The sequence below is a fragment of the Argiope bruennichi genome, chromosome X2, assembly GCF_947563725.1.
Source record: "Argiope bruennichi chromosome X2, qqArgBrue1.1, whole genome shotgun sequence".
NCBI lineage: Eukaryota > Metazoa > Arthropoda > Arachnida > Araneae > Araneidae > Argiope > Argiope bruennichi.
The window spans coordinates 37,552,008-37,840,365 of NC_079163.1; the positions used below are offsets into that span (position 1 = coordinate 37,552,008).

General features: G+C 29.2%; 4 protein-coding genes across 11 annotated transcripts; 2 read left to right on the forward strand and 2 right to left on the reverse strand.

Moving 5' to 3' along the window:
- The first annotated feature begins 27,334 nt into the window (after window positions 1–27,334).
- On the forward strand, window positions 27,335–128,532 carry LOC129960554 (probable G-protein coupled receptor 158). The gene is made up of 12 exons (XM_056074041.1): window positions 27,335–27,411; window positions 64,971–65,396; window positions 67,573–67,955; window positions 93,848–93,962; window positions 96,100–96,447; window positions 97,535–97,603; window positions 106,262–106,371; window positions 108,937–109,172; window positions 112,651–112,792; window positions 112,884–112,989; window positions 116,838–117,020; window positions 127,185–128,532. The coding sequence occupies exons 2-12, from the start codon at window positions 65,013–65,015 to the stop codon at window positions 127,485–127,487; spliced, it is 2,379 nt and encodes a 792-aa protein (XP_055930016.1). The 5' UTR covers window positions 27,335–27,411; window positions 64,971–65,012; the 3' UTR covers window positions 127,488–128,532.
- Window positions 128,533–143,251: 14,719 nt separating this feature from the next.
- On the reverse strand, window positions 143,252–168,952 carry LOC129960434 (alanine aminotransferase 2-like). 3 transcript variants are annotated; one of them, XM_056073863.1, is made up of 14 exons: window positions 168,691–168,952; window positions 165,719–165,852; window positions 161,784–161,873; window positions 160,249–160,357; window positions 156,828–156,958; window positions 155,404–155,517; window positions 153,863–153,992; window positions 153,001–153,080; window positions 151,501–151,634; window positions 150,732–150,840; window positions 148,642–148,707; window positions 145,257–145,412; window positions 143,530–143,642; window positions 143,252–143,447 (listed from the first exon to the last, which is right to left on the reverse strand). In XM_056073863.1, exons 2-14 carry the CDS (start codon window positions 165,836–165,838, stop codon window positions 143,354–143,356), a joined length of 1,446 nt encoding a protein of 481 aa, XP_055929838.1. In that variant the 5' UTR covers window positions 165,839–165,852; window positions 168,691–168,952; the 3' UTR covers window positions 143,252–143,353. The 3 variants fall into 3 exon arrangements, with proteins under 3 accessions (XP_055929838.1, XP_055929837.1, XP_055929839.1); XM_056073862.1 differs by having other exon boundaries at window positions 165,719–165,856; XM_056073864.1 differs by lacking the exon at window positions 160,249–160,357 and having other exon boundaries at window positions 165,719–165,856; window positions 168,691–168,951.
- A 20,495-nt stretch (window positions 168,953–189,447) lies between these two features.
- Window positions 189,448–217,167, reverse strand: LOC129961022 (uncharacterized). Its single transcript, XM_056074816.1, has 9 exons — window positions 214,415–217,167; window positions 212,369–212,413; window positions 207,546–207,653; window positions 207,238–207,417; window positions 199,668–199,796; window positions 197,884–198,058; window positions 193,725–193,813; window positions 193,462–193,623; window positions 189,448–190,757 (listed from the first exon to the last, which is right to left on the reverse strand). The coding sequence occupies exons 1-9, from the start codon at window positions 216,959–216,961 to the stop codon at window positions 190,632–190,634; spliced, it is 3,561 nt and encodes a 1,186-aa protein (XP_055930791.1). The 5' UTR covers window positions 216,962–217,167; the 3' UTR covers window positions 189,448–190,631.
- Window positions 217,168–232,889: 15,722 nt separating this feature from the next.
- Window positions 232,890–275,546, forward strand: LOC129960168 (elongin-A3-like). Of its 6 annotated transcripts, XM_056073368.1 has the most exons (10): window positions 232,896–233,019; window positions 245,160–245,221; window positions 248,239–248,304; window positions 248,922–249,022; window positions 250,617–250,724; window positions 252,209–252,287; window positions 262,783–262,848; window positions 266,976–267,064; window positions 271,390–271,568; window positions 272,022–275,546. In XM_056073368.1, exons 1-8 carry the CDS (start codon window positions 232,967–232,969, stop codon window positions 267,014–267,016), a joined length of 576 nt encoding a protein of 191 aa, XP_055929343.1. In that variant the 5' UTR covers window positions 232,896–232,966; the 3' UTR covers window positions 267,017–267,064; window positions 271,390–271,568; window positions 272,022–275,546. The 6 variants fall into 6 exon arrangements, with proteins under 6 accessions (XP_055929342.1, XP_055929343.1, XP_055929340.1 ...); XM_056073367.1 differs by lacking the exons at window positions 262,783–262,848; window positions 266,976–267,064 and adding an exon at window positions 252,403–252,635 and having other exon boundaries at window positions 232,890–233,019; window positions 248,232–248,304; XM_056073365.1 differs by lacking the exons at window positions 262,783–262,848; window positions 266,976–267,064 and adding an exon at window positions 252,403–252,635.
- Window positions 275,547–288,358: the final 12,812 nt, after the last annotated feature.

Consider the following 288,358-nt stretch of genomic DNA (forward strand, 5'->3'; position numbering starts at 1 on the left):
CATTGCACATTACATTAAGCAGTAGTACATGTACTACTGCTACATTCGTTAATTTATCTAAGACGGTCAGATCCAAAATATTTTTTAAAGGATAACATCTCATTCAGATGATGCAGCTTCTAGTTATGAAATAAAAGCATTAGTAGTCTTTAGAATTTTATTAATTATTCATTTAAATGTAAAGATTTCTTCAAATAAAATAAGAAAGATTTAGAACATGTAAAACCTGATACACACACAAAAAACATTTTCAATTATTGATATAATTCAAGGTTTGTTTAATATCATATTAAATGTGTCCAAATGGAAAGGAGATTTTTGCTGTATCGGTGTTGTATTTAATCTCGATGAGTTAATGTATTTGTTGATGGAGCATGAAGTGTCGATATCTCAGTTTCCCAAGTCAAAACGGAAGAAAAAAAAGAGTCATGAAGGCCAGAAATGTGATACTGAACGTCTTTTTCGATGAAACGGGATATCGATTCATCGACTTGCGATAATCAGATGAAACGTCTAATTTAGTATCGCCCTGTAACATATTGGCTATCAAAAACAAGCTCAAAGAGGCACTTTCGAAAGAGATACTACAGCTTTAGGTCAAAGCTAGACGATATGTGACAAGAAGAACCTCGAGCTGCTATCAAAATTTTGATGAGATATAATCAAAATTTTCAACCAATACAGCTGCGATACCCTCGTCCCCATGTGATTCCCATATCTTCGGTCCTTTAAAAAGATTATTGAAAAATCAATGAACACCTGTGACTGGGAAGTGGACGGCATCGTAGAAAACTGGATCTGTCAGAAGAGCAGGAATTTATGCACTGAAGCCCTCCACTGTCTGCTGTAGTGACGGAATAAATCAGTCTATGCTAAAGGCAATTATGTGCAGATATCATGATACACGAGAAGTTGATTAAAGTTTTCTTTAGGTATAATAACTAGTTACCTTTTAATTTTAGTACACTTTATATAAGTTTATACATATTTTTCTGAAGTCTTATACCATTTTTAAAGCGAAAACAACTAATTCCACTTATAAAAAATTCACTTTATGATTATTTAAGAATTCTAAATATTAATAAATATTAACATAAATCATCATTTAGTGTTTTTTTATTATGTAATGTGTTTGGTAGTGAATCCTATTACGAATGTGTTCTTTATCGATTAGGGGAGATTGGGGCTGGTTGTACCAATTTTTGGAAAAATGCTTATACTTTTAAATGTATTTTCGATTTCTTCATTATAATTATATTTTATAGCCCAATCATCCATTTATGAAATGCATAAAAAACATTAAAATATTTATTGATTTTAGCATCAGAAATATTTTTCATAACTTATCGACCGTTTCAACTTGTCCCGGATAAGAGGCAAGTTCTAACATGCGTGAGGTAAGTTGTAAAAATAAAAACAATAATATTCAAAATTATTTTCTTGTTACCATTCTTTTATTAATTAATATTCATAACGCATTTCATAATTATTAATACTTGGCATAATAATAATAGATGATATCTAACAGTTTACAGTAAAATAACGATAAAATTCTTCGGCCAATCGAAAGTCATTCTGCCTCAAAATTGCAGTTAACTCAAGCAGTTGATAGACTGCTTCCTATTGTACACATTTTGTAGTTTTAATTTCTGAAATTAAACATTTAACTCATTTCTCTTCATGAGATTTATGGGTCACTGTGTCCTGTTGGTAATGTCCTCGCTTCAAGGTCGGAATTCTCCTGGTCTGAACCCCGATTTCATCGAAAAACGCCATGTAACGGGGCCGAGTGTACCTTAAATATTTCGGGGCTGAATGTCTCCCTGGCCAGGAGCGGCACGAAAGAGCAATGAAAATTGCGCCCATACACGAGCCGTCCACGTAATCTGACCGCTGCTCAAAATTTTGTGACCTGGTTATATAATTTACTGTAAAATAATATACTATCAATGTTACTGCATGCATCTCTGTAACAAAACAAACTTTTTTTTTTTCTTTCAGAATCTGAATGTTGGTTCAAGATTTCCTTTGTCGCTCATTTTCTTTTCTTTCTGTTTTCTTTCTTTCTTTTAACATTTTTCTCTTTTCAGAATCTTTCCTTCTTTTTTTCGTTTTTCATCAAGTACATCGTAATATTCTTTTTCCGTTGTTTCTTTATAAGGTGGGTAAATTAGGAATTAAAAAAAATGTATAATTTTGATTTTTTTAAATTTTTTATTTAATGAATTACTGTTATATCCTTAGAGATCTGATCTTCAAAGGCATTTATTGAATATTTAAAGCAGAATGTTAACTACACGAATCAAAAAGAAATCAAGACAAATCTCGCAATTTTTAATATGTTACAACTTGCCTCGTCGTATAGTTTCAGACATGTTTGCTGATTTATAAAAATTATTAGTAAAAAATAAAAGCCTTTTAAAAATTGATACACAGGCAAAGTAAATAAATAAAAATATTTTTAAAAGGATAAACTATCTTATCTTAACTCAAAATTTACGGATTTTTTTTTCTCCATTTACTGGCTAAAATGGAGGGTATATTCATAACTTCTCAGCAATAGTTTCGGTTGGGCACTAACTGTGTTAACGTGACAGGGTCCATCAAAAAAATCATGTTTAGCAAAAATTCTGATTAAAAAATTTAAAAACCAAAGCTTAGTGTGCGTCTTACAACTAGCCCTAGCTCCCGTACTTGTGATAACTTGTTGCTATGAAGAAAGCATGTATAAATAGCATTTAAAAGAAGGATTATGAAGATTTCATAAGTTATCAGTACATCTTTATGCTTTCAATTCATCATAGTCAAAACAAGCTGTTGCCATATTTGAACGCTAAGGAGAAACGGACAATTTTTAAACTTATGAGATTTAGGAAGGCACAGCCTGTTATTAGAAACACTTAGTGCAGGGAAAAAAAGAAAAAAAAAGGAAACACTTAAAACAGAATCTACGTTTTCCCATTTTTATTGATTCAGAGGTGCAGTTGTGACTTAAGCAGTAAAGGAACAATCTGATTTGGATGATTTGTTAGGAGACGGGAGAAAATAACACGAGTGATAGAGAAATGACATAATGGATAAAGGGAATTTTTTCACAAGATTTTTTTAAAATTTCAAATCTCTATTTTTTATCTAGATATTGAAAATAGTGAAATAATAAGATGTTGACATTGAATGATGCATATTTTACATTTATTACTCTATATTTTATTTTTGATCAAGCATTAACATACATGCATGCAGTAGCACAAAACATGAATATAAGGAAAATGTTAACGAGTGATTTTTAAAAACTTATTCTAATTTCAAACTGTGTTTCAATCAAGCAAATAATATGAAAGGTATGGCATTAAGCAGCGTGGCTCTGACGGGTTGAGGCTGACTTACTTCAGATAGGCGAGTGCATTTGCTGAGAAAGGAGAGATGATTGTGGGAAAACAAACAGGATTGTAATAAATATGACAGTGTTGCTCTCAGGTAATTTTTTCCTACTTCTCTATAGAGTATTCTTGGCGAATTTGATGTTATGAAGCAACAAATCGCAGTCAGATCTGGGAAAGCTTTGATTCACGTCTGTCTCCTAACTTATCAAAACAGATTCATCTGATATCACACAATTCTTAATTCACATTCACAAACTTATCAGAGTCAGGTTATGATATACAGAATATTACGGATTTTTAGAATCAAAATTTAAAATATATTTAAATGCCTAAAATTGGTTGTTTTTAATCTCCTTCTATCACCGCTTGCTAGTGGCTTTCTATTTCTATTAATTTGAAATATTAATAATATTTTCGAGGATAAGGACAAGACAAAAATAGAGCTAATTTAAAGAAATTTTACAATTTTTTGTCATTTATTTCTAACAAAAAAATAAGCATGTCATTTAGAGTATATGACTACCTTCGGATGAATTTTTTAAAAAAATGTTTGAAAAAGTTTTATTTTCGAATATTTGCATAAAAAAGATTGAAAAAATATCTTTGAACTCAAAATATCTTTGAACTCAAAATATGCCAGTTAAGAGACAAAAGTTTTTTAAAAATTGAAAAAGGCCCTTTTTTTGGCTGCAAAGATGCATAAATCAAAAATCTGATTTAGAGGTTTATCAAAGGATTAGCTTAAAATTTTGCAGGTAGCTAAGAAATATATTATATAGTGCCTGAACTGAAAAATAAACTGTATTTCTATGCATTCTTTAAATATTGGGGTTCGCTTAATAAAAAGCATGTTATTTTCAATTTTTTTTTAAAGAAACCTATTTAAACAATAAGAAAATTAAATAAAAAAAATTTCATAATTTTCCCAAAATTCCATTTTCAACGTAGTTACCTACCTTAAAAGATGAGTGAATTGGTTTCAATAAATTTAAAATTTGTGGAAAGCTATTTATTTGCCGAAAATGATACAAAAGTATTTTGCAATATTTTTAAATTCCCGTAGCAGCAAATTCTAAAAAGTGTTCATAATTTTTCTGAATATTTTATTAATCATATGCAAAGCTATCACAATTTTCAGTTAATTATTGCGTTTCTGCATCGTTTTTTAAAAAAATTATTCACATACTTTCTTTTATGCTAGATAAAGATTTTCTAAACTGGAAAGAGAAACTGAACTGAAAACTGAAACTGAACTGAAAACTGAAACTGAACTGAAATAATTATTCATTATTTCATCACATGCGTGCCTCGTGGAAGAAAAAAATGTCCCTCCACATCTTATCTTGAAGCACAACATTTATTTTAAAGTCAGCTTTCGAACACCTTAAAAAAAAACACCATTTTTTGACATGAGCAGCAAAAAAATGAGAGTTCAGGCGGAGGAAACACAATATGATAAGACTGATAATAAAGAGGTGGCGGGATTGATAAGGGGTATTTGTACAAGGCACTCTAGGGAAAGAGGCTAAGTTAAAAGTTGCCGAAGGACATAGAGTTGACAGAGAATCTTTGTCGAATTTAATAAGGAACCTGTTTTTAAACATTTTTATTTAATTTGACTTCTTTGTGTTTGTAAAGAAAGAATTTTAAAATTGATTTTCTGGAAAACTTGGGGTTGTAAAGGGACGGTTCTTTGGATATTTTTTTTTATCTTCAAAGCATGAAGAACTGCATTATGCAGCAATATGGAACACCCTACCTGGTGCAAATAAAATATTAAAGAAAGTCATAGAGTTGGAATATTTCCATTTATCAGATACCAATTCTAACCCTAGCATATTGCTATAATACAAATGATCAGAAAAAAAATGATACTACATTGGCGGAAAAAAGTCCCAACACCAAGAACGACTTGGGCTAGTCAACAAAATTTGGTAGGCATGTTTATACATCTGAAAGATGACATCGATTCAAATTTCGCGCATCGCGCATAAGTGTAACTCAGAACTTGTAAATAAGGTTTGCTTTAAATGCGTGCTGTAAAGTTCGTGAGCGTTATTTATTATTGAAATTTGACGTACTGAATTGATGTTAGCCAAGAATGCCTTTAAGAAGATGAGGAAGCCATTATCAACAGCTCTCCGAGTTTGAACGAGGTCCTGTAATAGGGCTACGAAAAGGTGGAATTTCTTCCCGTGATATTACAGAAAGACTTGGCCGGAATGTATGCATTGTTAATGATTGTTAGGAGCAGTGGTCAAGGGATGGTACTGCCTCAAAGAGACCGGGTTCTCGGCGGCTAAGTGGCATATTGAGAGGGAAGACCGCCATATTCGGCGTACGACTGTGGCGCATCGTACTGCGTCTGCTGCAGAAGTTCGAGTTGCAGTTGGTACCACAGTGACACAACGAACTGTTAGAAATCAGTTACTTCAAGGACAGCTCCGAGCCAGACGCCCTGTAGCGTGCATTCCACTGACTCCAAGCCATTGCCATTTGCGACACCAGTGGTGTCAAGCCAGAGCTCATTGGAGGATGGAGTGGAGATCTATTGTGTTTTCTGATGAAAGCGTGTTCTGCTTTGGCGTCAGTGATGGCCGTGTGTTTGTCAGGAGAAGGCCAGGGGAACACTGCAATCAAATTGTCTGCAGCCTAGACACACTGCAATTACACCTGGAGTCATAGTCTGGGGAGCAGTTTCCTATGACAGCAGGAGCACTCTCGTGGTTATCCCAAACACACTGACTGCAAATTTGTACGTCAGTCTGGTAATTCAACCTGATGAGCTTCCATTCATGAACAGCACTCCAGGGGGAGTTTTCCAACAGGATAACGCTCACCATCATACCGCTGTCTGTAATGCAACGTGCTCTACAGAGTTACCTTGGCCTGCAATATCACCAGATGTGTCTCCAATTGAGCACGTATGGGATACCATTGGACGACAACTCCAGTATCATCCACAGCCAGCACTAACTGTCCCAGTATTGACAGAACAAGTGCAACAAGCATAAAATTCCATACCACAAAGTGACATTCGGCACCTGTATGACACAATGCATGAACTTTTGCAGGCTAGCATTCAAATTTCTGGAGGATGTACCGGTTATTGATGTAACAACATTTCACATTTGAAATATATTTTCTTGAGCTTAAATTAACCTGTGATCTTGAAAATTTAATCAATTGAACATGTTAACTAGACAAATACATTGTCCAAATTTCATTACTCAAAAATAATTTGTTCTTAGCGTTGGGATTTTTTTCCGTCAGTGTAGTTTGGTAATGCAAAATGGACCTTATAATATAAATTTTCTTTGTTAGGTAAAGTTTGCGAGAAATCGTCTAGAAAATGCATTATTAAATTCATTCATTAGTGACATAGTTGATGAACCCATTACATGGCTGTGCAATATGAAGAAGAGGGAGAAAACTGCGAGTTTTATTGTCTGAATGTAAATTCATTGAGCGAGCCTCATTATTCATAAACTGTTAGACCGAAATGTTTGTAGTAACAAACTATTCGCAGTTAGAGATTAACTGGAGTTTTTTCCCCTCCAAGTGGAACACAAATGTCGGCCAATTTCTCTTGAATGTTACCCAATAAAGTAATGGATTGTAATATAAGGGATCTAAATCAGATTTCTATCTCATGCTCTATTTACGACTACTTGTCACTTTGACTAAAAGAAGATGCCATATTTCATCTGTATCATAAGACCTCGATTCATGAGGGGATATGCTAGAATAATTATGAATAGAGCCTTCACTATTTTGTGCTTCGTAGGTTGATATATATAGCATGTACTTCTTCCCTTTGACAAGACAAGTTCAAAATTTCATGCGGTTCTATAAAAATGACATCAAGATCACATACAATTTTCATTTTTTAATTTGTTGAATTTTTGAATAATCGCTTTGATAAACATACGAATAAGCATCCAACAAACAATCAACCTATTTACGAATCAAGTTCAAAATTCGATACAGGGATATGATTCAAGAGATAAAACTATGCGCTAAATAACCATTTTTGTTGTCACGTTTTTACTTTCTTGTAAGCGAAGAAACCACGAGAATCGTCAAAAAATTTGATTGTGAGATTTTCACATGTTTCAGACTTCCCTAAGTTCTAAAAATGCATTTTCAGAATTACAGATGTCTATTTGTTTGTCTCTATGTTTGAACAAGATAACTCACAAATGCATTGAGAAAGAGATATGAAATTTGGTATTTAGTCTTAACACTAAATTTGTAGCCTCCTATCAAAATTTGGGAGAAATTATTACAGGAAAGTTTGGCTAACTGTTCGTATATATGTGAGCCCGAAAGATCAAAAGTGCAGTTATATGGATGAAATTCGGTATAAAATTTTAGATTGAAGCGTTGGAAAAGAAGGTGTCTAAAATGCATGCTCGGTTTTCTGCCTTATATTAAAAACCATACAACGAGTCATCCTGCATCACTACACATGAAAATCAGGGAAGGGATAACTCACGCTTCAGACAGCCGTGATCTTGAGTTTTCCAGTTCCTTTTCCACACCACTCAACTGGCATACGATTTTATGGTCTAAATTGTAGATTTGCGCTAAATTTTAGATCGAATCTTTGGAAAGGAAGGTGTCCAAAATACATGCTCGGTTTCTTCCTTATATTAAAAGCCATACAACGAGTCATCCTGCATCACTACACATGAAAATCAGGGAAGGGATAACTCACGCTTCAGACAGCCGTGATCTTGAGTTTTCCAGTTCCTTTGCCACCCGACTCAACTGGCATAAGATTTTATGGTCTAAATTGTAGATTTGCGCTAAATTTTAGATAGAATCTTTGGAAAGGAAGGCGTCCAAAATGCATGCTTGGTTTTCTTCCTTATATTAAAAAGCATACAACGAGCCAACCTGCATAACTACACGTAAAAGTCAGAGAAAGGGAACTCACGCTTAAGACAGCTGTGATTTTCGTGAGTTTTCAATTTCCTTTCCCATCCACTCATTTTGGTATAAGATTTTGTAAACTGCAATTACATTTTGGATCGAAACGTTGGAATATGTGTCCAAAATGCATGCCCGGTTTTCTTCCTTATATTAAAAACCATACAACGAGCCATCCTGCATTATTACAGTTGAAAGTCAGGAAAGAGAGCACTCGCATTTCACTCAGCTGTAATCTTCGACGGCTTTCCGGTCCTTTCCCACCCTACTTCCGCAATATGTTCAGGGGTTGCAGAAGAAGGAAGAAGTAGAAACGAAATGGAGATGCTGTATTGTTTCAATGCACTGGAAAGTCGAGATTTTCGCTGACTGGATTATCGTGTTCACATGAGCAGGATGAAAAGCAGAGAGAGGGCCATTTAAACGGATTTTGATTGGTAGACTGATAAATTTGGTGTAACACCTTATACCAAATTTCACCTGTCTAACTTTGTTTATTTCTTTTCTCTTTTGAGTGAGCGTGTTCATAGACAGACAGACATCATTGAGGAGAAAGGGTTATGCGAACTCAGAAAAGTCTAAAGTAATGAAATTTATTAAAATCTGGAGATCGAATTTTTTTGAGCATTGCATTACTTAATCTTTATTATATTTCGCATATGAGAAAATGAAAAGAAGAAGGATTTTTAAAACCGCATTGAACTAAAAAAAGTCAAACAGAAAATGAAAATTTATCTCGTATAAATAGATAGTCAGAGAAATTTGTAAATATTTTTACTGATATAGCATTCCTTTTACTAATGTAAAGTTACAGAAATGTGAAAAAGTGTGTTTCGAAATTCTACATTGCCAACAATGATTTTGACGAATAAATGTTATGTTGAATGACATATTGAAAAGACATTCTAAATGAATGGCGTCGTCTAAAAATTTCACATATTTCAAGCAGCGAAAAAAATCAGCTACATGCCATTCGGTCTATTTTTAACATGAAATGGAAGGAGAAATTTAGCCAAAAACAGTTCTTTATTTTGTTTTTAATATATAACTTGGCATTTATGAAGCTGATTTTCTGTTATTAAAAGAAGTGGAAAAACGAAAGCGTTGATTTATGAACGCAGCTCCCAAATTTAAAAATAAGAAAATATATCAGTGTAGACTAGGGATTGCAATACCGGTATACCGGGATACCGAATACCGGTATTTTGAGCCATTTGTACAATTTTGTAATACCGGAATTCACAAGTTTAAATACCGGTTTTTCGGTATTTACTAGAAATTTTAAAAATTGTCTCCACTATATGTTCAAGGATCGCCAACATAGCAAAATAATATACGTTTTTTTGTTTTTATGTCTCCCTAATGGTCGAAATTAATTAACTAATTAATGGTTTAATTAATTGCATAAAACTAAATTAACGAAACATGGATTATCCCTGAAAGAAGAAATTGTATCCATAATGACTGATGGAGCAACAGTTATGAAAAAAAATTGGAAGTTGATTGGTGCAAATCAGCAATTGTGCTATGCTCATGGAATTCAATTAGGAGTAATAGATGTATTATACCAAAAAAATAAAGAACAGAAGACTCCAAATACTGTGAATATAGAAACTTCGAATTCCAATTTTGAAGAGAGTAAGAGTGAGAGTGATATTGACAATGAAGATAATGACAATGTAATTGTTGAAGAAGATATTGCTAATGAGGATGAAATATTAACCCATCAAGAATTGCTTCCTATAATTTATAAAGATCAAAAATTTGTTAAGATATTTAAACTTTCCCTTATAAAAGATGACCTATTACTAAAATACATACTAACTGAAAATAAAACAGAATATATGTTAAGATTAGATTTTAAAACACGTTGGAATAGTTTACTCCTAACAGCACACATCACACTAGAACAGCACACATCACTATCTGAAGATTATATATAACATTGAAAAATCGCGCAGAAGAAAGGCATATCGAAATAGAAAATGTCTTATGGTATTTACATAATTATAATAAAGATTTTAAAAATGGAAATGAAAAAGAAGAAAAGAAAATAACCAATTCAAATCTGATTAAGTTTATACTAAATTTTCTTAAATTTTTTTACCCACAAACCTATCCACATTCAAAAGAATTCGGTTCAGTTATTGAAGATTATGATGGCACTAATGTCGATAGTGAAAAGAAATTGTCTCTTGAACAAAAATTAGAATTAGCGATAAATAAGAAAATTTCAACGAACCAAAATACAATACAGAAATCAGCTATATCCAAAACTATCCGACGAGAAATCGATTTATTTGAAGATGAGGGATTTAGAGGTAAATACTTGGAAAAAGTATATCGTTAACAGTACCACCAACTAGCGTAGATGCCGATAGAGCGTTTTCAACAGCTGGTCATTTTTACACAAAATTACTTCTCAGGCTTAATGACAGTACAATAGATGCATTATGTTTTTTTAAGATCACATTTTAAAAATTTGTAATATTACCACAGACTGAATAGTGATATTTGCACTTTTTTGTGATTTAAATAAATAAGATGTTCCTTTACTTTTTTGTGATTCTTTATATACGGTTATAATTTTTAAGTTACAAATTATTTTTTGTGATATTTACACTCTCTGATAAAACTGGCAAATAAAACAAAGAAACACCTGTGTTTTCTTTCTTTTTCTAAAATTTCTAATACCGGTATTAAAACCGGTATCCCGGTATTAAGATCTAAAAAATACCGAATACCGGTATTGAAATTTTGGTCCGATATTGCAATCCCTAGTGTAGACTGTATACATGCATTTTGAAAAATTGAAGACTGCGCAGTGTCAATGATCCCAAGTTATTGGCTATTCCTAGATTTATTTGGATATTGAACCTTGTATTTTTAACTCGTCTATTTTTATACAAAACTTTAAGCTTGTCTGTAATAACTATTATGTTTGAAGTAAGGATATAAAGAGACCCACATAATTTCTAAATGAATAGAAATAGGCATATACTTCCAATTAGAAAATACCTTAAATAATGTGAATAATTATATTTTATTCTGCTTGAATCAATAAATGGGACGCGGAAAAATTACTAAGTCTAAATTTATGAATAATTCTCTGGACTAATAAGTCATATTTAGTAAAGAGTTCTTGACACATTACCATTATTTTTTTAAAAAAAGTTCTACTCTTCCGTGATAAAACTGAAGGAGTAATGAAGCTTTGAATGTCGTTATTTTTGACGACTTTAGATTATTTCAACAGCCACTTCGAGCAAGATACACAAATCAAATGATTGTATTTCTATGAGCAGTCCGTTGACTTCTTAAAATGGCAAAATTGATAGCTTCATAACTCGGCCAGTTTTAATTGCAGAAGAGTGAATTATTTTGTTTAAAATGTTACTACTTCGAGATAATCGTATTAAATGACTAATAGGTCCGGTGAACAGTATAAAAATTTGGATTTCATGATTTTTTCAATAATATGTTTATTAACATAAAACGAAATAAAGTTTTATAACGTATTAGAATTGAAAGTATCTAATGGTTTAGAAATGACCCATTTGATCCTTATTAGAATGAAAACAATGTAAAGTCAGTTAGGATAATTGAGAAAGAATTTTACAGAAGTTATCATTTTCCTCGACTTAAAACAATATTATGAGAAGGAAAATTATATATGTGAATGCATAATTATGTTCTGGTGAGTTTATTAAATAAAACATTCTTGTCGCAATTTTTTGTAAATTAATTTAATAATTAACCAGTATTAATTATAGTAATTCTCATAATTACTCTGGTATATTTCCAATTATCCCACATGTAGAAAATATGGGGTAAAAAGGAACACGTATTTTGTTTATTATTCACAATAATTGACTAATTTGAAGAAGACATTTTTGAAATTATCAGAAACTACTGTTTATTGGTTGAAAATATATTTCACCACTCGTTCGCATCTACTAAGAAGTACTTATTATTACTTTTCTCTCGATAGAAATATCCAGTTATCCCACATATAGATAATATGGGGTGAAAAGGAACACGTATTTTGTTTATTATTCACAATAATTGACTAATTTGAAGAAGACATTTTTGCAATGATCAGAAACTACTGTTTATTGCTTGAAAATATATTTCACCACTCGTTCGTATCTACTAAGAAGTACTTATTATTACTTTTCTCTCGATAGAAATATCCAGTTATCCCACATATAGAAAATATGGGGTAAAAAGGAACGCGTATTTTGTTTATTATTCACAATAATTGACTAATTTGAAGAAGACATTTTTGCAATGATCAGAAACTACTGTTTATTGCTTGAAAATATATTTCACCACTCGTTCGCATCTACTAAGAAGTACTTATTATTACTTTTCTTTCGATAGAAATATCCAGTTATCCCACATATAGAAAATATGGGGTAAAAAGGAACACGTATTTTGTTTATTATTCACAATAATTGACTAATTTGAAGAAGACATTTTTGCAATGATCAGAAACTACTGCTTATTGGTTGAAAATATATTTTACCGCTCTTCCCAACCTACTAAGAAGTATCGTTTTTTTTCTTTCTTTTTTTTACTTTTTTTCGATAGAAATACAGTCAATGTCATGGAATATTGCATATAAATTGTCATAATTACTTAATACCTTCAATTTGAAGTAATTTATAATCATTCTATCCCTGATTTTGTTGCGAAGTGTCGAGAAGTAAATTTTTATAAAACAGAAATGGCTAAATATTATGAGACACGGGAAAGAAATATATAAAATTTAGAAATTTACTTTTAAATAAATAAGGACAAGTAGTGCAATTTAGTTGTAGAATACAGAGCTTCCATTTCAAGTAGAATATTCAGTCTCTAATTCATCTAATTTCTTTTTGTCATTTAACCTTCCTAAAAGAATCTATTCAACGTTAGGAGTATAACATTTATGCAACTCTCGGCAATCGTAAAAAGTCATTCACCACTCAAACAAATTTTTGTTTTAATCATATTGTAACCTTCATGTTTGTCACATTCAGCTCATCACCATTAACTCCAGAAAATATACTTAAATGAATAAATAATGGTCATACATCCCGGTAACTTCAACATAATAAATCAAAATTTATATATTCATTAAAAAATCAGTCGTGGAGTTTTCGAGATTTTACTTTCTCCATCTCCGAAACCTCAGTTTCATATTGCGAAGAACCAATTGGCTCAAGTCAAGATTCAAGTGTAATCGTAATTGCCCTTCGATAAAAATTGCCAGGAGTAATTGAGAACTTTCCTACTTTTCAACAGAATATCTAAAATTGAAAATTACTTGTTAGCTGTAAACATTATATCCCACAGAGCTGATAACTAAAGTAAACATACGCTACAAAATTTCATAGAAAAAAGCGGAAATGTGTTTATCATCTTTTTCTATAAAGCTTTAAAGAAGAAGGCATATCTTCAAAACTCACTAAAGCTCCACCGTTGTATACTGTAACAAATCTTCCCAATTACCCTCACTGATCTTATTAACAACATTACTAGGATTTGCGAAAAAAGCGAAGCGAAGAAAACCGCACATGCAAATAAAAATGAGAATTAACAAAACAAAGAGGATTAAAAGAAAATGATTGTCTCAAAGCTCTAGAATTTAAAGCAGTTTAGAAATTCACAAGCAAGTCGAATTTCAATTAAAAAATTGATTTCATTTTTTAAAAGTTCTGCAGCGTTCGATTATAAAATAATTGCTTGACGTGTCATAATGGATCTGAGTGTCAGCGGGAAAATACATAAACTTGTAATACATAATCATACATATTACGGAAAAACAGGATAAATATTTAAAAAAAATATTCTGGAGGTCCATCTTTTTGCTACTCAAAACCTTTTTATACTGAAGATTGTAGTCTTTGAAATTTAAATTATTTTATACCCACGAGGGATGAAATAATGCTATCGTTTAAGATATGATGCATTTTCAGCTCATAAATAATATGATAATCAACTGGCATTTGAAATTTTAATACCAGAGAAAATAAATTCGAATTTTATACGTAAAAGGCATTTTTTTTGTTACTTAGCAGGTAAAAGGGTTTTATAACAAATATTTCCAGGACTCTTTATGTTAGAAAGTAAAAATCTTTTTACTTTCTAGTTACGAAACGTTATGTCGCAAGACGAAATATTATAATCATCACATTTTTGTCGCTTGGTTCTATAATGGTTTTGTTGCATCAAAGCTGTATAATGTGTTTTTAAGATACACAGCCGTCTATTGGTTTTTGTCTGTTATTGGTTTAGATAATCAAATCCATTATTTTCGCCATTTTATTCATGTTTCGCAGGCAAGTCATGCCATGCCTTATTCTAAGAGACCTCTGGGTAGTATATTACCTTCGTTTTGTCGTTTAATGGAAATCAGCGGCGAATTTTTGTATTTTGCGGCTTTAGGAAATGTAGATTATGAGTCCCTTCTAGAGCTGTGCCGATTTTTGATTTATAGAAAAAAAAAGAAATCGATTTTTCGCTGCCGGTTTTTAAATAATATCGATATATCGAAATCATGATCTTGAATAATTGTTCACGATGAATCGCGATACAATAAATCGATACTCACAATTGATTTACGCTTCCGATTTCTTTTTGGTTACCGGTTAGTGTTTATTTTTGTTGCTGTTCATTCTTATTGACCTTGATACATAATTTTTATTACTATTTCTATAAATATTGTCATATTCTAATATATAAAAATACTTGTTTTAAGCATGTCATTTTGGAATAACTGCCGTCTGTTCCCTAACAGAATGATATCATTATAGAAAAATAATTGCGGTTATCAGAAGGTTGTTGACTGTCATTTGTTTAATCGCTAAATATTCATTATCAGAAAAAAAATCAAAAAAGAATTAATTCAAATTAAATACACAATTTTATTCACAGCTCGCCTTTTCACACTCAAGCGTACTCACATTAAAAAAAATCTTTTATACCTGCTTTGGCATTGACACATTTTATTAAAGGGATTTAAACAGAATTATTTTCTAACTATTGGGTTGGCAACTAAGTAATTGCGGATTTTTTTTAGAAAATCAAAGACAATTTTTTCAGGGAACTAAATAACTTTATTCTGTAATGTATTGCCCATTTTGATCAATGACCTTTTGCCATCTTTCAGGCAGCATCATAATCCCACGTTCATAAAACTTCTGGTTTTTATTAGCAAAAAACTGAATCAGGTACGATTTGACATCATCATCATTATTGAAATTTTTACCATTCAAGGAGTTATGTAAAGATCGAAACAAAAAGTAATCAGATGGTGCAAGGTCAGGACTATATGGTGGATGTGGCAAAACATCCCAACCAAGCTCCAATAATTTTTGCCGAGTGACCAAAGAGGTGTGTGGCCTTGCATTGTCATGATGGAATACAACACCTTTTCGATTTGTTAATTCGGGCCGCTTTTCTTCAACTGCATTGTTTAATTTCGTTAGTTGTTCAATGTAGACACCAGAATTGATCGTTCGGTTGGGTGGTAAGAGTTCAAAGTAGACAATTCCTTTGTAATCCCACCAAACTGATAACAAAACCTTCTTTTGATGAATATCAGCTTTTGATGTTGTTTGAGTTGGTTCACCTGGCCTGCTCCACGATCTTTTCCGCTTGATATTGTTGCAAACAACCCATTTTTCATCACCAGTTATCAGTCGTTTTAAAAATGGATCATTTTCATTACGTTTCTTTAGCAAATCGCAGCTGTTAATGCGTTGCGTTAAATGCGTTTCTTTCAGTTAGTGAGGAACCCATGTATCGAGTTTTTGAACATAGCCAAGTTGTTTTAAGTGATTTTCAATGCATGTATGTGATACATGAAGCTTCTCTGCAATCTCACGTGTTGTGCTGTGACGATCCGAATCGATTATTGCTTTGATTAGGTCGTCATCAACTTCAACTGGACGACCAGAGCGTTTTTCATCTTTGAGTAAAAAATCACCAGAACGAAATTTGGCAAACCAATTTTGACACTGCCGTTCTTTTAAGGCTTCGTCACCATAAACAGCACATAACTTTTTATGAGCTTGCGATGCGTTTTTCCCTTTGCGGAAATAAAAAAGCAAAATATGACGAAAATGTTCCTTTTGATTTTCCATTTTTCAACGAACCATTTCCATTTTCATTTTAGTTTCAAATTTCAACGAATTTTTAAAATGTGAATGGTTTATTTTAGGTTAATTTCTTTATTTTATTAATTTTGTGAAAATTTATTTGTTTTTAATTTTCTGTTATGACCCATACTGACTGGCATCCATGCTCGTACAAATTTTTATTGAGACAAAAGTTCGATGGTTATAAATATTCTAATAATTAAGAGAGCCTAATGAGACGTATATAAATTTGGCTAATTATATTTGCTAAATGGTAATTTTCTCTAATATTCATTATTTAAGAATTTATTTTCAAAAAATTTATTTGGCAACTGGAAAATTAAAGCTTTAATTCGACTTGCTTGTGATCCGCTCTCAGTCTAGTAAGCGCAGGCACCTGCCTAATCTATCTAGCTGGAAATCCATCCCTGATGAAAATGGCATTTATATAGATTCATATGAATGTCAATAAATGATCAATGACATTCATATAGAATAATTCACAGGCTGTATTTTGCTACATTCATATAGCTATATTTCATTCATTTCAGTAAATTGACTAAAATTCAGTAAATTGACTATTGCACTTATTATCCAACTATTGTTGTCCAACTCGATTTTTTTCCTTCCAAATTAACAAATTGGAAAAGTTTTTTTTTGAGGGTCGGGGGACGTTAAAAAGTTTATTACGCACTATTTACTTGTCCATATACATCAGCAACCTTTTCTAATTGGAAATGGCAAATTTGGTCATTATATTCGAAGTTATTTCTTTTGATTTCGAACTATTAGAGACATGAATTCTTTTTTGCATAGTTACTTGAGGGAAAAAAAAGAAGAAGAAGAAGAAGTGTAGGAATAGAAAAGATCGAAGAGAAAAAAAAAACCCTTTAACGTTTGCCCCGTATGACAAAAAATATTTGAAAAGAAACAGTAAGTTCTTTTTAGAAATTTTTTATGGTTTGGACTTGCTATCAAAGATGCAACATATCTTTGATATATTTAATTATGAGGCAATATGCTATATAAGATCAATGAGTAATGTATTACTGTTTATTTCGAAATAAATAAATGGCTTCTTCGAATTTTTAGAAATCAGATTTCTGTATTTAGACAAGAAAAAAAAAATAATTAAGCAGCTAAAGTAGGACAGAGAGAGAGAGTGTCATTTCTTTCTTTCTGCAAACTTTTCAAACGAAACTTATTTTAATTCTTCACACGAAGAACCAGAGTCTCAATAAAAAATTCATATACATTTTATTAATAAGTACTTAAACCTGAAAATTTTATATCAAGTTATTAATAAATATATTTAATAAAAATAAATACAGAAACGTTTTTGAAACAGTATCAATAGCAGAGGTTACAATAAGCTTTAAATATGTTGGAAAAGTAAGCACATTTATAATGCATTTTAATTTTTACATAATGAGTGCATTGGATTTTTTTTTTCTTATGATATTCACTATAACTTATGATTTTCTACTATTATTTTCTACAACTCACTCTCTTACAATTTTTGTTTCGACCACTGTGCTTTTCAGACAAAATACTTTTTTAACACATTGATAAAAGCTTCTTTAATATTTAATTTATCATTTTCCAATTTTTAGCTTTTATTTCTTAAAATATTCATTATAACTTGTGTGTAGTCAAAAAGACGAAAAATCTCTGAGCATTAACCGGGTATCGAACGCGAACATCTTGTGCTGCTCATACACAAGTCACTGTATTAAAGTGGCGGGCTTTTTTAAGCTTACATTCATATACTATACATTCTCATAAAGTTTCATAGTGAAGAAAATTGCCATCTATTAATATTCTAGAATTCAGAAAATATACTTGTTCGCATTAGAAATGCAATTATTTTAAGAAATACATTGTTTAATCCTTATCTTTTTATAATATTCTTTATTTCTCACTTTAATTAACTTTTAAAAAAAAATATGGATGCCAAAACAAAGTCATAAAAGTTTGGGATTGTAATTCAATTACTCTAAGTTGGAATTTTAATTACATTTGTGATACGCTTTAATTTTTAATGAATATCTAAGACTTTCTTTCTTTTTCTATATAGACTTTCTTTCTTTTCTATTTTTTCCCTTACTTTTTACTACATTAATAAAATATCGTTGAAAACTTTTTATTTTTATTTTTACTGTTTTCTAATTTTTAGTCTTTAATATATTTAATAATTCATGAATAAAAATACTATAAATATTAATGTTTCTCAAATTAATTTTTAGATGGCGCCTCCCCTGAGAAATCAATTTTTAATTTAACTAATATGCAGTTTTTGTTAAAAACATATTTTTGCTAATGTACTGAAAACCATAATTTTTTTAATTATAATTATTTTCTGTTTTGCAATCTTTGCTTTAAAGTTCATTATTATAATATCTATGGAATCTTGAAATTAATTATTCTGAGCCTTCTATCAAGTGTCATCACTTGCATGGATCTCAAATTTAATCAAATCATTTGACTAATAGATAATTAAAGTCTGAAAATACAGAAATGATGTGAGATCATAAGTATTTTGTATTTGAAAATTCTCTAAAAGTATACAGAAACTTGAATACGAAATATCATGCTTACAGAGCTGAAATAAGTAAAATAAAATTGTAAAAAAAAAAAAAAAACTTCATTTTAATTCACAAGTAAAAACAAAGTAAGGTGTTTATGTATTCTAGCAACTCTTACGATATAGAATCCAATTATTGTCAAGGTTGCTTTTTTTTTTCTTTTCAGCAAAAAAAAAAAAAAAAAAAAAAAACCCGCTGAATACGCGTAAAATTAACAATACTTTCTCTTCTATTAAGTAACTGAATCGTAATGTGGTACCCTGACTGAATGAATTAGCCATCTGTAAAGTTCAATCTTTTGTAACGCTTTTTTTTTCCTGTGATCGAAAACGAACTAGGTCATCAAAAATGTATTTCCTGTATCTATTTCCACCCATAATCTTCACCTCTTCGCTTTAGTCGAAAGAGTAATACTGCGATCTCTTCTTGTTAAGTAACTGACTAAATATTATCAAGTCAACTGTAAGCTTTGGAACTGTCGAAGTGTCAAGGGATAAAATGATTTATTTTATTTCTGGAAGGAAAAATGATGGGGGAGACAGGGAGAAATACTGTTCTGAAGCTTTTGCTGGATCCAAGAAGAAAAATTGCTTTTAAATAACTCTGTGGTTTCGTGAAAGCTTTGTAAAAGACAGAAATTATTGACATTACTTAATTTATGAATATAATATTTAATGCTGAGCATTTTATTTTGTTTCATGGCTAGATCATTCCAAACTTGCAAAATGGAGTCAGCAACACAAGACAACAAGTTTCAGCTCTCTTCTATATTTTCAATGAAAATTGTGCATACTCATTAAGGAACTTAAAAAAATATTATCGAATCAAACGGAAAGCTTTGACACTGTCTAAAGCTTTGACACTGTCTAAATATTATGCGATAAAATTAATTAATTTATTTTCATTTCTAAAAGGAAAATGATGAGCATGGGTTACATTATATATATATATATATATATATATATATATACGTGTGTGTGTGTGTAATGATATTTTAAAATTTAAATTAAATCTTAATTAATTTCCTAATTTTTATTTTAAATTAGCCCATATTAATTTCATTATAAAATGTTCTCTTATTTCCTGATCCAATTAACACTTTTTAAAAAATTTAATTAATTCTAACACGAGCATAATAAAACTGCTGATTCCGTTATTCCCACACCAGGAACAAAGGGATAAAAATCCCTAGCATTCATACATACTTTTCAAAGATACCCAAGATTCCCTTGCCTAAATCTACATGTGACAAAGAAACCCCCATTAGTTTCTAATAGTAAAATCACTGAAGGGAAAGATTTTGGCCACTTTGCTCTTAGATTGCGATGTAAAAGACACCATTTTATTATAGTTTCTCTCTTGTACTAATTATGACTCCCGAGGTGAAATAAATCTCAGTGAAATTTCAAAAGTTTCTTCTTTTTCCTCACACATCTGCAAAATTATGCTCATGCTTATATATATCTATATATATAGTACTGTGGAACTTTTTCTTGTTCTTATTTTCAAACCAACGAGAACAAGTGCTTTCAAATAATTCTTTTATTTCCTGAAGTTTTTATGAAGGTCATGAGATATTTTAAATAATAATTATTCGAACATATAATTATTTATAAATTAATTTTGTACATTTTTTGCTTTCTCCTCGACTAAATGATTCTGCACCTCTAAAACTAATTTGTAATACAAGGTAGTCATTTTCAATTCACTTCCGATATTTTGTTGAAAAGGCAGTCTTACGGAACTTTAGGTAGCTAGAAAGGAAATAATGGAACCGAATTTAAGGATTGCTAAGAAAAGTTATTTATAGATTAAAATCGTACAAGAGAGAAACTTTCAGCTTACTTCCAACATTTTTGATGACAACTGCAATTTTGAGAAATTCAGACCACTTAGAATAGAAATAAGGGTTTGAAGAGTATACTTGAAATTTTCAAATAAATCAAACTCCTTCAACAAAGGGAGCAACTGCTTTCAAATAATTTAGTGGCTTCTTGAAGGCTCCACGAACGGCAGAAAATGGATTACATATCTCAATTTTTATTCAAATATGGTAATTATTATTTATAAATTTATAATGCACATTTTTACTTGATAATTAGCTGCATGTGATTGTTCATGCATTCTACAGCACAAAGAAATAAGTCATTTCCTTCTGTTCATTTCCAATAATTTGATTAAAAATGCAATTTTACTAGCACCATGGTAATTTGGAGGGAAATAAAAGCTAAAAGATTGTACTTGGAATATTTAAGCGATTTGCACTGTTCAAACAAGTGTACAGTTTAGAAATACATCCTTACTCAAATTAAATATAGACTTTAAAATAAAAACAAATACTAGTCTAAATATCCATATCTGTACATGGATGGTCACTGAAAAATTTTAATTTTGGTAATCCTTTATATTAGTTGTTTTGGTTATTAATTGTTAATCTTAATTGTAAAGGCAAACATGAAGAAAATTTTCAACGTACGCTTGTACTATAAAATTACTAATTCAATAATTTTTTCTGAGATTAAATAATAAACTACCATATATATTCCAACCACAAAAATAGTATTAATAAGTTGTTTTCAACAAAATAGGTAGTGTTTTAATGTCTGGTATAAACAGATCTCTTAAAAAAGGTATTAATTTTCAATGTACCTGCGTACATTTTAAAAATAGAAATGCATATTCATTAACTGCGTAGAGAGATAAATGTTTAAAAATAATTCATGTCCTGTAAATTCGCTTTAATTTTTTCTATTGATAAAATAATTCTTGGGAAGTATTTGAAGACAATATTACCAGGTAGATGATATCAAGATAAATGAGTTCAATAAGTTAAAAATTAAAAATAAGTTAAAAATTTCAGAAATTTTGATATGAAATGATTTGAATAAATAATTTCTATTCCTTACCCCAAGTAATTCTTCGTCATTTTTTTTTATCAAAATGGAATTTTGAGCTATTTGAATCCTAAGTTTATCGAAAATTCAAATGATAGGTTCCTGCATTATACAGAGTGATCAAAAAATAACAGGAGGTGTTCGGAGCCCTGTAGCGTGTTATGTACTGAACTAAATATAACAAAATTTGGCCACTATACACATTCAAGTATGCGATTTCGATTTATCAACAAAAAAAAAATATTACTAAAAACGCCGATAGGAGAAATCTTGGCGCTGCGAGCAAAAACTTTATTATATAATTTGCTTATACGGGTACTTTGTGACATGACATCGAAGATAAAAAGAAGGGTTGCGGGAATTTATGTCATTCTGCAAGAATTCGCCCGTTGATTGCGTTGTCACTACGTGAACGCGCCTTATTAGTCAAGTTGTTTTATCAGCGGGATGAAAAAGCAGTACTGCTCTTCGGGAATACCGACGGTTAAAACAGTTACGTAGAGGACAGTTGACCATAACTAACTTACGGATAATGGTTGAAAGATTTGAAACAACAGGTATTCTTGGTAAGCAATCAGGCCAAGGACATAAAGTTATCAAGCAGGAACAAGCTGAAGAAGTCGCAACAGCAGTTATGGATCCGGCTATAGCTAATAAGCAGGTTATCAGCAATGCACGTTCAATATCACGACGAACAGATACCCCGTTCTGGACGATGCAGAAGATATTGCTTAAGATCCTGAAATTTTATCCGTATAAGGTAACACCCATTAACTGATGATACTGATCTGAATTTTGGCAATTTCTGGTTGTGAGGTGATTCTGGTTCACTTGAAAGATGTTGTGTATCAAGGACATGTTCCTGACATTCCTACTTTTAAAGATCAAATAACGTTACATGTCAGACGAATAAATGCCGATATGATGCGCGTCACCGTCGAAAACCTCGTGTACCGCATGCAATTATTGAAACATCAAGGTGGTGGTCACCTTGAACCAAATTTGTAAGTTGCTATATTATACGTTTTTCTTTGGTATTTGGCGTGTTGCTATTTACTGTTTCCTTTGACAGTTATGTATTCTTTTTCCACATATTATGCGCTTGCAGTGCCAGAATTCCCTTATTGGCGTTTTTTGGTACTAACTTTTTTTTTTTTTTTGATAAATCAAAAACGCATACTATGTGTATGGTGGCCAAATTTTGTTATATTTTTTCCAGTACATATCACGCTACAGGACTCTGAACACCTCTTGTTATTTCTTGATCACCCTGTATATTAGCAGCGAGCCATAGTAGTTTGTTACGTGTTAAAGTAGATGGACATTCGGACGATCACTAGAAGTATCTGGTTATCATTAATAATTCATAATTAATCATTCCTTTTAAATTGTAAGTTGTACTACTACACTTACTACTTAACTTGTAACTACTTAATTTGTAGTTTGAATGAAAAATCTTTGTAGAGAGAAATAGTTCTTTTCTGATTCTTAATATTTTTCTTCAAATCATGAAATCATTCATTAGCCTTCATTTTTCAAAAAAAAAGTATTCTTAAAGTACGAGGTTTTTTTTTGTATAGCTCATTCCAAACAAAATGCCTGTTCTGTTTAAAAAAATTTTATAATTAAATTTGAATTTTAAAAATGATAATCGAGAGAAACATTTTTGAACGATTGGCATAATTCATACAGCTTCTACGAAAATGTCGAAATTCTTGTAATTTTGAGAGGAGTAATGAGGAGAATTCACCCAGTTTCTACGAGGATATCGGAATTCTTGTCATTTTGAGAAGGTTAGCTCAGAGAATTCATCTCTCAAGTGAGTAACAAATTCTGAAATCAATAATGGAGAGTAACTTCAAAAATATTATGTAGCGAATATTCTATAAAATAATTGCTATCATATCGCGTAGTTCGATGAAAATAACGACTTTTCTCTTTCACAGAAGTGTGAATAATTTTGATGTTCTATGAAAAGACTTCATTATAAAATAATAAAAGAATAGGTTTAATGTTTTCCCCGGAATTACGTATCTTTGAAATTAACTTGTTTCATTATTAAATATACAGTGTGCTACTTAAGTTCCTCTTCTAAGCTTGTTTTATTTGGGACTAGCCGCCTTTGGCGACCAGCCGGTTCGCCAATCTTAATGTTCGTTAAAATTTTAATAATTAAATATTTTAGGCAATTCCAACTTTAATAGATTCTTCAGCAAAATATTTTAAAACTTCAAATTTTGATAGTCATATAATTCATTCATAATATTATAAAGGCCTTCAGTCATAACGTGATATGTATCTCTCTCATTTTCTGTTACCCCTCGTAGAATTTATGCTTTAAATTAAAGTGTAAAGGATTAATCTGCAATTAATATAATAATATTTTTTTACTGGAACAAAGCATTTTTTTAATAATATGATTACTGATAATAGAGTCACTGAGCGTTTAAACTTTATGGGCACTAAAGAATATATTTCTTAATTTATGTAATATCTCAAGAATTTGTCAACAAAATTTTCTCAGATTCATCATGAACGGATCGATTCATTAACAATGTTTCATTTTAAATGCATGAAACACTAAGAAAATAAAATGAATCGTTTAAAATAATCGGTCGAAAACAGGTTTAAAAAAACTACTTAAAAAACGATGTACTTAAAACTATAAGCATATATTAAAAAAATATATAACTAACATAAATACAATTTAATTACAAAAGCATGCAACTAACCTAAAAATAATTTAAATCATTGAAAACAGGTTAAAAAAAAACTACTTAAAAAACGATGTACTTAAAACTATAAGCATATACAAAAAATATATAACTAACATAAATACAATTTACTTACAAAAGCATACAACTAACCTAAAAGTAATTTAAATCGTCCGTTGATAATGGTTGCCATGCCAACAATCAGAACACAGTGCGCATGCGTGAATTTTCTTCGCCTTTTACGGTAACACAAATGCGTGAATTTTTCTACGCCAGTTGGGGTAACGCTATGCAGATTATACATTTTTAATTTCCTTTATTCTGTGTTATTTTAATTCAAAACTACTTCAGAATGAATCTGAAACATGGATTAATTAACAATGTTTAATTTTAAATGCATAAAACATTAAGAAAATAAACATAATCGTTTGAAATAATCCGCCGTAAAATGTTAACCCTAGCCTTATTACTGTTGGGAGAAAAATAATCTAAAGCCTTACTCATTTGGCGGTGGGGAAAATGGAAGATTTTTTTTTGGCGGAAAAGTTAGTTTTTAATCAATAATTAAAATTTCAAAAAAAGGGACCCCAGGTGCACATTCCCGACCTCTAAGGTATACATGTACCAAATTTGGTAGCTTTATGTCAAATGACCTGGCCTGTAGAGCGCCAACACACACACACACACACACACACACACACACACACACACACACACACACACACACACACACACACACACACACACACACACACACACACACTGAGCTTTATTATAAGTATAGATTAACCGAGGAGACATTAAATTTTTACATTTTCGTACATAGCTCTATGAATGACGCACTCTTAATAATCGAGAAAGAAAAAAACCCCATCAAATTTTTACATTTTTGCGTACAGCTCTATGAATCACCTACTCTTATTATATTGTACGGATATTTTCTTTTCTCTTATGGTAAATTTATAAATGGATAAGATATGGTACATGATTGAAGCTTCGGAATTATTCATTGTTTTCTATTATTATTATAAAAAATAATATCACGTTATTATTTTCAACTTGAAATTTTTTCTCGATGAGCAAGAATCAAATTCCGGCCCTACAGAATTTAACCTCTGTTTTGTACATAATTAATTTACATCGTTTTTGAAGTTTCTTTTTTTTATAACAATACTTGTTGTAAATGAAGTTACAAACAATATAAATCAATATAATTTTATATTTTATGTAAGTAATTTTAAGAGATATAAAATAAAAGCATACTTATGATAAGTGATTTCAAGATTTAATAATTTTATTAAATAATAATTTTCGAAAAATATAGTACAACTTAAGTAAAATTTGTTCTTTTCCGCTCATAGATTACAAAGGTTTCGACTTCGTACTGAAGTATTACAACCAGAATGAAATGCAAGGCAGTTTTATAGATAATGCTTAGAGCAGATTAAAGCTAAATTATTTTGAATTATTTATATTTATTATTCTTTATTCCATACGAGAAATTATAACGACCAAATTTTCAGGTCTTATTTCGGAATTGACCATTCAGTCCATGGGAAGATGATCAGTTTCGATGACTGATGCTTCTTCAGTTTGATTAGATTATTTTTATCTATTTAGTGGGATTTTACATTGTTGCTTTACAGAAATTTTTGGTTATAAATACTTTTCAAAATCAAGAGACTATAATTTTTCAATGACTCGCACAATTTCTTATTTTTATATTATCGTTTGAATATTATTGCCTCAAAATGTGAATCTGCAATAAGGTGAAACTTAAAAAATTTGACTTGAATCCGAAAGATTAGTGTAATTATCAATCATATGAAGGTTGTTTAAATATCTCTTATTTAAATTATTGATATGCATTTCATTATAAATTTTTCAGCTTCTTTGTTCATTAAGAGCGACACTTTTTGAAAAGTCCATTAATAATAATTCTTTTATTCAGTTTTCAAAATACCAAGAAAGATTTCATATCTAGTCATCAGCAAAATATACTTGTGGCCTTAATTGAATTATTTTAAGTCTGAAATGGAATTTATGTTCAGCATAAAAAAAGAAAGATAGCGTTTTGAAAATGAAATTAATATTGTTTTCTCACATTCAAAACATATGAAAGCATTTAGAGACGTCCAAGTGTTTCATTTTCAATAAAATAGCTGCAGTTTGAAATTGCTCTCCATTTTCATAAATTGGATCTATTTGGTAGTTTATTTCACAATTTATAATCCTTCCTTTCTCGGAAAAGGATAAATATACCTTCCGTACTTTTGATATACATTGATTTGCACTTACTTCAAAAATGCCTTGCAGTTATTAAGTGAAATAAATGGCCTTTCAAATTTTATCCTAATCCTGTTTCGTGCGCTCTCGTTTCACTTCACATCAAAATGCTTCAAGCCAAAAAAGTTGCTTTAAATAAATTTTGAATCCCTCGAATACTGATATTCGCTATCTGGCAACGAGGTCATCGTCCAATCCGGGGCGCAGAAAAATAAGATGTTGGGGCGCATGCTCGTGTACCCTTTACCGGGGCGCCCGAGACTGTTCTATCCCAGGATTCGCTCCGGACCTTCGTCTGATCGATGCCTAAACGTCGACCCTATGCGACTCGCAGTTCTCATCGTCGCTGTGAAGGCATGAAAGATTGTGGCGAAGTCTCCTCTATTGCGCCGATCTAGTCCTCTTTATCATTGGACTCTCCTAAAGATGCAGCGATTCTCTAGTGGTGCCCCAATCTCACCACTCATCAAAGGAAACCGAGATTTCAGGTACTTGGAATTTCGTTTTCTTAACTCTCGGAATTTCATTTCGACTTCGTCGTTCTTCGCCAGGATTAAGATAATTGTTTCTCGTTGATATTAAAATTTTTTTTAGTCGGTTCTATTTGGGGACGGATTTGTCTGTGGACATCCTCAGGATGCTCAGGGGAAGTGGGTAGGGGGATGGATGCTGGTGTGGGATGTTTGTGTCGTGAGTGTTTGGGTTTGATGATTTTTTTTTCTGTTTTTTTAAGAAAAGAATTTTTGGGGCCCAGTACACTGTATAAGTAAACATTTCCACCCCTTTCAATTTGAAATCGGTGCCGCCATCTAGGTATCGGTTACATGTCATCTAGATGATGAAGACTAAAGATAAAAAGTGAGTGCGGATTATTTTTTGTGGGCGTGAAGGTCAATAAATAATTTTAAAGTTATTTAGAATTATAGGTGAAGTCACGATCCATCTACGTTTAATAATAATATGGGAAGATAAGAGAGATTAAATAAAAGTTTTATCTGGGACCCTAAAAAGTTTTCAATCAAAAATTGTTTTCTGAAACTTTTATCGAAACGATTTGAAAAGCATCCTGAAAAACCTAGTTTTAGATAATGTGAGAGTCCTTAGGTAATGATAATAAATGTCGTATATGAGCCTACCTGTTGATATTGATTTCAGGTACAGCTCATGACAATTTCTTAAGAGGATTGTGAAAGTAAATGATAGCTATTAATAAAATTGAAGATTAAAATTATACTTAAACATATCTTTAACGTCAAAGTAAAATAAAAATTATAAATGTTTTGAAACTTTATTTTGAGATTTTATGTGAGTAACGATGTTTAAAATATGAATGTAGTGGATTCAAAGAAATACAGTTATGACTTTGATGTAGTATTTTATTGTATACGCATTGTTTGTATTTATCTGATGTTTCATTTGTAATAGTTGATAGTCTGAATCGATGTATGATCATATAAAACTACTCTGATTTTGAATTATAAAAGTGAGATTAAAACAATTATGCCATTTTCTTAAAATATAAATATTTTCAATATTTTTTATTGTAAAGTGAATTAAATAACAGCAGAACTTTTTGAACCTCAAATATGTATGTGTATACGTAAATTTTGGGTTACTATTTCATCTATTTTCTATTTAAAAAATGGAACCAAGGTTATTAAAATGTGATATCCGGGTTCGCTATTAGAAATTCATAAAATTTTTATGACATTGTGTTCCTGTTTCTCTATAAAACGAGATTATGATCACAGGCAAGCATTTTTGTTTTTCAAAAGAGTTTATTGAAAGTTATTTATATACCAAACAAAAATTTTTAAGGCTAATTTTTTCTGTTATTGAAGACCAAAGGCAGGAAGAAATGCTTTGTTTCGATGTAGCATACTTAGAGTTAGATACATAAAAAAAGAATTCCTTTCTATCATAGACATATTGCTTTTATTACTGTGATTCTTTTTTATCAAAAATTTTTAATACTTATATTGCTTAAAAAATTGCAAAACTGAATAAATCTTATAAAGAAAAAATAAAATAAGAGATCTTTCGGAGTTGTATTGCTTAATTCAGAAGTCCTGAAATTAAAATGAATAATCAAAATAGCTTTTAACATTGCCTTTACTTTTAGAACACTGTATGTGTTTTTAACATATAATTGTTAAGAATACCAAAAAAATTTGTTATATGTAAAAATAAAAACCACCAAGGAAGAAGTATTTAATATAGAAACTTTAATATATATATATATATAGGTTAATTTTATCAACAATATTTTCATATTTATCTCATCAACAAAATTAAAAATGTTATCTAAGTGAATTAGATGTTATTTCATATTTGGCTTCAAGTGATGAAAGTATTGGGGCATCACTTCAAGATAAACAAGTTTTAGATAGCTATCAAAAATTCTTTAATGAAAAAAAAAATCCATATCTTTTAGAAGCATCAAAAATGTTTCAAAAAGAATGAAAAACTTAAAAATTTATGATAACTTTTGGAAATTGTGAAAAAAAGCCAGAGTCACAAGCAAACTAGCTTTTATCTTATTTGATATTTGGAATGAGCAAGGAAAATATTTCAACAGAGATATTCAATGATATATTTAGTAAGATATTAATTACTTTAATAATAGTATTCAACAAATGGGATAGATATTATAGATATTTTTAAATTGAATATATTTAAAGATAGAGATAGAAATATAAAAAGATATTTTTATTTGTAGCCTCCTATGTGCGAATCAACAGAATTTGTTAATAGTAAATTAATACATTCTGGAGATTCTATTGTTTTAAATTGATTCAGTGAAAAAAGGATAGTTTAAAATGAATAAATTGTTTCTAGAGGTAAATCAACAATTATATTAAAAACTTCAAACCAATTCTTTTAAATAAAAAATGGCGCTTTCTTTATCAAGTTTTCAGTGCCTTAAATTTTCTATTTCTACGCATTAAATTAATTAGATTCATAAAATCGTATTTCTAAACATGAAATAATCTACTTGAGACGTGAAGGAATTAACTTCCGTGGCAATAATAATATTTTCCCATTTCCATCCACAATTCGAATCTAATTACAATCAATCTTTTTTTTTTCCCAGAATAGATTGACATAATTTTAGCGAGCTTGATAATCGTTTGTCACGAAACAGTGTTTTTTCTCACGAAAAGAAACTTGTTTCGTATTCTGTGTGTAAAAGCAGGAACATGTATGTTTAGTACAAATCTGAGTTGTTTAAAATCTATGTTGAAATGTTTTTCTGAATATTGAGTTTATGAATTCGTCAGATCCAAAAGTGATGGTATTTGAAATAAAATTCAATTAAAATGTTGGAATTTTCTGACTAATTGATAGTAAATATTTTTTTTATATAATTTTTAAGCATATATTTCAAGAAATTATATTAAAGAATATTTTTAAAAGCTGAAGTTCTTACGTTAAAAGTAAGATTTTCAACTTTCCACATGAATTTTTGGAAAAAGAAGACAAATATTTAAGACAGATTTAAGAAAAATCAATTAATTTAAAAAATGTTATGAAATTGGGTTCATAAGAGCTCACTGAGTTGAATTAATTATCTCTCTGAAATTCACTTCATAAAGCTCCATTGTTCCTTTTAAAAACAAATTTTTCAGGACTCATTTTGGATTTTAAACTGAATTTTAAAAAATATAAATAAATAAAACTCTGTTCTTCCTTTTAAATTATTATATGTGTGTAACTAAATATTGCCTGTAATAATGAAGTTGAAAATTGTATTGATTACGATAAATCCCACTGTTTTTTTAATATCCACTTCTTTTCTCAGCTTCATTTTTAATTCATTCATTTAATTAAATCTTCATTCATTTAATTAAATCTTTTTTTCTTCATTCATTTAATTAAATCTTTTTTTCTTCATTCATTTAATTAAATCTTTTTTTCTTCATTCATTTAATTAAATCTTTTTAAAAATTAAACTCGCAGCAATGAATATTAAAAATTCAACAAAGTTTTTAATATATACATTTTTTTTGTCTTTTTAGTGCAACGGTTGTTAATCATTTCAATATTTTTTCTAGCAGTAGATACATTTTAAGCTAATTATCGACTTTAAGTAAATTTAATTAGCATGAGAAAATAATATTTTAAACAGGCAGCGTTTCAATTTTGGGCATTAAAGCATTTAACAAATTAAAATTTATTATAGATTGTAAATTGTAATCAGGAATCCATTTATCATTTGAGCTGTTATAAATTAAGAATTTTTTTTTCATGTAGGTGCAATATAAATGTTCATTTTATAAAAAAAAGCAGTTCTACTTAATTCTTATTATTAAAGCTTGGAATTTTGGCTACGTTTTCTGATGAAAGATCTGGAAGGTTAGATGTTATTTTCAACATATGTGAGGAATATATAATAATTGAATAAAATGAATATTAACTACTAATTTTTTTCTGTCATTCGCTTTTCTAAAATCATTTTTCGAATTCTGAATTTGCTTCTTAATATATGCAGAAAAGCATAAAAATACTTTGAATCGAGAACTTCGGAATTGGATCGGATTGTAACTTAATTACTTTTCTGATTTCGAATTCATTATTCTGAAAATTATTATTAGAAAATACAACAAATGAGTTTTTATGAGTTTCAGAGACATTGAAGAAAAACCTTTAACTCATATTTTAATGTTTAACTCATTGTTTTTTACTCTTTCTCGATTTAATACTATTTGTCAAAATTAGTAAAAAAAAAATCGGTTTTTTCTCCTGACTTTTCACTCTTTTGACAAAAATTCTCTTATTAAATAGCATGGAATGGATCAATGATGAAAATGAACTTTTCTTAAGTGAGTGAATTTTGGATAAGTTTAGATGAAAATTGTCCCTGAAAATAGTGATCATAAAATTTTGAAATCTGAATATGCAGATATTAAGAATCATTTGTATTTTCCCCCCAAAAAGTATTTGTGATATCTAAGCCACTTATAACAGAATATGCACAAATAGTTATATTTTACATTTTATAAGATATTTGAATGTTGTTAGTTAAATGAATTTCAGGAAAAATTTCGAATTAATGTTTAAAATTCTTTTTTACTTGAAAAACAACAAGTAGTTTTAAAATCGATTAAACAAAAAAGTCGATAATCTGACTCATTTTCGTAATGATTCTGTCGATGATCGTGATAAAGATATTTCGGAAAGTCCTCATTTCATTTAACAGTGACATAAATGGCCATCGTTAATGCTTATTGTTCATTAAACTAGATGAATAGGATTGTTTACTTCCCCAAATAGCTAATATACAGAATACTTCTACTATACAAAACAAAGCTGCTGAAAATATTTTCAGTGAAATTATCAAATCCGTTAACTCAAAGTACTGTAATAAAAGTAATTAAAGCTTATTTTTTCTAAAATCAAAAGTTAAAAGGAGAGTTCCAAAATTCTTTGAGCAACTAGAAGTCTATCTAGAAGCTACTAGAAGAAGTTTCTGTGTCACAGTAAATTTATATTTAAAATAAGCTAATAGACAGAATACTGCTAATAGACAAAACAAAGTCATTGAAAATATTTTCAGCTAGATTATCAAAACCGTTTAATCAAAGTATTGTAATTATACTATTTAAAGTAAAGCAAAGTTTTTGATCAAAAGTTAAAAGGAGAGTTCCAGAATTCTTTGAGCAACTAAAAGTCTATCTAGAAATTACTAGAAGAAGTTTTTGTGTCACAGTAAATTAATTTTTAAAATAAAACTAAAATATAATTCATAAATAATTGCTACCTCATAACTTCTAAACTTTCAATTGTGGCTCAGTTTTTTGATTCCTGCTATCTTTAAAAATTTTAAAAAGCTCAGCGAATGTTTCAAATCTGAAATGGTATAATGTAGAAGGAAAAAGAAATGTAAATTAATTTTCAAAGGGAATTTTTCGAATGATTCTTCGATATTTTTTAATATTCCTTGGGGACAAACTAAAAATTAATTCATATTAAATAATAACTTAACATGCATGAAAATGAGTAGCAAAATTTTTTGTTTTCCTGCAAAAAGAACCTTTGATTAATTTGTCTCTTGTTTTTCATCGAAAAATTATCATTTAGTTTATCTTAAAACTAAGTCATTAATTGATCTGATACCTCGGCATTTTCTTTATTGTTATGATCATAAATTTTTCATGAATGCTGATACTTGTTGCAGTAATATTTATTTATATTCAATGACGCAAAAATATTTTAATTTTCATAAATGGTTCTAATTTTAATTCATGAATGACAGACAATTTCATAAAAAGAATTTCAGAAGATTAAAATGAAAACGAGATTATTAAAACAATCTTAAATCAACAAGATTTATACTAGTACAAAAACAACATGATTTCATAAATTGTCGCGATTTTTTTTATTTGACGACTCAAATTATTACGGAAAAAAATATTTAATAAACTGGATAAAAATTAAAAGGATTGTGGGAAAAGCTAAATTAAAAATAAAATGAACTTGAAAACGTCTATACAATTAACAGAATTTATAGTGGCAAATAGAAAAATTTCAAGTAAAGTTTTGTAAGAATTTGAAAAAGCAATTTTTTTTAATGTTATTTTCTAAAATTTTGTAATAATATAAATAAAAATTTCCATTTCAATGTAATGCGTAGCGTTTGATTTTAAAAACCTTGCGAAATTTTAAAAAATTAATTAAAATTTTGTAAAATTTGCTCCAAGGTGCACATTTCTAACCTCCAAAGTATGTATAAGCCAACTTATTTTACTTTAACGCTTAAGAAATTGTATCAAATTAACTTTTTAAAGATTTACTGTATTTGTAATAAACATATTGTAAAATTATGAATAGGAATATATCATTACTCGTTTTCAAAGTAGATAGTATTGAATCATTTTCGGTACAAACTATTTTTTTATGCATTTCTCATCATGGTTATTTAAAATTAAATTGTTCGTCAATATATTTTGACTTAGGTACAAAACCTGCATATATATGGTTTTCCTTCAAGATTAAACACAAAAGTACTTATAAAAACATGAAGATACATATCATATTAGCTTTTATTAGGTAAACATATGAGGTATGAATCTGGGTATTTAAAACCCAGTTACATTATTACCCAGGTAAATAGTAGGGTAATATCAAAATAGGTATCAAAAGTTACATAATTACCAGTTACTAACCAGCAAACGTCCGGTGAAAACTAAAGCAAATGCTCTAAATTATATTGTAAATGCCTATTATTTCAAATTAAATTGGTTTTCCAATGCATCTTGACCAAGGTACGAAATTCATATTATATATATATATATATGGCTTTCCCTTAAATTAAATGTAAAAATGTTTATAAACATGACAAAGATATTACATATCGTATTGCCTTTTATTAGGCGTGAAAAGAAACATGAATCAACAGGTGTCAAAAGCTACGTTATTGCTCGGTTACTATACAAATAACCAACAAATTTCCGGTGAAAGATAACGAAAACATTGATTTATCAAAGATGCAGAGAATGAATATATTGTTTGGATGAGTCTAATATATTTATAGATGGTATATTCGAGAAGAAAAAATTGTGATCAAGAAACCAAAAGCAAAGTAGTCTGTTAATATGTACCGAAAAAAAGGAAAAAACTATATTTCTTTTTCTTTCCTGAAACTAGTTTTGATTTAAGGATTTTTACTTGCTTTGTTCAAGTGAGATTTATAAGAAATTCTGTTTTTACTTATTTATCAAAAATTTTCCTGAAGTGCTTTTGTTAAGTTAAAGTCTATTTACTGTTTCTAAATACTTCAGTCTAGCCTTCAGACAATGAGTCTATTGTCTGTTACTAAATACTTCACATTTTTAGCATAATGGTCACCAGGGAGAAACAGGTTCGTTTTTTAATATTTGATTGTGAATTACTCATATTGCCATCATAACGTGAACTGCTATATGAAAAAATCAGCTTTAAATCAACATAACTCATGTGTAAATTCTCTTCAAAATCTTAACAATATTTGATAGATTTATGATATTTCAGAACTCAGTGTTTTAGTAATGTCATCAATTGCTACAACTAAATAAAACTAAACAATATAAAATTGTCATATTTACATACATAAATATTGCAATTTCAGCTGTTACAATTAATGATACATAACAAAAAGGCAAACAATACTTTCATAGTAGAAAAAAAAATGCAAACAATATTTTCATAGCAGTAAAAAAAAAAAAAAAAATCAAACTATATTTTTATAGCAGTAAAAAAAAAAAAAAAAATCAAACTATATTTTTATAGCAGTAAAAAAAATAATTCAAACGATATTTTTACAGCAGTAAAAAAAAAAAAAAAATCAAGAGATACTTTCATAGCAGTAAAAAAGTCACAGATCTAAAATTGGTAAATCTGATATTATTTCCATCTTTAAGTCTAATTTTTTCATTAACAGATACTTTTATTTTCTAAGAATAAATAAATAAACAGCACAATCATAATTAATGTGAGAGAGTAAAAGCTTTTTGGGATCATTGAAGTTTTCCTTCTTGGAGAACCTCCATAACTTCGATAGCTCATACGAAAGTAGCTGGAGCCATCACGTAGCCGTTCGGCGCATCTGAAGGAGAAATCGCCACAGTAAACCTGATCTATGGTCAGTGACAACATAGGCCTTAATCCCCTTCCCTATCCATGCATCAACCCCTCCCGTAGGAAGTATGAACCGTCATTAGGAAATGGCTAACACAACCACACCACCATTATTATACTCTCTTGGGAAGCGAGAACCAGCTACTAATCCAGCTATTTCTCCTCAATATATTGTCGTACCCTCCCAGAGGGAACATAAAGTGGGAAAACAAAAATACAAGTAATTATAAAATCTCTACAGATTGGAAAAGTTGCTATCAATATTACTTTTATACAAAAAAAAAAATGCAATTTACTAAAAAAAGGGGTTTTGAAGGGAAGAAGCAAATTATATTTAACTTACTGAAAAAATCCATAAAACTTCAATAAAATGAACAAAGATTTTATTCTCTAGATTTACATTTCAAAATCTTCCATGTTAATGAAAATTTTCAAATTTATTCAAGGTGAGTCAATATAATCAAAATCTTTTGTCCTTTAAAAAGTTTTAGTAGAATTTAATATTTAATGAATGAATTACTATATAAAATTGATGGGGGTAACGAAAATAACTTATCAATTTGCTTAGAGAAAACTATAAGGAAATTTAAAGTTGTGATATTTGTTATTGATTGCATTGATCATCGTTAAACTAATCAGATTATTCATTTTCTTATCAAAAATTTTATTCATCGTCCTATACTGTTTTGAATTACCATTTTTATTCGAAATTCGTTTATCAGAAGTTCGTAATATTTATATAAATGAGTATATAAAGGCATTGAAATTAATAAATTGTCTGCCCCAATTGCACATGTTACAAATTGTTTTGCTGTTCACTTTTGCATTTGTTAATCGAAACCTTAATTTAATAAATGTTTTAAATTTTTACAAAAAGACAATGAAGATACTTTGAACACATTCTATTGAAGTTTTTATTTTTCATTAAACTTTGTTTACAATTAACTATCCTATTTAATGACATACTAGTTTTAAATATTTATTTAAGCAGAAGAATTATTTAAATGGAAGATTAAATAGATGTTATAGCTATGATTGCATACAAATTACAATTTTAAAAGCATCGTTGAACTAACAATCAATTTTAAGGCATAAAATTAAAAATAAACGAATCTAATGCAAGCAGATTTGTAATAATTTTAAAATCTAATTAAGGTTGCTATGAATAATTTTTCCTATTATGAACATACCATGACTTCTTTTTAAACGCTTGTCTTACCGTGAAAATAATTTTCTATTAAAAGAAAACCTTCAAAAAAATCAACCACTTCAAAATACCTTTACAGACAGCACTCGAACATTATCCGAAGAATTTTCCAAAACTTTCCTCGACTTTTTTTTTCTTTAAATCTATAAAGACTTCCGACCTCTCCATCAATTTAGCATCATTAGCATATGAGCTACGAGCCTGACTGTAACCTGTGCTGTCAGTGAATTTTAAACCGTGAGTATAAATCGATAAGATACATCTGAGACGTGTCGAGGACGATTTGCAGTGGGTGGGCGGGAAGCGTGAAACAAAATCTCCTCCATCGTCTTCTCACAATTGTCCTCTTTCCGCATAACACGCACTTCTCGTGGAGTTGCTGAGCGTGCGTGTCCATTTCGCTTGTTTTGGAAGAATAAATAACCTCATCATCCAACCAATCATAATTCAATATCAGGTGCCAGATAACTCAATAGAAGATTCCCCCTTTTCTTTTCAACGATCTTTTCCCGAAGAGAAATCACCTCTTCCATCCTCCTCAGCACACTTCCCTTTTAGGAAGACGAATGGATCTCTATCGAATTTTCTTTTGCTGCCTTTCTACCTTTCTTTTCCCCCCTTCCGACAAATTGCTCCCACCTTTTAAGGCAGAGCTTTTCGGAAGAGAGCAGTTCTTTTCTTTTCTCCTTCCACGATTCATAATTTACTGCCGCTTTAAAACATCCAGAGAGAGCATAAAAAATGCACCCCTGTCACGGAGAGACGACGCTTATTTTTAGAGCGGCACCGTTCTCGCACTGGTGAATATTTTCATGTCTGCTATAGTTTCTATTAATCTCCGTTGATATTTACCGTTTACAGATGAAATAAAGTGAAAGCAAAGATGTTTATTTTACGATTTAAATGATCTCTTATTTTGTATTCTATTGAATTGAGAATGAATTCTCTTATCTATATTTATCTATAATAATAATAAAGCTGAATGTATATGTGTGTGTTTTGGCGCTCGACAGGTCAGACCGCTTGACCTACAGCTACCAAATTTGGCATACGTATACCTTGGAGATCGGGAATGTGCAACTCGGAGGGATTTTTTTGAATTTTTAATTAGAATTTTAATGAATTAAAATTAAGTGAAATTTTGAAGCTTTTCAGCCATAACTACCGAAAATATTGTAGCAGTAACTTGATTTTCATATCAAACTGAAGTTCAAAAAATAATCTCTTCAATGATATTAATGTTTTGACTATTTTTAATGAAGTTTTTAAAAAATACTTTAATTATATTTTCCAACAATTTATTTCGCACAAAATAAAAATAAATGCATGACCGCGCTCTACAGGCCAGACCGTTTGACTAACAGCTGCCAAATTTGGCATATATAAATCTTGGAGCTCTAGAATGTGCACCTCGGAGTGATTTTTTAAATTTTTAATTAGAATTTTAATGAATTAAAAATTAAGTGAAATTTCGGCGTTTTTCCACTATAACTTCCGAAAATATTATAGCACAAAATTGATTTTTACGTCATATTGAAGTTCAAAAAGTAAACCCTTTCAATGATACTAATGTTTTTGTTTATAAATTATCCATTTTTAATGAATTTTTTTTAAATGATTTAATCATTTTTTAACAATTTAATTCGCACAAAATAAAAATAAAATTTAAGATGCATGAGCACGTTTTATGTCAATGGGAAAAAATTAATTTTTATAAACGCGTTGCCATTATATTGACAAAAGCTCAAATTAAAAAATAAGTTAATTATCATTGCAAATTAAATATATAAAAGGATAATTTTAAGCACTTGTTCTTAATAAATTAATGTTAGTATTATTGTCTGTTTCATCAAAATGCCATTGTGAACCACATCTCGGGTTTGGGTTAATTGACTTGTTATTATTATTTGCTCCGTTTTGAGGTTCTCTAGATACTGTTTTGGTGTGATCCTCATAATTTAAACACCGACCAGACAATAAAATTCTCTAAACTGTATACCAACTGCTCTCCACTGTATACCAACATGAAAATGTTTGATTTAATTCAAACATTCCGTGGAATCGTGTCTGGAATCCATGATTCCTCTGTTGAAAGGCCATCGCAGTCATTCAAAGTTCAAACATTTTCATGTCTATGTGATGTTTAAATTTGGAGTGTGGAATAGTGTCACAGACACTCCATATTTCCACGGCAGATCAACATGAAGGTACTTGACTTCTGACGAGATTTTACAATTACCAGACTCGAATACAAAACATATTTTTGATGATATCGTGGTGTTCAGGATGCACGTGTTTATTTCAAAACTTGGTGGTAGGCTAGTAAATCCATAGTTTTATCCAATACAAGGGGTGGTAGGCTAGTAAATCCATAGTTTTATCCAATACAAGGATTGAGCATCAAGAAATATCATTTCACAGTATTTGAAGTAAAATTTAGAAAAAAGAAAGAAAAGTGCCAATTTTACATATTTTAATCATACGAAGATATAGAAATGTTTCAAATATATGTCATTAAACAAATACATAATTCTATTAAGCAAAAAATTCATGTGGCTAAAAATGTTTAGAAATTTAACATTTATTCTTAAGTCGAAAATAAAAGGGAGAGAATCAGATTCAAGAGCATCTTAGCTTGTAAGGATATGATTTAATTGAAAATTCGAATAATTTTATATTTTTCATGAGTTGCATCATAAGGCTGTTAGCCCATACTGGCAAAAACTGATGAGTGTAGTTGAGAATAACTGTTTCAATGTAAAATATTGATCTGGTTGCTTTTTCGACATTGGTATTTTTAAATGTTACACAAATATTTGATTTCTTATACTACAAAATTTTCTTTGTTATTGTATATTGTATTAATAGAAATGTGTCAAGTTCAAATTTAAAAGAAGAAGTCTTACTGATATTACAATTAGTATTGCGCTAAAATATAGTCATGCATTTTTGGGAGAATTTGTACTATGGACTATTTTCCAAATTTCAATTTTATTACAGTGAAAGGCGAGAATAAAATAATCAGGAAAGGACCTTAATCCATTCTGAACGCTTTCGAAAAATTTCAGTTTTTGCTTCTAATTCAGTATTTAGCAAAAGGTGATTATTCAGTTTCCGGTTTTATGCTTAAATCAGCATTTTGAATATTTTAAAAGAATTGTAATTAAGTGTTATTATTATTAAGCCTTTCATTCTTTCTTTCTCTCTGAAATATTTAAAAAACATAGTACCGTAACGTTTCTGTCTATTCTAATTGTCTTATTTACTTAAAGCTGAGTAGCACATTTTCTAAATTTTAATTTTATTTCTTTTTTAGGATTTTGATTCGTGAAATTGAAATTTCTCTCGTGGCCCAATTTTGGCTGTTAAAAGTATTTTTATTAAATCTAATGCAGATTAAGATTATTCTGATCATTAAAATATGGTAAACATGGAAAAAAAAATTATTTTGGGGAATTCCAGATGCAAAATTTGAGCTCATTAAATTTCCTACACGGTTTAAGATAATTCTGATCATTAAAATGTGGTAAATATACGATAAAAAATTGTGTTGGAGAATTCTAGTTGCTGAATTTCCTCTCATTAAATTAATTTTATTTCCTTATTATATCTAATTTCAGTAATTAAGCAAACTTTAATGACTTCTACAGAAGTCTTTAATTTAAGTGCCTTGAAAAATCCATCTTATTGCGAGCGTACACTTAATTTTTATTTTATTTTCAATTCTTAAACAGAAAAATTAAGCATAATTAATAGTAATTATTTTAGAAATTGCTGCGCTTGTATGCTTTGCCTCGTTCGTTTTTATTTTTAAAATTATTTAAGTAAATAACATTCATTTTCCTAATTAGCTTTTATTAAAATTATACCAATATAACTTCTCAAAATGCATATGTAGTCTTATTTAGTGAGTATGTTAGGATTAAGGTTTTCATTTATTTATATTTACAACTTTTAATGAATCTACGTGATTTTTAATAATTTAAAACATATTTTGGTTAAACGAAAACTCTTCTTAAATTTCGAACCTCTAACCTGGAATATCCAGACTAGCATGATGATGTTTAAACAGTATTTTCATTCGCTATCTTGTCTTCTTCTGCTTATTAGAATTAACTGTTGCATTCGGTAAGTAACCAATTTTACACCAAGTTATTTTCAGAAAGAATAGGTAATCTGAAATGTTATCGTTTTCATAAAAGCGAAAGTAAAAACGCTGATAACTATCCAAAAAAAGGCAATTTTTTTTATCATGACTTTAACATTAGCAAAAGCAAGCGAATGAAAAATTTGATGATGCAAATAATTGGGTTAATTTCATAACAATTGTAAAGAGCATGATTGCAAATTGAATTAAAAATTAATTTTGAAAAAATTATCAACATTAAAGAAACAATCGACCGAAATAAATTTATTAGCATTAAAATATAATCTTTTGAATTTTAAGTGGCGTAAAAAAAGTTTTTGTGCACAAAATTACTTCGAAATTATTGATACGAAACATTAAAAACTCGGTTAATTCTTAATAAATTATAGATTTAACAAAAAATCTAAAATACTCTTTCTTAATGAGTACTTATTACCCAAAATGTAACAACAGGCCAAATTTGTTACTCCTACATCAAATGCAACGCTACATTTTCTTCAAAAATAAGAATATGTATTCTTTATACTGTAGATATGTTTATATTTTTCTCTTAAAACGAATGATATTTTTTTTTATTTCTACACCACCGACCTAATTTATCAAAAAGGGGCAGGGATAACACTAGTAGAAGGGCAGAAAATATCAGAAAAAATGGAATAACAATGAATAAACATGTAAATTGTTTATCCTTCTTTTTATAAATTATTCTAAGTAAAAAAAAACAAACTTTAAAATTATTTGGCAAGCAACAACAAGATTTATTCATATATTTTCTTTTCTTTTTATATATTTAAAAAGTATATATATATATGTAAAAAAACGGAAATTTTAATAATTTTGGGTCTATAGATTTCGAACCACATACAAATATTTTGTCTAATAAAAGTTATAGTGCTTTTTGCATCATATTATATAGAATAATTTTTTTTTTCAAATGTCTCTTATATTCTATTTTTGATTTCTAAAAGTTAATATAATGCGAAAGATTTAGAAACTACGTATATTTTTTTAAGTAGTAAACGCAAGTATTCTCCAAGTCTTTGTTCTTAGTAATAGAAAAATACTGAATTCGAAGCAATTTAGATTTGAATCGAAAAGATCGTATTTATGGAGAAATTTTACTAATAACATAACTAAAGTTACCTAGAATACTACAAGAGTCCACTTTTATCACAAGAGTTTCCAAATTTTACTTTTGTTGCAATAAAAGGAGAGGACAAAATAAACAGAAAAGAGTTTTCTGGCATTAAATACTTCTGAAAAATCCATTTTTTGCTTCTGTTTCATTGTTCAATAAGAATGTGGTTTTTTTTTCAATTTCCTTTTTTTATATTTTTATTTTAATAACTGTTTTAAATATATTTTTAAAAATATTTTAAGCATGTACTTTCCTCCTTTTTTCGCTTTGAATTATTTAAAAATGTATGATACTATAATAAATCCTTATATTCCAGTTAATTTATTAATTTAACATGGCATGTTTTATCATAGTAGGTTTTTATTCCTTATCTGAAATTTTGATATCCAGAACTAAAAGTTCTTTCATACGCTAATTTTGTTTTTAAGAACAGAGCTTTTAATCTTTTTCTTACAGTTAAAGTACATTCTGGGCATTTAAATGGGATATTGGAAAAAGTCTGTATAAGAAAATTCTAGTCAAAGTCTAGTTCTCATTAATTTTAATTGCTTCTTCTATTTAATTTCAGTAAATAAACAAATTTTAAGAACAAATTTAAGACTCCCAAAAGAAGTTTTTGATTTTTCAAAAATAAAGATTTGAAAGGAAGTCTTTAGAAATTTCTTGGCAAAAAGAGTATTTTTTTTATTTATACATTTGATTAATGTCGCATATCGTCTAATAACTAAAAATAAGATTCAATCAATTATTGTCGAGTCGCATGCAATAACACCTAATGCACATAATTTGCCCAATATTTTATTTACTTGTTTTTTTACCTATTTCGTGCAATTTATCGAACTAAATTCAAAAACTTATACTCGGTGAAGTAATAAATGCTATTCTTTATATTTTATTTGGGAAATCGGGTAAGTTGTCAATCTGTTTCAACTTTTCCTCGTTACAAATGAGAATTGCCAATTTGCTTCGATCTTTCTTCGTTTCAACTGAAAGTAAATAACACTGATAATTAAACAAAAACTTTTTAAAAATGAACTAAAAAGTAAAGTCTAATTTCTAATATGCTTTACATTCCAAATCATGCAAAGTTTAAGAATGACTATGATTTTTTTAAACTTTTTATTTGAGAATCTTAAAATCTTTTGATAGATTTAAAGAAATTTTCTGGAATTATAAATTAGAAAAATTAGCAATCTAAAGCATTTAAAAATTTAACTGAAATGCTTGCAATAATTCATGCTGGAACTCACAGAAAAAGAAGCTTTCCTCTAAAATACTTTTTTGATATAGAGCTAGATATTCTTTTTGTGACGTTATTATTAGATGAAGAAGCATTGCTCTTTCAGCAATGTGGCGCTTGGCTATTATTGACCTGTCGCGCAGTATTAACTTGTTATTTGACCTCTGACAATACGCCAGAATAAATGAACTGTTTTATGTGCTGTAACCCTGGTTCAACAAGCAATAATAATATCGGGAGTACATCAGGGATAGATTGTGTACATGGTTCTTGCTCTTTGGTAGACAATATTTTTTTGGAAAAATATGTATACCAAAAGCCCGGGATTTTTGCATTCGTTAATTTAGTATGTGAAATATTTTGTGAAATAAAATTTTAAAGAAGCATTTAGATACAATTGAAAAATGGCAGTTTTAAGATAAGTAGGTGGATTAATACAGTTAGAGTAAATATTCCTTATTATTCACAGACAAAAACGTTCTGGGCGCTGATTTTGATTAACAATATTAAAATATTTTTCTGATTTTAAACTGTCAATTATTTTAAAATTGCCTGAATATAAAACTAATTTGAAATTATTTTAATCACACAGTTTTACATTTTAACTTCTGTATCAAATTTTTTATCTGCTTATAATACTTTTCTGCTTTAAAACTGTTAGTTATTTTAAAGTTGCCTATATATAAAACAAATTTTATACCATTTTAACTACTCAATTTTACATTTTAGCTTTTGAATATATTTTCTACATTTCTTATTTACTGAAAAAGACAATTGCAGAAATTCAGTCAAATTGGATTTTTATTAAAAATAAGACGCGTGCTTTTTTTTGGGGGGGGGGGTCCACTAGTTGGGCGTAGTACAGTCACATTTGGCTCTTGAATCAATAAACTCAACCAACTACTCGACTAAACTATCCAGTAATATTTAAAAACTGTTCAAAATTCTAAAATTACTGCCAGCATTTCTGATATTTCAGAGAGAATTTTCAATTTAAATAGAAAACAAAAACGAGAAATATTTCAATGGTTCAAATTTTCTTTTTGAAATAATTAACAAAATTCTGCAAAATAAATTATTTTGAGAAAATGTTTTATGAAATTTTAGATCTATGCATTTTATTAAAAGCTAAGTTGTTTTTTCGCTGCTAATAATTGGGATGTTTATTGATTATAGATGAAAGAAATAAGTATAAGAAATGTTTAAAGTTACGGTAGAATGTTTGATCAATGCATTTAATGAAAACATTAAAAAAAACCCACACTTTTATTAATGCAAAAAGGGCAGAATTTTTAAATTTTGTTTTTCAATCTTTATTCTTTCATTTATAATTCGTAACTATTATCAAATATTGAAATAATTTTTTTTCTCAATTTCATTATCAAATGGGGGTACAAGCATGTAACTAAAATTTAACTAAACTAATAAATTAATTGTTGATTTAAGTTTCGAAAATATTAAATTAATGTATTGTCATCAAGAGAACACAAATACACAAAATTTAAGAACTCCAGTACATCAGGAAATGAGTGACAAATCCGTTGTTGCAAATTTCCACCTTGAAAATCATGAAACATCTCAAGTTAAATAAAAATATGTATAAGCGAATAAGTATGTAAAATAATAAAGGAGAGTAAGATAAAGCAAGGTAGCAGGCAAGACGAGTTAGTTGAGTTGTCAATTCATATGGCACTGAAATTGAAATAACCAAAGCAATCTGGAATACTAAAAGTAAATCTAGAAAAAACGTTTTGTTGTAAGTAGCACTAATTTAGATTGAGTCGTTTAGTTTGTACCGAAGTTTTTTTAAAGAAGTGATCTAGTTTTTCTTTATTTGTGTCACTGCCTTATTGAATATAATTTGTGATTATTTATTTATAACTTACTTATACTTATAGTTCCTACATACTGATAAAAAGTGAGTCTATCGCAATTATTTTGCATGCTTTATAAATACTTTTAGTATAAAAAGCCAACAACAAGTGCTAATCACCATTTACGCCGATGAGACAAAACGTCCCCCTCCCCTCTTTTCCTTGGAGCATGAAGGGTAGTAACTCATCTTTTCCCTCTCGTGTTAAGTAATGTCTTATTCTTTGCACGTTGACGGAGATGATTTTGATTTAAAAATATGATTGGGGAGTGTGGGAGCTGGAATAGGTGAAAAATGCTACTGAATCTTTTATAAGGAGGGAAGTGAATATAAAAAGCAGTTGATTCCTTTCCAGTTCCCCATTCAAAACTGGAAAGATGAGTGTAACTCACTAGGAAAATTGAACTTTAAAAAAGTTTTTTTCAACCAAAAATATTTTAAAAATTAATAAAAAATAGCAGATGAGTTCATTTGTATATCATTAAAAACATTATTAATAAGCAATGAAATATAATCCCTTTCGAAAATTTCAAAGTGTACTTATTGATTTTATAAACCCAAAAGCAATAAATATCTCATCTTGTCCCACTTTCCGATAAGTTTAATTTTACGATTTTAATAAAATAAACTGCATGAAAATAAATTCCAAATTCAGTACTTAAACTATAGATAAGTATGAAAATAAATTCCAAATTTAGTACTAAAATTACAGATAAGTATGAAAATAAATTCCAAATTTAGTGATAAAATTATAGATAAATATGAAAATAAATTCCAAATTTAGTGCTAAAATTATAGATAAATATGAAAATAAATTCCGAACTTAGCACTTAAACTACAGATAAGTATGAAAATAAATTCCGAACTTAGTACTAAAACTATAGATAAGTATAAAAATAAATTTCAAACTTATTATTTAAACTATAGATAAGTGAAGATGAAGTTTTTAATGCTCTTTAATTGTATAACTTCCGCTATACGTCTAAGTAAATAATAAGAAGTAAATAAATCGAAATTGTATCACTTTCACATGCACGGCAGCTTTACTCTAATTTTAGACACGAAACTGCTCCCTTCAGAAGAAATTCCCTGGTATCAAGTTATCGAAGCTCCGAAAGATAAATAAAAAAAATTTATCTCACTGTTGAAACGGATTATCTGGAGTAATTCAGAGCAGATGTTTGGACTTACAATTTCTTCAGCCCGTGAGAACGAATCTCTCTTTCTCTTTCAAAAGATTTTTTTTTTTTTTTCGACTTGGCATCAAATCCCAGATTTTCACCATTTTAAGAATTGAATCAACACATTCAGACATTCAGTCTTTGTATCGTAAGTGAAAAATCCCCAAATCCTGCCTGGATTTTCGTGTGCTCTATAATCGAATTGTGTGCGAAACAGACGACTGGTGAAATTTAAAATAGTTAAACTTCAAATGTTTTTAAATGGTTTGAGAAAAACAAAAATAAATGAAAAACCCATAAAATTCTGGACAAATTTAGAATTTAATATTTTTTTAGAGTTTGAAAATCATTATAAATGAACTTGACTAATCACGAGAGCATAGTAAAAAAGGAATTATCGAAGAATTTCAATCTTTAGCAGCAAAGAGATATTACATAATACAGTATAAATTCAGGCGATATTTCAATTACAATAACGTAGAATAACTTAAATTGTTGTATGATATAGAATAAAGCCTATAATATTATTTAGCATGTTCTATAACATGGTATTAGGGAAAAATTGGATCTAGAAATAAATACAACAAGAGGAAAAGACTATTTTTAAGCTGAAAATGCAGTGAAGCTTTATTTTTGATACAAAACACCTTTAATAAGTAATAAACAAAATAAATAAATAGTAATAAATAAAATTATAATAATCACAGCATAAAAAAGAAGAAAATATAAAAATTATAATTTCAATAGATAAATAAGTAATTTAAATAAACAAATAATATACAGCGTTTTGAATACAATAATTATATAATAAAACATTTCGCACATAAGTGAAAACTTAATTGGATAACGAAAACAATTTAAAAATAAGTATACTTTTCGTAATTTTAAATTTTACTTCGTATTAATCAAAATAGATTTGAATTGCAGACGATATTTTAGAATTATCTTAATTGGAAATTCAAGGAAAAAATTTCGAACTGCCTGGGAATTCAAATTAAAAGCGTTTGAATTAGTTAAGCTGCCCTGCAAGATTTTTGAGTAGTTATACAACGAATTTAATAAGAAATCAAGGGAAAATGAAGATATTCTTCAAAACTTTCAAGTAATACTTAGAAGAGTAATAAGTAATTAAAAAGTTATTTGTTATTTATATAAAGCAATTTTTGACTATATATTAATTATTGGTTATTTAGTATTGTTATTATCATTCCATGAAATCATTAATTAATTATTATTTATTTTAGAAATATTTATCATTTACTGATAAACAATTTAAGAAATTAATTATTCTAACAGTCATTATTTGTTTTATGAATTGAAAATAATAAAAATATATATTTAGCCGGTGCATAAAGACTGTTGAACTAGAAATGCGAGTCAGTACATTTAAATCTCCAACAGGTACATTACCATTTTTTTTTTCTGAATTTATGGGGGGGTCTGAATTTATGAAAACATAACTGTTCTAACTAATCAAAATTATTGAAACATAACTACTCTAATCACTATAAAGAATTAATTATCATGGACATTGAGTTATTGAAGACAGTTGTAAGAATATTGTCCTTAAAATGGTAAAGGCAATATTTTTTTAAGCAAATTATTCTGCAAATAAGAGTAAAAACATTATAATAAAAATTGCTTAGAAGTTGCTAAGCAGTTTCTAAATCGCCAACCAAATAATTCTCCCACAGTAATGTGTCTCATCCATGACTAAAACCGCTAGAGAATTTATATTTTTTTTTTTTTTTTTTGTTCTGTATTTTTTCTTTAACTTATGGCTACTTGAAGTAACAAGATAAGGTTACTACTTGTAATAAAAGCAATAAGTAGTGTCTTTTTGCAGAATTAATCCAAATTCAATAAATATTTGATGCTCACGTCTTTTATTATTAATGTTTAAATTAGCGACTTTGATTAAGACTGGCAGCTAAAGTGAAAGCGACTAGATCACCTTAATGACCAGAGATATATATTTTATATCTGGTGATCTACTGCCACCATATTTAAGCTGAATATATATTTTTAATCAGCAAGATCTGTTGGATAGTCGCGATTGAGCCAGCCGTAATGTGTCCAATAAGAGATAAAACTAGTAGTCAATTCTGTAATTAGAATTTTCTTTTAACAGATTCAATGTAAACATTAGAAGAAAATTTGAAACAAAAAATAGAAATCTCTATAGAAAACTTTAGGCACTTTTATTCGTTTTTAGGAGATGTAATGTTAAGGAAAATGTTTGTTGTCAGGTGCATATCATGAACGAAAATTTATGAATAAATAAACTGTATTAGACAGATTCTTAATCCCAGAGTTAATAAATAGACAGATAATTTATATTTGTTTTTTTATTGTACTTGTTTTATATATTTAACTTGATTTTTATCATATTTGTTAAGGTGGAATTCTGTAGTTAATAATGCTTTGATGATCCTCCTCTCCAATTTTTGATAAAATTATTTTATACTTTTCAGAGTACTAACAAGAACCTTTCTTTAAAATCCTGTATATTTTTCTCTCGTTTTAATTTCATTATTATCAATGAAATAAGAAAGATTTCATAGGAGCAATATTCAATTACCTTTAGTATTCATAATGTCGCACTAGAATAATGCGCTTTCCTATTTAATCTAAATTCTATTTCTATCAAAATTTAGTTCATTTAATTATGGGAACTAGAAAAAGCAATTTAGTGGAAACGGAATATTTATTCCCTGAAGATTTGTCAGTGTTTTCATAGAAGCAGTATTTAATTATTTTTAATACTCAGAATGCCACTCAAGAATAATTCGCTTTGTTATTTAGAATAAATTTTTATTTGTACTAAAATTTAGTTTATTAGATTATGACAGATAAAATTGCAATTTAATGGAAGCGAATATTTGTTGTTTTTATCAATGCTGAAATCTTCTCTGAATTACTTCCTAGTGCCACATACTGATTATTGATTCACATGCCAATTTGCTGAAGCCATTAGCACAATAATTATAAGATAATATTTAGTAGGGATTTACAGAGCGGATTGAGAGAGAAGAGAGCACGTTCCCGTTGGACAACATGGAAAACCTCTTAAATGCTGTCATTACCAATTATGTATTAAAGATATGTGGGGAGCGAACAGTCGGCTTGAGAGATTAACGTTTTAATTTCGCATCCATTTTGCCCTATTAAGAACTTCAAGCCAGAAATTGAGCCCAAGACACATTAATGGTCTTTTCATAAACAAATCCACAAACTGACTGGACATTTCTGGGTTGCAAGAGGGTATTACACGGTTGAGTACCATACCTTTCTGAGACATTGATCAGACAGGATCTGTATATGAAGTCCATTGGAGCAATCAGTCGGGATTTCGGTATGGAGTTTCTCCGTCATTACTTTTGACGTCTATATTTATTCGGCTTTTATAGTGGGAGGAGGAAAAGAGAATTGGACGTTTACCACACGTCATTCCATCACCAACAATGGATAGACGAGGAGGGTCTCCTAGCAACCGGGGATTAACGTTCAGTTGCATCACGTGAGTCGAGTCGACTTTTCGCAGCACCCTCAGCCAGTAATTTCGGTTGGCTGACGGCCAGCAACTGCTGTTGAGAGAGTATTGCCTGTTTATCTCAGAGGGAGTATCACCCCTCACAGCAAGCGAGTCCCTTTGAGATAAAAGGAAGCGATTTCAGGTCTTTTATTCCCTATTAATTCACTCCTCCGTGGGCGTTTCCATCCCTGCCGAACGGCAAAAAGACAACGGATGATTTCTTTGCTTTTGTACCCTTTCCCCCTGCGGCCTCAGGGGGGGGGGCTTAGGTAGCACTAGCGAAACGAATGAAAGACTTTCGCGATTAGAGGATGGTTATTACTTTTTTCATCTTTCATTCTTTCACTTTTTGCATTTTAATGGAATGACGGTGGTTGGTTTGAATGGGTCAGGTGTCTTTTTAAAAACTGAAAAGGGGTCGATTTTCGTCTGTTGATGGTTTCGGGATTAGGATCAGAGATGAACAGGGGTGACTGGAAGCTATTATTGGGTTCCGTGCTGTTCAAAGTAGACAGGATTTTTACTTGCTTTTATTTAACTTGTTTCATATTTGTAATGAATGAAATTTTTGTAATCGAATTTTTATCTACTTCCTGATAGGCTAGAGTTTGGTAATTTTGTGCATTTATGCCCTTAATAATAAATCTATTCAAATATCTTTAAAGTCTAACAATCCGTTAACAGATTTATGTAAATAAATTTTGGTTTGCAGTAAGTGGCATCACCTAGTAAGAAATTTGAGAAAAATTTATTTCAGTATTTCATTATATTATAATGAATTATAAATTAAAAACCAAAAAGAAGAAATAATCTTTCTCTACTTTTTGTAAAAATGTATGTTCAAATGCTGTTTTTATTAAATTCTTTCTATTTTCCGGTATGAGAGAAATTCCAATGAAATTAATAAAAAGAACATTCTTGGTTGTAGAATTATTTTGCGGGAAATAATGAAAAGTTTTTTCTTAATTGAAATGTTCTGCTTCAGAAAATTGACTTTTGCGTTCTAACTTTTAACTATTCTGCTAACTATATTTATTTTACAATTAAAAGCGACTCTATGTATTATCGCCAAAAACATTGTTTTCTATAAAAGGTGCCTTAATAAAAGCAGTTTGATAAAAAATTATTAAATATCGCTCTTTAGATTTATATTTCTTTCATTAGAAAATTAAGTGTGTTTAAAAGGGACAAAAAAAAATTTATCAGAAATTTAATTGCCTCACTAATTTCCGTTTGAAATAATTCAAAGAATTCATCTTTGATTATTTTTTTGTAATATTCCGTATTTAAAAAAATGTATAAATGCCCATATTTAATAATTTAATTATCATAATACTTTACAGAAAAAGTTACTTTAAATATAAAAGTCAAATAATTTTTAGCTTTTTATTTGCATACTTTTTAATCTATCATAAATGATTTTTCCAACACTTCTGTTTTTTTTAACACGTTTATTCAATTTGATATATTTCATGTTTGTAAAGATAGACTATCGTAACCTAGACTACTGTAACTGTATTTCATAGACTTGCATATGGTTGATGATCTTAAACTATTCTAAAATTTTCAAAAAATTATTAGTAAATTTTTAAATAAATTAAATTTTGATTCAGTATCAGTAATGCCGTAAAGAGTAAGTTTATGAAAAATTTGATCTGAAAATTAAAAAACTGGAAATAATTGAAATTAAAAAAAATCTACTGTCAAGTACATTAACTAAAGTACGTTATTAAAAATTCTGTTTAATAAAATTTATTTGTATAAGCATACAGTTATAAGGAGATACCAACTTCAGTAGTTCCTATATGGGAGGTTTAATTATCTTTATATAAAAAACTTTCAAGTAATGAAAAATTAGCTTAATTTTTTTTATCACTTAATGTGAAAGTGTGTGACAATTTTTTCCAAAGCAAAAATCAAAAGATATGTTTGCTTGTGTAATTCAGTTTTGAAGGTTTTTATCTGCTTCCTGAAGTTAAGAAGTAATGAAAATGACAGAAAATTATTTCAATTTCATTTCTTTGCCTTTATTCCATCATTACATTCCTTTCTAAACTCAGTTTTGTAAACTTTTTATAATACTTCCCCAATGTATACGGAAATTGCCTTTTATGAACTAAATAAATAAATAAAAGAGATAAATCAAAACTCAAATCCTTTGAATAAACCAAATATAAAAGAATAATTCATAAACTTCTTAACTAAATTTTAGTGGAAATTTAAAGGAATCGTATAAGGACAAAGGTTCTTACAGGAAAGGTTCTTTATACGTTTTATAAATGAAGCTTTTCAAATTTAAAGTTCGTATTTCCTTAAATTGATTATGCAGTGATTTTCTTTTCATGTGTTAATATTCAAATTATTTTCCGCACCAGCGTCATAAAATACTTTAATTAATTGACTATATAATCCTATCGGCTTTTCTACCTAATATCTAATATCCTCAGTGTTTTCTGGTGGCTAATTTTCTATCAGTAACTTTTTTTAATCTATCGAGGCAAAGAAAATGATTTGTACAACATAATTAGTTTTTTCCACTATTTTACTTAGTAGAATTTAATATAAACTACTTTAATGGTCAAACTTTTAAAACACAGATTAATTTATCAGCAAAAATTTCCCTTTACTTTAAATTAATTTCTTGCAAGTTTGTAAGAACGGAATTTTGTAATCTATTTTTTAATTACTTCCAAGTGCGTTTGTAATTTTGAAATTCAGCAATGCTGTATGTTATCGATGACAGCACAAAGTTTTCATTTTTAGGAGCTTAATTTCAAAGTAATTGATTCATTTTATTTTAAATATTTATTCGTATGAGAGACGTTATCTGGAGTGACATTTGAGAAACAATTAATAACAAGTTTTATGATGATGAATTACGAATTATATAAACGAGTATAATGGTAAATGATTATTATTAAAATAAAAATGTAGAAAAAATTCTCTTTTACTAGCTTTTTAAGATGTAGAAAATGATCTTTTTCTCAAAAAATAAATACCAAGGTTCCTTCAGTTTTACGTTGATGCATTAAGCGAATAAAATGGTAAATGACTACTGATAAAATAAAAATTTAGAAAAATTCTCTTTTATTAGTGTCTTAAGATGTAGAAAATAATTTTTTGCTTAAAAATTTCGAGGTGAAAGAAATAATCGTGACCAAATCACTTGAAAATAATATGATAAGGAAATTAAATCGAAATGAATATCATGAATGGAATAGTGGGAGACGCTGATAACAATACTCTAATGAAATCTGAATTTGAATTTATATATATCCCGGCTTATAATAACTCTAATTAATAATGTATTCTAGTTTTTAATGAATGTTATGAATTTTCTTTCTTATAATATTTATTGCGGACTTTTTTCTTTATTTTATTGTGTTCATCATTTCCAGTGTTTACTGTTTTTGTTCTTATTTCTGGGTTTTTGCTAAAAAATTATTTTCTACTTTAAGTATAATATATAAAATTTTCTCCTTCCTTCCTTTTTTTTTTTTTTTTTTTTGAAATTTTCCTTTCAGTAATTATTACTATTAAATTGCTTTTTATAGTTTGTTCTTCATTAAAAGCCTTGATTTAAATTTACAAAATTTACGAATTTTCTTCGATACTTTCCTCCATATGAAATTCTAATAAATTACTAGCAGTTGGAGGTGTTTCCCAAACAATGTCGCCACAACGAAAGTGTAATAAGATGAAACCCAACAGGAGTCATGAAACGGTGGGGGGTTTCCTCCTGGACTAAACCTCAATTTCCGGTAAATCAAGATGGAAACTGAGTGGGTTACTAAGCAAACTTTATCAGAAGGAACTCGGAAACAATCAGTGAATAATTGATTTGATTTGCTGTATTTGATTCACTCAATGGTCAAAAACTTTCAGACTCTACAAAGTCAAACATTTCTTGCTTAAGAATTTTAAAATCATTCGCAAGCCATAAATGAAAAAAAAAAAAAAAAAAAAAAAGTGGTCGCATTTGGACCTTTTAACATTTTTTAATGTACAATCCATCGAAAAAGTGTTCATACGCTTCTCATTACTCCAAAATAAATAATCACGTTATAAAGCTAAATTTACATGTCGTCTTAGAAATCTGCTCTCTATAAATGCATAAATATTTTTTTTTCATGCATGCGGTCGTCTTCATACTTCGATTTACGCAAATAAAGTTTTTTTGTAAATGTCAATTTCGAAAGTATATCTTAAATTAACTAGAATACATATTCTGTAATATTTTGTTAGTGGAATATATGTCATGAACAACTGAAGTTTTGAATTCCCATTGTCAAATGAGAGCTTTCGTTTTTCAGTATACCCTTTTTTATACATAATGATAATGAATATTTAATAATAATTTTTTATTTCATATTAAAATAATAAACAAGGCAGAAGTTATATGTTTTTAAAAGTAGAAAAGTATATTTTATAGTTTTAATTAATTTTTAAATTTATAAATTACAAATTTATGAATAGGAACACAAAAATTTTGAAGCCTAGTAAAGACGTATGACTTCACTGGAATATCACTGTTCCAAATTGCATCCGTTTCAGCTTAGTGGTTATGAAAATAGGTAGCTACAACCGAAAGCTTTCAGAACGGCAGAATTTTCGTTTTCTTCAGAAAGCATTTCAACTTTACAAAGTTTCCATTGGTAAGGAAAAATTTCCAACTTGAAACAGAAAACAAAATATTATTTTCAACGTCGTTTAGATTAAGATTTTTTTACCATAGTTTTTTTAAATGAATATAGAAGCGACTTTAAAAAAATTGAAGCTTTTTACAAATTTTACACCAATTACATTACATGTGAAGTTATACATGAATCATTAAAGTGACAAATAGTTGTCGATTACGGTTGTAGAAAGTTTCTTGAGATATTTAAGTAATAAAAAATACAGAAGAAAGATTCGGTATAAAGTATGGATTTATATAGAGTTAAATGTATGAATAATTAAAATGTTATTGAATAAAATAAAATACAACTTTGTGTATGGAGTACAAAATACAACTCTTTGTGTTTTTTTAAACTTTCGCACAATACCTTTTCAAAACAATCGAAGCTGAAAATAATTCCATAAATTATTCTTTACTATCTAATATTCTTTATAATAAAAAGTGATTAAGTTAAAAAAATTCTCAAAAATTATTTAAAGTATCTTTTGGCGAAAATTTGAATTTACAAATGCTCAGTATGATGCTATTTTTGTTTGAATTATAAAAAAAAAATGTTTCAGAAAATAAACATCTCATTTTCCTTTTCAACTGCTTTAAAATTTTCAATTTAAACTCGCTTTATTTAATATCAGTTGCTGAACTCACCCAAACCTTTTGCTAATTTTTAATAATAAGTCTCGTGATTTTTTTTTTTTTTTTGTAAATAAACATGCAAATAAAATCATGCACTGCGAATTTTTATTTAACATGTTTTATCTCCCGAGGTAAGCTTTAAAAAACATCTTTCTCTTAGAGCAAGATTACAACATTGTAGTGTCAAAAGAAAATCTGAAGATGATAAGTATATATATACTGAGCTACTTGCTAAGTCTACATCGGTTGAAACAGAGTCTAAATCTTTTTTTTATATATATCGCTAGTTTATCCGATTGGTCTAAGAACTTATACATGGATGTATCTCATAACCCAAAATCATTGAAGCATTAAAAACACCGATAAATTCAGTATTACCATTGGAAAGCTTGAAAACTTTGTGAATATAAATATCTAGATGCAATAGATTATAGATGTGTAGATCCCTTTGCAAATTTAGTTTAGAAATTTTTAAACTTCGATATTGTGTGACAAATTCCCCTTTAACTTTCACAGATAATGAGAAAAAAGAAGTATTTGTGTACTTTTTCCACTACCAATAAAGTAATTTTAATTAAAAAAAGTAAATTTTTTTATTGCTTATTTATATTCAAAACAATCAAAATATTTTTTTAAGAAATACAGCCTTGTTTTTCCTTTCGTCTTTTTTTTTTTTTTTTTTTAAGTTTTGCAAAGAGAAATGAAAAGCAATATATATATATATATATATAAATCGATTCCTTAAGGAATCTTATAAATAAATAAGCACAGTATTTTTAAAGAATAGTTTCGGAAATTATTTGTGAAGGATATCATTAATTTTGTTTTATCACAAAAGGTTCTTAATTACTTTTATAACTTACAAATAATTTCATTTATATTATATGAAAAAAAAACAATCTAATTCACTTAGTTTAGTTTAGTTATATTAACGTCCCGTTTTAAAGCAACACTGGGGCTATTTTGGGACGGACCTCGTCATTTTGAACCACGGTCAGATGACGAGGACGAGACCTGATCTGGCATCCCCCTCTCCACACCACACCAGCGGGAGGACGTTTGGCCGTGACGGATTTAACGTGCAACAGGCCCCCTTACACGACGATTCTTTAATAGAATCGGGTCTCGAACCTGAAACCCTACGGCTCACGAACCGAGACCTTATCCCCAGGCCATCGCGGTCCTCCTAATTTTGCTTTTTAAATAAAAGTATAGGAAATAAATTTAACATTACCCATTTTGAATGAAATGTCTCAAATTTGAAACAGAATCAAAACCTTATATTTTATAAAAGAATTGGTTAGGATTTATATCAATTTTTCTTCGTTTCAACAGTGAAAAAATTAACTGCTTCTTAAATATTTACGTTCAATTTATAAAAATTCTGGAAAATCCTTTATTGATAACAGAAACAAATATATCAAATGACAAGATCTGTAATTTTTTTAAATTTATTTATCAGGATTAGATTTATATATTCTGAAAACAGTTGATATTAAGACATTAACTATTATGTAAGTTATAATTAACTTACGCTATATTTGACCACCTGGTTTATGAACTCAATATCATTTTCATAATAAAACTACCTCCCAACTTAAAACTGGCACATTTTTTTAGTGTGATAGTTAATGAATTTCTGTATCATTAATCAATGTATAACTAACTATATACTATGCATTTATATAGTAAATTGTTAATAATTTTTTAAACATAAGGATTAAATTTATATGTTATGGAAATTATTGATATTAAGATATTAGCTATTCTGGAAGTTATAATTAACTTGCGCTATATTTTACTACCTGGTTTAGGAACTCAATATTATTTTCGCACTAAAACTGCTTCTTAACACAGAAAACTGCCACATATTTTTTTTTTTTTAGTGTGACAGTGAATGATTTAATTATATCATTAATCATTGTATAATATATACTATGCATTTAATGATGTACAGCTTTCCTTTCCTTACTAAATTTAGTTTCAAAATCAAATGCATGAAAGAGAAATGAAAATAAGCTAATATTTGAATTTGCCATAAAAAAATTGCTCTCCCTTCAGCGATAATCATTATATAGCTGATGTCTAACTAATTGCGTCTTTCTGTTAAATTTTATTATGTACGATCGTTTCATCAATGTTCTCCTAAAAATTAGCTAAGTTTAACATAATCCCCTTTAATGGCAGAAATATTACCGAGACATTCTCTCTTTTCACGCTAAGTATGCTGGAACCTATCATTAGTTGTAGTGCTCATGTCAACTCCCATCCCTCCACCCACCCACCTACCTACCCCAAACGTTCCGCCAAGCATTGATGTCTCGCTTCCAGATGGAATAAGCTACGCCTCCCACCCCAGATGAGGTCAAAGAAAATTCCTAGGGAGTGATGGCAGAGAACCTGGTTGGCATGGGGACGGGAATCCTTCACTCGATCTAATGAGGTGGAAAAGTTGCATTTAACACTTGACAGGCCTCTTCACTGAAGAGCGGGTAACCTTGCAACAAGAACATAAGAGGCTTGCAACCTGCGGGGAAGCAAATAGTTTTTATCTAGCTAGCAATCTGTATAAGCACCGGATATATTTTAATTACCGAACTCTTTTCCTTATTTTGCCATGGCAACATTTATATTATCTCTTTTAATTAATCTCTTTATATTAAATATTTTCCTGTGACGCAAGAAAGGGGATAAATACTTTATGTTATTACATTGCCTGGAAATTAAAATTAGAAAGTATCTGGTTTTGTTTCTGAACTTCTTTATTGTTACAAAAAAATGATTTCAGAGCGTTTATTACTTCCAGTATTTCCTTTAAAAATTCGTTGACATTCTGCATTATGTCCCTCTCTTTTTCTTGTTTGATTAAATTAAAACAGCGGGAAAATATGAATTTTTTTTCGTGCAACATTCTTTCATACTGTCATTATTTTTACAAAATGTCCCAAATTTGCTAAAGCCTTTTGTGGATACAAAACATTTGTATTGGTTAGCTATATCCGCTCTGAATTTGTTGCGAGTGATTAGGATTGCTCTTAGTCGTCACTACAACTTGACAAACAATTAGCTGTTTTGCTGTTGCATTAAATCTTTTTATGTCATGTTAGATGCGATTTTTATTTTCTCGCTTACGAAGTACAGAAAAAGAGAGCATTATTATCTTTAAAAAAAATCGACCTTGAGTTTAAATCTGCAGATTTAACCCCCCCTGAGTTCTAAAAAGACATTTTTTGAATTATGTTTAACTGTTTGTAAATTCTATTAATAAAAAAAGTGTTGAGCTGAAACAGTATAATTTATGTGGTTCTAACAATGTTTGCGGATTTTGATCAAACTTTGAGCTAAATCCGTTGAAGAAAAGTCTACCTATCAGTGTATATGTTACCGTTAAAGTATATAATGCAGTTATTTCATAGAATACCTAGTTATTCCATGAAATAGCTGATCGTGTCCGTTAAAGTGTGTAATATGTTATTAATTTGACTAGTTATTCTATGAAATAACTAGGTATTCTATAAATTAACTAATGAGAGACAGTTAAAGTGTAAAATAAACAATTTATTTGAAATGAAATTAAACTAATGATAGACAATTAAAATAAAAAAGAAGCAATTTAATTTATGCAGCGTATAAATGGTATTTATGGAAACGTACCATAAAATCATTTGTTACAACAAGGATTACTAAAATGATACTTGGAATTACAAAGAACATTATTTCTAAAACAAAAACATTTTTTATTTCTAAAACAAACAAACAAACAAAAACATAAATGCAGTAGGGGTGGAAGGTAAATGTATTTGTCGTGCGAGATATATGATATAGACTATTTTACACTTTAACAGGCTGCAGATCGTTATTCTATGAAATAACTAGTTAAACCATGAAATACAAGAAAGTTTTACACTTTAACGGACACGATCAGTTATTTCATGGAATAACTAGGTATTCTATAAAATAACGGATTTCATACTTTAACGGTAACATATACAATTACATATGGAACACAAGTACACTCATGTCTATAAATTAAGGATAATGCAAGTTCAGGAAAAGAAAGAGAAGCAAAACAAATGTTTCTTATTTGTAAAGCATATTTCTTAAAAAGTAAAGTGCAAAAAAAAAAAAAAAAAAAAGAGGCTATATGTTTGATATCATTAATAAAAATTACGATTTTTTGCTCCCTGGAGCAAATTACAAAAAAAAGACCTATTTACAAAATCCAATATCACATGGTTGGTATGATGGTTAATACATAGTATGTCTCCCAGACGATGCAAGACAGTCCGTACAACGTAGTATCAAATTATCGATCTGATATCAGGGAATATTACACCACTCGTAAAGCAATGCTCTCCGAAGTTCCGGTAGACATGTAGGAGGTGGTTGACGGGCTGCAACTCGTCGGCCAAGCATGTCACACACATGCTCTACTGGATTCAAGTCCGGTGAGAATGCTGGTCAGTCCATACGGGTGATATCCTCCGATCGAAGACATTCGTTTATGATGTTTGCTTGGTGAGGACGGGCGTTGCCATCCATAAACATGAATTCTGCGCTCATGACGCCCCGAAACAAACGTACATGTTGTTCCAGAATGACGTCCCGATAGATTTGGCTTGTCATGGTTCCAATTTGAACATACAGGTCAGTTCTGGAACCCAGAATAATTTCTCTCTAAACGAGCAATCCTTCACCACCGTAACGGTGTCGTTCAATGATGTTTTCTTGGTGGTAATGGGTACCTGGCGCTCTCCATATGAAAGTCCTGCGAGAATCATACTGCAAGCTAAACCTGGACTCGTCGGAAAACATCACACAAGCCCACTGTTGCGGTGTCCACAATTCATGCTCTCTACTTCATGCTAACCACAGGCGACAGTGAGTTGCAGTAAATGGACCACATCTGACAGGCCTACGAGCATATAGACCAATCTGCCCTAAGCGTCTGTACACGGTCTGCCTTGAATCTGTCGTACCAGTGGCTGAAGAGAGCTTACGAGACAAGTCTGATGCTCTGCTCCGTCTGTTTCTTTTGGCAGTAACTGCCAAATACTGGTCCCCATTCGGCGTTGTAACTCAGAGGCGACCTGTGCTGTAACGTCTACTCACATTACCATCATCTTGGAATCATTGCCAAAGGCTGGAGATGACACTCTGGGCGATTCCAAGTTCCTCGGATACTTCCAATGGATACTCCCACATTCCAGACGGCCGATAATTCTACCAAGTAAAAATTTATCCAAATGCGTCCTTTGTGTCATAACTTCTTCTTCTTGCGTACAGCCGACCACCCCGCCACCACTGAACGTAGCAGTATCGACAGGATTTGTTGTGGCCGACTGCTATCTTGAGTATTGTCCATCCTTCCATTGACCGATTTGTCAAACTGACATTCTCCTCTAGGTAATTGGCCACAAAGTGGTCAATTATTGTCCTTCTGCCTTATCTACAAACTCTCAAATAGTTGGTAAAAAACTGACAATTTTTGACATCATGTCCTTCAGAGTTTTAAGATTACCTGGTACCATCAGTACTGTACTTAAGTCATTATTTATAATTTTCAGATTTTTTCTTAACTCCGAAATTTTAATACATTCCTTTAAATAGTGGTAAACAGTACCGATTCCTCCACAAATGCATTTATTGTCCTGCATTCTTCCAAATCTTTGGAAATATGCAGGAAATCTCCCATGTCCTGATATAATTTGAATTATCAGTGGATGGTATCTTCTTATTTTTATTTCTGGATTAGGAATAAAATCGAAAGTTACTCTTCCGTTCTTGGACATATACCATCTGTCAAACCATTGCAGCTTTATTTCTTCTCTTATTTCCCATTTTAAGACGCCATTTGATTTGGGGACAACCATATCAACACCCTCTTTCTGTGCCGCCAACTTTGCATATTGATCCGCCTTTTCATTACCATAGATCCCAATATGGGCCTTAACCCAATTCAACTCTATCCACTTGTTAGTTTTTACACTTTTTATCTTTTCTTTTATCGTCCATATTTCCTTATTACAATTGTGAGAAGATTGTATGGCTTGTAGGACTGAGAGAGAATCTGAAAAAATTGAGCACTTCTGTCCGTCCTCCACCCTTTCACAATATTCAATGGCCATCTTTAAAGCTTGCACTTCTGCCTGGAAACTTGTGGCATGGTTCGATAATTTCACAAGACTTTTATCGATCTCTTTCCCATAGTAGTATACTACTATTGCAGCTCCTACTTTATTTTCATCTTTTGAACCATCTGTAAAAATTTCTATTCCATCCATATCTGGGATTTTAACTTGAAAACCGTGACTAAACCATTCTGTAGGATGTTGTTCGAATTTGTCAAAATACATCTCATAATCATTTTTGCTGAAGCATTTGTTTCCTATTTTAACTTTTTTACTAGAAGTTTGTGTCATAACTATGCGGTTATTGCACTGAAAGGCTTATAAAGCGCTTGCGAACAATTTTACTTCTTTGCCTGTACTCCTTATATATCACTCTTACACTCTCGTCATTGTGACGTACTATCGGTGTCATCTGGTGGCTTCCTGCAATTTGCATATGTTTTTTGAAGATGTGTGTAGTCATTTTATGTGTGTTATATATATTTTAGAGTTCGATTTCTGCGTGACTGAATTTTCCTTAATTTATGGACATGAGTGTAATTACAAAACACACTGTAAATGGGATATGCTGGTAACGATTCACTGAGTATCCTGGATAAAGTTTTCGATTGCTTATTCTGAGAAAATCACTCGCATTAGGTTCAATATGAACACTCCTAGAGCCTTTTCATGTCCGAATGGTTACTCTTGCTAAATGAATCATTAGAGATGTTATTCAATCAACTACTGTAGATTTTTGTTTATTTCATCCAAATATAAATTTCCTAGAAAGCAATACTTTTAACCCTTTAAAGGGCCATTTTTTTCTAGTCATATGTTAAAATATTTTTAAGCTTGAAATTAGAATAAGAAAAGGGATTCATTTAGCTTATTAGATAAATTTAATTTGATTAATTAATTAATTTGGTTAACTAATAATTAACTTGGTTATTAACTATTAATTAATAACCAAGACGCATCATTCTGTGTGAGATAAAGAACTGAAGCATCTAAGCTTCTGTCTTTCTAAAAAAATTTGTCAGAACTTATGCCACCTACAAAGATTGATAAATTTGGTGGGAAGCATACTTCCCACGGCCTAAGAAAGGGTTAAAATATCTCTGAGGAAAAACATTAGTAAATTATACCCGGATAATAGGAATCCAAGCAGTGGTACAATAATTATTTGTGGCTATTCCATTATAAACCATTACTTTAAGATATATTAAACCTAAAATCTTGTATTACTTTTATAGCGAATGTCCGATAATGCTTCAAATTAAAGCAGAATCAAAATTCATGTTTCATGCAATCAATGATGTTGTTTGGTTCTTCCATTATAAACTATTATTTCAGGATATCTTTAACCATGGCATCCTATATTTCTGCTACAGCGAATCATTAGTAACGTAATGCTTCAAATTAAAACAGAGTTCATGTTTTTGTTTCAATAAGAAACCTCCTACGACTTAATTCACTACATATATAGCAACGAGATAATGTTATTATGGTTTCGTCAGAGCCGTTTCTACGCTATTTTCTTTTATACATATGTCTTGTAGCTGCAAAATCATGTAAATTAAATTTAAGAAAATTCTGATAAGCAATTTTTTCTTCAGGACTTTCTGAAGAGAGTTATATTGTAAACTATGAAATAAATAATATAAATTCTGAAGCCTCTGTATCTATTATAATAATGAATGTAATTTAATAATCAGTTTTCTATAAAAGTCTTTATGCCCTATGTGCATGAAGGTTTTTGCAGCCTAAAGAATATTCATAAATTGTTTAATCATAAACGGATATTTTTTACCAAACAGTAAGGATTAAAAAAGAAAGGTGAAAGCGAAGATTGCCGCTTTGAAAGTTATATTGTGATCTCTGAGATATATAACGCAAATTCTGAAAGCTGCGAAGTCTGTATTGAATTTTCTAGAACATCTTACTTCGCTTAATGAGGATACAGACTTATTCTAAATCTATAGTTTTCATTAATGCCTATATGCAGAAGTTAAATTTTTTTTTAAAACTTCATTAAACCATGAATCATTATTTTTTCCCCTAATAAAAATTACACATTTTTTGAAAAAAGAAATGTGTGTTTTCCTCGCATTTTTTCATACGATTTCTCATTTTTAAAAATATTTTGTGGTTGTAGAATATGATTATAGAATGGCGATATATACATATATGTGGTTGTATATATTACAGAATGGCGAAAGCTAGTGGAAAATGAGTGCTTTAAGTACAGATTGACGTAAAATATACAGAATTAAAGAAATATATGTATCTTATCTTCTGAATAGTTTTCAACAGATATTTCAGTACCTTCTCAGCGTTTTTAATTCATGAAATACCTCATACTTATAAATCAAATCTATTTCGTGTTTCAACATTTCGTTTAGAATTTTCTTTTTTTAAATACCAGATTGGAATCAGCCATCTTTTACAGTATGAAATAGGAAGACCAACCTTATGTTTTTCTAGTCGTTATGATATTTTTTAAATTCGTGAATCGGAGATTGGAACTTGTTAGTTTAACCGATCTAAATAGTTCAAATTTCACGCATTTCAAAATTTTACTTAAACCGGTAAATCTCTTCATGATATTTATCATGCTCGTAAGTGCTATATTATATACTACATTTAAGCATTTAGGTTTCGATATATAATTACCCATTTGGTAATAAAACAGAAAATTTTTCATTCATTTAAAAATTCGATATTGATGCCTGAATAAGAAATTTATGCTTCATCAAAAATTATGATCCAATGAAATGGTATTAGGTGAATTAATTTTATAATAATAAATGCAAAGAGAAACTACTTCTAAAAAAGTAAAGATCTGATATGTATTACAAATAGTGATGCCATGAGCCAGCATGCATTCATAATCGAAAATGGCGCATTTCTTTAATTAAAATCAAACCATTATTAATAGATATATCTAGGGTATTCTGTTAGAACTATTGATTGCTAACTTATTACATTTTTATGATGGATTTATGATACATCATATGATACTTGGCGATTCAAAGCTAAAGGGAGAATGAGTTTTGCGAAAACAATTTTCAACCTTCAAAAACGATCTTTTTTTCCGAGTCGACCAACAGGCAGTGAGCTGTCGATAGAGATCTGTCTTTTCAACAATTAGGCGAGAAACCGAATATAGCTATGCAATAAGCATCAAGTTAATATCATTGGCAGATCACTATCGACGAAGTCATTAAGATTAAAGCAAAAGGGGATCGCAAGTCATATCAGCAGCATACCACATCGGATAAGTAGGCAAGTTCACTAAGTCATTATGGAATAGATGCTTTTACTGATAGTTATGGACATTTCTGACACGAAAATTTGCCACACCCATGGCTCTAGGTAAATCATAGGGAATTGAAGATTTTTTTCCCTGTTTCAGTGTTTATTTCAATAGCAGGTAGTAGAGGATTCGTGCATACTTTTGCCATATGATTTTTAAATCTTTAATGTTGAAGAGAGAAGGCATGACTTTAGAAAGAGGTTTTGTTTGTTAAAGCTAATAAAGTTTTCGTTTTCAAGCTTTGAAACTGTAATTTATAACCTCTTGACTAGGACATAATAGAAGAAAGGTTCGATGGAACATAATTACTTATGTAAAACTATTATTTTTTGGTACAGATTTATATGTATTTTTCCCCCTTATTTTTCAGTCGGAGTTTACATCCAGCCTCGATAGCGTGATCATAATCCTCATGGGAGGAAAGACACCCTGGTTCATCTTTATTCTATGGAGCATTCCATATGTGGTGATTCAGGCGGGTATACCTCCTCCATACCCTCTCACCCAGACGACGGCTCGACCCAAACGACTCGAAGACCTGACACCAGATGACAAAGTCCGAATTCTGTCCGAGCGTGGAAGTCCCGTCACTGCTGTCTTGCAATTTATCGAGAACATCGCTTCCTTACAACCGAATGCTTCCTGTCGAAGAACTTCCCTGGATGAATTTTCCAGCCAGGGATTCGATTGGCGCCAATCAAACAAGTTCGATAAGTTCGAAAAGCAGATGAAATCTGCTGTGAAGACTGCCAATGTTCTCAATCATTACTTTCTAAAGGCCTCCAACGACACTGATGTAAGTACCCAGAATGTTATCACATTTGTTGCGTTTGCTATAATCAAAATTTTGATTAACACTTTGACGGCTGTTGTAGCAGCTATTAAAAGTTCCGAACTAGTTAGAGTCAGTTTTATCGGGTATCTTCTTTCAATGTCATACAAGTTAGAGTCAGTTATAACCGGCACCCACTAAATGACACTATGCCATTCAAACTTCTTTCTGTAATAAACTAGAAAGATTTCTGTTCACTTAACTTGGCATGTTTCATATTCATAAATATGAAATTCTTCATGTCATGTCATGTCATGTCATTCAATGTCACCAAGAAACAAAATCGTACAAAAATTCAAAGCCTAAGCACCATAGAATGTGAGGGGGTAACTCCAAACTCACTAACACGAAGCAAGTTGAGTTAAATAAAAATGTATAAAAAGCTTTTACTGGCTACGTTTTTAAAAGGTAAATAAATAATTTATTATTAATTAATTTCTTGTAATACAAAATGTAAAAATATTTTTAAATAGCTCGATATTATCAAACTTATTTTTGAAATAATAATGTGTTTAAAAAAAGACAAATAAAATTGGCAATTATCCTTAGTTTCTCTTTTAAGAGCATATCTCTTTGAAATTAAGTAATTGCTAAACAGCCCATAAAAATATTTATATAGCTTACTATTAACGCTATAATTAAGCATGTAGCTAACACATTTGCAATAAAAAAAACCATAACAAAACTTATGCTGGATATCTGATAATTTAGCATTTATTCTTTAGTACTTTGCTCCAGAAATAACCCTTCTTCTAAATTCAGATGCCACATATCATTCACAAACTCTACATTATCCTCTATATTTTAAAAATAGCAGAGTATTGTTGATTATTTGGAAATTTGTGGGAAATTACTCTTTTTTCAAATCTAGGGAAAAAATCAATTAATGGCGCTTTTATTATGTGTATGAAACTTTATATTTACGAAATCGTTTTTTGTTTTATAAATTTGTTCTGGAAAGAATCGTGTATTTCAGTCTCTGACTTATATTATTAACTGAAACTTCGAACAGTTGAAACTCAACGTATTGTTTTTAAAAAATGTTGCAATGTGCATAAAAAAAAGTGAATAATTGCTTGGATACTTTGTTTATATTAATGCCTTAACACTACCACTGTAAGCCGATTCTAATGTTTCAGTTGCTATGCTCAATCACAATTATTCGTTCTTGTTAAAATTATTATTTCCGTACAGGGATATAAAAAGTTTGCATCGCATGAAGCAAATATGTTTTTTGATATTATTGCGTGAAAAAAAAAACACATAGGTTCGCTCTGTTGTTATTGAAGTTTTTCATAGCATATTAGAAGTTTGAATGAATAGTTTTCATCCCAAGCTTTTTTATAGCATATTAGAAATTTGAATGAATAATTTTCATCCCAAGCTTTTTTATAGCATATTAGATATTTGAATGAATAATTTTCATCCCAAGCTTTTTTATAGCATATTAGAAATTTGAATGAATAATTTTCATCCCAAGCTTTTTTATAGCATATTAGAAATTTGAATGAATAATTTTCATCCCAAGCTTTTTTATAGCATATTAGAAATTTGAATGAATAATTTTCATCCCAAGCTTTTTTATAGCATATTAGAAATTTGAATGAATAATTTTCATAAAAGCAATTATATTAATAAAAACATTAAAATCAGCGAAACAAAGGCAAAATGACAGAGATAAAAAGCTCCTCAGTTACGACAGTTAAGTTCTTTTTGTTAAAAAACGCTGTAGTTTATTAGTGAGACTGATTTACATTTTAGTGACTTTTTTTTTACTCTTCAAAATACAATTTGTATCAGTATGATGGGTAATTTTAATCTAAACATTTTTTAAGGGCATAAGACAAAGATAGCAATATAAAATAATTTTAGCTAATTAAATTAAATTACCCAAAATAAAATGCCTTATAGTTTTTCACTAACCAATATTTATTAAGAAAATGTTTTTCCATAGTTTTTGAAAATATTGGATTTTTTTTTTAAATAAAAAATCTCAATTTCTTTGAAAGACAGTTGTAGACAATTCAATTACTAATACTCGAGGCTTAATTTTTTCTTTGTCGCAGAAATTTCTACTAGTTGCTTCCATTCTAAGACTTCTAGAACTCAATTGAAAAGTTGTATTTCTCTTCTTTATCAGATCGATGCCCTTTTCTTCTACTCCTTGGCTAAAGCCAATGTGGAAAGCGATCCTTCACTGTCAAGTAGCAGCATTGTCCTTGCTTCAGATTCGGGCGACTTCTTTGTACCTCTTGCCTACAGAGGTAAGGATGGCAAGATCAGGTCCAGGAATTCAGCAGGTTGGTTCCTGGATCGATGGCCTGGCAACGATTGGTTCTGGGTTCTGGAAATGGGAAACTATTCCGAGCTTTTTGAACAAGTTGCGAACGGCAGCGATCTAGTGGTGACAACAGAAGATGGATACTGGTCAGCACCTTACATTGACTGTAATGTATCATCAGTTTGGCATGTCACATATGGTGTTCCGTTCTTCTCTAGAACCGCCGATGAGCTTTATTTCAAGTGAGTATGTTTTTGCCATTTTTTGCCCATATCTTTTTCTAAAATTAAGTTTGTAATAAAAAGATATCCTTTATTTCGCCAATTTAAACAATTAATATTAAAGAAAAGTAACACTACCAGCACGAGGAAATGGATTAGCTTCAAAGGAAAGCCTAAGAATGCGCGTAAAGTAAACCTAAAAAGGAAAGCCTAATTATATCAGTGTTAAATAGTTACACAATTGGAGGAAGATGGTTGATATCAAAGCTGTATATTAATCAGCAGTAGATTCATTATGTAAAAGAACTAAGCATTCCTTTTATTTGCAATGGGCCGCGGTGGCATTGCAGCAGAGTTCAGTCATTCGTTTGCAAGGGATATACTCTGTGTGTTTGAACCTTGGTGCACTTCAGTAAAATCAAAGATCAAATATACTGCAGTAAAGTAGAAGTTTCGAGAGGCGAGTGCCAACATCAGTGTCGTTCTCGTCATTTGATAACGGTTCTATAACGCCCAAAATAGATCTAGTAAAGCTTCAAATCGAGATTTTGATATAACTAATGTAACATTCTTCTTCTCCATGCACTCGTTGCATTTTTCGAAGACTTAAAAACATGTTCTCTACAATAATATAAAAAATGATTTATTCCCGGATTGTAGTAGATAAAATGTCGTTATGGGTTTTAAGAAACCTACAATCATTTAAAAATATAATCAGAAGCTGCAATTGCAAAAATCTAATTATAAAATATATCATCTAGTTCTGAAAAAAAAACAACCAATCCTTAAAGTTTAATTAATTTTCTCACCATAATTACTTTTCTTCTTCGGTTTCTACCTTTAAAATTACAAACAAGCAAAATTGTTTCACGTTAGATTTGATTAGATTATCATCTTGTTTTGAAGGCGCGTGGAAGCTGTTTCAAGATGGAACCTTAGCTAGATGACGAGGACGACACTTGAGGCGACATTCTTCCTCCAAATTTTCCCCGGCACAATATGATGAAAATGTAGATGCTACTGCGCAGATTTACCTTGAACCATTTCCATATACGATGGATATTCGGTGGAATTGGTTAAAGAATCGTTTCTTTGTGACAAGACCCACTGAAGCTCCAAATTTTATTTTCATATTAATTGAACTATCCATTCTAAAGAAGATTTTACAAAGTTATAAATATAATCTGTTAAATGCAATCAAAGTCATATAATCAAATAGTAAAGATAAGCAACTTTGTTTGTACCCTGTAACAATGAAAAAACCCGACGTCGGGATTCTTTTAGAGGCATTTTAAAGTGGTTTAATTTCGAGTTTTCCTTTAATTTAGGAAGGGTGCATTAAAAAGTGTACTTATTGAAAAATAAAAACAAGAATCGTTTAATTTTAAAATGTTACTTTAGCAAATATTCCTAATTAATTTTCAAACTTTATTAGCTGTTTTATAATTCTCAGAAGATATCATTCTTCATTAATTTTTTAATGTCCGATCCAGTAATTAAAGAGAGCTTAGATGCATTAACAAAACTTTAATTTTTTCTCACTATATCGTTAAAATTGCATTTAATTTTTTTGCGTTGCATGCTGAAATCAATTCCCTTGGAACTAATCCGCATTTAACCGCTTTTCGATTCCAACATATCAAAATTGACTACATAAGCTGATTATATGGAGATTAAATTAAAATCATTAAAAAATATCTAATTAGAGAAGTTGAAATGGGGAAACAAAACTCCCGGACTTGCATAGCCTAATACAACGCTCGCGTTTTCATTTATGGCCGGATTAAGTCTCCAGGCCTCTAGAGAACTTAATCCGGCTCTGGATGTAACTCATTAAATCTTGTTAATCGGACTAAGTGCAGATATAATGTAAATGTTTGGCTAGTGGAATTAAGCAGATGAAATAAAAAAATCGGCTTTTAATGTATTAATAAAACCTGTTTCTATTCAAGTTATTCAAGAAATAAATAATAACAATTGGATAAGAATTTTTTTATCGAGTATAATTGTCGATATCTTTTTTTAACAAATAATTAAAATGTAATTAAAATGTTTAAAGTAAATAAAAAATGATGACAAAGAAAATAAGTTCTTTATCGCATGCGTGCCCCCCTCCTTAATGTTTTCGAAGTTCGTGAATTCGATTGTGCATACAAATAAAGTCCATCGAATGTAATTCGTCATGTTGTCGGACTTAGTGTAAATATGATGCGAACGTTTGACCAGTTGAAGACTTCCTTGTCTTCTGAACTATACTTAACAATCGCGATGATTGTCCTATGAAACATCCTGTATGTATTATGACTTCAAATAAGAGTATAATTACACTAAATTAACATTTCTCTCCTTTGATAAGAAACTTAACTTGGAAACAGAGTGTAATTACATTGAATTAACTTTTCTCTCCTTTAATAAAAAATTCAACTTCGAAGCAGAGTGTATTTATATACATTGAATTAACATTTTTCTCCTTTTCTAAGAAATTTTTCAAATCAGAGTTACACCGAACACTGAATTAAAATTTGTCTCCTTTTATAAGAAATTTAACTCCAAAGCAGAGTGTATTTATACTGAAATAGCATTTCTCTCCTTTGATAAGAGAATTAAATTCGAAATGGAGTATAATTACACTGAATTATCTCCTTTGATAAGAAATTTAATTTTAAAGCGGAGTGTAATTACTCCGGGTAAACATTTCTCTCCTTTGATAAAGAATTTAATTTCGAAGCAGGTTATATTTATACTGAATTAACATTTATCTTCTTTAACTTTGGAGCAGAATGTATTTACACTAAAATAATATTTATTTTTTGATGAGGAATTTACTTATCCATATTAACTTAGCTTCCAATAATGTTAGAAAAAGAGAATAAGATAAACTTTCAAGAGGCAAAGGGAAACAATCGGGAATATTTCTCCTTGTCTTTCTTATATTCGTCCACAGCATATCATATCTTGTATTTAGCTTCGTCCTGTAGTGCAAAACAATAGATTATGCAGTCGTTTAGTCCAAAATCATCTGGTAGTGATCTAATACTCTGATGAAAGAATTTTATCAAAAGGATTTATTGTGTTTTTTGAGTTTTTGTATTCATCTTCACCATGACAGAAAAGATTCATAAAAATTTCGATTGCAATTCTTCCTGCTTGTAGTCTTTCTATATGATAAAACCAACCAAAGTAATATAATTTACTTGCTGCACATAAAATTCGTCAATGATAGACACATAACCAAATTTAAAATGTTTTAAAAGAAGAAAGTATTCGTTTTGATTTGTAATTAATTTTATTCGTAATTAATTAGTGCAGCAATATTAATCGAGAGAAGTAAGGAGTGCATGGTTTTATATTTCTATGATAGAGCAATCCGCTGTATGAAAAATGACATCAATTCATTCAAGGAATAATTAAATATGTCATTTTATCAAAGAATGCTGTAGGTAAAGATAATTTAATTAAAAGTTATTCCAGTGTAAAATTATACCTCGCAAGTGTGACAAATTGTCTTGCTAGGGAACGAAGTGTAGGATTTAAAATTGCTCCCGACGGTAAATCCCGCCATATTTATTGACGTACAGGGATTATATGGTTTAGAATAGCGGTGAACCAGATTTTCTGTCATCAGAGAAAATAACAGAAAATAGGAAGATAACAATACTTAATAGTAAATTTTTAATTTTTAATTTGTTAAGAAATTTCTTCAATTAAAAATTATCTTGTAAGTTCACAGATGTAGTAAAAATAACGCGTAATAACTTTGTGAAGTGAGTATTTGTGTGTCCAGAGATAATGATCTGCAGTCTTGATGAAGCAATGTGTCAATCAACATTGTTCCGACTCGGCGTTTGTTCTTATAATGATTTTGCGTACTATTACAGCATGGACAGAAAGGTAGAACAATGCAAAATGGAATTTACCAATGAGAAATTTCCTATTTAATTATACAAATTAGATATAAAAGCATTGACTAGTTTTTCTAGCGATTCGCAAATATTGCTCCGATTATCCCAGGCACAAGGATCATATTCTTCATGTTTTACACAATTTATGATTTGCTCATCACTTATTTATCTTTGAAGACCTGATCACAAATATAAAATTTTCAAACTGGATTCTGCATCGTTTATGAAATAACATTCTTTAAAACAACTGTAATTATGGCACTACAAGAAATGGATTCTTTTGTACGGCAACATACCCTTACATCTCGTACTCGTACCTCGTGTACATATTGTCAGTTTCTTCTTGGCCTTGATATTCATTTTCTCCCAGTATAAATTAAAAATTTTTTCTAAAAGCATGTACAAAATACGATGAATAAGAATTTTAATAATCTGTATATATATAAGACGCAAATGTACAGAAATCACTCTTATTACTTATTGTCGAATGGCAACATCAAAATATAAACAATTCGTCATAAACGTTTCAAATTCTTAACTAAACATTTTTTGTAGGTTTATTTTTATAACTATATTAATGAGATATTTCATTTTTGTCATGATTGATAACTACCATGCATTACAGAAGACACAGCTGATACATAGAACAATATTTGGAATTGTCTACAGAAATTAGAGTTCCCATCATTCATTTGTATTTTCTACCGAGTTTCAATTTTTTGTTAAGATGCAGGTCTGTCTATAAACATGCTCAGTATAACACATGAAGTTTAAAATTAAATCTCATTCCGATAAATAGTATAAAGTTTCTGAATCGAATTTATTAACAAAAATTAATTTCAGTTTCGTATATTGATAAAGTTTTTAATATTTTCAGATAGATTTTTGTGTGTAGGAAAGATTAATTATGATATTTCTTCTGAATTTAATTTATGATATATTAATCAAAAGTACTGGGACCAAAACAGGATTTTCAAACCATAAGACACAGAAAACAATACTATAAGCAAATTAATTCACAAAAGATATTATAAGGAAATTAATTCACAAAAAATATTATAAGAAAATTAATTCACAAAAAATATTATAAGAAAAGAAACTTATAATTATTAAATCTGTGATGCCACAAAAAATATTATAAGAAAATTAATTCACAAAAAATATTATAAGAAAATTAATTCACAAAAAATATTATAAGAAAAGAAACTTATAATTATTAAATCTGTGATGCCACAAAAAAGGAATATAATTAAAAATTCTTTTCAATACTTCTTCAATTTAACTGGAAAAATAATGGGACATTTGATAAATTAGAAAAGATTATATTGTCACTTAATAAGAAACACGACCCACATAATTTGTAAAGATTTTTTCTAAATTGAACCGATAACGAAGAGTCTTTACTTTTTTCAGATCTAATATGAACAGGAAATAGCATGTTTTCCTTCCCGATGTGATAAAAAGGGGAAAATATGCATTATTAATTGGAAAAAAAAATCAGTTTTCTCTCTCATCCACTTACGGATTTTTGTAAATTGTGATCGGCGGTTCAGCTTGTTAAGCGTCGATAATATGGCTATTAAAGACTTTCCCTGAATTATTTATTAATTTGGCTTATTTGTTTTATTATATATCAGGTTACATTTCAAATAGATTTCTTTCAAGATCGCTGTTTTTTAATAGGCGACAGATGACATTTAGATAATTGGATGATGGAAGTAGGGAGAAATCTGAAAATTGGATAGGAGACACTAGATTTTTTTCTTTCTAAAATGAAAGTTCCTTTGATACAGTTCATATCCAAATACATTTTTTAAATGCAATAAGTTACATCATGTTTTATAATTCAATCATTTACAAAATATTTTATAATGCAAACAAACGTGTTTTGTAATGCAATAATTTTTACAATTGGATGCTGAAAATCTGAAAAGAATATCTGGTTAGGACACGCTAGAATTTTTTTTTTCTTACCTGAAAATTTTCTTGATGTAATTCGTATTCAAACATATTTTTAATGCAATAATTTATAACGTGTTTTATAACTTAATGATTTACAGCGTATATTAAAATGCAATCAAACATTTTGTAATGCAATCCTTTTTATAATTGGATACTGGAAATCTGAAGAAAATTTGGATAGGGGACACTAGAGTTTTCTTTCTTAAATGAAAGTTCTCTTGAGGCAATTCGCATCCAAACCTATGTTCTAATGCAATCATTTACAACAACATGTTTTACAGTGTAATCATTTACAACATATTTTAAAATGCAAACAAACTTATTTTATAATGGAATCGTTTTTATAACTGGATTCTAGAAATCTGCTAAGAAAATTTGGATAGGAGAGGCTAAAAGTTATTACTCTTGAATGAAAATTATTGATCGATACAATTCGTATCCGAACATATTTTACGATGCACTCATACATGCTTGTTGAAGTTATTTTTATAAAGAAAAAAATAGGAGTAAATTTTAATTGTATAGTTCAAGTTTCATTTTGATAAAAACAGAACGCATACAGATATTTCAGATGGTATAAAAACTCAAGTTTTCACTGTACGTGAAATATAGCTTTACTTAGAAAAGCTGTTTTGTATTTTTCCATTTCTGCGTAGGTAGATTTTCTACATTTTAGTTCTTTACATAAACCCATTTCAAGTCACAATGATTAATTATTTTTAATCAGCATTTAGACATAACGTTTACGAATAGCCTCAAATACTTTTGCAGAAAATCAAATTACAACTTATGCAACAAATTATAATTTATATAATGTTGTAAATTATGCAAAACTACATTTGATATACGGTATAATTTAACGACATAATAGTATAGTATTCAATTATAAATTTATAAAAACATACCTTATGAATTTGCATCACTGAGGCACTATTTCTGCGTTACTTGACGTCAGACTGTACAGAAATAAATAGTAAATGTTGGAATAAATCACATAGAAATGTTTCGCAAACTTCGGAGCTTTTCATTGCTACTAACAATACTCGGTTAAAAGAATTTTCGATACTATTTCGCTGGCTCTAGAAAGGACGTGGTGGCGTAGTGGTAAGGTCTCGGTTTCAGGTTTGGACCTCAATTTGTCTAAATAACTCAGTACAAGTAGGCCTGGAGCATATAAAATATGTCAGGGCTAAATTCCTTCTCACTGGTGTGGAGCAGATGGTTAGAAAGGAAGGATGCCACGTCAAACGCCATCCTCGCCCTCTGAATGCGGATCGAAATTACTTGTCCCTCCCTCAAATTACTCTAGGGCTGCTTGAAAACAAAACGTTAATATAAATAAACTAAAGTACGCTTCACTGCAATCTACTTCTAGTAATTTTCAACATATTATCGAAAGAGCCTTCTCAAACTCAAAAATCGCTTGTGTATATACAGACTTTCCTTTTTACAGATAGGCAAACAAAAATGTATTTATAAAAAGTTATGCACAGAAAATTTAAAATATTACAAATATAAGATATCGTGTATTATATGCATGATAGCCATAAACTCCTTCAATAGATGCTGAAATTAATGACCCAAGGACAACTTCTTGAGTTTTTGCAATCAGTTATCAAACATATGTATAGCAGACACTTAGAAAATATAATTAAAACCAATTTTCTTGCATAGTAGATACATTAAATTTCGAACAAATGTCTAATTAGGGTATTTCATATTTTCAGTAAAAAAGCGCGCCAGCCTTCAACGGTTTTAAAGCTATGCTCGTAAACTATTTTAAACCAACAGTTTTTCTCCATGTTCTGTCCTCAGCTTTTTATAAAAAACTTGATCACATCATATTAAATTCATCGTCCTGTTTTATAAATTTCTGCCTTAAAATATTAATTAACATTGAAAATACTCCCAAATTTCACATATATTTATTATTGAATGCTTCTTCTCCAAACATTGAAAGATTCCCTCCCAATGCATTAGTTACTGTATTTCTAGCAAGAAATTAAAAACTTAAGGCATTTTTAAATTAAAGAATAAAATATTCAGAGGCTAATGAGGAATTTCGGAATATGAAAACTAATTAAGATAATTAAAAAGTGATTATGCTGGCAATATGCTTTCCTATGCTATTGAATAATTGAATCCATTTAAAATCCATTAATAAAGAAGCATTCTCCACACTTGTTAGTTTTATAATTAAATATTTAAAAATGCAGAAACTTCTGGAAAACTGCTCATCATTAGTGTCAACTATAAAGAGTACGTTCGATTCTTCAATTAATAAGAAAATACTCTCCATACCTCGAATATTTGTTGTGGTATTTTTCTCCAGAAAGTTCTTTTTTAAACCATTCTAACACGGATGTAAATTTTCTTACTAGATGAAATAGAAATATCATGTGAATTATATAACCAGTTTTAAAATGTGTCTTCCAAATATTATTGCGAATGTATGAAAAAAATTGGAAAATATTATACTGAAAATGGAGAAAATGAAAAAAAAAAGTATAAAGGAGGTTCAAATGTATGAACCTCTAGTTGGTCTGTTCAACCGATCGAGATGAGATTTCAGATATATTTATTCAGAGGTATGGGCTTTGGATTCTGTAGAAGGTAACACAGTGGCATTCACGGTTACGGTTATAGGTACAAAAACTCGACATTTTTGAACGGCAACACCCACTTCTTCCCGTCGCAAAATGTTCAGCGTTTGCTAAAACCCAAAAGAGAGTTGAAAAGGTACATATATCATAAAAAATGACGCGTTATACATGCACACACACACACACACACACAAAAAAAAAAACAGCGCTGCGAACGACTAAAAAAGAAAAGGGAGAAAAACCCATACACATACAAAAACAATCGCGTGCGCACAGAGAAAATTTGCATATGATAAAGGCATATGCAAATTTATCAATCATTGATGACAGCACAGAACGGTGAAAAGTTCATTTTTATTTGGGCTATCCGTTTTCCGCACGGGTCCCCTCATCGGCAATTACGCATTGCATTAAGGTGATTGCATACAATAAAGCCGAGCGTAACACAGCAGGAGAGATGTTTGCAGCCTCACTTTTGATTAAGTCTTTCCTTTCAAACCCAACAAAGTTTGCAGATGAATCATGTGTATTCTAGATTTGAGATATCCCCAGAACCAGATCGTGTTTTACTTATTTATTTATTTTTCTGGGGGCAGGGGACTTTCGCAGAGCTGTTTTCCATGCATGCTTAACGCATTCGTTTTTTGTGATGCTCATAGCTTCCCAACGTTATTTAAGGTTTTCGCATGCGCTGAACATTTTGCGAAGAGAAGAAGTGGACGTCGAGAATTTCAAGTTTTTGAATCTGTAACCGTAACCGTAAATGCCACAGTGTTGTAGTTCATAGAATTCTGAGCTCAACCCTCTGAATAACTTTAGCTCTCGATCGGTAGAATGAGCCTGCTTCTAGAGGTCCATGCACCGGCCAATTTTTTATAATCCCCTGTATATAAGCAAAAAAAAAAAAGGATCATAGAGCTAGCCTGGCTCTTTTCATTTAATAATTTTTATTTTCTGTAGCCGAAGTTTCTAATTTTTTGAAACAAGCGGATTAACAGTTTGGGGATATGCGCAAGTGCAATCAGAAATGGCGAAAAATAGAAAAGATTAAAATGAACCAGCTGAAGTGGTCTCTCTTAAAATTTCTCTCATATTCTCTGATAAAGGTTTTATCCCAGAGAACGCCTTGGCGTACAATAATTACGAAATATTCAACTTTGTTGTGAATTTAGCATTTTTACTGAATTTATCGTGTCATCTTTGCTGATTAATCATTGGTAGCCTATTGAAATTAACATTTGACATAAAACTATAATTCTAGTCACACCCATATTTCATATATGGTATATGGCTTCATATATGGAATATGGCTTCATATATGGTATCATATATATATATGGTATTTGGCTTCATATATGGTATCATATATATATATGGTATATGGCTTCATATATGGTATCATATATATATGGTATATGGCTTCATATATGGTATCATATATATATGGTATATGGTATCATATATATATGGTATATGGCTTCATATATGGTATCATATATATATGGTATATAGCTTCATATATGGTATCATATATATATGGTATATGGCTTCATATATGGTATCATATATATATGGCGTGCTTCATATATGGTGCTTCATATTTCATAAGCATGTTAAATATATTTCATATATTTAAGTCATTGCATTTTTGAGTTACCGCGTTTACATGTTTGTGAAAGAACAAACCGACAGACGGTCCACCCCTTTCTGTTTTTGGCTTAAAATTTATACTTCATTATATGATAAAAACTGAGCAAACACAACTTAAAATATCCTCCTTCAATTTTTAATTTGCTATCCCTTATCTGAATTTGCAAAAGAAAGTTTTTATTTTAATAGCTTATCAAGTTTCTGACTGTAACAAAAACCGAATTGAAGATTTTTTTTTTTTTTTTTTTTGAAAATTATAAACCATTAACCTCTTTAGGAACAAATTTCAAGTTAGAAAGATTATTTAATTTTTATTTGATAGCTTTTATACATTTTGTATCGTAGAAATTCATTGCAATCGAATTCTGAAATTTTATTCGGTATGTTTTATTTTTGTAAAAATTTTTTTTTTAATTTAATTCAGAGTTTTCTAATTTAGTTCAGAGAAAGAGATTAAAATTGCTAGAATAAATTTCCGAAAGGTAATCAAATGGAGCAATTTTCTTCGAAAGTTTGATTTTTAATATTTCTTATGTCAAATTTTAAATATTTGTTCCCCAATATTTGTTAAAATCAATCCAGCTGTGGTTTTTTTCTGCATCATCAAACACTCAGAAAAATTTTAGCAAATTCTAAAGGAATATATCTAAGAAATCGCCTGGTTAATATGGAGTTATTCAAATCGGTGCTTCAGTCATTGATACGGTAAAAAAATATAAATTTCATCCACAGGAATGAACTTTTGAAAAAAAATCGGCTAACTGAAGCAGAAAACTAGCGAACTGGCAATGAGTAATTACAATAATTCATTATCTTTTCATTTTCAAGTTTGTTAGTATATAAAAATAGAACTTAAGATTCAATTTACTTTCTTAAATAGTTTTTGTTGATGAAGAAAACTTCCATCAGCCTTTATGAATCTTAAGTTAAAAGCAATCTTCATAGTAATTATTTCCTTAAATACATGTCCTTCAAGTTCATTAAATTACAGGATGTGTCTTTATATTTAAAGATTGAAAGCAGAGATTTTTTTTATGCTTTTTAACTTCACCATGACAACCGATTTCTTTATTCTCCTTTCTTTCAGTCCTTTGATTTCTAATGTCCAGAAAATGACTTAAAGTACTGTAATGAATGCTAAATCCTGATTTCTATGTTTGCAATTAGGATGTGAAATGATTCTTGGAAACTTTTTCATACCTCCTGCGTCCTTCGATGCTAAAAGAATCGTGATTGATCGTCTGAAAGAAAAGGATGTGATTTTGTTTTCAAGAGAGGGACACAGCAATCTTAGGATATTTTTAACTTAATCTTGTTATCGGTTTTCTTTGATGTACTATATTTTTCTCCAGATTGTCACTGACTGTTCCAGACAGATGCAAAGAAGTTTAATGCGAGCTGGTGTTTTTTAACTTCGCCATGACAACCGATTGCTATATTCTCCTTTTCATTCAGTTTCTTGATTTCTGATGTCCAGAAAATAACCTAAACAATTTAAAAATAAAGCTATGTCCTGACTTATATATCTGTAACTAAAATCGATTTAATTTTCCGATTCTTGGAATTTTTGAAACTCCCACGTCCCAAGATGCTAGCATATCCTTGTTTTGTTCGTCTGAAAGAATTGAGAGTGTTTTGAATTCTCGGATGGGAAACAGCCATCTTGTGAGGTATTTCATTTTTATCTTAATAATGACTTTCAGTGATATCCTACATTATTTTGTTTTTCGATTTCTAAACTCCTGACAGATATAAGGAAACCTAATGCCTGATTTATATTTTTGAATTTATAGTCTATAATAAATTTTTCACTTCTCTTAGTTTTTAGGAAAATTGTTTACTTTTCTTAAATCAATTAAGCTGCTTAATTGTTTGAATTTAAATGCAAGTCCTGATTTTGTTTTTGACGGAATGAAACAGAAATATTGGGATGTTTCTAAGTTAAATTTGATTTTGAAAATAATAAAGAAAAGTGAAGCATGTGTTCCATTAAAAATTTATAGATGTATTATCTTAAAAAATGCTTAACCTTTTTTTTTTTTTTTTTTTTTTTGAAAAATAATAATTTTATTTTCAGTTCTTGTCTCGCATGAGAATTGTTAAATGGTGAAAACTTGCAATAATTGAGAAATGCCACTCTTAGCTAGGCAAATTCATTAATACACTTTCAAGCTATTTTTTCCCTAATTCAAAGCATCATACCAAATGGGTAGAAATAGAAAATTATTTAACAATGCACGCAAGTTTTATTTCAAATTGAAAATACATTGAACTTTGATTTTAACTTTGTTTATTATATTGCTTTCAAATAAGCATATCTATACATCTTCAACAAACTGGTTCATATTGGATTTAAAAACACAATATAAACTCTGGAAAACAGAGAATGTTTACCGTATATATATATATATTAATTTTAAACAACCAGGAGAAGAAAATATTTTTTCAAATACACTAAACCAACGATTATAATTTTGAGTATGTTTTTTTATTCTCTCGACTTCTTTCATGTTCACAAGGACGAATTTTTGCATTTGATTTTTTGTTCAATTTCAGATGAGGAAAAGTTGTTAATTGTGTGCCTTTTTGCGTTTCCAATAAGAATATATTATTTTAATATTTTCATAACTTAACTTATAGTTTATATATTAATTTCGATTATGTACCAGAAATGCTACTTGTTAGTAAATTTTAAAAAAACACACATTATTTTCTTGGTTCCATAATATTTTTATTAATGAATTATACATTAAAAACTATAATACAGAAAACGATTAAAATTTTAAAATATTCTATCTTTTAACAGACTAATAAGTTTATTTTTAAAACACGTTTTTATTAGTATTAACATTCTTCATAATAATATTTTAAATTAAACATACCATAAGAGAGCAGTTAAATAAGTCAATTCAAACACGTTGTTTTTTCAAAAATATATATAGCATATATCTTATATTTAATAACATAAAGCTAACTCTGTTTAAACAAAACATTCTTTTATATTTGTTATGAGTTACCTAAATAACAACAATGCATGAAAACATTTAATAACAATAAAATTATTTTTTCTTAACGTCACTCATGCTGCCAAACATCGAATCGAAACAAAACTTTTTAAAATAATGCAAATAAGGTCTATTCATCAAGATCGAGTCCAAGATGCGATGTCTATTCTCAATCGATTCTCTTCGTAGAAAAAGAGATTATCAATCAAATCTATTTTTGGCCATAGATCAAAAAATCGAAGTATGCCAAAGTTAAGTTCTCGAAGTTTTGAGAAATACTTTGGATAAAGGAAAATTATTCCAAATGATTGTTTTTTTTTTCTACTGTTAGTCGATAGATAATTTTTCCTTCTTAAGTTACTACGATTTTTCGATTCAATTCAAAATTTCCTGGTAGAATTCAAAGCCTAACATTTTACAAGGGCACTGAGCTGTACTTCTGATTCTCGATTTTTTAAATTCCCATTTAATACTTTTGCTATATTAAATACTTTCAGAAGTTAGCGACAATAACCTAAAAATAAATAATAATCCTGAATAAATGTTGAGACCATGTCTAAAGTCAAAGTCTCCACTAGACCGATTATTAAAAATAGATTACAGTCTGAAATATCCTGAAAATAAAAGCCGAGGAATTCAGTGGTAGATTTAATTCCTCTTATAGTCTGTGTATTTTTTGTAGGCGGTTCAAGGTCACATTTTCTACTGCGTTACTGGTACCAGACGACCAATAACGAGGTATAAAATGTGACCTTGAACCGCCTACAGAAAATACACAGACTATAGTGTAGTCTCAATCTAATTGAGTCGATTGTTCAAGGACTCCTGCTATTCTGCGTCATCTTTTGCAGGTATTAGCGACCTTGACGCAGCTAAGAAACTCTTAAAATAGGAACTTGAATTAGCTTCAACGACAGGCACACCATAACAGAAGCAGTGGGGGATGAAAAATTTTACAGTAAATAATAACAGTATCTTGTAATCTGAATTAAAAATTTGAACCATTTCTTTTCACATTTTCGGGGCACCTACAATTTAGGCCAATTAAAATGAGCTCAGAACTTTTTGTTATTCAAACTGTGACAGATTAATAATAAAAAGGAGCCACAAAAGCATAAAGCGACAAGGCACATTTTTGATGATGGAAATAGAGATGCCAACTTATCCCATTAAAATAAATTAAGGCGGAAAATGCTTTTTTTTTTCGTTAGATAGAATAATTGTAGAAATTCGTGAAATGTTTCAGCAGCTATAGAATTTGGCTGAAAATTTGACCTATCTAACACCAATAACTATGTTAGATTCAATAACTATGAAATTTGGCGGAAAATTTGACCTACCCAACACCGGTTATTCTGGTCGAATCAGCAGCTATGAAATTTGGCGGGAAATTTGATCGTTTTAACGCCAGCTATACTGTTAGATTCAGCAGTTATGGAATTTGGCGGAAAATTTTACCTATCTAACACTAACTATATTGTAGATTCAGCAACTATGGAATTTGGCTGAAAATTTGACCTATTTAGCACCAGCTATACTGTTAGATTCGGACGACATTGAATGTAATTTAGAATATGCATCTGCCGAAATTAACGAACAGGACATCTTTTTCGAACGCGTTTCGACCACAGGCTTTCATAACTGCCATAGGCAACGGAAATACTTTAATCAATATGGATACCTTTAAATTACTACAATCTATTATGAAATCTATTCTGGAAAATATTCTGTCCATTGTTATAATGATTCCGAATATTCCCCACAATGGCTATAAATAATACCAGCAGTCAGAGAAACTTTCCAAATGGGTGTTAATCAAACCCTATTTCAAACCAACATTGTGAGAGAAGCTTTTCAAATTGAAATTCACCAAAGCCTATTTAAAATCAACGATAAATACTTCAAGGCTAACCAATCTGAATATTATGTCATGTGTGCAATCATATAGATATTGATAGTGCATAAAAAGACTTTGCTCTTAGAAAATGTAGACAAATAAAGTATTAGTTAAAATCTATTAATTTTTCAATAAAAATATATATCGCAGCTGTATTATGCTGGTTCTAGTTGAAAGTTGATGGGCTTTATCTTCTGTTTACTGTTATTCGTTGTATATTTTTAATTTTATGTAGTAACAAACTTATCGGTATATATCATAATTGCTATATATATATATATATATATATATATATATACGGATCGCGCCACCCTGGAGGGTACACAAATAGATGGGGGATCTGATTCCTCCCATCGATGACGGGACGTACTTCCTTCGGGGAGGGTTGTACCGTGGCCGGTGATGGCCCTTAGGACTCAACCACAGTTGGCGCCAGTGTTGTTGTTGCGGCGGTCTGGTCATTCAGCCTTATGGTTGAAATCCGAGTGCCTTCATGGTGGGTCGGAGAGTCAGTTGGTTGACTTACTAAAAAGTCCTTTAGAATTTCTAAAAATTTGGAGCCCTTTGGATTTAATATTTAAGTAAGGGAGCAACGAATTTGACATACACCCCGGGCTGCTGAAATCCGTATTACGCCACTGTGGTGTGGAGTATTCCCAGGTAAATTGACCCATATTCGTGTTTCGTCAAGAGAAAAATAAAAAAAAAAAACCCTCAGAGGTTAATTCAAAAATTGATCAATCGGTTTTTGAATGACGCTTTTCATGCCCGAATTCATTAGATCACTTGGGACCACATTAGTCTTATAATATCCAAGAGTAAATGTAGCCAAAGTGTTTTTATTTATTTTTATTAGTAACGAAACTTGATATTTCTCATATCAATAAAGATTAGACTTTGCAATCAATTTTCACTCATTTTATAATGTTCTAAATTTTGGGAACTTTTTTCACTTAGGTTCTTGCGACGACAATACACTATTTTAGCTATCAGTAATCGTTTTATTTAATTAAATTTTGTTTCAACACAAGAAGTCAACGGGTGTTGAAACTGAAAAATAAACTGATTTCATAAATTCATAATATTTATATTAATGAATTATAAATTAGAGCATAAAAGACAAAAGTATGTTTTAATATGTAAGAAGTATGTTTTAATAACCATTTTTATCAAATTTATTTACTGTATTCAATGTACTTAATACTGTACTACAAACCTTCACTTGAAAATTGACCCAATATTGCATTAGGCAGAAGCTACATGCATCATAGACAACTGGAGGAAAAGAAAATCTGATAGAAATAGAAAAAAAAAAAAAGAAACACTTTTAGCAAAACATGTCAAGTTACAACACAATCTCTAAACACAAACTTTTGTTAGTATATTAAAAAGTAAAAAGGTTAACTTTTAATTATTTCCTATTTTTCAATTTTAAAATTATAAATCATTATTCTAAATACAATAAAACCAACTTTTTTCTGCAATTCTCAATCAGGTGGCATTATGTATCTAAAATTAAGATTTAATTAAGTTAATTAATCATCCATGATTAAATACTGAAAAATTTAAATAGGGCATTGCCATCGAGAATAACACAAGTGGATGATATTTCAAAAGCCCAAAACCTAAGATGGTGAGTGAAAAATGTATTACAAAATCCAAACATGAAACAAGTCAAATTAAATAAAACTTTTTAAAGATAAGCATCAATGAGTCGATGAAATAATTAGATTCATCCTTAATCCTTTAAGAAGATGTCGACAAATCCTATCCACGCATTCATGGTCCTTCAATGATCTCCGTATTCCGATAGCACCCTAACAATATTAATTCAAATATTCTACTGGCCTGTAAAAATTCCCCTATATTTTTGGAACATCCTGCATACCATAAAATGAAACCCTCCAGGATGATAGTAATATGACTTAATGAAAGGGAGAAAGGATTTCATTATGAATACTACAAAATGAATGTTTCGTCTGCTGATTCTATGAAATTTATTTTTAGACTACTCATTTTCGTTTAAATTATTGAAATTCCTGCTGAAGCAAGATTTCTAGCAGAAAAATTATGAGCTAATGGAATAAAGAGAAGGTAATGTCCAAATTCCAATGAGGTAATAGAATAAATAGAAAGTAAGGTCCAAATTTCAATGAGATAATGGACTAAACAGATTATGGACAATGCAGCAGAATCTCGCTTTCAAATTCAGGATCCTTCAGTGACCACATTATTCCAGTTGAGCTTTATATTTTATGATTAATGTTGTTATCATTGCTATTTTGTTGTGTTTAAAGGCATAAAAGTCAAAACTGGAGGAACTTCTCCAAACCAACATTTGAAGTACAGATATGATTAAAAAAAAAAACAAAAACAAAAAAAAAAACAAAAAAAAACACAAAAAAATACAAAAAAAAAACAGGGTGATGATCACAAGCCCAAATTTAAGTATAAGTAGCCCTGCAATTTTAACGAGGACGAATTTCTATGGAAAAAAGGATTTATGGTATGTGACTACGTTCGGGATGAATTTATTGAGAAACATTGAGAAAAAGTGTTATATTTTTAAATATTTGCGTAAAAAAGGTTGAAAAAAACATCCATGAAACCAAAATGTACTAGTTAACTGGCAAAAGTTTTTTTAAAAATTGAAAAAAAAGAGCTTTTTTTTAGTTTAAAAAGAGGTATAAAGCAAAACTCTTCTAGTTTAGAGGTTTATCAAATGATTTGCTTAAAATTTTGTAGATAGTATAAGAAATATGTCATTTAGTTCCTGAAATAAAATGTAAGCTTTATTTTTACCCATTCTTTAAACATTGGGGTTCGACTAGTAAATAGCACAAACTTTTCAATTTTTTTCTTCACTTTGTGAAGCACTAAGATAACTATAAAATATTTCTAAATGATTAGATTAACTATTCTCTTGTTCAGGACCTGCAGACATATTGAGAAATTATTATACTAAATTTGAACAAAAAAATAAGCATTAGATTTTAATTTATGAGATTTTTTGTAAGAAAATTCTATCATAATTCTATATTTGAGAAAATGGCACCTAAAGATAACAGCACTAAAAAGTATGTAAATAATGCAAATATAAAGTATGTAAATATGAAAATCAGCGTAACTTCCTAAAAACAGAAACAAAATTCTAATGGTTTTCTAAACAAACCTGTTCATATACTAAGAACATGGAATAAAGAAAATTTCCTAATCTAGCAAAAAATCGACTTTTTAACTTAGTTACCTACCTTAAAATTATTACAAAGAATCTTAAAATCCAAAGCATTGCAAAAGAGAAACCGAAACAATGTATAGTTACGAAACAATTTCCTAACAAGTCGATATTTCCTACATATCGAAATTTTATAGTGTTGAAATGGCAATTAATTTAACACCTATCTGAATTACACTTGATTTTAATTCACCTAGATACTTGAGCGTACTCTCCAATGAAAAATGACTAATTATTTGATGAGTCCTTAAACTTTTCATCTCCTTAGAACACCTTGAACAACACAAAATAAATGCTGCATTCGCGGATTTTCATTAAATTCGATTGTTTGACTCCTCCTCTTCGAATGCGGCAAAATGAGATTGAAAGTGAACCATTTTGTTCGAGTGGACACATGATCAGGCAGTTTTTGAAGTGTCTGAGACAAAGCCACTCAGAGAATAGATCGCGAAGTACCTTGCCAAGCACAGATTGCACAAGTAGGATAAATATTCTTGAATGCGTGAAAGGTGGATTTGTCGTTCGCTGAAAACCACCTTTTATATGTTAAGTTTCTCCCCAAAGAATTCCGGGAAGTCCCGAATTCAAATAAGATTTCCTACACGTCTGCATTCGATTATGGTAAATCCTTTTAGCTTTCGCCGAGGCCTTTTGAAAGAGAGGGGAGGGAATACGAGGCGAAAAAAAGTGTTCGAAGGCGTTTTTTCAGAGTAAAAATGTCGTAAGGTGGTCTTTAATATTTTACGTGAAGAAAAGTCGAATTTAAAAGGAGTCAGAAGAGTATACTCATCATTTGAATAATATGTCAAATATATAGCCTGTCAGAACTTTAATAGAACAGATTTTTGGTGTTTTCAATTTAATATGGTGAATTCGAACGTTTATTTCTTGGTGAATTCAAACGTTTATTCCTAGGTGAATTCGAAAGTTTATTTCTTGGTGAATTCGAACATTTATTTCTAGATGAATTTCATGGTGAATTCAAACTTTTTTATTTCGAATTTGTGGGACCGATTTTCTTTGCATTCCCTTCAATTTCCTACACACATTATGAAAAAATGTCATCTAAATTTTATATTAATATTTACTTTTGAAAAAATGTCATCTAAATTTTATATTAATATTTACTTTTTAATACGCTAAACATAACCATTTGAACGTTTTTAATTCGAATTCATCGGTAATATTTTACGAGAAGAGACGTTGGATTAAAGTTAAATACTTTCGTTTTTTGCCGCAATCCCTTGAATTTACTATACATATATTTAAAAAATGTCATTTATATCTTCATACTAATAGTTAAAATAATAATCATTTCATTGTAAGTTAATCATTTCATTTTAAGTTAATAATTTCATTTTAACAAACATTACATTAACACTAACATTTTCGTTGAATTAATTTTGAATTTAAGAGAATCAGAGTAGAACGTTTTTAATTCGATATTTTACGAGAAGAGATGTTGGATTAAAATTAAATACTTTAATTTTTCGCTGTATTCCCTTGAATTTATTTAATATATATATATTTGAAAAATACCATTTATATTTTTATATTAATAATTACAATAACAATCATTATATTTTATTCAAAATTCATTAACATTTTTGTTGAAAAAAATTTTGAATTTAAGAGAGTCAGAAGAATATACTCCTCATTTGAATAATATGTTAGGTATGTAGCCTGTCAGAACTTTAAAAGAAGAAATTTTTGGTATTTTAAATTTAATATGATGTAACTTGAAGAATTCGAACGTTTTTAATTCGAATTTGTGAGACTGATCTTCTCTGCAATCCTTTGAATTTCCTATCAACATAATGATAAAATATCGTCTAAATTCTTATATTAATATTTACAATAATATTCTTTACTTTTTAATACGCTAAACTTAACCATTTGAACGTTTTTAATTCGAATTCATCGGTAATATTTTACGAGAAGAGATACTGAATTAAATATATTTTCATTTTTCGCTGCAATGCCTTGAATTTGCAATACACATATTTAAAAAAAATACCATTTAGATTTTCATATTAATAGTCGCAATAATAATCATTACATTTTAAATTCATTAACATTTTCTATGAACAAATTTTGAATTTAAAAGAGTCAGAAGAGTATACTCATCATTTGAATAATATGTCAGCTATATAGCTGTCAGAACGTGTTTAATTCGAATTCGTCGATAATATTTTACGAGAAGAGATGCTGAATTAAATATTTTCACTTATTCGCTGCTATCCCTTGAATTTATTGTAGATATAATAAAACAAATCCCATATATATTTTCATATTAACAGTTACAATAACAGTCATTACATTTTAAGCAAAGTTCAATAACATTCTCTTTGAAATTTTGAATTTAAGAGAGTCAGAAAGTCATAGTAGTCAGAGTAGAGCGTTTTCAAATTCGAATTCATCGGTAATATTTTACAAGAAAAGATACTGAATTAAAATGAAATATTATCATTTTTTCGTTGCACGCCCTTGAATTTACTGTTCCTATATTTTAAAAAATACAATTCATGTTTTCATATTAATAGTTACAATAATAATCATTACATTTCAAGTAAAGTTCATTGACATTTTCATTGAACAAATTTGAATTTAAGAGAGTCAAAAGAGTTTACTCATCATTTGGGAAATAGACAGCTGTATATTTTATTAGAACTTTAGTACAAAATATTATTACTGCTTTAATTTTAATACTGTTGAATTTGACCAATCTGAGCATTCTTTATTCGAATTTGTTGGTAATTCTAATTTTTTCTACTGTTCCTTGAATTTTCTAACAACATGATGTCAAAATGCCGTATATAAGTGGAATTTATTTCAGTTATTATAAAATAAAAAGTAAAAATAAGAAATTGTTTTTCTCTTTCTTTTGAATTGTTTTCGTTTGTTAATTAATCCCATGCCTTGTGCTCTCATTGATAGGAAGTGAATAATTTTTCAAGGTTTTTAATTCTCTCAGATTTTACTGCTGTGAAATGTACTAAAAAATATCATTTTAAAAAAATGCATTAGAAGTTAATTTTACTTTTTTCTTTGAAGTTTCATTATATGATTGCTGTATTCAAAACTCTGTATACTGGATGTTTATTAATATTGCTTATTTATTGAACATATCAATTAGAAATTATAAATGTTTTATTTAGAATTTATAATCATTCGTTCGTTAAAATTGTTGTTGATTTATTAGCTATATTTTACTTTTTATAAAACCGTTAAAGTTTAAAAATGAATATTTACAGGCATTTTGAAGTTAAAAATTGCATTTTCTCTTGTTGTACTCATTTTCAGTTCCAGTTTTCTTAATACGAATTTTCAGATAAATCTTGATTTTATTGTGATTCCATCAGCTTCGAATCAACCAAATTCAATTGATTTAAACATTTTTACAGAACTTTCAGAAATTTATCGCCGGAACAGAAATAATAAATGAATGAAAATAAATGATGCAATTAATTAAGAGTTTCAGAGATAGTATAACAAAAAAGAACTCGCTTTTAAAACTCTAATTTTTTTGTGTGTATTGAAATATGCAATTACCATTCCGCTATTTAAGTTGGAGATACACTTGTATCTGAAAATGGATTTTAGTTAGTAGTGATAAAACTGCAGTTTTTGTATTTTTTGCAGTTTTTGTACTGTAATTCCATGTTTACCAAAACTTTCTATAGTTATAAACGAGGGATAACAAGAGATAAGTAAATAATGATACACATATGTCCAAGTTAAATACTTCATGTTAAAAGTATTCATCTCTTTTTCTCTGATTCAATAGTAAAAAAAAAAAAAAAAAAAAAAATCCATGGACTAGTTAATGCACAGGGTGGTTATAATTAAAGTTCCTCTTTGAAATGGTCATAAAAGGAAAACTACCGGACCATATCTTACCAAACTTGGTAATAGTTTAAAGGAGGTCATGGGAATTTCTTTTCCACACACACACACATCCTCCAAAAAAAGTTCAAGAAACTCACCGCCTGGGGAGAAATGGTGCAGTATACAATATTGTTGAACAAGATAGGACATGTAGACATCGATTTAAAATATGCTTAATCATTTCTGAAACGAAACCGTTTGCGGGGTTATGCGAAACCACAATATCTTGTAATTGGCTTACGGCAGGAAGAAGCAAAAGATTTATGTGGATGCGCTTTACAAGTCGTTTGGTTTTCAAGATAAAAGTGACCCTGTTTGTCAGACGAACCGACAATGTCTCTTACCATGTAAGACCATGCTTTTCTCGTTAAATGTTATTATGAATCCGATAGCATTGATTGCCGTACTTTGCAAAGGTATAATTCAGTGAGAGGAATACGCCGATGGATACGCTAAGAGATGTTGGTGAGAATGCAGTAATACGATTTAACTTGCTTTCAGAAAATGATAAATGCCACATTGAACATGTTTTGTAACACATTTCTGAAACGATTAAACACATTTTAAAACACTGTCTTCATGTCCTATTTTGTTTAACAATATTGCATACAGCACCATTTCCCCTCCTGGTGGTGAATGCTTTAACTTTTTTTTTGGTGGAAAAGAAATTCTCATGACCTCTTTTAAACTATTACCAAGTTCGATAACATTTGATTCAGTAGTTTTCCTTTTATGACCAAAGTGGCTAGTTTATGACCAAAGTTTATATTTAATTATTGTTTTTAAATTTAAAAAAAACTATATTAGGGACTTTTATGCAAAAAAAAAAAAAATCGATAATTTGCATGTTATAGCGCAAGAGTTGCGTATTAAAGTTATGAACAAATTATTTAAAGCATTTATTTTACACGCTTGTAAATTTTAAGTTATTGAGGAAGGGATTTTGAAATCGATCACTTACTCCCTTATATACTAGAACTCTGAAATTATGTCCAATTGTCCGTTATCGATGGAAGTAAAATATTTAAATATTATCAGAATTTAACTTTAATTATCTTTTATATTTAATTCAATTTCGATTAAATACGAGAAGTGCCATATAGTTAATTAGAGAAAAATGCATAAATTTCCAAGATAATTATAATAATGAATAACGAAATGAATGAAAGACAATATAGAGGAAATTATAAACATAAAAAGCTTTTTTTTAAAAAAAAAATGCGCACTTGACAATAATTTATATGGTAATGTTTTTATTATAAATCTGTAGGTCAAATCAAAAATCGTAAAAACGTAAGGCTCTGAAGACGATACGTTAAGGAAATGAAATAATAAGGAATATCAAAAAGTAAAGAATTTCTAAACAGTCCTTAAGAATTAAAATATATATTACGAAATAATATATAATGAATACGAAATAATATATAATAAGGAATTATGAAATGAATGAAAGACTATAAAGAGGAAAATAATAAACATAAAGCGTTTTTTAAAAAATACGCTTTTCATGGTAATTGAAATGGCAATTTTCTTATAATAAATCTATAGGTCAAATCAAAAATCATAAAACCGTAAGGCACTGAAGATGATATGTTAAAGAAATGAAATAATAATGAATATCATAAAGTAAAGAATTTCTAAATATTCCTTTAGAGTTAAAATCTATTTTGCATTTAATTAAAATTCTAATAGTGTAATTATATAGGAGTTTCGCACTGCTTTGATCTCTAAATGTCCGATAAAAATTACTTTCTGTTTTTAAGTACGCCAGCTTAAAATTAAAAAAAAATTATTAAATCAAAAAAAATATTACAGAAATTAGGATCTTGATAAATTATTGGAATTCACTTTGGGAAAAATCCCTTTAAACATTCGTAAATCATAAATAAGCACAAAATGCTAGATGAAGTGTTTCAGGTAGAGTTTTGAAAATACATAAAGCTTTACAGCTCTTATATACCTCATTGCCATTTCTCATTTAATTATTGAATAGCATTAAGATTGCCCATTTTTCCAAAATAGATGAGGTTACCTCAGCAACTCTAGTAAGGAGAAATGAGGTTATTGAAATATTGCTGTTGAATAATACATGCTAGTCTCATTTATACTTTAGGTCACGATTTGATGCCAGCATTATGTATGAATTATTTATTTATCGGGAGAAAGTAATTAATGAAGTGAATGTTGGCTGCAATAACGCAATCTCTCTCTTCAAAGTTATTCTTCTGCTAAATAGCATAGTGACGTCTTAAGTACTTAAGTTAATACGTGTTCACAGATTGTATTTGGTGTCGAACGCGATACGAAAATCAAAATTGCATGATGGAAAACTTTCACATCACACAAACGAAAACCGCAAAAACATTTGAAATAGTCGTCAAATTCTTTTGCTTAAACATTGGGCATTGATTCGAAATGTAATTGATTATTTCTGGAATTTGGGGTTTCTCTAAAAATGAGGGAATAATTCATTTTTTATTATGTCCTGTTGGAAGTTCAGGAGAAAATATTCTGGCTATCAAAAACTTCTACCAAGAAATTTTGATGAATCTTCGTATTTTAAACCGATTCGCATTTTGATATTGTATCTATTTTTGATTTAAAAAAAGATAATATTCTGCATATAGTTTTATCCTCAGAATTATGTACGTACATCAAATTTTGGACTAAGTACGTCATGTCTTCCTTTTTGCCTGTTTGTGAGAATTAGAATTTGAAAGCTGAAAAACGTATCAAGTTGAATAAATGAAATTTGGTATTTGATTTTTTTTCCGTTTAAACTGTTAATCGCGACAAATTTTGCTTCCAGTTAGTCAAAGAGAAGAAGTTGAAAAGATTACTTTATTCTCTTCACGACGAAGTTTAACACAAAACATTACATATTGTGTAAGCATATGAGAAAAGTGAGGGAAAATACTCCAGATGTTTCTTTTTCACATCTTGTATTTCATATTAAAATTATTGTAATCGAATTTTACATTTGAGGGAAACGATATTCAGATATTTTTTGTTTGTATTGATGTTTTTGATTTGATTTGTCTTTAAATATGGACTTAATGCTTCATGGACATTTTCTTCTTTTCAGTTGTTTTTACAAAGTTAGCATTCTAATTCATTTAATTTTAAATAGATAGCTGCTTTTCGAGTTATATATTTTCAAACGACATATTAAAGAAATAAATTGACAGAAAAAAAGTATAATGTAAATTTCATGTTCAGTATTCAATTGAGTTAACTTCCTCTAATTTATAATTGGATTAGAAAGCATGATCATTTTGTAATTGAGAAATACAAATAATGAAAAGCATAGAAAGCGGAAAATAACTATCTTATTAGATAGGCTTGCACCAGAAGGTCCTTTAAAATTACAAACAAAGCTTTCAGAAAATTAGTAAAGTGACGAATGAAATATCCAAAGAAATTCCGTCGACAAACATCCCCATCCATCTAGACTGACAATTCAATTTTCTACAAAAATATAAATAAAAATTTATTTCTTACATAAAATTCTTCTCAGAAGTGGGGAAAAATACCTAACTCAAACTATTCATTGCAGTTTCCAAATGTTATTTTATCGACCTAAAATCCAAATGTTTCACCCAAGAAAACTTAACTTACATTCGGGCTTAGTAGAATCACAGGTTGTATCGATCGGTTCAAAATGACAAACTTTCGGTTCCACCGACGTCTTCCACGGGAAAAAGGGAAGCCAAATAAGGTATTTATTTAAAGAGGGACTATCCCTCCATTTACGATTATTTGTCATTTTAGGGGCGTCGTCTCCGTGAGCATGCCAATCATCAACGTCGACATCAACCAGTGTGATGGGGAATCCTATCTGTCTGCCTTCTCATCATCTCACCATTGTGATCATTCTTCAACACAGGTGCGTCCAGAGATCAATTTTCACATCCAACCCTTAGTTTATCATTATGCTCATATTTTTCTCAATTTATTTATATGTTACAATAACTGTATTTATCTTGTCTTATTTATCCATCAATTTTAGATGTTCATCATTTTCTAATCTTATTTAATCATGATCTAAGTATGCGTGTTAATATCTATTGGATTGTTACAAATTGTTGCCTTTATGAGATTTTAATGGATGGATTTTTAGACCCCGAATGATTCACCTAACAAAACATACATTAGTATAGTAGTGGATTCATCAGCTATTTTATCGATCAGCTTTAAAATGGCAAACTTTTGATACCACCTGAAAAAACTGATAAGCATAGCATGTTTGGAATTTCATTTGTGAAGATTTTTCTCATTCAAGAATAATTAATAAATTTGACTGGCATTTTTTTCAACTGCTTTAATATATTCTGTTCAGTTTTATAGAGACAAAATTGTTTCAACAAACAAATCTATAAATGATTTTATTCCAGTTGTCTGTAACTGGGGCTGAATTTTTCAAAGCTCATTCAACATTATTGAGCTATTTCTAGAGATAATACACAGAAATTCACATAAATAAATAATAAAAATCCAATAAGAAAACATTCTATGCAAAACGTTACTATTAAATTTTAAAAAAATTACAAGTGATAAGCTTATTTCAGATATTACTGAACAAAATTAAGCTCAAACTTACCACGTCGTAATTTCTTAGTAAACCCGTAGAGCATTTCTCTTCAAGGTGATATCTAAAAAAAAATTTAACCTTTTTAGGTATTCTGTAAGTTTTCAATTGATCTATAGTCACGTTGTCTACAACTGAGTTAGTCACAGTCATATCTAGATAGATGGTCTATATTGCTAATGAGCAATGCAGCTCATATATCTGCATCCTAAGCGTCAAAGACCTTAAATTTTTTCAAATGAAATTGTTAAGAAATATTGTTTCTAGTTATAAAAATGATTAAAACGAGACTTAGTCAAGCTATTTTAAAGAGAGCACAACCCACTTTCGTTTTATCATGCTCGCGTCTCAGCACCACTTTAGTTTTGTCTTATTTTATACCACCGATTTTGTGGTAAATATTCTTTGAATTTGGTAGTCTGCATGGAGTAGGTGATTGTTCTTAATTATAAGATATTGCATGATAATAAATTTTAAAACGAAGGTAAGCGATCGGAAGTAAAAAAAAAAAAGTAATTAGAGACTTCGTAGAATGGAGAAAATTTTGCAAATCCATGTCTCTTTACCAATTTGCTTGTAATGTCAGTGATTTTTCGGTACCAGCCTTGCAATTTTAGAAATGCACATAATCTGATTGTTCTGAATTGTAGCACACTATACGGCAATAAATTTCAAAACAAGGATAACTTAGAAGCAAAAAAAGAATCATAATAATTAGACTTTGTAGAGTGGGAAAAATTTTGTCAAATCGATGTCTAACAATTAGTTACGATATCAGTGACTCTCATATCAGTGACTTTGTGGTAACCAGTCTTGTAATTTTAGAAATGTACATATAATGTGTGACTGTTTTTTATTGTAACACATTGCATATTAATATATTTAAAAAGAGATTAATTGGAAGTAAAAAAATTCACAATAATTAGAATTCATGGAGTGGGGAAAACGTTTATACAGCGCGGTATGTGGCTTTCTTTTCTTTCTATTATTGTAGTGTCCTATACTACAATAGTAAACCTGAAAAAGCTATTTCTATCTAATATATGAATAATTTATTTATTGAACCATTATAAGACGGTATCTGTTATAAATTACATCTTTATCAGCGCTGAACATCATCGACTGACTATAAATACTGCTCAAACTGCCAGAGCATATTACTTCAATAGCACAACGAAACTACGATTTCTAAATTGAAAAAATCCTTTGAACTTTGAGAGCTTTAATTTGATAAAAATATATTGCTATAATGGAGTATTAAAAATTCTCGGTATGTATGAAAAAGAAATCTGAATCTGCACAAAATAATTTTGAATGGAAATGTGAAATTTATATTGACAACTAAATTAAAGAAACTGAATTCATGTGAGTTAATTCAATGAACTGATACAAAGGATGGATATAGAATTTATCTATTCATATGTTTTCATTGTAGTGTGTGCCAATTTCAAACAGCGGTTTCCGAAGAGGCGCTTACCGATGTTACTGTAAGCCCAATTTCTATCCTGCATCCGGTGTAGTGCATCGACGGAGTAAAGACTTCTTCGATGGTGAACTCATTGAAAAGGCTTATGTGGAGAGTGTTCTGAGTGGACAAAATACTTTCATCCACAACTTCCACTGCCTGCCTTGTCGAGTCGGTTGTGAAATGTGTATGGGAGACGAGCCATGTTATGTGGAATACGGTCTTCTACTACGCAGTTTAGTATTGTGCTTCCAAAGCTTTTGCAGTACTCTTGTCATCATTCTGATCATAGTGGTTTTCGTCTTACGGAAGAAAAGGGTAAGTCATGGGCTGTATAAAAATAAATTCTTCAATCAGCAATACCATTTTTATCGATTTTTTAAAAATAATTTTTAAATCTAGCCCCAGTTTTTATATTAAAAAATTAAGAGATTTTCCAGAAAAACTAATTGACACCATGTGACTTATACGTTCGCGAAGCAATAATTAAACTATTTTTTCTGGTAGTTTAAGAGTTCCGTATTTACTATCTTTAGAGAATCAAGAAATTGATAATTTTCCTGAAGTCAATCAAATCTGGTAACTGGTATTCATATTCATATTTGAATACTATTTTGTATTTTTAAATAATTTTTAATAAAGATTAAAATAAATAGCTATGAGTTTAAGAATAAAAGGTTTTTGAAACGGTTATTCTTTTTATCAATAGTGTTAAAGCATACTGTAAAATCGTATTTCGGATATTTTTAATGAATTTTATGTTAAATTAAGTATTTGAAAGAAAAAAAATAATCATAGTATTAGAGGCAAACTGTTATTTTACACAACACCAGTTACTTTTCTGAAACAACTGTATCAAATTTATTTATTTAAATTCCATATTTCCTTAGAAAAAATTCTGATTGGAATAGATATTCAGGTTTTAAAGAAATGACACTCATTAAACGGATTTGGAAACATTTCATATTCAAATTTTATGTAATTATGCGGCAGAAATATTATATTATTCTTAATCAAAACTTGACATAAAAAAATTGTTCCAAAAATATTTGACTTCATGGCATATATTTCTCTCTTTAATATTCTTTTTATCGGCATCGGTAAAACATACTGTAAAATTGTATATTAGGTAGCATAATATAAAATTCTATGTCATATTTTCTTAGAAAAATTCTGAATTAAAATTCGTTAGTGAGATTTTTTAAAAATAGAACTAATTGGATGAATTTGGAAACATATCATATTTAAATTTTATTCAAATATATGGTAGTATTCTTATAGTATTCTTAGTAGACATTAAAAAAATTGTTCAAAAAGTACTTGACTACGTAACATATCTTCCTTTTTAATATTTTATTCTTATTTTTGAGCTCATTTCTTTATCAAATTATTATATGTTTTTCAGATTTTCTCCAGCTCTATGTGGGTAATGCTGGAGACTATATTAGTCGGAGCTCTCTTTCTCTACCAAACGGTAAGTATTTTCTTCTCAGCATGGTATTACTTTGAAAAATACTAATTTACTCAAATGAAGATATTTTGAATGGTAGGTCGCATGGACGTTTGAATTTTCCTTGCATTAATACAAATATTGACTCAAAATGTTATGCAAACTGCTATGCTAAATCCTCTTACCTGGGTAATACTTAAGTACCACTGGGGTTGATGCAATGATCCTATCTCGTGTGATTATCCAGCCGAATAAAGTAAGAATTCATGTTTGATTCATGTTAATTTCGCAGCAGAAAAGGCAGTATTGTAATCGTTCGTTCCGCAGCGTTATCTCAAATTACAAAATTTTTGATTCGCTTTCAATTTTGGCTACCCATGCTCATGGAATGCCATTTCTAACTAAATGGACAATGTAGAAAACCTTTTTAACTGACTTTTATCCCATTTTTGGAACAAATTTTCGAGATTTCACAATTCACCTCTAGGGACACTCTTTGTTTGGTGCATACGGCACAATGACAGTATGCATCATTGTACGGTGCATACTGCCATTGCATAGTGCATATACACTTTGTTAAATGTAGGCACAACTTTTGTAACTGTAATTACGTCAATTCATTAATTAAGTAGCTGCATAAATTATACGCTTTCTATCCTGCATAAATGTCACGATGAAATAAAACACAGAGCCTTCGGAGTTATAAGAAAAAATAAATATTATGGCTATTCATTTTTTTTACATTTGATACTTGTAGGATTTAGCTTGATTTAGATTCAGAGTATGTTGAGTGACGATGGGTTTATAATATTTTCTTATAAATCTGTTATTTCAAGAAAATTTCTTCAAGGGAAACTGGTATGATTCAATGCATTGTACGAAGAAAATGATCGTTTAGTAAAAACGTACCCAAAATTCATTTAATTATTTTATTTTATTCTATTTTTTAATTATAAGAATAGTTTATTTTCTGGAAATATGCAAATATTGCTTTTTCCAAATCAAAATACAGCTTTTAGAAAGCTTAGTTTTTGCAAATGTAATCATCTGATTTGTATAGCGTCAGAAACGCTTAAAATCATAAATTTAAAAGAAATTAGTGTGCAAAAAAATTTAAAAAATATTTCTTGTTGTAGAAAAGAAAACATCAAGAAAAAAATATAAAGAGATATTGAGTGTTGGGTAATTTTCACTTTTTTTGCACACTAAAAATATTAAATGAATAAAAAAGGATTTTAAATAGCTAAAAAAATGTTCGATATTGTTAAAACCAATTATATTTTTAATGTCAAAAACTTACTTTATTTTCACTGTAAACTGTTGTCCGATTTTTCTTTATCTTATTAGAATGACTGGAAATATGATATATGATTCAAATAATCTGTGTCATTTTTTAAATTTACGTTAACAGTTTATTTATTAAAATATTAAGCAATCCACTCCAAACGAAATGGAATTTAAAGTATTCTAAACAAAATAAAATAAATTATCAGCAGTCTTAAAAAATACAGTTGATTAGGGTTAAGAAAAAGATAATTGGTAACAAGGAACAATTGCCAACTACAGTATGCACCAGGGAGATCTTGGCAAACTGGAAAAGGTATCTTAAAAAGGACACTATTGGACACTAAGGAAAACGAAAAAAATCTTTCTACTTTTTTCAGTGCTATTTTCTAACCTTATTTACAACCGTATAAAAAGTGTCAAATTAAACTGTAGATACTATGTATCATTACTCGTTTTCTACATCGGTTACATCCAAGGTAAGTTGACAACTTATGTATTTCTTGAATGTGTGGAATATAATAGTCACAAATAAAATTCAATTTTCGTTTCTGAATTTTCTCCTGGGAAACAGGTTGGTATTCCCTATTATCCCAGAAAATTTTCACAGCATGTAGCATCAACATATTTTTAATTTAATAAAACATATAAATGTCATGTATTTGAAATAATTATCATTCGACAGAATGTAATACACAATCTAGGAGAAGGGTAATGTAGCATCATGACAATAATGCTTATCATTTTTTAATCAAATTGACAATCACATTTTTAAAAAATTTGCCACATGATCAATACAAATATTGTTTTTCACATATAAAAATTAGTTATTAATAAGTGTTTGAAGCCGTTTGACGACAAGTATGGAAACCAGGGAAACAGATGTCGAGGAAGAAGAAAATGTGATGCTGATGAAGATAATGATTTTGAATTTTTTCAGCTAGAAACAGTGGTTATGGAGACGAAGAAGCGGCTTGTCTTGAATAATTCAGAATTGATTTTTGTATTAAATAAAAATGTTTATTTTTATTTAATTCAAAAATGTGTATTTTTGTATTAAAAAATATACATTTAAAATAAAAATTTATATTTTGTCGATTATATTGGTGTCATAATGAATATTCTTTATCTGATGTCTGCAGAACTGATGGAGTTGATGGTGGTCAAACTGATGTGACAGGTTTGAAGGCACCGATTTAACAAATTCAAAATTCGTTTTGGGGGTTAATGGTAATTTGTGATTTCCGATCGTCAAATAAAAACTGTATTACCAGGTGCTGTTGTTGAAGCAAATTATGTTGCAGTTAAATTACTTTTTCACATAGTGTAAATTTCAAAGTAACATGAGTGGAATTGGAGATTAAACACTCTGTTTGAAATGGGAGCTCTATTTTCTACAAGTAACTGCCATTCTTTTTTTTTTTTCATTTTAAAGTGTGTTTTTAAATCTTAGATGTTTCCTTTGATTTGTCATAATATTCAATCATTTCTGTATTTATGAAATTCCTTTTCCAACAAAAAAATTGAAAGATTGATCGGAAATTACTCCATATTGCAGGAATTGAGTAGATATGACAACTTATATCGATATTCCATGAAATCGACTATCTGAAATTACAAATTTGTATTGAATAATAGTAAAAAAGAGATACTTTGGGGTTATCAAGAACGGGCAATAAAACAAATTCTAAGGCAATATGCAGTCGTTTTCTGTCATTTCAATTACATTATCTTCAAACCAATTCGTTACTGTGATCAGAAGCTAAAACATGCATCCCCAATTGCCCCATAGTGTCTGGGGTAATTGGGAACACACCAACATAATTATGAACGTTTCTGTAAAGAAGACTAGTTAATTAATAAATCAATTTGGAAAAAAATACATTGTTTAAAAAGTCCCGCAAAACATGATCATGCGCTCATAAAAATTATATACCTGTTTCCCATCCCATGCGAACCCTTTAAACTGCAAAAAATGGCAACGTTTGCATAAGTCCATCCCTGTTACCCTAATTGGCCCTATTTCACTTAGCTCTTTCAATATTAAAATTCCCATTCAAGAATAAGGCGATCCCCTGAATATCCCAGTGGAATTTCCGGCCTCCTCTGTCTAAGTACGGTTATTTGAATACCCAAGATACATGTTTTGTTCGGTACAGTGACTCATCCTGGAAGATTAAAAACCGAACCTATTGTGGTGTACAAATCCCCCTAATAGCCATCAGCTAAACAGAATCGTCTCTCATTTGAAACCCTTAAGTTTACCATCGGTTTATGCAGTTTTTAAGGGGAAGGGTGGGTAAAGAATTACTCATATGGTTGATAGAGGAACTCAGGCATTTCAGTAATCTGAGGTCTCAGGCCCTCGAAACTCCTAGGAATAATAGGATCAAGCCGAAATGTGAACGATCTTATTTAGCTTTAAAAAAGGCATTTAATATTTTCGTTAATATGGTCGACTTAAAAATAATTAAAACAGAATATTATAGCAATGTGAATTCAGCTATATTAATTTTTGTAAGGTTCTATGTTAGGATTTGAGATTCATCCGAATCCGGAAATATGTTCAAGAATGAGAATATAAATCCATCCGGAATGAGAATTATCAATATGAGAATACCATCAGGAATGAGAATATCAATCCAGCAATGAACATTTAAAATAATTGTACTGGACATTTATTTCCAACAGTAAAATCTGAAATTATTATTAAGTTGTAATTTATTGAATATTTTAAGGGTGGATTGGAAGCACAAAAAGACGGAAATATTTTTGTAAAACTTGTACAGCAAAGTATATGAAATTTTCGCAACAATGGATTGAGAATTCCATTAAACCTGATTTTTAAAACTGTATAAAATATCTGATTATTAACTTTTTGTAAGAAATTTTTGACGAGAATTTTAACAAATATTATTTTGTTAAAGATCTTACGAGGGGGGGATAAAACGTTTTCGGTCTGATCTAAAAATGTCGCTCCCGGCATAACTTTGACTAAATCACTTCAAAGTACAGTCTTTATTTAATATTTCTTGCGTATTTTAAAAGTTTTGTGTTCAGTTGTTTTCATACTGTGCTGTTATAAAATAGTTTTCTTTTGATTTTAGCCGAGTATGGAGAAAACAAAAGTGCGAGCTGTGATAAAATATTTTTTTAAAAAAATTCTTGTCCCCAACGGATATTATAACTTAAAAAAGATACACTTAGATACACTGGGGGAATCTGTTCTTTGATAAAACATGGGTTGTAGACTTTAAACATGGTCGTACAGGCATTCTGGATGCGAAGCGTTCTGGAAGACCAAAAATCAACCACTGCAGATGAAATCGTTAGGAAAGTTCACAAAAATATTATGAATGATCGCCGAATGAAATTGATAGATATTGCTGAGTCTGTTGGTATATCCAAAAAATGAACATATCATATTTTAATCGATACTTTGGATACAATAAAGTTATCAGCAAGATGGGTGCCGCGTTTGCTGAACTTAGTTGAAAAACTGCAGCGCTTGATGATATCGGAGCTGTACAGTTCAAATTCAATTGAATTTTTGAAGCGTTCCCTTACTGTGGATGAGACATGGGTAGATCACTATACTCCAGAGACCAAACAGCAATCAAAACAGTGGATAGCAAAGGATGAATCAGCACCAAAAAAAGCAAAAAGTGCGCCATCTGCTGCAAAGGTTATGGCATCAGCTTTTGGGGGATGTCAAGGGAATTTTATTTTTGGATTATCTAGAAAGAGGCAGAACCATCAATGCTGAATAATATACCAATCTTTCGGATAAATTGCATTCCAAAATCAAAGAAAAAAACCCAGGTTTGGCGAAGAAGAAAGTCCTGTCTTACCAGGACAATGCTCCCGTCCACAAAGCTGTCATTGTGATGGCAAAACTTCATAAACTGAAGTTTGAAATTCTTTCTCGTGCACCCTATTCTCCTGATATGATCCCCTCGGATCTCTTCCCCTACTCGAAAAAATTTCTGGCTGGAAGGAAATTCTGTTCTGATATCGAAGTCATGTCAGCGATGAATGCTTACTTTGAGACCTTAGAAGAAAGCTCTTACAGAGAGAGGATCCAAGCATTGCCGAACCGCTGGAGCAAGTGTATGTCTTTAGAAGAAGACTTTGTTAAAATATAAAGCAATCATTAAACAGAATTTTTTTATTTTCCTTGTTAGGTCAGAAACTTTTCTACCCACCCTCGTATCTTCTAGTGAATACAACATGAACTAAATTGAACTCTTAGTACATTTTGCAGTTTCATTTATACTTTATGATGAAAAAAATTCAACTTCAGTATAGATTCAACGAAGTATACATCTTTTAATCATCTTTTTCTACTTAAGTATTAAACAACTTTTTTATAAAATCTTTACACTCATAATTTGTTGCTTTAAATTTTATTTCCTTGCAGCATGTAAAAGGTGTGATGCTTAAAATTTTTTCTAAGACTTCTTAATCTTTTTGTCCATTAAGAAAGCAATTACTAAAAGTAAAAATGAAACTAATTTTCTATTAATTCATTTTGACTTAATCTAATAACCTGCGTTTTCTGTCAGATACTCAACACTGAATAAATTAAAGGAATTCCTTAAAAATTTAGGAATGCTATTGAGTTTCAACTCGGAGGTAACTTATTTCAATAACAGAAAATTAAAAAAATAAAAATTACCTGCTTAGAAGCAACAGTTCCCTTAAAATTTTGAAATTATAAACGCTCATTAAAATAGCGGTACTGGAGGAAACGTATAAAATGTTTTCTGAAATAATTACCGCTTAGTATGAATCTTAGATACAAAAAGAAACCTGTAAAAAAAAGTTAATTAAGAAGTTTTAAACTCACCCTTGTGTTGCTATTCTAAATAACCGATCTTCTTTAATTTTAATTATTTTCTACATTTACATCTTGAAATCTATTGTTTCTCGAGCTTACTACTAGGTAGCATTATTGGAATAAAGATAAAATTTACTATCATTAATAGTTAACTAATAATTAAGTTCTGAAAATATTAAAGTAGTGCATTGCTATCCATCGAGAATACTCAAATGTGCAAAATCTTAGACTTCTAGCACAATAAAAAGTGAGTGAACTGATATTTCAGTCTCATATAAATTAATTCACTTCCTTTCTTTGCTGTTCTCGGAATAATAACAACTGAAGTGCAAATATTTTTATGATTCCTACTAATAAGTAAATTCTATAATGTTACGAATACAGAATGTTACCTCGTTTCTGTATTGCTATGAATGCAGTTTTTAACGTGCATGACAGAAAACAAAAGAGACAGAGAGAGAGAGAGAGAGAGAGAGAGAGAGGCCAGATATACTCTAAATTTAAATTCAATGTGAGAACTAAGGCTTTAGTTTCATTTAACAAGAAAATTATTTCATCATACTCTTCAGCATAAGCTACATTTTGCTAGTGATTAATGATTATATACCAATATTTTATTCACAATATGTATATAGCACACAACCAGAAGCTGCAAGAAAAAAAAAGAAATTCAGAAAAAGAAAATAATCTCTAGATCTGTTTAGTGGACTGCAACTGTGAGTCATTAATGTAGATGTTCGCAATTGAATCATTATTTTTAAAAGTTAAATTCTTTTCACTTAAATCAGAAAATATTCTGTTTCTTTTATAAATGAAAAATTTAATCAAAAATCGGGAAACAATCTCTTAGTATTGTATCAAATTTTCTTTCTGAGTGAAGAGATTACCCTCCCAAAAAAGGAAGAAAAGGAATCTTTTGGATGAAATCCAAAACTGCAAAGGCCAAAAGGAAATCTGTGAAGATACTGAACCAACAAACGATGTTCTTAAATTTATTTTCTTTTGATTCTTTTGCCAAAAAATGCAGTTGTATCCTTAAGAGTTCAAAAAATAAATATTATATTCCTAAATAATAAGGAACAGAGAAAAAACTTTTATGCTACTTAAACTCGTAATAAAAGAATTCCTTATTATTTCTAAATATTTTTATTATATACCCAAGATTTAAAATAAATATTTCTAAATCTTGGGTAGATCAAAACAACCGCATTGATTTCAAATGACTCTAATTTTTTTTAAAACAATAATAGGATGAAAACTTTCACCACCAAGCCTAAGAAAGCCTGAAGTTTAATTTGTATGCATAATAATTGCTTACTGTGACTATCATTTGTCACATAAATGGCATTTAAGCAGTGGCGTAGCGAGAGTAATTGGGACCTGGGTGCAATATGATTATTTTCGTCCTACTTCGTCATCAGTGGTTTATCAAATGTAAATAGCCACCGGGGCATAGCATTATATTTTCGCTTTTTTTATCATATGTAGCTTTAAAATGTGACATAAACTTACTAATATCCTGGGAGAGTGGCGACTTAGGCATTTATTACCCTTGTCCCTCGATCGATACGCCACTAATAGTCCATTGCATTACCATGTGAATCATTCTCTACCCTTACCCTCAGTTCGTTCACTGTTCTACTCAAAAGGGGCCTTTAAGACAGAGTCTATGACTTTTTCAGATGAAATTATGACAAAAGAAAAAAATTCTAAAGATTTAGTTAACCACACGCAGAGCATGCATGTGGCTATCGAATGAAAATCAACGGCTGTGAATTTTCTCCACAGTGTCAGGAATGACATGGATGTTTCCCATGTCACTAAAAGTAATCATTAAGCGCTCAAACAAAACTTTAAACTTCTTTTTGTATTTTATTTCAATTTCGTCTTTCTATCCTTTCATTACAAAAAAAAATTATAACCATTTATAATCGAAGCAATGCTTTTGAATTACTTTGTATTTTTTCAAATATGTTTGCTAGTTTTTTTAAAATTTTCTTAAAGATAAAGTAATGATTCATTAACGGAGTATTTCTTTTCTTTTGTATACCATTCAACGTCAGTTCAGATATAGTAATTCCAGTCCATTTCAAATATTCAAAAGATAATTTACTTCTAAATCCTGCGCATATATGCATTTCGTTTATAAAATGTGAGTAGATATATTGCCCATATAATTATGAACATTTATATATTGTTTTATATCTCAATATTTGAATCATGCATTTTTATATATTATGACATCAGAGTCACCTGGTTACGTCATATGCGCATATCATTTGACTTTCGGCACTACGCAATCTTGCGCTATGTTGTCGCTTCTATCCGTTTTCCACTTGCAAAATGCACTGTGGATTCCAAAATTAAGTAGGAGGATTCTCTTGTAAGTTGTACATCAAGGTCACGAATCGACTCCATCATTCTGCAGTATATTTTCCCTTTAAGGTTTTAAAAGTAAAAAAAATAATGAATTTATTGTTTTAAACTAAGTGTAAATATCACCGCTCAAATTTAGATTTACCTAAAGCTAAAATGGTTAAACTTAATATTTTTTACAGGTAATTATTCGTTATTTTGAGCCAAGTGTTATTACTTGCATGTTGGAACCATGGTTTCGAGGGTTGGGCTTCGCAATATGCTACGGAGCCATAACATTGAAAATATACAGGTAATCTATTTTCAGATTTTTTAAATACATTTTAATCAATATAGTAATATAATAATATCTATTGTAATGAGAACTTTAGCAATGGAAACATTTTTTTTACCTTCATAGCTGTTTACACCGAAGCTAGTTACGAGATTTCTTTTTATCGTACACACAATTCAAATGTTATGCAAAATGACTTTTTAAAAGATGTTTTCTAGAAGATGTGTGGTTAGTTACTAGCTCCTTTTAGTATATTTTTCAATATTCATATTTGAAATTTTTTCTGTTTTTGATAAAAAATAAATAAATGAAATAAAAATAATAAATAATAAATGATGAATGATAATAATAATGAAATAAAAAAATAAAAAATAAAATAAATTAAAAATCGTCTATGTCCATTTTTTAATTTTAGCTTTTAACTTAATTTTAGAAATCGTCTCAATTAATATTGGATTATAAAAAAATCATGATCTTCTCAAAGATTTACCATAGAAAAACAAGAAATGCTAATCCGTCGATAAGAAAATTATCGTTACCATCGATGAAACAAATGATTGTGAAATCTAGATTCAAAATCTAGATTTCACAATCAAAACAAAGTGACAGAACCCGATGACATTAATATAAAAATTATATGATACATTTGCAATTAGTTCAACGAATAGTTAAATTATTTTGATTTAAGTATCTATGAACAGCGCAAGTGAATAAATTATACGTGTGTAAGACTATGGAAGTCGATAGGAATAACATAAAAGGAGTAATTGAAACACTAAATACAGGAGACAGATGTGTAATCCCTACCCCAATTGATTTATACACTGGGGACCACAGGGCATCCCCTCCTGTCAAATAGAAGCGAGGATAAAAGCTGACGTATTGGGGAGCATTCTGTCCTACATCCTGTATTAATCCACCCCCAATCACCCAAGTTTATCCCTATAGTTAGTTTACTGCTCCCTCAAATATGAGCAACGCATAAGGATCTTCAAGGGGCTAAAAACAAAACCAGAGCAGTTGCAGTTCTTAATGTATGTTCACGCTTATCCACAAGAGAACATTAGAAAAATAAAAGGAGATATTTAATAATAAAGTTACATAACAAAAATGTGTAAAGCGAAGTAAATCTCAAGCAAGAAAATCTCCAAAGCAGAAGGTAAACTTAATTCTCGAATTAATTTGCTTGATTATCTGACAAAAAAAAAAAAAGCACTGAATTAGGTTCATATCGAAAATTCAACCTACTCTATGATGCAGGCAGGAAGAATAATTCAGTGTAAATTACTGTAATAGAAAGAAATTATCATTAGATAAACTAAAAAATGCTGCATATTTACTATTGAGAGTAAAATAATTGAGAGGGGGGAAAAAACTGGATACCTCAAGTTAGGAATATTCTCACTTAGCTAAAAAGTCTACCCTAAGGAGTTTTCTTTTTTTCTGATTTTTATTCCTTCTGAGAAATCTCTATATTTTCTTGGTTTTTTTTAAAAAAATTCTTCATAGAAAAACATTAAGAGATTTATTAAATGCATATTAAAAACGTAGCATCATCTGCGATCTAAAATGGGTTTTAGTTTTAAGTTCTAGTTATATTAACATTCCATTTTAAAGCAACTCTAAAACTATTTTGGGATAGATCTCGTCATTTTTAATCGAGGTGAGATGAAGAGGAGGAAAACTAATTTTGTGTAAATTATTATTGTTAGTGATACAGTATATCAGAGCCTTGTTATATTTCAAAGTCATTTGCGTTTTTTTTTTTTTTTTTTTTTTTTTAACTTAGTAAAAACCGAAGAAAAAATGATAAATAAAAGAATTTGGCTCCACTGAAAAGATGAAGTTTGAATTTTAAGATGGCATTAAAATATTTCTTGCAAAATAGTTTCTCTTGACATTACTGTAGAAAAATAGAGAGATTTCTGTTAATTTCTAATTACTTAAATATCTAACTAACTTTCGACCTATGAAAAGTTGGCGTTATTCCTTCTCTTTTCCAAAAGAATAAACGTGCAACATTTGATTGAAAATGGCCCAGTCACCTAGGAGAAGATGTCGAACATGCATACATACATACATACGTACATATTTACATACATACAGGCATACATACGTACATACATATTTACATACATACATATAGGCATACATACGTACATACATATAGGCATACATACGTACATACATATTTACATACATACATACAGGCATACATACGTACATACATATTTACATGCATGTATGCATCCATATATGCATGCATACATACACATTTACATGCATACATAAATCCATTTATGCATACATATTTACATGCATGCATACATACATACATACATTGAATTTTGTTCATATTAATAAATGCTTTAAAACATATTCCAACTTATATCATCGCAATGGTTTTAAAATGAATTTTGCATATACTGATCTTTTATAATGTATAAAAAGAAGACAGGAACCATCGTGGAGTAATGTCATATCTTTTGTTCATGAAAGTTTTAGATTTAAGGATAAACTGTAACAGTATGTAAATAAATGAGTTTCTGGTACACTTTATTATCTTTCTTTTTTCTACTTTAGGATTCTGGCTGAATTTCAGACAAGGAAAGCCCACAGAGTTTGTGTCAGAGATAAAGATTTGCTCAAATATCTTATGGGTATCATTACAGTAGTAATTGGGTATCTGCTGGCCTGGACTGCAGTAATAATAGATAACATGAATGAAGGCTACAGCGTTGTTTCTCACGAGCAAACTTCAATGGGCTTAAAGTACGTCATCTGCCGAGCGCTTTGGTGGGACTACGTCACAGAAGTCGGTGAGACGACGTCATTTATAAATTCAGTTCGTTCGCGCTCTACCTGATTTTAAGAAACCAATTTCGTAGCTAACACGCTAAAAAAAAAATTTAAAGATTTCTTTGTTCAAACTCTTTACATTAAAATGTTTGGAATCATTTTAATAAGAAAGAATTAGAAATTAGTTGTACAACTTTAACTAAAATTATATAAATTAAAAAAAAACATTACAAACAGCAGCATTTTTTTTATAAAGAAGTCGTTTGTTTCTTGATAGGCCGAAAAAGTAAAGTACAGATATTTATTGTTTGTTGACAAAACCGAATGTTGATTAATTCATAAAGTAATTTTTGCTGCATCAGATATATTGTGCTGAATTACATAATTTTCATATCATATTATCTTTCATGCGAAATATTTAAATGCCTCTTAAGCCTCTTAATGCCTTAAGCTTAAAGCTACTTATAGCCTTTAAGCCTTAAGCTTATTATGCCTCTTAAGAATGAGTATTTATTTTGTGATAACTCATAAAATTCTATGATTTCTATAACATTTTCAGACATGATATTGAATCCTTAAAACTGTAAATATACAATCTTAAAATGTATTTCGTACTTTTTACTCTTTAATGGGAATTAAAAACTTCTTTCCAAAGATTTTCTACGATTAGGCAATTAAATAATTACGGTATCGCTTTAGTTTTACTTTAAACAACAACAAAAATGAACGGTGGGAGGAATTTTAATTTTCTTTCTATGATTAATTTTAGTGTACGATACTTTGAACTTATTCAATTTAAAGAACTGGAATGAAATTCATTTTAATATAAACTTCAAAAATTGTGTTAGAAATCTTAAGTAATAGGTCCTTATATATGAAATAATTATTAAATATATCCAGGAAATAAGATGATATAAATTAAATGAATATAAAAATGGTCAATAACCTATGCCATGTAATGTTTTAAAATCAAGACTAAATATACGCCATATACAGGGTGATCCAAAACAGTCAAACAAGCATTTATTTCCTGAAATATTGCAACTAGACGTATACTTTCAGTTACAGAGTTTAATTAAATTGGCAACTATATGATTACAGACGGAATTCTGAAAAGATTTGTAATAAAAAAATTAAATCTATTTTTTATAAAGCTCAAATAGAGTAAGAGTTCTAGTTAGTAGAATATTTTTTACGTTCATCTATGGACTCATAAAGTTTCATAATTCTATATAAAAATTAGTAAAGATATTAAAAAGTCTCGAGACTCTTAAACTTCGAGTTTTTCGGGTGTTTTTTTTTTTTTTTTTTTTTTTTTTTTTTTGTAAAAAATATGTTTGAGTTCCATCTTTTCTGAACATTTTGGTATCAAAACCATTTTAGTATCAAAATGTTTAAACGAGTTTTTCGTTATACATTTTAGGGATAATATACATATCAGAATAGATTATCAAAAGAGTAAAATCAGAAAATAATAATGCATTCATTAATTTTTATTAAATTTAAAGAAATGATTAAATAATGCATTGAAGTTTTTTGTAAAATTTATTAAAAATTGGCATTTTTAATACCTATTCAAAATTGCATTCTTCCAACAATACTTACATATAAGTATAGCTACAGTAAGATTATGTACAATAGAAAAAATCTTCAGAATTTAAAAAATGTTCTCATTAATGAAATACATCATTTTTTCGTAAAGCTAAATATCAAGTACATAGTTAAAAGCAAAGAATTTTTCTTTTCTTTTTCGGCATTGCATTACTTTTAAGTTACCTTAAATAATCAGTTTCTCAAGTTTCTCATATCTTGCTTATGAAGTCGAAGTTGCGACTGTCGACGAATCAAAACGAAAATCATGCATGATTAGTAAATTTCCTTCAAATCATGATGATCGAATGATGTACTATAAGACAAATATTTGCATATGACAGTTTTTATATATTAAATAATTCTTCATCTCTGAAATTTTGTTTCTATCTAAATTCATGATAAGCCTTTCTAAATTTAGAAATAAACATATCTCTAGAAATTTTATAGACAGAAATGTGAAACAGCCCGGGCTCATAGATTAATGTAAGAGAAATATTTTATTAACTGACTCTTTTATACTATGGGGGCCGTATAAAAATTCATTTATTAACTTGCTAATGTAAACTTCCACAGAAACCAAAATATGCTCATACAATTATCTACCTTATTTAATAAAACTTTGTAATTGAAAATATATGTCTAGGTGCAATATTTAGAGAAATAGGCGCTCGTTCCACTTTTTTGGAAGACCCTGTATGTATAGGGAAGCCTCATAACATATTTCTAAACTGTGAGAAATTGGTATATAGTTCTAATTCAAAAAATGTTTTAAAGGAGCCAAATAATTGTATTTTATGTTGTTTGAGACCATGAATGCCTTTCTGAACTATAAAATATAATTTTTTTTTTACGTTTCTTGATCCTGTGAGTCATATCAAGGAAAATATTTTTCACACTAAGATTTGAATTTAAAAAATTTCCCTTCTGCTTCTTAAACCGACCAAGTTATGTTTTGAATATTATCATTTTAGGCGATTTTAGAGTGTTCCAATGGGCACCTCGAGGAAGATTTGCTAAAAAATGACTGGTAGTAGATCGATGTATCTGAAGATTTATTTGAAAAATTAAACTGAATGATCCGTAATTCGACCAGATTAAACCACAGAAAATCTTTTTGATTAAAATCCTGCGATATCAAGAATATTTCCTTTAATTTGACTTATAAGATCGGAGACCGTATTAAAGTTTAGAGCTTAAGTTTTCCATAGTGCATTTATTGATTCAAACAATATAAATTGTAATTCCTAACATCATTTAAAGCATTTTTCAATCTTAAGTTTACGCTTATTTTTTATTAAAATATTAAAAATTTAATATTTGGCAGCAATTATAATGAACAACTAGTATGAGTGTTATTCTGGCACAAGGATAAAAAATGATTTAAAAAATTAAACAAACAATACTGTCAGAATTACCATCTCAACTAAAGCGATATTAATCTGTCTATAACAAAATTTCCTTTTAAACTTCATTTAATTAATCAATTAAACATAACATGAAAGATGTAAACAATTCGGAAAAACATGAAAATATAAAAACTGTATAAGGTGTATTTTGGAACATTATGAAATAGTAACAAAAGTTTTTAAAACACTTGATCGTTTAATTCAAATCTGTCGTAAATGCTTAAACACTTACCTTTCGTACTTCATCTTCATTCAAATTTTTCATCAGAGCCAGAACATGCCTTTGCTATTTCATCCTTAATTTAAATTCATCTTTAATAATAAAACATTTACATTTGTTTCTTCATCCTCCCCTCCCGTATTAATGCTAGACAACATTGCTAATGATATTTAATGATATCAATATCAATCTCATCTAGTATTAATAATGATGACACTGATAATGAGATTTAAATAATTTATGCCCTCATAAATTTTAAATACTTTTTTTACTTATCAGGTGAACTTCTTTTTCTGCTGTTCGGGGTGTTTCTCACATACAAAATACGCAATGCAAGGTCTGATTGTTTCCATGAGAAGGAAACTTTGGCTTGGTCAATATACGTTGAAGCTCTGGTCTCACTGCTTATGTACTCGATAAGGTTCGTTTCGCGATGTATTCTGAAATAATTTCTTCTTGGTAAATAAAAATTAGTAATATTAATCGTATGTGATTTTCATTGATGTTTACAGGCATGTTGTGTGGTCCAATCTTCAGCCTGATTACATCTACCTTTTGTATTTTCTTCGCTGCCAGTGCACTGTCACTATCATCCTGTTTTTCATCTTCGCACCAAAAGTGAGAAATTTCCTTTCATTTTTCTTTTGAAAATCCTTTCATTATGAAAAATACCAACTTTTCATTATTTTTAAGAGTTTAAACATAATGCTTCTTCTCTCATACTTAAAATCCTTAATTGGACAATAAGAGTAAAAACAATGCCGTTTCACAGGTAACAATTATAAGCAGTAAATTATCTGTTATTAACAGTGCGATTATATTAACTCAATCAATGACTGACTGAATTATATAATCAATAACTGAGTGAATTATTTGTGTTTAAGTATATAACTTAACCTTGCTTTGTAACATGATATAATAATATGTTCCTTCTATGTCTTTTTTTTACACATTTGCTTACAATGACATTCTGACAGGGTCACCTAATTATAGAGTAATTTATATAGTAATCAATAACTAACTCGTTAGTAACGGTTAACTTAAAAACCCAAACAACACATAAGCAATCCGAAGCGCTTCAATTATCTTAAGTGAAACGAAATAAAATTTTGTTTCAGAACCATAATTAGCTCTAGCAAGGAGGTAAAAGACATTAGTACATCAAAAGGTTAAAGAAAAAAATATCAGGGAATAACTTTTGAAAAAAATGCATTAACAGTTTACTTCTCTGAGCAAAGGTACTTTGTAGCACTAAGTTTTTACTATGTAAAGTAACTTACATTCAGTTTATTGATTTTATTAATTGCCTTAAATTTATAAACTTCAGATTTCAGAGTAGCTATATAACATATCAAACTTGTGTCTTGCTAAATACTTTATTCAGTCTCATACGAAGTAATATATATGTAATGATATCTCTTAATCTATTTTAAATCCTAATTAATTTCCTATTTTTTATGCTAAATTAGATAATATTACTTTATTCTAAAATTTTCTTTTATTTTCTTATCCGAATTCCACTTTTTTATTTAATTATTTCTAACATCGCTCTAAAAAGTTGATGACTATTTCAATTTTCAAGTTCGAAACGAAGGATGAAAACCCCTAATAGCCACTTCTACCTTTCAAAGATGCTTAAGATTCCCTTTTCTTAATCGATAATCGATCTAAGAATCCCGTTTTAAATTGCACCCGACAGCTTTCTTGAAATGAAGGAGTGAACTGGCATCAATGTTGTTAATAATAAAGGCTCCAGATTAGGAGTAAAGATGCAGAAAGACGATGCTCAAAGAAATTCCTAATAGAATCTCTTAAAAGTACTAAGAGAAAAATTTCACAAACATTAGCTCTTGTATTCTGGAGTGAACAGACGTGTTTCGCTTTTCCTCCCCATGTACAAACCATGCTCTCCCGTGGAAAAATAAATTGAATTCTAAGATTGTCTTCTTTTTGGCTAGTCATCTGCAAAAGTATGTTACATATATATATACAAGATGTCCATTAAAGGAAAGCCTAGTTTCTATGGTAAATTATAATTTAGACTATTTACAACAAAGAGATTCCAAAGGGGAGGGACTTCATATCGTTGAAAAATAAAGTTCACAGGTTCACCCTCTACTAATTGGGGAAGAGTCACTCTTTCAATATATCCAGATAAGACACTCTTGTTATGGTAGCTTTAGTGAAAAAAAAAATGATCCGTACATTTGACGTCGAGACACAGAACAGAAAACGTTTCATTTTGAGAAATCCTTTTCATGTTGTACATAATGAAAATGTTCCTCCAAATATGAACATTATGGGTATTTACCTTCGCACTTAGATGAAACGTTGACTCATCGCTTAACATGAAACCATCTAGAAAGTCATTTTACCGCTCAAGCACTTCACACGCAAATTTTAACTGTGCATAGTCATCTGACTTTAAATCATGTAACTGGTGTGAACGTATGTGTAAACGTGCTCTTAAAATCTTCCATACTGCCGTCTTTGGCAATTGAAGTTCAAGACTTGCTTTTCGAACAGATTCCTTAGATCTACACAAGTAAAATGCTCTAACACGGTCAATATTCTGTTCAGAAACTTTTGCTCATCCCATGCTTTTCTCTTTACAAACACATCCGATCATTTCGAATTGCCTATATCACAGGCGAATGTTTTTGTCACATAGGAGATCACAATTAAACTTCACAGAAACTCACATTGAAAGAAATTACAAAATCATTCTTAGTAGATCGCAGAACACAAAACATTTTAGGCTCAGGAGTCGCCCTTTTGCACTAGAAGAAAGAAAACAGCAAAACAACAATGTTTGTTGAGCATGCGCTACAAAATTCTGCGCATGCCCTGATCGAAAATTCTTTGAATTACACCTTAATTGTGACCTTGAATCAAGTATTTAATGCTATTAAAATTTATAACTGGGGAATACTTTTATGGACTTCTTGTATATTTGTGTTTAAAAAAAGTATTTGATGCTATTAAAATTTATAACTGGCGTATTCTTTTATGTACACCTTGTATATTTGTGTTTAAACAACAGATCTGTATGCAAATTGCAAATGATCTCGGCGCCAAGTCTTTTATGATGTTCATGTCAGATAGCAATGCAATACCACGATTTTTTTTTTATTTAGGAGGTAATATGAGATAAAATTATGAGTTTTTATCGACTACTAATTAAATGAACAGAAAAAAATGTCGACTACTAAATTCAATTCTGATTTTGATAAGTACTCTTCTTTTTTATCAAAAGGAAGAGCATTTATTCATCTTCATTTCTTTATTTATTAGAAAATCAAAAGTTAATTCAAATTAATTAAATTTCTAACAATATTATTGAAAATCACAAAACTTTCACACTTGCACTTCTACCTCAGGTGATACCTAAATGCTGCAAGATCATTTCCACCAACAGAAAATACAGTTTAAGTAAGTGTTTGAAAATACACTTTTTTATGGACACCCTGTATGTATATGTAAAATAGTTTTGAAAATGAGTGACCAAAAAAGAGACAAATTTGGAATTAGCTTCAATTTATTTTTCCACGGGAGAGCATGGTTTGTACATGGGGAGGAAAAGCGGAACGCGTCTGTTCACAACAGATCAGAAGAGCGAATATTAGTGAAGTTTTTTTCCCTTAATACTTTTATTAAGAGATTCTATTAGGGATTTCTTTGAGCATCTTATTTCTTTCTGGATGTTTGTTCCTAACCTGCTCCGCTCATTATCACCAGCATTGATACCAGTTCACTTCAAGAAAGCAGCTGGGTGTAATTTAAAACGGGATTCTTAGATTGATTATCGATTAAGTAAAGGGAATCTTAAGCATCTTTGAAAGGTAGAAGTGGCCATTAGGGGTTTTCATCCCTTCGTTTTGAACTTGAAAATTGCAATGGTCATCAGTATTTTAGAACAATGTTAGAAATAATTTATTAAAAAAGTGGGATTCGGATTATTAAATAAAATAAAATTTTTGAATAAAGTAATATGGGCAAATTTAGGATAAAAATTAATCATGTTTTTTTTTCTTCTTAATTAAGAATCAGTCATGAACTTAAAAAGATATTACAATCACTGCCGACTTGCTACCAATTCTCATGTCTCCCAACACCTTGCATGAATATTATTCCTTGACTCCGACACACAAGATTCAAAGGAATTTAGATAGAATATCAACAATATTCACATACCTAAATACAAAAGCAATGTCAGAACACTTACTCATAATGTTTGCATGAAATGTCAAGAAAATGTAGGGATTGGAAAATAAAAAAATTATTTTGCTGTTGATCTATGAACCGAAAACACAGAGATGTAAAATTATGTTTCAAACAAATCTATGAAATATCGCAATTTTATCGAATTCTAAACCAGAAATTAGATACAACACTCAGAAGTTTATGATTCAGAGGGTTTGATAATACTCTTTTTTTTTTTTTTTCCTTGTCTTCCTTTCTTGTAGTTATGGTATCACGCCCGTCCCCCAGAGATCATGGATTACCAGTCGGGGCGTCAATTATCGTCATGTGGAGATGTTCGAGATCACATGCCGGAAGCGATGAAACTACATGAGGCCATTACATCAAATGGAGAAGTCGATTTTTCAGATATTAACCTCGGTGACATGGACCCTGAAGATATCCGGGTAAGTTCATTATTAGAAAATTCTGGGAGTCTTTTTACAACCAAAACTGGATTTTTCAGCTGCAATAACTATTTTTAAACAGAGAGTTGAATTAACTCGCACTACACAAAATCTCGGTATTTGATAACGGGTTTTTGCTCTTGAACCTGACATTTCCTGCATAACAATACACTTTTTTTTTTTGCTTAATTTAAAGCATTCTCCTATTTTAACTATATACCTATCCCCAGCTGTTTAAAAATAAGTTATTTATCTCAGATTAGTATGTACATTATATACGTGCATATATCGAATATCAAGTAAAGTGTTGATAATTTTTGAAATGGAATAGTAAGCATACTGTGACTAGTGAGTCGAGCGAAATCATGAATTTTTGCTTATGTGTTTTGTTTCGAGGCATTGTTACGAGATATTATCAATAGATGACTCTCAATCTTCCGAAGTTCTTTATTGAAAAATGGTAAAATTGCATTAATAATTGCATCATAAGGTTAAAAAGGTTAAGGTTAAGTTTTGGGCAATAGCATTTAGCTCAAACATCAATGGGCTTGTTTCTTTCAGATATAATTAATTCAGCTTGATATGACATTTTGTACAAATTTCCAGAACACCGTGATTTAGGGGAGGCTGTACGAGTTATCGTCAAAGAAGCCAGGTTTTCCTTTTTCTAAAAAAATATTTTGATAATTGTCATCATGTTAGCCACCAGCATGTAAGTGGACTGATAACAGGACTATTCAGATGCATGTATTTTTTCTCTATGCATCCAAATGAAAGATCGACAAAATTCAAGATCTGCAGTGAAATTAGAATAAAACATTGTCATGAATATCAAACCATTCCATTTGAGAAGTAGATAAGCTGTGCTGGTAATTTCGTTTTCATCTTGCGCTATGTAATTGATTGGAATTTGCGAGCATTTTAAAACCGTTACTTCATGATTTCGTCAGTTTTTCACTAATCAACAGCGTTTGAAAGTGAAAAGCAATACATCGATAAAATTTAACGTATGGCTTTGGTTAGTAAACTTCTTCTAACAGTAAGAAGTTTACTAACCAAAGTTTTTGCTTTGATTAAACCCTTGCAAGAAAAAATAAAATAATTGTCATTATGTATTTATTATTCCATTATAAAATGATCGATCCTTTCTTGGAAATCCCGTACACGATGGAGTTAAAAGATAATAATAAAATCGTAATAATATGAGAAACAATTCCAATGGTAATGAAGAGAATACACGTATAAGTGTTCTCATCCAAAAAATTATACAAAAAAGAGAACCTGTAAAAAAATTACGTATAAAAATTGCAAACATGCATTTGCTTCTAAAATATACATGAAATGGTGCAAGTTGAAAATTATCTACCAATAAAAACAAATAATAACTAAACTTTTACACCGCAGAGCATCAGTAAAAATATATATAAATATATCAATTAAAGATAATGTAATAAACATATGAAAAATTGGTAGTAGAACATAAATGAATGCATCTGAATGTCAAAATATCTTGAATAAACGTAAACACCGTAAAACGTAAATTGACACAAAAGCAAAACAGAGGCTTTGAGAACCATAACAGACCAACCAACAATTTTTGCTTAAATGAAATAGACCTAGATTTTCAAAAAATAAGTAAACTTTCATATAAATAAGGTAAAGTGTCATACACACTACACAGTATATGCAAAGAGTAATATTGCTTAAAAATATGTTATTCAAATATAATGAAGCTGTTGTATCATTGGACCTGTGGCAAAGTTACAGACGACATTGTTAAAAGCCGCCCATATTTCTGCAAGTAGAAACTGTACAGAGAACCATCGAGATAAGCATTTTTAGACATAAAATTTGGCATCATTTACCTGAAGAATTAAAATGACTTGCAACTGGGCAAATGGCAGCAGGTCGAAGCCAATCCTATGTAGTATAAGATTATTGAATGTAATCTTTCTAGAATTCATTTGAAATTTTCATTTTTGTAATTCCTTAGGAATTTTCGTGAAATTCGTTTAGTAGAGTCGCTTTTTTTCACATTTCAAACAGCTTCACTAATGGTTTTATCTTTTATTGTAATTTGTAATATAAAGAAAATTTATTTCGCAAGCTAAAACATTTGAGAGCAAGCAGTGACTACATTTTTCAAATGGTCAAATTTTCCATAAGTTAATTTACATTATGTGAAATCTACAGACCTAAGGCGCCAAATAACCTCAGTGTAATATTTAGTAGATATTTACGGAATACATAAAGTCATGTATTAATATCATATAAACATTATTTAAGAATTAATTGTTCCCTTAATCCAAAGGAAACTGGCAAATCAACAAATCATTTTGCGAAAGAAGAAATAATTTCTTCTTTAAAGAATCCATTTTATGTATTAAATTAATCTAATTATTATACAAATTACCTATTAATATCCTAAGCTCAACGCCTTAACTTCCAAACGACAATAGCTATAACCATAGAAATAGTGTCTGTGTATAATAAAATGTGTATGAGCTAAGCAATAAGGCAAACCACTTATAGAGCACTTGTCAGTAAAAAATCGGAATGAATGTTTATATATAGAAAATGATATGAGATAGAGTAAAAGGTTAGTTGTGAAGTTGTAGAGCAATATCATTTAATAAAGAAAGAATGCCTTTTGAATATTAGTATCTTGATTAGAGCATTTAAAACGTCAATTTGTCTAGAAATGTTTTTTAAAAGCTTCCCTTAGAGAAAGTGGAAGAAAAGAACATCTATATAGTGGTGTGGGAAAGGTAAGCTGTGTCCTGGGTATTATATATATTTTTTCGCCTCCACCTCTTCCAGTTGGGATTATTACCTTACCTAATATAAATGGTGGAATATCAAATGGGAATTATTTATTCGTACCTAGACATATATGTTCTTAAAATCCGGGATAACTGGTTAAAATATTTTACTCCCATAGTGTGCCAGATGTGTTCAGGATATCTGTATCCCAACCCCTTCTCTTGTTGCTACGACACTGCGATTACTTGTTATTTAATTCTCATTTATTCCTCTGTTTGAAAGTGCATTTCGACAACCATCGGACATAACATTCCAAAAATGAAGTAACAATAAAATCTCTAAAAAAAAAAAAGGCAGAACCTCTAAAATCTCATTAAAATTGGAAACATTGTATAAACAAAAACACGTTTTTTCATTATCTCCTTACTATTGATATGTGTAAGTTATCTTTTCGTACTAAATCAATAATGCTCTACAATTTTGAAGCAGATTTTTTTTGTGTGCATCTTTTACCATTTTATTGAAAAAAAAAATGCTAATCCGAAATTCACCGGCAGGTGGCATTGTAAGTAGTCTCATTGTGTAACGCATAACCATTATCATTACTATATTTGTCGCCGTTTTGAAGTTAAGGGGAGGAGAGAATCAAATCTTTAATGAGCACTTCATTTGTAGAATTGCACTATAATTACGATATTCTATTGCTATTCATTTCGTTTCTATTCAATGTCAAATCGTTTCTAATAATGTTTAATTAAAAAAAATTATTCATCTGTCTTTTACCCTTCCATGGTTTCCTCTTTTTGAATCTCTACTCTCCGGAGAAAATCTTATTTTCGTCACCGTCTCCAGTGCTGCCTAGATCAATATTTACCATGCGTACTGCTATAGCTCTGAATGACTACTTAAATTATGATGTGTTTTCTGATCTATTCCCTTCATGTTCCCAATAAATTAAATTGATTTCCGCACTAGTGAAGGCCAAATGTCAAGCTTATTTTTATTTTGCGTGACAGAGAGAAAAGGTATAATAGCAGTGGAGGAAGAAAATGATCGCATTCTGTCCCTTACGTTGAGTAACGTAAATGTTTTCTTCATTTGATCACGAAAAAACATATTGATTGTTTATTGGTTTCGTATTGAAGATTCATAATGAAGTTATTTTTGACATTTTGCTTGAGTGTTTAGTGATGAATGAGTTTTTGTCTTCTTTAGCATTTAAAGTATCGCCGAAACTGCTTTTTGCACCCTCTTATTAAATTAGCTTATTTATACGTTTATATAAAAGGAAATTTGCAATTCTTTTTTCACACGCTTATAGATGTGCTAAACTCGTGAAACGTTATACATTTGTGAGCTTTCGATAATAATAGATAATATTTCAATATTTTCAAATCTAATTATGGATTGATTTAAATAGGTTTTGATTCAATACGAATAGTGCCACTTGGTACTGAATTTTAAAAAAAATGATTTCAAAAGCCCATGATATTTATAATAATAAAATGCAATTTAAAGATTGAAAAAGGAAAAATAATTAAACTAGAAATCTTTCTTCCATTCCTTACACTATTAAAAGTGCGTTTTTAAAACTGTTTTTAATGAATTTAATAAAATAAACTAATTCAATCCTTCAAACAAAAAAAAGGAAATAATTATAAATTCCTTTAGTAAATAGATTCCCTTCAAAACTAATAATCTAAATAGCGCATTTTTTAGATATTATTACATAGGTAAAATTCTTGATTATACATACATAAGTATCAGTTGGACCAGACTCGTGTTTTATTGCCATATATTTAAGTACTGTTGGGCGGGTAATGTATAGTGATTTGATGGCAGAATCTGAAGCGATAATATTTTAAGTTTGTACAAACTGATTTCCGAGACGAAATATTTCTAAAATTTCCATTGCGAAAGCCTCAGAATATTATTTTTTCAAATTTTCGTTGCTCAAGCAAAAATTTTAAAACGTCCATATTGAATTTTATTTCTCATATACTTTAATAATATTGCAAAGATACTGCTGTATAGAAACAAGAACACACCCGGCGTTTTTATGATCAAGTTTGAACAAAAAGTTTTTTATTCCCTGAACCATCCATTTTGTTTTCCTATCGTGAATTTGAGCAAATTTCTGCTTTACTTTTCAAGTAATTAAATAACAGCAAAAAAAAAAAAAAAAAAAGAATTCTACCGTGCATTTTATTTCCGTTATTTTTGGTCGATTGTTTATTAAGAAAAATATCGAGCTTTTAAACTAGTACTAAAAAACAAATTATAATTAGAAAAATTAAAAATTGAAATTAGAAAGCAGATTTATATGTTCATAAATTCTCTTTATGAAAACTGAAATGGGAATCCATTGTCACTGAGTTTGCATAAGGAGAATTTCTACTATTTGACTAATCAAAAATATGAGTAATTTTTACCTAGGAAAAGAAATGAGCTTTATTATTCTTAGCATACTCAGCAGTTTCTATAAGACATATTAAATAAAAAGTTGAATTAAAAATAAATCATTCAACTCATTTCTAAGAATGTTTTAAGCAAAACATTCTCTACACAGGTAATGCAATGAAACCTTTTTGGTACTTTCCAAAACAACTTATTTGAATATTGGGTTAAAATATCATAAACTTCATTTTAACTCCTACAGTATAATAGTTAGGTTTAAAATAAATGGAAAATAATTATGATATATTATTACACTTACTATAAAAGACAATATTAAACAATTTTACTCATTTTAAATTATACCTTTTAAATAATTGAAAAAATCTTAATAGTAATCACGGCATTTTTACTGCAATAACCCTGTTTGCGGCAACGATACTGCAGTACACGTACATAATATCTTCTTTCTTGAATTTTTATCAAGGAACATATAAGGATAAAACGCAATTCTCATTATTGAATGTATTGTGATATTTCAAATTAATTTATTGCAATAGACAGAAATTAAAATGAGTGAGAAATTAAATGAGAATGAATAATCCATCTTGGTTTTCTTTCTTCATAGGAAAGTCTGCAACGAAATTCTCATATTTTAAATTTATTTCGAAAAAAGTTATGTTATCTTTAATTGTTGAGCCATTCGATTTTGATTTCCAATTCAATCACTGTTTATTTCAACTTTCAATTTCAGTTCGACGTATTATTTCCTTATTAGGACGTAGATCAATACCAAATTCTGAACCGTCAACAAATAATTTATTTGATCCTTTATTTATTCGTATGCAAATGAGCTAGATTATTCTAAAAAAAGCAGTTAATTTCATTATGATATCTTTACACCAAAACTGTTGCTTTATATCTAATTTTAGTACAAATTAATCATTGGGAAGACTATATGTCAAAATGCATATTTTGTACTGTTCATTATGCGATGAAATGAAACATAAAATGCGTCCTATTGAAGATATATACGTGAAAATTGAAGTGAGAACACTCCCATTGATTTAATTCAGAAACTGCTCTGTATCTACTTATTACAGATACTTCACCCAAATTACGTGACAAATAAAGCCGTCTCCTCTTTGAAGCTTAATTATATTGTATCATTTTATTTTGAAGTGATACTTATTAAGGCTTGTTAGGCATGATAGTTACCGATTTATTACAAGAATCAATATAATCGATTACCTGCTTCACTCTAATCGATAACCAACCGACTTTAGTTGCATTCTAGTAATTAATGAAGTTGCTCTTCATCAGAAATAAATTTATGTCACCGGATGCTTTCTCTTCTTTCAAAGAGTCTCGAGCATCGACGTCCCGTACATTTCCTCTCCGTGATGTAAAATTATTCTTCTTCGAATGCAATGGTCAAAAAAGTAATTAGGAAACAGGAGTCACTTGTGACGATTTCAGAATGAGGTTGGCGGATTCATATTACTTCGCATTTTTATCTTTAATTCAAATTGTAAGAACTAGTAAGATTACTGAATTATTAAAAATCTGATTTCTAATTAGGAATAATTCAATAGAGGAATCTATCAAAGAGCATGTACGGGGTGGGAGGTAGGATAAAGAATAAAACGATAACTGAAATCCTGCATTTTAGAGACCTTTTGTTCTTTTATTTTAAGGCAACGATTAATTGAAATTTGAGTTGGTTGCCAGTAAATTCAACTTATTCATTATTATCATAATGGATGTCTGTAGCTAAAGTTCGTCTATTCTGAAAAAGGACACCTGAATAAAATTCAGTAATTCTATTTTCCTTAACATCTACATTCGTGCCTCTGAAACCATGGGTGCGAGATTCTCACCTCAAAAGAGATACTGAAATTTTTTTAAAATTTTAGAACACTTTTCAAAAAATTTTGCTTATGCTATTATAACATTCTATAAAGATGATTTTGAAACGAAGCACACATGGCAGATGCTACTGATCAGATCAAAGAATATCTGAAGAATATATATATATATCTGATATATATATAATAATATATAATATATAATAAATATAATATATATATATATATGAAGAATATCTGAATATCTGAAATTTAACTCATGGCCCTATGTCGGAAGCAAAGCTTTTTATCTTGTGTTGTCTGCCAAGATTGCATTGATCAATGCGTGATAAATAAAATAAATAAACAGTTACTTGAGAGTTAGTTATTCTATTTCTTTTTTTACTGGTAATGGCCTGATTTCAAACCATCATTTCGTGTTACATAGCATCTCACATACTCAATGCATAAACTGAAACTGAAATAAAAAAAAATTCATTAACTGTTTGCTAATAGTTTAACTACCAATTTTTGCTGTAAATTAAATTACACGAACAAACTTCCATCCTCAGATGGTGTAATAATAAAATGAGATTTTCTTTTTTACACTGGAAGGAATTTTTGTTCACTTTTATTTAACTTGATTTGTTTTCTGCTAATAAATGTGATATTTTATAACCGACTTTTTTTTACTGGTGTGCTGAAGTTTTGAAATTTTGTTCACTAAGGTTTTCTGGATGACAATAAACTGTTTTGATATTTTTGGGACTTAACTTACTTACTTTAGAACTTACCGCCTTTAACTTTAATTTGCTAAATTTTGATTCCATACGAGTGGCAACACCTGGTGAGGAACTTGAGAAATACATATTTCTAGATTCCAAAATATTTATAATATTGAGTTAAGAATTAAAGAAGTAAGTTTTTTTAAAAAAAATTATAAATTGTCTACTTTTTTTAGTACAGTAAAAATGGTTTTGCATAACTTTAAAAACTCTTTTTATTAAATTTATTTGACAATGGGAAAAATTACAACTTAATCGTTCTTTCTGAAATAAATAAGGTAATAGATTTTCTCGATTTTTTTAAAATTATTTAATAAAAATTAATTTCTTTTATAATTGATTTAGTTATTGAATTAAAACGTACACACATAAATTAATCTAAAAGAATCTTGTTCCATATATGATGCGCCATCTGCTCATCAGTTTGAGGGAGGGGAATTGATTTCAAAATTTCTTGATATTTATAACAAGAAATTACAAAATTAAAGACTGAAAAATAAAAAATAATTAAGATAAAAAAAATCATTTCGACTTAAAATCGTTCATTACACTACTAAAATGAGCTCTTAAAACCTTCTATTATTAAATTTATTTTTCATTTGTGCCGTTCTTAACGACATCGTTAAAATTAAATCCTTCGGGATATTATAAATTGTCCGTTGACAGCTCACTGACAGTTAAATAAATCATTTGAAATCAAATAAAAATATCCTCTTTTTTAAAAACAAACCTTTAGGCAACGAATAATACTAACATCTCCATTTTAGGGCTAAAGATCCGCAAACTTCAGGATCCTGTAGCTTGGTTACTTCGAGCGTAGAATGCGCTTCAATTGCAATCAATTACGGCTTGAGTCTCCCCTTCTTGCAGGGCTGAATAAATGAGACCGTTTTCCCTTCTTCGGTCGTTGCCTATTAGCTGCTCTTCTTCCTGGGACTATTTTTCTTTCCTTCCCTTCAGAGTAATTAGAGTGCTCATTCATTCCAAGCTGAAAATTTCTACTTCTAAAGCGCCTTTAGTAGCTCGTTAGAGCTCTCATTTCATTGAAATTAAAAAGGCATTCTGAAATGAAGAATTGGGTTGTTATTGGCAATGATTGACGTTATTTATAGCTTAAAAAATAGGGCCGTGGGATGTTGTTTTTTTTACTTTGAAGATTTTTAACATGTATGTTTCGAAGCATAAAGACTGAATTACTAGCTAAAATTTTAGATTGCTTCAGATTTTTCACTAATTAGATCTATTCAAGGAGATCATTTTTACTTGGTAAATAAATTCCGAACTGCATCCTAGCGACAGAGTTTAAGTTAAAGAGATGATAGAAGGGAATTCCTCCCTTTTATGATCTCTTAAATTTACTCCCTTCTATCATCTCTTAAACTTAAACAAAACAGGAGCTTTGATTTTAGCGTCGTCATGTATTTGAGAGAAATGAATACTTGTTTAGATCTCTTCGCTTTGACTAATTAGATCCAAAATGTGATCGAAATCTAAAATTTTCATATCTAGGCCACATATCGAATTTCATTCATTGTGCTTGTTGTGTTTTAAAATTATTGTGTTTACATACAGTAATAAACATACAAAAAGACAGTACATAGTTTGTTGAATTAGGTCCAATATTTGATGCAAATCTTCAATTCTAGTATTAGAACCTTTTATCTATTCGTTACGCTATTGTTTTTCTATATACATTTCAACATCCACCCTTCCCTTCAAGGATTTCGTTTAAAATTTAATGAGAATCTGTTGTTTTACTGCTCAGACTGCGTATTATATCATATGTAATCCACCTACTCACTGTAGCACCCTCAAGTGCCCAAATGTAAAAATGATCCGTTTCAAACAAGAATTCATGCATACAGCAGCATTTAAATGCGGTCTGATCCTTCCCTACAGCAGAGGACCCGAAAAATAAGATTTAAATTCATTCTAAATAGATATTTCTATATTCAGTCCTCTCTACCGTATAACAAATTTTTTCCGTTTAGTTGGATTAATTTTCAAATTATTTGTTCTCAAATAGACTGACATTTCTTTAGCACATTATATTCAGCATTCTGTGCCGTTACGATTTTTGCCTTCATTTTCATATTTCTGAAAGAAAGAAACGAAATTTACTTTTTAGTACGTTAATAAAAAAAGTAATTTTCTAAATTTGGTTTTAATATTATTTTACTTTTTAGCTTTTAATATATTTCATAGTTTATTTTAAAATTATCAAGGAATCTTGCAATTAATTTTTTCGAATTCACTACCAGATGGTTCCTCTCGTACAAAATAAAAATTAAATCTAAATGAAGTGATTAATTGATTATAAGCATTTATTTCACTTGATTAATAACGCTAATCAAAATTATTGTTAATATTTCTAGACTGAGTTGCGCAGAGTATACACTCAGCTTCAAATCCTGAGAAACATCACGATGCGGAAAGGCAATCCGCACATCTCAAGACGCCGTGGAGGACGAAAGGGAACTCACCGCAGGTTCTCTTTGCAGACATTCCATCATCGTCACAAACACTGCCACGAACACGAAGTGACAGAAGTCTCCAAGACACCGGAAGATTCTACAGCGAGTATCGATGGAACAGTAACAGGGACAGGAGACAGTTCGTCAATCAGGCAGGCCGAAGAGCAGTCGAGTGTTACTTTCAAAGAAGGTTCGAAACAATGAGCAGATGCCAAACAGGCTGGTCCAAAATGCGACTTGCCATTGGCAGGATCTTCTATTAGATCTTGGGATTAGGTGGTTTGTATGTTCCAAAACTCAGAAGCTCAATTGCTCATTCATTCCCTTATGACACATAAGAATCAAGTGTTGATTAGTTTTTCGTGATTATATATCATAATTGCTTTCTGAGGCACTATTAGAAGCGTTATTAAGTTTTTCTCATAAGTATTAAACACAAGATCAGATAGTTTGAACTCAAGGTATTAGCGCTGTGGGGAAGCTAAAAAAAATTAACTTCGGGCAGAAAACATGCTCTTTGAAGTATAATTAGTACACCATTTACTCAATGTACAGCAGTTGAGACTCCAAATTTTAAAAGACATCGTTGGTCAGAAATAAGTCATCAAAATGATGGCCAATTAAATTTTTTCAAAATTCTGTTCTTTTTTATCAGTTATTTAATTTATATTTCATCGTATTTGATTATTATTTGATGAAAAAGATTCAAAAGAGGAAGTGAAAATCTAACGAGAGAATTTCTACATTTTTATTTAATATTGTTGAAAATTTGTTTGATGTCGTCAAACAAATTATGAGGATGATTGATATTCACCAGAATCCCCTCTCAAACTTCAAAATTGATATGCAATTATGGTCAAAAGAAAAATTGCTTTCAAATTAAATTTTAGTTTCTTATTCTTCTGTTTTCAAGCAATACGCGAATTATTTTTGGAGCACTTGAATATACCCCATTCAAATTCTCACGTGATATCAGCGGGAGGAAGTTAGACGTTCAAAGTCAAACTGTTAAACGGAACAAGCTATATCAAACGTTTTTAAAAAGTCATCTTAAAGCTAGTATCGAGCAGCTGCAAAATCCAGCATTCAAAATGCATTAAAACGGACTTAGCGTATCCAGCTGTTCTGCTATGAAAACAGTGTTCCCCAAGTGGCATTCAAGAAAGAACTTTGATTTATTAATAAACTTAAATAAAAATGTGGATTTTTTCGTCTTTATTTAGTGTTTTTTTTTAACTTTTAGACTAAAATTATTTATGACATGTTCTTTTCAGTTGTGACTTCTTCCAAAATGTATTCAGAATTTTGCACTCTAAAATTAAACAAAATATAATTTAATTATTTTGTAAGAAAAAATTTTAATTGAGTGTTTTCTTGAAGATATTTATATTGTGAAAACTTATTTTCAGCTCATTATATACAAATATATTGATATGAAATGTAACAGCAAAACAGAACAGCAATTTCTCATAATTAATGCTTATATCTATGGCCACATTTATGTATCAGCATAAAATTAAGCTTTCTAACAATAATGTGCTTCTTTGACGATATTTATATTTCTAAAATTATGCATTAGATAATTGCAGGTATTAAAAATCGCGCATATTTTAAAAAAGGATGAATAAGTCCAATAAATTAAAAAAAATATGATGATTTAGCAGGTTTTAAGTTTTATCAGGCCACTAATTTGATGACGTCATATCGAAAAAACGCGGCCTTCTCAATATCTCTGGGTCTCGACTGTTTTTAAATCAGAAAATGATACATATTCAATACCCGAAAAATCATAATCTCTAAGAACTGTCTGAAATATCCTTTCCCTTTTCCGAGCTTACCGATCGCACCATATGGTTGCCAGATTCATACAGCGTAATTTGGTAAATTCTTCACCATATATTATCCGTTTCTGATATGCATTTCTTTTGCTCTTCAAACTCTCCCTCGTGTCTGATTATGCTAACTATTAAAAATATTTCGAATAACAATCTTCGGCATGAAAATAGTTATTAGGAACTCAATATATAATTGAATTCATTGGCATCCATTTGTTTTTCCAATTTCTGAAAGTAAGAAGTTCCTGCAACGAGTAAAGCTTTTCCAAAACTTAACATTTCATTTCTCTAAAAAATTTAATCAAACATTCAAGTTAATTATTATAACTAGTAATATGCCCAATCTCCAAAATCAGTATCATATATATCAGTCAAATTTTTATCATTTTCGCTTTTTATCGTTAAAAATATATTATTTTTCAAAAATTAGCCGAAACAACTAGTAAAAAATACAATTGTTTAACAATTTATTTGTTTGAGTATGTATTTAGCTACTGGATTTGGGGTTCCAAGAGCTCTTTATAAGATGAATTTAATCTTCTTCGGAAGTATCCTTGAGTAAATAAATTATGTAATCATGTGTTTTTACTTATAATCTACATTTTTAAAAGATCAAACACATTGTTATCAAAATTTTTAATAAAACTTTTAGTTTCTCATGGTAATATCGTAACTTCGAATGAAAGCTTGATGCTACTTATTTTCTAAGCTAATTTTGAAGACGTAACTAATCATAAATGTAAAGGAATTCTATCTCCATGAAGACAATAAGCTTCTTAAGATAGTTAAATGTGATTAAAATTCAAGGAAGAATTTTAATATAAGATAAATGTAACGTATATGTGTCTTCGTGTGTCAAATTTATTATAAGACTGCTTTCTATGTTTATAAATATGACTTATTCAAGATATTACAGTGATGTTGTTTCGTGTAGAAGTTGGTAGATATTTATATGTTTAACATATTCTATCATAGTTGGCTGAATTAGAATCAGGTAAATTATTTCATTTGGATATAAAACGCTTATGACAGCGTTTTTTATTTTTACTGCATATTTAGTTTTTTAAAAAACACAAATGTATTAGTTTAAGATAACGGGATGCATTTAATTTTCATGGGAGTATTTTATGTAGGAGAAGTATTGAAAAAGCATAGAGGAAATGGTATGAATTTAACATATTGGTACGTTAAATATCATTTCATAATAAAATATTTTATTACATTTTGATTGAATTTCCTACAGTTATTGCATTTAAAATGTAATTTCTATGTTTTTTTTCTTCCTTCTTTCTTTCATATAAATATTTAATAAATTCATCTTCATTTTTAAAACACCCGTAACAATTAAAATATTTCAACACGTTGGTTGCCGCGTGAATCCCCTGTGATTGATACCTACTATCTAATTAGATGGTCCTTTCTCTATTACAAGTATGAGATCGAAAAAAAAGGTCATCTAATTAGATAGATTATATGAATCTGAGGCTTAAACCATGGGAACGAACAAATTTTGAATTTATTGTATTTTTTGTATTTTTATTCCAAAAATTATACATGGAATGTTGTTAAAAATGTATTTAGTGCAAAAAATATTTTGTTGGCAATTTCCAATTTTTTTTATTTGTTAAACTCCCAGAGGAATGTTGGAAAATATTGTAAAATATATTAGATATGAAGCAACGGAAAAGTAGCAAAAACCTTTTCCACGTTGTAAATAATTTTAAAACAAATTATTAATATCTCATATTGATATTAATGATTACCATGTATTACAAAATGTAATGATTGTTATCAGATCAATTTGTTTGTCGTCGTTAAAAACTGATTGTTCTGATAAGTTCTGTAACTGTGTATTAATGATTACAGTGTATTGCAAAATATAATAATTGTTATCAGATCAATTTATTTGTCGTCTTTAAAAACTGATCTGATAAGTTTTGTAAGTGTATATTAATGATTATCGTGTACTACAAAATGTAATAATTGTTATCAGATCAATTTGTTTGTCATCATTAAAAACTGATCTGATAAGTTCCGTAAGTGTATGTTAATGATTATTGTATATTACAAAATGTAATAACTGTTATCAGATCAATTTATTTGTCGCCGTTAAAAACTGATCTGATAAATTCCTTAAGTGTATATTAATGTTTACTACGTATTGCAAAATGTAATGATTGTTATCAGATGATTTCTTTGTCGTCTTTAAAAATTAATTGTCCTGATATGTTCTGTAATGTATCATGAAAGGAAGTAAATGTTGTATATACAAGTTAATTTAACTAATTATAATGGTAGATAAAATTTTTATTACTTTTTACGCATATTTTTTGTGATTTCAAAACAAACTTGTCAATTGTGCATGCTAAATGTTCCTTTTATTTTAGATTTGTGCAAATCTTACTTACCACTAGCTATGATAATTAGTAATATGCTGAAATATATTTATACTGTCATATTAATGAAAAAGAAGTTTAATTTGTGAGGAATGGGCAATTTGTATCGAATCTATATGTTTTAATCAAAGCGCATAATGCTTAAATTCGATACAAATTGAAAATTTCCAATTAAAATGCATGAAGTCATGAGTATTTGCTTCTTCTTAATGACCTAAATCTATATTTTTGTGCTGATACAAAGCTTCAACAGATTAATACTGCAAACAGGTGATAAGTGATTTATGCCATACTAAGGTTCGCTATGGAATTTTCCCCATGTTTGACTTAATACTTAGATTATTATATGATGTCTTCAATTTTGAAATATGTGATGGCATGTCTAAACGGTGCATATTTACAAATATAAATTTGTTTCATAATTAATTTTTTTCAAGAAGTCCTGTGCAGATTATTAGCTTTTCTAATAGATGGCATGGGTATACAATATTATGCTTCGAAATTTCATAGGCAAGCTGTAACGGAAGCAATAGTTTTAACAAATTACATAAAGTTTTGATTGTAGTATTCACGAAAGAGCAGTATTTTAGGATGTCTCTTATGAAGCATCAAAATGTAGGCAAACGAGTTATGCTCAACATTTCCATTAAGGATGCATTTACACACATAAATATGTTTCATAGCTTTTTTATTGACTCAATATCTCATGCATAAAGTAGTTCAGATCTTTTTCTGAAACTATTTGGATATGCCTTTTTTTAGATCACAGCCGCCGGTGCAAAGCACTAAAAAGTTACACAACAAACTACGACTATTTACTGAATCTTTGTTGTAAGTATCATTTTACAAAACGTTTTTGTGAATTTTTAAAGGTATAGATTCATAAAAATGTAGAGTCATTTCGTTTCAAATCTTTAACTAGAAATTTTTCAACTAACTTTACATCTCTTATGAGTTAGATTATTTTGATACCCCTTTTAAAAGGAAATTTTAAATACCAACAATAAATGGTGATTATAGGGATATGAAAAGGTTGAAAATAATTTTTTTGACACTCTCTTTAAGATTAATTTTAAATATCCGTATTAAACGATGGTTGTAATAAATAGCCATTTATTTATAAATGTGCATAAATAAATATAATGTGCTGGTTGAAAATAAATTATTTGTATTTGATAATGAGAAATTATGTCTTTTTTGCCATTGACACTTAAACTATTTTGCATGGAACCCAAACTGTGGTACTATAAATCGTAATTTAAATTTTACAAAATACTTAAAACAGAAAAAAAAAATCTAAAAAACAAATTTTATTACCATTTTAACATTTTTCTTTAGTTTACTAAGAATTATAAAAGCATTAAATGATCTCTTATATCTCACTGTAGTCCAGCATGGGATTAGTAAGTTTTGTTCAATGATCTTTCATTTTCCATGAGATCGAAATATAGATTTTTTTTCAAAAATAAAATCTATAACAAAAATTACATATTTAAAACTGTTTGCTAGTGTTTTATGTAATTAATTAATTGTAAAAAACAAATGGATTTGCTGTTTATCTTAATACAAATAATTTTTTTTCTATTGTTGCCTAGCTTTAACGGCTCTACTGTTACTCAATTTACAGGATTGAGTAAAATTTCAGCTACGCGTTTGTTTAAAAATTCACAAAATCATCTAAGTAATTTTAATTTCAGAAAATGAAGCATGAAAAAAAATATTGCCTCTGTAGATACCTTTAAAATGACATTAAATCTACTTGAATAAAATTTAAATACTTATGCTTATTATAAAAATTGCATTATGTAAAAATATTGCGGACACAATTTACGAAATTTTGTCTGTAATAAACTTTCACAAATTATTTGCCTGCATGAAATAGCTAATTTTTTATTTATTTTTTTATTTTTATAATGACCAGCAAATGTAATATGCATATTCATGTTTCAAATAATTAAAATTATCTACTTGATTTAATAACGAAAATTAAGAGCTATTAATGTTTCTGATGCTGAGAAGAAAATGCGCTGTGTAGAATGTTATTATTTACTACAAACTGGTTTGTTTCATAATTTTAAATTTATTATTTAAAAAAAAACTTTAAATGAAAGTAATAAAAAATGGTGAAAACGAACAAACTCTTTTTATTACGAACAACACTTTTTATTTATTGTTTATAGAAAAGTTAATAAATTACTTGCTCATAGTCAACTCGATATATTAAAAATAGTTTATCAACTATGTATTCGCTAGCATGCTCAGTACATCATTAAATTAAACAGCGCAGAATCAGAAAAAAAAAAAACATGAAGATGCAGAACACCCATTATTCATTCATCTGTAAATAATACATATAACTTCTTTCAAAGTGTATGTCAAAATACTAAGTTTTAAAACTTTTTTTTTCAAAAAAATATTCAATCCATTGTTTTGATTCTTCTCGATATTATTCAGTACAGGCTATTGTTTGAAAGTTAATTGCATATAAATTTGCTTACACAGTGCTCGTTAATCTAAATTATTTATCCGTATTGAATGAGCTTTGAGGAATAATCTTTTAAACGTTTTTTTGCAAAATTTATAAAGCGTAAGTCACAGCGTTTTTAGGATAAATTGAAAATAATTGAAACATAAATGTTTGGGAAAGAATTTGAGATGATATATTTAGTCAATGGAAATAATGAACCATCGATGTTGATAGATATAAACTTCTTCTCTTACTTTTTTTTTTCTTATTTAGCCTTGGAAGAGTGCAGATTTGTAAATACAGTGATAATATTAAACACACGATAAATAACTTGATACAATGTGCACTCTTGAAATTTATATATCAAATTACATTTTGTTTCTTCTTTATAATTTTTTTAAAATTACATTTTGTTTCTTCTTTATAATTTTTTAAAAATTACATTTAAGTTTACAAATATATATTTTTTTTCTGGTTTCATTTGTCTTATTTTGCTTTTAGTTTAAAAAAAATCTTTTTTTTTCTGATTCTCTTTTTGTTCTCAAATTCTTTTTTTTTCCTGGATATTTTGTATCCTTTATTGTTTTATTCTGGCTTCATCAGAATTTTTTTTAATTAACCAACTGAAAATTGTTTTATTAAATTTTTCCTATTAATTTTTTTCCTATTTAAATCATTGATCTCATATCATCTGAGATTTTCTTATGTGACCGCTAATGGATTAGTTTTACAAACGCCACAAAAACAATTGTTTTGTTGTAAATTTATTATGGAAATCTTCTCTTCTACAGACTAATAAATAAAGTTGACGGACGTAGTATTTATACGCTTACTATTTCTATACTACAACATTTTCGTATTACTTTATTTTACTAGCCAAATAACTTAAATGAATAAATATAGATACTGACATTCCGAAATCTTTTTGTAAATCTGCGTCTTTTTCTAGTTGTATTTCAAAATGCAATGTTAAAAAATAAAGTTAGTATAAATGTAAAATGTAATTAACAAAAAATGCTTTTCCGAATTATTTTTGGTGTAAAGTTAAAAGCTAACTTTTATTTCAACAGACTTTTATTTGTCCAATTTCAATAAAGACTTATTTGATTTATTTTGGTTTTATTATTTTCGTATTTGTTTTCAGCTGATTAATGGTAAGAAAAAATTAATAAGATTTATTTTTTATTGTTCTCTTGTGCATTATGTTTTGCATGGCATAATTTCGAAAGCAACTTTTTAAAGGCTGTCATGGTGATGGTATTTCTAGTCATAGCGTTTGAATTCACATTCAGATAGCAATCCTAGTTTCAATATCAATCTGGATAAAAAAAAAATTAATTTAATTTATTTTGGTTTTGTTATTTTTGCATTTGTTTTCAGCTGAGATATGGAAAGCAAAATTTAATAAGATTTATTTTTTATTGTTCTATTGTGCATTATGTTTTGGATGGTATAATTTCTAAAGCAACCTTTTAAATGCTGTCATGGTGATGGTATTTGTAGTCGTAGCGTTTGAATTCACAATCAGATAGTACTCCTAGTTTCAATCCTAATCAGGACAAAAAAAAATTAATTTATTTTGGTTTTATTATTTTTGCATTTGTTTTCAGTAGGTTTATGGCAAGCAAAATTTAATAAGATTTTTTTATTGTTCTTTTGTACATTATGTTTTGGATGGTATAATTTCTAAAGCAACCTTTTAAATGCTCTCATGGTGATGGTACTTGCAGTCGTAGTGTTTGAATTCACAATCGGATAACAATCCAAGTTTCAAGCCGAATCAGGATTAAAAAAAAGTTTAATTTAATTTAATTTGATTTTATTATTTTTGTATTTGTTTTCAGCTGATTTATGACACGCATAAATGAATGAGATTTTTTTATTGTTCTTTTGTGCATTATGTTTGGATGGCATAATTTCTAAAGCAATTTTTCAAATGCCGCCATGGTGATGATATTTGCAGTCGTAGCGTTTGAATTCACAATCAGATAACAATCTTAGTTTCAGTTCTAATCAGTACAAAAAAAATTGTTTCTTTTGGAAATAAAACTTAAAATAATATGTTTACTTTATTTTCTCAAATTGTAAACTGATAGGCAACTGCAGTTTGTTTTTTATTATTATTATCTGTATATCTTTGTTGCATGTTAATATTTTGCCACCCACGCAGGTAAAGACAAGTAAATACATAGAAATTTTTTTTTATCTATTTTTTAAAAAACTGTACATGCGAATTATATTCATGTGTAAATTTAAATATTTACCTGCATGATTCTTGAATTTTTCTTGTGAAGAAGTTTATATCTAGAAATAGATATTCTCAAATCTAAAACCGATCAAACACAAATCAAAATTCAGAAAGTCAAAAGGCTATGTATACCATTTAATTATTCCTTATATCGAAAAAAATAGAAATTTCTATGGGAAGTGTACAAATCTGAAATAACTAATTCTTGTCTAGCAAAATTCGTCTTTTATAGAGACAAGATGAACCCAAATTAAAAAGTGACGTGATTTCTCAGGGTATAGATAGAACCGAATGTACATAGATTTAAATAATTTTTTGACTAAAATTAGGCTATTATATTAGTATTACAAGAAGATGCAAATGGGTTTTAAAAGTTACTTATTTACAACGTTATTTCCAAGGCACTGATTAGCAATATATGCATTTATTTTTCTCAACCGTGCAGTGTTGTATAAAGCAGGTTGAACTACATTTAATCCTGTGATATTGGAAACAAATTTGACACGAAAACCAGGAGTAACTAATTGTGAAGTCTTAAATATGCTTTGCATTTGTCTAATAAATCTGTTTTTTACTTTGGATCTCATGCTGCAATTGGATGTCATTAATATTTTTAATGAAAACAGATCATTATTGTCTTCTCTTCTGTACCATATGGATGTTATATACTTATAAATTACAGTTAACCATCAATGACTCTTATCTTTTAAATAAAAAATTATATTCAGAAACGTGTCGAAATGTTCTGCTTATTGACTATTGCATTGACTAGTGTTTATTTGAATTCTAATGTTTTTAAATTGCAAGTCATGACAGTAATTTAAAAACATTAGAATCAAGTTCTGATTCTCACAGTCTAAGCAAAACATATACAGTATGCACTTTAATTGCTTTTCTTTTAAATAATAGAAGGAAATAAAAGTTAAATGTCTATTTAGTAAAAACTTTAAAATAATATTTTTAATTTTGAGTAAAAACTTTTAAAGATGAGGTACTCTTCTTTTGTAGAGAGCTAATATTAATTTTTCTGAGTGAGACAGTAATTATCGTTTTCTTTTAAATTTGATATTTAAAATATTCTATTCAAAATACTATTCCTACAGTTTCTTGTTTTTATTCTGATAAGTATTGCAAAAAAAAATTTGTGATTTATTTGATTTGAGAATTTTTATTTTAAAATAATGAGTTTAAACTGAAATTTTTAAAAAAAGTTATTTTTGTCGAATCTTAATTTATTCAAAACATAAATTGATAAATGTTCTACTGAATGGCTATAATAAAATTATTTAGATATTTCAAGAAAATAAATAAATGAAAAGATTTGAAAGTTAATAGTTTTTCCGCTCTTAAATGGATAATAATTAAAAATGCTCTTCAGCTGAAATTCACAATAATTAAAATGCAACGTATTTAAGGTTTAAAAAAGTATGTGAATAACGATTATAATTTAAAACAGCATTCTATTGAAAAGAATGAATATTAGATTTTAAATACAATTTAAACTTTCTTTTTAATAATTTAATAAAATTAAAAGTTGCCTTTCCTGTTTATCTTGTAACAAAAATCATTTCAATTTACTCTTAATTTTAGGATATAATCTAAAATAAATTTCATTTTCCGTCACTTTACCGCTAATAGAAGCCCCAATATGTTAGCAAATGTTTTTATGTTGCAGTTTTATACCAATTTTAATAATTATTTTAACCAGAACAAATGTAATTTATAGAGTTATTTAAGCTAATGTTATTTTTCTGAAAATTGAATTGCAATTAAATATTATATTGCATTTTTGTTTTCAAAGTTGTTTTGCTGTAAGTATTACTGATGAAGATAATATAATAGTTATTATTTGATACAGAAAAATATTGCTAATTATTTTCTTGTAATAGATTGCCATTTATCAAAATAACAACTTCGACTAAAAAAAGAAGATCTTCAAAACTAACTAAAGAACTATAAAACAGATTTCTAGCTGTTATGCGTATTATATATACGATTATTATCAAGAACTGTTTAAAAATCATAGGTATTTTTTTTTTCAAACTATGCTTTGGTAAAAAAATAAAATCGCTTTTCAGCTTTTGCTGAGTTGTGATTTGTCTTTCAGTTGTTCCATTTAATTAAAATTCAAATTTTGGAAAAAATATCTTATTTAAGAGCAATTCTGTAATTGAAATTAATTCAATTTACTCTTGATTTTAGGATATAATCTAAAATAAATTTCATTTTCCGTCACTTTAATGGATTGCTGCGAATTCACTGATGGAGCATCATAAAAAAGTGCTTCGTTGTGTTTTTGAACATCATAAATATATGTTTTATTGTGATTTCTACGTAATCTTAATTACTGAATTTGGAAATATTAAAATGAAATTGTGCACCAAAAAAACAGATGTTAATAGAATTCAAAAATATTTGCAGAATATAACGTTGATATTAATATTTTTACAAAAATCACGAATTCCTCATCTACTAAAACTTTAAAAAAATGGTTTTGAAATTTTTCTGAAAAACGTTTGCAACGAAGAAATAATGTCATATTTCAATGCGAAAAATACGAGCCACTAGTTTAGTTTGAATTAAAGGAATGATGATGTAGTTCAGTTTGAAGAAGAGGGAATTCTGACAGATCAGCAGTGGCTTATTAGAAACAAAACAATTTTTTTCTCAAATAAACTAGGAATATTTCCCTCACTTACATATATTTTGATTTGAAAATGATTTGAGTTGATAAAATTATGGCGCTTTTGTTTTCATTATTAATTATGTACTTCAAACTATGCAGCCATGAGACATTATGTTCTACAAAATATATTCCATATGATGTTTATAAATTCAAATCTTCCGCTTATGCAGTCGAAATGTGGTGCAATTCGAGTCTAGATTTATTCGCTACCTGAACAAGCAATTAATCGAAGCTGGGTAACAAAGATATAGACGTGTTAATTTTTCACATCTTACATGTTATTTTTTATTTAGAGACTAAAAAAATATTTTTGATAACAAATTTCATTTGAGTGAACACACTTTTTTTTAATCAAGCGAGTGTAATAATTCTGCATAATCTCTGTTACGCATCAATGAAGTGAAGATATGATTATTATTCATATCTATTCTATGGTCCATTTTATTTTCGCTAGTTCAAACACCCTTTTAAAAAAGTGTTTTTAAACGATAACTAATTTTAAAGAAGAAAAATTATTTTCAAAATAAATTTATCAAAAAACATGCTAGCCAGCAAAAATTATGTCTATTATGGAAACAGAAGTTTGCTTTCTTTCCGAAGCAGATGTTCAGTTAGGAGGGGGAAAAAATCACGAAAACCATGTTTTCTCTCTGCAGCAGATGTTCTGTAAGGGGGAAAAACAAATACACGAAAACCATGCTTCCTTTCAATCAACGTCTTTCTCCACTCATTATTTTCCCAAACTTGCTACGAACTCATAAAAGTATAAACAAGACTCTTCTCTGCTGTATTTCTAGACTTCTAATTAGTTACAAAATGTATAAGATTTACACGCTAAAAATACATTTTTCTTCAATCTTTTGTTAAATAGTGGTGGTGCCATCTATTCACAGATAGAAGAAATTTTTTGTTTTTTATGAAGAATAACTTTTTGGAGGGTTTAAATACTCTGACATTTATTTCGAATAACTGTTCATAAGAATTCCGTTAAAAAATTGAATTCTGTTATCATGGTGATATACTTCTAGAGTTTTACAAATTTTTAAAGCCATTAAATGTTGTTTCGGCACAATATATATATATATATATATATATATATATATATATATATATATATATATATATATATATATATATATATATATATATATATATATATATATATATATATATATATATTCAAGTTTTAATCTTTTCTGCTTAAAATCGGTAGGATAAAATTTATTTATATTATTTTATGATTAAGCAACTTAAAGCAACTTTTTACGTTACAGAAGAATTAATTTCCTCATTTGCGTGCATTAATGTAAGCATGAATTCACTTTTCTCAGAAAGAATATATTTTTTATCCATCAATACACAAAACAGAAAATTCTTTAACACTCTTAATTTGCCGATCTGCAGACTAGCGAATTTATATTTGATTCGATTCACGGAAGAATCCGTAAGACATTTGAATAGTTTAACATTTTCACGCCTTCTTAGATGAATTACTTTACAATAAATGCTTAAATAATAATTTTAAACCTGAGTGAAAATGGATCCCTGAATTTTCGTTTTTAACAACTGTAAGAATGCGTCTGTCATCTGACTGATATTATTAGATATTTCGTTCTCAATGCATATCTAACATACAATGAAAGGAAAGTTATACAGATGCTGTTTTTTATTTTAAATGAATTACTTATTAACAAGTAATCAGTGCTTAAATTTGTAATAGACGATTACTTGATGCATCTAGGACGATGTTTATGTTTTAGTGTATCTTTCATATAGGATAATCTTTTTTAATGAAAAATATAAATATAGAATTTAATTCGACTTCTTACTGATGCTTTGACATTATTTATTCTTAAAGAGTCAATGTACAATTAAATGAATGTCCTAATGTGTGTGAATATCAGAAAAAATTCATTATGCATTAAGTTATCTGCATTTATTTCTATGCAGGTAGTTATATATATTTTGATATTTTTTTTTCTTAATGAGTTAAATATTTCGTGTCTGTTGCTTAGTGTATAATAAAAAAAATTGTTTTTTAATTTACGAAATCAATAAATATACTTTATTATACGTAGGCAAGTCAAAAATTATCTACACTTTTCATTCCAGAGTTTAACATGAAGCTAGGGTTATACTAGGGACATCATTTTTCTACGTAATCTCCCTTCTTTTCAATGCTCTTGGCCCAACGGTCAATGAGCTTACGTATTCCTTCCAAATAAAAGGTTTTCGGTTGGTCGTGAGGCCACTTTTGCACCGCATTTTTCACGTTTAAATCTGAGGCAAATCGGCGGCAGAGCCATGACTGATGCTCGCCAGAACCATCTCTCAAGCTTACTGAATGTTGTCATCTGTAGTGGAGGTTGATGGCCGTCCTGCTCCCTCTTCATACGTTACACTTGTTCGACCACTTTTAAACTTCTCGAGCCACAAAAACACAGTTTTACGAGATAGTACACTTCCCCCATACTGCGATGATAGTCTGCGATGAATGTCTGACCTTCTGACACCCTCCGACCAGAGGAATCGGATCACTGCTTGTTGTTCCTCTTTGGTGCAAACTTCTAATGGAACAGCCATGATATATCTTCAACAGACGGAAAGAAAATGGCGGAATTATGATCAAACGTTCATAGTATTACCACAACAGTACAACAATAAAATAAGCGCGGACAGAAGTCAGTGTGCACAGTTTTAGCAGAGTTATGTCAAAAGTGTAGATAATTTTTGACTTGCCCTCGTATATTTCAAAAGAAAATTCAGTATAAATAATAGTTTTTCAGAAAATTTAAATATATAGTAAATATCAAATCAATAATATCCTGCAGTAACAACTTTGCGATAAGAATACTTATATTTGGTCAGTAAACTCTATAATATAGAATTTGCGGAATCTTTACCAAATAGCGGACTCAGTAGTTAACTTATAAAATCTAGAAATAGCCACCAGTCATTAGTCTCTTTCAAAAAAAAAAGCCAGATTGAATGTATCAGCAATTGGTATCATAAAATAAATCAGCTTCTTTATTTAACCTTACTTAAAAAAGATTCTTTTTAAAGTTCGTTAATTGTTTCATTCGTCATGAAAAGATTTTTCAAGAAGTAAACATATTTAATTCAAGAAGTAATAATTTGAGCCTTGTTATTTGATTTAGAAACCAACATTCTAAGCAATTGAAATCAGGGTAGTCATTCATTCAGTAATCTAGAACAAATTTATATAATTCTCCAATATAATGAAACAGTTACTCGTGGGGACAAGTATTTTGTAAAGAAAATGAAAAGGATAAAAGAAATTAAGACGGCGTTTCAAATCGAATGAAAAAAAGTTCAGAAACTATTTTCCTTCCATTTATAGTTAAATTGTGATTTTTTTCACCATCATATGACTTACAGTGTCCTAAAAATAGTCAGGTCGGTCGAAAGCAAATTTATGAAAATTTGGAATCCTTAACACTTCAAAATTAAGTAATGCTTGTAATCACGTATTGTGTCATTTTCAAAAATTTGAAAATGTTTATTAAAATAATAAAAAAGTATAATTTTACATTTTATAGTCAAATTTTTAAAATTATTATTTTAATTCATATTTCAATCAGTATTTTGAGATATTCTGAATAGGGTGATACGCAACTTCGTACAAATGACTTTAAAATCCGTCATAAAATGCTAGATAAAATATTATTAAATTACATTTTGATAGATAAATTAGTATAAAATATTTACATATATTAAAATATATATTAACTTAGTTACTAAGATTCTTGTATCCACATTGTTGAAAATACATATTTTATTTTTGTAAGTAAAATATTTATTTCAGTATCTAGAATTTCTGTATAATATCTAGAGGCAAAGAATATATATATATATATATATATATATATATATATATATATATATATATAACATTCTTTTTTTTATGCGCATGTAAGGATTAATTTTCTCTTAAATGGATTATTTTTTCTATTATGTATTTTAATGACACTTTCTGTTTTGGGAATGTTTTGTTGTTTTGGTTCAAGCCTTTATTATAGTTAAAAGTCTAAAAATACGATTAATTGATGCACGCGCAATGTACAGCCAAACCGGTTAAAGGGTTAAAGTGTGAATGCATAAAATCCTCTTTGAAAATTTAGCACATGTTTATAAAAAAAACTTCCAAAATGTGTTAAAACGGTACTCTAGGTACATCTGTCGGTAAATCTGGTGTTTTAAATAAGACAATAAATCATAACATTATCGCGTTGCAAGCGTATGGTACATATGACAAAGTAATTGACACAGAGAAAAGAATATGTCATAACAAAGCTTTTAAATGCATATACAGATATATACAATAGCTCTTCTTGAAATGCGTAAAAAACTATTAATTTTAACCTGAACTTTAGAGGATCTTGGGGGGGGGGAGAGAGAATCACTAAGTCATCCGTTATTAATCTCGATATTCATCCATGAATTTTACATGAAATTTGAGAATTTTTTCGACGATTATTTTCAGTTTGTCCATCTGAGGCAAGAAAGTCAGCCTAAAAAAAAGACAAGATTAGTAAATTTAAGTATAACAAGGTTTCAAATAAAAAGTGTTGAAATTATTTTGCGAAAGTGTACCTGAAATGGTAGGTTTGTGGCTTTTGTCCAAATAAGCAACCTGGAATAATGCACACACCGCAGTCCAAAAGCATCTCCATAGCATAAAACTCATCAGGTCTAAGATTTTGCTCCTAAAAAAGATAATGGCTTCGATAAAATTATGCTAAAAGAAAGATTTGGTGTAGCCTTAAAAAATATTTTTCTGCGCTTATGAACGTTTGTTTACAATTTTTCTTTCATTATATGGAATTTAATCGAAATTTTAAAGTTTTTTACACAGTTTGTTTTATATTTGAACTATTAATTTATATAGTAATAATTCTAGAAAAGTTTAACAATCGTGAAAAATATTTAATTTATTAGATTATTTAAGAAAATTTTTATAGTAACTGCTTTGGAATAGTTAAGAAAGATTAACTTTAAAAATCAGCATTTATCAGTACCAGTATTTATTATATTCTATCAGTAATGAAGATAAAAAGATGCTACGTGCATAGAAAATATAAAGATAACAAAGGTAACATTTTTTTTCTAACAAAGCTAGAATTTATTGGTAACTTCAACAGTTAGCTGAGCAATATATTACATACTAAATGTAGTAACGCCTTGCAAATGTTTAGTGTATCTTTCTACTTTCAGAAGCATTGCCATCAGACGAGAAAATACATAATTTCACATGTGAGAGCAACATTCTGTTTCTCACGTTATTCTCAGGGGGGGGGGGCATTTATGATATTGAAATGGGGAGCTTCCGGTAAGTTGGTTGATTCTCGCTTCCCTAATCGGCATAACAATGATGTGGGACTTGTTATTCCCACTCGCATGAAGAATCATCCCTCTGTATGAAGGATGAATGCATAAACTGTGCTGTCAGGGGCGCTATAATGCATTCACCGCAGTGTTCGTTTTAATTCTGGTGGTGATTCAGTCATTCAGATTATCCAGAACATTAAGTTAGGGCAAGAATATTTCCTTATAGGTGATAATGTTATATAGTACCATGAGAAATCACATTTAATCTTGGAAAACTGCTCCTGAATGGAAGCTTCTGAATTAAACTTCTGAATGGAAGCCAAAACTTTGAACATTTGCAAGCATTTATTTTGCCTTGCTTTATGTAATTCATTCATTATGTAATTTTCGTCATTCCAACCAATAACGAAACAAATTGAGTTTTAAATTGTAAACTATGCTACCAATAAATTCCGTGGTATAAAAAAAAAAACAGTATCTTTTTTTAGGCAAACGATATATATATTTTGTATTTTGATTCGTTTACAAATTATTAATTTTTAAAGTTGCTGGCGACTTTTTAATTATTCTGCATTTTTAATATCTATAGCTCTTCGTTTCTTAGAACGTTATTTTTTCAAAATATGGTCATTTCTTCAGTAATAGTTTCTTCATTCAAAGTTATTGAAAATTGTTTCATCCCTTAGAATATTTAATGGAGGTTTTAGAAAAGAATTTAAAACATTTTATTAATACGAGAGCTGTTAAATTCTTTATTCGATTTAAAGACAATACATCTTTTTTTTAAATAATTACTTCAACAGATACATATAATAAGCTTCATTTTGATATTTTATATTTCAAGGAAGGTACCATACAAAAATAATCTGAAAAATGGCTCATTGTATATGAATAGGTAGAAAACCAATTCCTGCGCAACATTCATTGAAAGTTAACAAAATTTGGCTTTCAACTAAAATCTGCTTAAAACAAATGATTAGACCATCACTTACGAAAGCTTTCTGAATAGCTTGTTGTGAGAGATGAATTCGAGGATACACATACATAGCCCCAACCACTTTGTTGCAAGAAAGTCCTTCAACACTGTTGAATTTTTTATAGCAGTACTCAGCTCTTTCTTTCAAGGACTGGATAATGCTATTTTTCTCCTGAAAAAATGTCTTCATTTAGTCAAATAATCTTTTAATTAACATAAGTATCAAATATCTTAATGTTTATTTTCATAAAATATATCATGCAAGATGATAACCAAGATTATATTTTGAATTTTTCTGATTTTTTCTTGTTACTTCAATAGAATGTTTATTGCGATTTTCCAAAGAAGTCCTGGCATTTTTTACGAATTTAATAGCATAATTTTAGAATACCATATAAAATATTGAAATAATCGTCCTCCAAAATTTACAAATCATTTTATTATGTTTACATTTAAATAAATTACATATGTTTTTAATGCTTTCAACAAAATGAATATCATGGACAATATTTAATGTAGATAATACAGCATGCATATACACATCAAAATAATTCCCTTTCTATTATGAATACAATAATATTATTTAAAGAATATAAATGAATTAATTTAAATAAACCGTTTAAATAAAGAGAGCCGGATAAATAACTTGAAATATTTCGATGTTCAGTGCGGAAGTATTGTTTGATTATTTTGCATTGCTATTAAAATATAAAATAACAGTAAAGTTCTAATTATCCTTGGAATTAAGTGGTAACAACCTCGGATTATCGCCAAAATGGTCGAAAAACATCAACGATCGATACGAAAAAGCTTTTGAACGTTGTTTCATTTCAGTAATTAATGAAATAAGCACTAATGTTTAAATGAAATCTATACCTTAATAAAAAATTAATATTGATAGTGTAATATGAACATGCACATAGTTATGGATTAATAAACATTAGATTCTGTACGTACAAGTTTGATGATTTACTTTTTTAAGAAGAAGAAGAAGAAAAGAAAAGAAGAGAGAATAAAATAAAGAAAAAGGTCACTTTTTTTTTCTTTCTGTCGTCTTCTGTTTTTACTTCAGACTGAAATTTTTCTCGTAACATTTAGTCACAAAGAGAGACCCCGGTTTGCTTCTCCGCTTCTCCGTACTTTGAATAAACACATTAATGTGTGGTAGAGTTTTATCATGTCTCATTTGCTTCTGAAGTTTCTCCCAAATCATAGTTACTAATTGTCCACTTATTATTTTTACATCAGTAACATGTTTAAAGTCTAGATCATTGACGTCATATTTAATCGACTCAACGATGTTACCGCCATTGACATCATCTCCAATAACAGATCGCGGTGACCTGATGGTAAAGTTATGGCTTGGGGTCCGGAGGCCTCCAGATTCGAACCCAATGCCATCGAAAAACACATGTGAGCGCCTGGTACACAATAAATCCTTCGGGATTAAGACCTTTCAAGCGGTGCGGTGCGGAGACTTGGAAAAGGGGCAGCAGTTCGGGTATCGACCTCTTCATCTGACCACCGTTTCAAACTACGATGTCTAAACCAAAATAGCTTGGAATTGTTGCTAAACGGGACGTTATATGATTAAACTAACTTAAACCTCCTTCAAAAACAAATCTTCTAAATTGGCCCTTTTTTTTTTTTTTTTTTTTTTTTTTTTTGCGAACTTTACTTAAGTGTCGTGATATTTTCCAAGATATTCCGCCAGGATTTTACTACCGTGTACTACTTAATTGCTTCTGGTTCATTTCTTTTTCATTTCTAATCTAGAAGAGTGTAATATTTTAAAAAGACCCCTAAAATCCTTCAGTTTTTTTAAGGTAAATTTATTCTGTATTTCTTCTTTATTGAAGCATTTGCGCTCTAGTTCAGAGGCTGGATAAATGATGTGGTTTAGGATATTGAGCAGCAAAAACTTGGCAAAAAAAAAAAAAAACTTTTCAGTTTCCGATAACAAATAAATTCGCTGCAACATTTAATTGAAGGCCTAATACATAAATCATTCTATAGATGTAGATTTTCAACAAGTACCGTTATTTATAGACAGAAAAAAAAGTAAGCCACGGATAGTCAAAAGTACATAAATAAGTAACAACATGTAAAGTTTCCAGTAAACTGAATAAAATGAACGTGTATCAGTAAACAAAAGAGAAAGGAAAAGTAGCTTATTAAGAAGTTCTGTTTAATTTCTTTTAATTAATACTGTTTATCTGTTGTCGGTATTGTAAAAATATTGCTTAAAAGTGGAGCATAATAGTAGTGCGTAAATAAGCAACAACATATAAGTAAGTTTCTAGTAAACTGAACAGGATGAAAGAGTATCAGCAAACAAAAAGAGAAAGAAAAAGTAGTTTATTGAGAAGTTTTGGTTAATTTCTTTTAATTAATACTGTTTAGTTCTTTTCAGCATTGTAAAAATGCTGCTTAAAGTATAAAAATAATATTCTTTAATTGTAGGACATTCCATGGAATCTTAGCGTGCTCTACGAAGAGACGTATATATGAAAGAAAAGTAACGCTTTTACCTTTTTAACTGTACTGCAAATTATCATCTAAGCATTCTATCTAATAGTTCTTTCTATCCCTATTCCATCACCTAATTTTTCGTCACTATATTATTTTAAACTAAGTGCTTTAAAACTCGATCAAAGAAAAGTATTTCTGAAATAATACGTACTTTGTAAATTGGACTAATAAGAAAAGCTAAATTATACGTATAATAAGCATATTGTATACCTGAGATTTTGACCTGACACACAAACAGAAAATTGCAAATTATGCAAAATCATCCTTTATATGCTTGATAGGCTTATTGGTAATTACATAAAAGATTCATTTCATATAATAAAAAGTATAAAAATTATTGAATATTGCTCTTTTAAAACAATTGAAATGCAAAAAATTAAATGCAAGATTTTTAGACAAGTAAATGACACACAAGTAAATACTTGTGTGTGATTTTTCACCCTTGGAAAATAACTCTTGCCAAGTAGAATAGCAACAACTGTTGTCAATCGTTATAGCCATTACAACTTTATTGCAATGCAAATTATATTTTATTTATAGCTCGAGAGATATTACTATGTGTGTTATATTACTTCATCTAATACTCTCAATATTGAGATTTATTTTTAAAGAAATCGTTCAAAAATAAAATAATATAACTTTGTAATACATCGTAAACATGCTATCAGTTTAAAACATTGATCTTTTCAGAAACAAGTGTTCTACAGTCTCATGTTTTGTAACAGAAAAGTGTTCTGGAGATAGTTGAGCTAAACTTAATGACTTTTAAGACAAACTATTACAAATTATAAGAGATCATATTAATATCTAAACTTTATTTTGGCACTATCAAATCTAAAATAAATACGCAAAATGTAATTTATAGTTACCTTTTCAAACTGTTCATATGAAGGCTCATTGCATTGCGGTGGATTTGTAATACAGTACATTATAATCTAAAAAAATAAAGAAAACATTTACAAAGATCTTATTCTTCAAAATGATTAGTTCAGCGTAATTAGTATACACCATTTAAAATTTTTTTTTGGAAGCAGAAAATTACATTTTGTATCAGCAACTTTTGAGAAAAGTATACATTATAGTCAATTAAAACACAATTATTTTATTATTATTTTTATTTTAAGTGTTCAAATTTTTATTTATTCTTCAGAATTTTATCAAAAAATTATTCAGTAGCAAAAATTTTTCATTTATTTTTCAGACTAATTTGATACCTGATAAAAATTTGGAAAAATATTAATTTTCCAAAATTTGATTTGTTTATTTTGAAAAATATCCACAGATGGCGCAAGATTACGCACTGCGTAAACGGATGGCGTCTTGGGGATTAAGAGATAACGAACACAGTTATTTATTTATTTAAAAATAAATTTTAATGTTTATGACTATAATTCCCTTTTGTTAAAGTCAAGAATTTACAAATTTCGTTATAAATAAAATTTCAAACTAATGGATTATTTAAAATTAAGCTCAGAATTTCTTAAATTTTCTTGTCTTAAGAAACGAGGGGAAAAAATTGTTGCCTGATTTTCCTCAAAAAATGTTTTTTGTAGAGATCTCATAAATGTGGAATAAATAAAAAAAAAGACATATTAAGTAAGAGTAAATGAAAAAATTATATTTAAAGTAATTATATAACAAACTAATTATATCTAATTATATCAAAAAACTAAAAAAACTTGCAAAGTTTTCGTGGTCATAATATTGTTTGAAATAACCTCATTTGAAATTACGGAAAGTAATTTTAGAATCACTTTCCTAAACCATTTTCAGGCCATTTTCTGTACATCAGAGATATTTTTTAAGTAAGAAATGGCTCGACCAATTCAAATCTTTTGGAATACTTCCTTCCAAATAGCACATTATTTTTAATATTTTCACAATATATTGTACAAGAATCCAATATTTTTATATTTTCACAATATACTGTGCAACAATCCCAATATTTTTAGGATATTGATAATTGATGGATTATAATGTTGATGGAACATTAAGCCTCAAGAAAATATTTTACAATATCTTGATTATCGAATACAGCTTCGAAAAATGTATTGAACAATATGAATATTAAACAAATTCGTGTAGATATTCTATAATATCTTTTGTTAATAAGATTTATTACTTAGGATATAGGTTGTAATATATTTTATCATTATCTTAATCGCAAAGAGATGAAGACAACCAAAATTGTCTCGTCTTGAAGAAAATTGTATTTAATGATCAACAAAATTATTCCTTTTAATATGAAAAAAAAAATATTTTATTAGTTATCTTGAAAGAAAAGTTAAAGGCACGTTGAATATTTTGTGCAAGTACAGGCAGGGGCAAATGCCTGTACTTAAAAAAAAAAAAAAAAAAAAAACGTTGATTTAAACCGGTTTAGTAAAAGAATGAAATGGATTGGGTATTTTTTTTTTATAATCCATCTTTTTGTGGTTTTGCATATCCAATCTTCTTTTTAAAAAAATCTTCAGTCAATTGTCAATCCTCTGTCGGGGATTCTCGACTAAAATCAGTGATAGGAACACAAGGCATAATACATTCTATACAATCGAGTCAATATGGGGTCTATAAAAGAGTTCTATATATTATATATTAACAAAATATATATAAAAAGAGAAAGACAGATTGTTACATGGTCGAATCTTGGAGTAAAATAAATGTTGATGGTTGGCAATCCTGGAAGCTTTAAGTAGGGACTTGCACTAAACTTCCTTTTATTTCCTGCGAAATTAATTGACTAAAATTTGAAAATATTCGCTCTAATTTTGCATTTAAAATGAAGCCATACAGTGTATAACTGCACAATTTAGTCCCAAACACCTTATTCCTCATAAATTTAGTGCTTTTTAATGACCCTAACCATTCCAGAAAATTTCAGTATCCAATATTCTTCATTGCTGATTTAAATTTAAAATAATTAATAACTATTAATAAATTTAGTACATTCATTTTTTACCTGTCCTAGTAAAGGCGGGCACATTCTGGCTGAAATAAGTCTGATCAATAAGTCTTTGATTTCATCGTCCAGATTTACTATTTCGCAATAGCCACTCCGAGCGCCGCATCTAAAATGATAAAAACGCCAAAACATGAATATAAACATATAAAAACTTTTATGCTATTGAAACACTTCCTGTGAAAACATTGAAGGCATAACATTGTCATAAATAAAGCACACCTCATTTCTAAATTTCCATCCCACATCAAGCGTAGAGCATTTCATCTCGACGGATTTAACTTTCATCATGCAAAAGCGGTGGATTTTCGACAAAACCGTGTTTCAATCAGACGTCTTTCAATCAGAATTTCAAGTCACGAAATTCAGATAATCCACCTGGTGATGGCAACTTTTTATTAGTATATTATTTCTCAAATTCCGAAGAAAATTTTTTTGTTCATACCGAATTATTTCGAAAGTTGAGAGATAATTTATTAGTAAAATTATCTCTCAAATGCTGAATAAACAATTTTTTATTTATTACAAATGATTCTGAACAATTTTTTGTTTATTACGAATGATTCTGAACAATTTTATATTACAGAAAACATGGTAGATTTTCGGTAAAACCGTACACTGAACCAAAGACTCTGAGATCATGGAGCTCAGATTATCCACCTAGTGACGGCACCTTTTTATTAGTTAATTATCTCTCAAATGCTGAAAAAAACAATTTTTTGTTTATTCTTTTACCAGAGACTCATGCAAAGATAAATAAAGGGCTCACTCTCCCATATATCCTTTGGAAGCAGACATGAAAGATGACAGTTCCATTAAATTGTATGGCGGCCCCATTTCAGTCATAATCTTTTTGAAAGAATAAAATTTCACTTCCGGATCATATACGTTGTATTGATAAACCTAAAAACAGTTTTAAAAAGATAACTAACAGTTTTCCAAATCTAAGTAGACATGAATACACTATGCAAACCTGCAATATATCTTTAATAATACATGAATTCATCTATTGAAAATATGAATTGATGACAGTTATCTTAATGAAGTGATGAAAATTATCCTAAAATAAAGAAAGAAGGAAACTAATTTTTAAAAAATTAACTGGTGTTTTTTTTTTTTTTTTTTTTTTTTGTAGGGGGAGGTAGGATAAATTTTGCTAAGTTATTTACCCAGTTCTAATATAGTCCTGAAAAGTAATTAAAACTGTTGTTTTAAGTTGTAGTAAGAAAGCATTTCTCAAGTAGTTCGTGCATTTGACCACTTTCAACGTAATGAAGTCAATTCATGCCTCTTTGCAGTCACGTGGCAAATGTAATTGTTCATGTAATCTGACGTGTAACCAAATATTCCATATTAAGGCACAACTGCCTATGCGCCGGCCATCTAAGACCGTAAGTTGCGTTTGCATTTTGCGCAAACTATTGTTTAATTACGGGGAAAGGCAACTGTAGAACGAAAACAATCTTCAAATTCCCTCTTTACATTTCTGGGTTGCTGAAAGAATCGGATTTGAAAATTCAAAGATAAATTTTTGAGTTTTCATCAAACTGCGGATTTTGCTTGAACGTCACGAATCAACCCAAACAAGGGTGTCTGAAAGCGGGTCCGTCCGAAAAGTATATTGTGAACTCTTTCAAACTTAAAAAGTTTTTCCTACAAAATGGTGTACATATTTATTGATTGATTTAGAAAAAATATTAATTATTCTGTACTAATGAAAATGGCTAACTTAATAACGACGCCCACTAAGAAAAAGTTAAAGAGCTAATAAAAAATAACAAAAAATTAATTAAGGTTCTAATAAAAGAACTAGTATTTTTTTGAAAACTAAATTATAAATAAAAAGTGAATAATGATTTGAAACAAAATTATAATTCCTAAAATCATGGGTAGCAAATATAAAATGAGTCAAGGATTCCAAATAATAACAGACGCACTTTACGTACTCAAAATAATAGTTTGTCATGCTAGCATAAAGTGGCTCCATTGGAAAATGCTAATAATTATCAATTTATAAACTTCTTAAAATATTATAAATTTAAGTCTTTCGATAACCTGGAAAGGATATTTACGATATATCAGTAAAAAAAAAAAAAAAATTGCTTAATGTCTGCTGAGAGTTCAACGGAAATTGAAACCCACATGTTAATGTACGGCAAGAAAATTTTTGCGAATTAAAATAGTTTTTAGAAGATGGACATTTTTCAAATAAAGCTGTATTTGTAAGTGGTTAATTTTTTATTACATAAAATGTCATATAAAAACATACTTCATCTGCCATAATGAAAAGATTTTCTTCATAGGCAAACTTTATAATGCTTTCTATATCAGTCCGTGACATAACGAATCCTGAAATAAAGCAATGCTGATATCAATTAAACATTAATAAAAAAAATTGTATTTTATTACACCTTTGCAATAAAATGTTTGAATCAAATGTTTGTATTTTATGACACTTTTGCTATAAAATGCTTGAAACAAATGCTTGTATTTTATGATACTTTTGCAAGAAAATGCTTAAAACAAATGCATTTTTGATGCATCCAATCTATTAAATTCTCAGATTTATTATTTATTTCATCTCTCATGCTGTTATAGAAATATCTTCTAAGAATGCGGCGACTTCAAGAATAAATTCCAGATTTTTTCTTTTTTAAAAAAGCAGTCTCAACAATTAAAGTCGTGTTAAATTCTTGACAAGAGAGAAGTAGAAAAAGGAAGAATTTCTCCTGTTAAAACTTTAAAAAAAAATCAGCAGGAAGTCTCATATTTGTTCTTTTTATAGTTAATTTTGAGAAGCATATAGGATAAAAGCTCTCTAGCAGAATAACTATTCTTTTCTTAAAACATAAATCCTTTAACTCAGGGCCAATTATATATTTTCGTTTCAGTAACTTCAATGTACAGTTTCATCAAAATTAAAAGCGCCGTTTTCAGCACTCTCAGCTATGTAATTAATGAGTAATTAAGAGCAAGTTGAGGATTTACTTCGAAAAAAATAGAACAAAATAAAAGCTGTAAACACATTTCAACTAGGCTGAATCTTTTGAAACAGCAATTTTCGAATTTTATTACTTTATTTATTTACCGCAACTCCTTCGTTATGTTATTGAAATGAAACGGTGTCTTACCACCAGGATTTCCAGGATTTATGATCACCAACACTTTTGGATCACAATATGGTTTAGATTCATTAATAGCCCTTTGCAGCTCGCTGACATCCAGAGCCCATTGTTTTTCTTCGTTTAGATAATAACTTATCTGAAAAATATTCCAATAAGTTAATAAATTAGATAATGAAAATGATGCCGTAGTTAGAGAATCTGGACATTTTTAAATGCACAGCAACAAAGACGTAATTTTAATAAAAAAAAATCATTCGAAATTTTATTTCCTGTTTATTTATCTCCTAAACAATATTAACAAGCAACTTTTTAAATAAATGGAAGAAAAACGTACAAAAAATAGCTAAAAGAAATTGTATTATGAGTTCAATTAAATACGATCGATTTCTGCTTCAAATACAACGAAATAAAAAATATTTTCTGATTCGTAAATTCGCATCAGAATAAAATGTATTAACCCAAGTATGACATTTTGTCCATTATATAACTTCTTCTTTCCCTGATTCCTCACTTATGATACAAAACCCCATAATCTTAGTTCTTGTTTTTTAAATCAAACTTGTTATCTTTAATACCACCCCCACCAACTTTTTTCTTGTTGTGCTTGCTTCATTTCCACTTAATGATAATTGACTTCAATTATAAGGATCATAATTGCCTTAACTTTAAACTATTTTAATAAAATTATTAGTCAAATTGTAGATAGTCAAATTTCCTTTATAAGGATATAACATTTTTGTCACATTTTATAACAATATAAAAACTATTAGTTTGGTATTTTTTGTTAAAATATTCAAATGATGATATCGAAATGTAAACACTTATTCTTTAACTGCAACCTTGTGATGCTTTCTTTTAAAAAAAAAATAATATAAAGCCCATTTACCTCGTTGAAATATAAGTTGGTTTGGTGTGTATAAATATTGTAATGCTAAAGTGAAAGTAATGTATAAGAACCAGACCAATTATATGATGTTATCTAATTAATTCACGTTAATATTTATAATTCTTATAATTTTCACTTTTTACAAACTTATCTAAAGATTAAATAAAATAGTAAGGTAAAATACTAACGATCTGACTGTGCTCATTCGAAAGTTTTTCAATATATATATATATATATATATATATATATATATATATATATATATATATATATATATATATATATATATATATATATATATATATATATATATATATATATATATATATATATATATATATATATATATATATATATATATATATAATACGTTGTTTAAGTTCAATGTTACTAATATCAGTTGTTGGTAAAATATCAATTGCTGCAATATTTACCGTATATAGTGCTAAAAGTCACCTGTATAAAGCATCAAAGAATTTAAGGAGTAAAAATTATGTCTCGGTTATCTAGTCTATCTTATGAAATTCGTTTTACCTTAAAATCAAATAGGTCGCTATTGCTGCTGTAAGGAAATCTGTAAATATTATGATAGTTTTCTTTTAAGTGGTAAAGTTGCACAGCTATTAAATTCTGTTGATTTATTAAAACAATAAATATTTACTTGATACATTCCATATTCAGTTACTGTAGATGAAAAGAGTGGATACTGGGGTATTGGAACCATTACTCCAGGTGGCTTGTCCTCAGAGCTGTTGCAAAATAAATATAGGACAATCTGAAAATGAAGAAACAACATTATATATAGACGAATTTGGTAAAACTCCATTTATGTGGTTAAGTATCTTCAAACACTATAAGGAAACTATCAATTGAGGCTTGCATTTTCTTTAAAGTGTGTATATGCGTGCTTTATTGTTCTAAGTTTTAACAGAAAATAGAAATGCAAAAGGACTAATCTTGCAAAATCGAAGCGTTCTATCACGCAAAAACGTCCCTTATTAATTTTTTTATAATTTGCAATATCCCAAATAACCTTAAGCACTAATTTATTGTTCTTAATTAGATTATGAAGCTAAAGATATCATTTAGTTAATAACAATAATCAATATCATTCAACTAACAATTTGATTGGTTGTCTTAATATTGAAAAGTAAAGCATCGTTCCCACGAGGATAACTATTTGTCACTCTCCCATTACAGTCACGTGACATTTTTGAGGTAGGTGTGGGCTTTTACTGCGCGCAATTGTTGGTCTCGTTTGAACTCTGCTTAACGGTATCTTAATGTAAATATTGATTATTTAAAGTAAATATTACATATTTAAACACAACTTTTTAACATGAAAATTGCTTCCAAAATTTTTGAGCATTTTATATTATATATGCATAAAATTTTTTCCTTCAACAAAATCTTGTATTAAATACCATCACATCGATGAAATTAAAACAAGTTTTTAACTTTCTGTGATAGGAACAATACGATAAGAAAATGAATGATAGAAAATCATTTCTCAGTATTACAGAATTGTTAGAAAAATTCTGTAACTGGAGTTTTATGGAATGAGTGTCATATCTGGCTATAATGAGACAAAATATAGTAATTAATTCTAAAGGGATGAGTTTTATATTATTTGAAATAAAATATAAAGATAATAAATTTATTTTGAAAGCGGATTTCACTAATTTATTTTGTAACAAAAGTTTCATGTAATTATATATTGAATAAGTAAAAAGAAATTGATGTTTTTTTCATTAATAGTCAAAGAACTTTTGTGCTCATATAATAATTATGTTCATAATATGCTCCTTATTATTATGCCCTTAATTTTCCTTATTGCTATTACATTATATAATGATTTATTAATTATTCTCATATTATGCTTCTTACTATTACTTCTCTTATTTCTTATTGTTAATTAATGTATTTAAATTTAAAAACAGATTTAAGCCAATGCCCTTTATGTAGCTGATTTTCTGAATAACAGATATCAAAACAAATTTGAGCCAGTTAAAGTATCAGTATTTCTTCCCATTATTAAGTCTCTATATGTGATTAACCTTAACTCTGCAAATATTTTGCACAGACCCTTAAAGCGTCTGTTGCGCCACTGGAAAGGAAAATGTCTTCGTAAGAAGCTGGAATGCCGTCTCTTTGCTGAATAAACCTTGCAACTTGTTGTCGAACTATTTTCATTCCACAACAATCACTATAAGATCCTAAATAAATTAAAATAAATAAAATATAATGAAACACTTATTAACTCTTTGAAACATAAAAATAATTAATATTCGAGTTTAATATTAGAATTATTTTCAAAGTAATAATATTTTTATATTTATTTAATTCTTGTGTTAAGAAAAAAAAATCAAAGCATGTACAATCTGCCTCAAAGAAAGCTCTTGTTTCTTGCCAAAAGATAAATTTAAGTGGAGGATAAACAGAAAAATGTGTTCCTTTAGAAGTTTAAAAAAATGAAATTGCGTCTTTTCAAAATCCTCTAAATATTGATTAAAATATTAAATGGTAATATTTTGTTTTTTAAGATTAGTAGACCATTAAATATTATTATTATGATGTGAAATGTGTACAGTATGATTTTATAACTATTAATACAAAATATGATTCTACTTGCGATGTAACAGCAATCGTATTTTATTTTCAAAACATTGAAAGGAACACGATATAAAGAAGAATCAACGTCGCTTTAACTGTCAGAGCAGACGATATTTTAGATGAATATCGTTTACGCTGACAGTGATACAATCCTCTAAACTTCGCTACATTCTATCCTGAGTCCCAAGGGTAACTTTTTCTATACTTACATAGAAAGCCCTGCATAATAATCAGATAACTCAAACCTCCTCACTCCGCAAAGAGCCATACAAGGTTTGCAACTATCGATTCATTCATTTCTCAACAGACAGTATTCCATTTTCTTTAAATATAGTCCATAAAATACCTAAAAAAATCTCTCTTTTTCTTTCTTTTTCTTTTCTTTCTTTCTTTTTTTTAGCAGCCCTTATTTCAAACAGCTATTTTTTTTTTATTTTGATAACAGTTTTCCTGGAGAAAAGGGATTTTCTAACAACATTATTGCGATATTTCCATTTTAAACCTAGTTATTGAGAAAGCTATTATCATCCAAATTTTTCTTGGATAAGAAAGACTAAAAGATAATCAATACTTAACGATAACCAGAAGATGGCATTCCCTCATAGAAAAAGAAAATTTTTACTTAATATAGAACCAGAGGGTGTGATTTTCCCAAAACTTTTTCGCATATCTTTAATAAAAATATTATTGCAGATAACAACTTGCATGGCACTGGCGTACGGTAGTTATGAAATTTTAACCTTTGGCTTTAATATAGCATTTTTACTGAATCTATCATGTAATCCTTGGCTAGTTATTCGGCGATTGATTCCTAGCAAGCAGTTAATAGTATCCGATAATCGAATTTCTTTTTAGATGCGTTTTCCCCAACCTAATTTAAACAAAAATTTGACACACAACTACAATTTTAGTCACAAAATTGTATATTAAATTTGATATATTTAAGGCATTGCGTCTTTGAGTTATCACATTTATATGTTTCTGAAAATACAGACGGACAGACGATCAATCTCTAGTTGGATTTGGCTCAAAATTTGAAATGTGTCTATACTATAGATGTTAATTCTGCGCATCGAATTTTATATTCCTAGTTCTCTTCGTTTTGTAGTTATCGTGTTAAATTATATTCGAAGAACCTAACAAATAGACTTTTCTCTGAGCTTATTTTGCTCAAAATTTGATAGAATTCAACAAATTTGATATAAAGACCATATACCAAATTTCATTCGTCTAAATAAAAGCGTTTTTGAGTTATCTTTGTCACAGACAGATAGACAGAGGGACATTTTCCAAAAACGTGCTTTTCGAACTTAAGAAGGTCTCAAAAGTGGAAATTCGCCAAAATCTCGAGTTCCAATTTCTTGACGATCACTATAATTTCTGTATACTACGTATACAAGAAAGTAAAAAGAAAAAGCAAAGCATTTCGTAAAGTTAATTATATAGAAACAGAAATAATTGTAAAAGCTATATATCATCAGGTTTTAATAACTCAATAAAATGTACTGAAAAAATAATAAACTAATTAAAATAAAGCATGTTTATGTCTGTGTTATCTTCTTTAAAGTTCACGATAGCTGTTTATAAGACATAATACATATCCAATTCAAGCACAAAGTTTAAACTTGTATTAATGATCATTAATACTAAACAATATAAACATCTAACATTATAGGTTTAAGCATTCGTTATAATATTAATATACATGTATGCGCATTATCTAATAACACTTTTTTTTTCCTGTCTTGGAATATTTATGTAAGTTCTACATCAGTGGCTTCCAACCTTTTTACTTTCCCATACCCCTTGGTTAGAATTCTTTTATTTTGTCGTATATTTTACTATGAATCTCCCTACCACTCCTCCACTCTCATAACATTTATAAGTTATCTTACGAGCTTAAGCTTGCTTCAGAATCAAGCGATTAAAATTGACAACAGCACATGGATTTCGTGCTGATAATATATTTAATTTCATTCTTTATTATAGTAACAGTTCAGTGCCAAAATAAATGAAAATAGCAGCGAAATAATTATACATTAATACATGTAGAAATTTAACAATTAGCTCACCGCGATAATTAACTATTCCAGCAAAAAATAATGTCAATGTATCCTCGATCTCGTTCCATGGTGATAACTTTTATAAATTTAGACTCAAATTAAGACAGATAAAATCTCATGCTTTGACCTTCATGCTCGTCAAGCTTACGGCGATACTTATTTTTAATATACGTATAAGATGAGTATCATCTTTATCTATCTCATAAGTTTTGAGTTCACGGGCATATTGCTTTACCAACAAGTAAAACATTTTTCTTTCATTGCAATCCAGAAATCAGCCATGTTTCTTTTTTAATCAGATTGTAGAGAAAACTCAGGTAAAAGATCAATCAATTTTATTTTTAGGAGCGAATAATTTTTCTGTTTTTAAAGAAACAGATCTTAGATTGGGTTTGAAATCCCTTTATCTGCATCATTCCACTTCTTAAAATACTGCTTGAATGACAACTTTAGTCTTTCTAAGTGTATTATTTGAATATTTCGTTACTTCATTGATATTTTAATCTCTTACGTTGTGTGTTTTCCATCATTACCTACATTACTTTCATGAGTATGCATACCAAAGGTTGGGAATCTCTGTTATTAATCCTTAATTTCATCCCCTTTTTTGAAATTGTTAAATATTTAAATTACCTACACTACTTTCATGAGTATGCATACCAAAGGTTGGGAATCTATGTTATTAATCCTTAATTTCATCCGCTTTTTTAAAATTGTTAAATACTTAATTTTGAGTTAAATATTTTTTATTTGAGCTTTCTTTCGTTGCGCGTTTTTTGAAATGGATTGTGTGATTAACCATTGAAAATTGCATTCAAACTAATACTAACCTATACTCTTTCCCCTACAATTTTCCAATATAGTAATCGCCCTTTGTTTTACATCCGAAGGAAAAAAATCACTTTGTAGAAGATCTGGATTAACGCATAAAGAGACGATCTGTAAAAAGACCACATCTTATCATATGAATATCATTACTTTATGCTAATAGTAATGAAGGATGTTTGGGAATTTCAGTTGTTGTTTGCTGCCAGTAACTCAAATTATTTATTTAACTTTTAATATCTATGCTTAATTGAAGTGAATCAAAATGACTGGCTAAGTGCAGTTTTGAAATAATAATTACTCAGTAGGGTACAAAATGGCCGTGAAGGATGATTTTGAAACGAGAAGGGATAGGAGAAGAACACATATGGAGCATGAAACACCATATCAAATAATTTAGAATAAATTAACTATTACTCATGATTCAGAGAGGCTTTTGCAATTTTTAATTAAAGCATGATATCGCCGGTGTATTCTAGGGGAAGAGTGAATGGCAATGTCAAAACACATACTTTTGTGAACTGGCAGTCAGGCGCCATTTTCTTTCTCTGAAATTCCTGATCGCCTATTTCTATGATGAAAAATGCTCAATTTTCTATATACTGTTACTTTCAATTTTGCCATTTCAAGAAAAGTCTGTTTAAAATTAAGTTCCGTGCAATCCTTTTTATATTTCTTTTTGTTCATTTTGATATTCTATATACTGTTATACTATCTATATATTACATATATCTATCTATTCTATATACTGTTATACTATCTATATATTACATATATCTATATTCTATACTCTGTTACTTTCGATTTTGCCATTTCAAGAAAAGTCTGTTTTAAATTTAGCTCCATACAATCATTTTATATATTTCTTTTTGTTCATTATCTTTAAGTACAATTCTAGACTTGCTGAACATTTCGTTTAAATGATATAATAATCAGAGTTGTAAATGTTAAAATATCTTGATTATCTTTTAATATCTGAAATAGGTATTCTCTACTGGCATTTTTCAGAGAACATTTAATAGTTAGATTGAAACAAAATGAGCTGAATTTTTTTCTTTTTAAGTTCCTTCATCAGTATCAGAATGACAACAAAACCATCAAAATAGCTAAAAATCTTCCAATACTAATTTTGCATATCATTTGTTTGTTTCTTCAAAAACAGAGATTAAATACCCGGCACTAATTTTTTTTATACTAAAACAGATATTTGGGTAGTTCATTTTACAACAAAAATAACTACCAATACCATCCCTTTGTTACGTGCTTTATAATTTGATTTTCATTTTCAAAAATATCTTAATAAAGAGTTTTTTCATATAGAACGTTTCAAGCAATAAGATCCTCGACATCAAAAGATTTTATGGGGAGTATTAAATTATTATTGAAAATGAGAAAATTCTTGCTAAAGAAGTATTAGAAATATAATCGAAATCACACCACATTTCATCATGTTTTTACTTGAAATACTTTGCACTGACAACAGAAATTGTTTTTATTATTTTTATTGCCTTTCTTAAAAATGAAATTCTATCTGGTTTACCTGTTGGAAAAATGTGATTGGTTTTTGACCCATTCCTTGAGGATCGCCAGCGTGCGCATGTATAACTTCTTTGAAAGGATACTTTTTTCCCTTAAAGTAAAAAATGAATTTCTCATTTTGAACATCTGCAGAAACATAAAAACAAAATTATCATTTTAATGTGAGAATTCGAAGCTATGCGTTTAGAACTAGTTTATTCGGATTTTAAATTAATTCTTAAAAATAATATGAAAAACTGGTGTATTTATTAGATTTGAAGTAAGATGAAATCGATTTGATTAAATATATATAAGGAAAATTTCATTTGAAGTCGAATCAGTTTAACAACTGATACGTGAAGCTTTTATGGAATTACTTAAAATCTAGTATAAATATTTAGATTTTAACAAATTATTGGATTTTAAGTAATTCCTTAAATCATAGATAAATTATTTAAAATCATGGTAATAAAGACAAACAAAAAATTGTTTGTTGTTACTACTATTTCAGTACTGTTAATTATTTGTTACAAACTGTTATTATAAATATGAATAATTAATATAAATATAAGGAAAAATCTTAATATAAATCGAAATCATTGTGAATATGTATGCATTTTCCATATCTACTAATTAACTGGGCCTAATTTAACAAATTTTGCACACTTTTTATACAAGAAAGAAAAAGAATGCTATCGATTTTTTAAAGAGCAAAAATTAATTAAATATTCAATAATAAGAAATCAGATAAAATTGTGCCTTTTTTTCACTTGAAACTAATCTATCATTATTTTGTAATTTCTCTGTTATTTTAATACATGTCTTTTGATAATGCTATTATTGGTTTTAAACTAGTGATTTAACGATACTTAAAAGCAAGCTTAAGTCAATCGCTCAAATTTAAAAGAAGAAAAGGAAAATAAAGCTTTCGCGAGGAAGCAGTTTTTTATTGTTGAAAAGCAAGAATGCATACAAAGAGCTATGGCCATAACACATTAACAAAATTCTAAAAAAAAAAAAAAACTTTGAAAACAGACAGTTTCAATTTATAGTAACAATAATTATTAATGTTATTTTTTCGTGTCTTTTTATTGAAGAAAAATTAACTATTTAATTAATTGTCATAAAATGTTTTTTAAATCTTTTCTTATATTTCAAAATTTGTGAAAAAAAATTTGCAGTACTAATTTAGCAAGTAGATACTGGCGGTTTCAAAAATATCTGTGGCTCAAAAGATATTCTAATTTTTATTTAAAATATTTCAGACGCTTAAAAGAGGGCATTATAATACTTCATACAAAATTAATTTTTAAGTTAAAAATATTCTGCATGAAAGAATGTTAATATTGATCAACGCCAGGTGTATAAAATAGTAAGCAATAAATCAAAAAATTCTACATACTTACCATCTAACAAAAATTAATTAATTAATCATTTGAAAAATAATTTTCATTACAAAAAACATTAATTAATTTGTAATGCCCTGTTACTATTATTTACAAAATTCTACTTATCATTTAACAAAGATTAATTAATCGTCCGAAAAGTGATTTTCATTAGAAATAAATATTAACTAATTTTTAATGCGCTGTTACTATAATTGAATAAAAAAAGTAACACTTAAAGATTAACACTAAAATTATTTGATGCCAAAGAGCTACGCCACATTTCATCATATTTTTATGATGAAATGAAGAACATCTTCAAATCTATTGAAAGATAAAAGTTTTAAAAGAAAAATAAATTCTGAAGTTTAAGTGAGCATAGTTATGTTTATGTAGGTCTCAACATCAGAGCAGTTAAAAGAAGATATTACTATAAAAAAGCAAATATGTAAGAAATGAGTAAGTGAAATGTGAATATTGAAACGGAATGGGAAAAAATATTGCTCATGCTGATTAAGAAACCTACAAGTAAACTCTTACTTTTATTATTTGTCGGCATCCGGTGAGTAACAATTAGCCGAAAAAATCAACTTTTACTATTTTCAACTCCTTTAAGCGGTCGTTGTAATTAGACTATACTGATGAATCGAAATTGATTTACAAAAAAAAAGCGAAATAGTTTTTTATTTTATTTCTAAACAAATTATTAAGATTAAAAATCTTGAAAACTAAATAAATATATTATTTAGTGTTTTTTTTAAGTTAAGCTATTTTACATAACATCTTGAAAGTAAAAGGTTGGTAATTATATTTTCTCCTTATTACTATACATTTAATTGAATATCTATCAGGTTAAATATTGATTGTATGCTCCATATTTACATTAATACAACATCTTTAAGTAACTTTTTAAAAAATTCTACTTAAATCGAATAAGTTATTATTTATTTCCTTGAAAGAGATAACTTTCACAGTTTTGTTTAACTTTTTTTTTAGGTTCTTAAATGAAATTTGCGAAATAAGAATCATTAGTGGAAAGCAACTAAGAATCAAAGCTTTTACATTCAAATTAGATTATATTTACATTCTTAAAATGCTACGATCTTAAATATTCATTTCAACTAATTTCATTTGCCTACTTTTATCGAATTGTCCATTACCACAAATTTTCTTCACTGTTCTTAGGTGGGGTATAGTCTGAAATACGATGCCTGCATGCAAAGGAGTCTCAATTTACTGCTCTTGTACATTGGAAAAAATTCTTAAAACTTATGGCTCAAAATGAGATTTTAATCGTATATTTATTTTCACCTCTGCAAAGTTTGCATATGCCTACATGCAAAAGTAGTCACATTTTACTGTTCTTGCTTATAGAAAAAAAATAATAAATAATACTGGCTTACCCGTTTAATTGGCATATATCTACATGAAAAGTAGTCCCGATTTATTGTTCTTGCATGTAGAAAAAATTAATAAAAATAAGGGATTAAAATCAGATTGATAGTGAATCAAATTGACATCTTATTTATATCTTATATTTCTTTATCTCTCCAATACACAGGGCATTTCCAAAATCATGGGACAAATTTTAAGATTAATACAGACATAAAAAAAGTCATTTTTTACAATAAAATATGGGGTTCTTTAACATGAATTTCAAAATGACTACCAAAAATAATTTTGCCGAATTAAATTTTATGTGAAGTAATTTAAGGAATTTCAGGAATAATGTGAAAAACAGCAGTTCACATAATGGGTTTTCACAGTGTTAGATGAAATGGTAACTAATGACAATATTTCCTTATTTTTCTTTTCTGGGATGTAATTTTGACAATAGCAAACCATAAATGATGTTGGAATGGTACTTAAACATGAAAGGACACGACACTAGGCAGAAGCCTAGAAAAAGGTGAAAAAAAAACAAATAAAAAAAGCATTGCAATATGCTTTATAAATCTTCCATATATGTACAAAATGTCCTCATAATACATGAATGGTTTATATATCATAAAAGTTTTTTTTTAAATAATTGCATGTATTTCATTATCAAAAGTCTACAATATATGCAAGATCATGCGACTTAAAACAATGCTGAGTCAAAAAAGCGGTTATTTTTCATATTACTTTCATATTAATAAAACTTCAAGTGTTGACCATAAAAATTTTCCTCTAATATCATTGCTACATAAAGGCGCTCATGAGAGATTTGCACAAAAGCGCTGATTAAGCTTGGCGTAGGGCTGATAGAGGTCACCCTTTACATTTGTAAATCCTGTAAAATATTTACATTTTGTAATAATAATTTTTATAAAAATTGTAAAATTTAATTATGCTTATACTATAAAAACGACATACGTCGTGATGCTTGACCTAACCTTAAAATTTGTTTCAGAATTTTTTAAACATCCTGCATTTTATATCGGGTCACCATTTTCTTTATGCAAGAAAATTTTTTATATCTATTGGCATTGAAATCAGTAGCATTTTATGTCTTGCACCAATTTAGTGTTTCGATTTATTTGCTGATGTTTTATTATAATTTTTTTCAATAAAATTTCAAGAATATCCATACCGTTCGAAGATCCTTTTCAATTTCATTTCCTCGGGATACAACGAGACTCGGCCAAGGAAATTCCATGTTTCTTAAATTTTGATTAATATTTTCTTTGTTAAGTATTGGTTCAAAATCCATTTTGTGACTGGAAACTAGCTGAAAAAAATCAAATACGTTTTACATATTTTGTCGTATTTTCTTTCAATAATTGATATCATAAATTCCAAATGCCAAATTTGAAACTAATGAAAAATATTTTCAGCAATCTTGTTTGTCATTTTTATTTAAGATTTATTTATCATCAAATTCTGCTTCATTTTTCAACACATCGAATATAATTTATTACTAAAAATTATCACAATCTTTCAAAAAATTTATTGAACATCCCTCAGTTTAATATCAAAATGTTATATTATTAATCGTATTAAATGTAAAGACCAATGAAATTTTCCAGAAAAAATATTTTACTTGAATGATTTTGAATTTCTTTTTAATTTGATTTGTTTCATGTTTGTAAAGACATAATTTTGAAATCGATTTATCCCTCTCGCCCTTATTCGCTAGAACCCTAACATTCCGTACACTTATGTTTTCTCGATGAGAATGTAATATTTTAATATTTTCGAAACTTGGGTATCAATTAATTGCTTAATTTAATTTATTTTTAAATTAATGCAAGAGACGCCATCTGATAATGAATCTGATAAAAATTTATTACAAGATTATATATTATTTACACCAGTGAATTATGAAATGCATTAAAATCTAAAAAATAGAAACTAATAAAAAAGTATGAGTTTGCAAGCAGTAACACTTAAATATACTAAGAGGTAGAAAACATTTTTATTCAAAATCTGGTTGTAAAAGCAAAGATTGTAGAAGAGTGAGTCAATGAAAAGAAAATAATAATGAAGTGATGCCACAATGGATGTCAAAAAAATTCTAAAATATTCTTTTAAAATTAAAATGTATTATTAATGTAATTAAAATTCTAATTTACTTAGAGTATTTATATCATTACCGTACAATTTTAAGATTTCTGATTTAACCTCCAGATTCTTTACAGAAAAAATTATTTTCAACAATTTAATATACAAAAATGTATTAAAAACTCTTTACATTTTTTTTATTTGTTATTGAAAATGTAACCCTAAATTTCTTTAATATGAGTTATAAAGTTCCTTATTAAGACCTTTCAAATAACTTTATCAGGAACATGTTTTAAATAGCGGTTTAAAAAAATCTAAATCACATATGTTCTATTAAGGAAATATTTCCATCGATAATTAAAATTTTCGTATAAATAATTTATTAATATAATAATTTATTATTTTCGTAATTTTTATATAAGGTCATAAAATGGAAAAATATATCAATAAAATTGGTTCTTAAAATGAAATTATATTTATTTTATAAACATAATACTGGCTAAATCCTGTATAATGCATCGTATCTCTGAATATTTACAAAAGCTGCGGAGATCTGATTTCAGAATCTTGCCTTTGGATCTAGGTCACATAAATCCATGGGGAGGGGGAGGGGGGTAATCATTCTTCCAATGGTGTCATGTGCCGATAGCCATATCATGCTGGGTTTTTTTTTTTTTTTTTTTTTGCCAAGAACGTTGGTATGGTGGTGAAGTTTAGAGAAAGGATTCTGCCTGTCTTCATTATGTTGCCACAGCTTGTAAGTAAAAGAACTGCTCCAAATACTTTTCGTGCAACAATAAAACTAGCTCTTAATTTAACCAAAACAAATACAAATAAACTTTTAATTATCCCAACTTTCTTCAGAGGTTGCATTATAATTCATTTAATTAACATTTTTTATATAATCAATCAATAAAAAAATAAGAAATTAAGAAAGAAACTTATTAAAAAATCAAACGAAAAGGAAAAATTATATTAAAAGGAAAAAAGAAAATTTTTGAAAGCTATAAATAATTAACTTTATCTACGAAATTATGCAATTCTTTTTCCTTAAATAGGCTGATTATCAAACTTTATTATTAATAATGGTGATCCAATTTTTTAACACAATTCTACCAGAGCCCTTACAAATACAGTTTGTTTAATATTTTCAATTAAATTAAAAAGAATGTTTAAAAAGTTAAAAGGAACATAATACAATCCACCGAAACCCAATGGGGGAAGAGGGAATTAAATAGGTTTTATTCCTGAGAGTGCGTTTCTTTAAATAGAGAGATTATCAAATTTTATTATTAATAATGATGAGCCAATTTTTAACACAATTCTCCCAGAGCTCTTACAACTATAGATCGTTTAATATTTTCTATTAAATTAACAAAATTTTCTAAAAAGTCAAAAGAAACATAATACAATCCACCGAAACCCAATGGGGGAAGAGGGAATTAAATAGGTTTTTTCCTGAAAGTGCTTTTCCTTAAATAGGGAGATTATCAAATTTTATTATTAATAATGGTGATACAATTTTCAACACAATTCTCTCAGAGCCCTTACAACTATAGTTGTTTAATATTTTCAATTAAATTAACAAAATTTTCTAAAAAGTCAAAAGAAACATAATACAATCCCCCGAAACCCAATGGGGGAAAAGGGAATTAAATAGATTATATTCCTGAGAGTGCTTTTCCTTAATTAGAGAGATTATCAAATTTTATTATTAAAATAATGATGATCCAATTTTTAACACAATTCTAGCAGAGCCCTTACAACTATAGTTCGTTTAATATTTTCAATTGAATTAACAAAATTTTCTAAAAAGTTAAAAGGAATATAGTACAATCCACCGAAACTCAATGGGGGAAGAACGAATTAAATATGTTTTATTCCTAAGAGTTTTGATATTTTAAATTTTTAATTACGCTAATGTGTATACAAAATAAAACTTCAGGAAAAATTAATACATACTCTAATATTTAAAACATACATGCGACATTACTCCACCTCAAAATGTAAAATAGTGTAAAATATGTTTACAAAATATTTATGAAAAATTTAAATTCTTACCTATATCCAATATGGCGAAATACTACCCTTAGCACCTGTATCGTAAAGCTGTAAGAAAAACGTAATCCAACAAATTTGGGAAAATATTAATCGTAAAATTTAGAAGGGGCGCTTCACATCAACATTTTCCCCTCTGTTAAATAAGATGTTGAGCTCTTACGTTTCATTTTTCAGACTCTCATAATGGAATGAAAAAAAAAGTAGAAAATTTTTATTTTTGGCTGAGTCAGACTCTTTCCGCCCCGACTTTCACACGCAACAGTGTGGGATTTATAAATAGAATATAACGGAATGAATTCAGGTTTAAAAGGATAAGAACTGAGGTCACAGTAAAAAGGGCAAAGACAGACAAGAAAAAAAAATATTAGCAGTTATTTTAGTAAATGAAGAGTAACGTAAATTTCCTGGTTAACACCTGAAATAATAACTATATATAATCTTTATATGCCATGCAAAAATTTGTTTTTTCGCCAGTTTTATTCATTCGCTTTTATACAATGAATTAATAGTTTATTGAATCATTTATTTTAATTATCAACTAATTTTTATTAAACAAGGAACAACAATGATTCTTGTTGACTGGACTTTTTTTTTTATTCGAGATTTAATTTTAGAGATGAAACATAATATTCTCAGTCGCTATACGTTTATGAAGAAATACTATGGGGAAAAAAATTTGTCAGTTGAAATCAGAAGTGACATCTGATTTTGTTGTTGGAAATGGAGGTGAAATTTGCCCATCAATTATTAAAAAAAAAAAAAGTTAAGAAGGCCTTTAAAAAAAAGTTAAAAAAGCCTTTGGAGGTACGAAGTTCTATCGGAAATAATTTTCGATAGTGCCCAGTTCCCAGCCAATTTTTACATAAAATAAATTTACTTTAATAAAATTTTTAAAACACATTTATAAATGAACTGATAAATAGAATTTTTTATTTTAATTGTTTTTGACTTCTTAGTCATTAATTATTATTATATACATCATTGAATCTTGAAACAATTTTTTTTAATTCACTACAAAGTAGTATCACTCATATGCAATGTCGTATAGCAGGATTTAACATTTTCTGAATTTTTTTTGTGGGAGAGGGGGGAGTCTTGAAGGAGGGTCGCTTAGGAGATACACGCTCCCCAGACTCCAGTCTCAGGGGATGCCATGAAGAAAAAACATTAGAGCGTTTATGCCCCTTTTTAAAGTCGAATGGGATGAAGGGAGAAAAATATTCATCATATCTCAGACATTATTTACACTTTTTAAGCCATTGAAAAAGATAAGAATGTAAAATGTCTCAACACTTACATTGGCTATGCCATTAGTTGGAGGGGATGGGGTACGTAGTATACTGGCCCCGGAGGGTTCAGCTTTTGCTTGTATTGGAGAAGGGTTGTGAACAATGCGGCTGTTGAGCATGCATTCTACCGTTATAACAAATAGGTCGAGAATTTTTTTATGAAGGGTGTTTTTTTTAAATATAATTTAAAAGTAATGCTTTGCTAATTGCTTCTGACGTATAGATGAAAAACAGAAAATTCTTCCTTTTAAAACTGTCACAACATACACACACACATATATAAATACATAAAGCAATAGAAAAGCGACAGCATAGTATGACATTTTTCTTCAACAACTTTATTAAAATAAAATTATTTAGATAATTATTTATTTATTCATTAACATTTTTCATGATCTCCAATAAAGTTAATAATTTATAAATAGAAATAATGGTAGATTTTACTTTCATCTTTGTAAATATGGATTTTGCAATAGAATTTTTCACTCAATTCCTGATGTACAAGAAATTTGTATGCTTGCATGTTTTCAAGAATAATGCACAATTTTAATATTTCCACAACTTAATCAATAGCGTAGAGAGGATAAGTGGCACCAAAGAACGGCATTACTATTTTCAGTCCCTCAAGGTTTTCCATTTTAAATAATGGCATAATCGTATTAAAATTTTGCCCGCATAGCGCCCTCCGAGATTGACGCATCGATATCCTCTTCACTTCGCCAGTCGTTATGTCTCAGAAATATCAGTTATTTGGTTAATTTAATTAAGATTTAATTGCAAACATACATATAACGCCACTTAGATGGAAAAATTCAGAAAAACAGGTTTCAAGATTCCATAATTTTTATTATAAAGAATTATAAATTATAGTCTAGAAAGTAGAAAATAATTTTAAAACATTTTAAATTCTACTTTTAACTAATTAAAAATGTGTCTCGAAAACCTCTTTCTTAAATTAATTGTTATTTCTCTTCATGATGGAAACATATGTGGACTGAAAAAAAAATCAGCCGAAAATATTTTCAAGTGTCATATGTCATTTTTAATAAATGAACATCGTACACAATATAAAAAAATTTCTAATATGTGTGTGTAATTCCAAAATGCGAGGCACAGAAAGCGTTCTTATTATTTATTGTCGTTCTTATCATTTATTATCGAATGACAATATTCAAATGTAAATAAACTGCCATACGAGCTTGCCATCCCCCGTCATAAAATTGTTAACCTTGGGTAAGGTCACCAATGCCCTGCATGGCATTAACGAACGATGGTTATGAAATATTGATCACTGGCATGAATCTAGAATTTTTACTAAATCTATCGAATATGTAATCTAAATCTATCGAAAATTCCATAAATGGTGATGTCTACTGTGAAATGTTAGAGGAGTATGTTTTTCTCCAGCTGGTTGACATTGAGGTGGAGAAGGGTCTTGTCTACTTTCAGCAAGATGGAGCATCACCTCACTTAAGTTTGCGTGTACAGGAAGCAGTGGATACTCGATTTGGCAATAAGGGAATAAGAAGGGCGAAGCCTATTACTTGGCTTCCAAGGAGCCCGGATCTGACTCCATTGGATTTTTTCTTCTGGGGACATGTCAATAACCTTGTCTACGCTGAGAAAATTCAGGATGTAAACTATCTCAGACAAACGATAATCATTTGTATGGCAAACATCGCTCCAGACATGCTGGCCAGGACATGGGAAGAGATTGAATACCGTTTGGATATGTGCCGTATAACGAAGGGGGCACATATTTAAATCTAATATATGGTAAAAATCTTGATAAATTAACCTTTAAGTACTTATGCATAATATTAACTTAATTTTATGATTGAATTTTGAAAAAAATTGCCTCAAAACCTCAGAGTTCTTTTACGGACACCCTGTATATTCAACCACTTGTAATTAATTTTGAATGTAAAAAGCGAATGGGGGGATAGGTGTGATAAATTAATCTCCAAATTAAACCATTGAAGGACAAGTGAAGGTACAAATAAAAACATGATTTTTCTATACTTTGATTAACCATAAAGTGTTAGTTTGTAAATAAAACCCAGCAAAATTATACCAGTTACAAAATTCTACTCATTTCAAAAATAAAAATATGCCCTCAAATTATTCCATTCCGGGGAATTCTTTGTGTTTACATAATTGCAAAGCTTATTTTCTTGCTTTGTTTAGATTAGTGAATAAGTGCTGTTATAATGCGAAACTTAATAAGTGTTTGAATGGCTTAAAACAAAATGCCTCTTTCTTAACCATAAGAAACGTACACCAGTAACTTGAACTTTAATATTTCTTTTACTATAACTCGCATATCTAAGGATTTTAAAGCTGATTTCTTTCTTCTAAGTTTATTTCTACAATTTTTATAAAAAATGAATTTCTAAATTCATTTAAGCAAAACTTGTTTTCACTGAAAAAAAACACCTTTTTTTTTTTTTTTTTTTTTTTTTTGTCAGAATTCATATCATAGTAAAAGTTAGAAAATTCTTTGTTCCACTTACATTAGCAGCAATTCTTTATTGCAAGCCTTTCATGATGAGTACTATACCAAATATATAAAAAAAAATCCAACAATAAAAGTCTCATGGGTAAAAGCACATGTAGGTAATATAGGCAATGAAAAAGCAGACCAACTGGCGAAGGACGCAATGCGAAATGGGCAATTTTACATGCTAACAAAGCTTCCTAAACCACATATAAAAGACCTTCTCCGGAAAAGCATGCTAGAGTAACGGCAAAGATATTGGAGCAATGGTGATACAGGCAGAAAAGTTTTTTAATATCCTACCTTCAGTTAACCTTTATCCCACTAACTCAGTGATGGGCAAACTACGGCCCGCCGGACGGTTCTATCCGGCCCGTGGATATAATTTTAATTTTGCCGGTCCGAGGCAAATTAAAAGAAATATATATTTATATATTATATGTTGATCTCCTTTTCTACTTTGATTAAATATTAGTTTTTTTCCCCCCTTTTTTTCAAAGGACTGATGATCTTTTTACTTTCTCTATTTTTGTTCTACAAAACATAAATCGACGGAAATAGCAAGCACAGACATCCTTCAATCCGTAAAGTATTAAAAGAAAAAGTTCTTTGTTAGTTATAGCTGTAGATTGGTGCCAACAAGTGTTATCTCTTTCTCGGGGATCAGACATATGGGAATCCAATATATGTGAATTTGACCTCAAATATGCGCATTTTAAGCTCCAGCCAGCGGCTTTTCTTTTGGCCCGAGTTCTAATATTATTGATTGCGTATGGAAAGATTGCGGACATACAGCATCATTGTGAATAGTGGTGAAATTATTAAAAGTATAGCGTAACTAGTGCTTATTTGGGTTGTTCGTAAAATATTTCAACCCCAAAATGGCTACTAAAAATGTAAAGTTGATTCAGAGTGCCGTGCTTTTAATGATGAATGGACCTCGAAATATTTTTTGCAGCTGTAAAAGATAAACCAGTGTGTCTCATCTGCAATGAAGCTGTAGCATTCTTCAAAGAATGTAACATTTCCCATCAATTTACATCTAAGCATAAGAATTTAAATTACGAAGCAATGTTCAAATATGAAAGAAAACAAAATGCAGAAAGTCTTTGTAAAAAATTATCAGGCCGACAAAATTTTTTCAATAAGGGAAACAGCAATATCCAAGAAGCAGCTACACATGCAAGTTACATTGTAGCAAACAATATTGCTAAAAATAATAAAGCTCTCAGTGATGGGGAGGTTGTTAAACAATGCATGCTCCAAGTTTGTGATGTTCTATGTCTAGACAAGAAAAATAATTCTGAGACTGTAAACTTATCTCAAAAAACGGTGACTTCTAGAATCGAAGTCATCGATAAAAATTTGACATCACAATTAGAGTCAAAGATTGGCCAGTTTAAATTTTGCTCCATAGCTATAGATGAAAGCACTGATATAAATGATACTGCTCAATTAGTATTATTTATAAGAGGTGTTGATGAGAACTTTGAAATTACCGAGGAACTGGCGTGCATGCGTTCTTAAAAGGGAACTACAAGGGGATGTCCTATTTTTCGTGAATTTCAGGAAGGACTTTTAACTTTGAAAGTGTCAATAACAAATAGATGTAATATTACGACCGATGGAGTACCAAATATGACAGGAAAAAAATCTGGATTTCTTGGACACTTTAATCAAAACTTTCCCGAGAACAATGTTGTTTTCTACATTGTATTATATATCAAGATTCTCTATGTAAATCTGCATTGAATATGAAACCCGTTCCTGATGCAGTCATGAAGCTTGTAAATATTATTCAATCTCGTGGGCTTACTCACAGGAAATTTCGAGAATTTCTTCAGTGCGTGCAATCTTAATATTCTAATGTAGTGTATTACATGAAAGTGAGATAGCTTAGTACATGATGTGTTTTCGAGTGAGTGTGGCAGCTTAAAGACGACATTGTGTCGTTCTCTCATGAGAAACAGTGTTCTGCGGAGTACGAAATGTTAGAAAATATAGAATGGCTTTCGGATTTCCAATTTGGTGACCATGCTGGTCAGGCAAATGGAAAAATATGCGAGATGACACGTTCATCAGGGAAGTGAGCTTGAATAATATTCTTTATACGTCTTGCACTATGAATATTTGCACTGTTCTGCAGTAACATTGTAGTTTCAAACAGCCTTTTTACCTTAACGCTTCAAAAACATGACCCTCTGGGAGTCTGCTGTATGGGTCATTGATGACTGTACACGTAACGAACCCTATTTGTGACTCCCCCTCCCTCCAAAAGTAGGGGCCAACAATGAAATCCGTCGTGAATCCATACTATGCTACATTTCCCATACAATGGGAAATGTAGTAGCTATTGTAACATGGCATAAAGATTAGTGAAGCCCCATATGCATCAGTTCTGTATGTTCACAACTTCATATTAGTGAAAATGAGCCTCATCTGTCCATAATATATGCGATGACCAGTATTCATCCACTTGCATCCTCGCCGGAAAACGCAAGGCAAAATCAAGACATGTAGACTAATCGTGCGGTTTCAATTGTTGTACGAAATGCATCTTGTAATGCTACAACTTCAGAATTTTACGTTAAATCATGCGTGCGGTTGCCTACGAAATGTCTGGTGCTCTTGCTATTGAGCAGCCACTTATTGTAGAATTTCAAGAGCTTGCAGATGCAATTGAAACTTCTTCCACAATTGCCGGTTCTGTTCTGCATCGTCCTTTTTTTGATGCAACATCCAGATAATCGATTTCTTCAAACTTCCACATCATGCCTTTAATTGCACTTGCGGACATGTGCCCTTTCCTTAAGTTTTTCAATTGCCGGTAATCACGAATTGCTGCTGAAGCATTGCTCGCATTCTGATAAAAGAGTTTTACCGTCAATAAGTGCTCTTTCTTGGTCAGTGGCATGTTCATTGCGGCTAAATGATTTCTTTGAACCAAAATATCTCTTTTAGAGCACAATTAAATGAGATGCTAATTACTATATGGTTTTAACCCTGCTGCACCTTTCATTTGTGATAGAACTTAAAACGTTCAGTTGAAGTTTGACTCAAGGTAGTTTTGCTTACTTACATGTAGTATAATAAATAACAAATTGAAGACCATATGATATATAGAAACAAAGGGGTTTAAAACTATGATTTTCAACATAAAAATATATATTTATAACTGATAGATAACCCTGATAAAAAAATTTTAATGTATCTAATATCTGTCTCACCATAAAGGAAACAACAGCAAGACAATAGGACCCATGTGTGGAAAAGAATACTTATATATAAGGGCAAATGCACATGCTATAAATAATGTGTTTCTAAAATACATTCAATATGTTTTGCAGGTAAGCATAATGCCTAGAAGTTGAATATGAAATATCTCCATCACATTCTACACACACTTCTGGCAAATGATGCTGGTTTGAGAACGATTTTTGTAAACCTTTATATTGCAATGTTTGCAGATTAACCAAGATTTTATCACGTTCACTCAGTATATAATTTCCTTTTTTCTTGGTGATTGAGCCAGTCTTTTCAGCAGTAATACTTCTTTCATGCTATCTCAAGCCATCTGCTATTGCCTTAGAAACACTACCGCTGGGCAAATATTCCATATCTAGACAAGGGAAGAGCTAAGTTGCTCTAAGAAATTTTGGCGATTCCATACTGTGTTATTTTGTTGTGAATTCTGAGCTTCATAGAGAACATAGCCATTATGAAGAGATATGCAATATATTAAAAAAACAACTTGTGGTCATCTGTTGGTTATCCTTTTCAAACTGTAAGTTACTGACAATTTATCAAAGGTATATATTGCTCCTTTAGTTTCTTTATAGATAAGAATTATATTAGGTTATCTTAATGAACATCATTGTTTATGGATTCATCAAGATGAAAAGTGCTCTGTAATAATACATATTTGTTCTTCTTTGGCACATAAGACACTGGAGTCGCATCCTTTTTGAAGGCAAATATGGAGCTGTTCACGTCACAGTGTTTTAGTTTGCTTGAGTTCAAGTGGAATGGAGATTTTGGCTGTTTGAATAGTTGATAGTAGCCCTCTCCACCCCCTACACACACAAAAGAAAAGCGTAGCTGATGATGCAATAACTGAGGAAAGTTTGCGAAAAAGCGATATCAGTGTCTTCCATGCAAAAACATATAAAAATGATGTAATGGAAGAAATATAAATTTACATATACTACGTACATGTAAAAATGATGTAAAATTTGGATGATAAAATAATTATTAACGAATATAATTAATTATAAACGTCAATGTTATTAATTGTATTCATATTTCTATAAGTATTTATAAGATCTAAAAATGTATAAATCACAAATAAACAATATAATTCTCATGCTTTCAATATAAATGTATATACTTCATATGTGACCCAAATGATATAAGTGTGATGTTTTTCCAGTGGCAATAACTACAGTCGAAGATAAGATACAGATATTTTACAGCAATATTAAAAGCCACGGAATAAACAATTTCGTATAAGAATTCATGTGATAGTTCAGAAGATATTTTCAGAAAATACCGTGTTTGGGTTTTAAAAAAAAAAAAAAAAAAAAAAAAAAAAAAAAGACCCGAAAAACGTAGTTGGGTTAAGCAGTACAGCACCAGCAATTGGCAAAATTTCAAACTATTCTTTACGACGGAAACCTCGACCCCATGTCTAAGTAACAAATATGTGAAGTTTCATTCGGATTCTTTCAGTGGAAACAGAACTATGAGTCTCTGAGCACCGTCAGTTTAATTTTAATCCCCCTGTATAACCATAAAAAATTTTTTGACTCAAATAATCATACAAACTTAAAACTGAGCATAGAATCCGTATAAATATCTGTCTAAATACTTGATATAAATTGCAAGGAATTTCTCAATAAAGAACCGAAGACCAACTTATTGAATTTTAGTTTCATCAGTGAGAAATGTGCGTCGATGCAGTTTACCACACAAAACTATTCTCTAGTACTACAAACTTTAGATAAAATGCAATAGATACATTTTAATAAAAAAATTAATGTAAATTCTGGTCATATTTCCTTGTTTTATTTCATGACTTTATTTCAAAACTTATAATTCCTGTTTGGTTTCGTAAAAAGTAATTAAATAAAAAATATATTTTAGAAGGGCAATGTAACAGTAGAACGCACAATTTTAAAAATTCTGCTCATGCACCAATGATAAATGCTCGAGTAAATCAACATTAAACATTAAAAACGAAAATTAGTTATGCGCATCGACTTAATGAATCGCGATAAATCGTGGATCATGATTCATCGTCATGATATAGACAAATCTTTTTTTTTTTTTTTTTTCAAAAACTGATATCGATGTTTTTTTATATATATATCGAAAATTGACATAGTACTACTTGTTTATCATTGTAATTATAAACAAATTATAAGTAGGACTGTGAAATTGCAAAAGCCAGTTTAATTGGAAAATGCAATCGCTGGAATTGGAATAGCACAACAGCTACTTGTTTATCATTGGTATACTTAATAGTGGCACATCCTCTCTTTTGAATTTGCCGATTAAAATTGTTGTTCATAGACATTATTTAATAATCTTTTTACTGCTAATCTAGTACCATTGGGTGGATCGATGTTTCAAGGAAGAATGATAGGAGCACAAGTCTTCAAATAAATGATGTAGGGTGGCAATCCAGGTAAATTAAGTGATTTTAATAATTCATTTGGATATTTGATTGCTTCATTTTGATATATAACAGCATTTCGTATGATATTTAAAAAAAAATGCTTCGATTATTTTGCAGTACCAGAGACCAATGAGAACAAAGGTTCAAATGGAACCTTCAAGGGTAGATATTTTACTTTACCATTCAAATAACACATCCCAAGTACTTCATTCTTAAATTTTAAAGCATTCCAATTTGAAAAAACTTTTCTCGTATTTTCGAGATCATCTTTTAGTCTACCAGAACGACTGCTACCAAAAGGACCTTGTGATGTGCAACGGAACCTACTTGTAGTCTGGCAATCTGGTCAGACCGAAACTGGTGTAATTCGATGACGCCTTCGGATTGTAACATCTGTGAAAAAGGGGGTTTGAAGAAGACTGACCCTAATAGATTTATAGCCGTAGATTGCAGTTCAGGAACTTCTAGGTTCTCACTGGATTGTCTCACTGGAATTTAAATATACTCGCGTATATAAATACATGTTAAATTGTTCATTTTAAAAATCGAATGATTAAGTAGTTCTTTTTTTATGTACGCATTTTTCCTATTTTATTGTGACATTTATAAATGATTAACTTTAATATTTGCAAGATAATAAGCCAAAGTTTTCTCCGTCCATCTTAAAAAACAATCACAACCCGTATCTTTTCCGCAATTTATATTGTTCTTGGACGCGTTTTCGGAAGACATTTTATTTTCTATTGTTTGGTTACAATCCTTATTTAAAAATTCTTTTAGGTAGGGCCAGGTTATCAAATAGGCAGAGAAGGCCGCTTACAACTTCATAGAGTATCCAAGACTTTTTTTATATTTTGTTTTATGTAGTGCAAAGACATTTCTTTTTATAATGACATTCTACTTGAACATATTCTATATTAAATCAACATTCGTTTAAATATCAGAATATTTTTTAAAAGACTTATTTCATGTTTTCTTATTTCAGTGTCTGCAGATCATTGAAATCTTGTTTGTTTTTAATTGACTGACAGACACAAAAATTATTTTCTAGCTTTAAATAAAGAAAGAAAAAAGAACGTACCCTACGATCACAAAAGAAGGTAGAGGGGAAATTGCCTCAGTAATTCAGAAAATATTTCCACTAGTCCCGCTCAATGTTTGTTTCTGTTACTCCTTTCAAGGAGAGACAATGACCCCTTGGCCTTATGTCGAGGGATTGGCAATGTTTTGTAGATTTTTCTGTATTCCCGTTTTCTATCAGCGCTCTATTGTTAAAGTGCTAATTTATACATCCGTCGTTGCTCGAAATTAAAATGCTTTCAAATATAATAGTTTTAATTTTTTTTAATAATTTTTTATAAATATTATAATACACATAATATTTTTATCGTCTCAGTCAAAGTCAAATTTTTATCGTTTTTAATTAAAATCAGAATTTCAATTGAGCCATATGATAAAAAAAAAATACCAATACAATTCCTTATTTCAAAATCGTCCGCACCTACTCGATCTTTTCTTAGATTTGGAAAAAAAAAAAAAAAATGGTGAAAATCTGAGAAAAATTGTATGGAAATGGAATTGCTTTCATTAAAAATGTAAAAGTTTGAATTTTTATGCGGTATAAAAATATTTCTTGTAGAAATTATTGTAGAAAAACTATAAAATTTCGGTTAATTGAATATTTATTGATTAATATTCAATTCTAATATCTATTATATATTATTGATTAATATTCTATTCTAATTAATTGAATATTTAATCCATTTTATATTTTGAAAAGTTAACTATATTCTTTGCCCTTTTTAAATAATAAGTACTCCAGTTTTGATTTATTTCGGCCCAGTTCTTTAGGAAATCTATAAAATACATGCGTAACTGTAGAGATCTTTATTTATGTTAAGTTTATAATTTTTAATTCCTTCAAAATATTGGGAATTTTTTAATAGAAGTTTTGAAGGTAGCCAGTTTTTAAACAGTAGAGTAGAGAACACACAAATGCAATTTTTAAAATTAAAAACGTACTTTCTTAAAATTTTCATTTCTATATGATTTAAAGGAAATTCATCAGTTGTACATTTTCTCTTTATATTTATATTTAAAGAATTAAAAAATATCAATGTAATTTATAAACAACAATTAAAAAGTGAATAATAATAGAAAAATAGTTATGTAGCAAATACCGACAGGCATTAAAAAAATGATTGGCGCTTAACAGCTGCACATTTTAATTTTCGTTCTGCTGTGCTTTTTAAAAAATAATTTACTTTCGTTCTCCATCTCAATTATAAAGTTTTTTTTTTTTTTTTTTTTTTTTTTTTGTAAGATATATTTAGTTTCAGCAAGGAACTTCTCTAGTAAGTAAGTTCTATGAATTGCCTTTAAACAACGGCTCATTTTCCAAATTCTGAAGTGTTAGCCTCTTTAAATATAGATACGCGTTATATATCGATGCATGTTATATAAACATGTTAATAATTACATTATTCAGTTATAAGTTCTTTCATGAAATTTACGAACTGTCACATTTTTATAATAATAACACAAAGTATTCGTTCTTTGAAAGAAAAAAATATATCTTTGGGAACTTCTTTTCATCCTTTTTTTTTTTGAAATATATATATATATATATATATATATATATATATATATATATATATATATATATATATATATTATATTATTATTATTATTATTATTATTAATTTTCGTTAGCATCAGAAATTTTAAAAGCATTCTGCAGGGTTCATAAGAATTACATCTTTAAAAAAGGAGATTAAATATTTTTTGAAGAACTACATATATTTTTTAATAATTTCGAAACAACTGTTTATGCTTTTTTGGTATCTTAACGTTAGAAATATATATATGGTTCTGTAACTCAGAGAAGTCCACATTTTTTTATGCACAAGGTGAACAAAATTAAAACACCCCTATTCTGAGCTCTCTATACAGTAGGAATAAGGATTGTAACCAAACAATCGAAAATAAAATGTCTTCCGAAAACGTATGCATGAACAATATAAATTGTGGAAAAGATACGGGTTATGATTGTTTTTTAAGATGGACAGAGAAAACTTTGACTTTAATATCTTGCAAATATTAAAGTTAATCGTTCATAAATTCCTTTTACAGTTAAATAAACCTAATATACATTTACATATTTACTTATTGCATTGATTTATAGAGAATTCAGATCATTTAGCTACAGCGAAACTACTCATGTGCATGTTGCAAAAAATGCACCAACAATATATTTTTGCGAATAATTTTTTTATTAAATTCACTATAACCATTAACCAGAGTAATCAAAAAATTATCATAATGAAACAAACATAATAAATCAGAAGACCTTGCAAATTTATAGCTGAGAAAGAAATATTTGGCTGAATAAAATGTCACTTCTTTTCTGAACTATTCAGTAAAATCTGAATTCGAGAAAACAACCCTACCGCCTCATTCATGATTAATATAGGTGCTCTAATTTTCTGAATAATTTCATCGATAACTTAACGAGCTGACGAAGAATAGTGGGAAAAATGACATCTTATGCAACTGCCACCTTATTGGTTATTCTGACAAATGTAATGTAAACATCAATGGCGTCCGTCCTATCGATTTCTTAGCCAAACAGAAAAGTAGGCAAATGCGATATCTTATTCATTTGTCATCTCGTCGGATATTCTGCCAAATGTGCTACAAATTATTGGCTCAACTGGCGAAAACTCAATTAGATTTCTGAAAATCTGACTGAATGTCCCACAATTAAAGCAGATGTTTGATTCCCTCTCAATTTCATGTCGCTGACATCCTTACTTTGATAACTTAGTGAAACGGCAAAGAATAGCCGGCAAAGTGAAACATTTAATTGCCTTGCCACCTGCTCGGATCTTCTGGCAAATATTGTATAAATTATAGGTTGAAGGGTCAACAATGTCTGGCGTTAACGTTGCAATAGTTTCTTAGTCGGTCGGAAAATGGGACACTTTATTCACCTGTTGCCTTGTCGACTTCTCTCCGAATTAGTTATTCTGCCAACTTAAATCATTATTCGGGTATTTTGATTGTTTATAGCATATTGCCTGTAAGATGCGTTTTAAATTATTATATTCGTTAATACTCAACTCGCCATACCACTGTTCTAAAGTCAAAGATTTTTGTCAATGAAATTCTCAACTTAATGCCGACGGGGTGTGAGGGATAAGGTTAATTGCCCCCTCCCTCTGTGTCTCGATATCAAAATTATTTGTAAGCATATTTACAATAATTGCTTAATTTAAATATTACTTATTAGAATTAGCTTATATAGTAATTACATAGGGTAATTACTTTTAAGAAGTAAAATTTATTATTATGTGATATCTGGAAGCTAAATTTGAGAAATGTTACTTGCCCCCCCCCGTCGGAAAGTTGCTGCCGTAGCTTCTGCTTTTTACCAAGTGAATCTCAATGTGAAAAATACTGTCTCGGAACACCATCTAAATTTAAATAATAGGTCTGCTACTATTAATATTATATTATTAGTCTCTAAATTTTCTTCCAATCAGTAAGATCGAGGATTTCAATAGTTTAAAATCTTCAACTGACAATGTAGATCTTGTGCAAAAAAACACGTAAATCGGTCCAGTAGTTTTTCTAATAATCAGTAAATAATCAGGATTTCATAAGAGCACAATTAAATACCTTCTTTTTGAAAGGTTGAGTAAACTGTTATAAAACATAGAAACAAACTCAATACAGAGAAATTTTATTTTCATTCATTCTACACACTAACTTACAATAATATTCAATAATACATTTCAGAAATGTAAACTAAAAATTTTTTAAAAATCCAAAAATATAGAAAATAAATGAAAGTTCACATTAAAATGACTAAATACTAGTTATAAAATGTTGGAAGAAAAAACATGTATAAAACTTAGATATCAAATTCGCAGAATGCATATAGAACATTCTCTAAATGCAGCAGCTTTATATATATATATACTGTATCATATTTAATTGCTGTAAAGAATCTAAAATAGCATAGATATTCCATTGATAATATAATTCCATTAATTTTTATTCCATATAAATATTCCATTGATGTTTAAAATAAAATTGGAAATTCATTATTCCACAATAGATAAAAGCATCCAAAGTAGAGAAGATTTTTTTTTTTTTCATTATTTCTAGTTTATCAATAAATCTGTTAGCAAATCTGTTTCACACGGTACAATATTTCTATTAGCAGACATTATAAAAGTTAAAAAATATGAAAATACTGTTAACACTTTTCTCGAAATATCTGATCAGAGCTACCCCCCCCCCCCTTCTTTTCAGAAATTACTCTCATGATGTTTAAAAGCAAAGAATAAATTGTCCAGATGATGTGAAGATCTAACCCATACTAATGATTCATAAATAAATTATCTAGAATATTTTTTTGAGAAAATTAATGCTTTATAAGTTTTAATCAAACATTCTTTTGTTAAACCAAAGAAAGCATAAATTTTCAACTACATTTGCTTCTGAACATATCCATAATTAATCAAAGGTTAACAGACATCAACTAAAATTATATCCCAAGTAAATATAGGGGGGGGGATTTTATTTGAGAGAAATGGTTGATTACAGAAAGAAATTACATTAATCTAAAATATTAAACTTTTCAATAATTGAAATCTCTTATTAATGGAGGGAAATGCAAGTGCAATAAACACAAGAATATTACCATTAATTCGTACAGCAAAAAAATATGTTCAGTTCATAAATAAAAGCATTTTCATTCCTCCTAACAAGGGATAAAATTGGATTTCATACATTATGCGGTATATACGTGTGCATATTGGTTTTCATTATCTATTAAACAAATAAAAACAATTATACAACTCCTGCATCATATTAACAAAACAAAAACTAATTTATGCATCTTTATAGAAAATAAGTCTTTTGATAGGAGAATATTATATATACAGCATATTATTTTTCTATTTTTAAGATGTTGAATACTGTAATATATTAAAAAATATTGTATCGCAATATAACCTCACGTTATCAAAGACGTATACGTATAAATGAAAGGATATGTATGTTCATACAAGTATGAGAAAATGAAAAAATAGATTTCAAACTGCATACTATAAAAGGAAATCACTAAAGTATTTTATAACTTGCATGATTTTTTTTATTTAGGTCATGTTTATAGTCTGTGTGTTTTCTGTAGGCGGTTCATGGTCACATTTTCTGCCTCGTAACCGGTTGTTTGCCTCGTAACGCTGAGGCAGATAACAGTGTCCCTCTTTTTTTTTTTTTTTTTTTTTTTTTTTACACAGCTGTTAAGGTATTCCCAAAACGTACTGGCGTGGGAAAAAAAATAAGCTTTGTTGAAACCATGGCAATGGAGAAGGAGAAAGAGTGAAGAGTAGGGAAAACGAGTGTCCTTGAAATACCTACAGAAATTACACATACTATAGTCAATGGCTAAATAAAGAAAGTGTACTATTTTTGCGCTCCACTTGCCACAATTGCCTTTAAAAATTGAAATAAATGCATAATTATTTTATAACGATACCCCCTCCCCTTAAAGAGTAGTGCGCAAAGGAGGTATCTATATTCCAGTATCCTTTTATTGTTTATACAGTCACACCATATTGGCAAAATTGAAAAAGAAAACTTCGGTAGAACTCACCAAATAAAAAAAAACTGTATGAAAACCAAACACACAATATACAGTAACGGAATTTCATGTCAGAAATTACTAATAGCAATTGCTAAAATATATACTATATTTGAATACTTCATAAAATATATTTTTTAAATTATTAAATTTATCTCAACAAAAAATTTACTGAATAAAATATCTATCTTACTTAAATCTATGCAAAGGCAACAATTTACAAGGATAAAATCTTTTTACCTTCATTATACCAACAAGCATTTATTTCATGAAATAACAATATGGCAAGTTAGTGTCTCATCATTTAATAGGTTATGAGCAATGTGTAAGCTCTTATGGTTCTCTAAGTTATAATTTGTATCCTATAGGTTTATTATCCCAGAGAGTTTTGTTTTGTTTTTATAATTCTCTAGGAATACTTAATATTTAATTTTTAACAAATATTTGAATCATACTTTCAAAAGTGTTCACTACATACTCATGTCACATGATTAAATAAATCAGCTATTCCTTTTAGAATTATGTTTCAAATATTCAGTATATAACCAGTTCTTTTTTAAAGAGATTTTCAATTTTTTAAAAAGTCAAAATTTTAACAGATTTACATACTGAAAATTTTGAAAAAGATGCAAAAACAGACATGACACAGGTTTCGAACAAAAAGCTTAACTTCATTAAATAATGAATTGTACCAAATATAAACAAAGAGAAATACAATTAGTATATTGAAATAAACAATAAAATGAATCAATTTAAATAAAAATTGCTAGAAATATTAAAAATTTTGTACAATTATTTCTGTAAAAAAAAATTAATCGATCGTAAAAATGATAAAATTTGATTCCAAAAACATTGAAATCCACGGAAATGTGTCATTTCTGCGAAAACAGAAATAACCAATTAAAATTTCTTTATTATATTTTTGAAATAAAAAATAAATACTCTAACAGAAAATAAATCATAAATAAATGTTAGATCCCCTCGGTGTAATCCATCATAAATTTTCTAAATAAAAACTATAATATTAGAAAAGCATTAAAAAAAAAACACTTGTTACACATACAAAAAAAAAAATTAATATTTTTGAAGAAGTATTTCTTAAATAATTTCAAACTTAATACAGTTCTAGATTTCTTCAATGGTTGCTTCTACATTCAGTACAATAAATTCCATTGAATTTTACAATGGAGAGAAATAAATTACAGGTGAAATGAGATTTCGGATAGTATTGTAATGCAATAATCAATAAAATATTAAATCATTTGATTGTATTTCCTTAAAATTAACCATGCAGATAGTTCATTATTATTACAAATAAAACACACACACACACACATGTAATATAGAAAAAAATTAGCTGGGCAAGAGTTAATTGTCTGGATAAAAGATAATTCTGGATAATAATATCTCTTTCTTTCAAAGAATATATATTTGTAACAATTTTAAAATGCCAAAAGAAATATTTCATACATGATATTGTTAATAAGAGATACATCTACATAAATTCAAAGATTACATTCCACATTTATATTAGAATATTTACCAGTCTTTAAACAAAAGTTTCCCATCTTTATTTCTGACAGATCCATGTGTATAATACGGTAATTCAGTATGGTAAAGGAAAGACTAGGTTAGTAAAACAATAAAAGTAAGTTAAAGTTCATCATACACTTACTTCAATAAAAAAAAATTATTTCAAGTTGACTAGATGGCAAACATTATAAATCTCTAACAAAATACAAAAATGCACTTTCCGTATTTTAAATCTCTTTCAACCTTTCTTTTCAATAATCTCTTCTTTTAAGCCTCTAAAAATGTTTTTCGATCCAAATAAAACATTCTGTTTCCTTTTTCATAACTTAACAGATAGAAGCTAAACAATTACACAGCAAGAATTTAAAAAACAAATAGTTATGCAGAAGTTTATTGAATTATAACATACTTTTGGAAATTTTATTTATTTATATATTTGTGAAAAAAATATTTAATGCATCTACAATTAATTCTATAATAGTTTATCAAAGGCAAATTCCATTGGATCCAATTTTACTTAAAGGCAAAATTATATTAGTCTTAAGTATTTTTCGTAACTTAATAGCGAATTCATATTTTCGGTGTTTATCTATGAGAATATCTATATCTCTATTTTTGGAAACAGCTTCATTTCCTAATCTTTTTCTTTTAAAAAATATACTAATATGATGCAATAACAAAAGCAATTCTCTGCTGAATTACTGTTAAAGAAGTTATAATTATTTCAAAAGGTTGGAATCAAATTAGACAGTAGAAAATCAGTAATTTCTTGTAGTACATTGTACTACTGTATGCAAACTTGGCACATCTGGCAATTATTTTTTACATGAATTTGGATCTTAACACATTTAGCAATTACTTTCAGTTTCAGGAGCCATTTCACAAGGAACGTTTCTGTATTTTATCCCACAATATTTAAATTCAACAGATAAACTTAGCTGAGAGATGAAGAGAGTATACACAACGTCCAGCTAAAAATAACAGAAATCAATGCAGGTTAGCTGGGGGGGGGGGTTAAAAATAAAAAATAAATAATGAAATGATATATACAATGTGCAACTAAAAATACATTAAATTTGAAGTGAGTTGACCTTTTTAAAATCAAAATACAAAAAATAAATAATAAAATGATATAAATTCTGAAATATTAGTTTTTATGGATATAATGACCAGTTGCTGATTTCTGATTTACCAGAATTCATAATTGAGAAGTTCAAAATATTAGAGCTTATTGTATGTATTGTTAAGTATAATCAATATAAATATTTAAAGTATTATGCCAGCAACTAATGTATTTATTACAATGAAATACATATTATAAAGCAAATGCATCAATTATTTTTCAAAGTTGTAATTCCTTTATATGGAATTACTACTTTAGTAATAATCTGTCCTCATTCACAAGCCTTCGAAAATTATTTTTTCACAGGTTTAACTTTTTTATTCTATTTTAAATAAGGAGGAAATAACTGCCAAAAAAAGAATAAAAATATATATGCTATGTCATATATTTTATCTCAGCTTAAGCAAAAAAAAAAAAAAAAAAAAAAAAAAAAAAAATTAATAGAAAGTTAATCTCAGATTTGTATACTAAAACATTTTTTCTACCATTTGAAACAATGAAAACCGAGAAAATCCATCTTTCATGCCTCTTTATAATTTAAAAATTCTTTAATTCAATAAAATACTGCACAGTCAAATAGCAATCAATTCAAGAATTACCTATTGATTCAAGTGCTTATAAATTAATCAAATTTAAAATCTTGCAATAAATCTTAGTTAATAATTTAATACTTATTTTTGACATCATTCACAAAATTAAAAAATATGCATTTCTTGAAATGCGAATGGACAATATGGTTTCTATGACTTTAGTTACGACCGGGTTTCTAAAAAAATAAAAATTTCTTGAAATGCGAATGGACAATATAGTTTTTATGACTTTAGTTACGACCGACTTTCTAAAAAAAATTTGAACATAAATCCAATAAAAATACATATAATTAAATACTAATAATCTCATAAAGTCACTATCATATCAAAGATAACTCCCTGAGATAACTTCAGGTTTCTCAATATTGCATCACATTATTCTAAAATTTCATCAATTATTTGTTCTTTCACTTCCTAATGAGAGGTAGAGTATGGAACTGGTCATTTTTTGATCGCCCAAACGAGCTTGGCACATATCACTTCTCCATTTCAACAATGGATGAAAAGGCATATTTTTTCTTAGCAAAATTCAGTACTATATAGTGTCTAAGCAGAATTTAGTAAAAAATACCTCTTCAAAAATAACAAAAGGAAAAAGAATTAAATTTCATTCCCATCCATGTTGTAGAAAAGTAAGAGAAATGACTGGTTTAAAAAAAAAAAGTTACTACATATATATTCAGTATGATATTACACTATATATACTATACACTACATTAAATATATTATACATTACACAATATACACTACACATAACACACTTTAAATATGAAATAGTAAATTTATTCTTAATGAAGAGTAAATACAAAACAAAAACATATGCACATAAGCAAAATAAGACTTGCTGCGCAAGAAATTATAATGTAGTCCTCTTGCATCTGTTACATCTAATATAACAGTTATGACTCCATAGTATTTAATAGTGTTTGTTATAATATATATTTAAACTAGTTGACCTTTCACTCAATAATACTTTTTGCAAGACTAACAGAATATAAACTCAAAATTAATAAATCTCAAAAAATACTAGAGAAAAATGAAAAAACCTTTGCAAACACTTTCATCTATATTGTATTTAAAAGTATTCCATTATAATCGCGTTACAGCAATGTAACATAAAGCAAAATATTTTCTTTAATTCTTTAAATATAAAGTATATAATTAAATTATAATAAGATACGATTATATCATACGATTTTATACGATTATTATTATTATAATCGTATAAAATTTAAACAATTTTTATACGATTTTAAAAAACATAAACATTTAAAAACATAACATTTTCGAAACATAACTTATTTTAAACATTTAGCTTTCTAAACATCAAAGCATTATACAAAAATGAAATGGAATGCAAACTTAACCTAAAACAACTTATATACAGGGTGGTTATAATTAAAGCGCAAGTGTTTGAAGGACTGTAAAAGAAAAACTACTTAGAGTATGTTGAAGAAATTTGATATATGTTACATTTGCAACATGGGGAAATGAATTACATAATAAAAAAAATTAGTTCAGCTTTTTGTCATAGGTGGCGCTTTTTAATGACAATATTTTATACATTGTAATTATAAAATTTTTCTTTTTTAAAATATGAAATGCGTAATGTATTACAGTATTTGTTCAAAATGGGATCCTTCAAGTCCTATCAAATGCTGTAGACGCAAAACAGCGTGATCCACAGTAGTACCTAATGTTTCCTGCTGAATTTCTAGGACATGTACAGTAATAGGACTAGTTTTTATCTAGGACTAGTGTTAGGTGTGTCCTTGTAGACGCGATCTTTTAAATATCCCCACAGCCAAAAAATCCCACGGATTCAAATTAGGTGAAAGAGGTGGCAACGCATTTTGGAAACATCTGCTACTATATGATCCTCACTAAAAGTTCGGGGAAGTCGGTGGTATGTAGCACAATGGAGCAGTGTGAGGTGGTGCTCCATCTTACATGAATATTGTTAAATCGAAGCAGTTTCTGTCTTGCAAAGCAGGTATCACATTACTTTCTAAAATTTGAGCGTAACTAGTGCCTGTTACGGTGCAGCAAACTAAAAAGTTGGTGTAAAATTTTCGGAAAAAAAATTGACCAGCAATAAAGGCAGCAGTCATACCACACCAAAATGTAACAAACGTTGCATGCAAGGGTTACCCCATGAGCCCTATATCTTACAGTTATGGGTGTTGACTGGTCCTGATAAAGTAAAATGCGCTTCATCAGTCCACAAAATCTTTCGAATTCATTTTGACATAGTACAGAGCTAAAGCAAAGTTTTAATAATCAACAGCACCATCTATTGCGAAAAAATGAACTAAAATTTTTGATTGTGCAATTCATTTTCCCATTTTCTATTGTGTAATTCATTTCCCCATGTTGTAAATATAACATATACTAAATTTCTTCAACATACTTCAAGTAGCTTTTCTTTTATAATCCTTCAAACACTTGCACTTTAATTATAACCACCAGTACATTCAGATTAAATACCATTATCAGTACAATTATGTACTATGAATACATTGTGCTAAAACCAATTATGAAATCAACAAAATGGAATGTTCGAATATCGAAATAAAGTTACAAATGGGTTGGCAGTACAAAACGCTCACGTTTTTCAGGAGGTATATAGTTTAACATAAGGAACTGAAAAATAGCTTCTTCAGTAGGAGCATAGAGTTTTGGGCAATCAGCAGTTCCTCCAAACTAAAAATAAGAGAAATATTCTTGATTATTTACATTAACTTAAATTTCTACTTTATAAATAAAATAGTTAAGTTAATATTTAAATACATCGAATATGCCAGAATATTCTGTAATCAATTTTTTTTTTAATTTTCTTTTTACAGGAAATGGGCGAGTGCGAAAATCAGTAGTGAACTATGCCTGAAAATATTGGATATCAAGAGACAAGGAAGGATCATTCCTATCTACAATGTTTTCAATTTTTATAACGAACAGATTAAATTTTCAAAAAAATACATGAATTGAAAGCAAATGATATTAATGTAGCTTAACAATATTATATTATATATATATATAATGTCTCTCAATCTAAATTAAATCCTACTTAATTTCCAAATTCTTATCTTAATTTAACCCATATTAACTTAACTCTAAACTGTTCTCTTATATTCTGATCCAATTCTACCATTTTATTTAATTTATGCGCCCCGAACTCTGTAAAAATGCTTAAATCTGCACTTTCACAGACTCCGAGTGGAGTGATAAAAAATTGTCAGGCTAAGCGAATTCTTTAAAAATACACATATGATTCCCTTATCTAAATCGACACGTGTAAAGAAATCCCTGCCGGAATCTCATGGTATATAATCACCGGGGGAAATATTTCTTTCGATCTTTTCTCTCTTGAGTCACGTGCTGTAGATTGACGTGCCTCGTCGTCTCTTGCTTGCACATAATTATGCCACCCGGGATGGAATGAAGCAAAGTTTTTAAAATTACAAAAATGTCCTCTCTTCGGCCATGAAACTGCTTCAAAAATATGTGTTTACATTTAATAGTCAACAGGGTGGTTTTCTGTGCTTAAAAATTTCGAATTATTAAAAGAATTAAAATTAAATCCCCGGGAGGAGAGGCAATTCGACGTTGCATTGCGGCTCGCCAATGTTTTTCGTCTCAGCTAACCAGCCACCCCGTTTCAAGACGCTCAAGTTTATCGATGCCGATGGAATTAATACCCTACTCTATGCCTCCCAGGATGGAATAAACCGAAGTTTAAAATACAAAAGTGTCTTCTCTCTTCGGCCACGAAGCTGTTCCGGAAACATTCTATACATATAATGTAAAGATGATTTTTTGTTAAAACAGAAAGCAGGTTCGAAGATAGAGATGACACTTTGCATTTTTAAGTTCGTTTTATTTCTCCCGGGAGGCAGGCATGATTTATTTACAAGAGGTGCGGACAAAGCACGTCCGCTTACAGCAACAGATTAGGTAAGAGAAGTGAGGGAAGAGAGAGAAATTAACTATCCTTCCTCTTATATACCATATTTTGATAGGGAAAATATGTTTCACAGTGCTAATATACTATTAAGATTCTGATAGGGATTTTTGACGCATGTCAATTCTGATAAGGGAAACACAGGGATCTTTTTAAGAGAATGTGCTTACTGGACATTTTTCTATCCCTTCACGCGGAGCGTGTGAAATGCCGACCTATGCATTTTACAAAGCTTCTCTAGTGTTAATTAAATAGAAAAAGTGGAATTAGATCAGGAAATAAGAAAAAATTTTACATTGAAGTTGATATGGGCTGAATTACGATAAAACTTTGGGAATTGATTAGAATTGAAATTAGTTATATTATATATATATATTATATATATATATATATATAGTGAAAATAATAATGAATAAAAGTGAAACTCAAACTGTTTGCTACAGAAATCCAAATTGCTGAATAGTTTTTTTATTTTGTTTTCAAATACTAGGCATTAATAATATTAATAAAGAAGATTTCATGACAATTAACTGAATAGTTAATCTTTTATTCAATAGAAACCATGTTTCTATATATAGAATAGATTATTTTATCTTTAGTGGTGTTATTCCAGTTGAACCAAACTATAATGGTCATTTTAAATAATTTTATCTTGTGTTAAAGTAGCCATGTCATAACATGTAATTAAATGTATCATTTATTTTTAAAAATTTAATAACTTATGTTGGTTTTTTTTTTTTTTTTTTCCCTTTTGCAATAGCTATATTTGTCATAGGTTGCGAAATGTGAATCGACTCCATTGAACAGCGGTAGCTTTACTATTCTCATTGATGGATCTGCCATAAAAATCAGTTCATATATCTAAATTGTTACGTTCCTCTCTACATTTCGATCTGTCGCTCATACAATTTCTTAGATCTTTACAAATGTCTTGCACAATTATTTTTCTTTGAGAGTAATATCTGAATAAGTAATATCTTCATTTTATACTTCCTCTTCATATACTTGCTGAAACACAATTAAACAAACAACTTCATAGCATTTCAAAAGAGATTCCAACAATTTTCGAATGTTTTACGAATCTACCACATGAACATTTACAGAATTACAAAACTAGTTGCAGTTTATGCGCTTTCATGCAGTTTGATAGATCAAGTCCAAATCTTTATCATTTATATATCGAATACAGGCATATATCAAGTTTATGATCATAATAATTAATCACTTTTTTTGTATCTGACAGCCGCATATATCAACAAATAAAGAAAATTTTTAGCATTAAAATTTCAAATTTAATTTACTACATAAATTTACCATCCAATTCTGATTTATTGTTTATACAAATTCCATCAAATAACATAATTCCAATTAAAAACATATATCCAATTTAAATTCTATTTTGTGACATCGAGGATAATTATAACAAGAAATAATGAAAAAACCTACTTCATTTAGAATCCTCAGCCTCAAAGAATGCCCATCAAGCAACATGTTCCTTTTCAGGGCAAACTGTTGAATAGCTCTATTAAAATAGGAGGAGCCCGTCAAAAACATAAGTGCACAACCATATTCTTCATGGATGCAGACAGTAATTTCAATTCTCCGAAACTATAAAAAGAAAGAAATTTTTAAACTCAGACACAGCCATAGATCTGCCTTTGAACTTACAAAATTAACAGAACAGAAATATTATAATTATTAAAAATCACCTTGTATATACGCCCTAACCTAAATATGCCAGCATACTTAGTTTGGTTTCCAATTTCTTCGTGGCGAATCAGGTCATCAACGACATAACCTACAAAAGTAATAAACCATGCATTAAATTAATAAAATAATGACATCACAATAATGATTTTTTTTGAAAAATCAGACTTAATTAAACTTTTGGTAATACGATATTCCACAAATCTAACTTTTCTGGATATCCAGTATTCACAGAAAGTAAAAAGACGAGCGCTAAAGCGAAAATAATTCGTTACATGCAATTGTCAGTAACTTTGGAACAATGTAAGCAATTAGCTGCTGCTCAGAGTTTAAATTATACTTTGTAACATTTGTTGAAAGTAACAGCATACTTTGTACTATAATTTTATGTATTTTATATTTTTGAGCAATAAACACCTTTGCCATTAAAATATACTATTTTCAAATAAACCTCTACTAATTCGGTAGTCCTCTTTTCTAAGTTCTGCTAGATTACTGAGAGCCTACTGCGCTCTCCCTAAAGAGCATACATAAGTAATACTTAATTTTAAAAATGGTAATAATTAATTTTGCATGTTCAGAAAGAAAATCTATATTGTAAAACAAGCATTTGTAATTACAGGTGCCATTTAAAAAACACTTATCAAGCGTGTTCACTGCTATCAGTAAGATATGATAGAAAAATAAATGTTATAGTCCGTGGTACCACTTTTAATGAAGGAAAAAAATCCAAGAACTTTAAAAATTCAAGAAAATACTCGATTTCCCAGAATTTACATTTTTTAAATATATATTTAAAATTGCATAGATTAGGCATATTAATGCAAATGATAAAGCTAAATCAAATACTTACACTATTAACGTTCGAATGCGGCATTATTTTCTTGTTACTATTTCTAGAAGTTTTAATATAGAATTAGGCTACCTGTTATGCTTACCTTGAAACAAATAAGCAAAACTTATAGTTCAAAGTGGATTTAAAGATTACAATCTAGCGCCTTTCGTGCCCTTATCTTTAATCACTGCCTGTATAGAAGCTGATTTCACACAAACTATTACCAAATGCTCATTTCACAAATGCATTCACACTTTAGATGAAATGTTCATTAAAAAAAATGTTAATCGAACAGAAATTTCTAACCTTAAATAAAAAAGCAGAAGAAATTAAAAAATATAAGAGAGAGATACAAATTTTCACTTTTACTTTTACTTATTTATTTTGCAAATATAAAAAGGAAACAAATAGTATATCATCCAGATATTTTTAAAAATTAGTAGCTGTTAAAATCTCAACTTCTAAAATTAATTGATGCTGGTACGTATTAAAAATATCCATTCTTCTTTGCATCTACAATAAATTTGTTATCAAACTTCTGTGTTCAACTTGAGTGTGTATAGTGTGTTCAGTTCTCACCGTCTTTTACTTCAAATCATTTAGTTCATTTGCAAAACTTTTCGTTTTCTTATTTATTTATTTTATCATTTTAAAATTGTAATTGTTGCTTGCTCATATTTTTGACACAGTTTGAATGGCCATTTTTTATCCTTTTTGTATATAATTTAAGTTCTTTTGTGATTTAAAAATTCTCCGCTCAAGTACGTTTTTCAATTCACCTAAAAACAAATATTTTGCAATATATATTTCTTCCCTACGGATTTAAACCACAATATTTTTAAAACACGAAAATTTTCTTTTAACTATGGCCTGTATATGAAATAGTATTACCAGAATCTTAATTATCTTGCAAAATTACTGGTAGGACTTTTCTTATCAAAGTACTTAGAAGGTAAACTTTTCAATTCGATTCTTAGACACTTCAAGACTCAAATTCTACTGGGTTGCATATCACATCATTCAAAAAATGGATTTATTCTATTAAAATAGAAAGGCTCGTTTTTTTATTCTGGTCATGTGTAATTCATAAAAATAATCATTTGTTATAACAGGAATGATAAATCTGACTATCCTCCTTGCATCTAATCAATTCACATTCTTAGCAAATACATAGTTCAGAGAAGACTTACCAGAACTCTACAAATGAAGGTATATATAAAGTCGACACTTCTGTTTCAATCCTCTTATCTGATTTCCGGGTATGCGCCCCCCAAAGTGCTCACGATTCCCTTTTCTAAGTCAACACATGTTAAAGAAATCCCTTGCGTGTGTGTTTGTGTGTGCGTGTGTGATATCTCTTAATCTAATATAAATTTCAATTTAACCCATATTAACTTCATTCTAAAATAGTCCCTTATTTCCTGCTCCAATTCCACTTTTTCATTTAATTACTTCCCCATGGGCTCTATTCACAACTGCTCACTTCATCATTTTCTCGCGCTCCGAGTGAAGGGATAAAAATCCTTAATGCTTACCACATTCTTTTAAAGAAACAAGTTTCCCTTTCCTAAGACTACATATGTCAAAGAAATCCCTATCAAAATCTCATAATAAAACCACCATATGGAAAAATTTCGGTCTCTTTAGTTCTTACGTCGTGATGTAAACGGACGTCAAGTTTATCATCGCTTCTTATACATAAATGCCTGCTGTAGTGAAATAAATCGAAGTTAAAACTTCAAAGTGTCTTCTATTCAGCTACACAAGTGCTAAAATATGCTTACATTTAAATAGTCGACAGGATAGTTAGCTGCACTAAAAGACTCAAATTATTAAAGAATTATAGGCAAATCCACAGGAGAGCCAAACAAGATGAATTGACGCAACAGCTCGCTAATTTTGCCACTTGAGCAGACATGCTACTCGCGCCTGAGGTTTAAGTTGCTTTTCCCACATTTGAAATGTTAAATTCTTTAGAGCAACATGGACATTTCGTTTTATATTTATTTTTGGCAGCCTTCACCCATTGAGTGTATTCACTTTTGTATGTTGACAGTGAATTGAGTACACATTTTTTTCGGCATATTGTAAAAAAAATACAGCTTTTGCATTAAAATTACATGTAAAAAAATATTTAAATAATTTATTGATAAAAATGTTAAAATAAATATTCTGCAAAGAAGTAACCACGGAACAACAGTACAACAATGAGGTTAAGTTACAGCTAAATACCAACTTTACATACGTATTTCCGGTCAAAACATAAAATTATCCCCGAAAAGAAACTTTTTTTGTTTACTAATGTAAGCAAAAGAAATTTAAAAAAAGTTAAGTCACCCAAAGAAATACTTTTAATCTATGCATACATACATACATACTATATATTATCACAGGAGAAACTTTTTTCAACCTTTGAACTCACTAATGCAAATTAATCAACAACCAGCATCACTTCCTTCTTTATGGTCAGCACTTTTCATTAAAAGATGAGACAAAACAAAGAAAATTTATTCCTATACTAGGGCAAATCTAACCTCCGGAAAATTTTATTTTATCTTCAAAAAGAAAAATGGGCACCTTTGTAAAAAAATAAGCATTTTTAAGGCCCTTGCATAAGGTCCATAAAAAATACGCAGTTTTTAATGACTTTTAATGACGGTACGCGCCCTGTTCTTTGCATAGATGGAATTTCACTTTACCAAATATTATCTGATTTCTTGATGTCATACAAAATTGAATCTGAAAGATTAAAGAAATGGGGCATTTCACAAGAATGTTAGCTTTACCTAATAGATCCCTCCAGAGAATACCTCAAAATATAAATGAGAAGATATTACATAAGTAAGCAGGTTCTCAATTTGAAGGATACAACAATAGTAGTATGGTTTTATGGCCACATCGAGCTGATGATAATAGCCATTTTGTAACTGATTACAGTCCCCATCTTACAATTCACGACCATCCTATTCGAGATTCATTTAGGACTACCTAATATACATAATTGATGCATTAATTCATACATTAACAGCATAAAAAATTTTAATAAATGATCAAACTAAATTTTATAATGGACTCCTTTTAGAGGCTAACAGCATTTAATATTTTGCAATTTTGAAAAAAATGCAGATTTCCTAAAATATAGCAAGAAAATATGAAAATTTGGGTCAAAATATTATAACTGATCAAAGGATTCAAATTAAAAGCAGCTAATTTCTAATTTCAATTAATAACTCTGATTTTCTTATTAAAGTTATTAAAATTCTTAATAATAAAAATGAAAATGTAAAAAACATTTTAATAAAAAAATAATGAAATGAAAATAAAACCTGATTTGTGTAGTTCAGCAACTACATCTGGTAGTATTTTATGATCATTCTTGTAATATCCAACCGGCAATCTTAATAATACAGAAACATGACCACAGAATTTTTTTCTTCTTCTCAAAGAAGAACAAGCATCACCCTGAAGGAAGGGATACTTAGCAAATGCGGCATTCAACACCTAAATTATAAATAAACAAAACATAAAATATACATGTTTACATAAGTAATATTATCCTATTTACATCTTGCTTTCCAATATTATTTAAACTCTACATCAATTACTTCTACATTTAATTAACAGAAGGAAGTTGTATCAATTTAAATAGTAACCAGATAAAAATTTGCTTCATAAAAATAAAATCTTTTTTTACTTATCTATGTTTAAATAAGAACTAAAAATATTAATTGTTAAAAAATGCATATACATATCTTATCTTTCCTCACAATCACTATTTTTTTAAATCATTTATTATAATATGGCATATGACATTGTTTGAATTTCTCATGAAATAAACATCAAAATAAAAAAAATCAGCCATTCTATATCACTTATTTTTAGATTTATAACAAGATATTAAATACAATCCTGCTATGATACGATGCTGCAAAGAAAATAAGAAATCAATGTGACGTATGTAACAGCATAAAAACAGGTCAATGTTTTTCGAAAAATAAAGTGCTTGCAATCTACTTCAAAACAGTACCAAATATTAAGTGCCTGCAATCTATTTCGAAACAATACCGTATATACAGTACATGCAATCTACTCCGAAACATTACCACACATTAAATGAGTAATTTTTCCTTACCAAGTGCTTGGAATATACAATATTTCTAATTAAATGAAATGAAATTAAAATGAAGTTATGAATTGATACCATTAGAACCACATGTTTTAGACATCTTTATTTCTGAAAGTGATAAATTGCTCACTAATGAATAAGAATCAGAGAAATGCAAAAACGCAAACATCATCTACCAGTTAGTAGACATTAGAGAAGCTCAAACTACATGAGTACTTACAATAAATATTAGGCACAACATTATGGGAGATCACTTAACAGTCCATATCGCAAGCCTAAACCTTGAGATGGAAGAATTTATCAAATATTTACAACATAAACTTCAACCAAACCTTAATGAATTATAGATTCAACAGATGCTGCACTTAAAATGTCTCCAGGAAAGAGTATATTCTGTCCCCTTTATCGAAGACTTTCAATCAAAACTTAAAAATGACAATTTGATAAAATTGGTCCCATGGATAAACAGACTTATCCTGAAATAATTTTTTTCTAAGATCACCTAAAAGTTTTAGTCTATGACATTCTTATTGACTAAGATTTTGATCCATGCATTTCTGTAACTGCAAAGATAAAATGGGAATTTTCCAGAATGTAAATGATTTTATCTCTTAACGTCAGGCATGTGTTTCACAGGTTTGAATAGCTTCTGTTATTAACAAAATGCATTTTGTTAATATTTCCACTAAGTACAATTCTTTCATGAGCTCTTTGCATATTTATAAAACCTGACAATGACTTTCCAAATTTACAATAGTTTCTGAATTCTGAGTCATCTTCAAGCATTCAACTCTTAAAAAAGTTCATATATAGTGTAGTGAAATATCCTATACATATTTCACCATGAGAAAACTCTCCTTTGAAAGTTAAAATTTTCCTTGCTATGATATGAATTTAATCATAAAATTTTAAAATTGAAAGAAAAGCATAAAATAAAACGAAGAATGAAAAACTAAGTATTATAGCAAAGAGGCAGAAACTTACTTTCAAATATATCGATCGAGCTTCTTTCCATGGCATTTTGGTATTTAATTCATCATAGTATTTCAACCCTACAAGAAGAGGTGGAGACAAACTTGCTTTTGTCCTAAGATCAGCCAAAGTATCAAATCCCTTCAAAAGCATAAAATAATCAGAATATTGTTATATTTCCTGCAAATCATTTTATTTGCATGTATTTTCCAATTTTCATTATGCTTTCATTTATTAATACCACATTAAAAGGTTGACAATAATATTTCAACTTTATATATTCTACTATTGAAATGAAAAATCAAAATTACATAAATGAAAAAAATAAGTTCATATAATACGCTGACGGAAAATCCCAATCCCAACATCAAGAAATACTTAAGTTAGATAAACAAAATTTGGTAGGCGGGTTTACACATCTGAAAGATGACATCGATTCAAATTTCGCGCATCGCGCATAAGTGGGGCACTGGTGGCGCCACTCAGAACTTGTCAATCATGTTTGCTTTAAATGCGTGCTGTAAAGTTCGGGAGCGTTATTTATCTTTGAAATTTGACGTACCGAATTGATGTTAGCCAAGAACGCCTTTAAGAAGACGAAGAAGCCATTATCAACAGCTCACCGTGTTTAAACGAGGTCGTGTAATAGGACTACAAGAAGGTGGATTTTCTTTCCGTGATATTGCAGAAAGACTTCGCTGGAATGTATCCACTGTGCATGATTGTTGGGAGCAGCGGTCAATGGATGGTACTGCTTCGAAAAGACCGGGTTCCGGGCGGCCATATGGCACTACTGAAAGGGAAGACCACCGTATTCGGCGTACGGCTGTGGCGCATCGTGCTCCGTCTGCGACAGAAATTCGAGCTGTAGTTGGTACCACAGTGACACAACGAACTGTTAGAAATCGGTTACTTCAAGGACAGCACCGAGCCAGGCGTCCTGTAGCGTGCATTCCACTGACTCCAAGCCATTGCCGTTTGCGACGCAAGTGGTGTCAAGCCAGAGGACGGAGTGGAGATCTGTTGCGTTTTCTGATGAAAGCAGGTTCTGCCTTGGCGCCAGTGATGGCCGTATGTTGGTCAGAAGGAGGCAAGGGGAACGCCTGCAACCAATCTGTGTATGGCCTAGACACACTGGACTACACCTGGAGACATGGTCTGGGGAGCAATTTCTTATGACAGCTGGAGCACTCTCGTGGTTAACCCAAACACACTGACTGTAAATTTGTATGTCAGTCTGGTAATTCAACCTGCAGTGCTACCATTCATGAGCAGCATTCAAGGAGGAGTTTTCCAAAAGGATAACGCTCACCCTCATACGCTGTTTGTAATGCAACGTGCTCTACAGAGTTACCTTGACCTGTAAGATCACCAGATCTGTTTCCAATTGAGCCCGTATGGGATGTCATTGCCATCCACAGCCAGCACTAACCGTCCCAGTATTAACAGAACAAGTACACCAAGCATACAATTCCATACCACAAAGTGACATTCGGCACCTGTATGACACAATGCATGAACTTTTGCAGGCTAGCATTCAAAATTCTGGAGGATATACCGGTTATTAATGTAACAACATTTCACATTTGAAATGTATTTTCTTGAGCTTAAATTAACCTGTGATCTTGAAAATTTAATCAATTAAACCCGTTAACTAGACAAATGCATTGTCCAAATTTCATTACTCTACAATAATTTTTTCTTGGTGTTGGGATTTGTTTTTCCGTCAGTGTATAATTTGTTCCATTGCAGTTTAATTCCTATAAGCAAACTTTTTTTTTTTTTTTTTTTGCATTCAATAAAAATGGTAATTTTAGTGCAAAAAAAAATATTAACAATTCAGATGCATATGTTAAAAATTTATCAGGAATAATAAGCGTTAATGCATAAACGCTACATGTCACTGGTCTTCAGAGACTATAATAGCTTAAAATTCTGTCTCTCCCAATAGAAATGCTCATATTCTGATAACGATATGAATCAATAACATAAATTAAAATTTATATCTTTCTCGCTACACCTTTGTTGCATTTATAATAAATTGTTAAAAAATGAAGAAACTACAAGAAAAAAATGAATAATCATTTAGTATGTTTGCAGTAAATCATTAATAAAACTAGTATTTTATTTGAAAACAGATTTATTATAAAATGATTTGTTTAGTTTCAAAACAAATCATTTTATAATAAATCTCCTCTTCTCCACAGACAATCTATCACAATCTCCTCTTCTAAAAATTACTTTTGTTACTTGGTATATTTGAAAATTAAGCAAACATATGTGCATATAGACAAAATTAAAATTTTTGCTAAAGAATTAATCAATAAGCATAGCATGAATGCTGAAAATATACTTTAAAAATTCATGCCATAATCCGTACTATAAATGTATAAAATATTATTTCCATTTTTTACCCGATCATAAGTATTTATCGTAACTCAAAGGCATAAAATATTACATTTAAAATCAACGATTCAGGAAATTGTTCATTTTGAAAAGAATACCGAGTCCACTTTTCCAATGCAAATCAAACTGCTTTCCTACAATTATAAGAGTGGCATAGTATCCTATACCTCCAAAGTAAAGATTAATATATATATATATATATATATATATATATATATATATATATATATATATATATATGTAAGCATATAATTTTCTAATCAGAAGGCAATTTCGAAGACATTGAAGAGACTTTCGGTTTTTTGACGTCGTTTTATTTTATCCATGAAAGGCACACATTATGTACAAGCAGGAGCGACGAACACACACACACAACACCGAGCGACACAGAGCGAAAAAATGAAAAAACTGATGAACATTTTATACCTGGTCTTATATAACATGAGATTTCTGACACGTGTCGTTATTGATTGGAATTTCTCACACGTGTCGACCTTGACAAGAGAAACAGAGGGATCCTTTAGAAGAATCTGTTTACATCAGCGATTTTCTATCCCTTCACTCAGCATGTGGGAACCGCTGACGCAATCATTTTTACAAAGCTTCAGTTGAATTAATTAGAAAGAAAAAGTGGAATAGGATCAGGAAATAAGAGAATATTTTAGAATGACTTTGACATGGGCTGAATTAGGCTAAAAATTAGGAAATTAATTAGGATTAAATTAAATTTTAAAATATCATTACATATATATATACAGTAAAACCTCAATAAGTCGTCACCCGGCTAAGATGTCGTTTTTCTTTGGTCCCGACAAAGTCTCATACAAAATAACGTAATAAAATAGTCATCCTTTACCTGTTGCCAAATTTTAATTCTACTCCGAAAAATTCATCACCCTCAGAAATGGCCAAAAACATCTTCTCCATTTTGCATGTCATCGTATTGCCTTTTTAGCCCCGACTCTTCCCTTTAAGAAAGCCAAGGCGTTACGGGGAATTTTACACCATGCTTCTCACTTCAGCAAAACACCTGTAGGTCCCTAGATTTGTTAAGCATTCATTTCCATACAACACCTATTGGGGGTTTTGGGTTCTTGGAATTTCTCTATGCGCGTGAACCATACTTCTCGATGCTAATCATTCAAAGCACACTTCTCGTTGTGTATACTCTGTGGAGCGAGTGTACACGTTGTTCTTGTCCTCTCCTGAGTGTGACTTCATTTCACAGCCAGTAAGCCTCGCCATAAGGGCTATTTTTTTCTCTTTCAATTTCGTTGTTCGATTACACTTTTTATATGCAAGGGAAACGAAAACTTATTATCTTTTAAAGAGAGAAAAAACATTTAATTGCACTTTTTGAAAATCAAATGTTTAGAAAACAGCGTTTGCCAAAAAACACCATATTCCTAGAACTACACAGAACAATATTCTTTCATAGAAACAAGTCATTGAAAAAGCTGACTGCAAAGACGAACAAAAAAAAAAGAGAGAGAGAGAGAGAGAAAATGAGGAAATTGAAATTTGACAAGACCAAGGAGGTTTTAATTCGATGGCTAAAACATGCCAGAAAGAAAAATACGCCAGTTTTTGCCGTGATTTTCACCGAAAAAGCAATGGAAATTGCTTAAGAGTTGAGCATTAAAAGATTTCGGTGGCAATAATGGTTGGCTGAAACGCTTTAAAGATAAAACACTTCTTTTAAAACCCTTTGCGGAGAAACAGCAGCTGGTAATGGTGATGCTGCAAAAGACTGGAAGAACAGTGTTTTCAAGGACAATTTATCTAGGTTTGAAGACTCAAATGTTTTTAAACTTGACGAAACTGGCTTATTTTACCATCTTTTGCCGGATAAAACTGTCATTGAAGGGTGAAAAGTGCACTTCTGGAAAAGCAAGCAAATGACGTCTAACATTTCTGCTTGGAACTAATACGAGTGGAAATGAAAAACTTCAAAACTTCTTCAGCCTTTAGATCAAGAGATAATTCGTGACTTTAAACGAAAGTATTTTTTTTAAAAAAAATGCTTGCAAAAGATCTGATAAAAGCATTAAATAAGAATGAAAAGTTAAAAGTTTCGGTTTTAGATGCAATTAATTAAACACAGTAAATGTTGAGTTCCTTTTTATCACAAACTGTTTCGAATTGTTTCCGACTTTCAGGTTTCATACTAAACAAAAGATCAGAAGAAATCCTCAGCGAAAATATCATCGACACAGAATCATTAGAGACTTTTCTGTAAATCACAAATGAAACAGGGTGTAGCGTCAATGACGTTAAAGTGTTTGTCAACACTCATAAAGACATTGCAATCTGCTCACAAACAGCCGTAAAAGTTTTGACATCTGAATTTTTGGAATAAAAACAAAGCAGTTCAAGTGAGGATAGTGATATCGAAAATATGGATCAAATCTCACGCCCCCCCCCCCCCTCTAAAAAAACAATCGAAGCCCTAGAGAAAGTTCGACAGTACTTAACCTACATTCAAGGTACAACAGATGTAGAATTTAAAGTCTTCAATATATTAGAAAAGAAAGGTATTTCAGCAAATTCATTAATCAACATTATTGGATTAGTTTAATATAACAAAGTAATTAAACTAAAATATGGTAACAATAAAAAGTTTTCTTTTCAATTTTCCGCTCATTCAATTACATGTGTTGAATTCTGAGTATCTTGTTTTAATCACCGAATCTTACAGCAATTCATGAAAATAATTCAGTTCCCCCCCCCCCAAAAAAAAAACATTCTCACTCCGCCTAAATCGTCAAAACTGCTTGGTTTTTTGAATGACGACTTAATAAGGTTTTACAGTACATTATATTATATATATAAAGAGACAGAGAGAGATAATTCTAAAAACAAAATAAAAATATTACAAATTACTTAATAAACTACGTTTACATAAAATAATTCTATATAATTCCAATCACTTTTTAACTTATTTTCAATATAAAACATGTAAAGCAAGTTGGAGTAAGAAATAACCAAAATTAAATTATGGTCTATGGTAGTTACTGAATATTTCAGCACTAAGCATTTAGTTTTAATCTCAATTCAATGATTTGTATACTTATGAATCATACATTATAATATTCTTACAAAATCATTTTAATACTTAGTAAGCAATACTCATACAATATGGTAGAGGGGGGGGAGGGAATTCAATTCCTGAATTCTAACAGGGCTCAAAATTAGCAACTCTGTAAGCTAATTGATAAGGAAAATATTTTTAAAAATTATATCTTGAATCTGTTGAGCTGTAAAAATGTTTCCCTTTCTAATATGCATTCTGTGCAGAGCGTCATTATTTTTCTCATCAGTTTGCCAATAGAATCTTCAGTTTGCATAAAGGGCCAAGAGTTTGAAAAAATAAAAAGTCTTCCCCAGACAAAATTTACTTTTACATTAAAATTATATATGCTATGGCATTTTTGCTTTCTAATAGCATCAAAAAACTTCATTTTAGTTGCCAAATAAATTTTAAAATCCTGTGTCATATTTTGAATCCACACATTAAGGCTAAGATTTTCGAAATTTCATGAAAAACCACGGTTTTCCATTATACAAATATTTGCAGTATTTTATTCAACAGAATATAAGACAAGAAATTAACAGGTTTATCAAAATAAAGCATCAAATAAAAAATAGCAGTTAGAATAAGTGAAATAAATGGCGTCCAGGGTATCATATAATTGTTTTCGGCCTTAGTCACCATAGCAGCCATTCAGGTGTAAACTGCATTCAGGGCATGGTATTATTTTTTCGTCCTTTCATTATAATTTTATTTAAAAAGTGACATATGCGTTATCATATTGTCTCCATGGCATCAAACAAGATTGGTGCCCAGGGCATCTATAACCTACTTGCTTTTTGATCGCTACACCTCTCATTAGAATATATCGAAGAATTAAGATGGAAGGGCACAACAGCATAATTCATTAAAATTCCGTGTTAACACAAATAGAAAAAAATACACTTGAGAAGAATTTACCTGTACAATTATATTGAACAATAAAAGCTTACAATCCAGCAGTTATATTACTTAACTTTAAAATACTAACAAATTCTAAAAAAGAAAAAATATATAATGAACAACTTTTTACATTCCAGCACATTAAAAAAAACTGCATTCCCCAAAAAAGGCCCCTTTTTTTTTTGTTTGTTTTAATCTTTTCAGCAACAAAAACCAAGAATTTTTTTTAATGCATACAAGAGAATTCATCTATTAAAAAAATGCTATATTGTTCTAGGGTCATCAGCATATTCTCTTTCATAATGTAAATAAATTTGCAATTCTAGTAATTTTCATCTAAAAAAATTCAGAAATCTACCACTGATATACAAAGCATTCAAAAGCTCAGAGCTTTTAACAATACAATTATATTACATGTTAAAAAGCACTGAAACTTATTTTAACTGAAAGATTAATTTTAATCAAAGTACTTTTATGACTTTTATATGTTAGAGAATTGTGCTATGAAACCTATTTTATCTAAATTCCTAAGCTTTATATATTTTAACAAATGAATACACGATTTCGATTTGCACTGAAGAAATTCGGCCTATACACATGCATATTTCATAAATAAATCATTTCTACTTCTTAAGAGCAAAATTGTACTGATAAAACGGGGTGGGGGTGGAAACCTCTTTAAATTTTTGAGCCAATTTGAAAATATAAAGAACTATGATAAAGAGAAAATGATACACAGATTTAGAAAATAATATGCTGAGAGATATATTTGGGCAATGGAAACAGCATCAAGTAGGAAAATGCATGGCCCTTTCAAATGGAAATCATAATTAAAAATTTGTACAAGAAAATTTCTTCCTGGTGTTTTTTTTTTTTTTTTTTTTTTATTTGAAGTAAAATAGTGAAATAACTATTTGTTGAAATTATTATTAAATAATGAATAACTATTATTGGTATACATATGAAAAATATTAAAAGCATTCATGAATATCAGCAAAATGTTTATGTAAATTTCCACAGAAGTGAACTGAAACGTATTTAATAAATAATTTTAAAATGAAATAAAAGAGACTGAATTTATAAGTCTGAAAGACAAAATTAATTTCTAATCAGGAATTTAAATAAATTTTATGTGACTCACACTTTATATAAAATACTTTTTAAAAGACAACAAAAAAGTGGGGAAAATGTAAAAAGACTCACTTCTCTGTAGAGTTCACGAGCCTTACGTGGTCCAATACCCCATGCTCTGCTAAAAGCTTTTCTGGTTTCTTCAGACGGTCTGTTGCAAATTTCATCAATTTCTTCTAAGTGACCAGTTTCAGAAATTTGCAATACTTTCTTAGCAATCTTTTTGCTTATGCAACTTAAGAACCGTATTCCCTATCATGTAAAAATAACACTCAATAAGATATAAAAATCTGTCATTTTCTTAAAATAATAGGAAAGAGCAGCCATAAGATTTTAAAGTGATATAAGCCACTAGATTTTAAAATGTAATAAATACAAACCTCTAAGGATTCAATTTTTTTGGTATGTGTTGTCAATGCAAGAATAGCTTTCTCATACACATCCATTCTCCATTTTTCCCCAGATCTTTTGAAACTTTCATACAATAGCTAAGTGTATATATATACATAAAAAAAAAACAATTAGAAAAAGCAGTCTAATAATTTTTTTTTTCAAAATAAAATAAACTATACTGCTATTCGAAACATTTGCAAGTTTAGAAAATGTAAATGATACAACATTTCAAGTGTGCTTATTGTTTTGGTGCAGCATAGCCAGTTTTGGCTTTTGCGCCATAAAAATCCAATATCCATCCATCTATCCATCAAATGTGCTTACTAAATGTGTCATGAAAGAGCTGAAGATTTTATTTATGATGTAAATTTACCTTCAGAAATATTTTTATTGTTTTTTCCTATTATATATAAAAACCTATCCATATATAAAGTACAAAATATATGCCAGTGTCTAATAAATCACTGAAAAATTTATATCAAAGTGATGCTTGAAGAGATTTTGAAAACAAATCATTTGAACCAGAATTTATTTATATAATAATATCTGTTCCAAATTATATCTCAATTATTTTACTATTTAAGGCATAATAAAATCCATTTTTTTAAAAATCATCTATAACTTGCCACAACCTTTCCTCAATGAAATAATCATGTAATTTTTGAAGTTTTCTCCAATTAATAAATTTATAAAAAACAATTTATAAAAACACATTTAGTGTATTGAATGATTTTTTTAAATTTCATCATTTCTAACTTCTTTATTATTGGATTGATTATAATGGTATATTGAAATCAATTTTTGACTAAATTGCATATATTTTTCCATGGAATCAAAATAAAGTAGACATTGCTTAAATTGACAGTGGTTTATGTTATTATTAGCTTTATTATTAAAATAATCTGGTTCTGAAATGCCATACTCAAATATGCATAAAACTATTCATTTGATGAGATCACTATATTATTTAATGTTATAAGATTTCAAGACATGTATTGACCCATCCTTCATTTTCAACCAGCATTAACAATAAACATTCATGGAATTTCTTGCTCCATTTGTAAGAAAACATTTGGGAGTTATTTCCCCCATGGAAAGAGGTTCACATTCTTTTGTATGGATTAGATTTGTCTAAATGAGTTTAAATGGATAGTGACACTGCCAAGTTTAGTTTGATGAACCATGCCACTCTTGCATGTGGCTGAATTATAAAACAAAAATGGATACAAAAAAAGCTGAGTGTTAAAGACAAAACTGAAATTCCAAATATATATGAAAATTTGTCAAAAATGAATATTGCAATGCTGCAGTGCAGATTTAATTTTCCTGCCTTTTCTTTGTAAAATATAAAAAAATTAGGAGTTCTTGTTTTATGTCAGCAAAACCAAGCATTAATTGATGATTCTGATGGGATTAATATGTAAAAGAAAATGCAAAAAATACTGAAATGGATCAAGCATTTAGTAGCTTAACCCTCTGCACTCGAATGGTGCCTCTCCAGCATCATTCAAGATTGTGCATAATTTTGATGCTTCATTTATTTTTCAATTTTGATTGTTAAAAATACCTACAGAATTTTAAAAAGAAGTAGTTAATTTTTCAGGGAAATTCAACTTAAAACAATTATAAATATATATTTATTTTTTAGTGCAAAAAACAAGCCCTTGTATTAAGTGAATAATTATGCATCAAATTACTTTTCCGAGTACAAAGGGTTAAAAATATGCATGCAACATCGCTGAACAAATTTTTAAAAATACAAGGAAAAACAATATATAAACAAACTGCGAAGGAATAATTGAAGATTTGTAAAAATTAAGAAACCTTTTTACTGTTGCTTTTGAAATACATTATAGACAGCCCTGAGGTAAATGTTTGCCTTGTTTTCCTTGATGTAACTAAAGTATAGTTCATTTTATTCAATTTTATTGTTATCTATTGGTTAATACATTAAAAATTCTTTTAAATTCTTCTAATTACACTATATTTAGTAGAATAATGAATAAACTAGCAAGTGAATAAGTTATCGCATTTTTTTTTATCTTTCGGCTAAGTGTGTGTGTGTGTGTGTGTGTGTGTGTGTGTGTGTGTGTGTGTGTGTGTGTGTGTGTGTGTGTGTGTGTGTGTGTGTGTGTGTGTGTGTGTGTGTGTGTGTGTGTGTGTGTGTGTGTGTGTGTGTGTGTGTGTGTGTGTTTTAGCTATTTTTGCTCGATATTTTGTAGGAAGCATCATTAAGGAAGAATTAATTGCAATTACAATTGTTGCTAACAACTACTAGGGCGCAGATATTTGTAAGGATGTTAAAAGATCGCAAGCTGAGAAAGAAATTGATTTAAAAGAATTGTTCCTGTAACAACTGATGGTGCTCCAAATATGATGGGCAAAAAAAAAAAAAAAAAAAAAAAGTGGTTTCATTAGTTTATTTCAAACAGACTAAGGACATTCAATTCTGGAATATCACTGCATTATTCAGAGCCTGACTAAGGCAGGGACATACCCCCAAATCGAATAGAAAGTTTATTTTACGTTTCCGTTTTTTAATGAACTTTTTTTTTAATCAAGCCCCTAAAGAAGTTTTGCCCCTGGCCCCAATTAGCCTAAGTCGGGCCCTGGCATTATTCACTGACAAGTCTTGTGTGCTAAGAGTGGTTTAACATCTTTTAATAATGTAATGGCGTTAGTCACAAAAATAGTCAACCTCATATCGTTGCAGGCTTTAAATAAACGAAAGTTTGATGCTTTGTTGGATGAAGTCAACTCGGTATATAATGGCTTACTAATGTATAATAATGTTCGCTGGTTGAGCCGTGAGAACGTACTTCAAAGGTTTGTTGACTGCTTAGAAGAAATCAGACTGTTTCTTCAAAATGAGGGAGAAATTGAACAATACCTACAGTTGTTGGATATTATGTGGCTTTCAAAATTGATGTTTTTTACAGACACGTGCCAACATTTCAATAAATTGAACGTAAAACTCAAGGCACAAATAAAAAAATTGTCACCACGATGGATCTCATTCGCACTTGAAAAAAAATATCAAACATATCAATATTATATATCAAATTTAGATGTATATGAGAAACCAGACGCAGAAAAAGTTATTGGAGAATTTATTTCCATAATTGATTCTTAGTCAAGGAATTTAAAGTGAGATTTTCTCAGTTCAGAGGAATATCGGAAGTGTATTATGTACCCCGATGTAATTTCATTTGATAAACAGAATTTGTCCCAATTAGATTGGCTGGAAATTGAAGAATTTGAAATGCAACTGATTAATTTCCAGTCCAGTTCAATATAGATTTAAAAATTTATTGAAAGAGGAGAAACGTTGGAATAGATTGAGACAGAAAGATTAACAAGTAATATAAGTAAAAACGACAGTAACGAAATTTTGGAAACATGGAATTCGATTTCAGACACATTTAACTGTGTGAAGAAGCTGGCTCATGCTATTTTAACCATACTTCATCTACTTATGCTTGCGAGTCATTATTTACAGAGATGAATAACATTAGACTCGCTTAGAAACCGTTTGGCAGATGACCCCCCAATTCAGCATGCATTCTTCTAAAAGTAACACTTTAAAATCCTAATATAAGATATTTGTCATCTAATCAGTAACAACAGAAGTCGCGCTAATGTTACTTTAATTTGAATTACACATAACTAAAACATTTACTACTATACAGTGCAAAATGTATTTTTTCGTAGTAAAGAAAGAGTATTGAGTTGTTAGTATTTAATTTTATTATTTTCCCAATAATCAAGTCAAAATTATTTGACGGCACGTCTATATCTCATTAAACATTTCTTTAGAAAAAATGGCACGTTGATCCATAAAGGTTCGCCACCCCTGATATAGACTATATGAAGAAAATTAGGAAACAAAAAACTTCCGTGCAATATTATCAGCTAATCATTTACAACTCAAATATTCAATAAATTCTGTCTCCTTAACATTCAATCACATGAAAAACTTTAAATATAAGCACAAACAAAATGTAAAACTGATTAGATTTTTTTTTTTTTTTTTTGATGCTGACATGAAGACTTATCATTGTAAATGAAATCCTAGCTTTGCCAGATTTGTAGTAAGAATTTGTTATAAAACTTAGCTTGATCAAAAAGTCATTGCTGAAATTCATTGTCTAATTTAATTTAATATCTAATCAAAATACAGTCCACTATATGGAATTTGAAGTTTTCATGATAAGAACAATAAAAAATTTAATTATTAAAAATGTTAACTGAATGAATTATAGATATAAAGATGGCATATGCTTGATATACTCTGGTCAAATATTTAATATAATTTTAACTTTATATTATATTATATATAAGGCAGATTTGGTATTAGAATAAATTTGATAACTTTACATCAAGAATTACCCAAAATCACTGAAAGAGGAAAATGAAAAACTCATGCTAGCAGTAAGTATCCAGGATAAAAGAGGAGATTCCTGCCTTCATAAAATGTTATATTGAGTCAAAATTGCTCTTCAAGATTAAAAAAGATTTGGAATAAAGATTGAACCATGAGAGTTGTTTCAGATAGTGATAACAAAAAAGGAACTTAAAGCCAATTTAACTTAAATATTGAACACCTTAGCAAGAAGAAAGATTGCACAAATTACCTTTCAAGAATTACATACAGAGATAATTTTAATTTGAAATTATCTATTAATGAATTTGTATAACATACTTTTAAAATTTTTATTTAAACAGCATAATTAACAAGTATTTATAAATCCTAACATCAAAAATAAATAAATTAGAGAATTTTTAAAATACAGAATTTTGATATTATTACCTGGAGCTTTTTAATTATTTCACGATTTGGATTATAAACAGCACCCTATGAGGAAACAAAAAAAATGAATACAATATTTTATAATCGACATACATAAAAATCTGTAAAGCATAATAATGGCTTTAATACTAATTTACAGATATAAGCAAGAGAGAGGGAGGGAACTGCTTTTCAACTAAGAACACATTTAGATTAATACAAATTGCACAAAGCAGAAAAAGTTAAAAGAAAAAATATCATTATTATCCTTTGAGCACTTCAATTATTATACAGGCTAAAAGAATTCATAAAACTATATTTATTAGTACAGTAGATCTTTCACATACATATTCATCATCATTCCCATTTTTTAATACATATATCTCTATGCCATTCTGGATATAAGTATTGAATGTATGTTTTCTGTAACTTAAGAGAGCGCCTAACAAATTAGTTTGGCTGAAGACTTACAATATAAATCTCTCGACAAGATATTTGATAAAAGTGTAGATTAAATAAACTAATTATGCACCTGTAAGGTGCAAATGGGTACTGCAAGGTAAATAAACATTTCATCCACACTTTTTCAGTTTGCAGAATTTAATGCCTTACTGTGTGGATATTTAATATTTTACCGAATAAATAAGGAATTTCAGGCATTAGATCAACGTAGCATTTTGTTACTTATAAGACAAACTATATAGATCAGAGCAGATTTAGGTATCTTTTGAACCTAGATAGTATAAGTTATAAGGCTCCTCTTTTAGAGAAATTATCAAATTAGTTTCACACTTCAATGTATTTTTAACATGTTTACATTTTATGTTTCATTAACTTTTATATTTTATTAATTCTATAAAAAATGTGTTTTACTTAGCTATTACGATTCTAAACTGCCAGGCATCCACATCTGTATACAATATTATCAAAGTAGACATTCTTTGTTTATCAATATCCTAATAGCTAAGTGAACATAATGAAATATAAGAACCTGAGAAATTATAGTTCATAAAGTGTTAATATTATCCTATGTTTTAAAATTCATAGAATTTGTATTTTTTACAAACATTTATTTGGTAACTAAAAAAATAAAAGTACTTTAACTGATCTGTTTGCCAGAACCCTCTCAGCCAAGAGGTCCTATGCAGCTGCCTAGTCGAAAATTTCCCACAGACATAGATAAAAATGCATATGAAAAGAATAGCCAACTTAAAAAATATGCAAGCACATAACTTATCACAAAACTAATCAAGAATAAAAATATTAAAATAATCACAAAATATTATTCTTATCTTTAATAACTATAAATCCATGCAAAATTTTAATTTCTAAATTTTCTAATTCTACAAAATTTCTAAATAAACATATTAATTTAACAGCAAACAAATATTAATCATTGATCAGTTTAGTTCTGTAAATTTACTTCAGAAAAATATTCTTAATATACCAAAAGTATTCATAAGATTCTTTGAGGGAAGAAGCACAATAAATGGAAATAATCAAGAACATAGGAAGTTTCAGTTGATAAACCAATAAGACAGACAAAAAAAAAACAACTGAAAGCCAGTCAATTATCTTCAATATAAACAAATCCACAAAGAATGATAGCAATTAATGCTTATATATATTAAATAAAAGTGCTCTCATGTAATTTAATGACTTATATTTCATACAGTTGTATATCATTTAGTATGTTTGCTGCAAAGAGAAGCGCCACAAAAACTACATGCCGAGAGTCAATGATTCTACTTCTGAGAACCTTGAAGTAAATAGCAATTATGTAATATTCACAAAAAAGAGCACTAATATTTTCTCTAATATTAAAGTTTCAATTTACAAAAAGAATTTTCTTCTTTTTTCCTTCTTATGCCAAAATTTAAAAAACCTCACGATTCTCACTGAAAAGAGCTTTCAATCAAGGGAAATAAATCACCAACCAGAATGGACAAATATCAGCAGGGGATGACTTATACCTTACATCTTTATAAGAGAGCAAAAATCTTTGTTTTCCTAAAGAGCTAAATATGCATAAGTAAAAAGGAACAAATTACATACATAATTACTTACAGATAAAAGACTAGAAGGTCCTCTGTTGTTTGAATTGCGAGAGTGCAATGATGATCTTGGAATTGGGAAAGGAAAAAAGATATCAGGTCCAGTTATATCAGGTCTCTTACATGAACGCTTCTCATGTACAATCTCCGATTCAGGAATTTTATATGAAGCATCTGAAATATTAGCAGCTTCACACTCTAATGAATCTAAGTTGGATGGAAGATCAGCTGTGATGTACTCTACTGACTCTTGTTTTGTTTGATCATTTGAATAATTCTCAAGATTAATATCAACTGCCATATATTCTGCTGGTTCCCGTTTTGTTTGATCATCCGCAAAATATTCACAACAGATATCAGCTGTTATATACTCTACTGACTTCAGTTTCCTTTGTTCAGCGAAAAAATTTTGATGTGCTGCTGAAAATTCAAATGCTGTGGAGCAAAACAGTTGTACGGGATAAGCTGAAACATTAGAATTTATGGGTAATTGTGGTACAGGTAACTCGGAAACAGCAGATTCTACTTCAACTAATTCTGTACATGTATTTTCTTGTGAAGTATTCTTTGATGGTTCACTTTTTGCAAGTTTTTCAATGTTATTCTCCTTTTGAGTTTCATCTTCTAAAGTAATCGTATTCTCAACCTTTGATACATCCACAGGAATCTTAACTACATCATGTACATTGGGCATTTCAGAAAATTGTGTAAAATTTTCACTTAAACTTTCAAATTTAACTTTTTTAATTTTTGAATCAGTTTCTGCTTTAACAACATCCTCAACTACTCTTAATAAGACATCAGACACTAATTCAGCATAAATATTTTCATTTTTTAAAGTTTCTTCTGTAGAATCAACATTTTCCATTGCATTTTTGGAAATTTCTACAACTGATTCATTAATAATTTTTTCATTGACAGCGACTTCACATACAGACTCAACAATCATTGTTACAACTTGAGAAACTTCATTCACAGATTCTGCATCAAATTGTTCATCAAGAGAAAAAACAGTAATAGACTTTTTACTTTTATCTTCAGAAGCCTCAATGCTAGATTCTGTGTTTGGTTTTTCAAAAGGAATGACATTTACAAATTTATGAACAGATGCATAGTTATCAGACTGATTTCCAAAATTTTTGTCATCATATAATGTACCCTCGGTTTCTTTTGCTACTTTGAACTTCTTATCCATACCATTTGTCTCTGTTCTATTTAAGTCCACATAAGAATAATTGTTGTTGATTATTTTATCATTCTCAACATTCTTGCCAGATGGCTGCGAAAAATCTCCATTTAAATCAACAATGACAGCACGTCCACCAGGCTCACGTAAATGTTCCGGTATTCGTCTTACTCGAACTCGACTCAGTCGAGCAGCAAGAGTATCAGGACGTGAAGATGGAAATGTATCCTCCAGTTTCCGTTTTTTGCAGTTTGGTGCAGGCTCAGTAGCACAAGAGTTTGGGGTACAGGAATTTACAATACCAGGTGTATTTGGTGGTCCAGAATTTAAAATACCAGATACATCCGATGGTCCAGAATTTAAAATACCAGATGCATCCGATGTTCCAGAATTTAAAATACCAGATGCATCCGATGTTCCAGAATTTAAAATACCAGATGCATCCGATGGCCCAGAATTTACAATACCAGATGCATCCGATGGCCCAGAATTTACAATACCAGATGCATCCAATGGTCCAGAATTTACAATACCAGACATATCCAACGAATTTACAATACCAGATGTATTTGATGGTTCAGAATTTACAATACCAGACACATCCAACGAATTTACAATACCAGATGTATTTGATGGTCCAGAATTTATTATACCAGATGCATCTGGCACAGTATTCACAATACCAGATGCATCCGATGGTTCAGAATTTACAATACCAGGTGCATTTAATGCTTCAGAATTTGCAGCATCATACGATTCAGGGTTTCCTATAAAAATTATCCACTCATCATCACATGATGTTTCTTCATCATATTTTCCATCATCATATGTGGAAGCTTCTTCACGAGCAGCTTCTAAATATGGCAATTCAACATCAGCATCTTCACTAATAAAGATAGCAGATGATGATGAAGTATCAGAAAAAACACACTCATTATCAACTGTACCAACAACAGCAGTGCTTGTAGATGCAGCACACCGATGACTAGTTTCAAATCTTGGTCGGCGTATCTCATAATCCACTGGATTTAAACACCGACCTGCTCTAACACTAGCACTCAACCAACTGACTATCAATACATTTACGTTCGGGGAAAGTGTTATTTCCCCTAAAGAACGCCAAAATTTTCCACTCGAAACATCCTCATCCACTAAAATATGTGTTGTTTCATCATCAAGCACTAAAGTATAAGAGCCACCATATTTCACGATTAATTCATGGAGAACTTTTCGCCTGGAGCCGTTAATAAAATACGGATGGATGTAAAATCTACTATTTTCAAATATTTGAGGACGGCGATGCAACTCAGGCTTCAGTTTCCTGGCCATCACTCGGCGTCTTTTAGTGCGATTTCTGTTGGTATACCTAAACATATTTCACAGAATTTGAAAAAAAGCCGGTGGTTTCAAATAATTAATCTACGATCGCGAGAAAATCAAATTCCCTCGTTCAGAAGTAACCGATCTTCTTTCAAAACAAAGATACTTTCAATCGAGAAAATATAAAATTACACTCCGACCATAGAAAGCAGTAATAGTGAGCATAGCTCACTAACCAACTGCACTACTGGGGTCCTCTACAGATGACGCTTTTCTCCGAACTATAAATAAACACAACTGACAGTTAAAAAACATCTGGCAGTCGAAACCAAAACTGCTGGATGTTGATTTTGCAATACGACGGATTGTACAGGTATAGTATTGATTTTTTAGTCTAGCTGCACAAAAATAAACTAAGCAAGCAAATTCATGAATTCAAATTCAAGTAAAAATAATTCAGAATTTTTTTTTCTATTTAAGCTACATCAAAGCTAACTAATGTCCATTCGACATGTTTTAATGTGATATAAAAATTAATAAGTATCGAAGAAATTTTTACTATCATTAATTTTTGGTTATCTTTTAAGCGAAATAATACATTAAAAAAAAGAAATTATGTAATATTTCATAAATTCAGTAAATGGGTGAGGTTCTTAGTTCGTTTACTTTTTCGGAACGTAAACAATTATCCAAACCGAGGAAGGTAAAAGCCATCTACCAGTATAATCGTTATCATTGAAATTTTTGTCAGCAAAGTAAGAAATTATAACTAGAAAATTTATTTTTAAAATTATTTTTATTTGGAAGATTATTTTTTATATTTTGTATGTACTTTCATATTTTTAAAAATTGATAATTTTTCTAGTACTTTTTAAAAATGCAGTTTTTTTTAATTTCATATATTTTTATTAAAATATTTTATTTTGTATTTAAGTTTAAGATTGTTTTTAATGGTGAAACGATTCACCTACATTTCACAGTTATGCAAATTTTGATGCTCATCGAACTTAATCAACTGCTCCTTGCTGATAGAACTTGATCGAACTCCCGATACTTATCGAGTTTTTATTAATTTCGAGCTTCGTTAATGATCAAATTTTCGTGACTATCGAGTAATACGGTCTTTTATATTTCTAAAAATGTATGAATTTCCTTGTTCCATATCTGTAAAAAATGCTGTTTTCCGATTTCATAATATATTTTTTGAATTAAATGTTTTATTTTGCATTTAAGATGAAGATAGTTTTAAATGGATTATTATTCCGATTTATTTTAGTTCATATGATTGGAATTTATGCTTTTTTTTTAAATTTTTATGCAGTTACAAAATGTTTTAATTTCTTTTCCTGTTTTATTTATGCGTGTTTTTTTTTTTTTTTTATTTTCAAATACACAGTATTTTGAATTGATTTAAAAAATCCTGTATTAAATTGACTTAAGAAATTTTTTGCGTGGTTATTATTTTTAAGATAAAGATTATTTTAGTGGTAAGTTTTCAATATTTAACAGTTTTTTATATAACCTTTTTTTTTATTTCATTTTCTCCCTTCATTTAAATTTTTCATATTTTATTTTAAACTTTCTGCTTTTTATTTTATTTTAAATTTCATAATAGCCAAAATGTTGATAATATAAATTAGAAATAATAGATACGTAATTAGATAGAATTTTAATATTCTGAAACCCAGCGTTTTATTTGTGTTAGCTATTTTTTTCATTGAATTTATGTTAATGATAGAATATAATGATTTATTTTTTTAACCTTATTATTTCATAATGGAATGGAAATTGGAAAAACTTTTTAAAAGGTTTTAGTGTATTACACCCGTAAATAAGCTCATATCCATAGTGTTTGTTATTCAAGTTTTAATCATTAATTACTATTTTTCATCTGTTTCTGATTTTGGAAATAGTAAATTATGTGACGGCCACTTTACTTTTAATTATATAATCTACCTATTGCTAAAATTCTAGTGCAGATATAAATTAAATCTGCCAATAATATTTTAAAAATTTATGTAATGCATACACACAGTGGCGGATTTCCGCACAGGCTTTGGAAGTGTTCGCCTCGTGACTTGATACTTGGGGGGGGGGGGGCTCAAAACCTATGATGTAGTGCTGAATCGGCAGCAATTTTTTTTTCATTGCAGATCTGCAGAGAATTTTTTCCCTTTTTACTCAGAAAAGAAAAGAAAAGGGCAAAAAAAAAAAAGAAAAGAAAGAAAGAAACTAAATGATAAGGAAAAGAGTAAACCAAACATAAGGGGAAATAACTATGAATGGAAAAACTAAAATAAATAATTTCAAAAGTAGTGATATTCAAGAAATTTCTAAAATATAAAAAATTATAAAACTTTGAAAAAAACAAAATATTAAAATCATTTGTTCCAAATAAATTGCAATATGATTAACAAAATCATATGATTTGAATATTCTTATTAACTGAGGGAGATATGGCATACCGGGACGTGGGACGATCTAAATGCTTTCTTTTTTTAGGGGAGGGTACAAATGAGCAACTATGTTTTATTTATTTGATTAACAAGGATAGTGTACTCAAATGCCTTATAATTAAAATGAACTTTCTGTGAAATTTCAGAATATTTCTCTCATGATTTATTTCAAATTTGTTTGCAAATCCGTGAAATCCATTTTTTTTTTTCGTTGGCTAACCGACTATAGGTCAACAATTCTCAACTAACACAAGATTTTTAAAAAAAGAGCCCCCCCCCCTCCCACTTTTACAAGAAATGTCAGTGTCATTCTCTGCACCGACAAAAGGGTATGGCATTGACCTTACTTTTGACCTTAGGCCGAAGGAATGACATTGTTTTGTAGAAACTTCTGTGTATTTTCGTTTCCTGTCGTCTACATTTCCATTAAAGTATTTTAATTCTCACGAGATTATCTTTTTGCTGAATTTTTGAAGATGCCAGCTTCTATACACATTTTTCAAGTATCGAGACAAACAAATGCCATTGAATTACTGTTAGTTAAATGGTGGAGTTTTTATTGAAGTGACATCTGTTATAGGAATGCTAACATATATTAAAGCCAAAGAATTGACAATTAAAGACGTTGATTTCACCTTTTCTCTGCTGTGATTTTTTTTTCTTCATACTAGATTATGAAATTTTTTACTTCCTCTTTTTTTTCTTTTTTTCCAGATACTATTTAGATTCAGTGGGGGGGGGGGGGTGACATGTATTTAAATCTACAGAACTACATATTCATTCAGGAAATTTTGAAGTATTAGTCTCTTCAAATGCGTTATGATCAAATGCATGTTGTGTGTAATAAGTTTGTATTATGTATGACGCATTAATATCTACAATATTCAAAGCATAGGTTGTTTCAGGAAGTTTAAGAACTGTCAGTCTTAGGATTTAACGCGAACACTTCTTTCTTTGAAAAAAAAATCTTAGGATTTTTTTATGTCGCTGAAAATCTGCTTTTTATTTTTCCGACATTAAATATTTTGAAAGCATGCCGAATGTTTCAGAAAAACTGCACCTTTAAATAGGAGGTCTAAGCATTTTTTAAAACTATATATATATGTGTGTGTGTATAAGGATATTTTTAAATCTAATTTTAACTTAATTAATTTCCTAATTTTTAGCTCGATTCAGCACATATTAACTTCATTCTAAAATATTCTCTTATTTTCTGATCCCATTCCACTTTTTCTATTTAATTAATTCAACAGAAGCGCTGTTGAAATGCTTAAAGTTGCACTTTCACACGCTCCGAGTGAAGGGATAAAAATTGGCAGCCTAGCACATTATTTTAAAAGATCCCTATAATTCCCTTGCCTGTGGTCGGCACGTGTAGGAAATCGCTATCAGAATCTCACAGTATATAATCGCAGGGATAAAATTTTCATTAGCTTTTTCTCATTTCATGTTGTGTCTCTCTGTGTTGTGCTCGTCGCTTATGCTTGTACAAAAAAGTCATGCCTCCCGAGATAGAAATAAAACAAAGTTAAAAAATCAAAGTGTCTTTTCTGTCTTCGGCCACGACTCTGCTTCAAAAATTAGGTTTACATTTTAAGAGTCGACAGGATTTTTCTATGCAGAATTTTCAAATGAATTAAAAGCATAAAATTAAATCCGATGGAGGGGCAAGCAAAATGAATGACGCAACAGTTCCTTCCGACACTGATGCTTTTCGCCCCGGTCAGCCGGTTACGCTGTTTCCTGCGGCGGAGCTTCTTCGCTGCCTTCGGATCCGGACATGCCGTTCCACGTCGCTGAAGTTCCACGTCAGGCGATGCAATATCCTCTGCCATCCGCACTCCAGGATCCAATTGTTGAATTACCTGGGCGTCCTTCACTGCCTTCCGAAACCTGTGGACCTCATCCGGCATTCCTGTTCTGTCTTTATCTTTATACTCTTTATCATATCTTTAAGAAGTTGAGGGTCCTTGCCTGTGCTAAATCATCCAGATCTCGACGTCATCTTCGTGTTATATTATCATAACAATTTCCTTTGCTCATCAGTCCACTGCTCAAAATTACCTCTTGTGACCCCTCAAAAAGTGATTAGTGTTTCTTAATTCAACGGTTGGAAATCAAGATTTATATTGTGTGTTTTTCTTTTCTTTTGATTTTTCATATTTAAATTTTAGATTGCAAATTATGTTTTTATAGTATTATTTAAAATAATGAATTTTTTAATCTTTTATGAAATCTTTTTTTTTTAATTTTATGCATAAATTTATAATGTGTTTTATTTGAAATATACTTTAATGATTTTAAGACCTGGAAAAATGACTGACTCAGATAAAACAAATGTGCCTAGTCTTCAGAATCAAAGTTCAGAAAATAAAATTAATAAAAAATGAACAAATAGTCCAAGAACCCTCCATAATCCCTTTCAATAAAATTTGTCATGAGAATAACAAAGCTGACTTGTGGAAAATTAAAAATATTGCTAAATTTCTTAAAATGTCAGCTTTAACTCATTATATAAATTGTTGCTTAAGTATTGATAATTTTGATGATCTATGTTGTGTATTAACTGAACAATTTATTCAACCCAATATTGTTAATTTTTCTAACTTTTCACAAATTAAATTTGACTAAAAAAAAATCCTAAATTAGTTTATTATTTTCATAAAAAATTAAATTGTGGCAGACAGTTAAGCCTTCATCCACAACTGGTTTTGGAAGGTCTTATTAATGGACAGCGAACTCAATTAAAACAATTGGTAAGCATAGAAGCCCTTTCTACCCCCTACAGAATGGCTTACAATAACAACTAAACTTTTTAAAATCGAAGAACATTCAGGAGCAAACCCAGTCTGAGCAAGGAGAATGAAACCCGAATTAGAGCAGGGCAGCCAGCATCTTTTATACCTAGGCATAATTTTAATTATAGATTTCAAAATTCCTTTGTATCTCGAGCTCAAAATAATTTTAGACAAAATTATCAAAATTCAGCGAGGCCATGTCTGAATAACTTCAATGACCTTAGTCATAATTTGCATTTCGAATAGAGATTACTACCTTCTCCATGTAGTATTTGTACTCAAAAAGGCATTCCAAATGTCTATAATTGGACAAAAGTATGTCCTTTTCGACAACCCCTATTTGTAACTTATGTTCCAATATCAGCTAAAGTAACTTCTCCGTGCACAGAAGTCCCTCCTGGCTGTTTTCAAAATTCTAAAATGAGACAAAATCCTTCTAATGATGTCCCTGGCCCAGTGCAGTTACAATTATTAGTGTCCGGACACATCTCAACTTTACCAAGTCTAGCTAACTTGGACAATGTATATAGCCCTCATACTAATGTAAATACTGTTATTGACACAGGATCCACTCTTTGAATTATATCTGCAGATATTGTGAAAAACAATTAACTTGACAAGAAAAAATATAAACCCAATTAGAGTCAAACAAGTTCATGGAACGTTCCAATTAACCCAAATTTGTGACTTTTAAAAATTGGCTAAATAATTAAGAAAATCGAATTATATATTATGGACAATAGGGTGAAACGAATTTGATTTTTAATTTGTAATAGCGCGGAAAAGTTGCCTTTTGGTGTAGATAAAATAAATTATAAATATGAAAAATATTGGAGTAGGTCTTGAGTTGCCGCAAATACGTTAAAGTTTCATAAAATTGAAAGTTTTGCTACATTTTAATGTTTTTTTACGAAATAATAAACTTTTGATTTTTAATTTGTAATAACGCGGAAAAGTTGCTTTTTGGTATAGATAAAATTTTAAAAAATTATAAAAAAAATTAGAGCACATCTTGAGGTGCCGCAAGGACGTTAAAATTTCATAAAAACACACTTTTTACAACTTTTTAAGGATTTTTGCGTGCCTCGATTATGAAATAAAAAGCTTTCATTAGACATTGTCATATGAATTAAAGTATAAAAACAGTTTTACTATTACACTTGCATGGCCCTGAGACGTTGCCGGAGTGGTTGTTGTTAAGATAAGACGGAGATTTGTCCGGTGACAAAGACAGGGCTGATTTCAAATCAGTAGCTCTGCCGAGTTCAGTTGAGTTGGCGTCTCCTCTCCGTCTGTTGTGTAACTGATTTGTTAGTTTGTGCTTGTGTGCTTTGCTGTGAGTAAAAATGTGTCAGTCTAAATTAATGAAGACAAGACAAATATCGGAGTGTTCTATTTTGGGGAAATTTAGGGATTTGTTTGAAGTTGAACACACTACTGACGAATCTAGTGCTACTATTATATCAGACATAACCTCAAAACTGCTTTAGAGAAGGATCCTTCTGTAAGCGAAATATGTGACATTTTAGTTCCCATAACTGAACAAATATGGTCAAGAGCTTGCTTCTATTGTCGATGTTTCTTGCAAAAGAATTTCACAAATGATAAAAGTTTATGATGCTAAATATAGAAATTTATTAAAGTCTAAAAGCAGAAAACGTTCAAATAAGTTTAATTCCAACCTCACAGAATTTAGAAAAAAAGCTAGACGTTTATTTGATATTGCTAACGTGTATAAAAGAAAAACAAGAGCCAGTTATGGAATAAAATGGTTCTAAACGATCAATGCTTTAACAGGAAAATGGTTATAGGTAATATTGATATTGCTACCACAAGCGCTTTGTGGAAGAAAGAAGCAAGAAAGAGTAAAAAACTACAGAGAATAATTAAGCTTAATCAAGCAATGACAATGACAACGCTGAAGAACAACAGTGTTCTTTACAAAAGAGGCAAACCAACCAGATCCATCAAATAGACAAGAAGCGATAAAAGTACCAAGTACTTGTGTGGTTTAATATTATGTTCAAACTTTAAACAGAAGGCATTTGAAGCTGAACCAAATAGTATAGGGGACTTGGTTATCGATTTTCCTCAGCTTCCGTGTCACATGCAAGCAGTGGAAAGAGCTGTGAGACTGGTGGCCGAATCGACTCAAAATGTCTGTGGTTCAATCGCGAGAGAAGGATATATAAGAATAAAAAATGACTCCCGTCTGAATATGCCAAACTTTAATTTAAAAAAAACTGTTTAATGTGGCAATAAAGTAGAAACAAACATTTTGCAGATGTAACATTTGTAATCATTAAGGATACAGAAGTAAGAAACGCAAAATTGAACACAAAAAATATTTTTATTATTGTTATACTTTGTAATTAATAATTTTTTTCCAATTGTAATTCGTATATATGTATTTAAAATCATCTTTTGTAACATTATATGAACGAAAAATTCATAAAAATATTTTATCAAAGTTTATAATTTTTCAATTTTTTTACAAACTTTAAGCCCTTTTCGGCACCTTGAAATATTGTTGTATTGCAACCAAACGTTTAAATGTTGTTTTTGAACCTAAAAGGCAACTATTCCGCACTTTCACCAAAGTAAAATCTTTAAAAAAAATTTAAAAAAAAAAAATTAAAACCATTTTTGTTTTACCCTAATGGACAATCCTTTACCATATATCATCTTAGGATTTTCAGATTGTAGTTTATATAAATTAATTATAGATTGTGATAAAAATAAAATATTTCAAAACGGAAAAATCATTACAAACTTGCAGATCTTTAATAATTATATATCTTTACATACTGTTGAAAGTAATAACACTGGTGATAATAAGGTCAAGGTAGTGAATACCCTAGAGGAAATATTTCCATCTCTGATTGCTAACAAACTATCTGAACCTGTGTTACCTCTGGCGTCAGAATATTCTCATGTGCTTGCAAAAAATAAATATCATGTTTGTAGAATAAGAATAGAACCCCCTTGAATAAATTTAACACCTTATTTACCAGTTTCACAAAGGGCTTATAGAACCTCTGATATTGATGAAATTGAAATAAATAAGCAAAATGGTTTAATAAAAGAATCTACTAGTAACTATTCCTCCCATGTAAATTTAGTATATAAAAGAGATGAAAATAGAAAAAGTCGACTTTGTATTGATTATCGTAAAATTAATTCCCTTTAAAATCTGAGGTAGAGCCTCTACCTAGAATAGATACTTTATTAGATAAACTAAGCACTGCTAAAGTTTTTTCATCTTTGGATCTTGCATCTGGATATTGGCACATACCCTTGCATGAACAACATAAACATAAATTGGCATTTGTAACTACTGTAGGTTTATATGAATTTCAAGTCCTACCTTTTGGCTTTAAAAATGCACCTGCAATATTCAATTTAACTATTCGTAGAATTTTAAATAAACATAAATTTTCAAATTTTGCATGTCACTATTTTGATGGTAGTTTTCTCTAACTCATTAGAGGAACACTATGATCATTTAAAACCAATTTTTCAAATGTGTGAAAAAGAAAACATTAAATTAAAATTTTCTAAATGTGTATTTGCTCAAGATAAAATTAATTTCTTGGGGTATGAAGTCAAAGAAGGGTTCATTTCTCCTGATAATCATAATATTGAAAGTATTAAAAAATTAAAACCTCCTAAAAATGTTAAACAACTTCAAGGTTTTCTTGGCTCTGTAAATATTTATAGGGATGCTTATGCAAAAATTAGAGAACCCTTAAATAATCTTCTTAAAAAAAATACACCATGGTAATGGACATAAGACTGTCAAAAAGCTTTTGAAATATTAAAAAATAAATTTATAACTAAACCAGTGTTACATCTATATAACCCTAATTTACCTCTTCATGTTTTTTGTGATGCATCTCAGGTAATCATTGGAGCTGTTCTAAAACAGCCTGGCTCTTCTGGTAAATTACATCCTGTATCTTATCATTCAAGAACTTTATGCCCTTATGAAAAAAAATACTGTATAACTGAATTGAAATGTTTAGCTGTAGTAGATGCTCTTAATAACTTTATAACTATTTACATGGGAAAAAATTCATAATTCATACTGGTCATGCTGCTCTTGTTTGGCTTTAAAATGTTAAAATCTTAAGGGAAAGACTATTTCGTTGGTCTTTAAAACTAAGCATGTTTGATTATGAAATTAAATATTTAAAGAGAACTGCTCATGTTGAAGCTTATATGTTATCAAGGCATCCTACTACTCAATATCTCTAACATTCTGTGCATTTATTGGAATTGGATGAGATAAAACACCATCAAAATTTAGACAATTTGGATAATACTAAATATAAAAATATCAATGATGTATTTGTAGTTAAAAAGAAAAATTTGTTTAAAATAGTTGTGCCTTTTTCTCTTACGGAAAAAGTTTTGCAAAATGCTTATGAACAATTTGGGCATCAAGGCACTCAAAAAATGATAAATTTAATTAATCATCAATATTATTGGCCCTATATTACTCAAGATATTGCACTTTTTGTTAAACATTGTGATGTTTGTCAAATAAATAAATAAAAAAAAATTGACCTTTTACAAGCTGTGCGCCCCACAGATCGTCCTTTTGAATGTCTTTCTGTCGATACTGTTGGTGGATTTAATTATTACAATTTAAATAAAAAATTTCTTCATATAGTGATTGATCATGCAACATGTTTGTTATTTTCCTTCCAAAAAGGAAAATTCTGAAACTTACATTATTATTTGAACCCTTTCTAGGGCCTTGGGAAGTATGCTTCCCACCAAATTTATCAATCTTTGTATGAAATTATGTAGGTTGGCATAAGTTCTGAGAAATTTTTTTAGTAAGTCAAAATTTTAGATGCTTCAGCTCTTTATCTCAGACAAAATGATGTGTCTTGAATTGTTACTTAATTATTAATTAACCAAATTAATTAATTAATCAAATTAAATTTATCTAATAAGCTAAATGAATCCCTTTTCTTATTCTAATCCTAAAAATATTTTAACATAATATGACTAGAAAAAAATGGCCCTTTAAAGGGTTAAAGCAGGATTTCCATTTCCAAATTCAGATACCTTCCAAATTATTAACTGATAGAAGTGGTGCTTTTACCTCATCTAAATTTAAACATTTCCTCTGAAATTATAGTATCAAGCATCTGTTAACCTCTTCGCATCATCCACAAACTAACGGGAAATGTGAAAGAGTTAACCAGTCAATAGTAACTAAATTAAAGTGTAAGATAAATTCTTCTCCAACTAAAATTCCTTAGACTAGACTTTTAGAACAAGTAATTAATGAATATAATTTAACACACCATTCTGTTACAAAATTTCCTCCTGCATATTTCTTATTTGGCACTTTACCTTATCCTCCTCCCTTAACTCAAAATCAATTCTATCCTCCAGTGGAAGAAGCTAGAAAATTAGCCAAAGATAATACCATAAAGTATCATGATAAAAATAAAATAAGATATGATGCTAGATTCATAGATTCTCCATTCAAACCTGGTGACATAGTAATGAAGTGAAATTAATTATTCAAATCGTAGAAAATTATCTCCAGTGTTTGCAGGTCCGTATGAAACATTAGAGACATACCTCACCAAATAGAGACAATCAGCTGAGTTTCTGAAAAAAATCATTTGTATATTGCCCATTTTAATATTATTATTTTTGGTGTTGTTTAATATTTAAAATTATCTAACATTTTCACAGATATCACTTTATTTTTTTATATTATAAATGATTTTGTTCAGAATGATTTATGTATTAATGTAAATGTAAGGGAAACTTAGGTGCCTTTAAATGTGCCTGTAAATTTAAATTTCTTACTTACCACTGTAAATTATGGTTGTGTGTCGAAGGTCCCGACGCACTTCCACATCTTGCGGGGTTGGGAATTGTAATGATATTTTAAAACCTAATTTAAACTTAATTAATTTCCTAATTTTAGCTCACTTCAGTACATATTAACTTCATTCTAAACCATTCTCTTATTTCCTGATCCCATTCCACTTTTTCTATTTAATTAATTCAACAGAAGCGCCGTGGAAATGCTTAAAGTTGCACGTTCACGCGCTTCGAGTGAAGGGATAAAAAATGGCAAGTCTAGCACATTCTTTTAAAAGATCCCTATAATTACCTTGCCAGTGGTCGGCACGTCAGTGGTCCGATCAAAATCTCACAGTATATATTCAAAGAGAGAAAAGAGATAAAATTTTCATTAGATTTTCCTCATTTCGTGTTGTGTCGCTCTGTGTTGTGCTCGTCGCTTCTGCTTGTACTAAATCATGGCTCCTGGGATGGAATATATATATATATATATATATATATATATATATTCCATTTTTAAAAAAAATTATAGGTTAGAAAATTAACTGGAAATTTAAAATTGGAAACATCTTATCGACTCTCTCAAATTAGGGTGTGTGCATAGAGCCTTTTTTCACACCATTTAAAGCAGGAAGTAGGGTCATAAACATTCCACCCCTCCTTTTTCCATTCAAGGAGAGAGTTTGCCGTCTTATCTTCTCAATAGATACCCGAAAGGTGTAATCAATCAATGCCATTATTTGGCGGGAAAATAGTAGAAAGCCAGCTTCTATCAGCATGAGATCATCAAATCTGTGGTTAGGTTAGTTATTTGGGATTACATTAGATTTGGAAAGATTTGATTAAATTTGAATTAAATGCTGTTGTTTTTTATTATTATTTATTTAAAAGAAAAAAAACAGTTCGTGGAAAAATATTTACTAAATTTTGTTTTTTAGAAAAATTTTCTGAAAATTTTACTTTCCAATCTTTTTTCCTACATAGTATATAATTATCGATTTGGTTGGACAAAATTAGATAATTCCTACATCTAATCGACATTTTTCCTCTTGATTCGTAAGGAAGTATTTTAAATGCTGTGTAATGTCCTTGTGCAACAACAGAAATTGAGCGAGAAAAAAAAATATTTAAATTCATTAATCCTTCAGTGTATCTTCAGTACTGTTTACTATTTTTCTAAATAAATTATATACTGCATTAACTTCTGTTAAAAATATTTTCAGGATCTATTGATGTAATGGAAGCAAAGGAGTTTCTAAGGATTTCATTATTTTTCAATACAGAATTACGAAATGATTTATTTAAAAAAAAATGAACTCTTTAAATTCAAACCTTACACTAACTAGGACGATTTAAAAATCAACTATGCGTCCTATAATATTCAAAGTTTTTGGCAAGATAAATATTTACACTTTAAACTGGCCTATAAGATACTTTTTTCACAATTATTATTTCAGAAGTTGCAAGATAAAATAAACTTAAAATCGAGAAAAATACTAAAGTTTACATATATTTTGATTATTTATTATTTAATGATTATATATTTTGATTATGTTTTAAGAAATAATTAATAAAGAAAATTAAATAGCAGAAATATACAGCTGACAAGAAATTGACCTCAGAATAGCATGCGCAACTTTTATGTCGTAGATGTTTAGTAATGCAACATTATTTTGTTGAGGAAATAAATATTTGATTTATAGCAATCATATTATCCCAGCACACCAGCTGATCGCCAAATGCGGCCAGTAAGAAATAAGAATTCATTCATTATGAGAAATTCTAGAAATAAAATTTATTTTGTCGTAATATTTCATTGAAACTTGTTTTTCTAAATTCAGTTGTATAGATGTATTTCAACAAAAAAAAAAAAAAAAAAAAAAAAGTAAAAGTGTCTTAATTTTCTAAATCGCTAAGCCATACTTTTTTCATTCTTGAAACTCCTCAGGAAATAACTAATTTATACTAATTTCTTTTTCCAAAATGCAGAAAACAACCAAACATAAAATTCCCTTGTATTTCAAAACTCATTGTTATAAAACAATGCTTTATTCATTTTAAAATTCATCGGTTAAAATTAAATAAAATAAAATAATTTATAAAATAAATTAATGTTAATTAGGATGATTCCGTGGTTTCAAATGACATTCCTTTTCAGCAGTCTGCAAATGTTGTTATTCAATAAACAGGACCAGAATTCTTTTTTTAAAAATTTTTTTTATTAGAATATATGATGTAAAAGCATATGTATTGTTTAGATGATCTTGATATTGAACTTTGTATATTAAATACAAAATGCTGCTAATAGAAAGTTAAACATATGTTAAAGAATTAAAAGAAAAGATGATTACGTTGCAATTGCATGCTAATAAAAACAGTATATATTTACATCTTTCCTTTTAATACTAAACAGTCTAGTTTGAAATAATTTTTAAAAAATTAATTAATTTTTTGGGAAATTCCTCACAAAATGAAATCTTAAATCTGCTTCATGGGGGAAAAAAGAGGGGACAGAACTTTTTGAAAGTGTACTGTAATTTAAGAGGTGGGATTATTTCTTTTTATCAAGTTTCAAGCAACAGTGTCATGTTTGAAAATATCTGTTGAATGAAATAGTTATTTAAATTCTTTCGTAAAATAATGATTTTTATTTGTTTCAGTTAGTTATAGAAACATCTAAAAATAGCACTTAGCAACTTGTAATTTAATTTATAAAGCTATATTATTAATATATAAGTTTAAAAGTTATTTTATTACTATGCAAAGAAAATATTTCCTATAACAGCAAAAAAGAGCTTCAACATTCAAATACATAAATATTTTTTATCAGTTTTTTAAAGTTATTATACATCTTATATCTATATATCGTTTTAGCTTCTACAATTCTCCTTAAAAGAATAATGCAAATGATAAGTTGAAATATCAACAGCTTTTTAAAGTTAGAAAGATGGAAATATCAGTAGGAAGTTTTTTTTTCTCAGTTATGTGTTACCTAGTCATGTAATTTCTCATCTTTTTGAATGACTATAATATAGATAAGTCTAAAATTTACTATAGACTGACATACACAACTTCTTATACACTCCTCTGAGAGAGCGGTGTCGGCGCTGCCGAGCTTTTTTAATTTTTATTTCTCATCAGAAAAATTAATAAGGCAAAGACTGCCCTTTTAGTAAGTAAATGTAAACGAAAATGATTGGTATGACACCATATTTAAATTTTTTGACAATATTTAATTGACGTAGGATGAAACATAACACATAAGAACACTATTACAAAATTTAGTACGTGAACCTCATAGAGCTCCGAACATCCATCTTTTTTCTCTCGGCACCGTCTCTCCCGCGGCTCTACTTCTCCACACTCTTCCCTTCAGTTCGTTTTCTGGTTCTAATCATCCGCAGCGCCCTCACAAGGGGGGGGGGAGGAAAAAATCTCATTTGTATAAAATATTCTTGTATCAACAATTTTAGGAAAAAGCATTGACAATCATCATTTTAACAAAAACTACCACATTTTAGAATTTCAAATATTCTGAATGTTATATTATGAAATAAGTTATCGATTTCTTTGTCACAATATGATTATTTCTTGAGTATCAATGTGAAAATGATATTATATCTGATTTAAAGAATAACACTGATTCTTTTGAGGTATAGCTTTGATGTGAATTATTGAAATTATAATCTCATCTTTTATAAAGAAAAAGTTATATATTTATAATTTTATTAAAAATGATTTTAATACATAAGCTGTAACCTCAAGAAAGAACTTTATTTCAATTAAGAGGACCAATAATTCTGTTTAAAATTCAATATAAAATGGTCAAAAATTTCTACAAGAAATTCATTTGGAAATATTTGTTTAAAATTTGCCCAGAGCTTTATCTGGATATTTGAAAAGGCCAGGTTAGTTCATTAATATAATTTATAATACAAATATTTTTGCGCATACACATACTGATTATTTATAAAACGAACATAAGTATAGAAAATTTATATCAATATAGAATTGAAATGAATTCTTCAGTATTTTCAAAATTAGTCACTAGAAAAATTCTAGGATTCTACAGAAAATGAGTCATTAGAAGAACTAGAATTCTACAGAAAATTAGTCAATAGAAGAAAGAACTTTATATCTATACAGAATACTATGAATTATTATAGTACAAACCCTTCATTTGAGCTAATAAAAAAAATTTATGCATTAATTTTATTCATCTACATATAGGAAATAATAAACGAAACAAAACGAAAGTGCAAAGTTTATTTCTATTCTGATTTATGACTGCAAGCTGTATTCTACATAAATCAAAATTATTGTGATGTTATTTTCAAATATATATACATGTAGTAATTTTCTTTTATGGATAGTGTGGTGAAAGCTTATGAGTCAGTTAATAGCTACGCTACACGAGCAATTGCTTTTGTATTGTGGTCATGTTGCTCGGCTGCGAACCACAAGGTCCCAGGTTCTGTCTTCGCACATCACAATCTGCTACAATGGTATGTAATTTCTTTTTTGATACTTGTACAAATGATTATTTAGCAAGATAACTTATAAAAGTATTATTTTTAATACAACTGTCATATTTCAGTAACTTTCATAAAAATAAAATATTATTATATAAAAACACTAAAAATAAATATAATATTTAGAAATAATTTCTTCTAGCAGAAAATCCTTGTTAAGAAAATTTTCAAAATACTGAGGGAAAATGCAGTGTATATAAATGCACTGTCAACTGAATTTTATGAAAAAAGATCCCTTTTTTTAAAAATTCATTTTAATAATAATTATGCCCTATAGTGCATACACTAACTTCACTATGAAGCAAAATTAAAAAGTAATAAATCTGTTAAACAGTGCAGGATGTTTGCCGGATAGAGAGTCGATCTCTAGATTGTGTTTCGTTCTGTCGCTATAACTGTCACTGTTGTTTATCAAATTCCAAGTTCAAAATCGTTATGAAAAGAAATATTATCCCATTTTTAATCAAAGCTCACCTCATCTTGTTGTCGTAAGTTACCTTTTATTCATTTATAATGGCTGTTGTGTTTAAATTAAATCTATTTGTAAGAACGTATTTGCATTTAGTGCAGCGTTACCGCAAATACTGAAAGTTACAAACATTCGATATGTGCTGGAAATAATCGTTATTAAGATGATTAATATTTAACATTTTTTTAAATTATTTTCTTTAGAAATCCTATATTCATGTGCAGAAATGATTAACTTGTAGTAAATGCTGAATTATATATTTCATTTGCATACTGCTTTCTTTATTAAAACAGTTCCGACGTTATTTAGCATTTGAAAATTAAAAAGGGAAACAAAATCTTTACAATAATTTATGCAGGTAATGAAATTCATTTTCTGCAACTTGAGTCACTGTATTTCTCGTAATTATTTCTCTATTATTTGTATTTCCTTATGAAGTGCTGAAGTATATTTTATTTATGAGCCTTTTAGTTTTTCCATTTATTGTTTAGTATGATTTAATTATTTTGAAACCTGAAATTCAAGTAATCTTTTTTTCTTCATGAAAACAGTTGTAAAAAATATTACCCAAGTGATAAATGCTGCAATATTCTCGGTACTAAATAAAAAAAAAATATTAACAGATAAGGTAGTTAGTAATGTAAGAAAATAAGATTTCATACTTTGAAAGATGAGCCATTTTAATTTATGGTCATTATTGCTGTTTATTGTATAATAATTATAATTCTATTTGTTATTTTGTAAATTCGAAAGACCCAGTTTTGTACCCTCTAATTGATTACAGAATATGAATTATCCCTTTTAACACCTCTAGATGTAACTGATGATAATTTTTATCTACAGTCTCTAACAGGAACTGTGTTTGTTTAGATATGTAGTTAACATAAATTTATAAACTTTGTTGAAGGAGCTCTTTCTCGATGTTATGCATGTTCCATTATGTGGTTTTGTTTAGGGTAAACCAGGTTTTCCTAAACAAAGTAAACTTTTTGTACTCTAAGAAATTCTGATATATTTCAGAGATAATTATTTTTTAAATGAAAATTTTTCAACTGTTTAAAGCAGTAGAAATTCTTCAGGTAAAAAATTTAACCTGAAAGTAATTATTATTTTTAACATCTTCTGCTTTGATGTATAATTTGTTTCAACAATTTTAAGTTATTTCTAATTTTTCTCAAGAGCAAAACAAGGAGATCAAAAACATATAACTGCACATATTTTAATGAAATAGAATAAATCAGTAAAATATTTACTTCTGCTTGTCTGGCAATTTCTTATATATAAATCTACCATTACTTGTGCCTCTGTAATGAAGCAGAGGAAAAGTTGTTAGCATTATGCCCCTAAAGAAAATTTACTCTGAAAAAACCTTTGGATTCACTTAGATCTTTGTGGTCTGTTTCCTAGAGTTTCAATACAAGAGCATAGGCAATTATTAACAATATTAGATGACCTGTGTCATTAAACATTTGCTCACCCATTAAAATCAAGATCCTTTTTTTTTTTTTTTTTTTTTTTTTAAAGAGGTATAGTAGATTTAAATAATGTGCTGAAATCTTTTTGCATAGAAACATGTTCATTCACACTGACGTCTAGTGGTTTGAAATTTATGAATCAGCAGTTTCATAATTTTTGTGATAGGAGTAAGAAGTCTGAAAAGAATAATATCTATACACCTCAGCTGAATGATTAAAGCAAAAGATTTAATTACACTACTGTTCATGGAATAAATGTCTTGCTAGAAATTGGAGGTTTGCATCAGAGTTTCTGGTCTAAAACTCTTGCATTTTAGCATTCAAAAATGATTTGTATTTGAAAGCCATTACTTTGACTCTAGAAACCAGTTGAAAACAACATTTTAATTTCTTGTATGCTTCAGCCGTTTTTGAAATTCCCATGATAATAGTTCTTTATAGGTTTTGTTGGTCTATATTATTCTATATTCTTTGTTATACCACAGAGCAATTCATTGTTAAAGAATCACAGATAAATATCAGCCCCTCTTATTCAAGTTTTCTTAATTATAATATTGCCATCATGCTTGTAACATTTTGATGCATTTGGTGATGTTAAGTATCATGATTATGGTGATTAAAAATGAGGAGTACAAAAGATTCAAAATTACTATCCATTTATTAAACAAATAAAACATAGTCAACCTGAGATGTCTAAAACATTAAGGTTTTGTAAATGTAAATTTTCATAAATATATAAATATACATATGTAATTTGCATAAATACTGTCACTTTTGAAATGTCCCCAGTACATCCAACTAATAAAAAAACAATAATATACATTCAGCAATTCTTTCCTGCTACTTAACATAACATATTGCTAAATAGACATGTTTGCAGTTTTAGAATAAGAAATTCTAACCACCTAAAAAAATTGTTTGGCATTTAATTGTGGGAGCCTTTTTTTTTTTTTTTTAATAAAAAAGCTATTACAAAATTGAATATAAAATTTTTTTATTTAACAAAAATCTTAATCATGCAGATGATTAATAATTTTTTTAAAAATTTTATTAATTTTCACTAATATTTTTAATTGTATTTTGTAATATTTTTCGTTATTGTAGCAATATTTACATAACTTCTATTGTTTCATTATAATTTTAAGTGCACTTTTAAAGCTCACTTAAAAAAGTTTATTCCTTACTCTCAATATAATGGCAGTTTACACTTACATGTATATGAATAATCTAAATCATGAATTATAAAAGAAAGAAAAGTAAAAATGTCAACTGTGGTGTCAAAAGATGCTTTATTTTTTAAATATACCTGGGAAGAAACAAAAATTATATGTTTACAGAAATTGTTGAAAAATCTTCTACATGCAGGGATAACAGTCCTGAACACATGAATATTCCATATGTTGTTAGAAATCTTAAATATCATCTATTTAAATATAGCAGTGTTAAAAATTGATGAAAATAAAATTACTATAAAATATAAGGAGGTGAGAGTTCTAGCTTGGCTTTGGGTTAAGATAAATTCGAGTTTTACTTTATCATGATTTGCTTTCTTTCATTTGCTATCCTTCTTCCCCACCACCACCAATGAAGTTTTCTTTTTGCTGTATGCAAATTTGATAATGATTTGGTTAATTATGTAAAATATTTTGGTATTTAATTACAAAAGTTAATTATGGTTGAATTATGTTTTGAAACGACTAAGAGATGAAAACTGAAATTAAAGTAAAAGAATTTCATTTTAGTGAATGATGTAAGGTGTATGCTTTTTTTAAAAAAATCGTATGTTGTTATTTCTGCATTAGTTTGAATCAAATTGAGAGTTTTAATTCTTTGATGAATTACTCAGTTTTTCTGTTTCTTTTCTATTTTCTTCTTCATTTGCAAATAATTGTATGTTTTCTTTTCTTTGATTTCTTACATGGCATTTTCTTCATTTATGATGTCTAGTTTTATTTTTTGACAATTTGTCTTCTTATTCATAGTATAAAGGCTTTTAATTATATAATACGTATGTGAACTCAGCTTCTCTTTCATATATTAAAGGGCTTCTTTTTTTCAATTGTGAATCCAACTAAAGACGCAGTTCTTTCAGTTACAGTAGTTTTATTTAAAGTACATTAAGTCAGTTCAGCTGTTATGCTTGTGAAAATCAAACTTCTCTTTTTTAACAGTGGATTCATGCATACTTTTTAATCCGACCTACAATTTTTTTTCTTTTTTTTGTGCAGTTCATCCTTTTTCCTGTTAAGTATATCTGTCTTTAGCTGAGCATCATATAATTACATTTGCTGTCAACTTAATGAATGAAAATTAATCGATTGAGTACATTAAATGCTTCAAATCACTTCCATGTGTCAGTGGATTTCAGATATCTGCTGCAAAGTAAATTTGACAACTACCATATTCCTTCATTCTCTTAAATTTATTGAGAATTAGTTATTCTTCATCTTTCTGTAAAGGAGACGTTTGAAGTGATTTGATTAAGATATTCTCTGTGAAATTGCCTGAATATATATGAATTTATGGATCATTCAATCAGATATTCTTGTGGGCATATTATTATTATTGATTTCAAAACACAAAATTTTTGTAACATAAAGCATAATTTAATTATTCCATTGAAAGTACCATTGCTGTAAACAAGGGAAAGGAAATTATCCTGTCGTGTATATATAAATAGTATTCAGTTGGAGCTAAAAACTGGTTACCCTTGACAAATACTAATATTTTTAAACAAAACACTCTGATTTTAATAATTGCCCTGAACTTGGGTAAATACCCATGAATTTTATACTCACGAACTTGATATTAACCTAACCCATAGCATTAAAATTGTATAAAAATATACTTATCACATTTTTGGGCTAGAACAAATGTATTTTATTTGGTTATTCTTTTTATTAAATAATGAACATTATCATATCAGCATTTTTTATTTATTCCATACTAGTTTTATTTAACTTGTCATTGAAATCTATTGTATTTCCCCATGTCTGGAAACAAACAAGAAATATTTCTTTTTTACATCCTACATCTAAAAATTTTTAAAGTATAATTTTTCAGTATTCAGCAGCCACTAATTTATTTTGCTTGTGAAATAAGATTTCTTCTTTATTTGAAATAGACTTATAACTTGATATCATTTACACTAACTTATCAAAGATCTTTGACTATTGATTTTTGAATTCTTTTAAATAAATTGCTTAGAATTTCATGTTAACATGACAGAATGGCTTCATTCTTATTTATGTAATAGGAATCTCTTATGTTCATTTCAATAACGCTGTTTCATATAGTTTCTAGGATACTTCTAGTACTCTTCAGGACTGTTAGTCTTGGTACCAAGCCTTTTATTTTATTCATTAATGACCTTATTAATAATTTAAAGTACTCTTAGTATCTTGTATTTTCAGGAGACTTTAAGTGATTAATTCATTATTTTCTAATATTGATGCCTTACTTATTGATCTTCTATAGAGAAATCTTGATCCCCTTTTAAGTGTTACAGAATGAATACTGATAAATGTAGTATAATTAGTTATACTAGAAAAGCATATCTTTGAACCATATTTTTAAAAGTGAATGACCTTGTTTAATCATGCACATATTCTTTCATAGATTTGGGTGCCCTCTTTGATGTTAAAATTGATTTTGCCCGAAATATTAATTATATAGTATCCAAAGCCTTTGATAGATTAGGCATTCTCAGATGTAAAAGGAGATAATTTTTGAGCAAAATAGCCTTGAAGGTTTTATTCTGTGCTCCTGTCAAATCTTGTTTGGGACATGGTAGCAATATTTAGGTTACTAATTACCATAATAAAATTCAAATTAGTGAATGTATTTAATCCAGTTTCTTTCTGTACAAGAACAATGGATTTTACTCTCCAGATATATCTTCTTGTTTATTCGATATGTTTAATTTGCCTAGGAAATGTTTGTGTTCTTTTCTTTAATGAGGTTATCAGTGGTTTAATTCATTTTACAGATATACTGAGATCTTTACACTTCGCTGTGGTTGTAAAACATTTAAGGAACCAGAGTACTTTTCCAAATGTTTATTCTAAATTTAGTTATATTTAACAGGTTATGTTTTATAAAATTTATTAAACTGAACAGAAATTTTGATGAACTTAACACCCATCATATGACTTCAATTTTTTAACTGACTTCAGTACATTATCCTTTTTTTTTTTTTTCCTTCTTCTTTTTTTTTTTTTTTTAATGTTTGAATTGAACATTATATTTGTCTGTACATATTGGGATATATTGTTTGTTCTGTGTTTGAGTTTCTTTTACTTTCTTGACCTGTTCTTTCTTAAGTACTCTTTTAATTTGAAGTTCTAAAAATTAACATTGATGTTGATTGATTTTAATATCATGGTTCATTTGTGGCTCTTAGTGTGTGTGTGTGTATGGTGCTTTTGTAGTTACATGTTTTCATATTAATCATTTAAGTATTTCCATTTTTGATACTTAATGTGACTTTGTACTTTGTAATTATATATATATATTTGCTTTTACTTACATATTTTTGATGTGTCTAAGGACAAATGAAATGCAAATAAGATAATATTTATCAAAATATGTAAACAGAAAAGGCCAATATGTTTGAAAAAAATGAAAAATATTTTTCACTAGAAATGTTTAGTGTCAGTTACATATTCTGGTTTAACCCATTAACCGCTGGTGTTGCGTTGACGCAACGGTCAATATAAAAAAATAACGATTAAACAAATTTTTGAATAAATTAAAGTTTTATGTTAAAGAATAGCACTACTAACAAATCAGAGAAAAAATTGACTTAAGTAAATTGTTTTACACCTTATAATCGATGTTTGACTTTAAGCATTTTTTTTTTTTTTTGTTCAAATTTCCAAACTCTTAGAAAAAATATAAATTAAAAACAAATTGGAGTTTGGCTGTGAAATACATTAGCCATGGTCACTCTTTGTCAGTACATTCCACAAAGTAGGTGTTTCTTTGGGGGATGAGGGGAAAGTAAAAACAGGTGTTGCGTTCGCGCAACGTCAGCGGAAAGGGGGTAGACTGTTATCCTTCTTGAAAGATTTCATTTCAGTACTGTGCGTCTTATTGGTAGCAACTTTTTTATCCTTTGTGGTTTAAAATGCGTAGAACAAGATATCTTACATTAGAAGAAGCTTTGGAAAAAATTTTCGAACGAAATTCCGATGACGAAGATGCAGATGAGACCGATATTATTGTCATACCTCCATAAACAGCAGATGCTAGTGATGAAGAAGAAGGTAATGAAAATATTTTAAATAACGATAATGAAATTTTACCTGGAGATACTGCAGGGGAAGTTGAAGTTCATGTAAAGAAGAAGTTAGATCCTCCCAAAAGTTCTGCTAAAAAAATAAAAAAAAAAGGTAAAAGGAAGAATTACGAAGGACAAGAAAGGAACCAATTGATTGGCCTCAACCAAAAAAAATGAAAAAGCTTCAATTGATCGTAACAAACAAATCATAGAAGACAAAACTAGTGCAGATATTTTCAATCTTTTTTTCTTTTTTTTTTCAGTATGAAGAAAACAAAAAGATACTTGTTGTTCGGTGGAACGACAACTCTGTTGTGACAATAGGGTCAAAGTTTGGAAAAATTGAACCACTAAAATATTTTCTCGATACTCTAAAAATCAGAAGAAGAAAATATTAGTAGCCCAACCTCACTGCATTTAGCAATATAATCAGAAAATAGGTGGTGTAGATTTGTGTGACAATTTTGTTTCCAATTACAGAATTAGGGTCGGTGGCAAAAGATGCTGGTGGCCGATATTTTCAAATTTCATCGATGTTGCACTAACAAATGCTTGGAGAATATCAAGATTTTCTGAAGAAGGAAGTAAAAAGTCACTGTTGGATTTTAGACGAGAGGTTGTGCTTCATCTGTTACAGACGCCCTTGGATAGTGAGATAAATAAGAAAAGATCAGCTACAGGATGTCGGAGCAAATTGAACCTTACAAAACCAATATCCAAAGGACATCTATTTGTTAAGTCCACAGACAGTAGAAGACTACGTTGCAAGTATTGCCACAGCCAAACTATTTATCGATGCAATGTTTGTGAAGTTGTTTTACACCACAATTGTAGTGAAGCATTACTTGAAATTTATATCACTTTATTCTTACATAATAAGCTTGTCAACTACATTTATTTGTTAGTTTTTAATAAATTAAAATTTCCAAAGAAGTGTTTTGACTATTTTACACCCTTTAATAAGCTCACAAAAATTTCTAGTTTCTAAAACGTGAAGAAAATGTGGCGTAGTGCTCGGTGATAACAATCAACATTCGTACTTCTTTTCCTCTGACGTTGCGCCAACGCAACACCCTATATTTTTAAAGTTAAGAGCATTTTCCTTATTTTTACATTAAATTACTATTATAAGTGGTCAAAATAATAACTTGTATTGTTTGCATCAGAAACAAATAATGATTTTGAGTTTTGGCGTTTAATGGGTTAACACCAGTGACAAAAGTATCATTTCTCTTATAGACTGTTCGAAGAACAGCAATTGTCCATAAGACGGAGGCTCTGACTGTAATGAATTCTCCCACAGAGAGAAAATGCATTATTTTAAGAAACTTTTTTCTTTTTCTTCCTGCCTCAGGTTTCATGTTTTTTCATGACTTGATTTGAGTTTTTAGGGAGAATGCAAACATTTTAAATTAAAAATATATACAATTTGGGTGGGTTATTTTGTTAAAAAAAATTAGCTTATTAATTTCATCGGAATATAGTGTTTTTTTTTATTTGATACAGGCCAGGAGAAAGGGGACTTAATATTCTTATATTACAATAATTAAATTCATCATAAGTAACAAGATCACCTTTTTTTTTTTTTTTTTTTTTTAACCTTTTTCTCAATAAACTGACCGTCATATATTTTGTTTTTGTTATGAAAGTGAATTGCTTCTTTGTAAAGCAAAATTACATGCTTCGTTAGCAGGTTCATAATGGATATTTTGCCCAATAGGAGAATCATAAGATTATCTGCCAAACATAAAATATGCTTGATGAGGTTTTGTTATTGAATGGGGGAGTTTAATTATATAAAACTTGTTCTAATAATTTTGCCCATAGAATATATTTGGATGAGGAATTTACTATACTGACAGTGCTATAATAATCATTTATTAAATGCATTACAGTAACAAATTCTTAATTTGCAAAATGACAACGTTTACAAAGTTCGGATTTAGTGATTTAATAGTAGACCTTAATGAAAAAGAATTTAAAACCAAAAGTTCTTTTTCTCACTTCCTAAAGTAACATGTTTTCTTACTGTAGTTGAGACAAGATCCACGTTCACATTCAAAAGCAGTGACAATGTTTTCCCCTGTGCTAAGTGGAAAATCTTTCAGTTGAACCGGAAAAAGTATTGCACTGCAACATATAATGATAACACTTATCTTGAATCTTCTTTCTCTCATAGATTCCTACCTCTGAAATGTACAGTTTGTGGTGGATTTACCCATCCTGATTAGGGGAGATGTTAGTAAAATTTTGCTTAACATAGGAATCTGGGCGTTTGCCAATGGGGATGAGTTAGAGTGCAGAAAACATTGTATCTATAAATTTAAGGTGCTTTCGTTCAATTTTTTTACAAAAAAAAAAAAAAAATGAAAAACGTCGAACTTCCAATCGTTGTTTTAAAAAAAAATTATGCATTTCCTCTTGAAAAATCGTGGAAGGTACAAGAAGTGTGTATTCTGCAAATTTCACTTAGGTTACTTAAAAGTAATAATATTAAATCAAGAAATTTAAAAAAATGTTGTAATCTTGTATTTAATAGGAAAAAAATTTAAAAATTATGTACTGTTTATTTCTTTACTAACAAGGATTGCACAGGACAGTGTTTTATAAAAAAATAAATTCAACCAGCAAGGGTAAAACATAGTTGTACAAAAAATATATAAGATTTCTTAATTTCGTTATATAAGAAATTAATCAAAAATACAAACATTATGAAATTTCTATTAAAAAAATTATTTCTGAATCCGGCCTGAAGACTTTCTCAAGGGTCACCCTCAGGCAGTAATTACTATAGAGGAAAGCATTTCTTTAAATACTTGAAAATTATCCTGAATAAAATTAAAGAGGAAGATAACTTTATAATTAATAGTAAAAAAAAAGTTTCGGATTTTCTTTAAAAAAAAAAAAACATTAATAAACTTAATACTTACGATTTTAAAAATTTGTACTCTAATTTACCTCATGAAAAATTAATAGATGTCTGTACTTTTATATATGACGAATATTTAAACGAGAATATTAATGCAAAGAATAACTGGCTGAAATTATATAAATTTAATATTAATGAAAATTAATTTTTAACAGAATTACTTTTTATAAACAAGTAAAGGGCATTCCAATGGGAACAGCTTTCTCAAGTGCTTTAGCCAATATTTTCTTACATTATTATGAGGAAAAAAAAATTAAACACAGTTTAATAAACGGTTGGAGATTTATTGATGATTTACTTTTGTTAAACTTAAATAATACTAATATTGTTACTAATTGTTATACAAAAGATTTAGTTCTAACTGAAACAAACGAAAATTAACTTAAAGCTACCTATCTAGATTTAAAAATTTCGATTTTTAATGGTAAAAAATTAGTAGGTATTTGCGATAAAAGGGATGAATTCAACTTTAAAATAATTAAACTTTGTAATTACCATTCTAATTTAAACTCTAAAATTTTCAGAATTTTAATTTTCTCACTATTTAACAGGATTAAAAAAATTTGAAATAGTAAAATTTCTTGTATTGAAGCAACAAATAAAGTCTTTAAAAACTTAACTACTTATGAATTTCCCAAAAACTTTTGCAATAGAAGTTTTAATAAGAGAAGGTTTATCTTTATTTCACAACTAAATATAAGCTTTCTAGTACATGTTAACTCAATAAATGGCGCTGAGGCTCTCCAATTATTACTTAGAATGACGAAGCAGTTTACGGGGAGTGATATTGCAGACGCCGCTATGGTCGCCGGAAGTTTCAATGTAGTTTCGCGTGGTGCCTTTTTTGTAGAATAGTCTAGAGTATTACCTGCTGCTGGTATGTTTTCTCCTTTTTGTTTTAATGATATTTTCGGTTTGTGAGTGATCTTTTGTAGTTTATGTTGTGTTATTGTAATTTCGTTTGGAATTTATAATTTATTATTTTATTTCTGTGAAACTACTTTATCTCTTAGGCCTCAATTTCAGGGGATTTTCGGGTCACGAGGGATCAGTATTTTTGGACGAAAGTCAGACCCCTCACTGAAAAAATCCCTTGTTTGAATCCCTGCCTCAGGGTGACCCTAAAGAAAGTCTTCAGGCCGGATTCATCATTTCTTTTCCTTCTTTTTGCTTATATATGTATATATAATATAATATAATGTTTTTTGTAGTTTGTTGTTTATTTGTAGATTATCCCACCTGAATAATGAAACTAGAATTAACAAATTTATTTCCTAAATAATTTAATATAAATAACTTTTTGTTTATAACATAGATAAAAATTCTTTACATAGTCGATTTATTTATAAATTTTTCAATTTTGTTTAATTTTGAGGAATGTGACTTTGTTTTAAAAGCAAGACATCTTGTTATGTAGTAACATTAATGTGTACAAGAAAAGGGGAAGACACAAATTTATCGCATCTGTACAGTTCAGTTTATTTGTTTTGCAATTGGTTATACTAAGAGTAAATTTGGGCAGTCAAATAAATAGTGTGCCATGTTTTTGCTATGTCCTGTATGTAAAAGTAGTATTTATATGTAATTTTCTCCTATATGTAAAATCTGTTACAATATTCTGCATTGCTTTAAAAAAAAATTCTATAGAAAATATTCTGTTCTGTTTCCTATCAGGTTAAAATTCTTTGCACCAATTGGTCTATTTTATTTTTGACTTATTTTTGTTTAATATTCTATTTAAAAGTCTTGCTTAATAAAGCTCTAATGCAAGTACTGCTTCTCAATATGTTTTATGTATCTGAGCTTGCATAGCATTCTATAATAAGTTATGAAAATTGATAGTTCCTTAAAAAAAAGTAATATAGCAATCATGCGAGCTTGCCACCTTCTTTAAAAATAGAATTTCTTATACTTCCGAAGGAATTTAGCCAGTAGTTGATGGAACCATTCAAAAGTGAATGACAAATTACTAGTCCTATCTTCTTCATCCAACCATGTTACCCACAAGTCTGCACCTTTCTTTGGTTTCAAATTTTGATTGTCATCATGCAAATATGTCATATTATGTGGAAGTTAGTGTATTTCATTGCAAATTTGAAAAATTTCATTGTAATAAAGAAATTTTAATAAAAGTATATAGAATCTGTTAGCCTGCTTTTATATTCTTCATGGCTTCAAAGGAATTATGTTGTAAATAGAGAGAAAAATTAATCACGGAGAAATCCTTTACATTAATTGCCATCTCATTTCAATATGAATGGAATAATAAAAAGTGTTGTAAATAGGAATCTGCATTGAAAATGGAAATGCTAAAGTGGGACAGTGCTATAAATAGTCTTCTATTTCATATGATTCATGTTTTTCATTTTTATGCAATTTTTACTTCTTGCAGAAATTTCAGTTACTGTTTTTTAATTTTTTGTGTGTGTGTGATATTTCCTCAATGAATTCATTTTGGTTAAATTGCTTTACAGGTATAATTTTGCCTACATTTTCCATGGAGCCATTTACAAGACAAAACTTATTACAGAACAAGGTAAATTTTTCAAAAGTTTTATCTTTTAATCAACTATTTTTCTCACTTAACAGCATCGCATTTCGAACTCAGGTGGTGCAAATAAATCTTTGTTGTTGCCTGTTTACAGCGCATGTAAAATCATTTTCTGTTAGAAATTCTGTCTTTGTTAGATAAATAGTATAATAGAAATCTATTTGTATGAGTATAATAAAAATCGTATGTGTATTTAATCTTCATTGTATGTTGACAAAACAATAAAAAAATGTATAGATGTAATTTTTTCCTGTACAGGAATATTTGAAAAGTATTTAATTTCTTGTATTGGATATCATTATTGACTTATAAACAGACACCACTAACTCTCGCGTATTTGTTAAATATTTGGCTTGTGATTTTTCTATGTAGGATATTCCCCCCCCCTTATTAATTTTCTTTATTAATGAAAGAAAGAGTGATAAAAGAAAGTTTTGTGCTGCAAGGGAAGGAGACTTATTTTGGTTCCAAAATATTATCCCTTCTGATTCATTGTGGTCAGTTGTCTTGCTTTTTGTGGCTTTAATTCCTTTGAGTAATAACAAGATGCGTAGGCATCATGAAGAATTCTTAAATTTGAAAACCATCTTTAAGCAACTTAAAAGTGCTTAATTTTATAAAAAGAGCAAGATTTTGTCAAGAAGGGCACAGAAAACGTTTTGAAAGGCGCTACAAGTATTAAGATAATATTTGATAACTTTTTCCCCCCACTGCTTTTTACAGCAGGTCAAGTGTTGTTTATTGAAATATCAGGAAGATTATCCCAAAGTGGCAGTGCAAAATATATACTATTTCATGCTTCTTGTGACTTGAAAAACGCCTGAACCTTAGTGGAATTCAAAGATGGTGAAAAATTTGTTTTATTTATGCTTGATAAAAATAAATTTAACTTTTTTAAGTATTAAAGAAAAGGATGTTGATCTTGTGATGTGCGTTAAATAAGAACACAGCAGGATGAATTTGATGCACCAAAGAGATACATCGAGTTTGGGAGAAGCTGATCTATTGACACATTCAATCATTGTTTTTGTTATTACGTCCGTTTGGAGCAATTTCCTGGACAACTTATTTAAGGGATTTTACTTTACTATATTGAAATGTAACTCATTTCCGTGTATAATTACGTTAGTCAATTGTGTAGAATGTAATATAATGAAATTTTAACTTGAAGCCACATGTTTTCAGTAATTGTGATTACTCACTTTTTTTTAAAAAAATCCGTTTGAAAATTTTTACTTGTTGAACAATCTCGACAAATTTTAATTTTTATATATAAAAAATTTCTGCTAGATTTGTTACTTGAAATTTTTAAAGAAATAAAGTTTTTCAAGATTTTTATTCTTTAGGGTTTAGGTTTTATAATTTTGTAATTCAATTTTAGCCTTTTCTCTTTTTGTAATCTTTACAGATTTTTTTTCCCCCACTGAAATCTATATATACAAGTTTATCCTGGTTCACAGAGCAACACAAACCATTCAAGTTAGGAACGTTAAATTTGGCAGAAAGTTACCTCTTGGGTAGTAGAGGCCTAATAAGAAGATATTTCTGAAAATTTTAAAGTTTAAATCAAAAATAAAAACAGAATTTTAACACGTTTTTTCCGTAACATTACAAATTATTATCTCACAAAAAATTATTTTCACTCTGTTTTAAAAGTTTCAAAGGATGTCTTTTCAATGATACCAATTTTGTTTGAAATAATGCTTTTTTTTTTAAATTGTAGTAATTTTTGGAAAATTAGTTTTGGATATAATTTTCAACGACATTTTTTATCATAATGAAATTTAAAACAATGTCATTGCTTCATCATATTGTTAAGTCACGTTAATCGTGTTAACGTTGTAAAAAAATGTTCTCTTTGCTTTAATTTAAAATTCAAACTTTAATTACCTTCATTTTTTGTATAGATTGAAATGAGTGTGAATATCCATGTGTTGAGGGTTGTTAGATGTTATGATAAAGAGATATATTCTTTTGCACTTGTCCAAAAAAACAATTTCTAAAAAATGTATTAGCTGTCTTTTTTTTTTTTTTTTTTTTTTTACTACTAATTACATGGCTGGCATCTTTCAACTTATCATGAATTTGTTTCCTTTATTTTTGAAAACCATGAATGGCGAAATTATTTTCATAAAATATGTGATCACATTGTACTAAAATAACATTGGTACAAAAAAAGAGAAATAAAACAATTTTTGTCTATTATGGAAAAAAGAAGTATAAGTAAAATCTTATCCCCAAAACTAAGATTTGCTTTTATGGTTAATTTGAGATTCAGTGGCCTGGTGACAAGATCCCAGATGTAAAGTTGGAACACTTTATGTTTGAAATTTGATTGCACTGGATAATGGCTCTACGTGGATTTGGTGCATATTAAATCTATCAGGGTAAATTTTCTCCCACTTCTGTTATAAGAAAGTTTCGAGATGGGGATATTGAATTAGGTGTCATTCTTATCATTGACTCAGTCCAGAATTTTGAATTGCCACAAAACAACTGTGACATTGCTTTAAAAAAATGGTATAGAAATATTACTTGATTAAATTTAGATCATTGCATTCTGCATGTGGGTATTATTTCCAGAATTCTAACTTTCTCTGTTCAAGCATAATTTTGGTGTATAAAGATATAATCGAAACTTTTGAAACTCCTTTTTTTACTTATATCTCATGGAAATGAAGTGTTTTATATAAAAATCTATAATCTACTGTAGGGATGTTTACCAAGCTGAAAAGTTTTACTCTAATCTGCTGTTTTCTAAATTTCTAAAGTATGTTCTTTTGGGGTACATTCACTTGATTTCTATGAAAGGACTGTTTTTTACAAATATCTGAGTAAATAAAAAATTATTTCTTCAGATTTCAAGGCTTTTGAGAAATTATTTCCATATAGATTTTATGGGAAAAAAATGTTTAATTTATTAGAAAATTGACTAAAAAAAATCACATTTATCATTTTGACTGCTTAGGAATTCAAAATGGCTAAATCTTTTTAGTTTTCAGATGTACCAAAGCTTCAGGATATGTGCATCAAGGCCTTAATGAAAGGGTTAAAGCAAAGCATGGATGGTAATTATTCTTTGTGGTGTTTTTAAAATTCTATAACACTTATTTTCTGCATTTTAAATATTTTTTTTAAACTTTTTTCCCAAAAATATCTTGTTTTGTATTAGATGATTTATGCAAATGTTTAAAATATAAGAAAAGTTGTAAAAGATTATATATTTATATGAAAAATGTTAAAAAACTGCTACAAGGGAGGTATGATTGTTTTGTTTAGTTGCAAAATAAGGAAACAAAGACTTTTCATAGTGAAAAAGCACTTTGTAAGATTATTTTCAATAAATTAATGGCATAACTTTTTATGTGTATTCAATTATGTTAAATCAATTATATAAAAAATGTTACTTTTTTTTACAAGACTTTGAATGTATTTGTTTTGAAAAATATATGGTTTCATTTTGAATACATAACATCTTTTTCAGTGATTTGAAATTTTGAACCATTCTAAAGTAAGCACTTGCAGAACACAATATTCCATTAATTTTATTCCAACTAGAAAAAAGAATCAACACTTTGGAGAGGTTTAATTGTCTTATATCTTTTTTATGTAGACTTGGAATAAGAATTTTATGATTAAATCAGTGTAGCTATTTTGATTTGATTTGATTGTGATATGTTTTCAGTTACAAAATTAATCAACAAAAATGCAAGCTTTGAAACCCTTGAACTTATTTTGGTAACCTTAAGCCCAGATAAGCTGTATAGATTAGAAGAAGAGAAGAAGGTAAATTTTCTGTTCATATAAATTTCTTTTTCCTATCTTTTTTTTTTTAATTGCTGAAATGAATTTTTTTTAGCTTTGAATTTTATATTAGCTATAAATAAAAATTAATTGACATTGTGTATTCTAAATGAAAGTGGAGAGAAAAAAATTAACATTTTGAAGACAAAAATAAATAAATAAAAAGTAAATAAAAATAAAATGTTAAGAGTTAAATTCAGTTCTAATGTGAGCATGATTTTTTTTTATCCATAATTTTTTAGAATCTGTAAAAAGGCAAATTTAATTTTGCATTTTTGACATAAAAGAATTACCTATTCATTCAGAAAAAAAAAAAAAATGAAAGATAAATTTAAAAATATTTATCCTTAAAGTGTAGATTTTTTTACTATCAGTAATAAAATAATAGAAAATGAAAGTTAAAGCTTAAGTTAAAAACTACATTTTAAAAATGTATTCCTTGATATTTATTTAGTTTTCTTTTAAAATGTACTGATAACATTGGTATAAAAGAGAAATGTGATGATTATGGTCTGTTAAGGGAAAAAAAGTATTCTTAAAAGTTTACTAGTATTATTTTAAAGGTTGTAAATATGTAAAAAAGAATTTCAAAAATAAAGGGGAAAATGTACTTTTATATATTAAATTGCTTCTGAAAATTGAACTCATATAAGGAATTTGTAAGGTATCTTACAAAATTGATGAAATTTCATTTATTTTATATAAATAATTCTTATTGAAAAAAAAATTAGTTTTTTTACTATCAACAGAGGTTTATTGTAAGGTATCAGGTAAGGCTCTTAATGCAAATTTAGGATATATAATTATATGGAATTGGCAGATAGAAATGATTGAGGTCAATAAGTTGTCACTGATGTTACTATATTTTCTTTTTTGGGAATGTTTCTTGGGAATTTTGAAGTATTGGAAAGAAGGCCATGTAAACTTTTTAAAATACCATTTGGATCAGAATCGACTGGATTTGCATTGTGTCTGCTTGATACTTCAAATCTTGTTTGTTTGTTTTTGTGGTAAAAAATTGGTCAAATAAAAACTTAAAAAAAATTGTCTTGAGGAATGAAATAACTTTAATTGTTGCTTGAGATTTTTTAATAACTGAGTATATAGTTTGTGATTTCTTTGTCTTTAGTAATTTTTTGTATAAAGATATATGTAGTGTGGTTTGTTGCTAATCTTTAAAAAAAGTAAGATTTTTCTCACGAAGAAGATACATGTTTAGGTTGCAATTAAAGATTTTTCACTCTTAAAGGGAAAATTTTAAGTTGCTTATGTAATAGAAGTTATTCTTTCTAGATACTATCAGATGGAAATGATAGTAATTATGTCATTGAGTCGTTGTAAAATAATTATCTCTTAAGCATCTACTTTCCCATTTCTTGATTTCCATTAATTAAAATTCTCATATATCTATCACGTAGTTAGAGCCTGATTATACCAAACTGAATTATATCTGAATTTTCTAGGTCCACCAATAATATACTATATTATAATTCTGCAGTGTTACATATTTTGGATAATTTTTAAAAAATTAATATCTAAGGGCACATTTCATATTAATTTTTATGTTGCATTTCAGTACCTCTTAAAAAACACTGATACCTTTTGGAAACTTCATTGCACCAATAAATTTAGATCCCAGGTTCAGCTTAAAAAGGAAGATGAATCTTGGCGGATATTTTACCAAGTAAATATACTTCCAAATATACTTTTTTTTTTGTGATTGTTTATTCATTTGTTGTCTCATAATATCTAATGAAACCAATCAACTACTTTAAAGATTATAAGAATTGAATTTTCAAACTTTTTGCAAAGTTATAAAAATTAACTTATAATTAATTAACTTTAAAGAAGGTATAACTTGTATGTTCATTTTACAATGACTTTTTAAATATAATATTATGTCAATAAAAGTGAAATGCATAAAATAAAAACCCAAACTACTCAATAAAGTTTTTTAAATTTTACTTATAAATGCAATTGAGATTTTAATGAAGATTGCATGAGAATTAAGAAAGCATTTTTTCTTAATTAAATGCTATGGTTTCCGAGCAAAGAAAAAATTATATGTCCAAAGAAAAAGAAAGAAAATTGTATTTATTTTAATTTAAATTGTTATTCACAGTGATTAGTTAAATTTGATTTTTTTAAAATTCTGTTAAATGCCAATTGATTTAGAAATAGTTTATCACATTTGAGATTCTCAATTTAATTAAGAAATAAAGTTACATGCCATATGAGGATTTTGAATTTTATAGTATTTTATACAAACATTTTTTTAATATTTAAAATATATATTGTTAACATCACATTTTTATATGTACATTTACATTCTATCAAGCACTATTAATTAGTTTGTTTCAATTATTAGCACTTTATAATATTATATAAATATATTTTTGCTTTCTTTTACATGAAGTTCCATGTTTGTAGCTGTCTATAGATTGTTATAAGTAAATCGAATTTTGCTTAAAAATACCCAAAAAATAATGAACTGCTTTAGTAAAAATTTCACCCCCCCCCCTTTAAAAAAAAAAAGAAAATTAAATTGAATTTCTTAGTGTGTCTTCTTCTTTAAGATTTTATAAATGAAATATTTATTTGAGAAAAATAATCTGAAGTAGAAAAAATATGAAATTTGATATTAATGACAAATTAAATGGAAACTATTGCATATCATATTTTCAGGAGAATTTGCTGTATGAAATCTGGAATTGCTCATTGAGGCAGGCATCAAATGATTCTTAATTATGGCTATGATGCTTCTCAGAAATTTTCACATTGATATTAAATTTATATGTCAGCGAAGAAGTGGCTTCATATTTTGAAATCTCCTTAACAATTAATTGAATGATAGAATTCCATTAAGAATTATTTTGTGATTCCTTAGTTAAATAAAAATAAAGGTAATATAAGATTATTTGATATTCCAGATTCAGATACTTCACTAAACGCTAGGCTATTCAACATAATTTGGTAGAAGCACAGATGGGGTAACATCTATGCCTGTGCCAAAGTTTAAAATAAGTCAACATTCATTAAATAATTACCACATACATAATATTAAAATTACTCATAAACACCTTTTTATATATATATATATATACACTTTTATTTATATTATTTCTTGTTTGTGATCATTAGTAATAATTAATTGATGAACTTTTGCAGAGATGTTGTACAGTATCTGAAGAAAAATTTAAGAATGTTACTGCCTCTTTAACTGCATCTGCTGCAAAGGCCAAACCTGGTAAGGCTATGCATTTTTACTTTCAAGCATAAATTTCTATAGTTACAGTACACTCCCGAGTATCTGGCTCGTGGCTATGTGGCTTCCGTACTATCCGGACTAATTTTCTTTATAGTAATTAATCGAGGAAGACGAGCCATTGCATTGGCAAACATTGCCAAGGCATTTGAAGCGGGCATCTGCTATAATCTTCCTATGTGTTGTGTGCAAAATACAAGTTGTGGTAGGACAAGAGCAGCGTTCTGCTCATTGTTCATTGTTTCGCCAATGTGTAACGGACCTCAAATGATGCCACTGTTCCTGATTATAACTGCAAAGTACATACAGGATTCGAAAATTGTTCTTGGGGTATGTTTAATGTTTTTTTAAGTATACCACAGTGAAGTGTGCAGAATTCATGTTAAAATGTGAACCGTTTATATCCTTTAACTTACTTTTTCTCTAATAAATTCTTGCAGCTCCGTTTATAAACGTATATAAATTACCAGTACAGAGCCTTCTATTTTAATTCGACACGTTTCCGGCAACTGCTTCTATGTGTGCTGCTTCTATGCGGCTGCGTTCACATTTGGCTTGAGATGAATGGAGGGCTTAGTACTCAATAAGACGTGAAAAAATACGTACTGCAGCAGCGAGTTTTGATATAAAAATTTTGTCTTCTGGTTTTGGCGGGCAAAGAAATGAATTCATAGAACTCCAGCTTATCCAGTTTTTATGTTATCCGGCATGTCCTTCCGTCACATTAGGCCGGATACTGTATATTCAAACTTTTTAATCTGAACTTATTCAAGTCAAATTATTTGTACTGATTTTATATAAAGTTTATATATGAAAATTTTCCAAAGTATTGTAGATTTAATGGGTTTGGAAAATCTGTGCTACTTTTTTCTGTACTAATAATGTTCATTCAATAATATGTTCACCATCATGCGATTTGGTAATGATTTTTCATCTTTTGTGTAGTTCCATTATCCCATTCTCATTAAATGTCTTGTTACTAAAAAAATGATCAAGATGCAGTTTGCAGTCTTTCAACAGGGGTGTTTGTGCTCCGGGGAAACCCCGGAATTCCGGGGATTTTGAACTTCGATCCCCGGAATTTCCGGGGATCGTCGTTCAAAAGGAAGTAGGAATAATAATGAATTATTTATTTTGATCTGGGTAATTTTGTTTGCTTTTAAAGCAGAAAACGCAAGGTCAGTGTGTGTGGTGAAAACTTTTCCTTTCTTTCTCCAAATGCAGTGATAATGCGTGAAAAGGGGGGAAAAACTTCTTTTTTGTTCTTTCCTTATTGCGAGTTATGACTCATTCCCCCGGTTCTCGGACATTCTCTTCTGGATTCTTTTCGGCAAGTAGGCGCGGCAGAAAAAAAAGGGGGAGACTTCGTTCGACCAGATGTGCGATAACGTGACTCTGGGTTCAAAGGTCTTATCTCTACTGGCGTGGCGCCAATAAGTAGAGAAGGGGGATTTTTCGCCGTATTAGCTATTTGTCATTGATCGCTTCGGAACTTTTTTTTCTTCGCTGTGTAAAATTTTCGTTTCATTTATTGATGCACGTGTAAATTTTTCGTTTCGCTTATTGAAATATTTTTTTATTTATGTACGCAAGAGAATGTCATTTAGAAATTTCAGCATATGAAACAGAAATTACCCCTTAAAAATTCATATCTAATTAGTTTTACAGCATTAGATCCAGAGCTAAGAGGTAAAACCAGTACAATATTAGCTTTTGAAAAATTATCATCTTTTATGTCCCATATTTTTAGTGATAATGAAAAGTCAAAAGTAGAAGCTGAAATAAGGTTATACCAGAGTGATATTGATATCACCAAAGAAATGCTCTACACATCTGATGAAAGTGGAAATCAAGTCAAGTGTACAATTGATAAATATTGGTCTAAAGTTTTTAATTTAAAAGATGATTTCACAAATGATTATAAGTATCCTACATTGGCTAAATTGGTCAAAGCCTGCCTTAGCTGCTTCCATGGCCCATTAGTGGAAAGTGCATTCAACTTAATGGATACACTTGTCACTGACTATAGAACCTCTCTTAAGATTGATTCCCTAGATGCAGTGCAGACTATTAAATATGATTTAATGGCTTCTAAAGAAACCTCATGTGAAAAATATGGCTCAAAAAATCCAATGACTGATCCAATTCACAAAGATCTCTTACTGAATATGAACAGAAGTTGGAAAACATATCAAGAGGACTTAAAAACATGTATTTCAGATGAGTCACCTATAAAAGTCTCTGAAAAACCTTCTACATTAGCAGAAAAGCAAACTGCTTCTACCTCTGCATGTGCAGTTCTCGAGGAAATTTCTTCAACTGTAAATGAGGAAAATAAAAGTCAACCTTCCTGCAATTATGAAGTTCACCACAAAAGAAAGACAAGCCCACAAACATCAGAAAATAAAAAAAAAAAGCAGCAGAAATTAGATAATTTTTTTTAAAAGAATTAATTCAGGTAATTTAAAATATTTGCATAAAATATAGTAGTTTTTGAAAATTTATGGTTATTAATTTTTCAAAAAAAGTAATTCATTGAACTTTTATAATTAGGTCATTCAATACTTCATAATTGTAATTTTTCATTTCTCCCCCCCCCCCCCTTCTCGAAACTCCAAAATGCCGGTAGTAAGTCCGAAAAAGTTTCAGGGGATTTTTTGGGGTCCCACAAACACCCCTGCTTTCAAAGAATCAAAATTTTTTGTTTACTTACCACTGTAACTCTGTAAATGTGTCTTTTTAGTAGCTTGAAAATCTTCCTTGCCTTTGCAATTGTAAGAATTTTTTAAATTTTAAAAGGTGTAAAGTTCATTTTTGTGTGGTAATATTTTCAGTAATTATTACAAAAAAATGCCAAAATGAAATTTAATTTTTAATTAATTAAAATTTCAAAAAAAAAATCTTTTCAAACTGCACATTTTAACCTTCTAAGTATATATGTACAAATGTATAGTGGTGGCCAAAAGTGTGGACATTTTTTGAAAGTTTCATGTTTTTCAACTTTTCGTGCTTGTAGAATATATTAATTTTCACTTAAATACAAATGTTTATATATCAAATTGAAGGTAATTTAATGTAAAATTTAATAACAAAACAGTATTACAATATCTGTATTACAAAGAAAAGTTACGCTCATTTTAGTAAGATCTATCTTAGATTTGCATTTTTTTAAAGTGATACTTACACAATCAATACTTAGTAGGATAACCCTTATTTTTTAAGACAGCTTCACAGCGTCTTTTCATCGAGTCAACGAGTGTTTGGAGTTCATCTTTCGTAATCACATGGTGTCAAGAATCAATTATAGATTCAATAAGTTGTCTTTTATTGGAGGGACGTTTTTTTCGTACAAGAATTTTCAAACGTTGCCGCAAATTTTCAATTGGATTGAGATTAGGACTGTTTCCTGGCCATGGTAATACATCTATGCCTTTATTTTGAAACCATGCTTTGCATACTTTTGCTGTGTGGCATGGAGCTGAATTCTGCTGAAAAATAAATGGTGATTTGTTGGGGAAGAAATCCCTGATGGAAAGTATCAATTTTGGTTCCAGGACAGTTTCGATGTATTTTTTGGCATTCAGGATGCCATCAATCACTTGAATTCGGCCCACACTATCTGCAGAAATACATGCCCAAATCATGGCATTTGTTGTAGTTTTTATAGTTGCTTCAATGCAATCAGGATGAAGTCCTTCACCTACTCTACGTCTCGCATATTTTCTACCATCACTACCAAAGAGCGATATTTTAGTCTCATCGCTCCAGATTACTTGCTTTCATTGATTTTCTGACCATTTAATGTGTTCTTTTTACTTAACTCGTTTTTCGCGTTGCTTTTGATTTAAATATGGTTTTTTCCTTGGAATTCTAGCTTGTAGTCTAAATCCTGATAACCTTCTTCTTATTGTTCTTGAACTTACTGCAATACCCGCTGCATTCATGTAACATCTAATGGCATCTGATGAAATTTTTCTATCTTGAAGGCATAGCCGTTTAATTTTTCTATCGGCAGTAGCACTTGTGCACTTTTTTCGGCCTGATTTGGCCTTATTTTCCACTGATTTCGTTTTTTCATAACGTAAACAGAACTTTCGTACTCCAGAACAAGTCACTGAACCACCAACTTGTCTTGCAATTTCAGCATAAGAGAGGACAATTTCTCTCAATATGACAATTCGGCTTCTTTTTGTAGATGTCCAATCAGTTCTTCTTGTTGGTGACATTGTTTAAAATTAGTTTAATTAGAAAAAAAGACTTAAAATATTTAAAAACAGCAATACTCTATTTAATTGTACTTGTATGCATCATTCCGCAAAATATTTCCACAACAATAACTATTTTACGTACCAAATAACCTGAACTATAGTTACAGACATTTGATGGGGTCCTCAGAACAGTGTTTGTGATTGGCTAGTACGCTTTTATTGCAAAACACGTCATTATTCAAAACGATTTGTGTTTGTTTGTTCTACAAAAATGAGCGTAATTTTTTTGTAATACAGATATTATAATACTGTTTTTGTTATTAAATTCTACAATAAATTACCTTCAATTTGATATATAAACATTTGTATTTAAGTGAAAATTAATATATTCTACAAGCACGCAAAGTTGAAAAACATGAAACTTTCAAAAAATGTCCACACTTTTGGCCACCACTGTATGTTCCAAATTTGGTAGCTGAAGGTCAAGCAATCTGACCTGTAAAGTGCTGACACATACACGCACATCACACATTCATCTTTATTAGTAGTAAAGTAATAAAGAGCATTAGTTGAGAGTTAGTAGAGTATTGCTGTAGTAAAACAGGGTGCGTAGCGTCATGAAAAGTGCTTAAATTTGAAAACAATTTTTAAACACCTCAAAAGTGCTTAATTTTGGCAAAAAAAAAAAAAAAAAAAAAGTGCTTAAAATTGCTTAATTTTCTTGAGAGGTGTAAAGTCAGTTTTTTGTTTCCTTACACTTTGAGTACGATAATTCGAAAGTATAGTCATAAAGGCGTGTTTATCGGAGGTATCAAGAATGAAAACCAAGAAAGGGAAGAATTTGTACAGAAATCCAGGGTGAAAAGTTCCGGCGGTTCCAACACTTAAGATAATGCTTAATGAACCTTATTTTTTTTTCTCTGCTCTCTTTTTCTTTAACAATGTGTATAGCTATTTGTTATGCCATGTAAGTGGAAGCTTAACCTCTTAGATATTGTTAAAGAAGAATATGCAGATTGATCAATGGAAAATAAGAAGACAGCAGGATAAATTTGGTGCATCAGAGAGATAAATCGAACATGGTAGAAGTTGCGGTAAAGACACAGTGAAACCTCTTTAGTATGTTACACAATCGGTCCACTTTTTCATTGATATGTCTTTTTGGAGAAATCTCTTAATTAATTGCGTGTGCAACTATGTTAGTCGATCCCATAAAATCTAGTATAAGATTTTAACTTAAAGCCATAAGTTTTCAATAGTCGTAATTTCTTTCACGGTGTATTTTATAAATGTACAAAACCATTTGAAAATTATTTGTTGGACAAATCTGACCAAATTTTGATTTATATTAAGGGAGAAAAAATTACTTGTTCTGGTACTTAACATATTTAAAGAAATAAATAATAATAATAATAATTAAAAAAACACGTTTTTCAAAACCTTTGTTCTTCAGGGTTTAGATTCTATCATTTTATAATGATTTGCCCATTTTTCCTTTTTATAACTTTTGTAGAATTTTTTCCCCAGTGAAATCTCTCTTTACGCATAAAGGTATGTTCTGATTGATAGAGCTATGCGCAAGATAAACTATTGAAGTTAAGAGCCTGATATTAGAAAAATTACTTGAGTATTGGAGGTCTACTAAGAACGGATATTTCAAAATTTTAGAAGTTTAATTTAAAAAGAAAAATGTTACTGTTTTGTCCCCGTATTTATCCAATTATCAGCGTAGAAAAATTGCTTTGTTTGAATGAATGCATTTTTTCCCCTTTAATTTTAGTAATTTTGAAAAATAGTTTTGGGAATAATTTGTAGTAATGATTTTTATTGTAATGAAATTCAAAACAATGTCAGTGCTTCTTCGAATTGTCGAGTCACGTTATTTTGCCGCTGTTAATTTCGCGATAAAAGGAAGAAAAAAAAAAATCTCTGTTTTAATTTAAATTTAATAGTTTTTAAAGCGTTCATTGAATAAAAGTCTTCCTTTGACGAGTTTTGTTAAATTTTGAAGGAATGCGATGTATTGCTTCGAGCTTTCAAAAAATACTTTTAAAAAATTCAATTAGCATTTTTTATTTAAATTCTATTTGTAACTACAAAAGTTGCTCTTTTTTACTTTCTTGTATACGTATATTTGGAGAAATATATATACAGTACACTCCCGATTATCCGCGGAATTGGGTGGCGCGGCCGCCGCGGATAACAAAAATCGCGGATAATCCGAAAAAAGCTAAAAACGGGTATAGCAAAAGAGAAAACAGTCATTCCAACTTTGAAAAATCGTTTTATGTACAATAAAACGTAAAATAAACAGCAGGAAATGTTTAACTAACGCCTAATATTTTAGTATATCACTCAAAACTAACCTAAAATGCATTTTGTTAATGAAAACAGAAAAGTGCTTTGTATTTATGTAATTACAAAAGCATAACTGTAAAACTACACCTTTTTGAAGAAATCGGTCATTTGTGTTTGCTTCTTGCTTTGGAAGCATTTTCTACTTTGCTTGAAAGCAAAAAAAAAAAAAAAAACTTGGCGCGGATAACCCGCCCGCGGATAATCGGGAGTCTACTGTAAAGAAATATTGTAGTATAGTAGTATATTGTATATATAGAGAAATATAGTAGTCGTTGAAAAAATCGAACTCGAAATTTTTACAAATTTATATGTTTTACACCTGCTTGAGTTCGAAAAACACATTTTTGGAAAACGTGGGTCCGTTTGTCTGTCTGTGACAAAAATAACAACAAAAAAAAACACTTTGAGCTAGACGGTTGAAATTTGGTGTACAGTCTTTACACCATTTTGCTGATTTTTATCAACTTTTGAGTAAAATCTATTCAGATGAAATCCTGCTGTTCGAATATAAGTTAAAACGATAATTACAAAATGAAGAGACCAAGATAGATACAATTCGGTACACAGATTTAACATCTATAGCTTAGACACTAATCAAATTCTGAGCCAAATCGAACTACGAGTTGACTATTTATCGGTCTGTACAATCAGAAACCTGTAAATACGATTATTCTAAAATGCAATGATTTAAAGGTACCAAATTTCGTATGGTTTTTTTTATGACTACAAGTACGGATTTGTATCAAATCTTTGTTTCAATCAGTTGAGGAAACTGTATCTAAAACACGAATTTGATTTTTGAATTCAGGAATTAATCGCCAAATGACTCGCTAATGATGACACGATAGACTCAGTAAAAATGCTAAATTCACATCAAAAGTGATTATTTCATGACTATTATACGTTAGTGCCATGTTAGGTGTTCTTTGGCATGACAAATTTATTAGAGTATGCCAGAAAGTTTTGGGCAGACGCTCCCCCCTGTTGACTTCACGAATTTGTTTCCTTTATTTATGGAAACTGGAAGCTGCTAAAGTATTTTTATTTTTTTCGCAAAATATATAATCCTATTTTCTTGTAATTTTTTTTTAAAGTTAAAGTAAAAATTTTTTATATAAGTCGAAAAGCAAGTTTTTATTAAATTGTCAGAATATTAAACCTTGTAAAAATACCTTTACTAAGCTTTGGAGGAAAAAAGGGAAGACAATTTTTTTGTAGTCTGAGCACTTCTGAATGTTACAATTCTTGTCTATTAAAAAATATCTTTCAAAAGTCATTTAGAAGATGCATTGTTCTATCATCAATTTCATGGCAGTTTTACCAGGCTTTTGATGGTAACCATTCCGGAATGCTTTATTCATTAATTTTAAAGACTGCAAATAAAATTATAAAATATAGTGAATTAGAGTAGTAGGAAATTTAAGCTTTCCATCCCGGCTTTATCGAATCTTATTGGTTATTGTATATATAAAAAATCAAATACAAACTTTTTGGTAAAGCTATTCTTCTACATCAAATCAACATTTTCAGAAATGAAGTATCCATCTAAATAAACTCTTAATTTTAAGAAATACTGAAAAAGATAACAGATCTTTATTGTTAATTTTATAAAAGTTGATTTAAATTTTTGGTATTTTTAATTTTTACTGTTCTTTATCATTTTTGTCAAAATCAAAAAGACATAATTTGTGTTACTATAGAAGACAATTTGCAAATATTATGAAAATACAGATATAAATATTAAAATTTAAAGAATACACATTTAATATTAATTATTTTGTTATTGAATGGGGGAGTTAAATTATGTACTATTTCTAATATTTTTGCTCATGGAATATATTTGGATGAGGAATTTACTTTATTAACAGTGCTATAAGAACTGTTTATTAAATGCATTATAATAGCAAATTCTTAAATTGCAAAATGACAGTGTTTATAAAGTTAGGATTTAGTGATTTAAAAGTAGACATTAATGAAAAGGAATTTAAAATAAAAATTTCTTTTACTCACTTCCTAAAGTAACAATATTTTTTCTTACTGTAGTTGAGACAAGAGCCATGTTCACATTCAAGGGCAGTAACAATGTTTTCCCCTGTGTTCAGGGAAAAATTGTTCAGTTGAACCGGAAAAAGTATTACTATACAATATACCGGGTGTCCCATAAATTTGTAAATACTTTAAAAATTCATAAAAATTGAAGGAATGAGTGTATTTTAATGTGGTTTGCGAAACTGTTATTCTCATGAAGGGGGATTTTTTTTTTCATACAAAAGAGAAAAAAATAGTTCAAAAATTTGTCGATAGAGGGTGTTAAACACAAGCAAAACATACAATTCTACGTGAAAAATACTTTTATTTGCATGCAAGCAATTGTTTACATGCGTATCACACCAGTACTACAGTACTTGTTCTATGTGTCCGCCATCACCACAAATAACAGTTTGGAAGCGGGAGACAACACTGGTAACTGCATCATATAGCATATCCGGATGAATGCATGAGATTTCGTGGCGAATGGCTTCCTTTAGCTGCACTAACGAAGTTGGCCTATGGCGGTACACCCGAGACTTAAGGCAACCCCATAGCCAAAAATCAAGGGGTGTTAAATCTGGTGAGAGTGGGGGCCATTCATGTTTAAAGTGACGGCTGATTATCCGTTCTTCAGTAAAAGTTCTTCTCAAAAATGCCTTCACTTCGGTGTCGATGTGAGGAGGTGCCCCGTCTTGCATGAATGTCACTGTGTCAAGGACATCGTGTTCCAATAAGGACTACAGTTTGGCGCAGCATAGCCAACATCATGGCTCTTGTGTCAATAAAATCCAAATCAAATAAGGACGGTATCACTTCCTTCTGTAACATTTCCAAGTAATTTGTTCCATTAACTGAACATGTCTTCCATCCTGCTTGTTTACAGGGCTACAAGAAAAAAGGGCCTACAATAATGGATGCAGTGAAACCACACCAAACAGGTAACCCGTGGTGAATGCAGGGGCTTCTCAGTGTAAGCATGTGGATTCTCATGTGCCCATATTCTACAGTTATGGGTATTAACTGCTCCATGCAAAGCAAAATGAGCCTCATCTGTCCACAATATTTTCAGCAGCCATCGCGGATCATCTTCAATTTTTGCCAAAGCCCAATTTGAGAATTCCAATCTCTTAGCTGTATCATTTGGTAAGAGCTGATGTAGCGATTGCAATTTGTATGGGTACGATTGCAATAACCATGAAGGATACGGTACACCGAGGTCTTTGGTATACCAGTTATTCGTGCCACTTCTCGTGTGCTACTGACTGCACTTGTAGACTGTTCCCTTAGCGTGTCTATTTGCGAAGAGACATCGGGGGTACGGACTGTTGTTAAACGAGGTGAACCACTGCGTGGCCGATGACACAAACTTCCAGCTTCTTCGAAACGGCGTACTAGGGAAACAAGTCCAGCAGGAGTGATCGGACCTGAACCTTTCTTCAATCTTTTCTGGGTTCTAAACTTTCGTAAGGCTTCAGCCGCCGATTCGTTGCTGACATAAAACAACTTTACCAATAGTGCTTTATCCACCAGTTGTCAACATCTTAATACAAACCTTATGCAAACCTTTAGAAATGATATGTCAATCGCTCACTCTGCCTTTCATAAGACTTTAATTTGCATATTTCCACTGATTTGCTTGTGTGCAGCGCCCTCTATTGACAAATTTTTGAATTTTTTTTTTTTTTTTTTTTTTTCTGTATCAAAAAAAAAAATCTCCCTTCATGAGAATAATAGTTTCGCAAGCCGCATTCAAATATACCCAGTCCTTCAATTTTTATGTATTTTTAAAGTATTTACAAATTTATGGGACACCCGGTATATATATATATATATATATATATATTTCGAAATGAATGCATTTTGGTTAAATTGTTTTATAGGTATAATTGCGCCTGCATTTTCCCTGGAGCTATCCATATACAAGACAGAACTTATTACAGAACTAGGTAATTTTTTTAAAATTTTATATTTTAATCAACTATTTTTCTCACTTAAAAGCATTACATTTCTAACTTAGGCGGTGTAAATAAATCTTTGTTGTTGACTTTTTACAGCCCATGTAAAATCCCTTTCTGTTAGAAAATCTGTCTATGTTAGCAGTATGATAAAAATCCTATATGGGTTTAATCTTAATTGTGTGTTGACCAAACAATAAAAAATATATACAGTGGCACAAAAAATTGAGAGTACACCTTACTTTTATTTGATAAATCCGACTTTCAATATAAATAATATAATTACCGAGTAGGGCAAACATGTTTTTATTTTTATGCATAGTAAATGGTTTAATTTAGAGTAAAAATAAAAAAAATCAACAAAAAATTTCTAAATTTAAAAATTTCAGAAGCATTTTAAATAAACATACACAGATTTTTACCTCAAAAAATTGAGAATAAACCAATGAAATTTTTGCAATACCTCGCATAGAAACAAAGTGTCACTGTTAAGTTGCATGTCTTTTGGCTCCTATAATGGCCTCTAAATGTCATGGTACCGATTCGACCAATTTTTGGCGGTATCTGAAGATATTTTATCCTATTCTTTTTGCAACACTTCTTTTAAAAAGGTTTTGTTTCTAATTTTGTGTTTTCGGACCACTTTTTCGAGTACGGCCCACGAATATTTTATGGCATTGATGCTGGGGTACTGTGGTATTGTGTATAACTGCTGTTTACAATGAAAAAGGCACCACATTTTGTCGTTACGAGCATTCTGTTTGGGGTCGTTGTCCTACTGGGAAATGAAATTTTTATCTAAACCCAAATTTTTAGCACTTTCCTTTAGATTGTTGCTAAGTATATCCAAGTAAACCATATGGTTTATAATGCCATCTATAAGAATTAAATTTCCTACCCTGGATGAAGCCATGCAACCTGACATGATGACTTAGTCACCACCATATTTACCTGTAGGACGTAAATTTTTTGGATCCAGAGCAAAATTTGGCTTTCTCTATGCAGTACGATGGCTGTCACTGCCAGGAATGTTGAGTTTTCTTTCATTACTAAATACAACTTTCTTTCAAAAGCTACTCGTCTTTAGTTGATGAGTTTTTGCAAACTTTATCTGGATTTGTAAGTCGATGAACGGTTTCTCTCTAACAATGCGACTTTTATATCCAGCTTGTCTAATGGCATTTCGCGCAGTTTCAGCACTTACACTTTTGTCTATGATTTGAGAAGTTTCTGCAGCAAGCTGGAAGAACCATATGATCGCGGCAATATAAAGAAAAGTGCTAAAAAATTGGGTTTAGATGGAAATTCCATTTTCCAGCAGGACAACAACCCCAAAGAAAGAGAATGCACGTAACGTCAAAATATAGTGTCTTTTTCATTGTAAACAGCAGTTACATACCACTACCACAGTACCCCGACCTCAATGCCATAAAATATTCATGGGCCATATTGGTAAAAGTGGTTCAAAAACACAAAATTAGAAACAAAACATTTAAAACAAGTGTTGCCAGAAGAATGGGATAAAATATCTTCAGATACCGCCAAAAATTGGTCGAATCTGTACCATGACGCTTAGGGGCCATTATAGGAGCCAAAAGACATGCAACTTAACAGTGACACTTAGTTTCTATGCGAGATATTGGAAAAATTTCATTGGTGTACTCTCAATTTTTTGAGGCAAAAATCTGAGTATGTTTATTTAAAATGCTTCTGAAATTTTTAAATTTAGAAGTTTTTCGTTGATTTTTCTTTATTTTTACTCTAAAATAAACAATTTGTTATGGGTAAAAAGAAAAACATGTTTGCTCTTCTCGGTAATGTGTTATTTATATTGAAAGTCGGATTTATCAAGTAAAAGTAAGATGTACTCTCAATTGTTTGAGCCACTGTAGATGAAATTTTATCCTGTACAGGAATATTTGAAAAATATTTAATTTCTTGTATTGGATATCATTATTGACTTATAACCATAAACCACAAAACTCTCACATATTTATTTGTGAAATATTCGGCTTGTGATTTTTTTTTTATATAGGATATCCCCCCCCCTTTATTAATTGTCTTCACTAATGAAAAAAAAAGTAAGTTTTCTGCTGCAAGGGAAGAAGACGTATTTTGGTTGCTATTCCTTCTGAGTCATTGTGGTCAGCTGCCTTGCGTTTGGTGACTTTCATTTGAAATGTAAGATTCCTGTGATTAATAATAAGATGCGTAACATCATGAAAAGTGCTTAAATTTGAAAACCGCTTTTAATCACCTTAAAAGTGTTTAATCTTATAAAAAGAGCATGATTTTGTCGTGGAGGGCATAGAAAGCGTTTTGAGAGATGCTACAAGTGCATTTAATTTTTTTAAGTATTAAAGAAAAATATGTTGGTCGGTTGATGTGTGGGAAATAAGAATGCAGCAGGATAAATTTGTTGCTCCAAAGAGATACATCGAATTTTGGAGAAGCTGATTTAAATACACGGTGAAGCCTCTATAGACCATTACACATTCAATCATTGTTTTTGTTAGTGCGTCCTTTTGGAGCAATTTCCCCGACAACTTATTTAAGGGATTTTACTGTACTATATTGAAATGTTATTCATTACCATTTGTAATTACGTTACCCAATTGTGTAAATCTGATATGATGAAATTTTAACTTGAAGCCATGTTTTCAATTATTGTGATTACTTTCACTATTTTTTGAAAATTTTTACTTGTTGAATAATCTCGTCTAATTTTAATTTTTATATATAAAAAAAATCCTTCCAGATTTTGAAATTGAAATTTTTAAAGAAATAAAATGTTTCAAGATTTTTATTCTTTAGAGTTTAGATTTATAATTTTGTAATTCAGTTTTTGGCTTTTCTCATTTTGTAACCTTAACAGATTTTTTTCCTCATTGAAATCTCTCTCTATATATACAAGTTTATCCTGGTTAACAGAGCAACATTTAGCACAAACCATTCAAATTATGAACGTTAAATTTGGCAGAAAGTTACCTAAGGGTATTGGAGGCCTAATAAGAACAGATTTCTCAAAAATTTTATTACAAGTTTAAATCAAAAATAAAACTAATATTTTAACACGTTTCTGCCATAACATTACAAATTATTATATCACAAACATTATGTTTACTCTGTTTTGAAAGTTTTAAAGGATGATTACAATAGAAATTACGCTAATTTTGTTTGAAAAAATGCATTTTTTTAAAAATTTTAGTAATTTTTGGGAAATTAGTTTTGGACACAATTTTTAATGATATTTTTTATTGTAATGAAATTTAAAACAATGTTATCGTTTCATCAGATTGTTAATGCATGTTAATCGCGTTAACATTGTTAAAAAAATGTTTCCTTTGCTTTAATTTAAAATTCAAACTTTAATTACCTTCATTTTTCGGATAGATTGAAATGAGTTTGAATATCCATGTGTTGAGTGGGTTGTTAAATGTTATGATAAAGAGATATTATTTTGCACTTGTTTAAAAAAACTATTTCTAAAAATTGTATTAACTGTCTTTTTTCATTTTATTAACTGCATGACTGGCGTCTTTCGAATTCATGAATTTGTTTCCGTGATTTTTGAAAACCAGGAATGTCGAAATTATTTTTATTTCATTGATAAAATAATGTAATACATTTTTCTGTAATTTTTTAAAAGTTGTTAAAGTTTAAAAGTTTAAAAGTGTAAGGAAATTGTACTTGCTACTCTCTCAAGTAAACATGACTCGTTTCTGCAAACTGGACCTACCCATACAGTTTGTAAATGACCTTTTGGGGCACATTGTATTATTATATACTATTTAATTTATTGATCATAAATATGTACATTAGCAATCACAGTCATGTGTCAAAGAATAACTCAATATTGGGAGATTGCATAGGAGAAAACTCATCCTAGTTATTTCGGATTTTATTTATTGATGCATATATGAAAATCAAATAGAAAAGTTTTGGTCATCATGTACTCCTACATAAAAAGAGACATTTTCAGAAATGATGGATCCATTTAATTGAATAATAATTTGTTAATTTTAAGAAATGTTGAAAAGGATCATAGATTTTTATTGTTAATTTTATGCGAATTTAATTAATTTTTTGGTATGAATTTTTTCCCTCCGTTTTTATAGGCATTGAACAGGATCGCCAGCTAGCTGGGAGACTGGTATAACCGGGAATCGGCAGGGAATTTCAGGAATTCTGGAAAAATCAGTTAAAAGTCAGAGAACTTCGTTGTTATAAAACTGAATTTTTTTTTATAAGTAGAATGAAACATCGTTGGCAACTAATGAAAATGAAACTTTTACTGATAGTCAAAAACAGACTGTAAAAGAGAAATATTAACCACCATCTATTGCATATATGTATGAATATAAAATATTTTCACCGAAATGTGTTTTTTTTTTTTCTCCTAATGACAATATAATTAGCGAAAATGGGTTTGCGTACTACAGGAAAAGGCAGCCTAACTAAATCCAACTCCTGTTACTGTTATGATTTTAAGCCTTAATGAGTCTCATATTAAAAATGATATATATGGAACTATCGCACCCTCCCCCCGTCAAATCGATCATACCACGTATTACGAGAGCGAAAGTTTGAATTTTGGGTATTAATATTCAAAACTCGTTGTAAAATATTGACCCATTATTATAAATCGAAAACAATTTATTTTAATTAAATAAATATTTCAGAATAATTATTTTTTCCCTCTTCTCGGAAATCTTTTTGTTGAATTATGGAGTATCGGACGTTATTGCTATTATTTCCGTGAAACATATTTGTTGTTTATTTTTAAACATTATGAATGCGGATTGTTAATTTCTTCATATGAATGGATGTTATGGAAGCCATGAAATGGGTGTTATTGTTAAAGTTTTCTTTTAACATTTTTTTAAAATTTTGTGTTCGTTTAAAATTCTTCATACATTCAACAATATATTCTATGATTTTAAGATGATATTAAACATGAAAATTTAATTTCTTTTATACATTATAGTTGCGCATGCCCTTTGTAATTTTTTTTAAAAATAGAAGGGCAGCATTTTTCCTATAGCATTTTTCTTTTTCGTCAGCAGCTTCACAATCTGATGAAAATTGTCGAAAAATGATGCTTGATGTCCTTGAAACCTGTACGATGTTCAGTGAAATATTTTAACATGATATGACTAGAAAAAAAAATGGCACTTTAAAGGGTTAATTAAATAAGTATTTTACAATAATTATTTTCCCCCCTCTTTTTGTTGAATTATGAAGTATCAGACGTTATTCCTATTATTTCCTTAAAACATGTTTATTTTTAAACATTATGAATATGGATTATTATATTCTTCATATGAATGCATATTCTGGAAGACATGAAATGGACGTTATTCTAATATTTTTTTAAACATTTCTGATTTTATGTTTGGTTAAAATACTTAAATTTAACAAAATGTTTTATAATTTAAAGATAATATTAAACACGAGAAATTAATTTGTTTGACGCCATTATAGGTACACATCCTCTAGTAATTTTTTCAAAAAAAAAAAAAAAAAATTTAAACAGAAAGAAGGGTGTGTTTATGAAATTGTTTCCCACATAAATTTACAAATTCATTAATGATATCTTTTTTGGAATCTATATTTACTGAAACATTTTTCTTTTTATGCCATGAAGAAAAAATTGTATAAAGACCTATTTTTCACTTTTTTTTCCCCTCCACTTTTTTTTAAAAAAATTAAATTTGGTGAGCTAAAAGCCAATGCAATTTTGTTTTAATTGAAGAATTTTTCTTATTTTGATGTACAGATTTCGTTTTGTATTTTGAAGTGATTTTTTTTTTTTTTTTTTTTCTGTTAGTAAAATTATTGTTCAATTCTGATTGGCATGTTGGTAAACATTATAGATGAGGGAGATCCCACTAGAAGGAAACAAATCATTTCATTCTTAAGCACTTTGCCTATGTGCATATATTTTTGTACTGCATTTTTTGTGAGTAAATTTAATAAACAGTTTTGAGATATTACTGGTTGGCTAAAAGTCGATCTGTATGGACATGCATCTTTTAATGTTGTTTAATATATTTGCAGAAAAAAGGGAAGGGTTTTACAAAATTGAAGCTTATCTGAAATTCAATAAGTGAAAATGATATTTTTCCCTAAGAATTAAAATTTATTTTGCATTGATTTATGTTAAAAGAGTAAGACAATTTTTTTAATAAGGTTAAGAACATATTGTGCAATAATTAAAGCAAATAAAAGAAAGTGACATCATTCTGAAGATATTAGAAACATCTGAAAAGCGCCAGAGAAAGGTTTTTAAAAAATCTGAAAATGTCAGGGAAATTCAAACATCAGAAATGCTGGTCGCCCTGTTCAGTGCTGTAGGGACAAAAGACACTTTTATATTTCAAGTGCAAGGAATATATATAATCAAGGAGTAAGCATTTCCCTTTAGAGTACATTATGCTATTATTGATGAAAAGTGGGCATCAACTTTTGTAATGAGTTGATATAAAAATTTGAAAGATAAAATAAATTCCGTGTGTTCATGTACGCCTTTTAATGAATTAATTCTATCATTTTTAAGTTTGTTACCGATGTCACGTTTTCTAGTCAATTTGCAAGTCTGTCGGATGATAAGAATGTGAAAATTTGAGACATAGAAACAGTATATAACGTTTATTCGTTGCATTACTACACATGCTTGTGTGCTACAAGGTGAAATCTTTGATTTCTTAATTTATTTATACTTATAAAATGTAATGTTTGTCTGCTTGCGGGTTTATTGTACTAAGTAGACAAATATATTGCACTTGTAGAATGGACCAGGTATATTGCACCATGAATGATCGGAAAATGTGACACTTTATTCACCTATTGCCTTGTGGAATTCTTGCCTAGCTTTAAAAATGCATGCACTTGTAAAATGCATTTTAAATTATTATATTCATTAATACCCAACTCACTTCACCATCGTTCCGAACCGTTAACGACTTTTGCCGACGAAATTCTCAACTTCGTGCCGAAGGGGGTGGGGGCAAGCGGCAATTATGGTAATTATTTACAATGGAATGGAATGGTATGGAATTATGGTAATTATTTACAAACAAAATTTAAATTAATAAATAATTATGGTAATTATTAAAGAACAAAATAAGCTCTTATGGTATCTTTCTCTATTATGTTTTCATGTAACCCTTTTAGAAGAACATTTTCATATTTCTGATAAGGATTAAATTTAAATTAATGCAAAAACTTTTTTTCTGGAACTATTTAAAAATTGATACACTTTAAATTTGCGTCAGTCGATTTTTCATCATTACTTACTTAAGAAAATCAAGCCTAAATTGTTACCGCAACAACATTTCAAAAAATTTATTTAAACCATACACTAAACAAACACTTACTCATCATAAAAATTGTTTTTATCATAATGGTGTTTTATTATTCATGGTTTATTTAAATATTTTTTGTAACTTGGTTCGAATAGGTTTGTCAGGAGTTAATCTTTAAGTATCAAATTTTTGATAGATATTAGCTTATGTTATTTTTAAACGCCTTGCACCATTCTGATGGCTGTGTTATGCATTTTCTTAATTTTCTATCTATATCTTTATATCTTATTACAAAATAGAGCAGCAGTGTGTAACTATGGACATACTTTTAATATTTTTCACAATTACCTCATTTTGAAGTTTACTATTGTAAATACTATAAAATTTCAATTTATTAATAAAAAAAAACATACCTTATACCGAAGTCTACTCAACGTGAAAAATTAGCCGAATCTTCATATCTTCATCGACAGATATAAAAGGAAAAAAATGTAGGTTGAAATATTTGTAGCGACGATGAAAATGACTTCACTTCAGCAAAGAAATTATTTCCAGAAAAATTTTTTCCTTTTAAAAATTTATTAAAAATATAAAAAAAATTACGCGGTAAAAAATTAATATCGTTGGAAAGATGGTTTCTTCATTTTCAAAATGATGTAAAAATCATTTTGTGCTAAAATATTTTCGAAATTTATCTCGGAATAACGCCAAAATTTCGACTGATTTTTAATGAATTATTTAACATGATACTTATTGAAACTCTAAGTAATTCTAATTCTATTTTTTTGTTTATTTCTTTGGCTATGATATAATTACATTTTCTTATTCCTCCTTTAAACTGCACAGATAGTAAGCGTAATCGTTCTTTTTTAACTTTCCACAATAGAAGAATATTCGCAATAAAGTGTTTGATGGAACGATGAAAATTTGATTGATCATTGCAACAACGAAATCTATTTTTGAAAATTATGTAAAAAATATTTATTTTGATTGCTATCTATTTGATTATTTATAAAGTTTATTCTTTTGTTTCAGACACAATGCATCAGAACTTTCACATAGCACTGTCATTATATTTGTTGTATAATTTTTAGATGATATTTAATATTATCTGGTTCGGAATGTCTTCTACATTTAACTTGCACCATTCTAAACTAAATAATTTGCTAAATGTGTATTATTTTAGTGCCCCCCCCCTTAATCCTTCATTTTCTTATTTCTCTAGGAAGTCGGTGATATCCTTTGATAATTTTCAAGAAAATTCATTCAGTGTGTGTCCATTTAGTGAATATTGGAAACCAACCAAAAGCTGTCCTGGTAATAAAAAAAATAAAAACATTTGAAGAAAAATAAATTAGTGAGTGATTTGCCATGAGAAAGAAATGGAGACAATCAGACAAAACAGTGAGTGCATTTCTAATTTTCTTTATTGACATTTGATGAAATTTCTGATGATTTTGAATACCCTTATAAAGTTAAAATGTTTACATGAATTTTACATTTTTCTTGCAAAATCTTATCTAAACTTAATTGATGTAAATAAATAAATTCCTGTTTCAAAAAATATCACTCCCAGCTTAAAATTACAAACTACTAAAATGCTAAATTTGGGTGGAATAGAATAAATTTCTTAAACTTTTGTTTAAGAAGTGAATATTTTGCTAAAGACTTGAAATCCAACTCTCTTATTATTATTGATTCTGATTAGCAATTTTAATTGATTTATTAAAGAGTTTGATAAATTCAATGCTGCATATTAGAAATATATGTTATGAAAATACATACATTTCATCTAGTTATGTGTGTAAATGCAAGAGAATTGATTATTAAAGAAAATTATATGAATTCTAATTTTAGTGGAATGCATTCTGTTTCTCCCCTGATTATTACTTTTTCTGAAATAATCGACAAGATCAGTAATATGAAGAATGAGCTACAAGAACTTCAGGATTCTGTAGGAAGGAAGGCCTTCATTCCAGAGAATATTGTTGGTGGTATTAAACTGAGTATATTGACAGGTTTCATTAAAGAAGCTTTTCTCTAAATATTCGTTTTTGAATTCTGAAGCAGATCTTCAAAAATTGAATTTGTCGATTTGTCTAGTTCATTTATATTTCTTGTTTAATTAAGGACTGGAATTTCAGATACATTTTTATTTCTTTTGTTTAAAATTTTAGATTCTACTTTTTCAAAATATTTTATAATTACAGTTTTTTATGAAGAGTTGAAATTGTTACCCATAATTCTTCAAAGTCATTATTTATCGATACCATGCCAAAGCAGCTCTGTTCTGAAGGTAGAGACTGTAAAGTCATTATTGACTGCACTGAATTTCCTGTACAGAAACCTAACAGTCCAGCAGAACAGCAAATGACTGTCAGTTCTTATAAGAATAAAAATAGTTTAAAATGTATGATAGGAATAATGCCTTCAGGAGCCATCAGCATTATTTCACCATGTTACTGCATTAAATGCCATCTGATAGAAGTGTTAGAACCAAATGATGTTATGATGGCAGATAAAGGTTTCCAAATTGAACAAGAATTACAAAAAAAAAAAAAAAAAAAAAAAAAAAAAAATGTAAAATAAATTGTCCTAAATTTTTAAAGGACTGTATTCAGTTTGATGTAACTGAAAGAGTGAATAACTGGAAGATATCCATTGTAAGGCTTACAGTAGAAAGAGCTATTTCATGAATCAAAATGTACAAATATTTTGTAAAGCCTCTCTTTTATACAAGTTTACGTAGTGTTAATTCTTTATTTTTATTATTACTTGCCTGTTGTGTAACTTTCAGATATCATTAGTTTGCCTTTTTCTTATTTGGATTTGATATTTCGTTTTTGGCATTATAATGAAATGCATTGTGAAGTTTTACTTTTGTATTATGAACCTTAAAGTTATTATTATATTTCAGTAATTCATGTTTGGTTCTTGCTAGGTATCCATGTCTAATAACAAAAGAGCAATATGTTTATTTTTATTAGTGTTTTCTTTCTGAGAATTGTAATTTTTGTTTCATTATTTTATCCATAAAAAATATTTTTCATTGTATTTTTATGTAATTTACTGTATCATTTGCAGCTATATTTGCTAACTGTAATTAAATATTCATTGCTGAGCAGTCAAATTGGTATTTTGATAGCAAAACCGGTTGTCAAATTTTCCTTCTTTTGTACTCAAATTTGGGAGACCATGAAAATGGTCACCTAAATTTGAGTTATCAATACTAAGATAATATAATGCTTGAATGAAATGGGTGACTTCTGAAGGCATTATTGCTGGTTTTCTAAACACTTTTGCTGATTTGTGGTGGATTCAAGGTGGAGAATTTATGGCAAGCAACTGTTTCTATCGTTAAAAAGAAATGTCATTAGTTTTTTGTGTTTAAACTGAAATTGATTGTTATCATAACGTCATACTATACCATTGTGCACTTCAGGGTTTTCTGTTTTAAAAAATACAGGTCATTTCATTGAAAATCAATTTCCCTATCTCCATTTATTTTATATATGTATATATTACTTATTTCCAATTTCATCACTCTTTTTTCTGTTTCTTTAATATATCAAATTTGAGTCATTATAAAATTTTGCAAAAATTTCAAAGTGTTTCTTCCAACTCCTCTTTATATCCTATATATATTTATCATTGCCTCATTCTTGTCCATTATATTTAATGTATTGTATGTTTTGTGTTATTTTATGATATTCATTGAATTAATTTTTATCATTGTAACTTTAGCATTTTAAAATACATTTAAGAAATATTCTACTTTAAAAGCATATTGCTCAACATCATAATATGATTCGTTAAAAAGCAATCTTTAAAAAGAAAGCGTTAAAAGCTTTTGTTTAGTATCTAGTATGTTGCTGTTGATGCAATTACATGAGAAAGCAAATCTTGTCCATTTGGAGACCAATGATCCTAAAATAATTATGGAAAGTTAAGCTTTTCCTAGGCAACAATGATTTGAGAGCCGGAAACGGATACTTAAATTTTAAATGCAATTTTACAAAAGAAATCATTTCGACGTGCACGCTCTGATCCTCCATCCTTTTTTCTTCCAATTTCAGTAGCTCTAGACCACATGGTTTACTTGTAGTATGTCAACAAACGCACACACACCGAAACACAATTCTCTTGATTAGTAGTAGAGTTAAATAATGGAAATAGATTAACTTGCATACAGATAATTTTCAAAGGAGATGATAGAGGTTCAAAAAGTTAAAGGAATATTTTATATACATCCAAATCATGACAACTAGAGAGAGATGCCATGTGCATGTTCACCAGTGAAAAATTGAAAACAGAAAGAGGTAACTGGGACCATATTCGAAACTGAAAAATTGTTACATCAGCAGATTATAGTGAGGTAGCAAAAACCCAATCCAAGATAGTTAAAGTTATAGATTTTGAAACATAAGGCAATTTTAGAGGCACAACCAAATTTATTTATTTCAATAAATAGTTGATATATATAATGATGTAGCAAAAGAAATTGAAAGAATTATATATCCTTTCATCACAAAGATTGTAAAAGAAAAAGAAAAGTGACAGATTCAACAATATTTATTCAGAGTGTGAATGTAAATTTTATAACTGTCTAGAAAAAAATCAGTGTCATTATTCAAAACTTTGATTCTTAGTCTAGTAAAAAAAAATTGATGAAAAAAGGATCAAAACTCTATTATTTTACTCTCATTTTATATATACAAATAATAAAAAAAAGATTGTATAGAAATTGCTAACGTATGTGGTATAGAAATCATTATTACATATTACTTATATATTAGAAATAGAATATATATATATATTTTTTATATTAGAAATCATAAAGACATATTACTTATTGTCAAATAGCAAGAGTCCGATGTAAACAAATCTTTATATAAATGTTTCAGATTGTTTCATTGAATATTTTTATGGATGTATTTAATGCAATAACTCACTAATTACAGGAGCTGCAAAATATTATTAGAAATGGTTTCAAGAGGGCTTATTATATCATTGAAAATTCCATTCAGTCAGAGGAAAGAAGAGGTTTTAAAAAATCGATAGGTTTCAAGCAAAAAGTTTATTCGAGTGCGAAAATTGGCTGAATCATTGGTAATTAGGCAATCACTTTGACTTATCTCTAGCAATCAATGACATCTCCCGAAAGCTATTAATCTCATAAAAATGATTATCCTAAAACTCAAAAATTGGTTTTTAATGATATCAACTTATTTTATTTTTAATAATTTTTTAACTTTTATTTAATACGTTCATGGTCTGTTATAATGTTTTACTGTCATGATGAAATTTAAACTCATCCATCAAAACATACATTTGCATGCTTTTGCCAATGTTAAAATAAAAACTACTTTCTTTGTATATTCATTCCAAAATAGGATTTTCACTTCTGCTTTTATTTCATACTACATACATTTATTAATTTTCACTCATTATAATTTGTCGCAGATTGGTTCAATGAAATTCATTCAGTCAAATCAAACAACAAGCAGAATTGAAGAAAATGTATTCTATATTAATTGTATTACAACCTGAAAAGTCAATACCTTGGCAAACAATTTGATCAACTAAGGTGGCTAGTATTATTGATACCTCTGAGTCAGAGAATAGGATGAATTAATATTGATAGAAAAATCACAAACTCAATTTATTATTGTATTAGGAATATAAATATTATTAGTTTGGAATCTAGAAAAATAATTTATTGCATACACACACAATGAAGAACAGTAAATCTATCTCTGTATTTTAACCAAACTGATTCTCGGCACGTACAAAGAATCGTATCAAAAACATTTTTTTTTTTTAAATTTTACTTATCCTAATATCAAATAAAGCAAAAGGAAAAGAAAAAAACAAATTACCTTGTAATTATTACTTATTTCCGTCTCGGAAACTTCATCTTCATCTGTTGAGGGCGGCGAAGTTACTTCAGTAAAATTTACTGTAAATAAAATAACTTAAATGTAAATCAAGACGCATTATTTGAACATGCAAGTAAATTAAGAAATGGATCAGTGTTGCAAATTTCGTGACATTCTCTTCTGCTTCGTTCGCAATTTTGTCAATACTTAGACAGATTTACCTTATAAGAGTAATTTCTTTCTTTTCTAAATTAGTGACAATATTTCCTTGACTTACCCTTAAGCTTACACAATATGACACAGTATGCGCTTAATAGTACACTGAATAAAATGAAATATATATGTTGAATATCTTACTTTTGACTGATTGGATCCAATATTTGATACAGATTCATAATTTTGGTAACAAGACCAGATATGAAATTTCATTTATAAGCATTGATTTCCAACATTGTAATGCATTATGTATTTATCATGTTTGTATTCATATGAATATTTAAACCATGAGATAGTCAAACTGCTGATAGATTTCATTCAAAATTTGATACATATCTGCAGTTTGAAGATAAATTTTATCCACTTACCTGATAACATTTTCAATTCACATGCACCATATTCTCATTCACTCAGACAGAAATCTAATAAACAGAAGGAAAAAAAATTCATTTTAAATTTAATAAAAATTTGAAATTTCAGGATAAAGACTACATTCTGAATTTCATCTCTCTCACTCATTGCATCTTTTATCTGTTCACATATACATATTTCTAATTTTTTTTTTAATTAAAAAGGTATAATATGTAGAGATGACTCAACATCTAAAAATTAACTGACAATTAAAGATTTCAATATTTCAGTACATTTTCTAGCAATTCTTAAAGTGCTGTTGAATTTTTAAAATAACTCATAGAACTGTTAACAGTATTTGTCAAACGTAATATAAAAAAAGTGCTAATATAATATCCCATAAAAAGAAATCATAATTAAAAAAAAATCTCGTTATTTACATTACCTATGCCTATGTCCAAGGTATGTTATTTTTATAATATTTGCTGACAATTAGGGTTGTCTGGCTTTTTATTTTTTGTAGATTTAAGAAGATACCTCACTTGGCAAAACGAATGCAGGATTCACTTTTTCACCAATTGCGATGCTGCAGTCATGAACAGAATCAAAAGATTAATATAATCTTGTCAGATGCTGACAAATTACAGAAATTGCTCCATTTAAACCCGTTCCTAGTGCAAGGCCTATTAATAATGTTTTATCAAAAACATTATTAATAGGCATGACTCAATAGATAACATGAAATACACCCGACAAAGCAAAATATTATTTACGATAAAAGACCCGATATGTGTTGTGCAATTATTGTAACTTAATAAATTTATGGATAAAGATATCGTGACAGATGTGATTTGGGAAAACATTTCTTCTCGCTTCTTACTTTTTGACATACAAACAAATACCCTGATGGATCAACTAGCAGCAGAAATGCAGAAAAAAATAACCCTACTGAGGTTGTAATGCGGATAATTTTAAAACAAAACACTAAAAAGGATATATCAACAGTCCTAATAACTGTTCAAGGAACAACTCTGACCGGCTCCGTCAAAATTTGGTTTATTAACCTGCGAATCCAGCAATTTATAGACCAACAACAAATGCTATTCTTTTGCCCATCTAACATCTGCCATCTTTGAGGAGTGATATAGCTTGGGCCTTGCCAAGGGCCAGAAAAATGTATTTACTGCAACGGTCCTCATAATGTTAAATGTAGATTATGTCCACCATATGTAAAAGGACAAAAAATACTTCAACTTAAGTGCCGAACCACTTGGCAAATGGCGAAGCTCGCAGAATTTTTTTAATCTAGCATCAAATATTCTGATACTGTCAAAATCATGCCTTCAACTACTGACCTACAAGATTCTTTCAACGCAAAATTTGAATCATTTCTACAATCAATAAACGAAAGATGCGAAAAACAATCTACCCTTTTTCCAGACATGCTACAAAACTCTATTAAATGCATAATCCAGAATATGTGTAAAGTAATTGCACAAAGTTTCGATTGCAGTTCATCTCCTGCCCGAAAAAAGAAAATCTATAGAATTTGAGTGAATTGTCCAACACCAAAATGCATTGGGATGCAGGTGAAAGTGATAATCAAGAAATTATACCAGTTGGCTAAGCTTTCCTCCCCCTTTCTTTTTTGTTTTGATTGTCTTTTCTCATTGCTTCTTTCCTTTTCCAACCCATCAATTTTGTGTTTCTGGATACGGATCATTTCACTATTTCAAACTTTTTTTTTTTTTGTACCCGCTGTTATAATAAATCAGGTGGTGGCCTTCCTATTGGTATACCAGCAAGTATGCCTGGTAAAGTTATTTTTAAAAAAGAAAATGGCCCGGATCTGGAAATTGTTGCAGTTGAAACCCAAAACAGTAATCATAGCTTCACAATTTTTAAAATTTATGCTCCTCATGGGTTTAATGTTAACCTGATTGAAACATTCCTTGATGGCATAAACTCACCAATCTTCATCTTAGCTGATTTTTAAACTCCATCTATGGAGAGCAAACCATCAGTCGCCTCACAGTGACGATTTTGTCGAATACCTGAATAGTTCTAGTTTTATACTTCTTAACTCATATCACAAAGAGCATACCCAATTCTTGATCTCACTTTATGCTCAGTTCAACTTCACGATGATATTGATTGCTATGTTTTGAATGCTCTTTCGAAGGTGATCATAGGCCTATAGTAATTTCATGGTCAAAACTCAATACCGCATCTAAATTAGGGTTGACGAATATTTTATGAACGGTTATTATGTAAGTAATATCAAAAAGTTACAAATAGAAGTGAGCAATACTTTTCAAAGAGAGGTATGATTCAAATCCTTCATATGATTTTACTGGAGATATTTCGATTTTAGGGCCTGGATCCCGATAGAAGTAACAAGGGCTACGATCGGTCCAAGTAAAGCCAACAACCAAGAATTCAGTCATGCATAGGGAAAGCTCTTTGCACGTTCCAGGAAAAGAGCCCCATGTACACCTTCAGTCTGACGCGTTTTGCCCTCTTTCCCCTCACTTAAGCGGCGTTTCTACGACCTGTTCACCCGGCAGACGAGGCACGCGTTCTCCTCTCGACCCTTCTTGTGGTTTTCTGGGGTGCTTTGATGTTTGTCCAGTTTACCGACAATTTGTCGGTAAACTAGACAGGCATCAAAGCACTCCAGAAAACCACAAGAGGGGAACGCGTGGCCCATCTGAAGATTCTCCTGTCGTAGGAACGCCTCTTTATGGTTTTCCGGGGTTCTTTCATGTATGTTCATTTTACCGACAATTGGCGGAAAGTTCCCGATCGACGTCCACAGGTGAGAGTGGTCATACAATGGGGCAGATTTATGACCAAATCCGTAAAAGCAATGGGCCTTCGGAACGGAACCGAAACTCTCCAGAAACCATGCCTGATAATGACTATTACTGGAAGCAATAAGCTTCTTATCTCTTTGTGCATAAACCATATTTCTTTCGTATTCAAGCTTCCACAGTAAAATATTTAATTATTTTTTCCTCAAAGAGGTTTCTGCAGACATTGAATGCTGCAAACAAAGTTCACATATGATATCCATTAAATGGATATAAAGCCATAATTATTGCCATATGTTTTTCTATGACGGAAACGATTGGATATTCACATAATTAAACTGCCTGTGCCCGGTTAGCGCGAAAATTTCGTGTTCGCCAAGGAATGTCCAATTTTTTTGAATATATTTATGCATATTTGTAAGTCCTTTTAAAAATAAAAGTAATATTTTTAATAAATTGCCACTGATAAATATTCCATCATAGATTTTTAAGCACATCTTGGATAATGCACAGAAATTCATCCAAATCTGAATACATTTTTTTTTAATGTTTAACAGAAAATCTAAATGTTGGCATAAAGCATCAATGACTTTTATATGTCATCTTCAATATGTTTGGCAGTTTGGTAAAGAAAACTGCTTCGGTTATTAAATTTTCTGAGATTTTATTATAATATTAATTTCATTTTCAAAGTAACGTGGATTTCTCCTTAGCGGAAAAAATTATTTTGTTCGCAAAACAATTATTTATTTTAACTAATTCTTGTTTTCTTTTCAATAAACTAATTTTTTTCTTTCAAATATTTAAATTGTAATGCAAATAAATAAATTGCTACTTTAACATAAAGTTTCTTATGTTTTGTTACTTAAAATTGTTTAAGAGGTACTTAAAAGAAAAACGAAATCATTGCTTTGTAGATTCGAAAATATAATAACACATGAATTTGTGATGAATTTGTTCCAAGAAAATGCCAATAATATTTCCTGAGTCTCAGTATCTAGAAGAAAAAAAAATAGAATGAGAAGGAAATTTCTGAAAACAAAGAAATCGATGAAAAAGGATAGTAACCCGCGTTTTGACCGTCAGTCAACTATATTCCAGTGTATAATGTCTGCATATTATTTTTACTGGAACTTTATTTTATTTTTTTCAGAGGAAGTTTTAACAATAGAAACAAACATAGAGTATATTAAAAAATCATAAAATTTTATTAATTACAAAATGTTTATATGCAAAATAAAAGTATCTTCAAATTATCAATTTTAAATGTTAAAATAAGTACAATAGAATTTTTTTTTTTTAATGTAGTAAGTTTCTTAGCTATGTTTTATGGAATTTTTTTACAAATTAGTATTGTGTAAGTAAGGCACAGCAAAAGGTGATTTTTGAGGCTTTGAAAACTATATAGTTTTAGGACTTAAAACAACTTAACACCAAAGATAATATATTATTTCGCTAACATAAATGACAATTATATGTAATAACATTTATAATTTAGTATTTAAAAATAAATATATAAATTCAAAATGCACTTCAACAAAATTATAAAAAGCTTGAAAGATCGTAATTTGCCAAAGTCTTCTCCCTTTATGTATTTTACCTTTCAACAGGGTAATCCAACAGAAGCTCACATGAAAACTCATTCTATTTACATAATTTTCGAAAAAATCTGTCTTCTGTTGCATAACGGTTCAAACATGCAATTTATAAATTAAAAAAAAAAAACATTATAGCAGTATTAGTAAAAACGATACTATCTATGGTTTGTTTAGTCATTAAAAGTATAAAAATAAAGCTGAATCTATAAGATACTCTTATATAATTCCCATAGCACATAAAATTAGTGTACACAAATTTAATATATAATTCCCACATTTGGTTTTTGTAGAGTATTAAGGAATATTTAATAAATCCGATGAGTTAAAATCGATATTATTAAACATTTATTGTTCGTATATAGATTTCTAAAAACTGAAAGCTACTCAAACTAAAATGATAAATCAGTTAATAATTTAATTCAGCTGAATTTAATAACAGAAAAGGAATGCCATCTCAGAGATTCCTATCCCCCAGATATCCGATAAATGATAAATAGTAAGTTTTCATTTATTTACTAAAAAAAGATAGAAGTTTTTCTTTTACATATCTTATGCATAAAATAAGTTTAAAAGTTCCTGATGTCTATCGTAATAAAACGCATTGAAACATCGTGTCATATAAGTGCATTTTTTTTTTCTAGCAAAAGTTCAATCTTTCTGAGTTCCCATAGAATTAGTTGACGAAAGTACATATCAGTCTGTCATGGAACTCTGATTCCACTGAGAACATCTGCCGAAATCGCCTCAGGCAGACACCTCCGAAAGAAGGGGAGTAAAGAAAGGATGTCCACCTCAGTAGGACAGGGAAGCCAGAAAGACTTTCAGCGGCAGGGAAGCTATACTCCCATCCCCTTAATTTAAGTCATAAAGGGGAAGTTAGAAATTTGTGAATGGGTTGAAAAGTGAAGAGACCGGTTATTCTTAGAATAAGACTCATTGAAATCATTCGAAACTGCATATCATTGTAATGGGGCTATTATCAGGAAGTGTTTGTAAGGGTGAAGTCCTTGCTTGTTATCAGTGATTTCATAATTTTCCAATAGCCGTGTGGTATTTGCGCTCAATAAATTTTCCCCTACCTTATTAAAAGGTGTCTTTTCCGCTCAAGATTTAATATAGGTTACCACATTATAAACTTTATCTTTGCATGTAAGATTTGGCGATTTTACAATGTACGCCAAATGGTAATCAAATTGCTATGAGAGTGAGAATGATACTCCTTGTCTCTGGTAACGAAACGAAACTTCCGTGAGAAAAATGCTGATTACCATTACCACGTTTCAAACGAGTGTTGAAAATAATAAATATAAAGTGTGAGAAATTTGCTTTAAAAATGTATTTATTAAAAAGGAACACGTTTATAATTTTCCCACGTGGAAGACATTTATAAAAATTATAATTCTGATGTGCATAATACAAATTTAATCTAATGAAATGAATTATAATTTTTAGTTTTATGAGGATTTAATCTTTATATCTCTCACGGTTTAACTTTATTTAACAAAATGAAAAAAAATACATAGAAAGGGCTTTAAATTCAAATTTAAATGGATATCAATAATGTTTAGTTCTTTCTGTATGCTTTTATGTATATGTTACGGTCAAAGCCCGAAGTACGGCCAGTTCGCAAATTGGCTGGCCATTTTGCGAACTGGCCAAGAGGTTTGGCCAAAGTCCGAAATACTTGCAATTAATATTGTATTTTCAACTTTGGCTGGCCATTTCGCGAAGTGGCCGGGAATCCTTGGCCAAAGCCCGATGTGATAATCTATACTTATAAATAAAGTTCAATGTGTGTTTTTGTTTGTGTGTGTGTGTTGGCGCTCTACAGTCCAAGCCGTTTGACATACAGTTATCAAATTTGGCATTTATATACCTTAAATGTTGGGAATGTGCACCGTGGAGAGATTTTTAAAATTTTTTAATTAGAATTTTAATTAAAAACTAAGCGTAATTTCTGCATTTTGTCGCTATAACCAGAAAATAATACAGCACAAAATCGATTTTTCGATGAAATTAAAGATTAAAAAATTATCTTTTTGATGATACCAATATTTTAATTTATAAAATAAATCAACTATTATTGCAAATTTAATAAATAAAATTGTAATTTTCTGCAGGTGTCTGTATAGAATGAAAAAAAAAAATAATAAGATGAAATAATATATTTCCTGAAAAGTAAAAGGAGGAAAAGTTTTTTATGTGCTTTGACAATACCTATATTATTAATTCAATAAAACAATTTAATTTAAGGCAAACATAGTTTAATATACTTTTAATCATTCTAATCAGCTAATTTGGGGCATACATTTGCAAACAAAATGGTCTAAAGAAACTAAATAATTATATTTAATATAACTTTAGTCAATAAATGCTCCGATGAATCAGAAATTTTTACATAGATTCTCTGCCCTTTGAATCATATTTAACAAAATAGTCTTGAGAGACCAATATTTTAAATAAAAATTGTTGAACTCCAACCAACTAAATCAATCACTAAAACTGACTGATTTTTGAAATTTCAATATCACTCTTCTATAAAAACTGGCAATTTTAGACTACTTCACCGACTGTCTCAATGAAGATACGCTTATCTTCAGCCAGGATTTCTCGACAGTGATTGGCCTGTGATTATGAAAATGTTGAGTGTTCTAAAATTGATGCATAAAAACTTCATAAATTGGTCAGATTCATGGCAGAAGATAGGGACGTTTATTTATTTATTTAAAAGTTGAAGTGTCAAGAGTATTTTGCAGAATAGGATTCCTTGGGACCAAAAGACTGTGTAAAATTTAAAATTCGTAATTTTTTCATAAGTTTATTTATTGACTGAAATAAAATAAAATATTTTTATTTGCATCATTTAAATCTTTTGAAAGTAAAAAATTAATTTTTGGATGAATCAGAGAAATTTTTGTTTAATAATTCTTTAATATATTATATAAATTATTCTGCAGTGTACATATAATTTCACTGCCAAACGACTCTGATTTCAATTTTCATATTTAAAAAAAAGACATGGTTAGCTTCAATACAAAAAGCTTTTATATTGAATGCAGTTTAACATTTCCACTTTAATTTAAAGTAGAAATTTTATGGATACTGACAGAACATTAGAGAAAGTAGTACAATGAACAGAACTGTTTAAGGCCTACATAAAAGTGTGACTGAATCATATAACTACCAAAATATGAAGCTCAAAAATATTTTGCAGAAAAAGCTACTAAGTGAACAAGTTACATTAATTGAAAATTTTAGCGATCATTAATACTGGTGAACCGGCTGGTCGCCAAAGGCGGCTAGTGGTAAATAAATATAATGACATTTATGTATAAAATATAAATAAGGTCATGTTGTAGGTGAAATTCGACAGATGGTGCCAACAAAGAAATGTCTTGAAATGATATTAAAAACAAAACTATATTTCCTTCATATTTGTTTTAATTAGCCCTTATATTTGCTATTTGTCTTTGCAAAAAATTTCATATTTGTGAAGCGATATTTCGGGAGACAGTGTGATCTGGGATCTTTAACATTAGGTCCATGGAGCAGAAAAAGACTAAGGATCACCCTTAAAGGTAATTGAAAACTGAGTACTCAATTTGCCTTTGTTCACGATACGCAACGCCTTTGCTCAAGATATAATTCGTTCATTTTGACGGGCGCAAATCTAATCTTCACGCTATCACGTTGTTACAGCATATACGTTCACTGAATAATTTCTGTTATGGTTTTAATATGAGAACAGAATAATACGAGATCATATTTTTATATATTACAAGCTTATTTTTAACTCGGAGGTCTCACTTATATTTGAACTCGTTTCTGAAACAATTGTACTTAAAAAAAAACAGTACACAGAAATACTCATTTTTTAAATACTTCCTTTTTAACAGTGTGTAAAACAATCTGCTCTTTATTCCTTTCTTCCTACTTTGGCCGATCGTCCCAAGCCACTTCGCGAATTGGCCGGCCAAAGCCCGAAATCAAGAAAAGATCGGACATTGGCCGGCAAGTTAAAAGCAACGTTGGCCAGTTCGCGAACTGGCCGATTTCGGGCTTTGGTCGTAACATATATACGTTCCACAAGCTGATACTTGAAATGAGCTAATGTATTTTTTACGTTAAAGCAAAATAATAAGCGTTTTGGCTAAAATAAATGATAGGAATCATATTAATAATTTTAAAAACAGCTGCTGGATAATTCTCAGGAGGAAAAAAAAAAAACATATTTTCAATAAAAAAGTATTGATAAGTACTGAAATTCCTTCAAATCTGAAATATATTACTTCATTTTCTAACTTATTTACTGTCAGATTTAACTATATATAACTATACATAATCCAATGTACCGCAAACGACATTTAAATGCAACATCTAAACGTGCTACATAAAAAAAATAATATGAAAATAGTAAAAAAGGCGTTAGAAATTTAAAAAAAAAAAAAAAAAAATGAATATAATTTCTAAATAATTCTTTTTCAATATTTTACAATATGCATAATATGGTCACTTACATTTAACAAAAAAAAAAAAAAAAAGAAACCCTGCAAACATTTTTTTCTCTGACATTCAGCATCGTCGAGACTGTTCCGCATTTCTGAAAGCTTATCAGCAATTTTTGTTCATTTGTATGTAACTAAAATAAAAAAAAAAAGTTTTGAGAGATTCAATTAAATAACTTGGTAGGACTGTTGCTTTTTTCAAAATAGAAATTATGATTATTCCTATATAACCATGAATTGATGAAAAATAGTTGTAAAATATATTATTACACAAATGCTAATACACATTAAAAACCATTTTTTAAAAGTTTTTATGAATGCAGTGACCAACTTAATTTTATAATTCAGATTTATGGTTGTTAAAATTTACTTAGCTTGTTCTTGATCGATTACTCACAAGAGCATATTGAACTACAAATTCTATTGCACATGTAACATTTACTACTGTACTAAAAACCTTATACTATTCTTCTTTCTGTGTAATGCATCTCTTTTAATTTTCAGTAATCTCAGCAAAAATGGGAAATTGAAAAACGAAAGTGTTTAAATTTCAACTAATACAAAAACTTTCTCATTCAGCATTGTTTATGAGCATTACAGATAATATTCTTATCTAATATTTATTAATTTCACTAACATTGATCCTTATACATACAATAATTTATTACATTAAGGAGTAACAGGATTTAAAAATGGATACACTTTCTAAAAATTACAACGCTATAACTTCCGAAAAAATTACAGCACAAAATTGATTTTTGCATCAAGATAAAACTCAAAAAAATTATATTTTTAATGATATCAATGCTTTAATCTACAAATTAAGTTTCGATTTTTAACGAGTTGTTAAAGAAATATTTTAACTGTGTTTTTCAACAATGTATTTCGCACAAAATAAAAATAAAATTTAATCTGCACGAGCACGTCAATGGAAAAAAATTAGCTTTTATCAACCTGTTGCCATCACATTGACAGAAGTAAAAATTAAATAAATAAATCAACTGTTATTGTAAATTAAATATATAAAAGTGTAAATTTCAGCAACTGTCTGTATGAAGCGAAAAAATTTGAAATATATTTTCTAAAAAGTAAATGGGGGAAAAAATTTCTATGACCTTTTACAATATCTATATTATTAATTAAATCAAACAATTAAATTTAAGACAACAATGGTTTAATATATCTATAGGATAATCACTGTAATCGGCGGCCATCAGTTAATTTTAATAAGGGGCACGCATCTACTAACAAAATGGTCTAAATGAACTAAACAATTATATTTTATGTAACTTGAGTCAATAAATGCTCCGATGAATTAAGAATTTTACATACGTAGGTCCTTTACACTACTCTTTGTAATCCTTTTACATGTTTACCCTTTTACATTAATCATATTTACTTTGAATCATATTTAACAAATTTTTTTGAGACATCAATATTTTAACCCTTAGCACTCCGATCTCTCCTCTCAGATACCATTCAAGGCAGTGCATCATTTTGTCGTTTTATTTAATTATTTTCTTAAATTTTGACTGGTAAAAATATGTAGATTAATTTTCCGGAAAAATCCAACTTCATATATATTAATTTTTCGGAGCAATGAACAAGTTCTCTTATTCGGCAAATATTTATGCATCTAATCACTTTTCGGAGCCCTATGGGTTAAATAAAAATCTTTGAACTTCAATCAACTAAATCATTCACTAAAACTAAATAATTTATGAAATTTGAAAATCGTCCTTCGATAAAAATTGGCGATTTTAGAACACTTCATAGACTGTTTCAAAGAAGATGCACCAATCTTTTACCAGGGTTTCTCAACAGTGATTGGCCTATAGTTATGAAAATATTGATTGTTCTAATATTGATATATAAAAACTAACAGATTTTATAGCAGAAGATAGAAAGTTTATTCATTGAACTTGAATTAAAAGTTGAAGTGCTAAGAATATTTCGCAGAATATGTCTGACTCCTTAGGACAAAAGGACTCTGTAAAATTTAAACTTCATAATTTTTTCATAAGAACATTTATTGACTGAAGTCAAATAAAATATTTTCATTTGCATCATTTAAATGTTTTGAAAGTAAAACCAAAAACTGAATTTTACAATAAATTAGAGAAATTTTTTTTGAAGATATTATATAAATTACGAAAATTATTCTGCATTGCATATACAACTTCAATGCTGAGCAACTCTGCATTCAATTTTCATATTCAAAAAAAGATGTGTGTTGGTTTCAGTAAAAAATGTTTTTATATTAATTGCAGTTAAATATTTCCTCTCTAATTTAACGTGCAAATTTTATGAGCTCTGAGAGAAATTAGTAAGTAATACAATGAGCAGAACTGTTTGAGGCCTACATAATAGTATTACTGAATTATGTAACTATCAAAATCTGAAACTTTGATAGCTAAATATTTTGCATAAAAAGCTATTAAGAGATCAAGTTACATAAAATATATAATTGAAAATTTTAGAGATCTTTTATACTGGCGAACTGCTGGTCACCAAAGGCGGCTAGTTTCTTAATAAAAATATTGCTTAGTGAACTATTGTAATACATTTTTTATGCACACACATACATTTTTTCCCTTTTATGAGTATAGATAATAGCGATTTTCAAGAAAAGTCATTCAGAAATATGAGATTGTTGTTTACTTCTGCAATTCCATTATCACCAATTAGCCCGACCGGAAATGCAGCTAAATATGCAAAATTGGGTTTACGAATAAACCATCACCCCTCTAGATGCACGCCAAGTTTTCTTGCCAAAGGTCCAAATCCCAGTAAACCTACAATGCAACAGGGGTAGGGGATAATTTATTGAGC

Bases quoted from the DNA above. Each gene is read 5' to 3' on its own strand.
- LOC129960434 (XM_056073863.1), bottom strand. From the start codon at position 165,838: ATGGATTTTGAACCAATACTTAACAAAGAAAATATTAATCAAAATTTA. The intron at 150,841-151,500 runs GTGAGCCCTTTA...TTATCATTTTAG, and splicing joins TCCAAAGGATATATGGGAGA to ATGCGGCGCTCGGAGTGGCT. The intron at 145,413-148,641 runs GTAACTATAAAT...ACATTTTTTCAG, and splicing joins CATATGAACAGTTTGAAAAG to GAGAAAAATAGCATTATCCA.
- LOC129960554 (XM_056074041.1), top strand. From the start codon at position 65,013: ATGGGAGGAAAGACACCCTGGTTCATCTTTATTCTATGGAGCATTCCA. The intron at 93,963-96,099 runs GTGCGTCCAGAG...TTTTCATTGTAG, and splicing joins GTGATCATTCTTCAACACAG to TGTGTGCCAATTTCAAACAG. The intron at 112,990-116,837 runs GTGAGAAATTTC...CCTTTCTTGTAG, and splicing joins TTTTCATCTTCGCACCAAAA to TTATGGTATCACGCCCGTCC.
- LOC129960168 (XM_056073365.1), top strand. From the start codon at position 232,967: ATGAAAAGAAATATTATCCCATTTTTAATCAAAGCTCACCTCATCTTG. The intron at 249,023-250,616 runs GTAAATTTTCTG...GTTGCATTTCAG, and splicing joins GATTAGAAGAAGAGAAGAAG to TACCTCTTAAAAAACACTGA. The intron at 252,636-271,389 runs GTATGTTTAATG...TTATTTCTCTAG, and splicing joins ATTCGAAAATTGTTCTTGGG to GAAGTCGGTGATATCCTTTG.
- LOC129961022 (XM_056074816.1), bottom strand. From the start codon at position 216,961: ATGTTTAGGTATACCAACAGAAATCGCACTAAAAGACGCCGAGTGATG. The intron at 207,654-212,368 runs GTAATAATATCA...ATATACACTTAG, and splicing joins AAATAATTAAAAAGCTCCAG to CTATTGTATGAAAGTTTCAA. The intron at 193,814-197,883 runs GTTTTATTTTCA...TTACTTTTGTAG, and splicing joins TGCTGAACTACACAAATCAG to GTTATGTCGTTGATGACCTG.